This window comes from Anopheles gambiae, chromosome X (assembly GCF_943734735.2).
Source record: "Anopheles gambiae chromosome X, idAnoGambNW_F1_1, whole genome shotgun sequence".
NCBI classification, from domain to species: Eukaryota; Metazoa; Arthropoda; class Insecta; order Diptera; family Culicidae; genus Anopheles; species Anopheles gambiae.
The window spans coordinates 26,344,042-26,632,399 of NC_064600.1; the positions used below are offsets into that span (position 1 = coordinate 26,344,042).

Consider the following 288,358-nt stretch of genomic DNA (forward strand, 5'->3'; position numbering starts at 1 on the left):
GTTGATCTTTTCTTGATCCGCACATTTACTTGTGTTGTTGTAATTGGAGTACACTGCCGGTGCTTTACGGGAACGTCCGTAAACCGCGGTCGTTAGCGTCTTGTGGGTTTTACTACGTTCTCACTGCGAATGTGTGCCACACGCGTAATTGTTTACACTGCACTTTGTTACTAGTACGCTACGTAATGATTTTCGATCAGATGTTCTCAGGTCGTCCGTTTTTAAACGCCCTTTCTGAGGTTGCGTTTCACTGCACACACACACCCTTTTTGTTTTGTTTACAAACCTGTGGTACGACCGAAACGATATAGCGAACGTCGTTTTTTTTTACCACCGGTGTCTTTATTCAATCACAATATATCGGTGATCGTACGGCGCCTTACTGAATTCTGTCTCTGTACCTTGGACTTCTTAACCACTGTTTCAGGCGTTTTTTTTTTTGCACTCTTTTGGTTTGTTGCACTTTACGTTTTTGGCTACTATTATACATTCGCGATGTTTTCCGCTTTTACGAACCTTCCTCCGTTGGAGCGCCGGTTGTTTTTTTCTATCGGTCAGGAATACGTTCGTCAAGATCGGAAGCTAACCTCCGACTTGTATGTTCCTGCCGACTCTGGGTTTCAAGATCGGAAGTTATCCTCCGACTTGTACGTTGCGAGGTCTCTACTAATCCTCTCTGGAGCCACCATATATTTTCCGCACCGAGTCTGAACTCGTTGGGAAGCGCCAAGACAGGAGGATTTTACCGTCCGACTTGGCTTGGAACAGACAAACAACTTAGTCTTTGAGTTCTTGTGCTTGAAAGTCGATTTATTCATGCTTATTCCTAACTTATATACTAATTTTCTGCTGATCGATCGCGATCAGCAGTTTTTATTTGGTCGATATTGTTTACATTAGATTTGCTTACAATTGTTTTCGTTCGGTCGGTCAGTTCCCAGGCCGTGATGACCTAATTATGCGGCGCTGTCATCAACAGTTGGTCACTCGATGTTACATTGAGAGCAGTTGTAGTTGTTTCCTGACCGATAGAGCTAATATTTCGCAAGCTCATAGATTCGACAATAGCATCAGCTATAGTCGTCTTGTCAGCGGCATCACCACGCGAAGTGATTACTGCTGCTTTGGCGTGAGCAGGAAGTCGAGCTGCCCATAAGTCTAGCAGCAAGGTGTCCCCTAGAGAATCGCCGGCAACTCGCTTCATCTCGTTAAAAAGATGGCTAGGCTTTAAATCTCCAAGGGGCATTTCAGACAACACACGATGCAAACGCCGCTGCTGGCTGTCAGCGAAATGTTCCGTCAGCTTTGATTTGATATAGGGTAAGTGTACCTATTATGGCCATAGTACCAATTATGGCCATAACGACCACTATTTTTGCTCTAAAAGAGTAAATTTACATTATGCACCCACGGATGGATTTTTTGCATCAAATATGAACCTTTTAAAATATTCATGCTTCATTAGTTACGTGTCAGAAACATCCATTTATAAAATATCACTCTTCTAAAATGTTCCGCTAAGATTTTGGCCATCTCTTACCATTTTGCTAAGAGCACCACTGTAGGATATTAGTGATTTACAAGCATCTAAACATATTTTTATATGAAAAAACACCATTATGATGTAAAACGCTTGTTATTTAACAGCTTCACATCATAATTTATCAATTTTGCATCGAAAATGTGCCTTTTTGCCATATGTCCATAATTGGTACAACTTAACAACGATGTACCAATTATCGCACTAGGGCAAATGTACCAATTATGGCCATAGTACCAATTATGGCCATAAGGAATACTTCCTGTTGTATAAACCAATCTATTTCCTTTTAAAACGTTCGAAAGCATTTTAATATAAATTATAAACCGTATTCTGATCATGGTTTTCATTAGCAACGTATAGGACACTATCATTTATTAATTATTCCGGGTTTAAAATCAGTCCTCAGAAGAGCCAACACTCGTTAGCTTTTTTCGAAGACCATTGCGGTTGATTTTTAGTGACTTTTAAAACTATTAATCCAAATTTCAACTTGAATATTTAACTTTTGCCAATTATCACTACAAACTTAACGAATCGATTTTAAAATGTATAAACAATGTTCAACTCAACTGTCAAAAATGTTCGCACTGTCATGTACGCCATGTTCTGTCATTTTCAGTATAAACAATGTGTCATGCTATTTGTTGTCAATAAATGTCTCCTACATTCACTAGTGAAGATAAAGTGCGTGCTATCTTTCAAATACATTGTAAAATACGTCTTTAATTCGATAACAAATAAGCATTTCCAGAATGGGACCCGCGAGTGAGCGGAAACAATATTCGAACGAGGCAATCGCCCAATGCATTGAATTTATTGATGCAGGTTCAACTGTATACGCAGCCTCCAAACGATTTGGAATTCCAATATCTACTATCCGCTATAGGATAAGTCGTCAATGGAAAAAAAGGCAAAGCCGGGTCCAGAATCTGTGCTATCTTCTCAAGAAGAACAGAAACTTGCAGATTGGTTAAGCAATATGCAAGATCGCGGCTTTCCTGTTACGCGTAGAGCTTTGTTGTTGAAGATGAAAGAATTTTTTGAAGCAAATCCGGATCGATCAACTCCATTCCGAAACAATCAACCAGGAAAGTACCATTTAGTATGTGCTTTAAATCTTTAATAATTTTTAGTCTTTACTTATTTTAGGAAGCAAATGGCTGCGCAACTACATGAAACGTAATCCAGGATTTTCTTTTCGTACGCCAGAAATATTATCTTCGGCTAGTAGCCGAGTGAGTGAAAATGATATCCGTGGATGGTTTCAAATGATAACAAGCTGGCTAACAAAAAACGGACTGCACGAAATATTAGACGATCCTTCTAGAGTATTTAACGCTGACGAAACCTCTTTCTTTCTACACCCCAAATCAAAGGAGGTTATTGCCCGAATTGGATCTCGCAATGTGTATGAAGCAGAGCAAGCGGCTGCTAAGCAAAATATAACTGTAATGTTTCCATTTGGGGCACATGGTAGTATAGTGAATCCACACGTTATCCTCCCTGGTAAACGTCTTCGGCAGGATTTGGTGCAAAGCTTTCCGGAAGAATGGGGTATCGGTCAAAGTGAGCGTGGTTGGATGGATACTCCAAACTTTTTGGGATATGTTGAGAAAATATTTCATCCCTTTCTGGTGAGGAAAAACGCAACATTTCCAGTAATTTTGTTCGTTGATGGACATGCATCGCATATTGGATTGAATGTGGCAGATCTATGCCAATCACTTGGTATTATACTGATCTGTTTGTATCCAAATACAACGCACATCACACAGCCAGCAGATGTGGCGGTTTTCAAACCTTTAAAAACTGAATGGAGAAAGTCGGTAGAAAGCTGGAAATTCAATAATCCCGGTAGTATTCTGAACACTTTGCACTTTGCATCAGTATTAAGTATGGCTATCGAGAATGGTATCAAAAGTTCGACGATCAAAAATGGGTTTCGAGCATGTGGTCTGCATCCGTTCGATTCGAATGCAATCGACTATTCTAAGTGCATCGCAACTTCAGCAACTGGTTCCTTGATTACGAACGAAACAACCGATGTTTTTGTCACACCTGAAGCTTTTGAAGAATCAATCCAGAAGGAATCAGATACCACACAACACGGTAGTGTAGATCAAAGCGTTACCATTAGTATGGATAGAATAGTTGAAGCATACGATATAATCGGAGCTGAAACTATAGCTAAAATTGAAGGAGACGTCAACAAGCTGTCCCGTGAAGAACGTGTGATTCGTTATTTTTATCGTGAATTTGTTCGTCCGCATATTGGATTTCATGCCTTAAAATCTACAGTAGAAGTCAATGGATTGAACTGCTTAGACGGACTCGAAGGGAATTACGACAACGACGACGTCGTTAACGACGATTTTACATCGGCTTCTTCATCCAAAAAGATGGATATCGTATCTCCTTTGGATACTTATATATCAATAGATATGACAGATTACGAAAAAATTGAAGCTGGAGGCTCTAATATATTATGTCATATATTGCCTTTGACATCTTCCACTGAACCACAAACTACTTGTACGGATTCAGAACTACCCGAAATGATGGATTATGGTAAGTAATCATTAAAACATCGCTGTATTTTATGAAATTTAGTCTGGAATTATTAAATGAACGAATTATAATTCTCACTGTTTCTTTGTCTGTAGTTGATGCAAGAATCGTAAACAATCATGATCTCCCAGAAAAGGACATTGAGACTCAATGCGAAGATGGAAAAGACGCATCATTGGTTATTAGTACACGCCGACTTTCAGAGGTGTTGAATCTACCCGCTACACCTCACCGTTGTGGTAGACATAGAAATTATAAAAAATCATTTCAACCTGTCTTAACAGCTAAGGAACGAAGAGATGCACTTCTTAAAGTAAAAGAGCAAAAAGAAAAAGAACTGCAACAAAAGAAAATAAGAGCCCTACAACGCCAAGAGGCCAAAGAAAAACGGGAAAATGAAAAACGTGCTAGGATGGAAGAGCGTAAAAAAATTAAAGGAAAATCAAAGACATCTTCACCAAAGGCTAAATTAGGGGACAAAAACGCCAGAATGCGCAATTAAAATGGCTTGTAGGGCTAAACAATTTGATCCAACTCATTTATAAGCTACCAAAATCATCAATAGTTCCTTATATTAAAATGTAAAAGTTATGAATCATATTATGAACTAATTTATAAGTGAATGAAATGCAATACATGAACTGAATGAAACAAATAACTGGTGTAAAATGTATCACAATATCACAAAAAACTAGAGCAATGACACCGCGTTTAAGCGACATTATTTATACTATCAAATGAGCCTTTCTCATTATATGAAACTAATATAAATGCTAATTTTTATTACGGATTTTGGTTTACACGTAGTTTTCTTTCATATGTTATAGTTTCATAACATGAAGCGATTTTTTTAATGTAAAATATATGGTTTAATATATATGGCCATAATAGGACCCCTCTTATAGCCATATTAGGAACACTAGTGCCATAATTGGTACATTAAGAAGCAGAAGTAATTTGAATTTTTCAGCAATTAATGATTAAAATCAATCAAATTAAAAAATATGTGCAGGTTTTACACATTTCAGACATCCAAAATGCATTGAGGAACGTGAGATTGGGTAAAAGACGAATTAATACAGCCGCGAAAAGTGCGTATTAATGACAAACTATGTCCATAATTGGTACACTTACCCTATGCGTATTTTCCACTAGTTGGAGTATTCTCGACAATTGTGCGAAGTTCACCAAGTTTCTGCGGGGGAACCTGAGCCATGACGATATTGTACCGTTGAGAGTCATGTTGGGCGGAGATTCCAGATGCAGCAAACCAAAACTCGAGGGACATAAAGTATGCGTCAATGTTGGTGTCGGCCATAACTGGTGGATTAAGACGCGGGGTAGCAATTGCTGCAACAGCCGCGGATGATGATGATGATGATGCTACACTTTCACCAGTATAAACATGCTGAGCACACGGTACAGCTGCGTTCTCGTTCTTCATTGTTTGTATTCGTTCGTAATTGTGAAAAATAGTGACGGATCACGTCGGGGTCACCACTTTAGCTTAAAGTTCAATTTTTTTATTTTTACTTTTCCAAATCGGTCTGCTCTCAAAATGGGCGCCAAACGTTCGTTCACGCCAAGGAATTCTGACAGCTCTCTTGATGACAGCTCGTACTCTGCGTACGAGCCACGCGAACTGCACAGTGGGCTGCTACACAGATATTTCAAAACAAATTCTTAAAACGAATACTAAATCTCCCGCCTTGGTACAGTATTAGCATTATTCATAGAAAAGCTTAAATTGACAGAATTAACGAGTTTATAGAAAAAATCAATATTAAATATCGATCTAAATGCACAAATAGTGTTGAAACATCAACTGATCTTTGCCATAATTCTGATTGCCATAACAGAGCTGCCAACATCATCTGTTTGATAGATAAACAATGCGGTGTGACGCGCCTAAAGTGCGCATCATTTTCTTCTTCCTTTTTTCTCTCTCTTGCTTTGAACTATCATCAGCGTTAAGACGTGAATAAACTCGATCCTATTATTTAGTATTGTGAACGCGCTGTAATTATTCATTTATTGTGCAAATACCTCTGCCCAACAAATAGTGGCATACATACCCTACGAAACCTCATCTAAAACGATATTTCTATTTGTAAATACTACTTTCTCCCTAATTGTAAATCCCAATATGAATTAGTTCCCCTAGTATAGTTTTACTTATAGTAATAAGTTTGTACATAGTTTAGAAAATATAGCCAAATTAAAAGGTGTTTTTTGTAATTTTTCCTCCATCAATACGTCAAATTCATTTAACACCAGGAATAGTGTCCACAATGCCTAGTGCAATAAAAATCAACGAAATATTGCGTTATGGAAACTCCGGTGCCGATGTAAAATACTAAATGGTAATTCAGGATTAATGTACATCTAAGAAATAAATACAAATGAATGAATGAACGACCAACCACACTGAATTCTTCTTGTTATGCGTATTTTTAGCGAAACCGCGCTTCATTTTGCTTCAATTTGATAATCTGCGATGAATTTAAGTTTACTGGCCTTGTCAACGATCTGAACACGACTATTCTCTATCCGATTGAAGAAAATGAACAAAACTGATAAGTGTGGGGCAAGGTGCATGGATATTAGGAGGTAAAGTGTTTCAGAGCAAATTGAAATTTCACGACTTGACATAACAATACTGTGGGCTCCGGTATTAAAATCGGGAAGGGCTGCAGAAGGGTATAGAAAATTATATGCGATTTGACATTGTTACGTTTTCTTGTACTTTATTTCACAACCTGTTGTTACGCGTCTCTTCTACAATTCTCTTGTTTCCATGTGCCCCCGGCATCCGGCGGCTGTCACTTGTTATTCCCCGAGGTGCGTATAGAAGTGCCGGTGGACGCACTGTTAGCCAAAGGGGTTCACACCGCACAGTGGGCTGTCCTGCCAACAGACATAACAATATTCAATGATGGCGCCCGACAAACGTGCTAATAATTCACCTTCTAAATAAACACACCTTGGGTGTTCGATTAAATAACACCACTACTATGAAATAATCACCTCACTAAACAATCCCATCACGGAATGTGTTGAAACGTATGTGCGTGAATCTGTTTGTCCATATGGGTGGTTGCAACGCTTTTTCATGCGATTGCGATTTTATCGTTGCATGCGATTTTATCGGACGGTCTGTCAAATTTTTTATATTTTTTTTGACAGATAACGTGCGATTTCGTCGTCCGACGTTATCTGTCAAATCCCATACAAAAATTTGACAGACCGTCCGATAAAATCGATTTGACATTTAATCTGTTAAATTTAGAAAACCGCGTATCTCCGAATCCGCGTAAGTCGAGAACAGTGTAACTCGGGATCAGACTGTATAGCAAGGTTGATTAAAAATATCAGGTGGTGGATAAGGGCCTTTGGGGGGTCGCCATAGTTGAGGGACTTTACGTCATTTTAAAACCGTTAACCATTGGTTTCCGCAAACAAAGCTTAGCAAATAGACAAGATTTCTTTGTTATTATGTGCATTTTTGTGTGTCTATTGATTTTATCGAAAAAATGAGATATATAAACAAAAGAGTTGATGATTTGTTTATGCACAAAATTTAAAATAATGTGAGTAAGAGTTCTAATATCACGTAAATTGTCCATGCGGCTCATAGATAATGAGAAATTAATGTGAAAATTGAAAAAAATAATGATTTCTTAGTTTTTATCATCAAAAATGTCGAAAACACAATAAATTATAGAATAAATTCACAGAATAACACAAAATAACACACTTTAATTTATGCTTTAATGTTGAATAAGAACTCGCAAAGTCCAAAATATATTTATAAAGAATATTTAATCGAAATTAAATTTATATATTTAATTAATATATTTAAGAATATTTAATTTGGGTAGATAAATTATATGAACCAATTTAATCAATGTAAACAAAGTTTGAATCGTGGGGAACTTACGTCAAGTGACGAATTGTCAAAATGCACTAGAGTCCACCACCTGATATTTTTAAATCCACCTTGCTGTATAGGGTGTACTAGCTGTCAAAAAAGTGCTGACGTCCAAAAGTGCGCTATATGTTAAACTAGGAAATTATCGTGGAAACACCAGTATAGTCCTAAAATGAAACATTGGTAGACGTGTGCAGTGACGGAGTGTGTGCGCCGCACAGGTACCGAGTAGAAAGTGGAGTGTTTTTCATTAAAAAGGTAAAAGTGTGAGGGCCCAAGGCTGGAACAACAATATGGCGAAAACCGGGTGACATTGGACAGACGTCACGCCCAACTGACAAAAAACAAGCCCAGAGAACAAAGCTTCATCTAATGGGCTGAGACAAATACTCGATCACATAAACAAAGAAAATAACAATAAAGGATTTTAAATAACGTTCGAGGTTAACGAGCAGTGCTCCCAGAGAAAGAGAAACGATTTCCCTGCTCTCGTCCTCTCTTTCTTTTCATGAGGAGCTACTAATTAAAGTGTCAGACAAGAGTGAGATAACGCTCGGATAAGACCAAATAGCAGACAAATAGCAAGGGTGGTAGATTTAAGTAGTATGATGTCGACCCTCGGGAGGTCACTGCGTTCGAATGCCAGCAACGCAACAGTGCCGAAGCTTGGCAACCGTCCCGTGGCTGCAGGACAGCGGCTAAGCAGCGGAGCAACGCAGAGGCAAGCAGCTTCGCTAGTGCTTACGGTGATGAGAGAGGCCATCAGGCAGCTCACTAACTCGTTGACCGAGGCGAATGCAAAGAACGAACGCATCAATGAGGAGCTAACACAGATGCGCATCCTCATGACCAAACAGTAGGAGTATGCGGAGCGCCGGGAATTTATTGCCCGTGAAGAAATGGATTAGATGCGTGTAGCACATGCGCGCGACCGTATTGCGCTCAACAAGTTGCTTATGCAGGGGGCCGCTACTAGTAGCTATCGGCAGCATCAACATCAACAACACCAACACCTTAGCCACGTCGAAAACAGCAGCATCAGAGGAAACAGCGGCAACCGCCACAGCAGCAGCACCAGCAAATAGGCCCGTCTACCTCGGCTGTATCGCCTCAATTTCCAGAGTCGGGAGTATCGTTCGACCCGGAGGAGGACGGTGGTCAAGGCAGTTTTGCTGAGGTAGTGAGCCGCAAACACCGGGGGCGGAATACCAGCAAACCGCGTGGCCACCAGCAGCAGCAAAGCCAGTCTCATCGACAGGTGGACAGGTGGCTGGCACGCAGTAGGAGTGCCAGCAACCGGAACAACAACATCAACGCCAGCAACAGCATACGGTGCGTCGGCATAATGTTGGTAAGGTAGAAGTCATCCCAGACGAAAACCAGACCTAAAAAACTGTTTACGGTAAGGTTAAGGATGCCATTAAGCTCGACCCAGCGCATAAAGATCTGGCGCATCACGTAGTGATCGACCGCCGTACTCACGCTGCCCGTCTTCGGATACAGCTCAGTCGCACGTTAGACTCATCGCTGGAGCTACAGGAAGTGCAACAAATTATCGGAAATGCTGGCATCGCGCGAGTGATAACAGAGATTCTCATCACTCACATCGATCCTCTCGCAAACGGATAAAAATTAAAGGAGGCCATAGAAAAAAAGTTGCAAGCTAGTGCCGGCGTTACTAAGGTCAGCATGTGGCAACTGTCTGATGGCACAAAACGAGCCCGCGTTAGGCTACCGTCAAAGGCAGCCAAACACCTCGTGGGGCAAAAGTTGACGGTAAGTTGCTGTATAATCAATATCAAGGAAGCCCCGGCCATCAATCGGCTTGAGTACGAGTCTCAGGCTGACGCTGATCCACTTCCCCCACACGATCAGTATCACGTAACCACTGATTTATATCCTTTTCCTTCACGGCAATCGATGACGTCGTTTCTACCATAACGTCAGCTATTTCGCATTCGATTGCTCTCAGCTCGCGCTTGGCTTCGCGAGCTCACGTAACCAACTCGTCCAAGGTCTCGTTTCGCGTAGCTGACGCCCTCGAAGATTGCCTCGATGATGCCCGTCCAGCTTCCAATGGCCTAATTGTAGAGTTGGCCACTGGGTCTGTGCTGTTCCTGCCGTATCCACGGATGCTGCTTGGCCTGTTAACGGAGGAGGGAAGCGGCTCCAGTCCAGGCTCGGTGTACGGGACATTCTGCAAGCTTCACTTTGCACACGCGACACTGTAACGATGCCTTACCGGTGGCAATTTGATTACGCGACGTATTCACGAACTATGCGCGTTTTTTTTTAATGTTGCGAACGCCACTTGTCGACTCCTCGACAACCGTAAAAACCGTTTCAATAACGACGCGATTGTACTTGTGCTATTTTAAAATTCGTTTATTCACAAAACATCACAAGCTTTAAGCGGGGTTTTTAAAAACGCAGTATTCCTTGCACGGTATAAAACGTAGAGAGCTAACGTGACCTACGCGCGTTCCTCTTATAACGTTTTTCCCGCGATGGCCGCCGGGCCATCGCTACATCGCGATCATTGCCCTTTTTCCCTGATCTTAGAGATTGTCGACTGTCACTTTGGCGCTCAAGATCCTAACCCCAACACAACCCTGACAGCCGTTTGTTTACCTAATTGGTATGACAGCCGTTTGTTTACCTAACCGTAGCAATAGACGATGCGCAATCTCAGATTGCGCATATATTTATCTGTCAAACGGATCGGTTTGATATATTTATCTGTCAAAAAAAATTTATATATTTCGAACATATATTCTTGAAAATTTATGCGCAATCTTGGCGCAATCTGAAATTGTATGGAAATGACGTTTATAGCTCAGGGTTGGCTACGCGAAATGACTTATGTTTTGATAAAACGAATATATGCGCAATCTGAGATTGCGCATCGTTTAGGCCCGTGGCAACGCTCATCGGATGCGATTTTATCGGACGAGATTTGTATGAGATTTGACAGATAACGTCGGACGTGCGATTTCGTCGTCCGACGTTATCTGTCAAATCCCATACAAAAATTTGACAGGCCGTCCGATAAAATCGCATGCGAAAAAGCGTTGCCACCGCCCTTATTGATACGGTAATTCGTATAATCATGCGGTTCGTCGGCACGGTTACAAATGTAACACATCGAGTGTGCGAAGAGGCTGCAGTCTCGGCTGACTGCAACATTTAGTTTTGATTGTACCACCCGCATTATTAGTCTGTGGTGCTGTTCATCTACTGCTTCTTTCATTGTTTCTAAAGCAGCTAACATGGCTTCAGCTTCGTCATATCTACCACTAAATGTAGGTATGAGGCTGGTGGCCGTTTTTAGGATCTCTAAACCATCCATGTGTGGTTTGTTATTTGAGTCTACGCTCGTATTTGTTTTAATAGCTGTGTGGGCAATGTTCGCAATCGGAACGATTTGTTTTTGTCTTTTATCTATAGATAAAATTGATATTATTAACGACGTGAGCAGTGGTTTTAAACGTAAGTTTTTTGTGTGTTTTTAACGTCTTATTCAAGTCGCTAGTACTGTTGTCGGTGTTAATTGTCTCGTTGTTAACTTTTTCTATTATGTTGGTTATTAAATTTTGGATAATGTTGTTATAGAACATGATTTCTGAGTCGCTGTATTTTTCGTAGTTGGTCTCTACTTCTTTCCTGAATACGGAATATATTTCGTCTACTTGTAATCTATATGTGGCTAATGCGCACTGTCTAATATTCCTTTTGTTTTGCTGTAGGGTTGTGTAAATAAGTTCTAGTCTCCTAAGGCCGAAAATACACGGATCGGAATTTCGCGGCCGCGGAATTCCGCCTGCTGTCAAACCCATATACAAAGTATCAACAGCAACTTTCCCCAACTGTCATATCCATACATTTTTCAGCAAGCGGAATTCCGCTGCCGCGAAATTCCGGTCCGTGTATTTTCGGCCTAACAATTTCTTTTAGTTTAGTCATATGGTCGAGATTTGGATTATAATGATTTTGGGAAAAAAATTAAATTCATACATAAAACTAAGTACACTTTTTTCTAGAGAAAGCAGACTTATATTTTTATATTATTTATTTTCTTTAATTAAGAAGAAAAATTCTTTATTTTATTTTATTTATTAGTTTATTGAGTTTTTGAGTTTTTAACTGTGAAAAGTATTTAGAGTAAATATTATAAAAGTGGAAAAAGAGAGAGAGAGAAAAAAAATTTCAAGGTGGACAATTTTTATTTATAATTTTTTATAAGAGAAATTATAAAATTTTTATAAGAGAAAAAAAAATTTGTTTTTTTGTAAAAGAAGATTTTTTTATTATTATTATTTTTATTGATAGTAAAAGAGCTAAAGAATTTTTTTCTTGTTGATAATAATATGTACGAATGCAAAAAAAATATTTTTCTTGTTATTTAGTTGTTTTTATTCTTTTCTAATTTGATAATGTCATTAAGACATTTGTAGCCCTGTAAAATGTCTCTCGAATTGTAAATTTATTTTCTTTATAATTAGCGTATATGTATTCTACGTTGTTTTCCATCTCCCTGTTGCCGGCGTTTCTCAGTAGTTCCAGGATCTCGATCCGCTGATCCTCAATATCCTTCTCGTTCGGGATGTATGGTCCTACGTACTCGCCGTCCTCGTTGAAGTTTTTTAACCCGTGCCAGGTGCTCATCTCTTCGGTTAGTGGCGGCTGCGATGGCTTGCTGGTGGGCGGCTTGGTCTTCCTGGTAAGCGGCTGCGACGGCTTGCTGGTGGGCGGCGTGCGTCTTCCTTGTAGGCGGCTACGGCGGCTTGCAGGTGGGCAGCGTGCATCTTCCTGGTTTGCGGCTTACAGTTGTCGTCTGATGAATACTTCATCGGCACTTTGTCTATTATATCCAATTATCACTTCACTAATGTTTTTTTTTTCTCGTTATTTATTTAGGTAAAGACAACATCTTTACCGCTTGTTCTTTCGCCTGATTTTTCACTATTTTGTTAACATCCTCGCCCGTTATTTTTATTCCTTTTCTTCTCGCGCACATTCCGTCGCTCGCGCACGCTTCTTTATTCTTCCCCGTTTCACGTCAATACACATCCTTGTTTCACCATTTTTGTTTTTAACTAAAACAATTGGAGAAGCATATGCTGAATTACTTTGTCTGATTATTTTTCTTTTAAGAAGATCTTTAACAATTTCACTGACATGATTTCGTTCCGCAAAAGAAAGTTTCCGTGGCTTACAGAAAATAGGTGTATCGTGTGTTAAGCTTATCGTCATCTTATGATTTTCTTTGTATATTTTACCTGTCTAACGTTTGATATAGTTATCGATAATAATAGAGCTTATTTGCTTTCTCTCACGAATTCCAACTAGGGTAAATGTACCAATAGTGGTGCAATTTGTAGTGGTACCGATGTGTTTTAATGGATTTAAAGTGTCAGGAACGACAATTTCTGAATATTTTAACACATAGCAATTGGAATATGTTTTATCTTCACAATCACAACCATTTTTACCATGAAATCCATCAAATTTACGAAAAAATACAAATTATTGTGGCTGCTTCGTTGTACCTATAATGGTGGTGTTTAGGATTTAAATGCGCCAAATGTAGGCAATTTGTTGTATACGCGAAGTAAGCCGTAAAACCAAGAGCAGCGCCATCTCGAGGCAATAACACAACTATTCCACACTTCAAAGTAGCGCCATCTACATAGTCAATTATGCAAACTATGGGGTCAAAGGGTGGTGTATTGGCTAATCATAAGGAAACATTTGTATGTTCACGGAAAGAGGGGAAATTAAGCCAGCGTACAAACCCCAAAAGGTAAACATCGCTAACGCAACACAGCACTTTGTAATAACTACCCCAAGAAATACATGCAGAATTCAGTTAACAGCACAGATTGTGGAGTCAGAATTTATTGTTCTATATCTTCAAATCACCCAGCTGGCAAATCTTGTACAGAGTCCTTGGCGGGTAGCTCTTACTTGACACTTGTCAGCGCTCTCATGTGTATTTGGTATCGTGCTGATTTTTGCTCCCTTTGAAACTCGAATCGCGAGTTTAAGGTTATCTAGTGTAGGGTGCAATCCTACACAGGTGGTATGGTTCCTATAGTCGTCTTATTCCTATAGTGGTGGTAAACAAAGATGCATCAAAAACGGTGTATAATATCAATGAAACTTAGTTTAGAAGCTGTTTTCGTATAAATAGCAAGGATTACTGCCATAACATTGGATTCTTCCGTAATTTGATCGTAAAAAAATGTATAAATTTGATCGATGAAACTATTGACTAAAGTACTGCATCACACTTGTCGTCAACCTACACCCGGAAGAGTGTGCTTGATTTGATGTCAATTTTTCATTCAGCCATATAAGCGAATTTTGGCCTGTTTTTAGTAAATTAGCTACATAAAACTCATTTCTGTTGCTTATCTTAGTGAAAACAGTACGACTTGTCGAAAATATCCTCGAAAAAATCTAAAACGACCTGTTTTTATTGATTTTATAACTATAACCACTATAGGAATATGCCTGTTTTGTGTAGCTATAATGGCACTATGGTAAAAAAAAACACTTAAAAATGCATAAATATGGTCAAAAGGCATATAATTTTAGTAAAACAATAATATTTCATAACAGTTATGTTGAAAAACTAGTAATTGCGTGGTTATGTCGTTATTTAGAACGTTAACAGAAATATGAGTTTCGTTATGAAATCCTAAGAATTTTGGAAAAATGTTGACACATTTCACAAAATAATGGAATTTTTGGTCACCAAGCAACGGAATGGTTCCATTGAACTTTTAAACCCTTTGTAAAAGGCTAAACAACATTTCACACTGACGTAAATAACTTAATTACTTTTAATTTGCCGTATGGACCGTATTTTAGTGCAGTACTATTGGTACTACAACCACTATAGGTACATTTACCCTATAGACCCAATATTAAAATCATGTTCCGGCAAATTGACATCTATAGCACACATTTCAGCAAAAGTTTCACCATATTGGAATTCATTAGAAATGAAGGATTGATTACTATTATCATCTTTTTCCGATTAGAAAGAGAACTTTCTAGGATTGCGTGGTTTAGGGAATGGAATGGTATCACTTTTGGATTGTATTTGTTTTCTTCTATAGTTTTAATAAGGGGCAGTTTACGCTTCAACCTGTCATCCGAATCATTTTTCAAAACCCCCAAAAGGATAAGGCGGTCTATCATATGTGGCTGCAAGTAATTCATTGTTTTATTATTCATACTGTCTGATTTTGAAAGGATTATAAACCGATGAGAAATGATTTAATGACGAAATCCAATATTGCAGACAATGTGTCCAAGCGACGAAAGTGGTTTATTCCCTAGTCCCTTGTATCCGGAAGGAGAAGGCTTTTTCGCAGCTCCATCTGGGACGAAAGTTTCACTGATAAAACTCGTCAGGCTGCCAGAATCGAACAGTGAAGAAACATATGAATGGAACACCTTAACCCCATTTAACGATTCTAAAGTAACACTTACTTGTTGGTATGCTTTAATTTTCTCTATATCGGCATAGCTATCCCTCTCGCTTGTAGTTTTATTAGTTGCAAAAACAGGTACATTATTCTTCCCGGCTGCATTGGCGCATTCAAGGTTTTGATGATCGTCGAGGCTTCAGGCACTTGCCGGAATAATGCCCAAAACTAGAGCAGTTGTTACAACGCACACTAGCAAGTGCGTCCTTTCTGGTGATCTGCGCTGCTCTGTTCGGTTTCTCACGTTGATTTTCATTAACACGTGTGTTTTTTAAACGTTGGTAGGACGAGGTACTTGGTGTATCACGCATTTTAAGAAGAGTCTCGCATCGTTGAATGAGCGCCATCAGTTCATATATATCTTTATAGTCACGCACTACGAGATTATCGTAAATCCTATCACGTGCCAAGCCATTTTTGATGTACGTTAAAATAGCTTCATCGCTTACATTTCCCGATTTACCAATAGCATTCACTCGATAAATAAATGCGGTGTACGTCTCGTCTCTCCTTTTAGCGACACTCATAAGTTCTTTATGTATAGCCGCTTCATTTCTTCCTTTGTCCGCAACGATGCTTTTTCCTTTGTTACACTATCCGTTGGCTTAGGGTCAACGTCTCCCTGATCAATGCATTCGCTTTCGATAGTGTTAGTAATCGATAGCACATCGTTGTACAGCACACGAATTTTGCCAATTGTTGCGGGTTCCGAGGGTAAAAACCCAATACCGCGCTGTAAATAAACCAGTGACAGTTCGAACATGCGACCTGGGAACTGTGGGTCGCTCCACACTCTTTGTGTCAGTTTCAATTGGTGTTGTTTTCATTTATGGCGGTTTGTTTACATTTCGTTGCGGTTATCATCAGTTCCCGTGGTTCGATATTCGGTCGAGCTTTCTTTTCGTCAACCTCATCGTGACGATCGTGGTGCTCGGTGGACTGTTGGCAACGATCGAAAAGCATCTGCCCACTGCCATCCGGCAGACGTTTGCTGCCCTCTGGTCGGTGGCCGGATTTGCCGTCATGATGTAGCCAGCGCGGGACTACGTAATCGCCTTCCTCGATACGTTGGCAACCAACAAGCGTATGGTGCGCACCACGCCTACCGAGACGATGGCATGACGGCATGCCATGACGCTGATCACGCTGCAGTGTTTGCGCCGGTTCCACAAGACCTGGTTCGTGCAGGTGTTCTCGAGCAAGCTGAAAATCACCCACCAGTTGTACGTGGAACACTTTCACAACTATCCGAAGCAAGCTCGTCAGGAAAACACTCGTCCCGTTCGTTCTGTGAGATCGACGGTGAGGGTGCGGATAGTATCGTTCCGGTTGTTGGGCTTTTTTTAGGATCGAAAAAATGGTATGGTTGGTGTCCGGCTTTTTTTAGGTTGCTGGTTCCCGGCTGATGGGATTCAGCTGGTTTTCCTGGATCTTCTGTGAATGCCTTGTTCCACGGACCGGTCGTCGATGCACTCGAGGTGCACCGCATTGACGAGCGGCAGTAGCAGGATGCCATCGGCGCGGCCGAACTGGCAGCGAAGCCGGTTCTCGGTGAGCCATTCACGCCGAATGAGGGCGGTCAAGAGCCGGCTGCATACGTTCGATATATTCGCTACGCGCACGATCAAACTGTGTAACGATGCCGAGTGTGTCCGGCCATCGCGACTAGAAGCATAGCGGAAGTTAAGTTGCGTCGTCTATTGTGGTGCGATGCACTGTATGTTCCGGGTGTGCGATTGAGCTTCATGTTTGTTTCTTTTTTGTTCACAGACACCGTTTCATCAACAACTGGCATGACTATCGGCGCACGGTCGGTGGCTCTAGCGAAGGGGAGGGTGCGTTCCAATCGGCTGGCAGGACACAGATCGGATCGGTTAGGACAACGATCGGCATAGTACGGCTCGCGACCCGCATGTGGCTATTTGTTGACTAGGTGGAGGCTCTTTATCGTTCACACATTTTCAATAATTTTCATACATGTTCTCTTTTGGTTAATCTAGTTGCCTCTTCAAGTGCAAATCTACGAACATGTTTAGAAGATTTGGCTCTTTCGGTCGCAACGTTTGCCGAGTCGCTGGGGATATTGGATTGTAAGGAATGAATATACTGTCCGCAGGATCCAGATGATGACATCACCAAGGAGCTAATGCGCTAAAGCTTATCAGGAGGAGGCGAGAATGGTTTGATGTTTTTGGCACAGCTCCCACGTATCATCCATACCACACCAAATCATTATGGCGCAGCCGTGAATATGTACAGCGTCATCCTGCTCGGGTAGGATGGTGACGGTCTCCCGCTCGGTATATCTTGACGGCAGTATAACGCAAGGCAAGTATACATATAGTTTCTGTACGTTTAATAAGTGTAAAGAATGCTAATATCTTTGTTTCTTTTTCAAATTTTCAGAATCAAATGAACAATATACAAGGTGCACTAAACATACACTGGACTCTGTTTGGAACGGGTCTAGTAAAAGTATTTGTTAGTGGTGCGTGCATATTATTATGTGCACCTATTTTATTTTTCCTATGTTGTTACCGATCGAACCGACCGAACCCAGTAGAATAAAAAATATGATTACATTACATATTCCAAATGTGGCTACTACACCCTATTGCCAAACGAAAGAAAAACAAATAGGCTATCAATTGGTGAGTAATGCGATATATTTATACAATTTCAGTTAAAAAATGAGTAGTATATTTGATGCAATAATTATATTTGTGTTTGTATAATGAATAATTTTAACATGTAAATAACGTTATAGTGCAATAAACACTTGCGATAGTGTCACGATTGTGTGCATGATTGTGTACACAGTTCCAAATCAACTTCATTATCTGTTCCATTAGATAATTTGTTAACTGATTCAAATTTCAATTACAGTTTTCTTATGCTTGTTGCGTGGTTTTAACTATAACGGAACCATGGCCCTTAATAATACTCCTAGATGTTGTTAATATATAGTTACGTGCACCATAGTGACACGCAAGGCTCACCTCACCGCTTGAATTAACCATTGATCCGCTGAACAAGCGGAGAACATCGGACGATCGCGACCAAGAAGAAATACTGTTCTATGGATTACGCACCTGCGGCAAGTGCTAGGATCGATTGTCTATAACCAATTGTCTTGTCCGCATTTTGTTCGACCCGAGAACCGCAGCCAACACAACGAGCGTAACAAACAACGGCCTCACATACGCTCTAACACAACGTTTGGTTTTATGATTAGCAAATCTGATGTTAATTATTACTCAAAGTTCGTGCTTTCTCACGAGTATACGTAAATTATTTTTTTTTTACCCAAATGGTGTTGCTCAACAAACACATAATTATATGTTTGAATAGTCCATGCGTATATTAAGCACAATAAAATCTTATATCTAATTAAACCAAACTAATACTAATACTAATCCTTTGCTAACGTTAAACAAAAGAAAAAAAAAGGCACTGGTCACATTATAAGGCAAACAGGGAGGTACATGATGCATAAAATAAACTCATCCATTCTATTCCGTTTGGTGAGTGTTTTGCTCAGCAATCTCATTCACCAGATGTTTCATGATCTGTGCGTTGAAGGACGTGCGTGAGTTACTGAGCACTTGCCTGTCACGGGTTAGCATGATACAACATTAATGTTTCGTCTATATGCTTGGCTATCGTAGGATGTTACGCAGTGACTGTTTCTTACAGTTAGATGAAGGAAAACGAATACCTTAGAAAATGAAAAAGAATGTAAAACAAACAAAATAACGTTTAAAAAAAAACATAAGAGATACAGTAAAAAGTAAATGAGCATGTGGTTACTTACCGATAGTGTGTTGTGGCATGTGTACTGAAAAACGATTCTCTATCATTTCGCGTGTAATTCCAACATGTAGCACGAACTCATGCGGTAGGGAACATGCAAAAAAAAAAGAAACATTTAAGTTTACAAATTTTGTTACCGTCTTGTACTGGTGATGTGAAATAACTTACCGCAGGGGAAACCCCACGATAAGAGACGTTTCCTTTCTTATCGTGAACACTGTCGGATGGTTGGCGTTGTAGATTCCTTTTCCCGCTGCCACTTAAATCCGGATCGACGCGTAGGTCGGCGAGCTCGTGTGGCAAGAGGCATGCAAATAGTAAGAAAAATAAAAAAAAATATTAATAAACTGCCTACATTGTCTCTTGCAAACCGATCGCTATGATGTATCAATACTTACCGCAGGGGAAACCCCCTCGACTAGTGAGGTGTGCTACCGATTGGGGAAATCGGTCGGATGGTATGCGGTGTACTAGATCTATCCCTTATCCCGCTTGCCACTTAAAACCGGATCGACGCGTAGGTCGGCGAGCTCGTGCGGCAGGAGGCATTGTTGGAGATTGATCATTTGAATTTATTAGTTCGAATTCGAAATTCGAACTCAATTTAGAAATAGGATAGGAAATGAACTCATAGGCATAGATAAGGATAACAGAATGAACTCAAAATGAATTATGTAATGAACTCTTGACAATTGAATATACAGTAGCAAACGGACATTTGAACGAGTCGCATTTATTTCATAACCGGCACAAGTTTTTCTAATTATCGGGAAAGAAAACGAGTTGTACAACGTATACGAACATTCGTGAGGTTTTCTCACATTTTTGGTCCTTCGAACCGGATACGTGCGTGCTAAGTGTTTTCTTTCGCTCTGCATCAAGAGCAACGGCAAATTCGGAACGCTCCGCATCACGAGCACGGTGCAAGTCATCATTCGCGCCATTTCGAATTCTCGCGCTCGTTCAAGTTCATTAGCCCTGCAGCAAGGGCATCGGTCGAATTTTCGTGATCGTGAATCGTGGTTTATTTTTCCCGCGTAAATTCGAATTGCTACAGTTTCGTGAACGTTCATATCGCGTTATCGACATTATCGTGAAAATCTGACGGAAGCTAAGATGGACAAGAAGATAAAATCTGCTCAGCACAAAAAACTCGTCGCAGTGGAAAACATTAAGGCGCTGGAGCGCTTTAAGCAGAACTTCAAACCCGAAAATGTAGGTGAAATCCCGGAGGTTATGGAGGGTTTGGAGCAACACAGACAGGACTTTTTTGCCGCGGTGGCAAAATTGGAAGAGTATGACGACACTAGTGATGCGATTCAAGCCTGTATTACTGACAGGATCGATATGGAAGAGCGCTGCCGGCGGCTAAAATCGTTCCTTAGAGAAAACCAACGGAAGGAAGCCAATTCGCTCAACGACTCCTTATTGGCTAACTCAACCCTAGCGTTTGGACGGCCAAATACATCAAACATTCGTTTTCCCAAAATCGAATTACCAACGTTCGACGGTGATTCGACAAAGTGGTTGTCATTCCGCGATCGCTTTGTCGCGATGATTGACGCAAGTGTCGAGCTGCCGCCAATTGCAAAACTGCAGTACTTACTTTCGTCCCTGAAAGGTGACGCTGCGGTTCCCTTCGAACATGTTACTCTGACCACGGAAAACTATTCTGTTACCTGGGCTGCGCTGCTTAAGCGATACGACAACTCACGGATGCTCATTCGCGAGTACTGGCGACGGCTACATTTCCTACCTGCGATTGCAACAGAAAGTGTCGATGGCTTGACGTCGTTGGTAGATGAATTCGTGCGATATGTGAATGGGTTGCAGAAGCTGCATGAACCTGTCGACTCATGGGACACGCCTTTGTCCAACATGTTGCTGATGAAGCTGGACAATGAGACCATTCTGGCGTGGGAAAGGCATTCTGTGCATAAGAAAAGGGATAAGTACAGCGAGTTGATCGAATTCCTGCAAGACCGAATTCGAATCCTAAAATCGAGCCAGAGTATCTCGTGCGATCGGATTGTGGCTCCGATCAAGGTGGCCGGGGCACATCGGCCCACCGCACCACGGCGGTCGGTAACCAACGCTGCTTCTGTGCAAAGGAATACTCCCGTTTCATCGACCAGTCAACAAGTGACCTGTCCATTGCAGTGTGCAGATCATCACCTGGTTCGAAATTGCCCGGTATTTTTAGCCAAAAATACTCAGGAGCGGCGAGAAATCGCACGGTCAAAAGGTTTGTGCTGGAATTGTCTCAGTTGTTCCCATCAAGTGAGATCGTGCAAATCCGAGTATTCTTGCCGTTCGTGCAAGGAACGGCATCATACGCTGCTTCATCAACCACCACAACAACCTACAGTCGCTTTGTCAGCCCAATCAGATGATGATATGGTGTTTCTCGAGACGGCTATTGTGTTCATCGTAGACGATTATGGAGAGAAACATGAGGCACGGGCGCTTTTGGATTCGGGCTCTATGTCCAACTTCATTTCGGATACGTTAGCTCGGAAGCTCATGACACCTCGAGCGAGAGTTAATGTATCAGTGTCTGGCATCGGAACTTCAAGGCAGCAGATAAAGGGTTCGACCACGGCGATCGTTCGTTCAAGGAACCTTCAATTCACCACCCCATTGGAGTTTCTGATCCTGGATACACCCTCGGCGGACATTCCCACCTCACCAATCAACGTGTCTACGTGGAACATCCCGGATGTAACGCTAGCAGACCCCACGTATCACATCCCAGGCAAGGTCGATGTGGTCATCGGTGGCGATACGTTCTGGGAGCTGCATACCGGACGTAAGCAATCTCTCGGTTCGGGTCTGCCATGGTTGGTAGAAACGCAGTTTGGATGGGCGGTAGCAGGAAATACAACGCATTCGTCTCAACTACATCGGGTGTGTAATATGGCAACGAGCGACAGTCCGTTGGAAGCCATATTGACGCGGTTCTGGGAGAGCGAGACCATCTTCGACGAGCCCGCTCTATCTCTGGAGGAAGACATATGTGAACGTCATTTCATCTCTACTACAACCAGAGACCCATCTGGCAGGTATGTCGTACGTTTACCACAAATTCCTAATACGAATATCGTTTTAGGAGAATCGAAAGCAATCGCTGATCGTCGTCTCCTAGCGATGGAACGGCGGCTTAAGTCTAACCCTGCAATGAAGGAGGAGTATAGTAAATTCATGTCGGAGTATGAGCGCTTAGGGCACATGAAACAACTCACCGAGCCGGTGGACGATTCGTGTGAACACTACTATCTCCCTCATCACGCGGTGCTTAAGGAATCGAGCACAACCACCAAGGTCAGGGTAGTCTTTGACGCGTCGTGCAAGACATCTTCTGGCTACTCCTTGAACGACAAACTCCTGGTTGGGCCGGTGATCCAAGACGATCTGTTCACCATCATCGTTCGTTTCCGGTCTCACGCAGTCGCACTCTCAGCAGATGTTGAGAAAATGTATCGCCAAATTCTCCACGATTCTCGCGACACTGATTACCTGCGCATTCGGTATAGAAGAAACACCGCAGAGCCGATTCAGACGTTCCAACTACAAACAGTAACATATGGCACGTCTTGCGCACCCTTCCTAGCAACAAGAACGCTAAAGCAGATCGCTCTCGATCACAAGATGCAATACCCCCGAGCAGTGGATCCTGTATTGCACGATTTTTATGTGGATGACCTGCTAACGGGAACAGACGAGTTGGCAGATGCAATTGAAATGCAAAGGCAGATTTCCGAGATGCTCAAGCAGGCTGGATTCGTGTTGAAGAAGTGGGTATCGAACGTACCCGAAGCACTAATCGGCATTCCTTCAGAAGACCTTGCCATCCTTCCTACTCATGAATGGCAAGATCCCCAATTTGTATCGACGCTTGGTCTGGTTTGGGAGCCAGCAGTTGATATGCTGCGATATCGGATCGATCTACCAACTGCTGCGACGATGTTGACAAAGAGGCTAGCTTTGTCCTACGTCGCCAAAATCTTTGACCCGCTTGGCTTGCTTAGTCCAACCATTATCATCGCTAAGCTCTTTATGCAACAACTGTGGAAGTTGCAGGAAAACGGGAAGCCATGGGATTGGGATCGTGAGCTACCATCACATCTCCAAAAGGAATGGACGGCATTTCATTCCAAGCTGCATTCACTTCAGGAAGTGCGCATTCCGCGTTACACTTCAATTCGGCAGGCAACAAACGTGCAGCTACACATTTTCGCGGATGCTTCTCAGGTGGCATATGGTGCTTGCTGTTACGTCAGGGCAGAAAACGATTCGACAACATCGGTGCAGCTGTTGGCAGCTAAGTCTAAAGTAGTATCGTTGTCGAACACACATTCTATAGCAAGACTCGAGCTTTGTGCAGCGCGGTTGGCAACGCAACTGTTCCGGAAGGTCAGTCAGTCCCTCAACGGTGAATACGATGCTTTCGCTTGGACTGATTCCATGACCGTGCTACATTGGCTCAATTCAGCACCACGGAGGTGGAAGCCTTTCGTTGCCAACAGGGTGGCACAAATTCAAGGAGAAACCCGGATCAAGTGCTGGAGGCATGTTCCTGGTGTAGACAACCCAGCAGACGATGCATCGCGAGGTCTACTACCAGACAAATTGCAATCCTGTGAACGATGGTGGCATGGGCCACATTGGTTGAGCAGCAAACAGGAAGAATGGCCTATAAGAGAACCTGCAATTGAAGAAACGGCATCAATAGAAGAAGAACGTGTTACACAATCACGAATAGCTGCAATGTCGATGGAGGACGATTTCAACAATAAGCTATTTGCACGGTTTTCAACCTACCTCAAACTTCGTCGAACCATGGCGTATTGTTTACGTTTCGTGCAATGCATGAGGACACCGAAACCCGCAATTACGTCACCGACAGCCAAGGATCATGCTTCGATTCAGGACATGATTATATTGATTGCACCTCCATCTCGAGACGAACTCATCCAAGCTGAGCTGCAGTTGTGTCGGTTAGCTCAGCAAGATTCATTTGCGGACGAGTTAAAAATGGTTAAAAACGGCAAGGATGTACCACGCAATTCGAAGCTGAAATGGTTGTCTCCCTTTATTGATGAGGCGGGAATCCTGCGTGTTGGTGGCCGGCTTCACAACGCACAAATAGCAGAATACGCGAAGCATCCTATACTTCTTTCTGCAAAACACCCACTCGCTGCAATGTTAGCAGTCGCGTATCACCAGAAGTATATGCACACCGGTCCTGAACACTTATTATCCATCCTTCGTGAACGCTTCTGGATAATCGGTGGCCGTAATTTGACCAAGTTGGTTTTCCATCGGTGTCACAAGTGTTTCAAGGCCAAACCTACACTGGTACAACAATCCGTTGCAGATCTTCCGACATCAAGGGTTACACCCACGAGACCGTTTGCTGTCAGTGGTGTGGACTATTGCGGTCCGGTATTGCTGAAGTCGCCTGTTCGCAATAGAAGTCCCACCAAGGCATACATCGCCATCTTCGTGTGCTTTGCAACACGAGCGGTCCACATTGAGTTGGTGAATGATCTCACCACGGCGGCATTTTTGGCAGCACTAAGGCGCTTCGTGGCTCGCAGAGGCAAAATCGCGGAACTGCATTCGGATAATGCTACTACGTTTAAGGGGGCTGCACACGAACTTCATCGCCTCTACGAGATGTTTAAGTGCAGCAATAGCGAACGCATCGAAATCTTCAATTGGTGTGCCAATGAAGAAATTCAGTGGAAGTTTATTCCACCTCGGGCGCCACACTTCGGAGGACTGTGGGAGGCTGCTGTACGTTCCGCTAAACAGCACCTAATTCGCACGATAGGAAGTACGAGCCTCACTCAGGAGGGAATGGTTACATTGCTAGCGCAGGTCGAACAGTGCTTAAATTCAAGACCCCTGATTCCGCTTTCTAGTGAGCCTTCGGACACGCAACCACTCACTCCGGGTCATTTTTTGGTAGGGTCGAACATGCTGGCGTTGCCACAAGTTGATAGGAGTCAGGTGTCAGCCAATAGATTGAAGGAGTTTGATTTGGTGCAAAAGCATATGCAGCATATATGGTCGCGTTGGTATCCGGAATACTTGCAGCAGCTTCAGGCCCGGGCCAAACGCTTAATAGTTCCACCAGTGTCGCTAGAAGAAGGGCAATTGGTAATCATAAAGGAAGACAATATACCACCTACCTTGTGGCCAATGGGTAGAATAACACGATTGCACCCAGGAAAGGACGGCGTTGTTAGAGTCGTAACACTTCGTACAGCTGCAGGAAAGGAGATAGTACGCGCAGCAGCTAGATTGGCAATCCTTCCAAATCCAAACGTATGTGAAGACAATTAACCTCGAACACCAAAGTTAGGAGGCGATCAGCGCGAAGCACATGCGTAATGTAAACAACCACACCGCACATACACACGACACGATACACGAAGTGACAGATCGACACTTGCAACTTGTACAACACAACACCACACTTGCACAACATTTGCTATCTCTGAGGCGAAGTTAGATCGAGATACTTCTTCATTTTCTTATTTTTTTTCAATTGTATTTTCTGAATGTTTAAAGAAATACTTTCTTTGGTGGCCGGAATGTTGGAGATTGATCATTTGAATTTATTAGTTCGAATTCGAAATTCGAACTCAATTTAGAAATAGGATAGGAAATGAACTCATAGGCATAGATAAGGATAACAGAATGAACTCAAAATGAATTATGTAATGAACTCTTGACAATTGAATATACAGTAGCAAACGGACATTTGAACGAGTCGCATTTATTTCATAACCGGCACAAGTTTTTCTAATTATCGGGAAAGAAAACGAGTTGTACAACGTATACGAACATTCGTGAGGTTTTCTCACAGGCATGCAAATAGAAAGTGTTAGGAAACGAAGGAAATTGGGTTATCATCTCGTGCAAGCCGATCGCTATGATCTAGAATTACTTACCGCAGGGGAAAACCCCCGATAAAAAAATCGATGTTTTCAACTGCGCTGCCTTAAAATCTTAGAAAGGGATTTGTTTTAAAATTTAATTTCTTTTTTTTTTACAAGGAGGGGAAATGTAGAATACACCTTAGCAAGGTGCCATCAAAACCTCCTCCTTGGGTCCGTTTCGCAGCTAAGCTTCTCTGGACCAAATGAGAATCTGCTTTGAGTGTACCTGCTTAAAAAAAAGAAAACTAATTATTAAAAATGTTCGATTTGGTTCCCCAAGGCATCTATCAAGGCGACAAACACATCATCATTGCATTTCCGGAAGATATGCTCAGCAAAATATTTGTCCATGTTGCTTTTAATATTAGTGCCTTGTTTTCTCAAAAATGCCTTCAACCATCTCCAAACATTCTCAATCCGTTGTGTGTTGATATTGTTATCATCTGGATTGAGGAAATTTCTGGAGTGGTTGACACATTCGTGGGGATATCCAAGCTCCTCCAGCCCATTATAACCTTTCCAGAGATCGGTCATAATTTTCGCTCCGGGTTCAACATGCCGAACCACCAGATCGCTCAAAACGGCAAGCGAGCGTTTCGGGACACGCTCCAGGAAAATGGCCTTATTTTCCCGGCATATCCCACCCACAAGCCACTGAGGACCGGAACTACCGACCCGGCCGACGTTGTACTTTCGACGAGTGATGACAGTTTCGTCGATTTCCACCGTCATGCCAGGGCCCCCTATCTTCTCTCGTGTACGATCGAATGTTTCCCAAAGAAAACTTCGGATCGTATCGTACCACGAGAGAACCGTGTTGTGGGAGAGGCCAGTCTCCAACGCACAACGAGTTGAGTTGGCCCCATTGGCCCACTCGTAACAACAACGCACAAGGCTCCTAAGCGAAGCCTTGTGGTTGGCAAATATGGACCTGGTCCGGATGCTGCTGGTCCCGCCGCATTTGTAGTCGGGACATACATACCTGTAGCCGTCGATGCTTTTGTAGGGAGTTAGCTTCATTTCCTTTGGACATCTCGGGCACAATTGAACCGGCTGCAGAAGAGCCCGCTTTTGCATCCACTCGATCGCTTGTTCACGGTCCTGAAAAATATCAGAAAGCATATCAGTATTGTAAGCCATTTTCAATTGCCTCTTTGCGCTTTGCAAAATATGCACAAGTGGCGCCAAATATTGTGTATGTGTGCGGTATATCGATGGGGATACAAACCAGGGTTAAGATATGGGTGAACAACGGTAGCACTGCTTAAATTTGCAAATGTAGGAGCTGGTTTAAAATATAATATTTATTGCGGATACACATTGAAAGGGATTCATAATTAATGCAGAACATAAATGTATTTACTCAAATATACTTTCGTTATATTTTTATTTATGAGTTTTCAAATATTTTCATTTCACGAACACTGTCCGTCCCACAGTTACCTTTGCAATTACCGTTATTTTTAAAAATTCACATACGCACGCAGGCAATCAATGATATCGTAGTGTACGTGGTTAGCTCTCATACTGAAAAGGTAAACAAACCATTTCAGTTTGTTTACCACTAGCAAACAGGTGTTTTGTGGGATTTGTTATAATTAAGCTATTCCATTGTATTATTATACACTCTTATAATAAGCATCGATAGCTATATTTACTAATTAGCAACGGTGGTAATCTTACAAATAACTTTAATCAAAGTAATAAGTACGCAAGCCACTTCACCTGTCATAGGACCGGTCGTACTTGGTTAATTTGTTATAGTTTAGTAATTTGTATTTTTTTAAATTATTTAGTTGATAGTCCAAACCACAAATCGCTAGGTATTAGGTATTATTACCCCTAAAAGCTAAATCTTCATTTAGTTCCTGCTCGCGTAAACCTTTACAAGTCGCTTAAGCAGGAGACACAAACAGCGTTTCATCTCGATCTCGATATCGGGGTGCGATGCTGCCGGAACTTAACCCGAAAATGAGCCAACTTTCAATCACCGTAACACGGTTACCTTGAGGTATGTAGCCAGATATATGTTGTGTGTGAAAACCATTTCTAATAGCGTTAACCTCTTTCCCTGAACACGATCATCCCAGCGACGGTTGCAATCGCCTTAGCTGTATCCGACCGGCAGATCCTCCGGAGCAGATTCTCATGCTGAGGATTACAGAGGACTGTTGATTGCTGTCGTAATAGGATACGATTACTTTAGCTTATTAACAGCATGCTGGCCGTATATCCCAGCAAGAAAGGTTACCACAATATTTCTCAGTGCGACACGACGTTAGCTTGATGAAGTGTAGCATAACTTGTCTGCGTTACGATGCATACTTCGATGGTGAGCTGCAGCCAGGATCCGAAAAATTTGGCAACCTATAACAATGGCAGGACTGTGAAAAGGAAGTGCTGAATCGAAGGAAAGTGAAATGCTAGTTCTATTCTATCAATTTAAAATCCGTAATTTACAATTGTTTATACTATCACTAAAAGGAAAGGTAATTATTTTCACATTGACATTATTTATTCCATTTCTCTACTAACAATATGCTTCTCTCCCTTTTGTTTAGTCCTTTTCGGATCTTTGATACCTTCTGCACAAGAGCTATGGCTGCTCATTTTCCGCGATGTACCGTCCAATGCTCAGGCGAACTTTCCTGCGCTGCCGTTACACGTTGTCACCATACCAAACAACATGCCGACCTCTATGCACCCGACGTCACAGCAGAGCTGCTCTGTTGCTAAGGAGTTTACGAAGGACATACTTGGAGTGTAGGTGTTTAAGGAAGGTATACACTTGATTGCCCACCTGTCTGTGATTGCAACCACCATGTACCATCTGCTATGTACACGTCATAGCATATCTGCTATGCAGAACACATTATAAACCACACTACCAAATATAGACTCTTAGCAACACATTTTAATAAACTTAGCAAACTAGTTCAGGTCACACCGTTCATACAAAAACAACCAAAAACACGCAGCACAAGCAAAACAGGCGTTACTGCAATTGAGTAAGGTAGACCAAGAACGCATCACATCGTATAGCCAATAGCGCAGCGTAAGGAAAGATAGACACACTTTAAGCCAAGGCAGAAACAGCATACGCATTATAACACAACACACTCTAAGCGATATTTCTGAAGGTCTCCACACACACAAAACTCACACTTTACCACATACTTTGTACTCCAGCACCCAAAACAACTTAGTCCACAAAACCCAGAGTTTTTATTTTTGTGTTTCGGACAAGGTGCACAATAGAGGGATTAGGGACACTCGCGGATCTTTGGTATCAAACACTTATATTCTAATAAAATAAGATAAACGTGATCGGGATTGTTGTGTGTATTGGGTCGTAGCCTATGATCGAGTGCCCTTCTCGGTAGCTCGATCGCTCCCGAAACCCTTAACGGTCTTCCACGATCTCAGATGCTGTCAGTTGCAGGACACGGATCAATAGGAAAATCAATCACGTATCAATGTATTATAATTAGAACGCCACAAAATTTTGTACCAAATCAATAACTTTTCGTAGTATAAATAAACCACAACCGATCATAGCATTTTAGATTCGTTCGAACTGCCAAAATAGGTCGTTAAACTTCCTAAAACTTTGTCAACCAACTTATTTCATGACCTTAGTTTCGTCCCCCTACCCTAGGTAAGGCTTCTAAGCTCAAACGGTTCCAAATGTACCCTTCCGGGTGTTCGTGATTGCCTGGACGTTCAGATGACAAAGATCCACTACTCCGCTTCGTACCAGTTCTCTCTGGCTTTACTGATTACACATAGCATGATAGTCAGTCCTACATATGGGGGCACAGTCCATTTGGGGCTTGAACCCCATGACGGGCATGTTGTAATCATACGGCCAACAGAAATGCAAATGCAAATTACCGCACTGTAAATAGCACGATATTTACGTATATTATCACAAAGCTTATTAGCAAGAGTGTTACGTAGTATTGGGTCAAAAGTATTAGATTCGATTTAAATAGCCATGAACTATTCATATTCATATTCATATTCATATTTATTTGTCTACCTTTTGGTTACACAAATGCTTAAATAATACTTATTACCTATGTTCCTAACCTAACAAAAATTAACACAAATTATTAAAAATTTGAGAAAATTTTTTTTTTAGAAAATTAGAATCTAAAATTTAAAATTTAGCTATAAATGTAAAAACTATAAATGTAAACAATGACTTTTATTAAACAAACTCACGTATCTTTCGAAAAAAAATAAGACCGCAACATTGTACGCGAAGCAGCAGCTGCTCATTATTATCACCATCTTAATTAAGAAATAAATAGATAAAACGAACCCTTTCAAATCTGATCAGTTGTACCACTCATCAGTAAAGCACTCCTTCGTAGTGCTCATGAATTAAAAATTAAAAGTAAACGAAAGTTAGTTATAGTGCGATCCTTAAGATAAACGCAAAATGCACCACGCAATGTGTAGGAAATTGTACCTGAACGCATAAAGTACGAAGGTTTATCCAATTTATTACTATATTTCGGAGCGCAGAAAAGTTAAAATCGTGGTACGGGGTTTTCTCCATTGGGTTCGTTAAACTATCCATCTCCTAGCGCTAATCCGTCGCTGGTCACTGAGTCCACCGGAATCACTACCGTCCCATTGATTCCACACTCTGAAGCTCCGAACCGGCAATCACGTGTGCTACTCCTTTCTACGTGTGCTTGTACTACTTTTTCCAAACTGTTGATTATCTGTGGAAAAAAAGAGAACGTCGGAAAATTTTAATAGTTAGGTGCTTCTTATAGCGTCCATCGATCGACCCCACATCCGTTAAAGCGCTTATTTTGACTTACTTTGAATTGCGTGATTTCCTCTGCCAGACAGAAGATGGCCGGGTGATTGTCGGGGGCAGCTTGCCGTTAGATTTGTTCTGCAGCAAATAGTACACAAAGTTGTCGCCAATATAATCCCAAACCCGGTTCGTGCCAAGCTGAAGCACGTCCGTGGGATTTGTTATCCAACAATGGGAGGCAACGTGATTGCCCTGAAATTATCACATCCAATGTAGGTGCGAAAGGATTGCCGGAAATAAAATTGATTTTCCCCAGGTTCTTTATGGCCGATGGTGGCAGCATCTCGTCCATCGGCATCTGCTCGTGGTATCTGATTTCGATACAGCACCAGCTGCTTCTATGTAACCGGGTGATGCAATCACTCGAAATGGAAATTGAGAAATTCAGACTGAGAAGTAATATTGTGTGGTAAAGCTGCGCTCATCAGCCCTAGCCGCACACAATAATTAAAATGCATGCTTACCATCAATAATCATCAGCTGCTTCATCGGGTTTTGGAGCGAGGATTCCGAGGGGCCCAACATGACCGTTGTCTGGCGGCGAATTGGTCTGCTAGTAGTTCAATTTTCAGCAAGCTTAACGAAACCAATGTTATATTAATGGTACACGGAAGGTAATAATCTAATTCTTCCGATAACGCAAGGAAAACAAAACGGAAGAAGGTCAAACAACTGTCGACGCGTTTCAATTCCACACAGGGCACACTGTCATAGTAGATTCAAGTAATAAAATACCGAGAGATAGTAAAAAACCAAACGATTATTGTAATAAAATAAAGCACAAATCCCACAAAACACCTGTTTTCTAGTGGTAAACAAACTGAAATGGTTTGTTTACCTTTTCAGTATGAGAGCTAACCACGTACACTACGATATCATTGATTGCCTGCGTGCGTATGTGAATTTTTAAAAATAACGGTAATTGCAAAGGTAACTGTGCGACGGACAGTGTTCATGAAATGAAAATATTTGAAAACTCATAAATAAAAATATAACGAAAGTATATTTGAGTAAATACATTTATGTTCTGCATTAATTATGAATCCCTTTCAATGTGTATCCGCAATAAATATTATATTTTAAACCAGCTCCTACATTTGCAAATTTAAGCAGTGCTACCGTTGTTCACCCATATCTTAACCCTGGTTTGTATCCCCATCGATATACCGCACACATACACAATATTTGGCGCCACTTGTGCATATTTTGCAAAGCGCAAAGAGGCAATTGAAAATGGCTTACAATACTGATATGCTTTCTGATATTTTTCAGGACCGTGAACAAGCGATCGAGTGGATGCAAAAGCGGGCTCTTCTGCAGCCGGTTCAATTGTGCCCGAGATGTCCAAAGGAAATGAAGCTAACTCCCTACAAAAGCATCGACGGCTACAGGTATGTATGTCCCGACTACAAATGCGGCGGGACCAGCAGCATCCGGACCAGGTCCATATTTGCCAACCACAAGGCTTCGCTTAGGAGCCTTGTGCGTTGTTGTTACGAGTGGGCCAATGGGGCCAACTCAACTCGTTGTGCGTTGGAGACTGGCCTCTCCCACAACACGGTTCTCTCGTGGTACGATACGATCCGAAGTTTTCTTTGGGAAACATTCGATCGTACACGAGAGAAGATAGGGGGCCCTGGCATGACGGTGGAAATCGACGAAACTGTCATCACTCGTCGAAAGTACAACGTCGGCCGGGTCGGTAGTTCCGGTCCTCAGTGGCTTGTGGGTGGGATATGCCGGGAAAATAAGGCCATTTTCCTGGAGCGTGTCCCGAAACGCTCGCTTGCCGTTTTGAGCGATCTGGTGGTTCGGCATGTTGAACCCGGAACGAAAATTATGACCGATCTCTGGAAAGGTTATAATGGGCTGGAGGAGCTTGGATATCCCCACGAATGTGTCAACCACTCCAGAAATTTCCTCAATCCAGATGATAACAATATCAACACACAACGGATTGAGAATGTTTGGAGATGGTTGAAGGCATTTTTGAGAAAACAAGGCACTAATATTAAAAGCAACATGGACAAATATTTTGCTGAGCATATCTTCCGGAAATGCAATGATGATGTGTTTGTCGCCTTGATAGATGCCTTGGGGAACCAAATCGAACATTTTTAATAATTAGTTTTCTTTTTTTTAAGCAGGTACACTCAAAGCAGATTCTCATTTGGTCCAGAGAAGCTTAGCTGCGAAACGGACCCAAGGAGGAGGTTTTGATGGCACCTTGCTAAGGTGTATTCTACATTTCCCCTCCTTGTAAAAAAAAAAGAAATTAAATTTTAAAACAAATCCCTTTCTAAGATTTTAAGGCAGCGCAGTTGAAAACATCGATTTTTTTATCGGGGGTTTTCCCCTGCGGTAAGTAATTCTAGATCATAGCGATCGGCTTGCACGAGATGATAACCCAATTTCCTTCGTTTCCTAACACTTTCTATTTGCATGCCTCCTGCCGCACGAGCTCGCCGACCTACGCGTCGATCCGGTTTTAAGTGGCAAGCGGGATAAGGGATAGATCTAGTACACCGCATACCATCCGACCGATTTCCCCAATCGGTAGCACACCTCACTAGTCGAGGGGGTTTCCCCTGCGGTAAGTATTGATACATCATAGCGATCGGTTTGCAAGAGACAATGTAGGCAGTTTATTAATATTTTTTTTTATTTTTCTTACTATTTGCATGCCTCTTGCCACACGAGCTCGCCGACCTACGCGTCGATCCGGATTTAAGTGGCAGCGGGAAAAGGAATCTACAACGCCAACCATCCGACAGTGTTCACGATAAGAAAGGAAACGTCTCTTATCGTGGGGTTTCCCCTGCGGTAAGTTATTTCACATCACCAGTACAAGACGGTAACAAAATTTGTAAACTTAAATGTTTCTTTTTTTTTGCATGTTCCCTACCGCATGAGTTCGTGCTACATGTTGGAATTACACGCGAAATGATAGAGAATCGTTTTTCAGTACACATGCCACAACACACTATCGGTAAGTAACCACATGCTCATTTACTTTTTACTGTATCTCTTATGTTTTTTTTTAAACGTTATTTTGTTTGTTTTACATTCTTTTTCATTTTCTAAGGTATTCGTTTTCCTTCATCTAACTGTAAGAAACAGTCACTGCGTAACATCCTACGATAGCCAAGCATATAGACGAAACATTAATGTTGTATCATGCTAACCCGTGACAGGCAAGTGCTCAGTAACTCACGCACGTCCTTCAACGCACAGATCATGAAACATCTGGTGAATGAGATTGCTGAGCAAAACACTCACCAAACGGAATAGAATGGATGAGTTTATTTTATGCATCATGTACCTCCCTGTTTGCCTTATAATGTGACCAGTGCCTTTTTTTTTCTTTTGTTTAACGTTAGCAAAGGATTAGTATTAGTATTAGTTTGGTTTAATTAGATATAAGATTTTATTGTGCTTAATATACGCATGGACTATTCAAACATATAATTATGTGTTTGTTGAGCAACACCATTTGGGTAAAAAAAAAATAATTTACGTATACTCGTGAGAAAGCACGAACTTTGAGTAATAATTAACATCAGATTTGCTAATCATAAAACCAAACGTTGTGTTAGAGCGTATGTGAGGCCGTTGTTTGTTACGCTCGTTGTGTTGGCTGCGGTTCTCGGGTCGAACAAAATGCGGACAAGACAATTGGTTATAGACAATCGATCCTAGCACTTGCCGCAGGTGCGTAATCCATAGAACAGTATTTCTTCTTGGTCGCGATCGTCCGATGTTCTCCGCTTGTTCAGCGGATCAATGGTTAATTCAAGCGGTGAGGTGAGCCTTGCGTGTCACTATGGTGCACGTAACTATATATTAACAACATCTAGGAGTATTATTAAGGGCCATGGTTCCGTTATAGTTAAAACCACGCAACAAGCATAAGAAAACTGTAATTGAAATTTGAATCAGTTAACAAATTATCTAATGGAACAGATAATGAAGTTGATTTGGAACTGTGTACACAATCATGCACACAATCGTGACACTATCGCAAGTGTTTATTGCACTATAACGTTATTTACATGTTAAAATTATTCATTATATAAACACAAATATAATTATTGCATCAAATATACTACTCATTTTTTAACTGAAATTGTATAAATATATCGCATTACTCACCAATTGATAGCCTATTTGTTTTTCTTTCGTTTGGCAATAGGGTGTAGTAGCCACATTTGGAATATGTAATGTAATCATATTTTTTATTCTACTGGGTTCGGTCGGTTCGATCGGTAACAACATAGGAAAAATAAAATAGGTGCACATAATAATATGCACGCACCACTAACAAATACTTTTACTAGACCCGTTCCAAACAGAGTCCAGTGTATGTTTAGTGCACCTTGTATATTGTTCATTTGATTCTGAAAATTTGAAAAAGAAACAAAGATATTAGCATTCTTTACACTTATTAAACGTACAGAAACTATATGTATACTTGCCTTGCGTTATACTGCCGTCAAGATATACCGAGCGGGAGACCGTCACCATCCTACCCGAGCAGGATGACGCTGTACATATTCACGGCTGCGCCATAATGATTTGGTGTGGTATGGATGATACGTGGGAGCTGTGCCAAAAACATCAAACCATTCTCGCCTCCTCCTGATAAGCTTTAGCGCATTAGCTCCTTGGTGATGTCATCATCTGGTTCCTGCGGACAGTATATTCATTCCTTACAATCCAATATCCCCAGCGACTCGGCAAACGTTGCGACCGAAAGAGCCAAATCTTCTAAACATGTTCGTAGATTTGCACTTGAAGAGGCAACTAGATTAACCAAAAGAGAACATGTATGAAAATTATTGAAAATGTGTGAACGATAAAGAGCCTCCACCTAGTCAACAAATAGCCACATGCGGGTCGCGAGCCGTACTATGCCGATCGTTGTCCTAACCGATCCGATCTGTGTCCTGCCAGCCGATTGGAACGCACCCTCCCCTTCGCTAGAGCCACCGACCGTGCGCCGATAGTCATGCCAGTTGTTGATGAAACGGTGTCTGTGAACAAAAAAGAAACAAACATGAAGCTCAATCGCACACCCGGAACATACAGTGCATCGCACCACAATAGACGACGCAACTTAACTTCCGCTATGCTTCTAGTCGCGATGGCCGGACACACTCGGCATCGTTACACAGTTTGATCGTGCGCGTAGCGAATATATCGAACGTATGCAGCCGGCTCTTGACCGCCCTCATTCGGCGTGAATGGCTCACCGAGAACCGGCTTCGCTGCTAGCTCGGCCGCGCCGATTGCATCCTGCTACTGCCGCTCGTCAATGCGGTGCACCTCGAGTGCATCGACGACCGGTCCGTGGAACAAGGCATTCACAGAAGATCCAGGAAAACCAGCTGAATCCCATCAGCCGGGAACCAGCAACCTAAAAAAAGCCGGACACCAACCATACCATTTTTTCGATCCTAAAAAAAGCCCAACAACCGGAACGATACTATCCGCACCCTCACCGTCGATCTCACAGAACGAACGGGACGAGTGTTTTCCTGACGAGCTTGCTTCGGATAGTTGTGAAAGTGTTCCACGTACAACTGGTGGGTGATTTTCAGCTTGCTCGAGAACACCTGCACGAACCAGGTCTTGTGGAACCGGCGCAAACACTGCAGCGTGATCAGCGTCATGGCATGCCGTCATGCCATCGTCTCGGTAGGCGTGGTGCGCACCATACGCTTGTTGGTTGCCAACGTATCGAGGAAGGCGATTACGTAGTCCCGCGCTGGCTACATCATGACGGCAAATCCGGCCACCGACCAGAGGGCAGCAAACGTCTGCCGGATGGCAGTGGGCAGATGCTTTTCGATCGTTGCCAACAGTCCACCGAGCACCACGATCGTCACGATGAGGTTGACGAAAAGAAAGCTCGACCGAATATCGAACCACGGGAACTGATGATAACCGCAACGAAATGTAAACAAACCGCCATAAATGAAAACAACACCAATTGAAACTGACATAAAGAGTGTGGAGCGACCCACAGTTCCCAGGTCGCATGTTCGAACTGTCACTGGTTTATTTACAGCGCGGTATTGGGTTTTTATCGATTATTGCTCCTGAGATAAGTATAAAGCTGGCCCAACACGCTGCATTCATGTATGCGGCTACAAATGACAGCTACACATTTTCATTTGTTCTATTTGTCAAATGTAGCTACACGATGTAGCTATCGTTTGGGACCTTTTCAATCCGTGTATGTTCAGCTGTCATATTGTGGTTGTCAAACATAGTTGGTTGTGTTTATATTATGCGGAGATCACTCCGGTTGTGTTTTTGCCGTGATACACAAAGTTTCTTTTTTTTACAGTGGAAAAATGGAAATAAATCAACTTCTTCCAACTTTAGCGGCTGAAGTGGCTACTCTCATGTTGATACTCATAGAAGAGGAAGACGAAGAACTGCAGCAAGAGGAAAATGCACGGCGCTGCTGGATGACCGATCTATTTCTGGAGAGGGAAAGCGTTTGGACCCGGCTGTTTAGGGCGATAGATGGCGAAGGACCAAACAACCGGCTAGAAAGTTTTCTACGTGTGAATCGCGAAGAATTTTACTATCTTTTAAATCGGATTGGTCCAAAAATTGAGCGACAAGATACAACAATGCGACCTTCGATCTGCCCGAAGCAACGATTATGCATCGGGCTTCGCTTTTTAGCTTCGGGAGACTCATATGAATCTCTTGCTTTTTTGTTTAGGGTAAGTTTTATGCAATATTTGAACGATATAAAATGATAATAATATTACCATTTGTTTTAGTGATGTTGCGTGATGTTTGTACACACATAATAAATGAATTGAAGGAATACGTTAAGGTATTATTTCACTGATTTAATTTGGCAACAGTTCCATACTAATACTCTCTTCTCACTTATAAGATGACCACTTTATCTAAGCTGTTTGTATATATAGTAATTTTAAGTTTGGTTTCGTTTTCTGGTGCTCGTGTTATTATAGTCTATTTTTCTAAAACTAATATATTGCCTAAAAACTGCTGTTATGCTATTTAACAAATGAACTTATTGCAATAAACAACTATTCAGGTCATGTCACTAACGCAACCACAGGTTGAGAATATTTCTTTTGGTAATAATAATAATAATAATAATAATAATAATAATAATAATAATAAATCGGCCTTTTATTGCGTCAGTGCTTGCTAAATAAATTAATAACTAATTCTAAATAAGCCACACAAGAACACCCATTATTTTAATTCATTTTTATTATATCTGATCAATTTATCAAATACATCAAATAAATCTGATTGCTATGCTTGTTAAGGCCAACGAACAGGCGACTGTTCATTTTGAAACAAAGTGATATAGATATGTACATGAGGCACACCTGCCCTTGGCTGGGGAATTGCCTACGTTCTTCACGTCGGTGCACTGTAAGATTGCACGCATACATGTACGCCATCCACACAGTCACAGTTACCATCCTCGTCGAGTGACACATTAGGATTGTGATAGTGGATGTGAACATCATTAGATGCGTGCGCGGCTGATCCTAACACACTAACGGCGGGTCAGTTGCAAATCAGAGGTACTTGTGTTCGGATCATTACAACAATAAAAATTGCTATCGCTTTATCCATAACTATATATCACAGTAATTTAGCGTTTACTTTAAGTTTGCCTCTTTCTACAGCTTGTAAACTGGACGTCTACTTGGTATCAATATAATAAACCTACATAATTGCATTTTCTTATTTCAACATCCTAAATGTGCTTATATATGATTTGTCGCCTACTGAATTTATTATTTTAACTTATTTCGATCCATAATCATCACCAGTAATTCAAAACAATAGACAGTCAGTTTGTATCAGTTCAATCAGTTTTTAATTGAAAGAACAAAATAATTAAAGACACCAGCGAGAAAACTAGTTTTTCAAAAAAACAAAAAAAATGTATTCCTTACTCATGGAGTCCTAAACTAGATCTGAACTAATTGCTGACAACTTGGCTAGTCGTCGGCTGGCTGGTTCGGTCGATTATTGCTGACAACTGTGACATTGCTGACTGTTACTGCAGTGTGGCTGCGCACGTGGCGGTGGCTGAGCGTGTTGTAAGTTTGGTGTGATTGAGTTCGGGGTGACAATTTTGAATGTCATGGCCAAGTAAAATGTAGATATATGTTATAAGGCAGGCCGTAGGACATTATAAGCCGTTTTGGCAAATCATTCAACGCTAACTTTTAGTGTACTTAGGACGAGCACGCACTGCATCCGTCTAGATTGGTGAGTTAACGAAGAGAAACGAAGATAACGATACAGAGCCCTTCGTTTAAGGGCAGCTCTAAAGATAGCCGAAGGCGTACGTCAGGCCCTTGTCACTTATACGTTGAAAACTAGCTTAGCTTACATGTGTCGAAAAGAATGGGGTAAACGAGTGTTAATACTTAAATCTATATAGTCTGCGCGTGGGCTGTGTCAGATTTTTATAGAGCACTAAACTATTTGCCGCAACCATGTTGCGTTTTACACAACAGCTTGTTGTTTGCGTTGCCGTAGTTACCAACAAACCCTGTATTTTATATTTTTTAAAGAATGAATAGTGCTTTTTCTATTGTTAAGTCTATGAATAGTTTGTCCATCAATCCACACAGCCCTGACCATGTTCGATGTAAAACAAATGGCTGCAACATTAAAACCTTGTGAACACGCAAAAAGCTTAATTTTTTTTTTTGACGTAGGATTATGCTAGAAATGACTAAATTCGTAGTATAAAAATTATATTGACGGAAATAAATTTATGTAAAAACGTTTTTGAATATAAACACTATTGCACATTGAGATTGTACCCTACTTAAAATACAAAACTCAGTTAAACGTAAGGTTGACTGGACAATCTTTTTTTTACTAACTAACCATAAAAACTAACCATAAATATACGTAGGATTGACTATCCTGCTATGGGGGGGAATCAATTAGTCACTGAAAGCCAAGCCCACAACTGGGTACAGGCAAGCCTTGACCGACATCGGTTGTTGAGCCAAAGAAGAAGAAGAAGAACCATAAAAATAGGAACGAACTTTGTCTTATAGCACAGTTAATTTTCCCAATGTTCGTTCCAACGTGCTGGGGAACTTTCGTTTAAAATTTTATCAGTCTGGATTGGGTGTTTCTACTATTATTGCTAACATAACCGCATATCCCTTTATGGGCATTAATGTTTGTTGGAAACTCGTGAGTGCCCAACAGTCTGTCAGGTCACAACGCTAGAGAAGAGAGTGAGAGGGTGGATAAAAACGGTAAATTAGGAGAGAAGGAGGAGGATTGGTCGGCTCCTAGCGAGTTAGTTGAAATTCGACAATCGGTACATGTAGACTAATTTTTTTTATTTAACCTCACACCAAGTAAATAAAGTGTTTTCTCTAAAAAATCCACCGCGTTTTTCAACATTTCAAAAAATTAGCATTCGCGCGAAAAAGCAAATAAAGTTGATCGAAAACTCGTTTTGCAGAGCGGAAAGCACAGTAAGTCGCGCGCGCAAGTGATATATAGTGGAACGGAAAAATTAACCAAAATGCGTCGTACGCTTCGGGTGGAGCAAAACCTACCAGCGAGTCCGGAAACGCCGCAGGAAAGCGGTAACGTCTCTGGCGGGCCCAGGTACGATCCATCCTCCCCGGGAACATCGATCACTGTAACGACGGAAGGAAGCACCCCGAGGAGCGATGCCACCGCAACGAACGTTGCGGTACTTCGCAAAGAGGGGCAGAGTAAGGGGATAAGTTCACCGTTCCACGCATTAAACCACGGTGCGAACCAGGGCCGCGATGACATTCGGGAATCGCGAAGACGACGATTGCAGGAGATTGAGCACGAGATGCAGATGCTACGGGATGAAAGAGGACGAAAATGGCTCGGCGGCCATCGCTGAGCATCCCAACCACGGCGGCACTGGGGGGACACATTACCCGGAGTTTGCGGAGCGGGTGAAAGGTTTCGAAGAATCCTTGCGTCGTACCTACCAAGCGGAAAACGCAACATCGCAAGGCCAAGCTCCAGGGAGGAACGACCTCGGTCATCGCGCCATTGCAGTCCCGGCACAACACACACAACCGAACCCCGCGATTACATCGTCCTATGCTGCAGTACCGTCGCACACGATGCATCAGATCTACGCAACACTACCGTCACCAAGGATGCATCCTCACGCAACACAAACTCTTCCTCACGCGACACATTCTCACTCAGCGCACACTATACAGACACACCCGACGTACACTTCGCATACACATTCGGCTCACACGATACTACCACAACACGAATATGTGCAACCACATTTCAACACCAGCACACTGAGTCAGAGCCAGATAGCTGCTCGTCAACCGGTGCCCCGGGACCTTCCGGTCTTTTCCGGGGAACCAGAAGCGTGGTCGCTTTTCATAGCCACGTATAACCGCACTAACACTGCATGTGGTTACACCGATGACGAAAACATCGGCCGTCTACAATATGCGTTGAGAGGAGCGGCGTTCGAAGCGGTAGGCCACCTTTTGTCCTTCCTGGACGGGTTGAATGAGGTAATGGCGACCCTAAAGGCGCGTTTTGGCAGACCAGATCTGATTGTGGAGTCCATGACCGAGAAGATCAGAAAGATGGCACCACCGTAGATTGAAAGGTTGTCAACGGTCGTAGAGTTTGGATATGCGGTGAAGCGGTTGGTAGGAGCGATGACGGCATCCGGGTTACGAGGGTACATGTACGACGTGGCGTTACTCAAGGAGTTAGTCAGGAAACTACCCCCCGTCCTATGCATCGACTGGGCGAGAACGAGGAGTAAACTTTCGGAAGTGACGCTGTTGGAGTTTGGAAAATGGGTTGGTGACTTAGCAGAAGATCTCTGTGGTGTTGTCGACGTGATGTCCGTGATGGACAATAGCAAATCAACTCATCAACAACCAGAACCGCCAACTCATCACAGCCGCACCCAGCCTCAGCGGTTTCAACCCCATCGTGCCCCGCCAGCGCAACTCGATCGACGGCCACCGATCGGTACTGGGCGGGTTCATCTAGCCTACTGCAACGCAACGGTATTGCAGGATGAGAATCTTGGTGACCCATCTTCATCGAAAATTACACCAGAATTGTTGACTGTCTGTCCCTTGTGCGGCAGGGATTGTCCCACTCTGGTCCAGTGTGAGCAGTTCCAAAGGACAACGGTTGCCGCCAGGAGATCGTTTGTAAGTGAACGCAGGATATGCCGGAAATGCCTCGGATACCATAGAAGTGGATGCAGCGTAAGAGCACCGTGCGCGGTGAACGGATGCAACAGACAACACCATGAGCTGCTCCATGTGAATGACCAGACACCAGCCAGCCCTCACCAGCGCGATCATCTAAATGGCTCAGGTAAGGTCGTGTACACTGGTGTCGCTAATGTTCTTACCCATTCAGGACCGAAAGACTCTTCGATTTTAAAATACGTACCCGTTACGCTGCACGGGCCCAGGGGGCGAGTAGATACGTTCGCCTTTTTAGATGACGGCTCTACTTCCACGTTTATGGAGCACGGACTAGCACTGGAGCTTGGAGTTACAGGGACACCGTACCCGTTGTGTCTACAATGGACGGGAGACGTAACAAGAGCAGAACAAGATTCCGTAAGGCTATCGGTGCGCATATCGGGTAGAAACATGTCGCATGCGATATACAATCAGAAGTACACACGGTCAAAGAGCTTGCCCTTCCGGAACAATCTGTAAACGTAGCACAACTGACTGCACGCTATACTCATCTGAGAGGTCTCCAGTTCGAATCCTACGCTTACGCCGTGCCCCGCATCCTCATAGGAATAGACAACTGCAACATAACGCGAACCCTGAAGACCGTGGATGCAAGCTGCAACGAACCGGTCGCTTCGAAAACCCGCCTTGGATGGGTTGTCTATGGGCCTTGCTCGGTTGCGAGTGCAAAGCCGAGTTCTTCAAACCGGTCCTTCTCGGGCCACCCGTTTCACGCTCTCTCTTGTTTCACGCGTCAGATAAAGCAGTGCGGCCGTTGCGGCCTAGGGACGACGAAAGAGCGTTGGCGATATTGGAGCGGGAAACGAACGGACAGCGATACGAAATGGGACCTTTGTGGCGGTACGACAGCGTCAATTTGCCCTACAACCAAAAGGCGTTCAAGCGTGATGCGTTTCTAAAACAGAAGATGGCAAAATATTCGAAGATAGCAAACGATGAGAATAGAACAAATGTAGCAAAGTTCTTACCTACACTTCACCACAGAACCGAGCGGTCCGAACCGGTGCGGCCGACAGAAGTAGGGGATATAGTTGTAGTAGCGTGTAACAATTGTTGGCCTAAGTGAGGAATCGTGGTAGTAAACCCTGATAGGAATGGACAAGTTAGTCAAGCCATCGTCAAAACGGTCCATTAAACGTACGATAGGTCCACGCACGGATGTGCAATTTCCTTAGAGCAATTGGGGTTACGCATGGTTACGAAAAACCGCATGGTTACGACGCAACAGATCGAACAGTGAGCAGACAGTAAACAAACCAATGCACACACGCATACACGGAAAACACCTGACAGATAATGGGAAGTGTATCCTCGGTTGATAGTGTCGCAGGCTACGATAGCGAAAAAAGAGGTTGCACCATTGTTAAGCGGGATTGACGTTTCTGTGTAACGGGATATAAGCTTAAGCGGGGTACACGTTCAGCGTTTACGGGCTATAAGCTTAAGCGGGGTACACGTTTAGCGTCAACGGACTACTAACAAATTCAACCACCTCAACCGTGGTACACTGGGGGGACAATGTTGGAAACTCGTGAGTGCCCAACAGTCTGTCAGGTCACAACGCTAGAGAAGAGAGTGAGAGGGTGGATAAAAACGGTAAATTAGGAGAGAAGGAGGAGGATTGGTCGGCTCCTAGCGAGTTAGTTGAAATTCGACAATCGGTACATGTGGACTAATTTTTTTATTTAACCTCACACCAAGTAAATAAAGTGTTTTCTCTAAAAAATCCACCGCGTTTTTCAACAATGTTGTAGGCTAACGTGGACGAGATGGTTTGATACTGGTAACTCACGATTGACGCGTAAGCGGTCATTGGTCAATGTGTTTGTGCAATCCATCCGGGTCATCGTTTGCGCGGTCAACGGGGTTGACCGGCGAATACGCCGGCATTTGACAACTGGCAAAAGCAGAAATCACACGCGTAGGGAACGGCGGGAATGTTTTGTTTTTGTATTTTAAATGTTAGAATAACGTCTAAGTTTTATTGTATAAGTTCATGTGTCGTTTATATAAGAACGCGTGTACCTCTTTGTGTACGAAACAAATGAAAGAAAGGAACTTAACACTAATGTTTTAGGTTGTCATACAAACAGAGAGATTTAATCGTTTTAATACTGTTGTGGGCAGCCGTGCCGACCCCTGGACTTGCCGTGGCAGTTGCGGTGCCACCGGTCAACGTCCAGGAGGACGACAGTGTACACGCACACTGTCGCACACACTAAGCAGCGCAAGGCTTAGTGTGTGCCGAGCGCCATATAGTTAGAGTGTGTTTGCGAGCCGATCGAGCAGGAGCTCTCGGCAGGGGCGCTCGGTGCGGCTGGTGCGCGGCCACCGCACTTGCGGTTTTAAAGTGTTAATTGTTTGTTCATTGTGTCTTTTATTTATTATTGTTCGTTTATAAGTGTTTTAATAAAAGTAATAGTGCAGAACATAACAAATACATAGTTTATAACAGTGATAATGGCTAGTATCATTGAATCTGTTCGTAGCGGGAATGTACGGTGCTCACAAGAATTTCTAGGGAAGGCAACACATTTCTCGTGCCCGTTTTTCCAATGTCGCGGTATAGCAACATTTTAAAGCAACTATCTAGTAAGTCACGAAAATGAGTGTCGGGACGTAAGCCACCGCTACAAACGTATTCAATAATATCCGCGAATATGTATGAGTTATTGTAATGATTATAACAAAACGGGGCGGTCCTGGTACAGTCGTCAACTCGAAGGACTCAATAACATATCCGCCATGGGTTCAAACCTAGAACGGACCGTCCCCCCGAAGCTAGGATTGACCGACTACGTGGTAATGAATTAAGTCCCGAAAGCCTGTATATAGGCCGGCATGTCCGCGTAGGACGTTACGCCAAATAGAAGAAGAACAAAACGTTGTTTAATAATATTTTTTTCAAAAAACTTTTCTTTACAGTTGCCGTCTACTGCTACAGAATGGTTGAAGATTTCAAAAGGATTCGAGGAGAAATGGAATTTTCCTCATTTAATTGGTGCCATTGATGGAAAACATGTCACCTTAAAACAACCAGCCAATAGCGGGAGCCAGTTTTTCAACTATAAAAGCACTTTCAGCATTGTTTTGCTAGGCATAGTGGATGCTAATTCAAATTTTATATTTGCTGACGTCGGTTGCCAGGGTCGAATTTCTGATGGTGGAGTTTTAGCAAAAAGTGCTATATACCAGAAACTGGAGCGCCGGGAGCTAAATATACCCGCTCCTGAAATTTTACAAGTTCCTTACGAGATCGAGGTTCCCCATTTTTTTTTTTGGTGATCAAGCGTTTGCATTGAAAGAATATTGTCTCCGGCCTTTTGCTGGAATGCATACCGCAAACTCAATAGAACGCCACTTTAACTACAGACATCCGCGAGCTCGTCGAACGGTAGAAAACGGTTTTGGCATTGATGTAAAGGTCTGGCGAGTTTTAGCAAAACCAATGGAATTAGAACCACAAGTAGCTGAAAATATCGTTCTGGCAACAATTCATCTACACAACTTTAGACGTCGGCACTTGCTTTGGAATTATAATACAACTCTTCTTGCACCCACAAGAAATACGGCATCTAGATCCTCTTCCTCTCAAGAGTCTAACGTTGACCCTACTACAATGTTACCTCTTCGACACGTTCCGTTGAGGCCGTCTAGAGTGTTACCCCAACCGCGCAGAGTTGTGTAATTTTCGGAAGCATATAAACCACCACGTACTAATTAGAATTATGGTTTTAAGCGAAAGCAAATTTGTATTTGATTTTTGTGTGCATTGCGAAATCTTTATGAATGTTTCCTATTTTTCCTAACACGTTTTATATTTTCCTTTCGTGGAAATAAAAATCAATTATTTGTGATTTGTAGCATTCTTTATCAATAAAGGCACCGTTTACTTGAGACAAGCCTCGCAAGTTAAAAGCTAACTGTGGTGAACTATATACTAATATTATTTTTTAAAGAATAGTAGAATTCTTTACATGGCAATTAACTCAATGTGTGCATACAATCTGAAAAACCAAGGAAGAATAACTGAAACTAATAAAGTTCCTATCGTTATGCTAAACCGATGCAAACATGAAATGTAAGGCGTAGATACAAAATAAATGTCATTATTACTATGAATGATACGAATAAGTTCTTTTTTTATAAACAGGAATTATCTTAAGCAATACGGCCTTTTTCGACCGTTACTCCTGGGCAGTAAAAACAGAAATTTCGGATTTTCACAGTTCATAGAAAATAATTACAATGCTCAATTCAGTAATTCATAAAATTCATTAATTCCAAAAACACTTAAACTATCTTAACAATACATGTAGGATAAAAGAGAAAAGAGTGCTTTATTCAATTCAAATTAACAAAATCGTTTTAGTTCTTCACGTGTGTTTCACTTCAATCTCCGTGTGCGACTGTCCGCATCCGCTGTCCGTTCACCGTTTCCCCGGTTAATCGAGTCACGCTGCTCTCATCCGAGCTGTCATCACGAACCACAGGGTGGTTCATTCGTCACCCATCCTACACGGCCCTTCCTGATGTTACATCCGGCCCGGATGTACCCATGGTTTCACGGCTGAGCAAGCCGTAGTCGTCTGCGATGATCCTTCAGCATCGTCATCCAGTTTCCGTACACTCAAACGGTCATGCTCCAGAATCTCCTTCACGACGTACGGACCGTAAAACCGCTGCCGATACTTTCTCCCCGGTCCAAACTGCGTCACGGGAAGTGCCACCAGATCACCTTTTTCGTACTTACGCGCCGGTCGCTTCCGTAGATTGTAGCTTCGTCGATTTTCGTCCTGGATGGCTTGGATTCCATCTCTAGCCATTTTGCGTAGCTCGTCTCTGTCGTCTTGGAACGACTGTTGCAACTCTGCTTCAACCATGGCGCGCAACGTGTTACCGTCAGCATCTTTCATCTTGACTCCAACTAGCAATTCAAACGGACTGGTTCGGATTGCCCTCTGCCAGCTGCTGTTGATCGCCTTCTGCACCGCATTCACGTGTCGGTACCACTCTTCCGGTTTATCGATAGATAGCTTAGTCAAAACCGGAATAATGGTGCGATGTACTCGTTCCACTTGCCCGTTGCCTCTTGGAACACCTGTTACAATCGTGTGTAGTTCGATGTCACGCTCTTCACAATAACTCGCGAACATTGACGATGTAAAAGCTGCTCCTTTGTCACTAATTATTCGTCGGGGATCGCCAAAAACACTTGCGATGACTTGTAACTTCTTCACTACTTCGTCACCCGCCGTTGATTTGGTAGGAAATAGCCACGTAAACTTACTGAACGCGTCGATCACCGTCAGGATGTAATTGTAAGATTTCTTCGTCGACGGTATAGGGCCGAGATGATCGATATGAAACGTATCGAGAGGTACCTCGCCCTTTGGAATAGGGTTTAATAATCCCTCCGCTTTACCCCTCTTTTTGTCACCTAGAATACACTTCACACAAGAACAAATACACCTCTCTATCTTCCCGTCAACACTTGGAATGTAATAGTCACTCGCTAAACGTTCCTTGGTTTTTCTGATTCCGAAATGTCCTTGATCGTGAGCATTCTTAATAACTTCTGCTTCCATCGAAATTGGCACGCACAATCTGGATGAAAAGACATCACCCTTATATAACACACCATCTTTTGCAAAATAGTCGTCGATTTCTTCACCACTGCACAACTTTGAAAGAATCTCTGCCAATTTTGGATCACGCTGCTGCTCTTTCCTCATACGCTCACAAATCGCTGTAGACACTGACATTACACTGGCACGAGATAGAGCATCCACATGCTTCATTCTTTCGGCACTGCGATGTTCGACTTCAAATTCGAACTCTGCTAAGACCACCATCCAACGACTAACCCTTGCGTTCGGTATCTTCTTAGCCATGGATTGCTTGAAGGCAAAGCAATCGGTTACCACTTTAAACTTTTGTCCCAGTAAATAGCACCGGAATTTCTTTAAAGATTCTACCTCTGCTAATGTTTCTAGCTCAAAAGAGTGATAGTTCTGTTCAGCTTGGTTGGTTAGTCTGCTGTAGTAATAACAAGGATGAAACATCCCGTCATCTACCGCACGTTGCATGAGCACTCCAGCCAATGCCTCCTTACTTGCATCTGTATGGATTTCAGTGTCTGCACCACTTTGGTAAATACGCAATACCGGATAATTCACTAACATTGATTTTATCTCTTCGAACGCAGCAATTTCCTGTATACCAAAATCAAACTGATTTTCCTTTTTTAACATCATCGTTAAAGGACGAGCTATCTTCGCAAATCCCGGTATGAACTTACGAAAATAACTTGCAAGTCCTATGAATCGCTGCAACTGCTTTGTGGTTTTAGGTTGGGGATACCGCTTCACTTTTTCAATCTGCTGCTCTGCTGGTTCGATTCGACCGTCATACACATCATACCCCAGATATTCCACGCGCCTTTGCAAAAACACACACTTCTTCCAATTGAATCTTAAACCTGCTTTCTCGGCCATCTCAAACACACGCTTCAAAGATGCAATACCATCTTGCTCACTCTTAGCTGGGATTATAATGTCATCCACAAACGTTATGATAACTCCTTCGTTTATGAGCTCTCGTAATGCAGAATTAATAAATCTGCAAAATGCATTTCCACTGGTGCACAAACCGAATGGAGCCCGACAAAACACATATTGCCCTTCGTGAGTAACAAAAGCTGTAAACTTCCGACTATCTTCGTCTATTGTAACGTGAAAATAAGAATTTTCAAGATCCAACGTTGTGAAAACTCGAGATTCCGCCAATTGCTCTATTTGATCTTCTATGTTAGGGATTGGATATTTATCCCTAATCATCTTCTTGTTCAGCTCCCTGTAATCGATGCAAACTCTGTACGTACCATTCTTTTTAGGAACCACAACCACAGCACTTGCGTATGGACTGTACGATGATCTTACGACACCTTTGTCTAGCCATTCCTGTACCTGATCTTTAACCACACGCCTTTCTAATGGAGCAAGCCTACGAGGATTTTCACGAACTACACTTTCATCTTGTAACTTGATTACTAAGGTCTCGACCGATTGTGGGTTTTCGTTGGGATTATAACACTTTATCATGCACTCTATTTGTTCGCGATATTCTGAAGGAACCGTTAACTCTCCCACATCCGCGGCTTTTATATTGTAAATCCATCGTTCGTCGTTTTCTACCAATCCAAATTCCTCCACTTTCAAACCATCGTTCGTTATCGTATACTTCGTCGTTTGCAAAAAGTCCATACCTAACAACACTTTTGAGTTCATAGAATTCACTGACACTATAAAAACATCGACCGATCGCTTCAATTCGTCAATTTCCATACTTATCTTTGTTTTGCCGTGTGGTGTGTTGCAATTTCCACCGAAACCACGGAGTCGAAAACCTGTTTTAACTGGCACCATTTCACTAAACGGCAACTCATCGAAAAAATCTTTCCGTAATAACGACACTTCACTGCCAGGATCGACAAAAGCCACACAATCCATATTGTTCACTTTGATGCGCTTTGTGATCAGTCCATTTCGTTTTAATTCGGACACATCGTTCTGTTCCGCTGTTTTCACTGTAAGAACATTCGTGGTGTCACCATTGTTTTGCCTTGGCATGTTCGACGAATGTCGCGCTTTGTTCGGACATTCCTTCGCGCGGTGTCCGTATTCATTGCAAACAAAACACTTGGGTCCGCGTTGTTTGTTTGCGCATGTACGTGTTTCATGTCCGAGATCACCACAATTCACAATGGGCAGTTTAGAACAAATTGCGGGATAAAATTATTTTTGCAGAAATTGTTAGTTTTTATCGTTTGTAGTGAAGTATTATGATAGTAATTAACATTTTATATGTAGTTCGCATCCATACCACCAGGTGGCGCTACATAAAATAGTGTTTTAAGGGATCTTTGCTTAGTTTTATTGATTTTGTGTATTTTTTTCTTGTGTTTGTTGTTTCTAATAGTATAAACCATATTAAAATATACTCTAATGTTCCATAATATATGAATAAAACATAATAATTTTGAATAAGATAATATTTTCTGCTTTGTATTGGACAATTGTAGCTAATTCTCATCACTTTTACTCACATGTAGTACAAATAAAAAAAATGTACATACACAACCTAGGTGAATATTAGAAGCTCCTAACGTCTAGTTCACATTTCTAAAGACATGAATGAAGGCATTTAAATATTTAGATAGAGCAGGTACATTGAAATAAAGTAGTTCCCAAATTCGTAATAAAAAGCGGCACATATTGTTTGTCTTTGAAGGTTAAAATTTTAAATCTGTCATTTAAATGTTATTTAACAAAAATAGGAATTACACATTTCCCTGGGCATTGATATCACACAATATTCATCCAATACTTTTACCAGTCCTGAACTGCCTTCGGAAGGGGCTTAAAAATTAAAAATCTGATGTTCTTGGTTTTACAACTATCTAAAAAAATCAGAATTCAACGATAGCTACCAACAAAGTATTTACTTCATTTATAAAGTTAAACTCCGTCTTTGTTTTAGTGCGTGTAGCTACTAATATTGAACTGGTTAACGAATCAGAGGAATACAGCTCATTATACAAAATGTCCTTCTGGATGCATTTTCTTTCTTGCAAAATATTATTTGTAACATACTCCCCTCTATTCTTATATTTAGTTTGTCATGACTTTTGGGAGTTTCTTCTCCCAAAACGCCAATAGATGCTGGTGCATTTAAAACGTTTTTCTGTTATGCGTATGATTTTAGAATTACTTTCCTTACATCCGTCTATAATCTGGGGTAGGACCAAAAGGTATTTGGTTCTGATTTGCTTCATTATATTTAATAATAAAGTTAGGTTAGAATAGAAATTTACATATAAGATAAGCACATGAGCTGAAACTAAGATACACAGCTTCGTAATAGAAATGAAAGTTGATCAAAAGCACGTAGAATATATTTTTGTAGAATACACGAAATACGCTACACTAGGCATCTATGGAGCCACCTAGTTACGCATGTGTCTGTTTTTAGAAAAAGTTGATGTGGAAAAACTGCAATAAAATTCGCGTTCGCAAACTTTCGCAGAATATTTCTTCACAGATTGATAGTATATATATTACACTATAATGTGACATATATGAGACAACGCCACTCTACGCCACTTTCATAATGGCATCAAGTCTAAATTTAAAATGATGAAAAATTTCAGGATATTTCTTTAGTTATTATCGTATATTTTTGGATAAAATATACTTAACTCAAAAGTTTTTATGTATTTATAAAGCTGACTAAATATCCTTCGTAAAATGGCTAAATTTATCAAAATCGGTTCATATTTGAAAATGTTACAAAGATTCAAAGTTTACCAAAAAAGTGACGATTTTTCTGCGTTTTTTTTAACAAGTCTCGACTTTGAGAGGTCTTTTCTAGAGAACCAGAAAAGATAAAGAGCTCATATTTGATATTTTTCTTAGTTTAACCCTTAGTATTAAAACCTATTATTTGGAATTGCGCTATTAAAAAGTTGATTTTTTGAATTTCATCCCGGCAAATGCCCATTGTGCAATTGTAGCAACGTCGTTTTGAGTTTTCTTCTACTTTTTCCACCACGCGTCGCACTTGTTCTTTCTTCTTTTCTGTTGGCTCATCTTTCTTTTGCGCACGTTCCCAGAACAGTAGCTTTGATTTCAAATCTTTTATTGTCACAGCTTCGTATAAACTTGCTCGACTTCGAGTGTCCATTGTAACACCATCGACGATATATTCCACTAAACTGACTTCATCTAAATCGATGCCTTGCGCAATGCGTTGCATTGCATAGATAAATTCCAATACGGATTCATCTTTCTTCTTCTTACGCGTTGCCAGCTTACGGTGTACGTCATTCGCACGAACTACCGTACCGAACTCTTCTAGTAAAGCTGCACGCAACGCGGTATACGAATTGGTTTCGCGTTTGATCATCACAAAACTTTTCGCCACACCAACTAACTTTTTGCGCATCATTACCAGCATCTGATCTTGCGTCCAACGTGCCATCTTTGAAATATCTTCAAATTCGTTTAGCCACACACTAAAGTCTTGGGATAGATCATTCCCGTACGTTTCTAAACCGTCTTCAACATCACGAAACGAATACGGCGTGCGCACCAAATCCGAGTGTTCTGGCAAGACCGCTTCATCGTTTGTACTGCTACGCATTTCTGCGTCTGCAAAATTGTCCGTATTCATGGTTTCATCCATTATTTCCACGTTTCCTTCTTCGACTAGTCGCCTGGCCAACTCTTCTTTTGTACCCGAGGTAGCTAGTTTTCTAGCGGCGCACCTCCTAACTAAACCCGGACGAGTTAAATCGTTTAGAAACACGAGGATCTGCGCTTCGTTGTCCATTATGCGAATTTCACGAGAATTCAGCAGTTATCGACAGTTCCTAACGCCTTCACCAACACACGCGCGTGCCCCACACGCAGTATATACGTCTACCTCTTTCCACTAGTGACGCACACTTTCACACACACTCAACTCTTTCTCGTTGATTGCGTTCTCTAAACGCACGTTTTACACGCACTACGCGATGCTTTTCGTCTTTAATCGTCACACTAACACAAAAGTCACACTTCTGTTGTCCTTTGTGCAACTCGCGTCGTTTTTTGCGTATCGGCGTACCTCTTACACGCACTGTACTCAACTTTATCCTCTTTAACACACACAGGCGGACGACTTACACGCACTGCGCTTCTTTCCCTCTCTAACACACACGAGCGCACGTTGCACACGGGCTGCGTAATGCTTTGTACGTCTTAGCGCATACAGGCGCACATCTTACACGCACTGTACTTAACTTCATCCTCTTTAACACACACAGGCGCACGTCTTACACGCGCTGCGTAATGCTTTGTACGTCTTAACACATACAGGCGCACGTCTTACACGCACTGTATACTTTTCTGTACGTCTTCACATACAGGCGCACATCTTCTACGCACTGTACACTTCTTTGCGCGTCTTCACATACAGGCGCACGTCTTTTACGCACTGTACATTTCACGCAACTCTTTTCTAATATCCCGGTTGAGCCCCCATGTAGGATAAAAGAGAAAAGAGTGCTTTATTCAATTCAAATTAACAAAATCGTTTTAGTTCTTCACGTGTGTTTCACTTCAATCTCCGTGTGCGACTGTCCGCATCCGCTGTCCGTTCACCGTTTCCCCGGTTAATCGAGTCACGCTGCTCTCATCCGAGCTGTCATCACGAACCACAGGGTGGTTCATTCGTCACCCATCCTACATACATAATACATAACAATACATTATTCACTTATTCATAAAATTCTTAAATTCCAACAAACACTTAAACTATGTTAACACTTAAATTTTAATCCTACAGATATGCATGATCATGCATCGAGGAGGCATGTTGGTCCGCATAAAATTGATCAATTTGATCATTCATGACCGTCGTTATGGACCTGATCAGTTTAGCACAGAACTCTGGATGTTTATCTTCGAAGGTGGCAACTTGTGCCTCTACAAAGTTGCCCAGAGCCCTGGCTTTTGTGCAAGGTGCAGCAGCAGTAGCAGTATTAGCAATGCTTTGAATGGCTGTCAAGCATTCGCTAATCTGACTTGATCGAGTCGTTTCACTAAATTTTCTTTTGCGTCCTTTGGACGCTGTGCGACCCTCTAGCATGCCACTAGAGGAGCCAGTGGAGGATGTTGTGGCAGTTGTCGTGGCTGTTGTTGAGGCAGTTGAACTGCATGAAGCGGCGGTTGCAGGAGCGGTCGAGATAACAACAGGTTCCCGAGAAATTCCTTCAAGATTTTCCTGACATGAGAACAGAAACGCTATATAGGGTTATGCGTGTCAACTATTAGCTACTTCGGATGTGCGGAATGATTTTACTCACGTCTGGTTTGCTTAGCGGTCAAAATGCCCAAATAACCATTATACCGAAAACGCCACCAATTTCCTGTACTAAAAATCCAGTTGCATGAAACAAAGCCAAAGCACTGTCAGTTTGGTGGGTTAAACCATATGGCCGCAGAAGCGGCCACTTCAGTGTTGTGAAAGTAAGTTTTTATACATGAGTAATTCATTTGCTAAACATTTTCCATCCCAAAATATGTTTAATTATGCAAAGGAAGCAATGAAACGTTGTTTAAGTTTGTTTATTGTAAAACATATTTGTGTGTGTTTGTTTACATGCAAATGGACTCATCCATTTCGCTGGTCAGTGCACAGTTTTTAGATTTAAAATGTTGACGAAGTTATGCTGTGATGTAAGTGAATGAGTTAAAGCAATCGATGTGTTAAAATCCTGTTAAGCATATTTACCCTAGCCCGCTCTTGATCCACATTTTCCTCGTCAACATGTTTGGAAAAGGTGGGCCAAGCGCGTGCTAGGTCAATACATATGATCGGAACTGACAGCTCCGATTGTTCTAAAATTTGGTGGGTTAACGACTGAATCGACCACCACTAATCCACGTGGGTTTGAAGTGGCTTTACAGTGGGTTAAGACCGATTTGGTTATATGGGTGAAAAGAGAGCATTTTTATTCTATTTCCGATGCACGGTAGTGCAACTATCCGGTTCGGTATGATTACCGAATTAAGCCGATTGCTTGCATGCGGTGTAACGCAAGTGTGGTGTAACGCAGGTGTGGTGTATTAGCGCAACTATAGTGTGGTGCAGCTTGCGTGCGAGGTACGCCACATCACTTCCCCCTTTATTTAAAATTTATCTGGAAGATAAATTTTCCTACCATATCTCGTCTGATGGACGGCAGTTCGAGTCGCAAGTGGGTCGGTCGTTTTGGCGAGCAGATTGTTTTCCTCATCAACGGGGGTGGTGCTTTGGATCGGAGACTCATCATTCATCATGAATGCGGCCTTCAAACGATCGATGGAAATTTCACTTTTCCTGCCTCTGATATCTAAAACGAAAGATTTATTGTTACGTTTTAATATTTTAAATGGACCATCATAAGGAGGAGTTAAAGTGGGTTTCACGGCGTCGATGCGGACAAAAACATGGGAACAGCAATTTAGTTGTTTTTGTACATATACTTTTTCTTTCGTGTTGTGGTTCGATGTGGGGGACGGCTTCAACGATGACATTATATTTTTTAGATTTGCTATGTAGTCAGGCGTGATGTTAGGTGAATTCGATGGTTCGTCAAAAAATTCACCAGGTAATCGAAGTGTTGTACCATAGATGAGTTCTGCACTGGTTGCACCGATGTCTTCTTTTATGGTGGAGCGCATACCAAGCAACACTATTGGGAGTGCTTCCGTCCAACGAACGTTTTTGTGGCAAAGGATAGCGGTTTTTAGCTGTCGATGCATCCTTTCGATCTGGCCGTTTGATAGGGGGTGGTAAGGTGTTGTTCGAAGGTGGTCGATTCCGAGCGTTGCGGACAATGAACGAAACATTTCCGATTCAAACTGCCTTCCGAGATCGGTGGTTATTTTAGAGGGAACACCATATATCGAAATTCATCCTGTAATAAAGGAACGTGCAACAGTTTCGGCGGTGATGTTGGGGATCGGTATTACTTCAGGCCATCGCGTAAATTTGTCGATCATCGTCAAGCAGTACGCGTTTCCTTCTGATGGTGGTAGTGGTCCGATTAAATCTATGTGTACGTGTGTGAAGCGTGCGTTCGGTGTGGCTATAGCGGCTGTAGGTGTCTTGTTATGCCGTATTATTTTGTTTTTTTGGCACTCGATACACGTCTCTACGAACGCTTTGCATTCCTTTCTAACTGATGGCCATACAAAGCGTTGCGATACCAGGTGTGTTGTTCCTCTAATACCAGGATGCGATAAGCTGTGCAGTTTGGAGATGATCAGTTTTCTGTGCGCTTTGGAAACGAAAGGTCGGATGTATCGAGTGGAAATATCGCAGAAAATAGATTTGGTAGAGTTCGGTATAGCCAGTGATTTTAACATCAATGATGATGTTTTCGGTGGGTTGTTTAAAAAATGCTGTAGTTCGCTATCGGTTTGTTGTGCATCTGCTAATTGGTTATAATCGATGAGCGTGTTTATGCTATCTATACGACTTAACATATCTGCTACTAGGTTGTGTTTGCCGGCCTCGTGTATATCGGTGGTGTACTCGCTGATGAAAAGCAGTCTTCTTTGTTGCGTGGGATTGGCGCTTTCGAGTTTTTGATCGAATACAGTGGTTAACGGTTTGTGATCCGTGTACACGATAAATTCACGTGCTTCCAAAAGGTCTTTAAAATGCTTTATCGATTCGTATATAGCATAAAGTTCGCGATCATAAGTGCTGGCTTTTTTAAGTGCAGGTGACAATTTTTTAGAAAAGAAAGCGAGAGGTTCGATACCCTTGTCAGTCAACTGATTTAATGCAGCTCCTATAGCATGACTTGAAGCGTCAACATCTCTATTAAGCCGATTGCTTGCATGCGGTGTAACGCAAGTGTGGTGTAACGCAGGTGTGGTGTATTAGCGCAACTATAGTGTGGTGCAGCTTGCGTGCGAGGTACGCCACAGCTATATTAATTTATTCCTCCACAAAACGATACATAAACACTGTCTACTTACAGTATTGATTGTACGACGTGGAGCTGTCGTTTCATGTAGAAACGACATATGCTCGTAGGCGTACCAAACCTCCTTCAATAGCTCGCTGGAACCTGAATATTTATACAATAGAAACGATCTTAACAAATATGAAGTAATAAAATAGCAAAATTTACTCACCGGAACCTGTTGTCTGACAAAAAGCGATCTCCTTTTTTGTCCGCCGGTAGGAATTCATTAAATTCCTCCATTTAGCATGAACGCACTGTGGATCCTCTTTCAGCACGGATGCTATATGTTGCCAGGCTTGATGCCTTATTTCGTTATTTTTATACTGGCGATCAGTATCTAACCAGATGCACGGATAAGTTTTCACCAAATTGATCAATTCAATGACTTTTTCCTCATCTTGAATAGGCTAAAATAATAAAACAACCAATAATTTAGAGTGTCATTCTATGAGAAAAGGTGTAACTTACATTTTTATTCGATTTTTGGGCGGTTTTAGCTCCTTCCATTGTTAAGTGCTGGCGTGGTTGACTGCTATTCGAAAATGTCCGCCTGAAAACTTCCAAAAAATTTCCAAACACAATAGGGGGCGTCCATAAATTACGTAACGCTCAAAGGGGGGGAGGAGGTTCCCTGTAGCGTTACGGTTTGTTACATAGGGGAGAGGGGGGGTTCACATTCTGTTACGTAACGTAATACAATCCTATCAATCCGTATAATACGGACGTCACACGAGGCGTAAACTCTAAAAGTTTATGCTTGATTTGTATGGGAGAGCGTAAACTTCCTGTCAAAAGATTTCAGGGTTGCATGGCTGAAATCCAGTTTACGCCAGAGTTTACGCTTCGTGTGACGTCCGTATAACCCGCATACATCGGGTTACGAGCGACGACGAGCTGACAGTTCTAGAACAAAGGAAATCGGTAGCTGTCTTTTGTAGCCGCATACAAGTAGCTATCATCTAGCCGTAGCTTAACAAAGTTATTGTTGAGTAGCGCTACGATTCGGAAAGTAAATCTTTTGGCAAAACCCTTTTTTACATGCACTTTTGATAAGATCGCATAAAAAATTAGTTTTATTTGCTTCCGTATTGTTCGACTTCCTTTTTGCTACCCATATAACCAAGATACCGAAAACGCCACCAATTTCTCGTACTAAAAATCCAGTTCCATCAAACAAAGCCAAAAAACTGTCAGTTTGGTGGGTTAATCCACACGGCCACAGAAGCAGCCACTTCAATGTTGTTGAAGACAGTTTTTTATGCATGGGCAATTTATTTGCTCAACATGTTTCACCTGTTATAAAATGTAAAATGTTTGCTTAATTGTGCAAAGGAAGCAATTAAACGTGTGTGTTTAAGTTGGTTTGTTGTAAAACATTCATGTGTAATATGTGTATATGTGTGTTTGTTTACTTGCGATCGAACTCTTCCATTTCGCTGGTCAGTGCATAGTTTATAGACTAATAATATTGCTAAAGTTGAAGTGCAGTGATGTAAGTGAATGAATGTAATCAATCGAAGAGTTAAAATCCTGTTCAGCATATTGAACTTAGCCAACCCTTGACCAAACTTTTCCTCAAAGCATTTTTGGAAAAGGTGGGTTAAGGGTGGGCAAGATAAATACATCGGATCGGAACTGGCAGCTCCGATTGTTCTAAAATTTGGTGGATTAACGACTGAATCGACCACCACAAACCCACGTGGGTTTGAAGTGGTTTTACAGTGGGTTAAGGACGATTTGGTTATTTGGGTACTGACCTTTCCTCCACTCTCTCTCTTTCTATCTCTCACACTCTCTCGTTTTGTCGCTCTCATTTCTATTCTTCTCGCAAACGCACTCTTTGCGGAAGCAGTTTACCGCGTTCAAGAAAGGCCTATTTACCTTGTCTATAGACCGATATCGGATTCTGCGGTCGTACCTTACACCCCCACCCGTAATCCTGGTCTAGTATCACAGGCCAGTGTTACTTTATATCAACGACCGCTAAATTACACGTCCCTCTTTTAAATATTCCACTTGCAGTTCTTACTAATGCTTGACGGCACCTATCATCTTTAGAAAGTATAACCTCCTCTATAACTCCTCGTATCCATTGTTTTCTGTTTTTTCCTTCTGCTATGAACACTATATCTGCTTTCTTTAAAGGGTTGGACTCGGCGAACCATTTCGATCTATTATTTATGCCTGGCAAATATTCATATATCCACCTCTGCCACAACTGTTCCACGTATAATTGTGATAGCTTATACTTATCGCGAAGCGCTTCTGCATTATTAGGGCTTGCTGAGACCAAATGTGGTTCATTTGGAGATACTCCCCTTAAAAAATTGTTCGGACTTAGCGCGTCCGACGATTCATCCGCCACATACGTTAAAGGTCGCGAGTTTACCAAGTCTTCAGCTTCCGTGATCGACGTAAGAAGGACTTCATCTGTCAATCGCTTTCCTTCTTGTAGAACCTCTAAAGCAGCTTTAACAGTCCGCACCATTCTCTCCCATGAGCCGCCCATATGCGGTGTACCGGGTGGAATGAATCGCCAAGAAGTTCGCGCGTTAGTCAGCTCGTTGGCGCATTCTTCGTCGACCGCCTGCATCCGTTCCACTAGTTCCTTACTGGCTGCCTTCAAATTCGTCCCATTGTCTGAAATAAATTCTGAAGGAGGGCCTCGACGGCAGATAAATCTTCTAATAGCCATTAAACATGACGATGTACTCAAATCGTAGGCTACTTCTAAGTGCACCGCACGTACTACGAGACATGTGAAGAGGACAATCCACCTTTTTTGACGACTGCGACCTACCGTCACCTCGATTGGGCCGAAATAATCGATTCCGACACAACTGAATGGGCGTTGCGTGTTGCTGATCCTTTCAGGAGTTAATGGTGCCATTCTGTGAACTGCCGGCCGACTTCGCTTGACTTTACACCAAACGCAACCGCTTACGGTTTTTCTCACTGCTGCATTCATATTTATAATGAAGTAACGTTGCTTAAGATCGTTTTTCACTGCCTCTCGAAAAGCATGTCCATGCTTTTCATGGTACCACTGAATGATTTTTCCGGTGATGGAGTGGTGCCTGTGCAGAATGATTGGAAATCTTAAATCGAAAGGAAGTACTTCTTCATTAATGGTGCGCCCTTCCATGCGAATAATTCCATCGCCGTCGATCAATGGTGTTAGGCGATATAACATGCTCGACTTCTCAAGAGGAATCCACTCTTCTGCTGACAAATTCATGTTATGTCTCAATACCTTTAGTTCATCTCCGAAACATTCCGCCTGAGCCATTTTTAAGAGAATACACTCTGCTTTACAATGCTCTTCTTTAGTTAACGGAACGTTTACTTTTTTCCAATTTGCCGTGATTATTTTCTTCCGTTGTAGTTTGATCGCTTTAAATTTTTCTAGCTCTTTCCCATCTCGTCTACGTTTACAATTGGATATAAATCTAATCACACAAGCCATAGTGCGAATTAGTATAGTCCATTTCGATATACGTGTCACATCAATGAGGGGTTTCTGGAGATCTACCTCATGGTACAGGTGATTTGCGCGTAATCCTTCTTCAGTGTTTGCGCCAATACTTGGTTGATTTGGCCATTCTAATTCATTTTTGTATAAAAATGCAGGTCCTTTGAGCCAAACTGCTTCCGGATCGAAACACCATTTTTTACAACGTTTCGTCAGTTTATCTGCTACATTTTCATTCGAAGGAATCCAGCGCCAATCCATCACACTCGACGTTTCCAAGATTTCACCAATCCGGAAAGCAACAAATGGTTTGTATCGATGTTGGTCGGATCGTATCCACGATAATACGGTACGAGAATCGCACCAGAGAAATTGCTTCATAATTGCCAATCTATGCATTTTCTTCACTGTGTTCACTAACCTTGCGCCTAGAACTGCTGCGCATAGCTCCAACTGTGGAATCGTACGTTCTTTGATAGGTGCTACCTTTGATTTGCTCATCACCAAAGCACACTGGATGCTATCAAAGAACACGGCTCTGAAGTACGCTACACACCCATATGCAGATTGACTAGCATCCACAAACACATGCAATTGAAGCTCTTTGATCTGTTTTGTAGAAAACCCACCAAAATATGCTCGCGGGATTTTAATCGCTTCGATTTTTCTCCAACTTTTCCCAATTTTTTAGCGTCGAATAGTCGATGGGTTCATCCCAATCGCATCCAGTTCTCCATAACTCTTGAACGAGCATTTTTCCTAACACTGTGAATGGTGTCAGGTATCCCATTGGATCAAACAGCGACATCACGCAACTGACAACTATTCTCTTCGAAGGGTGATCATTTTCATAAGCTTTAGAAGGTGGTGCGAATTGAAATGTGTCATCCTTTACATTCCACATTATGCCCAGAACTCGATCAACTTTCGTAATACGCTCTGAACATTCCTCTTTAAATTGGATTGATAGCGCAGGATTTTGTTCTCCCATTTCCTCGCTAAATCCTTTTCCATTAGTGACCCAATTTCGTATATGGAAACCACCATTTGAGTGTACATATGTTACTTGCTTTGCCAATCGTACTGCTTGTTCTATTGAATCCGCACTATCATAATAGTCATCAACGTAGTGTCGGTTCTTTATTGCATCGCAAGCTTCAGGATATGTCTCACTATACTCGTTGGCATTCTTATTTTTTACAAACTGTGCCGAACATGGCGAGCATGTTGATCCGAAGGTGGCAACATCCATAACGTATGTTATTGGTTTCTCATTTTCTGGGTCAGGGAACAAGAATCTTTGAGCTTGTTTATCTTCCTTTCTAATTGCAATTTGGTGGTACATCTCTTTGATATCTCCACCAAATCCAATTGGACCTTCTCTGAAGGGACATATAACCGATGGCAGCGAGCAAAGCATATCAGGACCCTTTAGCAATTCCGTGTTCAAAGACACACCTCTAACGGTTGCAGCTGCATCCCAAACTAATCTGAGTTTTCCTGGTTTGTTTGGGTTTTTTACCACAATAAGTGGGAGATACCATACAGAAGCAGGGTCCGTTTCATCTAACTCTTTTTTAGTCACCTTATGAGCATAATTCTTTAATTCATACTCTTCTATCATCTTATGTATGGCTTCTTCCAATTCCTTGTCCTTCGCCATTTTTCGTTTCAAACCATCTAAACGCCCTTTTGCCATTTGGAAACTGTCAGGAAACTTTCGTTCATCTGATTTCCACAGGAGTCCCGTCTCAAATCTGTCACCTATACGCACCGTGGTCGCTTGCAAGATATCGTTCGCTCTGCGATCTTCTTTGGCTACTGGCAGCTTGGCTTCAAGAACGTCAGAATTCTCTAAAGAGTATTGCATTCTTAAAACGTCATACAGCTCTTCGTTGGTAACTGGAACGATAGTATGGTAATTAATGCGTTCATTTGGTATATTGCTTACCGTACTCTTCGGGCCATAAATTGACCAACCGATCTTGCTTTTCACGGCGATTGGCTCTCCTGGCTTGCCAATTTTCGACTCCATCGGGGCAAATAAATGCAGGTTGTCCAGTCCAAGCAGTATCCTCACGGGCTCATTTGCCGCCTCTTCAATTGGCACACCTTTCAGGTGTGGGTATTGCTGCTGTAGATAACGATAGGACTCTCTTTGAGAAGGAAGCACAAGCTTTTCCACGGTTCGTTCCCTTTAGTAGAAAGCTCTCTGATGATCCTCTTGTGGATAAAACGACATCGATTTTCCTTGACTTATCTTCCCGTCGTTCGACGTCTGCACTCCAGCTCACCACTAGCGGCTCATTCACGCCTTGAATGCCAAGCGCATCAGCAACTTCATCCTCAACAAATGTTCCCGAAGCCCCTTCGTCCAGAAAGGCCACCGTATCATAAGTACGATCACCCGCCGATAACGTAACTGGCATCGTTCGAAAAACCGTGGAAGGATATTTTCCACGATGTGCGTTGCACGCAGCTTCCACTAGGGTAGACGTCTGATGCAGCAAAGGATGGTGGTGATCGTTGCATCCCTCAAACCCGCATGCACGCCTAAACCGACACACAGCTCTTCCGTGATTGTTCAGACAGTTCTCGCACAACGAATTTTTCCTTACGTAGTCCAGCCGGCTTAGTACTGAAAGATTCTTAAATTCGTTACAGTCTCTCACCTTGTGCGAAATGCTGTTGCAAACGTAGCACTTTTTGACGTCCCTGTTTTCGATCGCATGATGATTTAGGTTTGCACGGGTCCCAGAACGGAAATTTCATCTGTTGGTCTTGTAGCTTCCGAAATCCTTCACTTCCGTGATATCCTCCGTAAGGACAGTCAGGTAGCTTGAAAACACTTGTAGAGATTTTCCACCCCTATGTCGTTTATATCTTACCCAATCCAACTGGTATCCTGGAGGCAGCTTCTCCTCCAGCTCTTCGACGAGCAAAGGATTGCTTAAATGCTCCGTCAGCTTCGCACCCACGATGTGTCCGACCAATTGTTTCACTGCGAGTCCGAACGTTATAAACGTCTCCAGTCGATCAGCATCCGGAGCAGGTACAGCTCGAACCTTGCGTAACAGCGCCTTCAGGATACGACGAGGTTTCCCAAATAAATTTCGCAGCTCCTTTATCATGTCCGGAACAGCATCCGCGAGCATCAACGTTCCATTTACCGCTTCCAATGCATCTCCACTTAGGCTTTGTCTCAATCGTTGTAAGTTTTCGAGGTTAGAAAAGCCCCATGCTTTTGTCGTGTCCTCAAAACAGCTGATAAACGCCGGCCAATCCTCGGGGGCACCACTAAACGGGGGTAATGGCATCGATAAACGTTTACATGCCAACTCTTGACGACGCGTAAGGGGTTTTTCTTCAACCTCCGTTTCCACATCACTTTCATCGAGCTCACGATCACCGCTAGATAAATCCTCACTCGCCGTGCTGCGCTCATCCTCATCCATCTCCTTTGTTGCACTACGACTTGTCACGCAAGGGTTATCAACGGGAGGACGTTGATTGCGTTTCAATTTGGAAACCTTCAAACGCAAATTCTCAATCTCGTTATCTTTCTCTCGCATCTCTGCGTCGTATTTGGCTACAAGCGCATTGATGCTTTTCTCCTTGCTCGATTTCGTTTTACTTCTTTTCTCACCGTTTAGCTTCAATTGCTGCGCACCACGTGTCTGCTTAGTGGTGTGCGTCTGCTGCGCCGATTCTCCTTTCTCGATCATCTCCACTCACGCTGCAACGGCCAATACGGCATCCACAACGTCGCCGGTCTCGTTCTTACTTTCGGGAATACGCTGCGTCGTCGGCTTCGATTCCCGTGACGGTCCAGCCTCTTCGTCGTGCTCCGTTTTGCGTTCCATCATCTGGCAGAACAAGCACTCGATGCAGGTAGAGATTCACGATCACTTTTAGTATTGTGGTAACAAACTAATTTTTTATTGTTGAGTAGCGCTACGATTCGGAAAGTAAATCTTTTGGCAAAACCTTTTTCACATGCACTTTTGATAAGATCGCATAAAAAATTAGTTTTATTTGCTTCCGTATTGTTCGACTTCCTTTTTGCTACTGACCTTTCCTCCACTCTCTCTCTCTCTTTCTATCTCTCACACTCTCTCGTTTTGTCGCTCTCATTTCTATTCTTCTCGCAAACGCACTCTTTGCGGAAGCAGTTTACCGCGTTCAAGAAAGGCCTATTTACCTTGTCTATAGACCGATATCGGATTCTGCGGTCGTACCTTACAGTTATGCTTAATGCTTAGCACATTTAGTTCGATGACAGGCCCCAGGGATTGCCAATGAACTTTCCAGTGTGCCGGTTTCATAATCAGCTTGCGTTCTAGATGCCGGTGGAAAGGAAAGTTGATGAAAATCAGCGCAGGGATGAACGTGGTTATGCGAAATAGGGTTCTGCGCGTTGCACAGCAAAACCTCCAGCGTCAGCTAGCTATTCCTTAGTCAGTTTTACATTGCAGCGTTTGAACTCATTGCGCTTTTTTGGTTTGATTTGTGAAAATGAAACTTCATCGCCGCAATGTTTGTTAACGGCTTTTTCAAGCCCCACAGCAACTCATGAGCATTGTCCACACGCGAGAAAGAGATAGCGCTATGGAGGGAAAAAGCACGAACGACGGCTGACAGCGATTGGCCGTCTGACGCACCAACACATCCAAACCTTCGACAGCGCGCTCAGGCGAGGCTTATGAGGCGGAGCCAGGGATGGGTAGCTCGACGAGCTGCTTGACAAATTTGCCGTTGGAGAGAAAAGGAAGGCATGAGAAAATTCTCCGAACGCCATGATTTCTTCCGTCGCTTTGCACAGCGGGACCAAGAAGGAATATAGAGGAGGTGTCTTCCTAGCCGGTCTCGTAGTACAGTCGTCAACTCGTACGACTTAACAACATACCCGTCATGGGTTCAATCCCCAAATAGACCGCAACGCCATACTTAGGACTGACTATCCTGCTATGGGGGGGAATCAATTAGTCACTGAAAGCCAAGCCCACAAGTGGTTACAGGCAGGCCTTGACCGACATCGGTTGTTGAGCCAAAGAAGAAGAAGAAGTCTTCTTAGCGTTAGGCATGTTGCCATTTTGGAAATCAGTTTGACAACTGCCGTCGATTTTTGTTTACCAACAGAATCTACACACACAGTGATGATGCTGCTCAAGCTACAGGCACAATATCAGTCGAAGTATCTTATTTGAACTATTTTGTTCAAAGAAATAATCATTAGATCATTATACTTTCCTTCATCTTTGTTATTACAGGAACCATAAGCAAACTATGCTGTCCTGTTTTGCTTGCTTTTTCTATCTGCGGGTTTAAACCTTATCACACACGGGTGGATAGTGATGATAAAGAAGGGAAATTCTCTAACTTACGGCCGGGTGAAGGTGAGCAAAATGATAGACCTAAATCTTGAAAATGTCCTGCTGCTTACGCAACAGTTCTACGACGATACATAACGACATCGAAATCATGCTGGGCACTGCAGTAACGAAGCTGGACGGTGCCATTGGGACATTGGCTATCAGATCTGGTACTATTAGGCGTACATTTCGACTGATTCGAATCCTGGCCGACTTACGATTGAGGGTGCCTACTTGTGCAACGTTTGCGTACTGCGTACGGCGGCCGATGCCAAGCAGGTCAATGAGCAACTCGCGTTAGTCAAGAAGGTGGCCATATTGTCCACGAGCTTCATGGGACTCGAGGTGGCTGCCTATTGCGTGAACTGTCTTCTGGCGATTATCACACTGAATATGAAAGAAGCGGCTTGTTACGTGAAGCACGTAGTAAAGATCGATATGTACCATGTTCTGTTGATCCCGATCGTGAACCGATGTGCGAAGAGTGATAAGTAGGTACACTGGTGGACATAAAAATAGGAAAAAAAAATTTGTGTGTTTTTTTTTGCGTTCACTAGGTGTGTCATCGCCAACAGTTGGAGGCGTACTGAATTTGCAATCGCTGTTTGTTTGCCTTTTATACTCGCATTTGTGGTGAGTTTCTACTTATCTGAGTTTTGAGTGCCAGGAGAGGAGAGCCAAACCGTGTTGCGCTTCATTCTTCCATCAGTGGTCAAGGTGAAAGGTTGCTATTTAAAAATTCCACAAAATCATCATGGGTCGCGGAAAGCACTGCACACCAGAGGAGCGAAAACACATTCAGGGGCTATATCGTGAGAACGTGCCGATCAAGACAATCTGCGAGGCGTTCGGCCGTTCGCGGACGTTTGTGGACAACGCCATTCGTAGCGAGGCTACGGGTAAATCGACAGGTCGTCCGCGAAAAACAACGGCCGACGTTGACGCGCAGATGGTTGAGATGATCAGGGCGGATCCTTTCAAAACTTGCGCTCGTATCAAGCAGGAGCTTGATTTGCAAGTTTCGGCGAAAACGGTGTCTCGCCGTTTACACGCCGCTGGGTTCTGTGCCCGGAGACCGCGGAAGGTTCGTAAGCTGCTGCCGCACCACGTAGAAGCGCGCATTCGGTTTGCCGAAGAACATTTAGCTGCATCCATCTTTTGGTGGAGCAAAATCATTTTTTCGGATGAGTCCAGAATCAATCTGGATGGTTCAGACGGCACTAAATACGTCTGGCGCCTTCCTAAACAGGCGTATCATCCAAAAAATACTATAAAAACCCTAAAGCACGGAGGCGGCCACGTAATGGTGTGGGGTTGCTTCTCCTGGCACGGCGCGGGTCCTTTGTTCCGTATCAAAGGGACACTGAACTCGGAAGGGTATAGAAAAATACTTAGTCGTAAGATGTTGCCATACGCCCGACAAAAATTCGGAGACGAAGAGCATTACATCTTTCAGCATGATAACAACTCTAAGCACACATCGCGAACAGTTAAATGTTATTTGGCAAACCAGGATGTGCAAGTTCAACCGTGGCCTGCGTTGAGTCCTGACCTAAACCCGATTGAAAATCTGTGGTCAACTCTCAAGCATCAGCTTAAGAACCAGTCTGCACGTTCAGCCGATGATCTATGGACACGCTGCGAGGCTATGTGGGAACGCATACCCAGAAGCGAATGCCGTAACCTCATCGGCGATATGGCCAAACGCTGTGAGGAAGTGATAGTGAATAACGGTCACCACATTGACCGTTAGAATGTGTTTTCGCTCTGTGGAACACCGCAACACCACCTCCCAACAACCACTTAGACAGTCCTTTTCAGGGCTACCAAATATTTCTGACAAGAACTATGTCTTTCGGTCACAGAAAAAAGATCCTATTTTTATGTCCACCAGTGTACCCACATGTGCAGAATACGATAATGATTTTATAACTGACACCCGAGGAGTGAAACACAAGAATCTATTATACAACCCCATGCATCGCGAAAATGCCTCCTGTAGGAAAGGACTCACGACCGTCAGCAACAGACGTTTTCAGAACGCAAACCATATCTGAAGTATTGTACAAGGGGTGCGAGGGTGTGTTGTTCGATTAGTCTAGAGTTAAAGCCAGGATACTATTAAAATTTCGTAGATCTTCATCCGTCATTTTAGAAACGAGAATCATACATAATTAGCTTTCAATCGATATCTGCATAGCATCAGAAACTCTGAGTAAATAATAGATGATATTTCTTTGATGAACTTATCTTAGATGTCAACCAATAATATATTTTCTCGGTTATCAATTAATTTTTTTCATTAATCAAATGCGTTCTCTTGTGATATTCTACCAGAGAGTTTGTGATATATAGAGGGTTCATTTGATGATTGATTGATATGGAATCATTCCTGAAATGAGTTGTATATTCGTAATATAATTCGTACAAAAAAAAAATTATAATATATCGATGCTCTAATAAATGGTAACTACATTACTTTAAACATGTAAAGTATAAGAATTTAACAAAAACTTTAACTTTAATTTGAAAAATGTGTAACAAATTGGTAAGTTACTGTTTTTCTTCATTTGTTTGCCGATTTTGAACGTCCTGCTATGCCTCTTTGAGATTGTTGGTTTTTTTCGTTAGCTATTTTTATGTTTTCATATTTTATTCTTATGCAAATACGTTGCTTTGCAAAGCTTCTTATTATTGGTAAGGGTATTTCAGGCATTTTTTTACGATACGATTTGTCAATTTTTAAACGATACCTTTTGTTTTGGTTAATTTGCCATCAGGATGTAGTTTCTGGATTTTTTTTCATTTTAAATCCTTGCTTTAAAAACGATTCTGATGGGAAAACAATCCACCTATAGACAAATGGCGCAAGAATGATGGCGGGAAGCTATAGCTATGATCTGTAGTAAAGTGCAAGCTTTGCTTACCCAAATCTAGTAACGGAAACTTATCTACGTGTCTAGATGCTATGTATCCCATCACATATTCAAGACCATCGCTGTCCTGTTCTGGTAATTCGATCATCGTGCTACTTAATGAACTACCATCACTTGATAGAAAATCTTCTGCATCTCCTTCCGGTTCATTGAGAGTAGGCATGATATCACCAGAGGAGTATAGTTCAGCTAACACGTAGTCGTCATTTCTCTCGTCTCGATATCCGTCATTTTCGTTTTCCTCTGCAATACGTTGCTCTATGGATACAGAGTCATCGTGTGCCAGATGAGGACGAGGTAAATGGGTTTGGTCCTTTATAATACTTGGTGTTTTTCCCAGTACGATTGTTCTTATTCGATGTAAGCAGCTCATAGGTGTAGGGTGGTCGTATACCCTCTCCAAGTTGCCTCAGTTGAGAGAAAAATTTTTCCAAAACATCTTGATTCAGCTGGAATAAAAATAAAGAATGATGAGAAGTATATATATATATATATATATATATATATATTTAGCTAGGCTGGTGTTTTCAGTGCTGCCAGGTTTGCCGGTCACGTAGTCGTCCACGTTTATGATGATCATGTTGCCTCGGTCCGTCTGAACATACGACACCACACCTGGTCGTGGGAACCTGCTTCCAGTGGAGTTCCCGTTGGAACCTGACTCCGCGCGTGGAGTAACATCGATGGCTCGCTTGCGACCGTATTCTTACTTAGCACCTGTATCATAGCGCGTAGCGCATGTGTACATAACTATATATATATATATATATATATATATATATATATATATATATATATATATATATATATATATATATATATATATATATATATATATATATATATATATATATATATATATATATATATATATATATATATACACATATTTTCAACTACCCATTCAAATAATATATACATATTTTCAACTACCCATTATCTTATGTGTTGAAAAAAATGTAATGCCGTGTTTTTGTTTTGTCAAATATTAAATTTAGTGATGTTATTTGCATTAGCAACGACTTTTGATAAATCTGCATGCCTGCCTTATCAATAATAGTCATTGTCGATATGAGATTGAACATGTCCTGTTATGCCTTTTTTTGATTTTCATTCCCTGTAAATGATTTCTTGTAATCTAATTTTGCAAAAGACGTGTACGAATTAGATATGCTGAACCATAAGTCTACTACTTCTATAAAATCTGCCAACTTCGAGGCTTCGTCATTTTCAGGATAGTATTGTCTTAATGATATAGCTGTCGTACGCGAAAGAACTTGAGCCGCTCGTCGTACATTCTGCTTTTCATGAGAGGTCATTATAAGATGGTTTCTTGTTAACTTATATAACGGCGTTAACTCTGCCTGATCTCGTTTTGCCACTAAATCAAATAGAAGGTCCGCCTTAATAACCAGCCTTCTGTACCAAAATCCATGATCTATGAACCAATTTCTTAAAAAATTTAGCAAATGGGGTACATCGGGTACAATGTATACATTTTTATCCGTTTTTGGATGTTTAAAATACGGTTCAATAGGATTAGGCACCCCCAATTCTCACCAGCAACCTAAATTAGATGACGAGTTGTCACTAAAAATAGTAACAACACTAATGTTTTGTTCGGCTAACTCTTGAATTAAAGTAACTATTATGTCTTTTGTCATTTTTTTATCAAACACCAAGAAAACGGGTTGTTTCCATTTATGGAAAAGGCCTCTTGCCATAACTACCTATGGCCCTACAACTTCATCGGCAGCCTGATCATACTCCATCATCTTGCAAATTTTCATTTCATCGAAACTTAGGACGCATTCACGATCTCTAGGCTCCCATGTATTTGATAAAGACTAGTAGGTGTCTTATCATGTCTTCCAATATACCCTGACTTAAATTAATTTTTTTAGCGTAACGCAGCAAAGTGCTGAATGAGGGAAGAGGATATTTCAAATCTTTTAACAGATACTTATAGGCTCTTGTGCTTAAATATGTTAAGGTTAATGCTGCACTGATTTCTTCTTTAGTCCAAATCACTCTCTTTTTTCTGTTTAAAATTAAATCAATTTGATTTGCTGACAATGTATTTTTGAGCAAATTTTTATTGGCCGAGATTTTGGTTGTTGATTTAAAAGATTTATTTTTTGTTTTTTATCGTGTCCTTTTTTTAGACATGAAATTTTCTTTTGCAGAAGCTTGTTTTCTGTGTTCAAACGTTCTAGATTGTTTCATAAATTTCGGTTGTGCTCAGTTCATGTTTCATTAATTTTTTGAACGTTTTGTAATTTCTTGAGCTCTAATTCTAAAGCTGCTATTTTTGCATCCTTTTCATTATTTATGTTTTCGTTTAATGTTTCGTGTGAGGCATTATTACTGGGTGGGTTTTGGTAACCATGCTCTAAAACGTTTACATTGCAGCATGTTTCGGTGTTTTCTGGTTGTTTGACTGGGTCAATATTTGTATTAACCACAGTTGGGATAGCTGTAAAAATGATGAAAAGGATAATCACAAAAACTAGCTTGCAAGAATTATGAGTGTTAACACAAAACCAATACCTTTTAAGTGTAAACGTCGAATATTATTTGGAATGCTTGAGAGCGGCGTGTTCCCTAATTGATAATCCTCTCTTCGAAAGTGTTGAGAACAAATTGCGGCACTTTTGTTCGGTGTCCAATTTTCATAACGGTCGCAAAACTGTATCCATATCCAATACACATCAGGTTCGGAAGGAAAACTATGGAAAACAATATTGAGGCCCCATTGCTTTGCAGTGTTACTGTTGTTTCCACAAAACACCGCCGCACACGACCTATACGGCATTTTAATGTCTTAATCGAAGGAGAAATGTGTGTTATTATGATTGATTCGAAACATAACATAATAAATTATCAACTTACCAGATACTTTCAGATGTAATATTCCAAAAAGTTACAATCTTACAGTTTTTTTAATGCAAATAGGTATATCAACAAGCAAATACACTAACTGGAACTAAATTTACCATACACTCTATACACTAAATGAAGCAAATGTATACACTAAATGAATGAGATCTATATTTCTTATGTCTACTCTATCTCAAAGAAATATCATTAAAATAATATAACTAAAAATGTATACAAAAAATGTGCTTAATTTTAATCTCTATGTTTAGTGTTGTCAATAGCCGCTCAAGAAGTAAACACACAAGTTGTGTTGATTTGTTAATATAAAAAAACACTGTTTTCTTAGCATATAACCAAGAATCTACCAAGAAAACATCGAAATAATTACCCGGAATGTGTTTATGAACCATTGAAGTAACACTTTGCACTCAATTTTTGATAAATGATCAAGTAAAATTTTCAAGAATTTCACCGAAGTAAATTTGCTTCAAATGTAAACATTATAGGCCCGATTATTAAACATAAATTGTAAAGACAAGTTGTCAAAATCGGAAGATTTGTATTATGACATACGTTTGTGTTGTGTGTTGGAAAAATAAAAATTAACGAAACACAAACTCACAAGCACACTGCCAAGATATGTATTATGAAACACAAACACAAATACAATACTGCACACACTTTTAGGTATAACAAAGACGCCCGCACAACCAGAATGCAGTACCAAAAAATGGTCGACAAGTTGGAAGTTGTCCCCGACATCGCTAGAGGGATGTTCAAGGGTGACCAGACCGCTTTTTGGGAAGAGATGGCCGAGCATCTTAACGCCCTTGGACCGCCAATTCGAACGGGTGCAACGTGGAAGCGGGTATGATTAAAAGAGCAACAATACTTCTATACATTTTGCTTTTAATTTTTGATGTCTGTTTTTACAGGTATGGTTCGATTATAAATGTGCGGTAAAAAAAAGCTGCTAGTCAATAAAGCGTCGTTGTTGGCTACTGGTGGCGGGCTGTTCCATCAACGGCCCTTAAACGACGAGGAGGAACGAGTTGCTGACTTAACCAACTTAAAGGCCACAATAGAAGGCAACTCTGGCCGTTCTTTCGGCGATCAGCTTTGCACGATGGACAGCAACAACAACAACAACAACCAATTGTTGGCGATTAACAATAACGAGCCAAACATCGACAACGAGCAGCCATATATTGAGATGGCAAATAACGAGCAGCAAAACCCGGTGGTAACCAAAGCTCGACAGAAACGAAGCCGGAAGCGCAGAAACACCGAGGCGGTGTTGCGCCAAAACGAAGAGCTGCTACAGCTCATGAAGCGCAACATAGAGGCGCAAAAAGAATCCACCGCTGCTCTAACGAAGGTAGCTGGCGCTATAGAGAACGCAACAGCAGCGCTGATGTGAACTTTTGTGATGAATAAAAAATAAAAAATAGAACTCAATCGCTAACTTAGTTGTGCTGCCTCTTATTCATCTGAGTTTGGCTCTTCCATTCCATACGCAATACACATGTTGTGTAAGATGCAACATACGTTCGTTATTTGAGTTACTTTTACCGGGGTGTAGTGCAACTGTCGAGCACCTAACAAACATCTAAATCTATTTTTGAGCAACCCGCTCGTACGCTCCACTATTTTCCTACCAAAAGCATGGTTTTTATTAAAGGCAGCTTCTGGTGTGTTGAGAGCAGGATTACGTTTTGGTGTTATTAACCACGATTTTGACGGGTATCCAGCATCACCTGTGAGAATTTAAATATTATTTACATAAACAAATACCCATAGGATGGTTTAATGTATTACCTAGTATCTTGAATGCAGTTTCTCCGCGTCGATGTTTTGTTTCGGAAAAGTTGTCCATTCCACTTACATTCCAAATATGTGAATCGTGATTGACTGCTCCGAATTTGGCATTCACATAACGAATTTTTATGAGATGGTCGCAAATCTACCGGTACGAAGAAAAATAATATTGAAGCACCCAACATAAGACAAAAAAAAAACTGAAAGCTTTATTTACAATCATCGCGTTTAGGCTGTAATAGCCCTTCCGGTTACAATGCTGATTGTAATCGTCCACTGGTGCAATAATTTTTATGTGTGTTCCATCAACACACATCACAACACCAGGGATGCCACTTTTTGAGAAGAAGTATCGTCGTGCATCTTGTTGCTCATTTGGTTCCATCGCTAAAGAGATCCATTTGTTCCTAAGAGTTTCTTTGATTATGTTCAAGCACTTTGCAAAGGCTACCGAGAAAGTAGGCTGGGCAATAGCTATTTTGTAATCATTGCCTGTTCCATTTTGGTAGCCTCCTTCAGCCTTGCACAAATGAGCCGCATGCTTAACTCACGCTTGGTTAAATAGCTGTAACGGGTCGAAAACACTTCGAAGCAGTGGACGCTGTTTTGCCAGATCTACCGTTGTTTCTTCTTCACTGCTGCTATCGTCACTTACGAAGTGGGAGAAAATCATTTCGATGTTTAAAACAAGGATTATTGTTAGCTTACGAAACGTATGTTTCTTAATTAAACTTGTTTACGTTTTTTTATTTTGATTTTGAACATTTTGACACATCGACAAAGGCTTTGACACAGCTTTAACGAAAGAAAAAATTTAACGAAACTTGTGTGTCACAAGAACGGTTTCAAAATGCATACCTATTTTCCGTTTGTCTTGACGAACTTGTCTTGTGTCATTTCCGTTTGTGTTTAATAATCGGGCCTTATGTCTCTCATACACTCACACAAACATACACCAACAGCGCGCGTTGGTTTTGACAACTGCCGTCGATCCGGTTTTTTTTTTCTGTAGCGCTGACGACCAAATGTTCTACATGACGACACCTCCCTTATACCCACTTTGAGCGGGACCATGCCACTATTCCGTCTCGCCAGTGCTAAAATCGACTTCTGTTTTCCCACCTCTCACGTACAATACGGCCAATTACGTTGCTGGCCTTTTGTAAATACCCTTTGCGTTCCCGCCGCGGCTCGTCTGGCTTGCACATCTTTCTTATAAACTACGGATTCCACCCACCCATTAGCCCGAAGTTACGCGGTAAGTATTCATCAACAACTATCGTTTTCATCTATCGGCCGGGAGGCTGGCCGACACGGTTAAACGGCCACTTTACCACCGGACCGAAGAACTCCATCATAAGCGCTTCGTAGTCAACCTCGGCAACCCCTTCCATCAACTCGCGGGCTGCTTCCGCACTGTTTGTTCCGTCGCCTCTGGAGAGTAACGGCACTGCTCCCGAGTGTACCGCCCTGACCGTAGCGCACATATACCATACGCCCCGCCGCTTCTCTGTGCGTCGTCCTATCGAAGCGCAAATGGGCCTGACGTGGTCGATCGCGATGTTCATGAATGCTCGATGTCTCATCAAAGTTCCGGGATCCAGTTGACTTTCCATGATCGGGGGATCGAGCTTGGCCTCCCGAATGCGGTAGATCCGACAGCTTTGGGTGGCATCCGCACACGTTTTCGGCAACCGCGGTATTCTGAAGCGCGGACGGACTTCGTTGATGACAGAAATATCGTTGCGGTGCCTGAAACGACCACAAAACTCAAGGATTAATATAAGTGTACCACGATGTTTTGAAAGCAATATGATTAGACCACTCGTTGGCGGGTTGCGTACACTGGTGTTGATCAAACGCCCGTCCACTACCAGTAGCCCTCGGCCGTCGAGGACGGTGTGAAGCGAACTGTCCTTCTCCGAATCGCTACGCCTGGAATGAACGATCTCAGTTTGACGCATTGAACTACAGCTATCACGTGAGTATGCTCCCGGTTGGATATGCTTAACCAAAGTATTTTCTGCATCCGCTAGCTCCTGTTGGGTCAACATTGCATCTTCTCTACACCGCCTCTCTTTAGACGGTCTTTCGGCTCTGATGATTTCTAGTGCAGAATGATTCTTCAACGCTGTATTTTGTAGCTCTTCACTTACTCCATCACACGAGCGCACATGAAAGTTCAAGTATGTCGCACCTGGGACGTTCTTGGCGATTGGACAGGAATCGTATATAACCCATCCTAGCCGAGTTTTGGAGGCAACGGGCTCATTATACCTTCTTTCAACGCTATTGAGTGGTCTGGTCACGTGACAATTATCAATTCCTATAAGAATTCGTGGCTGGATGGTGGCGTATGAGTCGGTCGGAAGGCCCTTTAAATGCTCGTAACTAGAAGTCAACTGGGGCACTAGCAACGACTGTTTAGGTAAGGCCAGATTATTTACCGTTCTGGTGTTATGTAACTCGTATTAACGGTTTTCGTTCTTTACAGATACAACGATTTTCAGCCTTACTGAATCATTTTCCTGTCGAGTCACTCCCCCAGTCCATTGCAGGCAAAGGGGAAGGGAGTACCAGTTACTCCAACTTCGCTTAGAAGCGCGCTGCCCATAAACGTTGCCGACGATCTGTCGTCTATAAACGCATAGGTGTCTACGGAGCCACGAGGTCCGTACACTTTAATTGGCAGGTATTTCAATAAAACTCGATCCTCGGTACCTGAATGCGTGCTGCAGAGTTCCACTGACGATCTGGGCGCCTATACCGGAACACAGAGCATGGTGCACGGCTTCGCACCTATCCATTCCGCAAAGAGCAGTTATAAGACAAGGTGTCTGGTGGGCAACTAGGCACTTCATGCAAAGCTGCCTTGTGCGAACGAACGCTATGCGTGCTGCTACCGAAAACTGTAAAAACGCACAGCAGTTAGATAAAAATTGTCACGTTCCTTTGCACAACTTGCAGTGGATGTGTACGCCCGATGAACCTTCTCCCGATGACGTTTGTGGTGACCGTATCGAATTGCCAACTTGAGCGCCTGTCGTGTGTGTGTTCCAGTTGGCGGTTTGAGGTGCACGAATCGCTGGTGGGTGAATTCGTGGAGGCTGACGAGACGGTTGATGATTTTGTGAACGAAAGTCTTGAGATGGCTGCCGCCTTCCCGTACTAATCCGCTGCTCGTTTGCGTTACGACTAGGAGGGTCTACGATAGCGTCGCTAGCGTCGCGTGCCAATTGACTAATCCAGTGCCCAAATTCTGACAAACTTACAAACCGCAGCTGCCGTTTGTACCGTGCCCAATCAAGTGCGGCTTCCGATAGTAGTTTCAAAACGAGCTCACGTAGTAGTGCAACATCGTATGCATATTCGGGTAATTTGAGAGCCTCTATTGTCGCGCACATATTTCGCACAGAAAACCCAAATTTCTCGAGGGACCTTAAACAACCTGGATTAGGAGCCGGCATTCTTCTCACTTTCTCAACCATTGCTTCGATTATCTGGTCGGGACGACCGAACTGCACCTCCAGCGTTTCCATCACTTCATTCAGCCCATCGGACAATAGCAGCAAATATCCAACACTTTCTTTAGCCTCTCCGATCAACGCTCGCTGAAGTCGTAGTAGGTTTTGTGCCTCTGAAAAACCACATAACTCCGTCAATCGCTCAAACATCCGAATGAAACTTTTCCACCGCACCACTGAATACTGGTAGTTCTTTTCCAACCGCACCTTGTCGGGCCGAAATTTGCAATTGTGTGAGGTTAGCGCTTGAATATATGGTGGTGCCAGCGTAAGTTCTAGAGCGCTAACTCGGCGGCATTTGGAAAGAAGTTCTTCTATGCGCCTCATCATGGTACTTTCTCCAGGTAATATAGTCAGGAACCTGGGGATGATCCTGATATACCATTCGTGGTGCGTTGGCGGTGCTAGCGAAACATGGGGTAGGGGGTGCCATACCCGGAGCCGAGTTTGCGCCACAGTGATCGGTAGCGGGCAGCCATTCTTCTGCTTTACTTCAATCTGCAACTTTAATCTGCAATACTTCAATCTGCAACTTCAACTGCTGCTTCTCCACTTCAATTCTCTTTCTTAAAATCTCGGCGCGCCGAGAATGATGTGCATTAGGAACGGCGGTGCGTTTTTCCGTCACATACATTTCTGCTGACTCCTCTTCAATCAAAAGAACTGACTCCTCTGGCGTCGCAATGCACTCCACGGTTGCGCAACGGTGATCGCAAATCCGCCTCGTTCCGTGGGCCATTCGGCTGTGCCGTGTTCGATTCCGTGTTCGATAACCCTTCCGCAGTCGGAAAACCTCCGCTCACCATTCCACCAACGACTTTGTTGCTTCGCGGCACGACCGCTTCAACTTGGCCACTCTCTTGCCTCACCATCGAACTGGCAACCTCTCGGTTTTCCTTCTGCTGGCTGGACGTAACACCGAACATTTTCCGTTGAACTGCACTCACAAACAAATACTCAGCGGGTTTCTTCACAACTACAGTAATTTTGGAATGTTATAACTGCTTTCGGATGTTGTTCAAATTTCTGCCAGTCGTAGACTATTTTAGGCAGCTTGAGGCGAGCGCCAAAATTACAATATATTTGCCCAGAGATTCGATCCGAAAAGGACGTTGGTGGAGGTCCTATATATAATTTCCCCTTTTACCGCCATCCTCTTTTCATCTTACCTTTTCTTACCGTTTTGGCCGTTTATCCTTCCTCTACATTACACGACTTTGATCTCTCAAACCTATCGTATCACTCTAACTATCCTATGCTGTCAGTGCCGCTCAACTCTGTTCGTAACACCGCGGGTACATCGTCGAGTGATGATAAAGTACCAGAACATAAACTGAAGTGTGCGAATTGCGAAGAAAACCATACAGCGGGCTATATCCCAAACGATTCAAAACGCTCGAAAGTAGTAAGGAAAATAGAATATGAAGTAGCCTTCTACTTCCCGTTCTACTTTGGTTGCTTAAAATCAGAAAAATGTGGAACATGTGGGTTTCAGGAAAAAGCAAAAAATGAGTTCTCGAGTGTCACCACACACACACGCGACGACTCACTCACGCTTATGTTCTGTTCTACGCCCCTCTCCTCCCTCCCTCATATCACTCGCCCAACAGATCTATTTTTAGAACATCACTCACTTCCATCGACGTCGGTCGATGTGACGATGTGTGTCATCGCGTGTGTGTTGTCGATTTGGTCAGAAAAACTTTTTCTTTCATACTAAATCTCTGATTTGGAGTGTCGGCGTTCCGATTGAACCATCGCGACTTTGATCAGTGCGCTCGGTTAAAACGACCTACAAAAGGTCGTTGTGTTGTACGTAGCGTGCGCGCCGAAATTGTAAGAGTGCGCGGAGAGTGAATGTGGTTTTTTGGGAGTGGGGGAATGAGATACAGAGACAAATTTCGCTACACATTAACACATACATTCTCACTGCACGGGTTGACCTGCTAATACTCAATTCTGAGAGAATACCACGCAAACAATGAGACCCCAAATGTTGAGTGATTCAGGCCGAGGGGTATGAGGAAGCTTGAGGAAGCAAGGAGAAACGCGCTGCGATGAGAGTTCGCATTCTGTGTTACACGCGCGCTTCACTAACACCAATACAAATACCGTGCTTTGACGAGCCGTCTGTGAATATGTGTGTGTGTCTTCTTTCAGCGAGCTCAACTTGGAGCTGCTCGTCACATCGTGTTGTCTCGCTTACACTACAGCATCGAACCATCGCTCCGTATGTCCCCCCTCCTACGCGTACAAAACCATCAGTACAGCGCGACGCGAGATGGTTGTGCGTGTTTTGTTCTAAGTCCCGCGCGCAGTGTTTGTGCGTTGATGCACATTTCGTTATAAGTCTCGTGCGCCGGTGTGTTTTGATAAAGTGTGAAGTGAACAGTGTGTACAGACGCACATGCAGTGCGTGCATCGACAGGTAAGAATTTGCTGAACAGAGGCAACGCAGATTGTCGACAAGTTTCCCACGTGAGTATGAAGGATGTGTTGTGAAAGTGTAATTTATGTTTCAATAAAGTTTTTAATGAAATAAAAAATGACCGTGTTTGTGTTTCTTGTTAGAATAAGTGCGTATTTGCGATCGTGGCAATGCATGAAAGAAAACGAGAAACGAAAGAAACAAATATCTTTGGATGTGTTGGTAGCATGATTGGAAAGAACACAACACATTGAGAACTGCAGAGCGCACCGTGCGTTACGGGTGGGGAGGGGGAGGGCTCGCGCGAGGGTGTAACTCATTCCTCTAAGAGTAACTGCTAACGGGGGACGGTACTCAAATCACTAAAAAAATACACTCATTTTGCCGGACTGGTATACTCAAGCGCTCCCCTCCCGACAATGGCACTCAAATTCACTCATTTTCTCATGCCCTCTCTGTCACATTCGTAGCTCTGGGCTTCTGGGACTTAGCGTTCCGAACGTGCGGTTTTGCAACGGTAATTTCGTACCGCTTCGATCTCATCACTTTCTCTCCCTTCAGACCCCCTTTTTGATCCCCGCATTGGGGCTTGCAATTTTTTGACATGTCAAGTGAATGTTAGATGGTGAACAAAAAATTGTGTAAACAATTGTCAAATTGTGCAGCGTCGTGTAGTGCTTTTGTGTGCAGTGCTTTTTTCGCATTTCCAGCATTATCTCTAACGTTCTGTGTTTAAATTTGAGCAATTTATATAACTTCCAGCTTTCATCATGTCTTCGAGCCAGGATACAAATATTTCGCGAAAACGCATGCGTTATTTGGAGAAATACGAGCGTCAAACGGAGGCAGAATGGACACAACCCAAACCTTATACATCGACCGAAATTATTCCATTGCCATCTACCTCAAATGGTAAGTTAATTAAACGAATATAGTATTTGTTATGTATTTTAGGTTGTGCTTAATGCTACGATACAACTTGGAGGCCACACACTGCCGTTTGAATCGGCGTTAGGAAGAGCAGTTTGTTATATCCAACTAAGGATGCCCAGACTCCCCGCTGTCAGTTTCTGCTCCGTCAATCTCTTCCGCTTTTCCTGACGGTTTTGGCGATGCGGTTGCCGAAGTCTCGCCATCTTTGCGCGTATAGTCTCACCACTGCTCGCGGTGATGATAACGGCGACGGTGGCTGTTCGCTACGCCGTACTTCCGTGTAGAGCCCTTTTCGCATCATGCCGGGCCTGCCGGATAGCGTCTGGGTCGGACCGATTTCTCCAACTTGGCTTAAGCGCGCGTTCTTGATACCAGCAGCGTTGGAGTTACGAAGTGATTCACTTGGCGGCTTCGCCACGTGCCAAACAGGTGCAGCATATGCATTGTCGAGTAAGCGATCGGCACGAGCAGACTGCCTCGTATCTAGCAAAATAAATTTGGGCTTCGTTTGCCCATTTATTTGCTATGTTAGTTGATATACCCGTTGTTTGACCACTCACTGTTTGGGGGCTGTATTTGGGATTAGATGGATAGTAAACAATCATAGTGATAAGCATTAGGACATCAGAAACGATTGCGTTTTTTGTATTGGTGAGAATTATTTATAGAAGAACATGCTGAGCATGGTTCATCTCAAATACCTTAGGATATGCTTTTTTATATTCAGTAGGAACTGTTGAAAAAGGCCGTATTGCCCGCAATACCATAATAACTTTAATTGTTCTTCGTGTTAATCATCAAGTTTGTTAAAGGTAAAAGATGGGTAAACCAGCTATAGGTTCAATAGAGTCAGCTTTTTTTGTTAAGTATGATGTTGATGTTTTCTTTTACTTCCAAAAAGGGGTAAATTATAATAGTTGTTCTTAAATATTTTCAGGACTGTCAACATCACACAAAACTAATTACGTTGTGTTTTTGTCTTGCCTTTTCAGGTGAAAACAATGTACATAGTAGCAGTACTTCTGGTGATGGTTTCAACTTGCCTAACATCTATCCAACTAACAACAATTTACTTGAAGGTGACGGTGAGTTAGATAGTACTAACCCTTTTCCATCTATTTTTTCAGACTCAGACAGTGATCACGGGGATACCGATCGCGGCAGTGATGATGAAGATATCACAGCGTGTTGGGAGGAAGCCTGGGCCTTCATGGGTAAATTATCACCCATTGAAGGCCTGAGAACATGGGATATTGTTAAAAACGTGCCGCGAACGACGCTCAATTTACTTTTGGCGGTCTTGCGGAATTTGTATCATTTCTGCTTCTTCTTTTTCAACAACCGATGTCGGTCAAGGCCTGCCTGTACCCACTTGTGGGCTTGGCTTTCAGTGACTAATTGATTCCCCCCATAGCAGGATAGTCTGTCCTACGTATGGCGCGCGGTCTATTTGGGGATTGAACCCATGACGGGCATGTTGTTAAGTATCATTTAGACGTTCCAAAAGATGCGCGGACATTCCTCAAAACTCCCATCGAGGTCGGTTTGGAAGTACAAACGATCTCGGGCGGTGAATTTTGGTACCAGGGGATTGAGACGGTCCTTCGCAACTATTTTAGGTAAGTGCTTATAGCAATAAATTATAATTTTTTATGTATTGGGTTGCATAGTGTTCCTAATTTAGTTTTTTCCTTTCTTACAGAAATACCATTCCCGAACACGACACTTTAAAAATACAAATGTCGATCGACGGGCTTCCCCTATTTAAAAGTTCCACTAAGCAATTGTGGAAAATTCTAATATGGGTGGAAAGTTTGCTTGAGGCTCCGGTAATGCTTGTCGGGCTTTTTTGCGGACAAATTAAACCTTGGCTGGTGGAAGAGTTCTTAGGCCCACTAGTGGAGTACTTTAATAGACTCCAAGAAACAGGCTTGCGGTTTGGCGACAAAGTGGTACGCTTATTACCAAGCGCATTTGTCGCCGATTCTCCAGCGCGGGCATTTGCTAAAGGTATGCAAAGCACTATTGTTATGAAAATTTAGAATGTTTTTTTATTTTATGTTTTCTTTCTTTCCAGGTACAGGTTACTTTAATGCAGCGCATGGGTGCTTAAAGTGTACTTGTGAAGGAGTACACCTCAACTCGGAGCAGAAAATGATTTTTGAATCCGAGGACGCCTAACTGCGTACGGACGTCGGCTTTAAACGACGAATAGACAAAGACCACCACAAATCATGGCGATCACCATTAGAAAAGCTTAAAAATTTTAATATGATCGACGGTGTTCCATACGAAGGTTGCCATCAGTTTGAGCCGTGAATATTTTTTTGATAAAGACACGGCTTCCTTCGGAAGTGAATCGCCCTATGCGATCCTTCCGATATCGCCATTTTTGGAAGGCCACCGAATTTCGGTCCTTCCTTCTTCATATTAGTATTGCGGTCTTGAAGGATTTTATGTCTTTTGATGCATTCAATCACTTCTTGTGCTACGTTTGCAGTGTGACGATTTTTAATTCAACGGCACACAAGCATCTTTGGCCTCTTGCGGAAAAGTTCTTATATAACTTTGTAAAGAACTTTCCGCAGTATTATGGTCGAGCCCATATGACCAGCAACGTCCACAATCTCCTGCACGTGTCAGGAGACGTTAACATGTTTGGAGCGGTTTCTGAATATTCTGCATATCGGTATGAGAATTATCTTCAAATTGTGCGCCGATATGTGAGATCGGGCACGCATGTAGTAAAACAGGTAGCCGGCCGTATACAAGAAATTGCATCAGTGCAAGTGGCTACCAATCATGTTACTCAAACATACCCCCGGTTGAAGGGCAATGGTGCCGGTATACACGTAACCGCCGATTTTGTCCTACTGCCAAACTTTAAGGATCAATGGTTTTTAACCACCGAAAATGGCATTATAAAATTATTAGAAGCGAAGAGGATTTCTTCGCTGTTGTACATCGTAATTGGAATCCAGTATGAAACCTGGACGGAACAGTTAAGTGCGTCAGTAGACGGTGACCAGTTATTGTCTACCGACCCACACATCTATAAGATAGATGAAAATGGTTCGGTGGAAATTCAGGTCGGTGGAAATACCACATTATGCGATCAAGTGCAAATTTGTTGCACTTCGCCTACCCTCTACTTCCTTTAAACATCCTGATCTGAAACTATAGGACTAGCTATCAATATGACTCGCGAGCTTAATGATATACCTTGCACCAAGGCGCTCTATTGCTCACTTATCCGGTCGTTGATGGAATATGCAAATATCGTATGGTGGCCAACTGCAGCGCGTCCGTTAGCTCGATTGGAATCAATCCAGCGCAAAATTTCACGATTTGCACTTCGCTCATGGAACCAAAGGCTCGATTACCGGACTAGGTGTTTACTACTCGGGCTACCCACCCTAAGTGAGCGAATACGAAAAGCCAGGTTGTCGTTCATCACGGGACTTCTCGACGGCCGTATTGACTCTCCGTCACTACTGGCTGCCATCAACCTGTAGGTTCCGGCCAGCCCGCTCCGGACTCGGGCAATGTTGGCCCTCGACGACCGTAGAACGCAATTTGGCTCCTCTGACCCGTTCCTACTTATGTGCCGTGCTTTCAACGCAGTCAGCGACGCTTTTGAGCCGAGGATTTTGCCAACTGAGTTAAATGATCGTGTTTCTGTGTTAAATTTGGTTCCATAGTGCACATTTTTATGTTCTATGTTATTGTAATCCATTGTAAAGAACTCATTGTAAAACATTGCTAAAATGGTTCGAGAGGGCATTATTGTCCATCGATGGACAAATGAACATAAACAAAACATAAACATCTTCCAGTGTAATCTCCTTAACTCCCCTTCTCCATACTTTTCTAAAAAATAACTTTATTAACTAACATATTTCATGCAACCCGTCACTAACTGTCCCTTTTTCTGATTAACATTTTTATTAATTTATTGTTGGTTATATTTTAAGTTTTATTCCTTTTTTAAGTTATATGATCGCATGATTTTTTATGGGGAGACAATGACCATTGTTGGTACATAGCTTTATGTTTGCCATGCGGGGCCCCATGCACTGTAATGCCCGCGTTTCCGCAAGTCTTGTACTAGTGAGGCGTTGAGATCTCTAATTAAGAGCTACTGTGTCCTCGTGATCATGGAAGCAAGATTTTTATAGTAGGATATGGGTGATGGTTGTTTTAATTCTTTAATTGTTTAATTTTTTTTGTCTATTTGGATTCTACCCATTTCGACTAACAAACTAATACACTAACATGCTCTGCAAAGGGATGGGATCCGAAGCCCCTTTGAGGAATAATAGAGGCTCTCCCATTCAACTCCTATTCCGACATGGCCTTGTCGTGCAGAGTGTTAACATGTGCCAGCCAAGCTACGATACACGGACTAGTTGGCAACTACTCGGGCGGATGGTGGCACATGGCAAATCGGAAAGGGGATTGTAAAGGAAAGTAATTGGGATGTTTCAATGCCTGGCGGGATAAAATAAATTAACACAGGGATTCATTTACATTTTACAAGATGCAAGAGACAATTTATATATAGGAAAGGGAATTATGATTAAGCAGTTTAAATATGCTCATGGGATTTATTAAAGTTCCAGGAAACTTTTTTAACATGAAGTTTAACGACAGTAGAGGAAGGATGGATCGATAACGAGTACTGTAAGTTAATGTTTATAATTAAAGTCAAAGGACTTGCGTAGAACAAATTGATGTGACGAACAAATTGAAGTTATAAATATTACTTAATTTTTAACGTTTAAGAAATCAAACGGCAAATGTTTGTGTTTAATTTAGATTATTTTTTATTCTACTTTTTTAGGTAACCAGGCATCAACTTTACCGCGAAGACTGACTTTACTCTGACGGGGAAAATTTATAGTTCCTTCTCTCATGCCCGGTGGGCACCCGGATGCTTTTACCGTGGATTAAGGATATCTACCAGGTGAGTACATCTTGTGTTTCAATTGACTGATATTTAACCCGGTTTGTCACCTTTCTCCCAGTATACTATTTGCATCAAATCGAACGGTGGTTCGTGCTGTGAATGCGGGTCACTTTGTGAATATGGTATACAACGGCATCGAGTACGGAGATATACAGCTGATATGCGAAGCGTGCCACCTGTTGCTGATCGATATCACTTTATATTGCTGCGCGTATCGGCCAACGATTACAAGGAGAACCTGAACTACGGTGGTATTGCGCTGATGTGACACGGTGGTTGCATCATTTGCAGCATGTTTCTCAGCAACAATCGGATGGTGTTTGTGCATATCTTAACATCCATCTTATCAAGCGTATTCCATTCCAATCACCTGCAGCTGTGAAACGGCTGCCATTGACTTGCTATTAGGAAGGAAAAACAAAAAATGGATCATTGCTTCATGATACAGAAGCATTTGTCTGAAAACATGTTGGTAGTGCATTGCATGATAAAAAGCTAACTCAGTATTCTGTTCATCGCTCTTATTGCAAGCTATGCATAAGTGACTGCGCTCGATTTTAAATTTGCCATGCCAAAAGAGGATAATCTCCATGTGCAGCAGGAGGATCACGACGAATAACCTTGCCTGCTTGTGCTTAATCTTTAAGGAGATGCATGAACCTAAACCGCTGAAACATACACTACTTCAGGCAAGTACACTTTAGGGACCTCTATTCCAAACACGCTCTAATGCTAGTATGTTCATTATATTTTCAGCCTACAGATAAAGATTGTCGGGCCACTTTAAGCCACACGTCCCCATTAGACCAAAGTAATCAACTGACAAATTGCGTTGTTAGATTGGAAGCAATTCAGGATACTTATGCAGAAGCTAATACGAAAGCAAGTAGTGTTCTGTTTGGTTATAGTTGTACATACTTACACTGCTAATGAGGGTAGTAAGAATGAATGTCATTATGCGTAACTTAAAGAAACTGTTTTGAACTATATGGAGATATGATGCATCCTAACTAAGCATAGTAAATAACAAATGAATTCGATTTTTTAGGGTTCGTCACTTCAAACACTTGCTATAGCCATTAATACTTAAGGAGGGTTAACATATTGTGAAATATATTCACGAAAAGGGGCTGGCTGTGATATTTGGAGGAAATTTGAATAGGAAAGTGTACACCTTTATCGCTGGTCGGTTTGCAACTGTATATTCGTTTGTCCTTTTTTGTATATAATATTTCATGCAGTTCATAATTCGTGTAGATCGAGCAGTTTCTAACGTCGAGTAGTTTATAACCTAATCTTAGTTTCCTAACGCTTTGTTTTATGTACAATTCAAATTTAAGTTCGAAAATAATTATCCAAATTCCAACATTCCCGGCCACCAAAGAAGAACTTCTTTAAATTTCATGCAAAATATAAATCCAAAAATGAGTTCAAAAAAGAATTCAAAAACAGTTCGACTCTTGAACCTGACGCTTATCTCCTATCATACTGCTCGTGTGTGTAGATGTGTGAATGTGTGTTGCGTGTATCTTGTTCTGCCATGAGTGCGAAATGTAAACAATGTCGCGTGGCTTGCAGCTGCGCGTTACTCAGTGCCAGTGGTTTCCTTCTGCTCTAAGTTGCTAATTACGTCCGGATTAGGCAAAACTGCCAGACGATTAGCTGCGCGGACGATTTGCTTCCCTGAAGCAGTGCGCAGTGTAACGACGCGAACAACATCGTCCTTTCCAGGGTGTACTGCAACGATGCGCCCCATCGGCCACGAGGTAGGATGTACATTGTCTTCCTTAATAATCACCAGTGTATTTTCTTTCAGAACCGCTGATTTCCCGTTGCAATATTTGGCTCGAGCTTGTAACTGCTGCAGGTACTCCGGATACCATCGAGCCCAAATGGTTTGCAGATGTTTTTGTACCAACTGGTATTCTCTCAAATAGTTGCTCGGGGTCTCGGTGTAATCGATGATTGGTACCGCTTGCAGATTGCCACCGACGAGGAAGTGTCCCGGTGTCAATGGTTCCAAGTCCGACGGCTCATCGGATAGAGGTGTAATTGGTCGCGAATTCAAACATTGCTCTACCTGGGCAAGTAGGGTAAGCATGCTCTCCTGTGTGATGCTTGTTGTTCCTATTGTTCTGACTATATGCTTTTTAGCTGCCTTCACCGCCGCCTCCCATAAACCTCCAAAATGTGGTGCTCTTGGTGGGATAAACTTCCACTTCATATGATTCATCGCGCACCAATCAAATATAGCAGCTCGATCGTGTTCGTCGCTCTTTAGCATCTTGTAGACGCGATTCAGCTCATGTGCCGCTCCCTTAAAGGTGGTTGCATTGTCGGAATGCAGTTCACTGATTTGACCACGACGTGCAATCAAACGACGAAGTGCATTGATGTTAAATCGCCAACCAGTTCGATATGTACCGCTCTTGTTGAAAAACATACAAATATGGCGATGTATGCTTTAATCGGACTTCTGTTGCGTATGGTTTGTTTTATATAGATTGGTCCGCAATAGTCTACTCCGCATACTGAGAATGGTCTTGTTGGTGTGACTCGTGATGTTGGCAAATCGGCGATACTTTGCTTAATAAGTGTGGGTTTGGCCTTAAAACATGCGTGGCAACTGTGGTACACAGACTTGCATAAATTGCGACCGCCAATTATCCAAAAGCTTTGGCGTAGTGTTGTTAAAAGCAGTTGTGGTGCAGCATGCAGCTTACTCAAGTGTATCGAAACAGCTAGTAGTGCGGACAGTGGATGTTTCGATGATAATATTACCGGGTGTTTTTCTGATTCCGACAGATGTGCCTTACTGAGCCGGCCACCAATGCGCAGAATACCTTGCGTATCTATGAAAGGGGAAATCCATTTCAGTTTGGAGTTCTTCGGAATCTCTTTGCCCTTCTGCAGGTGTTGTATCTCCTCGGAAAAGGTGTCTTGTTGTGAAAGATAACACAACTTGAGTTCTGCCGCCTTGAGTTCGTCTACAGTGAGCGGTGGGATATCCTTAGCATGGACCTTGTTTCCTACGCGGCGCTTTGCGTTTTGTATAAAGCGCAAACAATGTGCAACAACTCTTTGCAGTTTGTGGTAGATCGAAAATCGTGAGAACAAACTGTTTCGAAATTCGCAGATTAATGCTGTGCTTGCAACCCGTGACGATAACCTTTCTTCTTCTGCGTTCTCATCTTCGCCTGGTGATGGTGTGTTCTGTGGCCATTCTTCCGTGTTGCGTGCTAACCAATGTGGCCCGTGCCACCAGCGCTCACACACTAGCAACTTTTCCGGCGTTAAACCTCGCGAAATGTCGTCTGCTGGATTGTCCGAGCCTGGAACATGCTTCCAGCATTGTATTCCAGCCGTGTGCTGAATTTTTGCAACCCTGTTTGCAACGAAGGGCTTCCATCGATTTGGTGCTGAATTCAGCCAGTGAAGGACAGTCATGGAATCGGTCCAACAGATGGTGGTAGCAGAAATTTTCAGTGATTGCTGGACCTTCTCGTAAAGAAGTGTGGCTAGTCGTGCTGCACATAATTCCAATCGAGCTATGGAATGTGAATTGGATAACGCAACGACCTTTGACTTGGCTGTTAGCAGCTGCACGGTGACTCCTTCCATGCTTTCAGCCCGAATGTAGCAACAAGCACCATATGCTAGTTGTGATGCGTCAGCAAAGATATGAATTTGCAGACTTGTTGCCGTGCATTGCGATATGTACCGTGGGACTGTCAAATTGCGTAGTGAAGATAATGTAGAGTGAAATTTCGACCATTCATGCTGTAAGTGCGATGGTAGCTCGCTGTCCCAGTCATATGCCTTTCCATGAATCTTGAGAGCCCATAGTTGCTGCATGAACATCTTTGCGATGATGATCGTTGGGCCCAGTAGCCCGAGGGGATCAAATATCTTGGCGATATATGACAAAATTAACCTTTTCGTCATGCTGGGTGTTGTAGGTGGTATCTCAATACGAAACCGTAGTGTATCAGTTGCCGGTTCCCAAACGATGCCTAGTGTGGATACTTGTTTCGAGCTCTTCCACTCGTGCGAGAGTTGTACCGCCACATCTTCTGAAGGAACGTTCTTCAATGCTTCGGAGCGGTTCGATGCCCATTTCTTCAGCGTGAAGCCAGCTGAATTTAGCATGTCTGAGATTTGCCTTTGTATAACGATTGCTTCGGACAAATCATCGGTACCCGTTAGCAAATCATCTACGTAAAAATCGTTCATGACCGCGTTCATTGCCAAAGGATACTCTTCCTTGTGGTCAAGAGCAATCTGTTTTAGGGTCCTGGTTGCTAAAAATGGAGCAGAGGCTGTGCCGTACGTAACCGTCTGTAGCTCAAATGTCGATATAGGATCTGCAGGATGTTCTCTGTACCGGATGCGCAGATAGTTACGGTCATGAGGGCTATGTAAAATTTGCCGATACATCTTCTCTACGTCTGCAGTGAGAGCAATGGCACGAGAACGAAACCGAAGGATAATCGATAAAAGATCTTCTTGAACGACTGGTCCCACGAAGAGTTTGTCGTTCAATGAGTAACCACTCGAAGTCTTACAGGATGCATCGAACACGACACGCACCTTCGTGGTTGTGCTTGATTCCTTAATGACAGCGTGATGTGGGAGGTAGTAATGCTCTACCGAATCGTTTGCAGGACTGGTAAGCCGCTTCATATGCCCCAAATGCTCATATTCTTTCATAAATTTAACATACTCTTCTTTCATTTTAGCATTGGTGTTCAACCGCCGTTCGATACAACGCAGTCTGCGATCGGCTATTTCCTTCGACTCTCCTAAAACGATATTAGGGTTGGAGTTAAATGGCAAACTAACGACATACCTTCCACTTGAGTTGCGAACAGTTGTTGCTGCGAAATGCTTCTCGCAAGCATTCTCCTCAACCGATAGCACAGGATCCTCGGCTATGGTTTCACTCTCCCAGAACCGCTGCATGGTCTCCTCCAGTGGGGTGTCGTATGCAGATAGATGGCACAGCCGCGGACCGACTGACGAATGATGAGTGTTGCCGGTGACAACCCAACCAAAGTGGGTTTCGACCAGCCACGGTTTGCCTCTACCGATAGAGCACTTGCGACCGGTGTGGAGCTCCCAGAACGTATCGCCTCCGATGACGATGTCGATTTGCCCCGGACTGTTAAAGGTGCTGTCCGCCAATGCCACGTCCGGCATTTTCCATGAAGAGACGTCCGTTGGTGATGTAGGGATGTTTGCGGATGGCGTGTCCAGAACCAAGAAAGTCATCTCCGTTGCGAAGGGTTGTGTCTTGGACTGAACGGTAGCGACGATGGAACCCTTGATCTGCTGTACTGCATTGCCGATGCCCGATACAGCGACGTTGACCCTTTTGCGACTCGTCAGCAGTTTCCGTGCGAACTCCTCAGCGATGAAATTCGACATGGATCCCGAATCCAACAACGCCCTTGCTTCATGGGTGTTCCCGTAGTCATCCTTGATCTGGATGTTTGCCGTCGCCAGAAACACATTGTCTTCATTCGACTGAGCTGACAATGTTACCGTTGCGGGTGGAGCATAGGGTGGTGAATGATGTAGAAGTGTGTGATGACGCTCACGACACGTGCGACACGAATAATCCGACTTGCACGCTCTAACCTGATGATTGCTGCTCAAACAGTTCCAGCACAGCCGCTTCGATGCGACGACGTCCCGTCGCTGTTGGACCTCCTTGGCGATGAACACTGGACAGTTGCGCAGTGTGTGGTCTTCGGAACACTCCAATGGACACTTTGGCTGTTGGGTGTGCGCAGTCGATGCAGCAGGAGCCGAGCGAGATGTAGCTGCATTCGCGATGAATCTCCGTTGCCCTGGTTGACGAATGAGACCGGCCACCTTGATACCACTAGCTGCTTGATCCTTCACGAAGTTGTTGGTCGATTTCAAGATTTGGATACGATCTTGCACGAAGTCGATCACATCCTTATATTTGTCCGTCGTGAAGTGCACGGAATGTTTCTCCCAAGCCAACAATGTCTCTCGATCCAACTTCATCAGCAGCATGTTTGAGAGGGGTGTGTCCCACGAGTCAACCGGTTCGTTCAGCTTTTTCAACCCGTTGACGAAGCGGGTGAATTCATCCACCAGGTGCGTGAGCTTGTCAACGCACACCAATTGCACTCCCGGAAGGTAGTGCAATTTGCGATAGTATTCGCGAATCAAAAGACGAGAATTGTCGTACCGTTTAAGAAGCGCCGCCCAGGTAACCGAATAGTTGTCCGCCGTTAAAGGTGTATGCTCGAAGGGTACCGCCGCGTCCCCCTTCAACGATGACAGTAAGTATTGTAGCTTCGCGATAGATGGAAGCTCGGCTGAAGCGTCGATCATTGCGATGAAGCGATCTCGGAAAGAAAGCCATTTTGTGTGATCTCCGTCAAATGTTGGAAGTTCGATTTTGGGCAAACGTAAATTTGGCGCGTGGGGTCGACCGAATGCAAGCGTTGAGGAAGCCAAGCCCGTTGTATCGTTGAGCGAACCTTCTTCCTTTGGCTGTCTTTCCCGTAGAAATGATTTTAGCTTGCGACAGCGTTCTTCAATGTCGATCCGTTCCATTATGTTGGCTTCGACCGCTTCGTCTTTATCTTCAAGCTCTTCCAGTTTCGAAACTGCGGTGAAAAACTCTTCCTTATGTTTCGCCAGATCTTCTAACACCTCCGGAATCTGCTTGGCGTCATCACTCGAATATTTCGCCTGGAACCGTTCCAGCGATTTTATGTTCTCCAGGGCGATCCTCTTTTTCAGTTGCACTGCTTTAATTTTCTTATCCATTGCACAAAGAAAATACTGCGATATCACACGGAAATAACGAACAAAGCGATGGCGCGAAATTCAAAATGATGGCGTGTAACCGACCGTTGCCCTTGATGCGGGGCGATATGCGATGGCGGGAATTGTCACGGACTGACTTGCACACTTGACGACGAATACCGAATTCCACTCTTGATGCAGAATGAAACTTATTTCTTCTCCGTATATCACGATCCGGTTCGAAGGACCAAAAATGTGAAATATATTCACGAAAAGGGGCTGGCTGTGATATTTGGAGGAAATTTGAATAGGAAAGTGTACACCTTTATCGCTGGTCGGTTTGCAACTGTATATTCGTTTGTCCTTTTTTGTATATAATATTTCATGCAGTTCATAATTCGTGTAGATCGAGCAGTTTCTAACGTCGAGTAGTTTATAACCTAATCTTAGTTTCCTAACGCTTTGTTTTATGTACAATTCAAATTTAAGTTCGAAAATAATTATCCAAATTCCAACACATATTTTAACGAAAGTAGCTATTAATTCTAGTTTTGAAATTGATTGGATAGTAAGTAATCATTCCTACCCATATTTTATTTTAATCGTGAAACATAACGACGCAACTAAATTGATTATGTACTGGTCATGGTGGTCACAAAATTATTATAAATCAAAAATTAAAAAAAAATTGAGTTGAAAGTAACTGCAAAAGAGTAAAAATAATAGCTGTATTATATACGGTTGAAAAGCAACTTTTATTTGAATTAGTTCATATTCAGAAGTTTAGTTCATGTCTACAAAAAGTTTTTTAAACGCCTAATCTATACATGTTGGAAACTGTTGTAAGGTTTCCAACGGACTGTCAGCTGAGGCGATGTTTGTGTGTGCGCAAGCAGTTAAAAAGGCATAAAAACCGCGGAAACGATAAATTGCGATAAAACACCCAAGAGCGAAGATAACAGAGAATAAAGAAAAAACATTATTTTTTTGTTGCACCCTCAGTGCTTACCTAACAAATTCACTTTGTTCTCTTTTTTTGGTTAGAGCATTCCTCTATAGTTCCGTACTGCACCTATTGTACGGAATAATTTTAGTAAATGCTTATGTTTTCTAAACTCTATTTTTCGACCATTTTGGCCTCTTCCGCTCCAACAGCACTCCATAAGCACTCACTCTCTCCGCTTGGTGACGCACAGACGTGGTTTTTGATCGCTCCTGCTTATTCCAGTGTTTTAACGCGGCTTGATTAATCGCCCTGTGGCTGGAAAATTTTTATCGCTTGTGACTTTTGCACACATTTGCTTTGCGATATCACTCGTTGTGTGCCTGCTTTCCAGTGTAACAGTGTTATCATAATGACTATCTGTGCAATTTGCTCTACGGCAATTAATCCAAATGGTGATCCATTACACTTGTCGTGTTCGGGGGTGTGTGGCCGTTTGTTCCATGCTCACTGTGCCGGTGTCTCTAAATCCACGTTAAGTGAATTGTTGGCAGATTGTGGTCTGTGCTGGCTATGCAAACAATGTGATGCCTTGCGTAAATCGAAAAAGCCTGTATTGTTTCCGGAGATTGAGGCCGCCTTGGTCAATTCAATGGATGGCATTTTCTCGTCTCTAGGAAACGCCATTAACTCGATAAGAGCGGATCTGCTTCACCGTCTAAAGCAGGATCTATTTAGTGAGAGTGCCTCGTTTGATTCTGCATATGGTAAGAGAGACGCATGGTGCCCTCTCCGAACATCACTACCCCTCGATCTACCATCTCGTCACCTCCCTCCGGCTCCCTGGCCGGCAGTGCTTCCTGCGCCTGCAATGCAACAAGGAACGGGATCGGGGAGTACATATGATCCAGTATTTGTGGCTCCAAGGCCACAGTCATTGGCGTGGATTTTTATGTCGCGCTTCGACACATCTGTAACGGATAAGCATGTCATTACCATGGTTACAAATCGACTTGCACTTGCTCCATCGGACGTTGTGGTGCGTCGTCTCGTAAAACTTGGCGCCAACGTCGAAACGATGTCATTCGTATCGTTTAAGGTCGGTGTACCTTCCAGCAAGCGCGAAGAAGCTCTCTCTCCGGCTACTTGGCCTCCATCTCTCGTGTTCCGTGAGTTCATCGATTACCAAAATTGTCATCTCCCTGTAGTGTCAGTGAACGACACGCTTACAGATGAGTCGGCCAAAAATATCGATAGTGCAAGCAACACTAATACCGTTAAATCTATCGTCGCCCGATTGGATCCCACCGGTCACCAGCACTCAGAGATCCGCTGAGATTGAAGCTGGCCCAACAGTCAAAAGCCGAAGATTTTATATTGACCTTTCACTTTTTCTATCTGTCTCTCGCTCTAATTTGAGCGATTTTCCCCTGATGAGTGTCCCCGAGCCTCCTCGTGTGGTTGTTGTTGTTGGAAGTTGAAACCGAAACCCCTTCGTGCGCTGCCAAAATCAGCGAAGAACGAAATCGAGTGGCTCAAGCGAAAAAACGAAAAAAAATGACGAACGAGTGTGCTGTGACAATAACACACACACACGCACAAGGCGACACCCGAAATCTGGTGCGATACCGGCTTTCAGTGGAGCAAGTACACACATGCACACATTTGGCCACACCAGCGCTCTGTTCTAGTGTAGGCAGTTTTCTGCAGTCCACGGTGATACTACACACAGCCACGCACTTGGTGATACACGCTGTGTGGTGCGGTGCGGTTGACGTTCAGAATTCAGTGGTGCAAATACACACATGCAACTCTTGGCGACACACGCTCTGCTGTGCGGTGAGAGTTGTGTTCTGTGTCCAGTGGTGCAAATATACACACACACGCTCTTGGCCACACACGCAGTACGGCGCGTTTGGCTTGGCAGAAGCGCATACACACATTCACGCAGTAGGCTTTACTTTCAGTCCAGTGAGGTTGGTGCTTGTGTGGTGTTTCAGCGCTTGGTAGTCAGCGGATAAACCGACAGCGTGAAAAATGGAGATTTATCTGATTTAAGGTAAGTTAAAGTGATTAAAATTATCAACCAACATCCTCCCTTCTAATTAATATAATTTTTCTTCCATTTCATGTGTGTTTCACGACGAACGGAGACAACAAAACCTGTGGCTGTGTCGTAGTGTTGGCGTATTTGGCCCGTACAGTGTAGCTTAAGGAACTAGGCGCAACAGTGAGGAAGAGCAGAAAGTGTTGTGACGATTTTGTGATTTTATTCACTGTGCGAGTGTGAAAGGGTGTTTTAAAATAATGTGCGTTAATGTGAAATTATGTTCAGTGTTCGTAGTGCATGTGTTTTTGATTTTTGTAAAACTTGTTAGATAAATGATATTAATTTCAATAAATAAATTTGTTGTGATATAATTCTCTGCACTGTATCATTTCGGAAAGAAATCCTGGCAAAAAAGGGGGAGGGGGCTATTTTAACGAAGGGTCGTGCCGAACCCCGTTCGGGTTTTGCTTCGGCTTCGGGTTTGCTTCGGCTTCGGGACCCGACGGATCGGTTGAATAATTTCGCCAACTCAGCTTCAAAGCCAGCTTCAATCTCAGCGGATCTTTGAGTGCTGGTGACCGGTGGGCAGCGTCCACGGGCCTGCCCACGCCCGAATGCAGAGCCGATGGCATACGATTCTATCTTCACCATTAACATCCCAACAGTCAAAAGCCGAAGATTTTATATTGACTTTTCACATTTTCTATCTGTCTCTCGCTCTAATTTGAGCGATTTTCCCCTGATGAGTGTCCCCGAGCCTCCTCGTGTGGTTGTTGTTGTTGGAAGTTGAAACCGAAACCCCTTCGTGCGCTGCCAAAATCAGCGAAGAACGAAATCGAGTGGCTCAAGCGAAAAAACGAAAAAAAATGACGAACGAGTGTGCTGTGACAATAACACACACACGCACAAGGCGACACCCGAAATCTGGTGCGATACCCAACCAGCAAAACCGAAGCTATTGGAAAACTTTCCTGTGTGCCAAAGCGAGAGAGCATGTCTTCTTTCTCTAGATTTTGGACGGCACAACGCCGATCGTGTGGCCTATGAACGAAAAACGGGAGTAGGGGAAACCGATATCCTTCGAGTGACACACACGCATGCATCTGCATGCGTATTCCGCTGAACCGAAACTACACATCTCTCTCGATCTCCCATGATTTTTCTGCTATCGCGCTCATCCGGGTGTTAGGCATCCTCAGTCTGTCCAGAACTTTCACTGTGGAAGGATGTGTTGGAGTGATGTGTGATTACTTGTGCCCCGTACTTTGCTCGTTTACGTTTTGTGCCGTGTTCCTTCTTCTTCAATTATGGAATGATTTATCCTTGTAAATTTCTAAGGTAAGTTTCTTGTGTGTGCTTGAATGTGTACATTAAACTAACGCTTGTCGTCTAAAAAGTTACAGGTGCACGCGCATGTTAATCGACGGTTGCCAACATCCCGCAAAACGATCGACGGAAGGAAAACGGTGTCCGGTTTTAAAATATCAAGGTAAGCGTTTCTATAATCCTATTTGCAAAATATTGTTTAATTTGTTATAAAAAAACATGGATTAATTGTTGGTTAATTTTCATCAACAGATTTCATCACAGCTCTTTCGTAGAAGAGCGCACTTCAAGGACGCCTAGGATACGGCTAAACATGCGCAGCACCAGTCCGTGGCGTCATTTCCAGACAGGCGCCGGCTGAACACGCGCAGCACCAGTCGAGGATATCCTAGCGCAGAGGGTAGAAGGAAGAACGAGAGGAAGGGTAATAGAAAGCAACCGCAGCATTTGGAAGGGGTGAAGCATCCTGCCGTATACAGAGTGTGAGTGTGCCAAAACGCATGTGGAAAGAGTAACACCAATAAATAGCATGCGAAAGTGTGCATAAAGCAAAAAGAAAAAGCGTCACTGCTACAACCAGCAATCCGAAAATATAAGGGGAGGGATAAATACAAATGTATGCGTAAGCAGGACCAGCAATCCAAGCATTTGAATGTGTGCGTCGGTTTGTGCCGTGCTGAAAGTTTTTACTTTAGCTGCTGCTAGTGTAAAAACTTAAGGAAAGCTTAAAGTAAAAATTTTTAACACGGGGCGCCTTCGGAAATTGTTGGCTGGGTACCGGCTTTCAGTGGAGCAAGTACACACATGCACACATTTGGCCACACCACGGTGATACAACACACAGCCATGCACTTAGCGATACACGCTGTGTGGTGCGGTGCGGCGGACGTTCAGAATTCAGTGGTGCAAATACACACATGCATACACTTGGCGACACACGCTCTGCTTTGCGGTGAGATTTGTGTTCTGTGTCCAGTGGTGCAAATATACACACACACGCACTTGGCTACACACGCAGTACGGCGCGGTTGGCTTGGCAGAAGCGCATACACACATTCACGCAGTAGACTTTACTTTCAGTCCAGTGAGGTTGGTGCTCGTGTGGTGTTTCAGCGCTTGGCGGATAAACCCCGTAAAAAATGGAATTTTGTTTAATTTGAGGTAAGTAAAAGTGATTAAAATTATCAACCTACATCCCCCCTTCTTATTAATATCATTTTTCTTCCATTTAATGTGTGTTTCACGGCGAACGGAGACAACAAAAACCTGTGGCTGCGTCGTAGTGTTGGAGCAGTGGCCCGTACAGTGCAGCGAGAAAAACCAGGAGCAACAGCGATGAGGAGCAGAAAGTGCTGTGCTGAATTTGTTTTTTTTTTTCACTGTGCGAGTGTAAAAAGTGTTTTTTTTTAAATTATGTGCGTTGATTTAGAATTAAATGCAGTGATAATTGTGCAAGTGTTGTGTTTTTTTGTATTCTATGTTGGTTCGATTTTCAATAAATCGAATTACGATAGTATAATGGTGTGCACTGTATCATTTCGGAAAGAAATCCTGGCAAAAAAGGGGGAGGGGGCTATTTTAACGAAGGGTCGTGCCGAACCCCGTTCGGGTTTTGCTTCGGCTTCGGGTTTGCTTCGGCTTCGGGACCCGACGGATCACTTGAATAATTTCGCCAACTCAAGTTCTTTTTCAAGCGCGTATTCAAGCGATCTCTGAGTGCTGGTGCCCGGTGGGATGAGAGGGACAGAGCTTATACCCCGAACGTACCCGAAAGGTATGTATGCTTCACTCATCAGGATCTAAAGGCAAGGACAAGGCAAAAGAGACAAAGAAAAATTTCCTCACGGCTACACATGTCCTTTTGATGCGTTGTCTATGCGTCTCGCTCGGTATCACAGCGGCATACGGCAGGTAAGCAGTACAAATGCTGCTACCTGATACGTACACATGTTTCTCGAACACAACTATTCAGTTCGGCTCGGTAAACTTCACGAGGACGTCGGAACAAAAGGGCGCAGACTTTTTCATGATTTTGTATGACTTCGGCTGTTTTGGACCTCGCGTGTAGGCGCAGACTCTGAGTACACCACGCTTGGCCAGCATGCCTTCTCAGAGTGCTTCTCTGCCTTCGGCTCTCTCTCATCCACTGAGTGACACCTGTTCCGAGCCAACTTCCGTGCTTCCTGCTCTTCAATCAACCTCGTCGATTCCGTCATCGTCTTCATCGGTGTTCATTCCTGCGAAAACGACTGGATCCTCTCGTAAACCTTCGGATCGGTCGCCTCCAGATAACCTGCCTGCCCCTGTTAAGCGTACCCGTGGTGATCATGCCAGACAACCGTCGTTGTCAAATGAACCAAATGAATAGCTAAGTATTTACTATCAGAACACTCGTGGGTTACGACCAAAATGTACTGATTTGAGGCTAGCGGCCGATGCTGCTGATTTTAATGTGATTGTTTTCACTGAAACTTGGGCTGATGATTCTTTACCCAATAGTATGCTCTTTAGTAGTGATAAATTTATCGTTTACCGTTGTGATCGTAACATAAATAATAGTTCTCGTACTCGCGGTGGCGGTATTCTCATTGCTGTTTCGACCAGTTTAGCATCAGCGCCTATTTCTGTAAATGCCGCGCCGCTTGAGTGTGTGTGGGTTGTGATTAAAAATGAGTGCTTTAATATATATATAGGTGTTATCTATGTCCCACCCTACTTAGCAGCTGATATGCGTACGTTTGAAAAACTTTTAGAATGCGTTCACGATGTCAAAGCCCGCTTGCGTAACAAGGATCAACTTATTCTTCTTGGTGATTTTAATCAATCTTCTCTGCAGTGGATAAATTCTGTTAATTTAACGACACCTTTCCAGCACTATACACCTCATAATGCGTTGCTATGTCATGCACTTTTTGTCGATTTATTCAACGTTATGGAATTTTGTCAACTAAATAATATTCCAAACCATAATGGTCGTGTGCTTGACCTTATTCTATTGTTTTCTCTTAACTTCACGCCGTGTTCCGTTTATGAGGCAGATCTTCCTCTTGTAAAAATTAATGACCACCATCCTCCGTTTGTTTTTGAAATTGAATATCTATCCACTGCCAACTTACCTGTTTCTGTGCAAAGTGTTAATCTTAGTCCTATTTATAATTATAAGAAGGCTGACTATGCTAGGCTGCGTGTAATTTTGTCCTCTATTGATTGGTCATTTTTGTTTGAATGTACGTCCATCAATGAGGCTGTAACACAGTTCAATGCTATCCTTATCACTTCCTTAAACTCCTGTTCTCCTCTCTTCAGACCACCTCCTTCCCCTCCATGGTCCGACCGCCATCTGCGCTCTCTGCTTAGGGATCGAAATCGGGCTACACGTGCTTACAGGACTTGGCGTTCACCGTACACGCGTAGGTTATTTAAATATGCAGCATTCGCTTACAGATCATTTAACAGATATCGCCATAAATTATATGTTTTGCGTCTTCAATCTCGTTTCCGTTCAAACCATCTAGCGTTTTGGAATTACATTAACTCTATGAGAAACAATAACGGCCTCCCTACTAGTATGTCACTTGGTGATGTGCTTGCTACGTGCCCGAATGACATTCGTTCGCTTTTTGCTGATCATTTCTCGAGTGTCTATGGAAATGGTTTAAATAACTCTGCAAGCTTTGAGACCAGTCTTTCATTCACCCCTCTCAATTTCCTGAATGTTGAATTTGTTTCTGTAAGCACTGCTTCTGTTTTACGTGCGTTCAGTAACCTAAACCGGTAACGGTAAACCATCCTCAGTGCCGGGTCCCGATGGTATTCCTGCTGCTTTACTCTTTCATTGTCGTGAAGCACTAGCCCTTCCTGTTTCTTTCCTTTTTAATCTTTCTTTGTCTACGGCTAGTTTTCCGAATATTTGGAAACAAGCATGGATAAGGCCAGTTTTTAAAAAGGGTGATCGTGGTTGCATCTCTAATTATCGTGGCATATCTATTTTATCGGCGTTCAGCAAAGTCTTTGAATCTTTTATTCGTTTACCTCTAATGGAAATGGTGAAATCGTGGATCATTCCAAATCAACATGGCTTTATGGCTGGCCGCTCCACCACTACTAATCTTATGGAATTTGTTTCCTCAGTACTCTTAAATCTGGACTCTGGCATGCAGGTTGATGCTGTGTATACCGATTTCAAAGCTGCGTTTGATAAAATCCCCCATTCTCTGCTCATTGCTAAATTCAAGAAACTTGGCTTCTCTCCTTTCTTTCTTGAATGGCTACAATCATTTCTATCGAATCGTTTTTGTTGTGTTAAATTGAATGACGGTTTTTCTTATGTTCGTCGGGTGTACCCCAGGGTAGTGTCTTGAGTCCTTTACTTTTTATTTTATTTGTCAATGATGTGTGCTCTGTTCTTCCATCCGATTCCTTCCTTATGTTTGCAGATGATTTAAAAATATTTTGTCCTATCACTGACTCTAATTCATGTGTCTCTCTTCAATGTCTGTTAGACTCTTTCTCCTTTTGGTGTTCTGCTAACTTTCTCTCCCTGTGTATCGATAAATGTGCTTGTATATCTTTCTCTCGGAGCTCAAATGTGTTGTCTCATAATTATTCACTAAACTCTGTTGTATTAAATCGTGTTAATGTCATTCGTGATCTTGGGGTTCACCTTGATGCAAAGCTGTCATTCAACCATCATATTGAGCGTACCATTAACCATGCCAATAGTGTACTAGGAATGATTTGTGCTATGGCAAATGATGTGCGTGACCCTATATGCCTCAAAGCCCTTTTCTGTAGCTTAGTCCGCCCTATTTTAGAATATGCTAGCATTGTGTGGTGCCCAGTCAGCTCGGTATGGATTGAAAGGGTTGAAAGTGTTCAACGCAGATTCACCCGTATTGCCATTAGGCGTCTTTTAGGGCAATCGGGTGCTTCTCTTCCCCCTTATGAAGTCCGATGCCGTATGCTTGGATTGATGACACTGCATGATCGTCGCTCTGCTTCTCAAGCTTTGCTTATCAGTGGTTTGCTTCGGAACGAGATTGATTGTCCTTCACTTCTTAACAGAATACCGCTGTACGCGCCTGCTCGCTTTCTTCGACGCCGCGATTTCCTTCAAATCCCGTCGAGAAGAACGCTGTATGGCACCAATGATCCGTTTTTTCGATCCCTGCATCGCTTCAACAGTGCCTCTGGTATGTTTGATTTTCATATTCCCCCTCAATCCCTTCGCCCTCTCTTCCTTCAGTTCTTTGACTCCCTTTTTGTTTCCCCATCCTAATTCTTTCATTTTACGTGTGTTGGCTGTGCTACAAATTGCTTGCTGTCTAGTATATGTTTGTCTAGTTAGTTTTAAGTATTTGTTTGCTATCATTAATTTTAAGTTTTAGTCAGTAAGTTTCCCTATATTTAGCCCTCTGAGGCAGATATTTGTATCGTAATAAATAAATAAATGAAATAAATAAGAAAAACCCTGTTGAACATAAGATACAATGCATCATGCATTCTTCTTTTCCCTTGTACAGCTGTAATCTGTTTACTAAGCCATTCCTTCATTTGAACAAATTGTTCCTCCAAATTAAGGCTTTTATCGAACTCTTCCAGGGCTGATTCTGATGCAATAAATGCAAACACAAATTCAGTTTCCTGTTCAACCGGAACACTATGGTCATCATTAGAATTCGGAGAAGGTTGTGTTAAAAGCTGTTGTTGCTGCACAATTAACTCGTCCAATTTTAGATGGACGTCAGAAATCATATTGGTGTGCGTATGTAGCTGTCTGTTATTTTGCACAGCAATGCTTTCAGCAACACTTCCATTACCGGCGTTAGATTTTTCCATCAATACCTACAATGACGATGAAGGAAGTATCAATTTTGTGGTTTGTTTTGTTGACAACTATAATGATGCTCTAAAAATATACTTACAGATTAGCAGCACTAGCAAACAGTAAAAGAAAATAACTTTACTCGAATACACGAAGTCGGTATCACAAGACGCCTACAATAATGAAAATGTTAGTAAAAGGAGTGATATGTTGAAATTTATCAAAAATAATTATTGGTTTTATACTTACAGATTATTAGCAGAGCTCGACTACACCTTCCTCCAGACAGGTTTAGCGTTTAAAATCGAAAAAAAATGGGAAGCTTCGACGTACACACTACACGGGCATAACACGCGGTTTTTATACAATAAAAAGTAAACAAAACAGTGGTGTTTGATTTTTTTCATTTTGACAGCGGGTGTGGTGATGGCTTGAGCGATTTGGAACAGTCATTCTCCGGACGGGATTCGATCCGATCCGTGACGTCACTGAGTGCTGGTTCATTTTATGCTTATTCTCTGAGTTCTGGTTATACCAAGCAGCAGAAAATAAGCAGAGAATTCCCGACAGACAAAGAGAACGAAATTTTCAGGCGAGGGGTAAGTGTGTGTTTCTACACGCGGTGGGGGTCCGGCCCGAAGTCGGATCCAAAGTCCGTTGTTTTGGGCTGAGAAAAAAAAATGGCGGATGGAGCGCTACCACGGAGAGAATGCGCTCTCTTGGTTGCCTTTAAAATACACGAGACGTTCTCGCTGTAAAGAACGCTCGCTCGCGCTGTTTCATCGTATTTTCCTCATACCCCTTCCTTCCCGTTTCTTTCGGCTTGCGCTGCGCTGAACTGGTACCCCCTCCCACTTGATTCTAGCGAATTGCGCTGCGCTGGACTGACACCCCCTCCCGCTCGTTTCTTTCGTAGCGCGCTGTACGCTTTGCTTCACACGGACTTGGTGCACCCGAATCAAAACAAAAACTTAAACACATCAAACTCGGTTTATATTTTATGACTTTTATTGCAAATAAAAGCACATTTAAATAAAATACATAGCTTCACACAATCTTGCTTCAAACCACACACATTCATTATATACAAAAAATCGTCGTATTTCAAATAGACGTCTAACTGCGTGGATCCCGTTGTTGATGTTCAATACAGCAAAATTACAATGAAATAAAGCAGCGCAAATCACACATTTAAGTTAAATGGTGAAAGAAAAGCGCAGCTTCATTTCAATGTGCACAAAACTTCAACACTTAGCGAAACTTCGATCGCCCGGGACTCAGGCTAACACGCGCGCGGCCTTTCACGGCGAACGCTTGAGCTGAACTGACGATTTCGTGTGGTGGCAAGAAAGGGAGCGCACAGAGGAACACTCGCTGCACTAGTGCGAGCGAGACACCGACACCAGCAAGCCGCTGCGAGAAAACCAAACTGAGCGCGCTGGCTGAAAGTGAACGCACACATTCACACATGTGTGATTGTGTGAGTGCGAAAACTGTGTAGAAAGCAAAACACGCTCTCGCTGACGCGTAATTCCGCGTATTTCCATCCGTCTCCCCCTGCTTCTACATGCCCCTCGCCTGAAAGACGCACACTTTTACATTCTCATTGCTAGTAGGGTAACGATCGCTATCGTTAGAAGATCACTACCACACCACTTCTTTTTTGAACACAAATGTCTTATGAGAGTCCACCAGATTAATGACTTTAAACACTCACTTCATAGAAACTTCCACTATCTGCACACACAAAACAGGCCACAACCTTGGGCCTTATCACTTTATGTAGCACTTTGAGAAAAGCGAACAACGTAAAGTGCCTTAGGATTGTTCTTAAAAATGTTAAATTTTTACTTTAACGTCTCGTTGTGAAAACAACGAACGACGTAAAGGGATGTCTAAGTTTGTTTTTTCCCACACGCACTACACTACATCACAAAACCCCTGAAACACCAAACACGAACAACACTTTCCAGCACTGCACTGTTTGGGCACAGGTAATTCTGCACTGCACTGACCACGGGGGTATAAAATACGAGTCAGTCGAGGAGCGCTTGATAGAACACGTCCGCACTCTTCAGCTGCTACGAGAAGATTTAACAGGAGGTTGCAGCCAGGGACCGAGCATCGTGGAGAATTGTTGTGGATCGGGCCTTGTCATATGCTGTATCGTAAGCAGGCCAACTCGTAAAAGAGGGAAGGGGAGAGAGGGAGAGAGAAAGAGAGAGAGAAAAAAAAGAGAGAGAGCGAGAGAGAAAAAATAGAGAGCGAGAGAGAGAGAGATTGAAAAAGAGAAAAAAAAGAGAGAGACGAAGTGCGAGAGAGATAGAGAGAAAGAGAGAGAAAGAGAGAGAGAGGAAGAGAGAGATGACATATACTATGCAAATAAAATAAAAATTAAGCCTATGCAGTTATTTTTAAATTAAGACTCCTCTAATCAATTTCTAAATAGAGATTAAGATAGTTAGATTTGAATTTAAATTGAAAAATGCGTACGAGGGCAATATTTTGAAGAAAGTTTGAAAAAATTAATAAGTAAAGGACTAATGGCTTACCGATGAATGATCATTTCATTCTTTGCGTCATTTGCACTTTGTGTCATTTGCAACAACTATCATTTGCAGCGTCTTACCTGAGTTACCTGAGGACTTGTTACAGATTAATTTTGTGATAGTCCAATTGCATGTCTAATATTGAATTGAAAAAAGTTTTTTGCGTTACTCTGATTATTTTATTGCCCAAATTTTCATCAAGTTTAATTTTCCATGTGTTATGTATCTTGTATTGTTCTCATTATCATTACTACTAAATACATTAATTTTATGAGTTTAATGTGTTGGAATATTAAAAAAATTTCTAAATGTATGAATTATCTTTTTATGTTTATGCAACAGATTTTCTTCGCTCTTATTTTTGTTTTTGAAGTATTTTTTGCCCGTAATGTTTTATCCATGTTTTAAGAATCGCATTTTGGATCATGTTACCATACATTTTTTGTAAACGTTGAACAATTTGTTATTTGTCAGTATTAAAATATTGCATGATTTATTCAAGTTTACAGCACAGTCTCCATTTCTGCAATTTCAGTTTTATAAGACCAACGATATAAATCCTGTGAACTTCCCCCAATGCTTAAATTTCCGAACAAATTAGGCTGTTGGTAACCGTCATCAATCAGGTCACGTGCTCCCGTCGTTCCAGCAATACGAATTATTTTATTCGTTGAGCCTAGTTTAGGCTGTGGCGGCTTTATACCATGTATCTGCATCGTTTTTTCAAGATGTTGATTCCTCAACCGGCTCATATCAAGCTCATGTTTTACTTTCCAAAGATGTGTATCACATATCGGATCATTACATCTGTGACGACGCAGGATTTCAGTCGCTTCATACACTGCACCACGAAATGTGAGGGATTTACCCATGCTGAGCGATATGAGCGCGCAACAACCTCCTCGATCTTTTTTAGCTAATCGTTTACGGAAATATTTGAAATACAGATGCTCTAATAGCAAAAGCAGTGCAGCAAGTAAAATACCAGCCATTAGTAACAGAAATGCAGAAAGAAACTGTTCAAGTGCAAGAGGATCTGATGATTTATGTTCCTGTTTCCCTGGTCGACATGTGCCAGTCATCCAGAAACGTCGAAGACGTTCTAGATCACCATTTGCTCTGAATTCCAAAAGTCGTTTGTTAAACATTCCTACGTACTTTGAGTTTCTGCTAAAAGCTAAACCATATCCTGTCATGGCATACCATTGACCAACAGTGAGCAATCTGCAATCCTCATCTTGTTGTACTAAATAATCAAGAACTGTTCCGTCATAAATAAATGCGTCTAGCTGACCACTGAGCACAGCGGTTACTCCATCAGCCACGCTCGAACGATTATATTGCTTCATATAATAGTGCATTTCTTTGAAATATTTTGAAATTGTGGAGTCAGTATGACTCCATGGGATTGTACCAAATTTAATCGTAGGTTTATGTGAAAATGGGTGAGATAATCGCGAATCATCTAGTCCTGTGAACTCATGAAACTCTTCCCGTGTAATCATGAACGCAGCCAAATTGGCTGTATAGATAGCGAGAAATACGACTGCAAACATCGCCCAAACATTAGTCATGAAACGAGAAGTAAATCCTCGAGGTGAATCAACGTGTACAGCAGCCTGAAAGAGAACAGCCCATACCAGCCAATAAGTCCGAAACAAAGAAAACCGATATGGAGTAGTTTGACCATTTTGCAAAACAGTCTTCATATCATACCCGCTTGGCGACAGCCATTCAAAAAGAAAAATCATAAATGTCGCAGCCTGAATGGCAAATATTCCAACTAACATCCAAGAGGCTGTATCGAAAGGCTCTAAAAAGGCTGTTGGTGAAATTATACCAGTACGCTTAGCTACAACAATAGCAATACCAGTTTCCATAAAAGGTTCACTGAAGTCCACAACTGCTTCGCGTTCTGCATTTATCATTAACGAGGTTAACACCATGTCTGTTTTACGATTTACCAGTTCATGGATCAATCCATTCCACTTACCATTTTCTAATGTTCCCCATTTTCCATCCTCAACGCGCACGAGTTCGTAGGTGAACCCTAACTCTTCTGCAAATTTCTCCAGTAGATCTATACAAAATCCACTGCAGCACTGGTAAAAAGATCCATTCTTATGAGCCTGACCCATATCTATGTCAGTCATTTCATGATCTGCTGCTACTCTACAGAGAACGCCTCGGTCCATTAAGCACTTACCGCTAACTGGGTCAGCTGGAGATAAATTGATGTAGGGTGCCTCCTCCAAAAACGTAATCTTTAGATGAAATTTTTCTGGAACTCCTTGAGGCGGAGTATGTGAGTTTCCTGGCCATGCAATATCTCGAATATCAAGTTTTTGTTGTTGCCATGATTTCCAAATTCCAATTTCTTCCCAAACTAAGCCTTTACTATTTACACTTGGTCGTAAGTTCATGATCTTCAGTTCAGCGGACTTTAAATCACCGTCAGCGGTGAATTCTATATTAGGTTTATTTGATTCACTCTCAAGCGATACATTTCGCAGATATTTAAAAAATACTTCACCACTGTCCCACCGACCTCGGCCTTGATCTTCGCAAGACAGTTGATGAGTATCCAATCTTCGACCAGTATTTTTGACGTCATTTAAGTAATATTCAACACCATACGCATATACCCGAATAGCAGTCGCAATTTCATTGACTAAAGCTCCAGATGACGTGTCAAAGTGAACACCTAACATACCTATTGGGAACTGAGGATGTGTTTGAGTATTTTCTATTACACTTTGAGTAACAACCCATACGTAGTTTTCACCAGTTATTTGTAGCTCCTCTGCGGCATGTAAAATTTCAATAGCTTCACTTTTTGTACAATATAGCAGCATCACACGAGCCTCACTATTCACCAGCTCTAGGAGATCACTAGGCCGTGTAACAATTATAGAATTGAGTATTGTAAATTTGAAATGATCCTGGAAAACAGAAGTACAAAATAAAAATATTATTAGGGTAGTCAAACAAAGAAATTGTAAAAGTTATCAATTGAAAATTATACAAAGTATTATCTCTACCCAGAAAAATTTATCTACCAATAATGAATTTGTAATTGTTTTTTTTTAAATTTTAGCTTGTAACCTTAACATTAAAAACTAGAGATTTTTCGGTTATTTGTAGAAAACAAAACTTTCTTCTCATAATCTTCTTTTGTAAACAATAAATGTATACTGCAAAAATAAGTACATAACTACATACTGCATACTACATAACTTGCGATCTAAATTCTGTCCGTTATACGAACATGGCATGTATGTAGGTTTTATCAGCGACTTTTATCCATTCAGTTTTCACCAAAAAAGAGTGACATTAATTCTGCCCGCTGTTAACTAAGCGACGCGATTTTTTCTTGCTTACATGTATGTTTCCATATCACTTTTCACTGTCTGGCCGGCTGCGCAGGCGTGTCCAAGCAAACGCAACGATTAAGCCAAATTTCCCAAGAAATTGCTCTTCAGCTTCTATTGAAGCTTTTTGTCATTCGGAATCAACGGCATTCAGAATCATCGGAATTCCGAATCTGTTTTTTCGAAGCTCTGATTTTTGTCTATTTGGAGTAAGGTCCAACGCGGACATGCCGGCATATACAGGCTTATACAGACTTAATTCATTACCACGCAGCCGGATATTCAAACCTTGTTACGGTGGGACGGTCCATTCCTGGATTGAACCCATGACAGGGATGTTATTGAGTCTTTCGAGTTGACGACTGTACTATGTACTGTACTGGACGACTGTACTGGACGACTGTAGTTGACGACGCCCCATGACAAGATGTATTTGTTTTATCTTTGCTTTTTTATAGAGACTTTGAGCCGATTGGCCTTATTCGAATCTTTTACAAACTAACTTAATTCTGTACTTCAAATTTAAAATCCTTGTTTGCCATGTTTGTAACATGGTGATAGGATTCTCTGGTCTAGGTGTGATGGATGGCCTTTCATGGTCATGGTGCTGTTGTAGTCTTGATGGTTCGCAGGAAAGAGCAGCCGCTGCTAACCCAATAAAAATTCCAGCTATTGGCGATTATGGTTTTGCTAAGGCGAATGAAATCACGGCGTGGAAGAGTGTTATGGCAGCTGGCCGGATTATTACGTCCTGCGTTGGCTAGTCGGTCTACTATTTCGTTTCCCTGAATAACTGTGTGACCAGGAATCCAGCAGAATGTGACTTGGTGTGAATTCGGTATATTGCAGAGTTGTTGGATGTTCGGGTCGCTGGTGGTTCCAGATTCAAATTCTTGAAGGATACTTGAACTTTCAGTGAAAATCACGTTGGGTTTGTCTCTGCGTAGGCCTTCGTCAACAGCAATAACCAGGGCTTTTGTTTCTGCGGTAAAAATTGAAGTATGATCTGATAGCCGGCGCTATTGTCGATGCTGGAGTAGATTCCACACCCAGTGGAACCGTTTTGTACTGCTCCGTCGACGTAGATCAGATGGTAGTTATGATATTTTTGTTGGACAAGTACAGCAAAATGACGGTTGTCAACGAGACTATTGCAACTAGCCCAAAACTGTGTAATCGGCGTTCGCCCTTTGGATAAGGGCATCGGCCTTGATGTTTTTCTCCATTATTCGTCCAGCAGCTGCTACTATCTTGTCCGTCATTATAGAGTCCGAAAGGTTGGGAAGATTGAGTTCCAATTAAAACTTTAAATGTGCGAGCTTTGAAGGTTAAGTTTAGTTTAGTTTAGTTTAGTTTAGTTTATTAATCGATGGACTATGAAGCTCTCTCGAGTCAAAGTTGGTTTACAATACACATTAGATAACGAACAGAACATTTATATATTGTTATTGTTGAACGCATTCCGAACACTTAAACGCGAAGTCAGTTCCGTTATCGTCATTCCAGGCTCGTAAATATCGTCAGCTGAATTTAAAAGACGGCACATACAAAGAAGGGGGTTGCGAGAGCCAAATGTTGTTCGGGTTTCAGCGACTGCCAGCATTGGTCGGCGACGAAGTATTCTGGCAGGAACATAGAGGTGAATCCTTGAAAGTAGCTCGGGACAGTCGATGGTTCCGTTTAAGATTCCCGTGATAAATGCCAGTCTGGTGTGCTCAACACGTTCGGCGAGAGGCGGGATCCCAAGCAGCAAACACCTAGTTCTGTAGTCGAGACGACGCGACCAATCACGAAGGGCGAAGCGCGTTGCCTTCCGTTGGATGGACTTTAGCCGCGCAAGTGCCCGAGTAGATGCTGGCCACCAAACAATGCTAGCATATTTCAGCAGTGGTCTGATAAGTGCGCAGTACAATGTCTTGAAACACATACGATCACGAAGCTCGCGCGTCATGTTTATGACCAAGCCAAGTAGACGATTGCCACTAGCGACTACTTGGTCTATCTGTTCTTCGAAGGAGAGTTTAGCATCTAGGAGGACTCCTAGATTCTTTACACAGTTCACTCTTTCGAGGTTCTGACCATCAAGCGTATAATTAAACAGCGCTGGAGCTCTTGAACGGCTGAATGAGATTATGGCGCATTTATCGATGCAGACGCTTAGTGCGTTACGCTTGCACCAGGAGACAAATTCAGTCAAAGTGGCTTGAAGTTGAAGATGGTCCTCGGGCTCACGGATTTCACGATAGATTTTAGCATCATCTGCGTAGAGTAGGCAACTATTATCCGGAAGTGCCGTGCACAAGTCGTTTATGTAGAGCAGAAACAACAGATGCCCCAGGTTGCTGCCCTGGGGTACGCCGGAAGAGGCACCGATAGATCTAGATTGGTGGGAGCCCATTCTAACTGCATATAAACGACCACATAAATACGATTTCATCCACTTTACCAGGGGTGGTGATAATCCAAGTCTATCAAGTTTTGCCAGAAGAATGTTGTGGGACACACTGTCAAAAGCCGCCTTAATGTCCGTGTAAATGGCATCAACCTGCATACCATCATCAATGGACTTATAACAGCCGCTAACGAATTGCATCAGATTTGTCGTAGTTGATCTCTTAGGCATGAATCCATGTTGGTTTGTGCTGATGTATTTGCCGGCAGATGCTATTAATGGTTCATAGATGAGGAGCTCGAACACTTTAGCGCAGACAGCTAAATAGGTAATACCTCGATAGTTCACTGCTTCGTTTTTGCTGCCCTTTTTGTGGATGGGTGTTAGCCATGAGACCTTCCACAGTGATGGAAAGGTTCCTGTGCGCAGAGATTCGTTAAAAATCTTAGTTAAAACAGGAGCTACCGATACGGCACAACGCTTGAGAATTGTCGCTGGGATACCATCTGGCCCCTCGGAGTATGACGGCTTGAGACACTCGATTTTTTGGGTAACCAGGGTCTCGGTGACGATAGGTAGCGTAACATGAATTGCATCTGCCGGAGTGTTCACGAGTGCGGAAGCAACAGCCTCCGGATGTGTGATGTTAGAGATGAAGCTATCCTCGAAGCGCGTGGCGAACAGTTCACAAATATTTAATGGCGAGTGTGCACAATTATCCTTATACCGAATAGTCCCGGGGAGGCCAGTTGACTTGCGCATGTTGTCGGCAAAGCTCCAAAAGCGGCGAGGGTACTTGCATACTACGATAGCAGACTCTATTATAACGTCGATAAAGTGTATGAACACCATTGTAGTAAAGCCGACACGGTGTGGATCGACTAGCGCGCAAATAGTCATAAGCGGCTCGCTTTGCTTTTTTTAGGGCATGTAATGTGCGGTCACCCCACGGCGGTCCGCGATGGGGCTTTTTAATAGGAGCACATTCACGCAATGCGGCCCGCATAAACTCTGAGAAATCGTTCGTGGCATGGTCAATGGATGCATAGTTTGAGCATTCAAAGGATTGGTTGAAGGAGCAGATCAGTCTCTTGAGTTTAGTTCAGCACGTGCGTAATTGAGCTTTATTTCCGTAACAGTGGTAGCGTGATTCATAGACGATGCTGTGATTTCCAAATCAAATTCGAGCGGTGGGTGATAGCAGTCTATTGGCAGCAGCGGGTGCTCGCTGACGCGTATGAGCGAAGAAGTTGTTGCACTTGACCAATTTCCGTATGCAAGGTCTAAAATGCGCCCCATAGAGTTAGTGTTGTTATTAAGTTGGTAAAGCGCATTCTGGTGCAGTCCATCGACGAATTGGGCGCTACGAACTGAACTAGTATGAGGTTCAAAAAACACAAAAGGGGTTTCATGATTCGATTGCGCAGGCGACCAGGAAAGAGCGGGTTGGTTAAAGTCTCCCACGAGCAAGAATCTGTCGTTTGGACCTAGTGTGTCGCAAATGCTGTTGACGGTGTCCAGTAATGCATTTATTTTTCCTTCGTCCGTGCTGTGGTTGGGAGGAAGGTAGGCCACAGCAATGTATAATCGGTACGTCGGGAGCTGAATGCAGATGCAAGCGAATTCAAGTGTTTGCGCAAGCACTGGAAGCGCATGAGAGCGGAGAGCGGAAGCCACCGCAATTAGCACTCCACCGCCTCGAGATAGAGAGCTATTTGCGGCATTTCTATCACATCGATAGACACAGTGCGCATCGCCAAATAGGAGAGCTGTGGGAAGGCTGGGATCGAGCCAAGTCTCAGTGAGTACCTCAACATCATAGCCCTCTTCTAATACAGGTAAACGGAACTCATCAGCTTTGGATCGTAAACCTCGCACGTTCTGATAGTATACAGTTATAGACGTGGAACGGACATTGAGTGGTAAGTGTGTGTAGGTTGGTGCATGGTCATCGGTGAGAGATCGTGTTGTTGACGTGTTGTTATTTCGTGTAAACAAGTTACTAGTCGGATTCAGTGGCACAGTGCCTTTTGAGGAAACAGTTGTGTGATAGTTACTTAAGAAAAAAGTGTTGAATAGTGGTTTGGTGCATTTTAACGGTGTTTGGTGTAGCTGTAGTTGTTTTTGGTGGAGCAGGCGATATTAAGGTACAATTCATATCGGGTGATAATTGTACAGGGTGCATCGGGCTATGTCGAACAGGTATAGGTGTGTTTGTGTTGGTAAATTCAGGACGATGGTGAGACGGCCTTTGCGGGAGTGAGATAAACTCACGCACACCAAGCCCGACCGGTCAAGATCCTGCGGTAAGTGCTTTATCTCGAAGAGCCGCGATAATTCTAACCTTAAAAGTTAGAGAAATAACCGAGCTAATGGTTGTTCCCGCTTTCAGCAAACTAAAAGCGATGACGTCCGTGGTGTCCAACTGTGATTTTACCATCGACACTACCTGGTCTACGGTGACGGTATTAGCTAACTTAGACAGATGTAGCCACATATAGTTTGTTCTTGGTAGTTGTGACACAGTTGGGATCGACGTGGTGGTGGAATCGGTTCCTGTTATTATTGGTGGTAGTGAAGGGCGATTTCTTTGGTGAGTATTGTCGGTGTCTGTATTTACAGGGTATAGTGGAGCATTGACAACAACAATGGCTTCCGTGGATGCAACAACGTCACGGAACAACCTTCTACGCTTTCCAATCGGGAGGGCATCTGGGGGCGGTACGTTGAAGCGTTCGCTAGGAGCTTGGTGAGCCGCGGCAAAACTGGCAAAGGCCTCACGGATTTCGTGCATCACAGGCGAGACTAAAGCAGCTTTCATCACCTCGACAGCAGCAGTAAGAGCCGCCTGGAAGCCGACCTGCATACCCGTTGTTTTAACTGCTTTACTATGTGGGTTGCCAAGAGCATTCGAACACCCTACACAGCTCCAATGAAGAGATGTCGTCCGTTTTACCTCTTCGATCACAGTGAAAGGTAATTTAGTGCACGCTGAGTGGTATACAGCATCACAGAACGAGCACATAATAACACATTCAAGCGATTCAAGTGGCACAGAGCAGTCACAACAAACTCCCTCCATTTTAGTTGCCGTAGCAGATAGATGCCATAGGACTCAGGAACAAACGCAGGAATACAGCAAAGTCAGGAAAGGTTGTGGCGAACAATTGAAGGCAGGACTACCAGAGACAGCTTATGTCACAGCTAAACGGCAGTTTGACGAAAATTAGGCCGAAACAACCAAATAATTCACGAATTTACGCGGCGCACAGTGAGAACACACTCAGTCGTCAGCTGTCAACTGTCAACGTTGTTATACGTTATTATACGTCCTCCAAAACCCCACGTATTGAGCTGTTCAAGAATTATATGTCGCCAGGTTCTGTCAAAAGCTTTTGATAAATCTAATATTGCATAGTCAATGTGGTGGCCTTTGGGGTAGTGGGTTTCTAAAAGTTCATTAAATTCGGCAAAATATGTCTCTACTGTCCTTTCCCACCTCTAAAGGCGTGTTGATTGGTACTAAGGAGGTTCCGGTCTTCTAATTCTTGTGTCAGTCTTATATTTACCATTCTCTCCATGATTTTGCCAATGCAATTTAGGTGAGAAATGATGCGGTAGCTATCTATTGCATGTGGTGATTTATTTGGTTTTGGAATGGGAATTGTGAAACAGGTGTTCCAGTCATCCGGTATGTTCCCAGAAGACCAAATATTATTGTAAATCTGAAGGAGGACTGTTTTAGACCGATAAGGGAGATTTTGAAGCATTGGATAACCAATGTTGTCCGGGCCTGAAGACATGCCACGGCATTTATTAAGAGCCCAATCAAGCTCATTAAGAGAAAAAAGACTATTGTAATTTTGGTCGGAAGCGTCACTCAGAGATGAATTTATGGGTTAGAAAATGAGATGGAAAATTATGTGTTGCAGATGTATCATAAAAGTATCTAGCTAAATCTTAAGGTATTTTTCTTGGTGGAATAATAGTGTTTTCTGTTTTTAGAATGATTGGAGATGATTTGTGGTTTTTACCGGATAAAATTGCAACTTGCTGGAATATTACTTTGGTGGTTGTCTTAAAGGTTAATGGAAAAACTAATTTGCCCCACTAGGGTAAACGTACCTATAGTGGTGCTAGTACCAATAGTGGTGGTATTGCACTAAAATGCGTCTCATACGATAAATTAATAGTAGTTAAGTTTTATACGATAGTGTGAAATGTTCTCTAGTCTTTTACAAAGGATTTAAAAATGAAATGGGGCCATTCCGTTTCTTAGTGACCGAAAAATCCATTATTTTGTAAAAGGTATCAACATTTTTCCAAAATCCTTAGGATTTCATAACGATGCTCATATTTTTGTTAACGTTCTAAATGACCACATAACAACGCAATTATTAGTTTTTTAACATAATTGTTATCAAATGATATTGTTTTATTCAAATTCATTGGCTTTTGACCATGTTTACGTATTTTTAAGTGTTTTTTACGATAGTGCCATTATAGGTACACCAAACAGGCATGTTCCTATAGTGGTCCTAGTTCTAAAACCAATAAAAACAGGTAGTTTTAGATTTTTTCAACGACATTTTTGACTTGTCGTACTGTTTTCATTAAAATAAGCAACAAAAATGAGTTTTCTGTAAGTAATTTACCAAACAAAGGCCATAATTCGCTTATTTGGCTGAGTGAAAAATCGACTTCAAATCAAGCAAACTCTTCTGGGTATGGGTGGACGACAGGTACTTCAGTCAATACTTTCAGTACTTTAGTCAATATTTTCATCAACCAAATTCATACATTTTTTACGATCAAATTACGAAAGAAATCATTATTATTGCAGTAATCCTTGCTATTCACACGAAAACAGCTTCAAAACTAAGTTATATTGATATTATACACTGTTTTGAGGCATCCTTGTTTACCACCACTATAGGAACACAATACGACGACTATAGGAACCATACCACCATTATAGGTACAACGAAGCAATCACAAAAATGTGTATTTTTTCGTAAATTTGATGTGTTTCATGGTAAAAATGGTTGTGATTGCGAAGATAAAACATATTCCAACTGTTATGTGTTAAAATATTCAGAAATTGTCCTTCCTGACAGTTTAAATCCATTAAAATACATCTGTACCACCACAAATTGCACCACTATTGGTACATTTACCCTATAAATTTTTTCCAAATTTGACGGCTTCTCTTAATTCCCGGTGGGTTTCTTGGTATTATAGTAAAGAAAAAAGTATTGTTTGTTTTTCTTAATTGTTTGAGACTCTTCATTGCTTTACGTCGAGTCTTAATGGCAAGGGCAACTGTTTTGATCTACCAGGAAACGAGCTTTCTGCCAACTGTACCCTTTGTAAGAGGGATACTAGTTTAGGCTGCATTTGTTATTGTCTCTGCAAAGCGTGAAAGGGAGGGAGGATCATCTAAGGGTAGTGTGTATGTCATTTCTATTTTGTATTTTTCCCAGTCAGCCTCCTCATATTTCCACCTGGGACGTTTTTGAGGGCTGTGGATTAATTGATGACTCAGTAAACTAAGTTGAACGAACAGTGACTGATGATCACTGAAATGGGTATCGTTATGAATGGAAACAGAAAAACTAGAAGCTATATAACAAAAATATAGCAAAACAATCTAAAATAGTACCTCGTCCACTAGTGGGACAGGTACGTGTGGCTGTGGTGTTATGATTGACCTCGATGTTATAGGCAGAAAAAAAGTCCCCCCCCCCCTAGAATGTAAGGCATTAAAATCACCAAAAATGATTGCAGATATGCTATCTGTGGTAACAATGTTTCCATTTCCCGAGCAACAATAAAATTGGATAGAGAAGGAGAAAGGTATCGACTAGCTATCACGGATTCTATTGGTTAAGATATATTTTTTTTCACATCAGCTTCGGGCTGGTTGCAATAGCGTCATTGCTAACCGTCATTTTGCTGTACTTGTTCATCAAGCCGGTTTGAGCCGGTCTCGTAGTACAGTCGTCAACTCGTACGACTTAACAACATGCCCGTCATGGGTTCAATCCCCAAATAGACCGCGCCGCCATACGTTGGACTGACTATCCTGCTATGGGGGGGAATCAATTAGTCACTGAAAGCCAAAGCCCACAAGTGGGTACAGGCAGGCCTTGACCGACATCGGTTGTTGAGCCAAAGAAGAAGAAGAAGAAGAAGTTCATCAAAAATACCATAACCTTCATCTGATCTACACCGACCGATCAGAACAAAACGTTTCCTCTGGCTGTGGAATCTACTCCAGCATCGAAAATCCCGCCATCCGGCTACCAGACCATACTTCAATTTTTTACCGCAGAAACAAAAGCCCTGGTTATTGCTGCTGACGAAGGCCTACGCAGAAATAAACCCAACTTCATCTTCACAGACAATGCAAGTGTCCTTGAAGCACTGGAACTATCCGCGACCCGAACATCCAACAACTCTGCAATATACCGAATTCACACCAAGTCAGGCGGCGCTCTGGGACCAATCGAACGAGACAAACAAACACGACTCTGTTCGATAGGTGCTCTGTCAGCTGTTCGATGTCTTATAGACCTGTCATGATGCACTGCAATACGCCTATCTTATCATCTCGAAAATGAAGCATTTTCATAGTTTAAATGAACATCCATCTGCAGGGGGAAGATTCAACAAATAATAAACTAGTTATTAATATCAAAAATAACATAAAAATCATTCAAATTTATTATTGAAAAAAGGAAACAAACGTCCATGCCAAAACACATACAGTGAATACACATGCATTGTGTACCCGTAATAGTTTTATACGTTTCAAACCTGTATATTTGATGTTATAATTGATTGTGAAGCATTGCTAATATTATTGATAGCTATTCTAAATATTTTGTACGCAATTTTAAGAAGAAAAGAGACAAACTACGTAAACAAACTTAAAAATGTCCCGAATTGAATTCTATCTACTGTAGCTGTGAAGCGTTTGACAGCCAAGGTACTCACAGCACAGGTGGGTATCGAACATCACAGACAGAATCAACTGACATGTTCGACTCGAGGTTTGTCTTGTTTGTTTGTTTGTGTCTGACAGTGCACCTCCATATGATTATATGGGTTTGTTCGTGTCTTATGTCGTGTTCGATTGCTGCTAGAGCGCCGCCTCACTTTCTGCTGGATTCCTGGCCACACAGTTATTCAGGGAAACGAAATAGCAGACCGACTAGCCAACGCAGGACGTAATAATCCGGCCAGCTGCCATAACACTCTTCCACGCCGTGATTTCGCCTTAGCAAAACCATCATCGCCAATAGCTGAAGTGGTTATTAGGTTAGCAGCGGCCGCTCTTTCCTGACCACAACACCACCATGGAAATACCATCCATCACACCAAGACCAGAGAATCCTATCACGACTCCGGATAGGACACACCCGGCTCACCCACATATTACAAAAATCAAGCCCACCACTATGCAGTTTCTGTGGCGTCGACATCACCGTCCGTCCGTCAGCTAAACGGCAGTTTGACGAAAATTAGGCCGAAACAACCAAATAATTCACGAATTTACGCGGCGCACAGTGAGAACACACTCAGTCGTCAGCTGTCAACTGTCAACGTTGTTATACGTTATTATACGTCCTCCAAAACCCCACGTATTGAGCTGTTCAAGAATTGTATGTCGCCAGGTTCTGTCAAAAGCTTTTGATAAATCTAATATTGCATAGTCAATGTGGTGGCCTTTGGGGTAGTGGGTTTCTAAAAGTTCATTAAATTCGGCAAAATATGTCTCTACTGTCCTTTCCCACCTCTAAAGGCGTGTTGATTGGTACTAAGGAGGTTCCGGTCTTCTAATTCTTGTGTCAGTCTTATATTTACCATTCTCTCCATGATTTTGCCAATGCAATTTAGGTGAGAAATGATGCGGTAGCTATCTATTGCATGTGGTGATTTATTTGGTTTTGGAATGGGAATTGTGAAACAGGTTTTCCAGTCATCCGGTATGTTCCAAGAAGACCAAATATTATTGTAAATCTGAAGGAGGACTGTTTTAGACCGATAAGGGAGATTTTGAAGCATTGGATAACCAATGTTGTCCGGGCCTGAAGACATGCCACGGCATTTATTAAGAGCCCAATCAAGCTCATTAAGAGAAAAAAGACTATTGTAATTTTGGTCGGAAGCGTCACTCAGAGATGAATTTATGGGTTAGAAAATGAGATGGAAAATTATGTGTTGCAGATGTATCATAAAAGTATCTAGCTAAATCTTAAGGTATTTTTCTTGGTGGAATAATAGTGTTTTCTGTTTTTAGAATGATTGGAGATGATTTGTGGTTTTTACCGGATAAAATTGCAACTTGCTGGAATATTACTTTGGTGGTTGTCTTAAAGGTTAATGGAAAAACTAATTTGCCCCGCTATAGATTTTTTCCAAATTTGACGGCTTCTCTTAATTCCCGGTGGGTTTCTTGGTGTTATAGTAAAGAAAAAAGTATTGTTTGTTTTTCTTAATTGTTTGAGACTCTTCATTGCTTTACGTCGAGTCTTAATGGCAAGGGCAACTGTTTTGATCTACCAGGAAACGAGCTTTCTGCCAACTGTACCCTTTGTAAGAGGGATACTAGTTTAGGCTGCATTTGTTATTGTCTCTGCAAAGCGTGAAAGGGAGGGAGGATCATCTAAGGGTAGTGTGTATGTCATTTCTATTTTGTATTTTTCCCAGTCAGCCTCCTCATATTTCCACCTGGGACGTTTTTGAGGGCTGTGGATTAATTGATGACTCAGTAAACTAAGTTGAACGAACAGTGACTGATGATCACTGAAATGGGTATCGTTATGAATGGAAACAGAAAAACTAGAAGCTATATAACAAAAATATAGCAAAACAATCTAAAATAGTACCTCGTCCACTAGTGGGACAGGTACGTGTGGCTGTGGTGTTATGATTGACCTCGATGTTATAGGCAGAAAAAAAGTCCCCCCCCCCCCTAGAATGTAAGGCATTAAAATCACCAAAAATGATTGCAGATATGCTATCTGTGGTAACAATGTTTCCATTTCCCGAGCAACAATAAAATTGGATAGAGAAGGAGAAAGGTATCGACTAGCTATCACGGATTCTATTGGTTAAGATATATTTTTTTTCACATCAGCTTCGGGCTGGTTGCAATAGCGTCATTGCTAACCGTCATTTTGCTGTACTTGTTCATCAAGCCGGTTTGAGCCGGTCTCGTAGTACAGTCGTCAACTCGTACGACTTAACAACATGCCCGTCATGGGTTCAATCCCCAAATAGACCGCGCCGCCATACGTTGGACTGACTATCCTGCTATGGGGGGGAATCAATTAGTCACTGAAAGCCAAAGCCCACAAGTGGGTACAGGCAGGCCTTGACCGACATCGGTTGTTGAGCCAAAGAAGAAGAAGAAGAAGAAGTTCATCAAAAATACCATAACCTTCATCTGATCTACACCGACCGATCAGAACAAAACGTTTCCTCTGGCTGTGGAATCTACTCCAGCATCGAAAATCCCGCCATCCGGCTACCAGACCATACTTCAATTTTTTACCGCAGAAACAAAAGCCCTGGTTATTGCTGCTGACGAAGGCCTACGCAGAAATAAACCCAACTTCATCTTCACAGACAATGCAAGTGTCCTTGAAGCACTGGAACTATCCGCGACCCGAACATCCAACAACTCTGCAATATACCGAATTCACACCAAGTCAGGCGGCGCTCTGGGACCAATCGAACGAGACAAACAAACACGACTCTGTTCGATAGGTGCTCTGTCAGCTGTTCGATGTCTTATAGACCTGTCATGATGCACTGCAATACGCCTATCTTATCATCTCGAAAATGAAGCATTTTCATAGTTTAAATGAACATCCATCTGCAGGGGGAAGATTCAACAAATAATAAACTAGTTATTAATATCAAAAATAACATAAAAATCATTCAAATTTATTATTGAAAAAAGGAAACAAACGTCCATGCCAAAACACATACAGTGAATACACATGCATTGTGTACCCGTAATAGTTTTATACGTTTCAAACCTGTATATTTGATATTATAATTGATTGTGAAGCATTGCTAATATTATTGATAGCTATTCTAAATATTTTGTACGCAATTTTAAGAAGAAAAGAGACAAACTACGTAAACAAACTTAAAAATGTCCCGAATTGAATTCTATCTACTGTAGCTGTGAAGCGTTTGACAGCCAAGGTACTCACAGCACAGGTGGGTATCGAACATCACAGACAGAATCAACTGACATGTTCGACTCGAGGTTTGTCTTGTTTGTTTGTTTGTGTCTGACAGTGCACCTCCATATGATTATATGGGTTTGTTCGTGTCTTATGTCGTGTTCGATTGCTGCTAGAGCGCCGCCTCACTTTCTGCTGGATTCCTGGCCACACAGTTATTCAGGGAAACGAAATAGCAGACCGACTAGCCAACGCAGGACGTAATAATCCGGCCAGCTGCCATAACACTCTTCCACGCCGTGATTTCGCCTTAGCAAAACCATCATCGCCAATAGCTGAAGTGGTTATTAGGTTAGCAGCGGCCGCTCTTTCCTGACCACAACACCACCATGGAAATACCATCCATCACACCAAGACCAGAGAATCCTATCACGACTCCGGATAGGACACACCCGGCTCACCCACATATTACAAAAATCAAGCCCACCACTATGCAGTTTCTGTGGCGTCGACATCACCGTCCGTCACATCTTAACCGAATATCAAGGATATTCTGCGGCACGCATCACCCGTAAATTGGGTCACAGCATCGACACCATCCTCTCACCAGACAGCGATTGCCAGCGTAAACTTTTAAAATTCCTCCGTATCACTAATCTGTATGAACAACTCTAACCAACACCAAAATTGTAACAGAAAATAAAATCAACAGATAGCTTTAAGTAAACCGAGGCTACCCGGTATAAAATATTTTGCAAACAAAAACGATTGTCAGACTTTAAGTATATAAATGTTCAACCGATTGAAAGAGGCGAATGAGGCCAATTGGCTCAAAGTCACTATAAAAATAAAGAAAACAACAGTGTTCGTAATATACCACATAGATATAATGGTAAAAGTAAGGCTCTGCCCTCTACGTTACGCTAGCGTTACGCGTAAAGCCTGTTTATCACAAACCCAAGCAAAATTTTTGAACGCCTGTTTTAACCGCGGTGGATAAGCAAATTAATAGATTATCATGTCCTAATATTAGGGCCGATCATTAAACACAAATTGTAAAGACAAGTTGTCAAAATCGAAATATTTGTATTATGACATCCGTTTGTGTTGTGTGTTGGAAAAATAAAATTTCACGAAACACAAACTCACAAGCACGCTGCCAAGATATGTATTATGAAACACAAACGGAAATCCAAAATTGTCAAACTGCTTTCCGTCAGCTTTTTGTCACGGAAAGGCGCCAAGCTCAGATTGTTTGACCGACAAAACACAACAACAGAGTTGTTGCTGTTGCTTTCACGACAAAATATAAATATTTTATTTCGGAAATAATCAAACTTTATCATTTTAAACAAAAATATGTGTACTGCCATATCCATACAAATGGCGATAAGCGGGAGATACTGGTAACGTGCTGCTGTTTTGGGTTAAGAAGCTGCTGTTATTTCCTTCCTCTGTTGTTCTTCGATGGTAGTCGAAAGATGAAGGGCTCACGCACCCGGTTTGCGTTCAACAGCATTGGATTCCAGCACCTGTTTCAGTGAGTGACTGCTTCAACAACCAACAGCATAGGCACATGCAATTATCACATCTAATTCTGCATACACTTTTAGGAATAAAAAAGTACTCGGAGGGCTCGATCTTCGCCATAATGTCAACGAAAAATTTCCCTCGACACACGAAAATTTGTCTTAATTTTGAAATCAACAACCACGAAATGAAGCATGTATAACACAGTTTGCACAAATCATCCGCATGCTTTACTCACGCTTGGTTATAAAGCTGTAACGGGCCGAAAACTTCGAAGCAGTCGGCTTTGTTTTGCCAGATCTACCGTTGTTTCTTCTTCACTGCTGCTATCGTTACTTACGAAGTGGGAGAAAATCATTTCGATGTTTTAAACAAGGATTGTTAGCTTGATAAACGATCGTGTCTTAAATAAACTTGTCTACGTTTTTTTTATTTTGATTTTGAACATTTTGACACATCGACAAAGCCTTTGACACAGCTTTAACGAAAGAAAAAATTTAACGAAACTTGTCTGTCACAAGAACGGTTTCAAAATGCATACCTATTTTCCGTTTGTCTTGAAGCACTTGTCTTGTGTCATTTCCGTTTGTGTTTAATAATCGGGCCTATTATTTATTTTTACATGATACACCTGTTCTCACTTTCCTCTGAATCGTTATCCGGTTGCTATGGATCGCAATCCATAACAATGGATCGCAATCAACTACGTCTGAATCGTTTTCAGCTACGTTTGGATCGTTTTCAGCAACATTTGGATCGCTCTCAGCTACCTTTGGATTTTGCAGTAGCTCGCGCAAATTTCGTTGCGGCACATAGTTTATTTAGTGACCGCTCGGCGTACCTCATGACTCTCCTCATAACAGACGATTTGAAAACAATTTCATATTGTTCTATGTTTGAACCCAATTGAGAACTTGTGTTGAAAACCCATTTTTAGGCAATGAATATGTAACATTTGACAGATTTTCGGCTTCTACGCATCAATAGATTCCCAACCAGATCGTCCCTCCATGGCATAGAAGGAATATCCGGCAAAATCTCGAAAGCAGGAACATGACTGAAAGACCATGAAGGTCGTTACGCCAAAAAGAAGAAGATTGTGCAGATTTGTTTGGAAAACTTGGTCAAAGAATAAAAAAATGTATGAATGGTGATGTATGTAAGTTTCACATAAAAAATATGATTAGATTTTACAATTGAATGCATTAATTATTTAATGCTTTCCTTGGAATGCAAATGAGTCCCGAGGTCACTGAATAAACGGTTGCACTGCAACGAAATTTACCCGAGAATCCAAAGGTAGCTGAGAGCGATCCAAATGTAGCTGAAAACGATCCAAACGTAGCTGAAAACGATTCAGACGTAGTTGATTGCGATCCATTGTTATGGATTGCGATCCATAGCAACCGGATAACGATTCAGAGGAAAGTGAGAACAGGTGTAATTAGAAAAGCAACATTTTTTTGAACAAACATAAAAAAGAACAGCAAATGCTAATAAAGTTAAAACTCATTGATAATTCATGAGTATAAATAAATTATAATATTACTATTAGGCTATCATTTTTAACAGCAATTAGGGTTGTAACAACTTCAAGTTTTATAATCATAACAATCTTTTACTGAAAAAAGGGTTACTTATAAAAAAAATGATTATTTATTTATTTTCCCAGCTATTGATAAAGCAGGATAATGAAATACATACAAGTATTTTTAACTTCATTAACCTCACTTTAAAAAAGAGCCCTCGCACCTAAAGTAATTTTCATTCAAAATGGCCGGAAACATTGATAGAAGAAGTAATAATTATATTTCATGTATACAATTTATATATAGATATTTTTAATATTTTATATTTTCTAATCATAGGAAATGTTACTCCAATTGAAAGCTTTTGGGATGTTTATGAACTTCCTTCTTTAAGACTATTTTTCATAAATCATAGTGCAACAATGAAAAATATTAAACCTGTTATTTACTTGTTATTTAAAAATTAAATCTCGTAGAAATCGATTAATCTTTAAGCAATTAACTTTTTTTCATCGCAAATTAAAATATTTTGTATTCAAATAATGTACACGTCAGGTACAGGTCGGTCGCCTGGATGACAAAACTGTAGTAAAAATGCTGCTTGGGAATATTTTAAGGGATGTAACGCTTCTCCAATGTAACGTAGAGGGCTGAGCCTTACTTTTACCCCACATGTAAACCTAAGCTTCAAGGCATATCAACCGGGGCGATGCAAGCCAGGCGAGGTGCAGAGCGTAGCGAATGTCAGGATCTCTTTCTCTTTTGGTGAATAAACGCTCGACGAACAACACGATTAAAATTATGTGTACCAACGTATTCACAACACACAATAAGCTGATGGCGGAAGGCACGGGCTGAGGCGTAAGTAAGGCTCGGCAGGGTGTAGGAAGGAGAGGAAGAGGAGGAAAAAATGGGCACCTATATTTTTAATTTTTTTCTCCGCCGCCATTTCGCCACCAAACAGAGGGCGTCAAAACTGCTCTACCAAGCACAGGTTTCTCTGAAGTCCCGCGCGGGAAACCGCCCAAAATCTGAGCTAGCCTGCGCAGATTCTACCCAATTTCCTGCGCAGGAAATTGCTCGAATTTGCACAGCGGGAGAGTAGGAGAGTCCGTTTGAAGATAGGACTATGTTGGGACGCACGGTCCACACGGGGCTTGAATCCAAGACGGGTATGTTGTTCGTTTGAAGTATGCAAATCCATGAATACACATTCATGAATACACAAATGCACACACTCGACACACCTCTTCTCATTTGGGAAACAAACCACTCTTCGCCTACTACGATTGTTAATTTGACGATAAAACACTTTAATAGAGTAATTCGCGTCTTTTTAACCGTCGGTTATTTTGTCGACTTTCATTCGCGATGCCACCCAATGTTTAAACAAAGAATTGACCTGCTGACATTGTAGTTGGAAAGTTTTAAAATGGTATAGTAAATCACAGTGTTATAACTTTCTTGATCTTTTGACTACAACAAAGATTTGACAAGGTAATATCAAATTAAAATTAACCGAGAACGCAAGAAAAGGTCTTTACATTTTTTTGCAGTCTGTACTAATAGGCAAGATTCTAGAAATCTCTAATCTTTTAAGTAAAAGTTGAATAAAAATCTAATAATTTAATTTCTCAAATACACTGTCCATAAGCATGCCTGAACAATAATACCTACCATAGCACCAACTTGCTCACGGACAGCTTGAACAAAATCATCATGACCAGCAATTTGTGATGTAACAACAGAAAATTGATGCCATTTATATCGTTCTAAAATACTCAGCATAGCAGCGCTCTGTAAATAAAAAATAAAATCAATGCAGCAAATAAAAAAATCTGATATCAAATCGCGACGCAATGCAAACGTTTAGAACAGTTTTTATCCTATCCGTATGAATCCACAATGCATGGTGTTCTTCTCTGATTGCACAACTTGGATGCATTGCTTCAACTAGTTGCGCATCTAGAACGGTGTACTAAAGCAATCTTGCAATATTTTCATTATGTATGAGTATTTAAATGTCTTAACCTTCATTTCTATAACCACCTACCCGGGTATGTTTTACATATTCTTTTTATGATTACTTTTTATAGGATTTTCGAATCGATCCAAAAAAATTAGAATGCCTAGAGAAACTTGTTTTACAAAAGTGGTAAAAAATTCAGAATATTTAAATTTTTTGAAATGTGCTTTAAAAAATAAAATCAAATTTTACCCCTTACTTCTATAACCACCTACCCGGGTAGGTAACACATACAATAAAGGATTTTGGTTTCGATTAGTCGCTAACTTTGTAATGATATGTATAGCAATGCATGTAGTTATATTTATAGAATCTATTCCAAAAGTTTTCTAGCTCTTAATATTCTTCTAAAGTCACATAGATTGAAATGATTGCACCGACAGTCGGGAAGAAATGGCGGTGTATTAGTGTCAGTTGAACTAATTGATATGCATTCAATTTATGTAACTAAAAGCCATACTTCATAAATTTATAAAATAAAAAGAAATATTGTTATTATAGCTGCATAGAATAAATTGAATAAGACATTTTTTGACCAATAAAAATACAAATTCCCTTATAAAATGTATTACTTACCCGGGTAGGTGGTCATAAAGATGAGGGTGTATTTTTGGTCATAGAAACGAAAGTTAATTTGACATGTATTAGTCGGCCGCGTGATTGATTGAGCACATTTTACCAGTTGTTTATAGTTCATAGTGGGTTTCCCGAGTTCATTTACTGTTCATTCTTGTTAAAATAAACGTTATTAGAAACAACTAACGGCTGCTCGATATTGCATGTAGGAAAAATCAGGGAAAAATGAAATTGTAAAATGAAACGAATGTTAACCTTTAAGTTGGCAACCGGATACCCGGGTATTTTTTTCAACTTCGAACTGCAATAACTTTTGATTCATTGCTTTTATTGACCTGAAATTTTCCGTAGCTTCCCAACTTTTAATTTATGATTTTTTGGTGCATAAGTTGTAATTTTAAACAGCCTGTAAGTATTTTATATTAATTTTTTTTTAAATTTACCACGTAAGTTGGCAACCAGCATACCCGGGTATTCTATACATTTTGTATGGAGAATGACGTTTCTCTTCTTCCTCTTTTCGTATTGTGCTTATTTTCGAGTCAAATTCAAGCGATTCCAAATTTCAATTTGACCGTTATTTTTATAATAAAATGAATAAACTAAATGAATAAATGAAATAGAAGAGAATATATGGTCGGCATTACTTGCTTACAGCATTAAAATATAGAAAGCATTGTTTACCTATGAAAATCGTTAATTTTTTGCATCAAAACGTGTGGAATACCCGGGTATGCCGGTTGCCAACTTACGTGTGTAAATTTGGTTGCCAACTCTACGGTTAATTTGTATCGTACAGGCAGTCCTCGAGATACACGGTACCTCTTATACGCGGATTCGGAGATACGCGGTTTTCTAAATTTGACAGTTCTTTGAGCAAATTGTACTGAGTTGACACATCAATTTTAAATTGCCAAATAATTTCCGCTTCGATGAAATGTTAAAAACTATTTCAAAAGGTATAAAACTGTTATATTCAGTCAAAATCATATCATATAATTCATAAAGTGACTAAAACCACCCCGTACTTGCAAAATTACACGAAAATTATTGATATAATAGCTGGAAATCACGAGATTCGACTTACGCGGAAATTCGAGATACGCGGTATTTTGCGGCCGTTTTCGGTCCCCATTAACCGTGTATCTCGGGGACCGCCTGTATACGTTCTTGACCCAGGATACAGTGTCGGACAATAAGATAAGGCCTATCCATCGCACCGTTTTACCACGTTACTTGTGTGTGTGTGGGTGTGTGTGTGTGTGTGTGTGTGTATGTGTGTGTGTGTGTGTGTGTGTGTGTGTGTGTGTGAGAGAGAGAGAAATAGAGTGTGTTTTTTAATGTGTATTTGCGAGTAGGCGGGTTTGTGTCTGAAAAACGTAGCTTGGCATGATGTCATATTGCGTTTAAAGTATTCTAATAATGTTATTATATGAAACAGCGTGCGTTCACACTTGGATAAAAGCTAAAGTTTACATCGACTGCAGCGCTTGCTCCTCGGACGAAAACGCAGGTGTGCTGCTTGAAGAATGTGAATGCGACATCGATGCGAAATGGAAACGCGCACAATAGCAATGAACTCGGCATTTCCCTCTCAGGTGTTTCTCCAGTGCACGCCATTTAAAGGCCTGCATGCATCTCTGCGTTGAACGTTGTGTTCGCATGTTAAACTTTGTGCGTGCATTGAGCTGGCGCGCAGTTGTTCTTTTCAATGGGCGTTTTGTTTCATGAGCGCGGCAGTATTCTGTTCTCGATTTTAATGGGTAGATGCTTACTCGCTTACTCATTGAAAGTTTTTATCAATACGCTTTTTTCGCTGCTCGACAACGATGTAATTCATCGCGTATAGAAGCAGAACGCAGGCAGAGCACGGCATTAGTCGTGTCCAAGTTTTTTACCAGTGCATTCTTGACGGTCCAAGTAAGCAATTTTTGTAACAATGGATGGAAGCAAACATAGTACCGATTATCAGCGCCATATCATAAAGCGAATGGCAGCTGCAGGCATTAAGCGTAAAACGATCGAGTTCGTGATGGAACGATCGCGCACTTTTGTAGCAAACGCGCTTCGGACAACCGAAACGCGCAAGTCACCCGGACGTCCTTACAAGACCACGGCGGAGAAAGACCGTAAGATTGTTAATATACCGAAGAAACACTGCTCGCGAGGGCGGTAGTCCTGCTAATTACAACAAAAACCTAACCCAAAATACAAAAAAAAACTACTAACAAATCTATTCGAAACGACATACTTGTGACACAAACACACACACAAATACACACACAAATACACACTCAAACATACACACACACATAAAAACATACAAACATACACACACATACACACACATACACACATGCACACACACACACAAATACAAACAAATACAAACCACACATAAACATAAACACACATAAAAAAAAGGCCCTATCTTATTGTCCGATACTGTAAATTGTTAAAATTAACAAATGAACTCAATACGTTCGCGATATCTTTGTTGAGAACCTTTAAAACCTTTGGTGAATTTTTAATCACTATTATTTATTAACTATTTCTTTTGCGTTTCACACAAAGAACTCACTTTAAATGTTAAATTAATTGTCTTCAATGCATTTTTTTCACACGGAAACATTAGCAGGCATTGCGAAAGAAATGGTAAGCCGTTATTTTTTCTTCAAAATTAACCACCAATTAGTCCAAGAATTAACCAAAATTGCTTGACATTAGCATCGGGAACGAATTGAATTTATTTGTTAATTTTAACGCCTGATGCTATGCCGTCTATCAATAAACAATCGTCAACAGCTTATGCGATACAAATTAACATTGGTTTAATTATATTGCTGTTTCCCTGTGTTTGCGTATTTGAAATTTCGCGCAGTCGTTAATTATTTTGACGATCGTTTATTTTAACAGGAATACACAAAAAATGAACTTCAAACGACTTATCAAATGTGTTCATTTCATCGCGTAACGGCTATAGAGTTATTACATCAAATTTGGGTTGAAACCTGATAGCATTGTTGATAGCGCCGCGCCCGTCTAAAGGGATCTAAATATTTTTACCTGATGCTCTATACTTGGTGCAAGTTGCAATTGAAGGGCAGATTGTGAAGCTCGCCTTTCCAGTCCAGAATTATCAGCATTCCATGAAATTACCGGTATGCCAAGGTACCCCGCCAGCTGTAAGAAGTATTGTGCAGAGGCTGTGCTACGTCCGTATGACTCATAGTTCATCATATAAAGTATAGCGGTAACATTTGCATGAAGAAACTCTTTGCACAAAGTGTTGAGAATAGCTGTAATGAAACACATGTTCATCAAGAATCGGTGGGTTAGTTGCATGAAGAATAAAGATAAAAAACTAGTTATTGATTAGCTTATGTACAACGAGGATCTCGATATGGGTTACTAACATCATCAATCCAAGTTGAATGTTTGTATTTGATCGATTAGTATCGTTTCGTTGTCTAGAAAAGTAGCTATTTTGTTGTATTGCGTGCTGAGACGTGTTTAAAACGTATCGTAAGTTCAATATTATCATTCAATGGCTCGCTTAGTTCAACAAAAATGTCAATAGGGTAAATGTTCCAGTAGTGGTGCAATTTGTAGTGGTACAAATATGTTTGTTGTGGATCTAAAGTGTTAGGACCAATTGGAATGTGTTTTATCTTTGCAATCACAATCATTTTTACTATGAAACACCTCAATTTAACGGAAAAGTACATATTTTTGTGAATACTTCGTTGTACCTGTAATGGTGGAAATGCGAGAACGAGCGCGAGGGTTTGTATCTGAAGAAACATAGCTTGACATGATGACATATTGCGTCAAAAATGTTCTGATAATGTGTCATGTCATGTTAAACAGCGTGCGTCCACACAAACTAACCTATCCGAAACGACGTACTTGTGTCATAAACACACACACACACACACAAACACACACACACACACACACACACACACACACACACACACACACACACACACACACACACACACACACACACACACACACACACACACACACACACACACACACACACACACACACACACACACACACACACACACATGTCGATGTGTGTGCGGAGTTGGCGAAGAAGGACGTGTTGTCAATGATGCTGGCTAGCAAACAGTATTTGTAGAGTTTTCAAGGTAGCAATATTATCAGTGGAGTTCTAACAACATTTTTTACTGTAGTGATTGGGAGTGCAGTGTCTAGTGCGGTGTGGTCCCGGGATTGCGTATTAACGGTGTTTTGTCGGCGATACGTTCTTGATCACTGTAGCGTCGCTTCCCGAAGAGCGCCGGTCGCCCGGTGGCGCTGTGCGCGGGTGTGTGTAGTGTAGGCATCTTAGCGAAGTAACTAACACATTGCACAGGAGGCTTACAAAAAGGTTTCGGCGAGTGTACTTACGCATTTTGCCCTTTTAGTTCCTGCCTCCGCAACGACCATCGACACATTCGGTGCTGTGTGTGTTAAATGTGCCATGAACCAGTTGATAAGTGCGCGAGTGTTTCTGATTGTACGTAGTGCGCGAGTGTACTTACGCATTCTTTCTTTTGATTTCCTGTCCCGCAACAAACATTGATACATACGGCACTGTGTGTGTTATGCGTGCTTTGAACCAGTTGAAGAGCGCGCGAGTGTCTGAGTGTACGTAGTGCCTGATGAGTGCGCGAGTGCCTGAGTGCAAATAGTGCGTGAGTGCGATTGTAAAAAATTAGGGTGTACATGCACGTGTCGTGCGCGCTTTGTGTCTTACGGTGCGCATGCACTTGGCGAAATAAATGAGTTGCACATTTTCGTTGACTCGCATAGCGGAATGAGCGGAGGCGATTCCCTTCATCCGCGTCCTTTAGGGTCCGCCCTTAAGGGCATAAGTGCTTTTTTCGGTCGTAGTGGCAAGACACCAAGGTCACCCCCGGATGAAAACGCACAGAGTTCTGCATCACCTGCAGTGGTTGCCGTTGAAGAAACACCGGTTGAACACGCCTTAGTCAACATGGAGGCTGAAGAAGGAACCTTGTTGGCGTCAGAGAGCGCAGGACAGACCATGGTGCAACTCCCGCTTTTAGTTCCTCCCTCCTCCACGGAACAAGAGCTTGCTTCCAGTATCAGTAAACTGCAAGAAGCTCTGGCGGTTGCAAGAGAGTTGCATGAATTCACTAAAGATCGAAACAATGTACATGCTCCGATCAAGAAGATGTCGGTGAGCATCCTGTCGTCGCTAACCTGTATTGAACGGGAACTGCTTACCATGAAGATGAGGGTGGAAAGGATCGAAAAGGCGTCTATGAAACCCAAGGCAGGCCTTACAACTACACCGATTTCGGGGAAGAGAAACAGGAAGGTGAGAACACCAGAGGAAGCAGAGGAGGTAAAACGGGCAAAGAACGAAGCCCCAAATTGTAACCAGATAGCCCCAGAACCTATTGAAGAGCAGGAGAAATCAGAGAGTAGCGAGTTATGGAGCACGGTGGTCAGCAAAAAGGCCAAACGTAAGGCTACAATAGATTCGGCCACAGATGTTGGTCAAGGTAGACCTGGTGCACCAAATGGTCCAACTAAACTGACCTCATGGCGACCGAAAACGGAGGCGATCCTGGTCGAGACAAACGAAGTGTCTACACACAAGGACATACTTCGAAAACTGAAGACTGATCCCGAGCTACAGCCGTTTGGCAAACAAGTCGCACGAGTTAGAAGTACCAAAAATGGAGGTTTACTCTTTGAGCTAAAGAAGAACGATGGTACCTACAGTGAAGATTATTCCGAAAAAATCCAAAAGGCCATCGGAGAATCCGGAAAAGTAAAAACCCTTGGGCAAATGGAGACTATCGAAATTCGCTATATCGATGAAGAGACAGAGGCAGCTGATGTCGAACGAAAAGTGCGAAATCAATTTGCCTGCACCGAAGGCTGTAAATTGGAAGTAAGAATGAAATCTTCTTACTCGGGTATGCAGACTGCCATCGTTAAACTTCCAGCAAAGCTAGTGCCGGCGATGACAGCAGCAGGGAAAATACAAATAGGCTGGTCAGTCTGCCCAGTGCGGGTCAGCACTCCGAGCAGAAAATGCTACCGCTGCTGGCAAACGGGCCACATCTCACAGGACTGCAAGGGTCCAGACAGGAGTAAATGCTGCCTGCGCTGCGGAGATGAAGGTCACTTCGCTTCTGCGTGCCAAAAAACTCCTCGATGTGTGTTCTGTCCAGCTGGTTTCAACGCGCATCATTCGAGTGGAGCATTCTGCCCAGTGACGAAAAAAACAACATCATGGAAGTAGTCCAGATAAATCTGAACCACTGTGAAACAGCCCAGGACCTCCTGAGCCAGGTATTGATTGAAGAGGAGGCAGATATTGCTATTATATCAGAGCCTTACAGGGCTCCAATCGGATCTACGAATTGGGTGGCTGATAAAACTGGCGCAGCAGCAATTTGGGCGGTGCGAAGATATCCCATTCAGCGGGTTGTTTCAAAAACGTTCGAGGGCTTCTGCATAGCCGAAGTTAACGGAGTATTCTTTGCCAGCTGCTATGCACCTCCTAGCTGGGAACCAGAAAAATTTAGTGAAATGCTTAACAATCTATGTGCAGCACTGGAGGGATGCAGTCTTTGGTGATTGCCGGCGACTTTAATGCCTGGGCTGTCGAATGGGGGAGTAAACGGACAAATAACAGAGGAGAGGCAGTGCTCGAAACTTTTGCCCAACTTAATGTAGTTCTGGGAAACGTCGGCTCAACCGCTACCTACAGCAGAAACGAAAGGACATCTATGATAGATATTACGTTCTGTAGCCCATCTCTGGCCTGGCACCTACACTGGCGCGTCAGCGATACTTTTACAGGCAGTGATCATCGTGTGATACGGTATGCTGTCAACAAGGGGCAAATGAGTAAACTAACTTTGGCGACGACAACGGATATAAGAGGTTGGAAAACACAGAGCTTTTGCGAAGACCGGTTTGTAGAGGCCCTGAATTTCGGTGACTTTGGAGACGTTGCAAATCCTTCTCAGCTCGTGTCTGCACTGAGCCGAGCGTGTGACGTCACAATGCCTAGAAGGAAAACACCAATAAACACCAGACCACCGGAATACTGGTGGAATTCTTCGATCAAGAAGCACCGAGCTGAGTGCATTGCTGCTCGTAGGAAACTACAACGCGAGAGCAATCCTTCTAACAGAGAGCTACTGAAAATTATCTACGTCAAGCTAAGATCAGATCTTAAAAGGGAGATAAAGTTGAGCAAAAGAAAAATATTCCTTGAGCTACGCGACGAAATAGCTCGGAAGCCTTGGGGATTGGCTTTTGAAACTCTTATGGACAAAAGAAGACCCAAAGAGCCTGTGGAAAGATGCCCCGTGAAGCTTCTCCAGATAATCCAGCAGCTGTTTCCTACCCATGGCCCTCCGCTACTGAATTCGATTATCGACTCGCCAGAATCCACCCCTGTGCCTATTACGACCACAGAGATTGAAAAACTCGCAGATCGCCTCAAGTGTGGAAAAGCCCCCGGCGCAGATGGTATCCCCGCTGAAGCAGTCAAAGTGGCCATGAGGATGTTTGCTAGGGTGTTCCAAAAAGTTTTCCACAACATACTTACGACAGGACAGTTTCCATCAGTGTGGAAGAAGCAGTTGTTAGTCCTGATACCAAAACCAGGGAAGACTCCAGGGAATTTATCAGCCCTAAGACCACTGGGACTGATCGACGTACTGGCCAAAGCACTGGAAATGGTAATTCTCGATCGCTTGACACCATATACAGAAGGAGAACACGGCTTATCAGATCGTCAGTTCGGTTTCCGCAAGAAGCGCTCCACGGTTGATGCGATACAGGCGGTACTGGTGAAGGGTGATGCTGCCTTTCAACGAAAGCGATGTGGGGCTCGTTACTGCGCTATCATCACCATCGATGTGAAGAACGCCTTCAACTCTGCTAGCTGGGAGGAAATAGCAAAAGCTCTAGAGCGCATGAAGATTCCCCCGCACTTGTGCAGGCTGTTGAGGAATTATCTTGACGGTCGCGTGCTGCAGTATGATACGGCGGAAGGAGTGAAAACCAATGCCATCACCGCAGGCGTACCCCAGGGATCAGTGCTTGGTCCCACCCTGTGGAACGTCATGTATGATGGAGTACTGACCCTCGCCCTCCCTCCTGGTGTCGAAATCACTGGTTTTGCAGACGACATCGCTATCACTGTCTCAGCTGTGTCTATTGAGGAGGTAGAGATGCTCGCCACCGACGCAGTCGGTCGGATTGACCGGTGGATGCGGGACGCAAAGCTAGTGATTGCGCATGCGAAGACTGAGTTCATCGTCATCAGCAGTCACAAGGTGCACCAAAAAGCATCGATAATGGCAGGAACTGTACAAGTCGAGTCTATCAGATCGCTGAAGTATCTTGGGGTAGTCATTGATGACCGACTGAAATTTAAGAGCCAACTCGAGGAAGCCTGCAAGAAGGCCATGAAAGCAATAAATGCACTAGCGGCATTCACTCCAAACATTGGCGGACCGAGTAGCAGCATTAGGCGCCTTCATGCTAACTGCGCCATCTCGGTGTTGAGGTACGGAGCGCCGGTTTGGGCGCATATACTAAAGGAGAAGCAGCACCAGAACACCGTGAATAAGGTGCACAGGAAGTTGGCCATGCGTGTTATTAGCGCGTACCGTACCATTTCGTACGAAGCGGTATGCGTTATTGCGAGTATGATGCCTCTTTGTATCACCCTCGAGGAGGACTCGAAGAACTTCCGGAAATCGCGTGCGGGGGAATCTTTCACTGAGACTGCCAAGAAAGCCTCAAGGCAAGCATCGATGCGGCAATGGCAGAACGAGTGGAGTAACTCGTTGAACGGAAGATGGACCTACTTGCTGATCCCCGACGTTGCAGCATGGCTAGACAGGAAACATGGTGATGTGGACTACTTTGTCACCCAGGTTCTTTCCGGCCATGGCTGTTTTAGAAGCTATCTGCACAGGTTCAATCGCGCCTCTTCATCTCGGTGCCCTGCGTGCAAGGATGAAGATGAGACGGTGGACCACGTCATGTTCCACTGCCCTCGATTCGCCGAGGAACGCCTGCAGTTGAACGAGAGTTGCAGAGTAGAGGTGGGCCGTTCAAACCTGGTACAAGTCATGCTGCAGCACACCGACTCATGGGAGGCAGCGGCAACAACAATGCGTCTGATCCTGACCAAGCTGCACCAAAAATGGAAGCAAGACCAGCAGCTCGGCGATATTTAAATTCGTCGTGAGTGTATGTGTTAGTGAACGCGTGAGCGCGCGGCGGAAAAAGTGTCGTTTAATGTCTAGTGTTTCACGTCGTCGTCATGACCGTCTTGTGTTCGCGTGATAACTGTCAAATCTGTCTCGCGAACTTTGGCTCATCGTGCAGTAGCGAGGATGAAATGCAAATGCATAAGCCCTTCCCCAAGAAGCATACCGAAAGGTGAACCCATGGGGAAGGGTATATGGCCCAAGGAGGGGGTTTACTGGATAAGAATCCCATGTCAACACCCGTGCGACAACGAGAGTCTTTCGAAGATTCCCCCTCCTTGTAAAAAAAAAAAAAAAAAACACACACACACACACGCGCACACACACACACACACACACACACACACACACACACACACACACACACACACACACACACACACACACACACACACACACACACACACACACACACACACACACACACACACACGCACACGCACACGCACACGCACACGCACACGCACACACACACACACACACACGCACACACACACACGCGGAAGATCAAGGCAAGTAAAAGGAGATGCTTTTTGGCCCTATGCGATGAGGTTGAAAACAACTCGTTTGGTGCTTACCGAACGCTAATGGGTAAGATGGTCGGCCAAGACCTACCTAGGGAAAGGAACCCAACCGTGCTCAAGACTATCATTGAACAGTTGTTTCCTAACCATGAGCCACAAACTCCACGTGATATACCCCGCAATCCTGATGTTGAAGCTGTGTCAATATCCGCTGATGAACTACAGAAGGCTGCAGACCATCTCAAACTGGGGAAGGCACCTGGTCCGGACGGTATCCCCATTGAAGCGATGAAAGCAGCTATCAAAGCGTACCCAGAAGCTTTTTTATCAGTGTTCCAGAACTGCTTCGATACTGGTTTTTTTCCGAAACCCTGGAAGCGACAAAAACTCGTTCTTCTACCAAAGCCTGGGAAGCCCCCCGGCGATGCATCAGCACTAAGGCCTTTAGGATTGATAGACAATTTCGCCAAGATACTAGAAATCCTAATACTCAACCGATTAGTTGTCTATACAGAAGGCGAACACGGACTGTCGGACAGAAAGTTTGGCTTTAGAAAGGGGCGGTCTACTGGTGAAGCGATCGCAGCTGTTTTAAAGAAAGGACGAAGCGCCTTGCAAAAAAAAGGACAGGAAACAGATACTGCGCGATCGTTACGATTGACGTAAAGAATGCTTTCAACAGTGCCAACTGGGAGGCCATACATGCAGCTCTCTCCAAGATGATGGTTCCACCGTACCTCTGTAGGCTGCTGAAAAGCTATTTGGATCACCGTATGCTTTTATACGACACAGATTTGGGAATCAAAAAAATGAGCATCACCGCTGGCGTTCCTCAAGGTTCTATTTTGGGTCCAACTCTCTGGAATGTTATGTACAACGGAGTTTTGACCCTAGGGCTTCCTCCAGGAGCTGAAGTGATAGGTTTTGCAGATGATATTGCTCTTACTGTCCTTGGTGAGTCAATAGAAGAGATTGAACTCCTCACATCCGACTCCGTAAGCAGAATCGAGTCGTGGATGCAACAAATGAGGCTAGAAATCGCCCATAAAAAGACGGAATTCCTCATCATAAGTAGCCACAAGACAGTGCAGTCAGGTAGCATCCAGGTCGGTGATGAACGTATCGAGTCGATGCGTCATCTAAAATATCTTGGTGTGATCATCGATGACCGCTTAAGTTTCCGGAAGAATGTCGAGTACGCCTGTAACAACGTCTTTAAGGCAGCAAACTCGTTGATACAAATAATGCCGAACATTGGAGGGCCCAAGAGTAGCTGCAGGCGACTTCTAGCTGACGTGGCCATCTCACGGTTGCGTTATAACGCTGCGATCTGGGCACATGTTCTGGTGCTAAAGGAAAACCGACAGTTGGTGAACAGAGTGCATCGATTGCTAGCTATGAGAGTTGTTTGTGCCTACAAAACAATATCGCACGCGGCAGTTTGTGTTATCGCAAGCATGGTTCCCATCTGCCTCATATTAGCAGAGGATTCTGAGTGTTGCAGTTTCTCCGGAGTTTCAAACGCGGGATTATCCAGATCCTCAGCAAAACAGCTCTCTATGAGAAAGTGGCAGTCTGAATGGGATTGTTCAACAAAGGGGCGTACGACACATGCACTGATCCCGAACATCGCTGCATGGACGAGCAGAAAACACGGCGAAGTGAACTTCTACATAACTCAGTTCCTCTCCGGCCATGGGTGTTTCCGGAGTTACCTTCACAAGTACCGTCACGCAAGCTCGCCAGACTGCCCAGCGTGTGTGAGCATCGTGGAGTCAGCAGAACACGTGCTTTTTCATTGCCCTCGTTTTGCTGAGGAACATCATGAAATCACCGTGAAGTGCGGAACAACAATCAACGGAACAAACCTGACCAAGGTGATGTTAAAGAATGCTGAAACATGGGAAGTCATAGCAAACGGCATGCGATCAATACTGATGAAGCTGCTGGCCTTATGGAAAGCGGATCAACGACTTGGGCGTTCGTAAATAGTGTTGTGCGTATTGTGAAAGGGTTTAGTGTATCTGTGCACGAATTGAAGTGAGCCTGTAAGTCAAGTGAATGCGTACTTTCTGTGCTTTTGTGTGGTATTACGAGTGTCTCCAGGACTGTCATTCTGTCTCGCGAATGTGGTCCATGTTGCAATAGCGAGATGTAATGCTAATGCATAGCCCTTCCCCAAGAAGCATACCGAAAGGTGAACCCATGGGGAAGGGTAGATGGCCCAAGGAGGGGGTTTACTGGGTAAAAATCCTATGTCAACACCCGTGCGACAACGGGAGTCTTTCGAAGATTCCCCCTCCTTGTAAAACAAAAAAAAAAAAAACACACACACACACACACACACACACACACACACACACACACACAAAGTGTGTTCGTGCATCTGTATCAAAGCGTTCGTGCATCTGTGCACGAATTCAAGTGAGCCAGTAACTCAAATGAATGCGTACTTTCTGTGCTTTTGTGTGGTATTACGAGTGTCTACAGGACTGTCATTCTATCACAGGTGAACCCTGGGGGAAGAGTAGATGTCCCAAGGAGGGGGTTTACTGGGTAAAACTCCTATATCAACACCCGTGCGACAACGGGAGTCTTTTTGAAGATTTCCCCTCCTTGTAAAACAAAAAAAAAAAACAAAAAAACACACACACACAAGTAACGCGGTAAAACAAGTGCCTGGTGCGTTGAAAACAAATTCTCTAGCTTTTTGTCCGATACTGTACCTACAGTCATCGTATTGTGTTCCTATAGTAGTGGTTAACAAAGATGCCTCAAAACAGTTTATAATATCAAGGCAAGGATAACTGTAATAATTTCGATTCGTTACATAATTTGATCGTAAAAAATGTATGAATTTGGCTGATGAAAATATTGTATAAAGTATTGCATAACCTGTCGTCAACCGGAAGAGAAAACTTGATTTGAGGTCGATTTTTCACTCAGCCAGATAAGCGAATTTTGGCCTTTGTTTGGTAAATTACTTACAGAAAACTCATTTATGTTGCTTATTTTAATGAAAACAGTACGACATGTCAAAAATATCGTTTTTTTTATAAAACATATATATATATATATATATATATATATATATATATATATATATATATATATATATATATATATATATATATATATATATATATATAATTATGTGGCATTGGACACCAGCCCGTGGTTATTGTGTCGTTCCATACCATATTGCAGCGCGGCACATTCTATCTCTTCTAGTTCCCACGGGCGGGCATCATCGGACACCAGCCGGGCCGACAATGCAGACAGCTCGCACGGTCGCGCGCCATCGGACACCAACCGGACGCAGACGGTTCCTACAACCATACACCTTCAACCGAGGTAGAATGAATGTTAGAGTTAGTTTTAGTTTAGAACTCATCCGAGTAACACATAATTATTTGAATAAAAAGCGGTTTTGTTCGCTTAATTAATGTACACCGCATAATTTGCCGGGTAGGCAATAAAGAAAAGTGACGTCATAGTGAGAAACAGTGGAAAGTACTGAACTAATAACACAGTACAACAGTGATCCCGCAAAGTACATCGTGATCTACGAGCATCAAGCATCCACAAGCACCACGGACCACGTCGCTGAGGAGTTGAGGATCCCCCCGCTACGACGCACACGGAGCACCGTCATCGTTTTCTTGGCCTTCGCCCAAACACGACTTAAACATCAACCGTGTAAGTATTTAGTGTTGAGTTTCTGTGCGTGGAATTGTGTTCAGTAAAACTACAGAGGAGCGCTGTTTATCCGGGCTCTCGGGACTTCCCAAGTGACATTTGCTCGAAATTGTTTTCCCATATCTGCTCGATTAGTACTCGATACGTCTGAAATTGTGGATTTGTGTCTGATCAAGTGTGTTGAAAGCGCTAAAATTTGGTGAGTTCGTAAATTAGACTTGCTTCTATCGATTGACGATGCCGTCGAGCTCATTTTACACACATAGCTTCGATTTTTGATGAAAAACAAAAGCTAATTTTGTGTGACGTTATTTTATAAAAAATCAATATTATTTAAGTATAAAATGGCTACCTGACCAATTATAACGATAGAAAACATCATTTTCGAGCGAATCTAGAAGAAAACAACGAAAAAGCCACATCACAGTTGATTTTAAAGGCCTTTTTCTAAATTCCCTTAAACTGGTGCAGTTTAAGGGAAGTTTAAGGCTCCAGTTTAAGGGAATTTGCTCGAATTCCCGATTATTCGTGCTCGAAAATGTCAATTGGGTTAGCTTCGCCCGGATAAGCGAATAACACGGATAATGAGTCAAATGATATATTTTATCACCAATTCCTGGTTATTTTTTGGAAATTTTTCTTATTTTTTAATAAAAATAACCCAGTTTTTATTAACTTCATGTTTTTCGAAAGAGAATTTTTAAAATTTGCTATGAATTATAGTGTTTTTTGTTATGACAATGTGCTCTTATAACCGCTTTTTCAAATATCCTCCTCATAACCCAATGTCACTTTTGTATTGAACTGTCATTTCTCAACAGCACGGATAAACGGAAAGCCGGATAAAAGGTACCCGGATAAACGGTGCTCCACTGTACCTAAATAATAACACAAGAAATCGGGGGTGAAAGAATATAAAATTAATGTGAGTGCGCACTATCAGATAGACGCATTACATTAGTTTTATACATTTCTTTTCATTCACGTGCCTAGAGCCACTACCAGATAGAGCTTTAGGATTAGCTTTGTTTATGCCAAAATTCAAGAACAACGCTTTCAAAAAGGCCCAACAGCTGATTCAGGAAAGGATTTTTGCATCTGAAACAAGATCCGAATCAGAAGAAAATGCGGTATCTGAGGAATATTCGCACATACTAATTGCAAATTTGCAGTTATCACTTGAGCACCTAAAAATGGAACCTCAAGCCCAAACTACTCAAGAGAGTGGTAATGATCAGATGGCTCGTATGATCCAAGCCATCGAAAACATCAGTGCAAGATTAACGCAGCAGGAGTTGCAATGGCAAAGTACAAATGGAAACCAGGGAATAGCACACCAACGAAGTGATCCTATTCCTCGTGAAATGACAATATCAGGTGATCCGTTCCGTATCCCTGATCCCATAAAAATGTTGCCCACATTTAATGGCAATAAAAAGTAACTCACAAGTTGGATAGAAACAGCAAAAAAAAACTCTTCTTTTATTCGAAAACATCGTGTCACCACAAATATTTGAAATTAATGTGACAGCTGTTATAAACAAAATAGAGGGGCATGCTAAAGAAATAATTTGTACAAACGGCAACCCAAAAACGTTCAGTGAAGGGAAAGAAACTTTGATAACATCTCTAGGAGATAAACAAGATCTATCCACGTATAACTGCCAACTCTGGCATAACAAAATGGATGGTAATGCAAAAACGCATTATCAGAAAACTAAGGAACTGGTTCACAATATAAAATCATTGGCAAAACAAAATCCCAAGTACAATCTTCATTGGGATGCCATAAAAGAATTTATAGACGAATATAGTATAGCTGCATACGTCAGTGGGCTGCAGAAACTCTATTTTGGGTATGTACAAGCTGCTGAACCCAAATCAATCGAAAATGCGTATGCATTTATATGTAAATTAAATTAAATGAATAGAATAGAAATCTTAACCATATTCAATTAACTCAATCAAAACAATACTCAGGCATCTCCCATACCGCAGGGCAAGGAAATAATAAAAAAAAAACAGAAAGGAAATTTAACAATACAAAAATCACACAGCCTCAGCAACAGGATTACAAACCTCGTAAACCAGTTGACACGAATTTGCCACCCGAACTGGTGGAAATAGGTTCTACCAAAAATCGACTTACTTTAAATAAGAAACAGCTGTTAAATGCTGAAATAACTCCGATGACGAAGAATCTGAATTTGAGGATGAATTAATGACATAAATTTTTGCTTAACTCATCCAGAAAACAATAAAACGAAAGCAAATTTTTAAGCACAGAAAATAACATTACCTGATGTCAAAGAAAAATTAAACATATTAGTATATAAATTTTAAACGATTTCCTCAATCCCTTAGATCCAGAGAGTAGCGTTACAAATGAAGTGCTCAGCGAAATAATCCGCACATATCATTTGTCAATACTAGAGAGGGATGAATTATTTAAAACAATACTTACAAATAAAACAATTTTACTTAGGGCTGGAGAGAAACTTACAGCTACATCTTTAATAAAACATAAAATCTTAACAACAGACCTGTTTACACAAAATCATATAGGTACACAAGTTTTTTAAAAAGATGAGGAAGGGCAAATCAAGGACTTCTTGGAAAACGGAATCATACAACATTATATTAGCCCTTATTCATCGCCAGTTTGGGTTGTTCCAAAAAAGATAGACACATCAGGAAAATGTAAAGTGCGCGTTGTTATTGACTATCGTAAGATCAATGACAAAACCATTAACGATAAATTTCCCATCCCACAAATAGAATAAATATTAGATAATAATATTAGATAAGAAATAGAAGATAATTAGGTACAGAGAAACGGAATTTCTTGGACACATTATTACCCCTGACGGATTCAAACCTGACCCAGAAAAAATAAGAAACATTCAAGAATGGAAGCTTCCATCCAATCAAAAAGAAATAAAACAATTCTTAGCACTCGTAGGGTATTATAAACGTTTTATTAAAGATTACTCTAAATTAACAAACCCCTCACCAAATTGTTACAGAAGGATGAAATAGTAAACTTTAATGATCAAGAATATCAGGAAGCCTTTAAACATTAAAAAAATATAATAGTTTCAGATCAAATCTTATCTTATCCTGACTTTGAACTTCCTTTTATATTAACAACTGACGCCAGCAGTTATGCACTCGGTGCCGTTTTATCACAAGTAATACATAAAACAGAATAACCCATAGCTTTCGCAAGCCGTACTCTAAACAAAACCGAGTCAAATTACTCCACAACAGAAAAAGAGCCATCATAGCCGTCATTAGCCAAGTTTAAGCCGTACCTGTATGGAAACAAATTCACTTTGGTTACCGATCATAAACCCCTTATTTATATTAAAAACTCAAATAAGAACGCTAAATTGATACTTTGGCGATTAGACTTAGAAAATTACGACTACGACGTAATCTATAAGACAGGAAAGACAAATGTTGTGGCAGACGCACTTAGTAGAAAAGTCCAAGTTAACAAGAATGAACTAGAAAATGTTGTTTCTGTTGATCAAATATCTGTGGAAAATAATATCAGTTCATTTTCTTCCGAAACAGCACATTCAGCAAACACATCCGATGACTATTATTTGCATTTTACAGAAAGAGCTATTAATAGTTACAGAAATCAAGTAATTTTTAAAGTAACGGACTCCGACTCCGTTATCACGGATCAAATTTTTCCAAACTATAAGCGAACAACTATTTGTTCCACTTCGTTTGATTATAGAAAAGTTACAACATTTTTGAAAGGTCATTCGAATGGAAAGCAAAATGCTGTGTTAGCTCCCGAATGCTTATTTAATTTAATTCAAGAAGTTTACAGAGAATGCTTCTGCAACACAAACTGCCATTTCATTATTACACAAAATATGGTTGAAGACCTAACTTCCGAAACAATGCAAGACATTATCATAAGAAAAGAACATGATAGAGCCCATAGAGGCATAACCGAAGTCGATAGTCAGATTAAACGATCTTACTTTTTCCCACACATGATCAAACGAATCAAGCAAATAATTAATTCATGTACAATTGGCACTCAACACAAATACGAACGAAAACCATATAATATAAAAATTTCACCAATTCCACTAGAAAATGGTCCTTTTTACAGAGTTAATATTTTCGGTATGGATAGACACTACTACCTTTCTTTAATTTGTGCATTTTTGAAGCACCTTCAACTTATAGAAATTAAATCTAGGAACATGACAGATATACGGAATACCCTTTTACAGTATTTCAGAACATTTAGACCACCAAGAAAAATCATTTGCGATCATGAAGCAGCTTTTACTAGCATTCAGTTCCAAGACTTTTTAGCTAATTTCGGAACCGTAATAGAATTCCCTTCCTCATCAGAATCAAATGCCCAAATAGAAAAAAAAACTCAAAATACTCTCATTGAAATTTATAATACCAACAAACACAAATTCATTAATAACTCATCTCCTGAAATAGTGCAAATAGCAAATTCAATGAACAATGATACTGTTCATTCAATGACTACTTATACCCCTAATGAAATCATATTTTCATCGATATCGCCAACAAAATTTTCAAAAATGTAAAAAAGAACCTTCAAGTAGCTGCCAATATAATGAAGAAAAATAACTTCAAAAAAGAAATTGCACCTGCTGTAAATAAAAACATGATGTTTATATAAAGAAACACACTAGAAAAAAGCTAGATCCACGCTTTTCAAAATCAAAATGTTTGGTTAATAATGAAAAAACCATTCAAATTGGACCAAGAAATGTGAAACGCAATAAAAATAAAATAAAACGCATAAAAACATTATTATACATGAAACTAATATATTTTTTATCTTTACAGGATTAGACTCTCAAAATAAAAAAGAACAGACGACCGGCTGAGCTCAATTTTTTATTATTTCGTTCTGTTTTTAGCAAAAAAAAAGAAACATAAAAGGATGCGGTACGACTAATTGTCACTCATTTAATTTGTAAGCATTTAAATTGGTCAAAAAAAAGCTTGATTGAAAAAAGGGTTAGGAAATCCAAGGAATCACAGGAAATAACAAATTAAATCATAAATTTGAAAATGAATAATTATGAATTTAATTTTTTTTCTCCAGCACGACAAGACGTCGTCAGAATAGTTATGTTGATGGTCATTTTAATGATAGCTCATATTAAAGTTCTAGAATTAAAAATAACTAGTTTGATTGATCAACAAATTTTAATTCTAGAGAAACATAATTGCAAAATTCTAAACGGTAGTATCAATATAATACATGAGGTAAACATAACAGAAATTGAAAATACAATGAGTTAACTCAAGTAGCTTTTCGCCCAACCAATAGTTCTCTATCAATAATTGCGAAGCATAAGGTTAGAAACAAATATTCTAATTTTAATCTCATAAGACCAAGGAAGCGTTTGATAGAAGCGTAAAAGCTAGAGGCTCGGTTTGGAAATGGATTGGAGGAATCCCGGATGCACATGACCTGCAAATCATCAACAGTACAATGAACGATTTGATAGAGAGTAATAACCAGCAATTCCAAGTAAATGAAAATTTTGGAATGAAAATCAAAAACCTCACCAACGAAATGAAGCAGATGATTCAAAAAATAAAAGACATTCTTCTTAATGAATTAGACATGCTGACGGCAATAATCAATATAGGGTAAATGTACCTATAGTGGTGGTAGTACCAATAGTGGTGCTATTGCTCTAAAATGCGGTTCATAGGGCAAATTAAAAGTAATTAAGTTATTTAAGTTAGTGTGAAATGTTCTTTAGCCTTAGGATTTCATAACGAAACTCATTTTTCTGTTAACGTTCTAAACGACCACATAACCACGCAATTACTAGTTTTTCAACATAACTGTTGTCGCGCACACGAAAGTGTCTTTCGGAGCAGCAGCTTAAGACAGGCACAGTACACGCCGACTTAAGCACAATAATGAACGCACCAACTGGTTCTTGGCAAGTAATGGCTTCATTAATTTATTATTATTATTATTTATTAATCTTCAACGGGCCGTATGGCCTAATTAAGATGTAACAATTCAATTAAAAAAAAATACATAGCAAAAACAAGATTTGCATCGCAATTCACTGCGGCCACGGCAAAAGCCGGAGACGTTCCTTGAAGCACTGAGTTGAGATGTCGAAGTCGAAGCAATCCGAGACAGTGTTGAAGACAGCCGACATGCGGAACATAGGGTCTGACCGACCAGCGCTGGAACGGGGTTGAGCGAGCCGTAGAGTTTCTCTAGACCTAAGTGTTCGGGATGGTGCATAGATATCGACTCGATGCAACAAAGGCGATGAGTCGATAGAGCCATTTAGCAATCCAGCGATGAAAGAACACTGTGCATTGCGTCTTCTAACCGAAAGAGGTTCAAGGCCTAGAAGACGGCACCGCGCAGCATACGGAGGAAGATTATTGCGATCCTGCCAGGGAAGTAGGCGTAGGGCATATCTCGTGAGCTTACGTTGAATCGCCTCAAGTCGAGCAATTGAAGAAGCGGTAGTTGGGCTCCAGACTACGCACGAATATTCCAGAACCGAACGAACGATACAGTTGTACACAGCTTTGATGCACATGGGGTTGCGGAATTCATTAGTTGTCCGGATAACCACGCCAAGTAATTGATTTCCTCTGGCTACAACGTCATCGATATGCTGTTTAAAGTTCAAGCTAGAGTCAAGCAGAACGCCCAGGTCTTTGGCATGATTCTGTCGATTAACTGCAGTGCCGTCCATGAAGTAGGTCCCAGTCACTGGGCTCCTGCATCGACTAAAAGACACACAGTAGCATTTCTCGATGCAGATAGTCAGTCCATTACGCTTGCACCACGAACAGAAAATTTCGATGCAGTCTTGCAGGAATGTACAATCACCTGTGTTGTGAATAGGCGCAAAAATTTTTGCGTCGTCGGCAAACAGACTGATACTGTCGGGAGGTAGAGCGAGGGTAACATCGTTGATAAACAATATGAAGAGAAGCGGGCCAATGTTGCTTCCTTGTGGCACACCCGAGCTGCTGACTATTTCTTTGGACATGTGCTTTTCAATTTTCACGATGTATGTGCGATTTATTAGATACGACTTAAGCCACTGTACGAGCGGGCTGGGAACTCCTAGCTTATCGAGTTTAGCGAGAAGAATTGCGTGCGGAAGAGAGTCGAATGCTGCTTTTAGATCTGTATAAATTGCATCGACTTGAGCTCCGGCATCAATTTGACTAGTGCAATAGGTTACAAATTCAACCAGGTTCGTGGTAGTCGACTTTTTTGGCACGAATCCATGTTGATACGGACTTAGGTAGCTGCGGCATGCATGTAGCAGATTTTTGTATATCACTAGTTCGAACACCTTGGCAATGGCACACAAGGATGTAATACCCCGGTAGTTGATGGCATCTGTTCTGTCGCCCTTTTTGTAAATAGGAACCATCCAAGATTTCCTCCAAGCTTTGGGAAAGTAGCCATTGGCTAGCGATGCATTGAACAATTTTGCAAGGATAGGTGCTACTGTCGTTTGACAGCGTTTCAGCACGGTAGAAGGAATTCCGTCGGGTCCAGGAGCGAAGGAAGGCTTTAGTTGCGCTAGGGCAGATAAAACGATCTCACTGTCGATGAAAGGAGTGCTCATGTTAATTGCGCCAGCCGGAGTGTTGACGAGAGCAGCATCAATGGTATCGGTATCATTCATGGCCGGTGAAAAGCAATCTGCAAAGCGATCCGCGAAGAGATTGCACATTTCATTAGTGTTGGCACTTGTTGCTCCTTTGTACGTAATGGATTTCGGTGTATGCGTGGATTTTGTTTTGCTGTTGTAGAAGCGCCAAAACGAGTCAGGCCACCTGCAGAGGTTACGTTGAATTTTACTCAAATATCTGCCATATCGAAACCTGTTATAGCTGCAGTATAAAGAGTGCGTTTCAAAGTAGATCGAGCGAGATCTTTGGCAGCGGCGCGTTTGGTAGTGACGATAAGCAGCTCTTTTTACACGTTTGAGTCGTTTGAGTGTGCGGTCCGCCCAGGGGGGGTTAGGTTTAGGACGCTGAACTGGGACGCATACAACAAAGGCTTGCAGCATGAAGGACGAGAATGAACATACTGCTTCGTCAAGTGAAATAAAATTGGAACAATGAAAGCTATTGTTAAACATTGATATCATGTCGTTCAGTTTCACATAGTCAGCTTTAGCAAAGTTATAACGATAAAATGCGGTTGTCGTCGAGTTTTGTCGAGTCGTCGAATTGCGTCGGGTCGACGAGTTAATACGTATATTGAAGTCTAACGCCGGATGGTAGGAGTCAAGAGGTACAAGCGGAACAACACTTGGAAAGACAGGCGAACACAATTTAGCTGCAGCATTGTTAGCGTAGAGCAGGTCAAGCATGCGTCCGTGCGAATTATTGATGTGATTAAGTTGCACTAATCCGTTAAATTTAAATCCATCCACAAAGGTGTTGTTGGCCAGTGAGCGCGCAGTTGGTTCATAGTGCGTGATTGATGAGTATGCTGGCGAGGACGAAGGATCAGCTGTGGACCAGCTTATGCTAGGCTGATTGAAATCGCCAATAACAAACAGCAGATCCGAAGGCTTCAGTGTGAGAGTGAAGCTGCTGATACAATCATGTAGAGAGCGAAGAGTCGATATCTCGGAGCTAAGCTGCGGTGGAATGTATACTACCATGACGTACAGATGTGCGTTATTGCAGGCGACGCGCACACAAATATACTCGAGAGAACGATCACGGGAAGGTAATTCTATCGACTCGTATGCGTTAGAAACGGCTAGCAAAACACCACCACCGCGAGAGCTAGAGCCGCTGAGAGAGCGATCACAGCGGTAAACAGAGAAGTTGTTGTTGAAGAGAAGAGCAGATGGAATGTTGTCAACAAGCCAAGTTTCCGTGAGGGCGATGAGATCGAAGTCAGCCTCCGATACAGCTAAGTGAAATTCTTTTGTTTTAGTACGCAAACCTCTAACGTTTTGATAATAGCAGCTTAAATACTCAGCGGTAGCGTTGTCATTGTGGCGGTTGGATAAAGCGGGTATACGGTAAGTCAATTGAGCTGCGTTGTCAGAGCATGAGGCTTGGCGTGTTTGTTGCGTGCAATGAGCGGAACTTCGTCTAGTTGAGAAAAAAGCGATCGATTGTAGACTGGTGTAGGTGCGGAGATGAAGCACGGTGGTTTTGGGGCGGTCCAGAAACAAGTGTTGAGTTGGGTGCTTCCAAGGTATCATTCACCGGGGGGTGACACTGTTGTGATGATGTTGTTTCAGGACCAGGTGGAGTAGACGTGCGTGCGGCTAAACGGTGAGTCGTTGTTGGTGTGCGTGTGGTGTAGCGGTGATCAGTACTAGTAGCTGGTGTGCGTGTTGTAAAGCGGTTTCGGGTGGCTATAGGAGATGAGGTTTGGTGGTCGTGTTGACGGGATTGAAAAAACTCACGTACACCGATACCGACGGGCCAAGTGGATGGTGTGAGTGCCGCATCTCGAAGGATAGCCGGGACTCTCACTTTGAATGAAAGCCAATTCATGCTGTCCACACTAACCCCTCTTCTCAGCAGGCAATACGCTATAACGTCATCGGTGGCTAAGCGACGCTTTACAGAAGCGACCACTTGTTCCACAGTGACGGCCGTTGATAAGCGGGATAGGCGGATCCAGATCCTATCTGTGAATGGCTCACGAGGTGCAGCTTGAAGCGGTGATGATAACGGATCGGTTCCCACCAGTTCATGCGGTTGTGTAGGTGCCGGCTGGACGGCAATCGTGGTGTTGGTGTATGCGTTTGGCGATGACGCGGCACAAAGGATGTTGCCGCGACTGTTTACAATTTTGTTTACACTAGGAGATGCCGAATCCTCGATTATACGCCTCCGCTTTCTACCAGTAGCTGGTCGAGGATCAGAGTTCCGATTGTGAGGCGTGGATGCAGTTTGAAGGAGGGTAAAACCACTGCGAACTTCGGCGACAATAGGCTCAACGAGCTTGCCAATAGCTGCTACAGCTGAGTTGAGGGCGGCATGGAAACCGACCTGGGCGCCTATTTCTTTTACCGAACGGCAGCGCGGATTTTTAAGCATGTTCGTGCAGCCAATGCAGCTCCAGTGCAGGTCGACATTGGACAATACTGCGTCAATCAGCTCGGGGGGCAATTTGCAACAGCCGCGGTGGAACGTAGCGTCACAATATGCACAACTGATGATGCAGCCGGTGGCCTCTAGCGGTTCAGCACACGAGAAGCAAATAGCCGCCATCGCGAAATCACGCGTAATCACAGCACAACACTGCTAAGCCGAGCAGGAAAAAACAGCAGGAAACCACAGTTGTGATGCAACTAAACAATTCGCCAAGACGAAGCGATGATGTTAAACAGTTTAATAGTCCGTAGAAAAGGCAACAATGCGATGCGACGCAGAAAACACAAGAAAATTATTGAAAAATCACGGAGCGCGACGGAAATGCGGCCGAACAAATAAACGTCAAACGTCATTGTTCAATTGATTTTATACTCTAAAAATGCTGACCGTCGTCGATCAGCATATTCTTCTTAATCTATTCTTCTTAGCCTATTTTTCCATTTAATCGTTAAACCAGCGCGCATCGCTGGCGCGTTGCATAACATAGCTAGTCAGCATTTATTGACCTAGCAACGCTTTGTTTTTTAAGCCTAAATTGTCGTCAGCGACAACTGTTATGTAATGTTATTGTTTTACTAAAATTATTTGCCTTTTGACCATATTTATGCATTTTTAAGTGTTTTTTTTACCATAGTGCCATTATAGCTACACAAAACAGGCATGTTCCTATAGTGGTTATAGTTATAAAATCAATAAAAACAGGTCGTTTTAGATTTTTTCGAGGATATTTTTGACATGTCGTACTGTTTTCACTAAAATAAGCAATAGAAATGAGTTTTATGTAGATAATTTACCAAAAACAGGCCAAAATTCGCTTATCTGGCTGAATGAAAAATTGACTTCAAATCAAGCACACTCTTCCGGGTGCAGGTTGACGACAGGTGTGATGCAGTACTTTAGTGAATAGTTTCATCAACCAAATTTATACATTTTTTACGATCAAATTACGCAAGAAATTTAATATGGCAATAGTGTGGCAGCAATCCATGCTATTCATACGAAAACAGCTTCGATACTATATTTCATTGATATTATACACCGCTTTTTATGCATCTTTGTTTACCACCACTATAGAAACACAATACGACTATAGGAACCATACCACCATTATAGGTATAACGAAGCAGTCACAAAAATATGTATTTTTTCGTAAATTTGATGTGTTTCATGGTAAAAATGGTTGTGATTGCGAAGATAAAACATATTCCAACTGTCATGGCTTTATGTATACGTGTTTCTTTTTCTAAGTTTCGTCTTTATGTGGGGATTGTTTATGTGCCACCGTATTTGAGCAGCGACCGCAACTATTTGGAATCCCTTTCTGCTTTCATCAGTGATGCATACATGCAAATGAAACCGAATGATCATCTTATCCTTCTGGGTGACTTCAATCAACCTGCGTTAGAGTGGTCGCTTTCTACCGCAGTAAGGCCAGATTCATCTTCAGCTATAAGACATTATGTGCCACATATTTCTTCGAATACATCCAGTTCCTGCTTTTTGGATATGTTAAACCTGCATGAACTCTATCAGCTGAACGGGGTGCATAACCATTTAAATCATTATTTGGACCTGGTGCTCTCCAACTCTGCTGCAGCTGCTTGTTGTTCTGTGTATCCTGCTTCGTCACTGCTCCTGCCCCAGGATGCCCATCATCCTGCTCTAGAAATTGCGTTACCGTCTTCTTTATTTAGGGCTAGTAGGGTTATGAATGTATTACCTTCTGCTCCTAATTCATTGAGAGTTCGTTATAATTTTCGGCTCACAGACTATCGTAAACTTAATTCAATTCTATCTCGTTCCGACTGGTCTTTTTTTATCAATGTACATCGGTCGACGAGGCTGTCCAATCGTTTAATGCTTTGTTAACCTCTGCACTCCTTTCATGTACACCTATTTTTCGTTCCCCTCCTAATCCTCCCTGGTCCAATCGTACTCTTCGCAACCTGAAAAAGGATAGAATGAAATATCTTAGGAGGTATCGTCTGAACCGATCTGCTTTCAACTTTCGTTTATTTAAGTACGCTGCCTCTGCGCATCGACTATACAACAGGGCTTGTTTTGAGGCCTATTCGAGTAGACTGCAATCGCGTTTCCGTTCTGATCCAGCATCCTTCTGGCAATTTGTTAGGATTCGAAGAGGGTGCAATACGTTACCTAATGAAATGGTACTTGATTCTCGAACTGCCTCTACGCCTGTTGAGATCTGTGAGCTATTCTCTGCACATTTTTCCCAAATGTTTGAGCCACCGGTTAGTGTCCCTAACCTTATTGAGGGTGGGCTACTCTACACGCCAGAGAACTTAATTAATCTCTCCGATATTTCGGTTAGCTCTGAAACAGTTGTACAGGTGTTATTTGGGTTGAAACGTTCTTTTACTCCTGGTCCAGATGGCATTCCTGCCTCTGTTTTAATAAACTGTAAGGACGTGCTTGCTCCACACCTTGCTAAAATTTTCAACCTTTCACTTTCTCTTGGGGTTTTTCCTGCTCTTTGGAAATCCTGTTGGCTTTTTCCGGTACACAAAAAGGGATGCCGTAGCATTGTTTCTAATTATCGTGGGATAACCCAAACTTGCGCCACAGTCAAAACTTTTGAGCTATGTACTTTCTGCTACTGATGCTCCTGATATACTCTCGTCCATCTCGCTGTATGTTCCCTCTCGTTCTCTTCGTCCACGTGATCCTCTGTCAATTGAAACACGTCATACTCTTTATACTTTCAATGACCCTCTTCTGTCCTGTTTCAGGTTGTTTAACCACTTTTACTATCTCTTTGATTTCGACTCCTCTCTTAACTCTTTCCGTAACCGTATTTTTTCTTCTAATTCCCTTTAATTATTCTCCTTAGTTTTCTATTACTCTCTTTTTTTTGTTTTTGTTAAGTTTATGATAGTCTCTACGCTCTACTCTTGTTTTTTTTCTTTTCTTTTTTGCTAGGTCAAGACTAGGTTAGTTAGGCTTAGTTTTTCATGAATTATTTTGTTTATTTGTTAGTATTAAATTAGTTTTAAGTCTATTATATTTAGCCTTGATGGCGGATATTGTATGAAATAAATGAAATGAAATGAAATGAAATGAAATGTGTTAAAATATTCAGAAATTGTCTTTCCTAACACTTTAAAACCATTAAAACACATCAGTACCACTAAAAATTGCACCACTATTGGTACATTTACCCTCGATACAATTAACAAGATAGTTAAAGATATACAAGAAGCGATATCGTTATCCAAAATGTCTATTATAAGCAGCAAACTTCTATCACCACTCGAAATTGCTATTATACAACAGCTATTAGAAGACCAAGGAGTTAAAAGCGATATTCCTGACGAGATCATTTCTTATATCACATCTAAAATAGCAGTCAACAACAAAAAACTGCTCGTATCGTATTCAGTCTCCATTACTGATAAACGGAACTCATCGGCTTTAGATCGCCGACCACGCACATTTTGACAGAACACGGTTATACACGTCGCTCGATTACTCGGTGCTTGATGTAATGAAGTGTTAGTAGCCGGTATGTTAGAAATAACGGAGCTTGTCGTAGATGGTGAGTATATGATGAGTGTCTGTGTTATCGAACCCGCTTGGCAAAGAGAAACTCATTTTGATGCCTCTCGCTACCCCTAGCCCTAGTTTTAAAGGAGTCATGCAACACACTCGCACTCCACTACCCCATCCCATGGAAAAACGCTCCCACCATCCAGGTGTTGACCAAAATTTCGCTGTGTGCATTAGACACACACTCACACTCCTCCAGCCCTCCATAGCCGATCGCTCCCACCGTTGCGAAGATGGGATAATTTTTACTCTGAGCGTGAGATCCTGAAGCGCAAGAGATGACACTATGTGTAAAGACGATCATAATTCGGTATGGTCAAAATGTGTCGATTATCGTTTCATTTATCTGGTAATGATGTTTTCACTTCATCAAAATTTTAAACGTAAACAACTAGGCTGATAACAATAGTTGAAATGTAAATCAGAATAAAATCAATTCATTTGAAGTAAAATAAATTCCATCATACTTTATTTTGACCATATGATCAACACTGTAACATAGTGCCATTTATTTTGTGTTCTTCGCTCTCGCACTGTGTTGTGAACGTTCGAAACTCATTGCCAGAACAAATGAAAAGTTCATTTGGGAAGGATTGGTGCCGGAAAATGCAGCGAAAATTATTAAATGATAATAGAAAAGTGGTTAAGTCAATCGCGAAAGATGTCAACGCAGGCGTAAATGCAGTATGTTTTGTTACATGATCTACGGGTAAGTGCATGCATAAGAAGAAGAATCTTCCAAATGATGTTTGTGTTCTAACAATCGTACTGCTTTTAATGTTCGTTTATTTTTCTGTTATTTTCCATCACACCTAGCTATTTCATTACGAAAGCACCTGATAACCGATCAAAGAAGGTGAATCGGGCTTACAGAGTCGCCGTTTAATTTAAAATATCTTCGTGATCGGTAAGATTTAAATAGTACTAGTTTTGTTCACCATTCTAATGCTCGATTTATCTTTCATTCCTCAGGCAAACGCATCAAACAGCAAGTGTTTTTTTTTCAACACCACGCGCCATCGGTGGATCAAGCAGCCAACGTTTTGATCGCCAGTACGCGCCATCAAGAATTGAAATATTCACGAATAGCTCTGTGAATAAAAAACTGCACAATTACTGTCCGAATTTCCTGGAATTTTTTTATCGATCTACGCTTGCAGGAATGGTGTCCGTTGAGGAGAAGGAATGAAAGGGTAGGAGTGAGGATTAACCAAAAACGCGGCATTGAGAATGAGGGGAGGTGCGCTCAGCGCTCACGCTGGGTCACTCAGGATACTTGAAATAAAATGTTAACACTTTGACCGCCGGCCTGACGTCACAGTTTGCGAGTGAGCACGTAGCGCATGACAAGAGAGCGATGAGAGCGACAATTGTTCGTGCGACTATTATCACTCGTTTGTTTCATTTCGATAAGCGGCGTAGCACATGTCGTTCTCGTTCTCTCTTTCCTACCTCATTCGTTATCAAGAGAATTGGTGAGCGTCAAATACAGAGCTGAGCTGTGAACAAAGCCGTCGTGCGATTTCATATGACGCGGCGCTTAAAGTGTTAAAAAGCATCGATTTCAAGCATGCGTATCGCGCGACATTTTGCCAAGCGGGAACACCGTATTTTCGAGCAGGTACTCGAATCTAATTCTAGCTTTGAGGCTAGAATAATCTAGACCCTTATGTGAGTGCGGTACCCTGGTGCTGATTTTCATCAACTTTCCGTTCCGCCGGTCCCTGGGGCGTGCCATCTTCGACCGGGAGGAGAGGGTACTGGCACACAGCTGTTGGGAAATAGAACAGTGCACTTAAATTGCCGGCGGGGGAGGGGGGGGGGGGGGGTTTCGACCATGAGACCCCTACAATCATCGGTCACAGGCCCTACAATTATTGCCGGCATGAGGGTGGAGGGGGGGGAGCAAATGATTCTCCAGCCACGGGGCCCCAACGACCATCTTTCCGCAGGCCCTTGTCGCTAATGCTCTGTTCACTTGTAGACATACGCCATACTACATACTAGAGATCTTCGGCGATCGCCTAGTCCGCCTACCGGTATCCGCCGCTGGTTCATGACGATATTTTTTTTTTTTATTGTAGAGTGCATCCTTCCCCCTGCCTGCAGCATATGCATAGGGCAGGAGACAGTGTGACAGTATGCAAGTTGCCCGGTGGATAGGAGCAATCCCGCGGCACTGCCATCATTCCTCACATCTGCATGCCCGTCGTGGGTTCTAATCGCGTATGAACCGTCCGCCGTAGCAAGGGGTTAGTCACCGGCTCCGGCTACGTGATACTCAAGTCCTGAAAAGGCCAATATGATCGCGTAGGCTATTACGCCAATAATAATAATAATAAGAAGAAGAACTTATCAGAACAGTTCAGACCCGGGGAAGAGTTCGTCTTGACTTTGTTGCTGCCGGGCTACCGTTGTGACGAGACAAATGCACGGAATGCACTCGACCAAAACATGAACCTACCGATCCAAACCCATTCCACGGCATTGCCGGTCAATCGGCGTCATGATACCGATTCCAAACCAGCAAGCCGCCAGATTCTGGACGGACAGGTGCAGCACCATACGCACACCGTAATAAACAAATCCTCCTCTTTTGTATGGATTCAATTCAAAATGTTGTTTCCACTTGCATCCGCTAGCTGAATTGGAAAGAAATGTGCTACATATCACACGCACGTTTGCTTCGATCGTGTGTCTTTTTAATACCCCCAACAGCAGAGCCGATCGCAAAGATGGTGATGCCAATCCAATGGTTGTATTGTCTCGTAGGTAGCGGTTATCGAACGGGCGGCGTGCAGTGCGTTTTTTGAAAATGCATGGAATTTGTAGACGCAACGGGTGACAATACACGCATCAGAATCAAACAGTTTTGGGGTTCCCGCACGCACTCAAACACACACACAAGAACGCACGCATGCACGCACGCACGCATGCACGCGCGCACGCCAGCACGCACCCCCGAACGCGCGCATTGGCACGATCGATGACCACTACCTTATCGGAAGAATTGCTAGATTAACTTTAAGCGCATCCTCATCCATAGCAGCGGGTGGGGTGGGGGGTCGCGGCATGATAGAGTGGACGGTCACTTTCCCCACTCTGTGTGTGTATGTGTGTGTCTGTATCGCGACTCGAAAACTCGAGACAGATTTTGGCAAATTAAAAAAATATATTTTATTGCCACTATACATGCTACCTTCTAAGTGCTACATGATGCTTAGAAGGTCGTTGAAGCATCAAACATGTTCAAATTAAAAAAAATATTAGATTAGTGTTAGACGTTCTCTTACGCTTGTTTGAAATTGGCTTCTTCACCTTCGATTGGCCCGGGCATTAAATGGCCTCATCAGCAGCGGCACGAAATAAAATAAACCATCCATACACCGATAATACTTTGAATCCCAAAATGAACAAGCTTCTCCCGCATCGTCAAGGTCACACACAATAAATACATAAATGCTAACACCCACCAATTGCAATACACAACCGCAATGTACATATATATACCTACGCATACACACAATCAGCTAACGGCGAAAGGCACGGGCTAGAACTTAAGTAAGGCAAGGCAGGGAGGGGAAAGGGAGTGAGAGGAAGAGGAGGAAGGAACGGGCGCCAATATTTTTGAATTTTCGGTCGTTTTTTTTTTGCACCGCCGTCTGAAATAGTGAATCTGAAATTTCTTCAATTACTTCAGATGGCGCTCGTTCCGCACCTAAAAACTGCAATAAATACGCTGGCCATCGTAGTTTTGGCTGAAGTCTAGCGCATTTTTGTGCGTAGTTTTTGACACAAAACGACGCAAAAAACTACTCAGAAAACTGCTCGAATTTGCGCATCGGGAATTTGATTGTCTAACATGCGGATTATCGAGTTCGGTTGCTCACAACAGTTGTGGAATTTCTTGGGCTACAGATGTGCTTTAATAGATTTAAAGTGTCAGTGTCCCCTTGTGCAAAGCGACGGAAGAAATCATTCCCTTCCGCGCATTTTCTCATGCCTTCTTTTTCCCTCCTACGGCAAATTTGTCGAGCAGCGTTTCGAGCTACCCGTCCCTGGCTCCGCTTCCTACCCCTCGCATGAGCGCGCTGCTGAAGGTTTGGATGTGTTGGTGCGTCAGACGGCCAATCGCTGTCAGCCGTCGTCCGTGCTTTTTCCCTCCATAGCGCTATCTCTTTCACGCGTGTGGTCAATGCTCGCGAGCTGTCGTGGCGCTTAAAAAAAACCGGTAACAAACATTGCGGCGTTGCATTTGATTTTTCACAAATCAAACCAAAAAAGCGCAATGAGTTCAATCGCTGCAATGTAAAAATAATTAACGAATCGCTAGCTCACGCTGCAGGGTTTGCTGTGCAACGCGCAGAACCCTATTTCGAAGTAGCGCAGGCAACACAGGTGGCCATGGCCGTGCATAGGAAAGCTTAAACCAAATTGCATAAAGCATAACTTTATGTGACACTATGCTTTTCCTTTCGTATGTCGAAGATTACATAGATAGGCTTAGTCGTCTGCGCAAGGGTGTGAGTGTGCGTGCAACACTGTCGTCAAATGTGTATTCTTCCGGAATGTTATGATCCATCGGTCAAAGAAAGGAAGGTGTTCATGACGGTGTTTTTTTTACTGTGGAGCTGTATCCTTCCCCCTGCCTGCAGCGTATGCATCGGGCAGGATACAGTGTGGCGGTATGCAAGTTACCCGCTGGATAGGAGCGAGCCCGCGGCACCGCCATCATTCCGCACATCTTAACAGCATACCCGTCGTGGGTTCTAACCGCGTATGAACCGTCCGCCGTAGCAAGAGGTGACTATCTGGCTACGTGGTGCTCAAGTCCTGAAAAGGCCGGCATGATCGCGTAGGCCATTACGCCAATAATAATAATAATAAGAAGAAGAAGAACTAAGCATAGTAGTCCACACCCGGGGAAGGTTTTTGTTTTGACTTTGGTGCTGCCGGGCTACCGTTGTGACGAGACAAATGCACGGAATGCACTCGACCAAAACATGAACCTACCGATCCAAACCCATTCCACGGCATTGCCGGTCAATCGGCGTCATGATACCGATTCCAAACCAGCAAGCCGCCAGATTCTGGACGGACAGGTGCAGCACCATACGCTCACCGTAATAAACAAATCCTCCTCTTTTGTATGGATTCAATTCAAAATGTTGTTTCCACTGCGGCCGCTAGCTGAATTGGAAAGAAATGTGCAATATATCACATGCACGTTTGCTTCGATCGTTTGTCCTTTTAATACCCCCAACAGCAGAGCCGGTCGCAAAGACGGTGGTGCCAATTAAATGGTAGTATTGTCTCCTAGGTAGCGGTAATCGATCGGGTGGCGTACAGTGCGTTGTCTGAGAATGCATGGAGTGTGTAGACGCAGCCGGTGACAATACACGCATCAGAATCAAACAGTTTTGGGGTTCCCGCACGCACACACACACGCGCATGCACGCACGCATGCACGCGCGTATGCGAGAACGCACCCTCGAACGCGCGTACACGCACGATCGATTTCCGCTACCTTATCGGTAGAATTGCTGGCTTAACTTGTAGCGCATCCTCATCCAAAGCACCGGGAGGGGAGGGGGATCGCGGCATGGTCACTTTCCCCGCATTGTGTGTGTGTCGCGACCCGAAAACTCGCGACAGATTTTGGCTCATTAAAAAAAAATATTGCCACTATACATCGTGCTACACGATGCTTTGAAGGTCGTTGAAGCATCAAACATGTTCAAATAAAAATAAATTGATTATTGTTAGACGTTCTCATACGCTTGTTTGAAATAGGCTTCTTCACCCTCGATTGGCAGGGGCATCGAATGATCTCATCAGCAGCGGCACGAAATAAAATAAACCATCAATACACCGATAACACTTTAAATCCTAAAATGAACAAGCTTCTCCCGCATCGTCAAGGTCACACACAATAAATAAATGCTATACCCACCAAATACAATACACAATCGCAATGTACATATACACCAACGCATACACACAATCAGCTGACGGTGAAAGGCACGGGCTGAAGCGCAAGTTTAAGGCAAGGCAGGGAGGGGAGAGGGAGTAAGAGGAAGAGGAGGAGGAAGGAATGGGCGCCAATATTTTTGAATTTTTTGGCCGTTTTTTTTTTCTCCGCCGTCTGAAATAGTTCATCCATTTCTTCAACAGATGGCGCACGTTCCGCACCTAAAAAGTGCAAGAAATACGTTGGCTATCGTAGTTTTGGCTGAAGTCTAGCGTATTTTTTTGTGTATTTTTTGACGCAAAACGACGCAAAAAACTAGGCAGAAAACTGCTCGAATTTGCGCAGCGGGTGTAAGCACAAAGAGGCGCGTAGTAGGCGTTTGTTAGTTAGCTCTACAATAATGATTTTATTGCACGTACAAAGATTATCAAATGTTGAAGTTTCTGTCCGTAAGCAAATCTATCCCGTAAAGAAAGGTAATCAAAAAAGAGAAAAAAAAACTACAAAAAGCCCGCTGCGCAAATTCGAGCAGTTTCCAGCGCAGAAAATGTAACAAAATCTGGGGGCCAATCCTTGGCCAAGCGCAGATTTTGGCCCGATCCTCGCGCTGGACTTCAGCGATTTCTGCGCTGGGTCGAGCAAGTTTAGCGCCATCTGTTGGCGAAATGGACGAACCATTTATGGCGGCGGAGCAAAAAAAAACGGTCAAAATTTAAAAAAAAATGGCACCCATTTTTTCGTCCGCTTCTTCTCCCTCCCTCACCCTGCCTTGCCTTACTTGTACTTGCGGCGCTTCTGTCCGTGCCTTCCGCCGCCAGCTGATTGGCTGTTGCGGTGTATGCGTTGATACTCATATGTGCATTGCGGTTGTGTATTGCTATTGGTGGGTGTTAGCATTTATTAATTTGTGTGTGACCTTGTGACGATGCGGGAGAAGCTGGATTGGGATTCAAAGTATTATCGGTGTATGGATGGTTTATTTTATTTCGTGCAGCTGCTGATGAGACCATTCGATGCCCCTGCCAGTTGAGGGTGAAGAAGCCTATTTAAAACAAGCGTAAGAGAACGTCTAACACTAATCTAATATTTTTTTTAATTTGAACATGTTGGATGCTTCAACGACCTTCAAAGCATCATGTAGCACAATGTATAGTGGCAATAAAATATAATTTTTAAACATGCCTATTTATGTCTCGAGTTTTCGGGTCACGACACACACACACACACAGCGCGGGGAAAGTGACCGTTCATTCTATCATGTCCGTCCGGCGCTAGGAATGAGGATGCTACAAGAAAGCTGAATCAGCCGTTCTACCGATGAGGTAGCCGTACTCGCTCGTGCGTGTGCGTGGGTTCGTAGGTGCGTTCTCGCGTGCGCGCGTTCGAAGGTGCGTTATCGCGTGCGCACGTTCATAGGTGCGTTATCGCGTGCGCGCTTTCGTGGGTGCGTGCTCGCGAGCGCGCGTACGTGCATGTGTGTGTGCACGCGTACGTGCATATGTGTGTGTGTGTGTGTATGTGTGTGTGTGCCCCCCAAACTATTTGATTCTGATGCGTACATTTTCATCCGCTGCGGCTACAACGTCCATGCATTTTCGATCTCGCTACCTGAGAGACAACACAACCATTGACATTGGCATCTTTGCGATCGGCTCTGCTATTGGGGGTATTAAAAAAACACGTGATCTTAGCAAACGTGCGTGTGATATATTGCACATTTATTTCTAATTCAGCTAGTGCCCGCAGTGGAAACAACATTTTGAATTGAATCCATACAAAAGAGGATTCTGGATTTGTTTATTACGGTGCGCGTATGGTGCTGCACCTGTCCGTCCAGAATCTGGTGGCTTGTTGGTTTTGAGTCGGTATCATGACGCCGTGCGACCGGCCCTGCCTTGGAATGGGTTCGGATCGGTAGGTTCATGTTTTGGTCGAGTGCATTCCGTGCATTTGTTATGATTATTATTATTATTGTTATTATTATTATTATTATTATTATTATTATTATTATTGTTATTATTATTATTATTATTATTATTATTATTATTATTATTATTATGATTATTATTATTATTATTATTATTATTATTATTATTATTATTATTATTATTATTATTATTATTATTATTATTATTATTATTATTATTATTATTATTATTTTTATTATTATTATTATTATTATTATTATTATTATTATTTTTATGATTATTATTATTATTATTATTATTATTATTATTATTATTACTATTATTATTATTATTATTATTATTATTATTTTTATGATTATTATTATTATTATTATTATTATTATTATTATTATTACTATTATTATTATTATTATTATTATTATTATTATTATGATTATTATGATTATTATTATTATTATTATTATTATTATTATTATTATTATTATTATGATTATTATGATTATTATTATTATTATTATTATTATTATTATTATTATTATTATCATTATTATTATTATTATTATTATTATTATTATTATTATTATTATGATTATTATGATTATTATGATTATTATGATTATTATGATTATTATTATTATTATTATTATTATTATTATTATTATTATTATTATGATTATTATTATTATTATTATTATTATTATTATTATTATTATTATTATTATTATTATTATTATTATTATTATTATTATTATTATTATTATTATTATTATTATTATTATTATTATTATTATTATTATTATTATTATTATTATTATTATTATTATTATTATTATTATTATTATTATTATTATTATTATTATTATTATTATTATTATTATTATTATTATTATTATTATTATTATTATTATTATTATTATTATTATTATTATTATTATTATTATTATTATTATTATTATTATTATTATTATTATTATTATTATTATTATTATTATTATTATTATTATTATTATTATTATTATTATTATTATTATTATTATTATTATTATTATTATTATTATTATTATTATTATTATTATTATTATTATTATTATTATTATTATTATTATTATTATTATTATTATTATTATTATTATTATTATTATTATTATTATTATTATTATTATTATTATTATTATTATTATTATTATTATTATTATTATTATTATTATTATTATTATTATTATTATTATTATTATTATTATTATTATTATTATTATTATTATTATTATTATTATTATTATTATTATTATTATTATTATTATTATTATTATTATTATTATTATTATTATTATTATTATTATTATTATTATTATTATTATTATTATTATTATTATTATTATTATTATTTTTATTTTTATTTTTATTATTATTATTATTATTTTTATTATTATTATTATTATTATTGGCGTACTACCCATCTCGATCATGCCGGCCTTTTCAGGACTTGAGTACCACGTAGCCGGATAGTCACCTCTTGCTACGGCGGACGGTTCATACGCGGTTAGAACCCACGACGGGTATGCTGTTAAGATGTGCGGAATGATGGCGGTGCCGCGGGCTCGCTCCTATCCAGCGGGTAACTTGCATACCGCCACACTGTATCCTGCCCGATGCATACGCTGCAGGCAGGGGGAAGGATACAGCTCCACAGTAAAAAAAACACCGTCATGAACACCTTCCTTTCTTTGACCGATGGATCATAACATTCCGGAAGAATACACATTTGACGACAGTGTTGCACGCACACTCACACCCTTGCGCAGACGGCTAAGCCTATCTATGTAATCTTCGACATACGAAAGGAAAAGCATAGTGTCACATAAAGTTATGCTTTATGCAATTTGGTTTAAGCTTTCCTATGCACGGCCATGGCCACCTGTGTTGCCTGCGCTACTTCGAAATAGGGTTCTGCGCGTTGCACAGCAAACCCTGCAGCGTGAGCTAGCGATTCGTTAATTATTTTTACATTGCAGCGATTGAACTCATTGCGCTTTTTTGGTTTGATTTGTGAAAAATCAAATGCAACGCCGCAATGGTTGTTACCGGTTTTTTTTAAGCGCCACGACAGCTCGCGAGCATTGACCACACGCGTGAAAGAGATAGCGCTATGGAGGGAAAAAGCACGGACGACGGCTGACAGCGATTGGCCGTCTGACGCACCAACACATCCAAACCTTCAGCAGCGCGCTCATGCGAGGGGTAGGAAGCGGAGCCAGGGACGGGTAGCTCGAAACGCTGCTCGACAAATTTGCCGTAGGAGGGAAAAAGAAGGCATGAGAAAATGCGCGGAAGGGAATGATTTCTTCCGTCGCTTTGCACAAGGGGACACTGACACTTTAAATCTATTAAAGCACATCTGTAGCCCAAGAAATTCCACAACTGTTGTGAGCAACCGAACTCGATAATCCGCATGTTAGACAATCAAATTCCCGATGCGCAAATTCGAGCAGTTTTCTTCGTAGTTTTTTGCGTCGTTTTGTGTCAAAAACTACGCACAAAAATGCGCTAGACTTCAGCCAAAACTACGATGGCCAGCGTATTTATTGCAGTTTTTAGGTGCGGAACGAGCGCCATCTGAAGTAATTGAAGAAATTTCAGATTCACTATTTCAGACGGCGGAGCAAAAAAAAAAACGACCGAAAATTCAAAAATATTGGCGCCCGTTCCTTCCTCCTCTTCCTCTCACTCCCTTTCCCCTCCCTGCCTTGCCTTACTTAAGTTCTAGCCCGTGCCTTTCGCCGTTAGCTGATTGTGTGTATGCGTAGGTATATATGTACATTGCGGTTGTGTATTGCAATTGGTGGGTGTTAGCATTTATGTATTTATTGTGTGTGACCTTGACGATGCGGGAGAAGCTTGTTCATTTTGGGATTCAAAGTATTATCGGTGTATGGATGGTTTATTTTATTTCGTGCCGCTGCTGATGAGGCCATTTAATGCCCGGGCCAATCGAAGGTGAAGAAGCCAATTTCAAACAAGCGTAAGAGAACGTCTAACACTAATCTAATATTTTTTTAATTTGAACATGTTTGATGCTTCAACGACCTTCTAAGCATCATGTAGCACTTAGAAGGTAGCATGTATAGTGGCAATAAAATATATTTTTTTAATTTGCCAAAATCTGTCTCGAGTTTTCGAGTCGCGATACAGACACACACATACACACACAGAGTGGGGAAAGTGACCGTCCACTCTATCATGCCGCGACCCCCCACCCCACCCGCTGCTATGGATGAGGATGCGCTTAAAGTTAATCTAGCAATTCTTCCGATAAGGTAGTGGTCATCGATCGTGCCAATGCGCGCGTTCGGGGGTGCGTGCTGGCGTGCGCGCGTGCATGCGTGCGTGCGTGCATGCGTGCGTTCTTGTGTGTGTGTTTGAGTGCGTGCGGGTACCCCAAAACTGTTTGATTCTGATGCGTGTATTGTCACCCGTTGCGTCTACAAATTCCATGCATTTTCAAAAAACGCACTGCACGCCGCCCGTTCGATAACCGCTACCTACGAGACAATACAACCATTGGATTGGCATCACCATCTTTGCGATCGGCTCTGCTGTTGGGGGTATTAAAAAGACACACGATCGAAGCAAACGTGCGTGTGATATGTAGCACATTTCTTTCCAATTCAGCTAGCGGATGCAAGTGGAAACAACATTTTGAATTGAATCCATACAAAAGAGGAGGATTTGTTTATTATGGTGTGCGTATGGTGCTGCACCTGTCCGTCCAGAATCTGGCGGCTTGCTGGTTTGGAATCGGTATCATGACGCCGATTGACCGGCAATGCCGTGGAATGGGTTTGGATCGGTAGGTTCATGTTTTGGTCGAGTGCATTCCGTGCATTTGTCTCGTCACAACGGTAGCCCGGCAGCAACAAAGTCAAGACGAACTCTTCCCCGGGTCTGAACTGTTCTGATAAGTTCTTCTTCTTATTATTATTATTATTGGCGTAATAGCCTACGCGATCATATTGGCCTTTTCAGGACTTGAGTATCACGTAGCCGGAGCCGGTGACTAACCCCTTGCTACGGCGGACGGTTCATACGCGGTTAGAACCCACGACGGGTATGCAGATGTGCGGAATGATGGTGGTGCCGCGGGCCCGCTCCTATCCAGTGTGCAACTTGCATACTGCCACACTGTCTCCTGCTCGGTGCATACGCAGCAGGGGGAAGGATACACCTCCACAGTAAAAAAAAAACACCGTCATGAACCAGCGGTGGATCTAACGGTAGGCGGACTAGCCGGTCACCGAAAATCTCTAGTCTGTAGTATGCTGTATGTCTACGAGTGAACAGAGCATTAGCGACAAGGGCCTGCGGAAAGATGGTCGTTGGGGCCCCTTGGCTGGAGAACCATTTGCACCTTCCCTCCCCCCATGGCGACAACAGTGACCGATGATCGTAGGGGTCCCATGGCCACCCCCCCTCTCCATCCGCCGGCAATTTAAGTATAATGTTCAATCTCATAACAGCCAGTATGCCAATACCCTCTCCTCCTGGTCATCAGCTACCATTGACAGGGGCCTCAATTCGTCTTTCCACCTTTCATGAACACCTTCCTTTCTTTGACCGATGGATCATAACATTCCGAAAGAAAACACATTTGGCGACAGTTGTGCACACACAGGCACGCTCACACCCACGCGCAGATGGCTCAGCATATCTATGTAATATACAGCATACGAAAGCAAAAAAAGCTTAGTGTAACAAAGTTATGCTTAATGCTTAACACGTTCAGTTCGATGGCAAGCCCCAGGGACTGCCAGTGGACTTTCCAGTATGCCGGTTTTACAATCAACTTGCGTCCTAGATGCCGGCGAAAAGGAAAGTTGATTAAAATCAGCGCCGGGATGAACGTGTTAATGCGAATTAGGGTTCTGCGCGTGAGCTGGCGTTTCCTTGGTCATTTTTACATTGCAGCAATTGAACTTATTGCGCTTTTTTGGTTTGATTTGTGAAAATACAACTTCATCGCCGCAATGTTTGTTAACGGCATTTTCAAGCGCCACAACAGCTCGCGAGCATTGACCACACACGAGAAAGAGATGGCGCTATGGAGGGAAAAAGCACGGACGACGGCTGACAGCGATTGGCCGTCTGACGCACCAACACATCCAAACCTTCGACAGCGCGCTCAGGCGAGGCGTATGAGGCGGAGCCAGGGATGGGTAGCTCGACGAGCTGCTTGACAAATTTGCCGTTGGAGGGAAAAAGTTGGCATGATAAAATTCTCCGAACGGCATGATTTCTTCCGTCGCTTTGCGCAGCGGGAGTTCGCCTAACGCTCTCTGCCACTTGTTCCCTGCTCGTACCCAAGCGGCATCGCTGAGAGAGAATTAAGCTTTTCCCGTTGTTTACCCCCTGACATACCCACGAACGGTGTGTTTGTTTCTACGCGATGCGTTATTCTCTGTTGTTGTTGTTGCTTTTAACACTGTTACCACAAGAGCTTTAAGCAAGAAGCGTTTCACACCATCACAATACATTTTAATCATTATTAAGTTTATAATTATCTTTCTGATTATTTAAAAAAAACACTGATGTTTGTTTTAATTTAAACCGCTTTGAAAATAGCAATATATATGATACAATTAGAACTCGCTAATTGCATTTATATCATATGTCTACAAGAAAAAGATAGATTTTGTTCATTAGAAAGACATTTTGTAACACGGCTAATGTCTGCGTATTTTGTCATGTTTGTTATTTTATACAATGTGGATAAACTGCCTTTTTCTCATATTTATGTGAACAACTCAGATTTTTTGTATTCAAGTGAAAAAGCAGACTTGCAATTGGCGAGGTTTGAATGCGAAGCTCGCATATCTGTCAAGTCAGAAACGTAAACAAACACGGACAACCGCCCCTAAAGATTGTGTGCAGAATAATCGTAAAATTTTATGTGAAAACTCGGGAAAAGGTAAGTGTTCTGTGCATATTTCAGTAAATAAACTATCTTTTAATGTTTGAACACATTATTCCACAGGAAAAACATCATTTCATCCCGAAATTTGGCAACATTCGTCCGAGTATGATCGAGCAGCTGTGTGTGTGTGTATGCCGACGAAATACGACGCCGGTAAGATAAAATGTTTTATTATTTACCCCCCCCCCCCCCCCCCCCCCCAACAACATTTACCATTTACAGAGGGCCTCAACTCGTCGTTCCGCCTAGGGCCCCCGATACCCGTGATCCGCCACTGGTGCTACTGCTAACGAAAAAACGACCCGAGCATTAGAAGCGGCAACAATACATGTGCCTGACGCAGAGACAACAAAGCCGTCGGCATCAGTTGATACCATCCAAAGTGATGGTTGAAATCGTATATAAACGTGTAAAACCATACATTGGGGCATGTAAGTATTGAATAATAGCTAAATAAAATACATTTTATCGTTGTACTGGACAATGTGCATCGAAATTTTAAAAAAGTGTGTGTGTTTTTGTTTACATCCGAATACAGAACCCATAGCATTATACTGTGGTTCGAGCACTCGCTAAGTAACGCTTGAGCTTTGAGCTTTCATTGAGCTTACATAGAATGTTACACGCTACCTGCTCACTAAGGACTGCTATCGAGCAGTGTTATGAGCAGGTCGCGAGCAGTAACGCCTCCATACAAAAATCGCGAAACGTAACGCTCCAATGCTATTTGGGTATCTTTTTCCGAATGCTCTGGCCTGTCCCGAACCCGAACCTCTTCCTTTTCGGCCTCTCGAGCACTCACCCACACACACGTGTGGGTGTTCATCGCGTTCCGGCCACGATAGGGTTCTCCCGATCATTTCTACTCTCGCTGCACATTTCGCCCGGTTTGGTAGAAACCGTTGCAGGGCTCGCATAAGTTCTTTTCGTAAAAGTCAGGAAGGTAAATTTATGAATATTTTAACACATAGCAATTGGAATATGTTTCATCTTCGCAATGACAACCATTTTTACCATAAATACTACAAATTTACGACAAAAAATAATTTTTGTAACGACTTCGTTGTACCTACTATATAATGGTGGTGTGGTTCCTAAAGTCGTTGTATTGTGTTACTATAGTGTTGGTAAACAAAGATACCTCAAAAACTGTGTTTAATATACATGGAACTTAGTTTTGAAGCCGTTTTCTTATAAATAGTAAGAATCACTTCCATGATATTGATTTCTTACATATTTGACCGTAAAAATGTATAAATATAAGGGATAACAATTTTGACTAAAAATACTGTATTACAACTGCGGTCTACCTCTCCCAGGAAGAGTGTGTTGGATTCGATGTCGATTTTTTACTCAGTTGGATATGCGAATTTTGGCCTTTTTGGGTAAATTACTTGCTGGAAACTCATTTCTGTTGCTCATTTTTGTATAAACAATACGAAATTTTACCAATAGCCCGGAAAAAATCTAAAATTGGAAATAAATCTTTGGAATATCCCTGTTTCGCGTACCTATAATGGCTCTATGGTAAAAAAAACACATAAAAACGCGAAAATATGGTCAAAAGACAATGAATTTTAGTAAATCAATAACATTTCATGAAAGCCATGTTAAAACAATAATAATTGCGTTGTTATGTTGTCATTTAAAACGTTAACAAAAATGCAAGTTTATTTATGAAATCCTAAGGATTTTGGATTTCATCACGTAGGACTGACTATCCTGCTATGGTAACAATAAGTCACTGAAAGCCAAGCTCACTTCACTAGTGGGTACAGGCAGGCCTTGACCGACAACGGTTGTTGTGCTAATGAAGAAGAAGAAGAAGAAGAAGGATTTTGGAAAATGTTAACACATTTCACTAAATATGGAGTGTTTCTTCACCATAACGGAATGGCCCAATTTCAATACTTTCATAGCCTTTTTAAAAGACCAGAGAACATTTCACAAGCGCATTTTAGGGCCATACCACCACTATTGGTATAACCACCACTACAGGAACGTTTACTCTATAGAGTCTAGATATATTTCAGATCCGGTATGTGAATGGGATTGACTTAACGACCGGTATGGTAAGGGGTTAGGATCAATTCCAGGATTTCATGACTAATCATAACACCTAAAAAAAATAAATACGATAGAAACATATTAGCACATATCGGTTTCGAAATCCTGGAATTCATTTTTCGGAACATATCCTCAGTAGAATACATTTTTTTGTATTTCGTTTTTATTTATTCATTATACAGGGTGGCATCGTAGAAGTGATACACCTATTCGAGTGCTTCTGTATTGTGTTTTTTGTCACTGTGTGTCAAACTCATGGGCATATTTTGACTGCTTGATTTGTTTACTATTTATCGTGAAAAACGTAAACTTAGTGTTCACTTCAGTTTTCTCATATATTATAATGGATTCAAGTCGCGAACAAATAAAAATCTTGCATTTGCATGGATAGACAAACATACAGATTAGGCAGAAACTGTCTCATCTCAATTTAAGTCGACTATTCGTCTACCGGACCATCAAGCGATACGAGGAGACAGGCACGGTTGTTCCAAATAAGAAACTGGGCAAAAAACGGAGTGTCCGGACTCCAACGGTGATCAAAGCGGTAAAGGAACGTGGGGGGCAAAATCCAGCTCGCGCGGGAAGAAAAATGGCGCGTTAAATGAACGTGAGTCACTTTTCCATGCAAAGCATTCTGAAAAAGGACCTTGGTTACAGAGCGTTTAAAAAGCAAAAAAAAGCAAAACCATTCAGGCCATACTGTTCATATAAAAACAATTGTGACACACTTAACAGAACCAACCGAAACGTAAAACATAAGCAGGAACAGTTTAAGCATTATAACCCAAAGCAGGAACAGTATAAGCATTAAACCCAAAACAGGAACTTAGTGACAAGAACCATCGTTCCTGTCAACAAAAGACAAACGTAACTAGCTGAGTGAAAACAATAACTTTCCAACATACAACTCGGAACCAAATGTGAGAAACCCTTAACTTCTTTTGAGTATAAATAAAACCAACTCCGATCATGGCAAATCAGATTCGTTTGGACTGTCAGGATAGGACTATGCCCATCCAACATCTATCGACTTCTCATTTAAAGAGTTTAGTTATGTCCCCCTACCCAAGGTAAGGCCTCTAAACTCCAACGTTTCCAGTAAGGGAAACCTCCTAAAGGTTTCTATGATCGCCTGGACGATCAAGTGTCGAAAGTCCGTTTCGAATCAGTATCCTCCGAAGTTCTGCTTAATTTGGTAAACGATGACCTTCCTGAAACGATGTTTGAAGACCACCCTGGCCAACGCGAGTTAAAAGTTACTACATTGCGATCGACCCAAAATCGAACATACCGTAACAGTCATCAAACATACCACACATGATTTCGAAGATAATATAGACATGTTAAGCAAGCTGTAGTTTTTTTCAGGTACATAATATATTCTTTCAGCGAGATATAGGATTATTTGGAAGAAGAGGTAGACAAGTTCAGCGACTCGCTGAAAGAGTCTAAAATTATAAGAGTTATATGTCTACAACTTATTGAATATGTCTATACAATCCTCGAAAATCCTACATCGATGGGTAAATCAAGAAATGAATCAAAGATGGAACTAAACATAAATTTAAGATTCGATAAAAGAGCTTACCAGTTGGGCTAGGAGTCAATGACATCATGTCAAAGTGGATGTTCGATGTTTGAAATTCATGATCCTTTAGAAACGTAAGTTTTGCCCCGCGTCCTTTCTGGAGCCCTTGAACTGCTGAATTTATAGATCGAAGATATTCCCTACGTCCGAAATTTGTATGTGGTACCAATAAACCGATGTTGAGTTGATGTTCAGCGGGATTCCGAATCGGAGCACCATTCGTTGATAGTCGACTTGAAGTACTTCCTCCACCAACACTAGTTATACCACTGTTAATAACAAGTCTGCCACTAGCGCCACTTGAACTAAACCCTACGGTATTCACATTTGCACTTCCTGTTGATACACTACCATGCGTTCCATAATTTGCTGCGTTGTTATGTGAGTTTCCAATACTAATACCACTTCCACTTCTACCACTGTTTACTTTATAGCTCTTTGATACCACCAAAGCCACATTGCACGAAAGTGATAAAAATAATATGATGATACATTGTGAACACGTCTCATTCATTTTCTTAAATGGTTGTCTTTATTAAACTGTGAAGTCACTGTTTTTTTATGAAAATGAAAAAAAAATACGTTAGAAACATATTAGCACATATCGGTTTCGAAATCCTGGAATTAATTGTACAGAACATATCCTCAGTAGAATACATTTTTTTGTATTTCGTTTTTTATTTATTCATTATACAGGGTGGCATCGTAGAAGTGATACACCTATTCGAGTGCTCCTGTATTGTGTTTTTTGTCACTGTGTGTCAAACTCATGGGCATATTTTGACTGCTTAATTTGTTTACTATTTATCGTGAAAAACGTAAACTTAGTGTTCACTTCAGTTTTCTCATATATTATAATGGATTCAAGTCACAAACAAATAAAAATCTTGCATTTGCATGGATTGACAAACATACAGAATAGGCAGAAACTGTCTCATCTCAATTTTATTTATTTATTTATTTATTTATTTATTTATTTATTTATTTATTTATTTATTTTTATTTTATTAATTGCTCGGCCACGTTGGGTTACAGCAATAGTGCTTACTGACTATAGTGTACAATTATTCACGAAGGAGTTGGAAGGAGTTTTTGGTACGGAAAAGGAGCGAAGACGGGATCGGTAGACAGGATAGGATATGTTGAAATCGAACAGATCAGAAGTACTATTAAAAGACGACATAGCTCTTACAAAAGGCTCATTGCGAGCAAAACGTGTACGACATATAGGTAACTGGAGACGAAAACGATAACGTAAGGTGCGACAAGGTGCATACAAATGTAAGCGCGACAGAAGTGAAGGAGTATCAATCGTATTGAGCAATATGCCAGCGACGAAAGAAGCCTGAGCGACCGAGAGGCGGTGCTCCAACTTGGCAAGGCCTAATAGAGTGCATCAATCGTCATACGAAGGAAGCGGAATAGAGTGATGACCCAGCGACCTACGAAATACGATCCTTGTAAAACGTCTCTGGATCCTCTCAATCCTTTGGAGCAGAGATAGTTGGACAGGAGACCAGATGACACAGGCATATTCCAGTACGGAACGGACCCAACAACAATAAAGGGACTTAAGACAAAAAGGATCACGAATTTCAGTGGACATGCGACAAATATAACCAAGACTTTTGTTGGCCTTGTTGATGACATAGTCCGTGTGCTCCTTGAAAGAAAGACTCGGGTCAAAGAAGATGCCAAGATCCTTAGACAAGGACGCACGGGGAATAGGGGCATCACAGACACTATAAGCATGAGTTATACTTGTAGAAGATCGGAAGAAAGACAAGACAGAACATTTTTCAGGACACAGGACTAAACCGTTAGAAGCACACCATGTAGAGAATTTACAGAGCCAGGATTGAAGGACTAGACAATCAGCTGTAGAAGATACAGGAAGAAAATTTTTAACGTCATCCGCATTTAGCAAGAAGCCGTTAGGAGGAAGGATCGAAGTACAGTCATTGAGGAAGAGAATGAACAGTAAGGGACTAAGGACACTACCTTGAGGGACACCCGAAGAACTAAGAAAACATTCAGAGAAAGAGCCACAGATTTTAACTGCATATGAACGATTCTCAAGATAGGAGTTGAACCACGGCAATATAGAGCCACCGAAACCTAGTTTTCGAAGCTTAGCAACAAGTAATGATAGAGGTATACTGTCAAATGCCGCTTTGAAATCGGTATAGATAGTGTCTACTTGCTTACCACTAGACAGATAGTGATATAGAGAAGACAAAAAACACATTAGGTTGGTGGACACTGAGCGATTGGGCATAAAGCCGTGTTGTTCCGTAGAAATATAATTTTTTACACAAGGCATTACAGATAAATGGACAATTGACTCGAGGATTTTAGAACACGCACAAATAATAGAAATGCCTCTGTAGTTTGATGCTAGTGTGCGGTCACCTTTCTTATAAATGGGAACAAGCCAAGCTAGTTTCCATTGACTAGGAAAAATCCCTACACTAAGCGAGCGAGAAAAAAGACGAGTGAGAATAGGAGTGAGGGTATTGCCACATTTTTTCAAAACACAGGCAGGGATGCCATCGGGGCCTGGTGAAAACGAAGTTTTAAGTTTGGATAAAGCGGATTTTACTAGGCTTTCACTTACAACGACTGAATTACATGATATCACATCAGAGGGCGTGTAAGACAAGCCTACGTCCAAAGGATCCTTAAAAGTACTAGGATCGACAAATACACTAGAGAAATGTTTGGCAAACAGGTTACATACATCAGGATTGGACGTAGCAGAGGACAGATCAAGAAACAGGGTGGATGGAAGGCTAGCAGAGCCACGCCGAGAGTTCGCAAAACGAAAGAATGACCCAGGATCAATAGTGAAGCGCATTTGAAGACGCCGAACGTAGCGACGATACAGATGGCGATTAAGAAGACGATAAGCCTTAGCCGCATATTTATATAAATAAAGATTGTGTAAAGTATTATTTAAACGGTAGGCGCGTTGAGCGCGGTTTTTGTCCGATTTTAATAGACGTAAAGCTCTGTTCGACCACTTAGGATTAGGAGCGGGTTTAAGGAGAGGACAGAAGGAAGGGAAGGCGGAAGTGATTACATTAGTAAACGCTGGTACAGCTTGATTTATGTCACAGTCAGCATCAATAAAGGACCAATCGGTATCGGCTAATATACGATGAAGCTTTTGGTAGTCCAATTTCCTAAAATTGAACATACGAGCCGTAGGTATTCGTTGGGAGGATGCAGGGCGAGAGTGCGTAAGGAGCACGCTTGTCTCAAGAGCAGGATGATGATTGTCTAGCGCGACGAGTGGAACAGGTGAAGCTATGACGGGGGAGCAGCACTCCAAGAAGGCAGCATTGGCAAATAGAAGATCTAATTGTCTTCCGCGTATATTTTTTATGCCGGATAATTGCAGCAAACCGTTTACCGACATTCCATCAAGCAGAGAAACATTGTCACGAGATACACCAGTAGGAATGAACTGATTAACGCACGATGCCGACGGTTGCCAGGAGAGTGATGGTGAATTAAAATCACCAAGTAACACCATAAGATCATTTGGTTTAAGTTTGCCAGCAACGAAACTAACACTCTCATGTAAAACGTCAAGGACTACTTCGGAAGAACGCAAATCGGGTGGGATGTAAACGGCGCCGATATAGATTGCAAAGTTTTGAAGCTTAACAATTGTCCAAACAGACTCCAGCGAGTCGAACGGCAGTGATAAAGTTGACGTGTTCAGCACGGAAGAGCAGGCAATGAGTACACCACCACCACGGCAACGGTTACTGTTGAGAGAATTTCGGTCGCAGCGATAGATGACATACGCATCCTCCGAGATAAGAGAGGACGGAATTGAGCCATCGAGCCATGTTTCAGTTAACACCAACACATCTATATCAAGCTCAGATAGAGAGAGGCGTAACTCGTCTAGTTTTGTGCGCAATCCGCTTACGTTTTGATAGTAGATGTTTAGTCGATTGATCGAAGGAATGAGAGAGCGAGATGCGCCGGGAGTGCTCTCGCTGCAAGTTATTAACGGCGGAAGAGAGTCGGACGGATTGTGTGTATTAGATGCAGGGTTAGCTTCCATCAATTCGGGTAAAGTCGGTAGTTCATGAAAATCTTCAGCCGGATCAGCCGGTTTACGCTTGCTGAAAGTACTGCGTATAAGGCAAGCTCATAGGACCATGATCGGGCGAAATAGTGAAATCAGCGTTTCGCAGTTGTGTCGTGTGGTTGATAGAAGGTGGCGATGAATGATGATCCGATTCACGGGTAACAGGCGCAGAAGGTGCATGGGATGCTGCAGTAGTGGGTCGTCAAACATTGACGGAGCGGGGATTAGGGTCGATGAACTCCTTAAAAGAGATCCCGCGAGGCCAGGTTGAAGCAGCCAAAGCAATAGCCCGGTGCGAATCCGGTACACCAATTTTAAAAGATACGTAGGAGAGCGTAGAAAGATCCCGGTCGCGTCGTATAAGGCTGTATACCAAGATGTCGTCTGTCCCTATGTTGGAACAGGCCATTTCACGGATCGCTTCAATTGGAGTATCAGGAGCAATACGGGAGATAGTATTTAATTAAATTGTCCGCCTAAGGCTTAACAATATGTTGCTTAAAAACTAAGGAGAAGAAGGAATGTACGGGTTAACGAATTATGGAGTGGGAAGGGTGATAGTGTTGCGAAGGAGGGAGCGTAAACGGGAGGGTGGGATATGGTAGTCGAAGAGATCGGAGTGGTCGTTGAAGGTGGCTAATGCTCGTAGGAGTGGGTCATTTTGGCCGTAACGGGTACAGCGAAATTCTATGTAGAGGGGAGCTCTGGGGCGTAAGGGTCGAGACAGAACATAAAGGGGTATACGCGAAAGTGATAAAAATAATAATGGCGAAAGTGACAAGAGAGATGGGGAATCAAGATCAGAGGAGAGAAGATTGGCAACAAAAAGGGACTGGATGATAGAATGTCTGACTTGGATAGGTTCCAAACTCAGCAGGCGACAACGAACATGATATGGAAGAATAGACGACAGATCAGGAAGGAAGCGACGAATGGCAATACGGGTAAATTTGCGTTAGACTTTCTCTAGCCTTGCCATGGCAGTGATACCGGGTGGAGACCATACGAATGCAGCGTATTCAAGAGAGGGACGGATCCAACAGCAGTAAAAGGACTTAAGGCACATTGGATCTCTTATCTCGGGTGCTAAACGAAGGATTAATCCAAGAGCTTTGTTGGCTTTTTTTAGGACCAATTCGACATGTACATTGAACAGTAATTTTTCGTCCAACCATACACCGAGATCTTTCAATGATGAGACTCGAACAAGTTGAGAGCCACAAATGTAGTAATTCCAGAGAACTTTGTGGGATGAACGACCAAACGATATGACAGAGCATTTTTGAGGACATAAACGGAGACCATTGAGGCAACACCAATCATAAAATTTGTCCACCACATGCTGGAGGACATAACAGTCATGAGATGAGGCAACAGGTAAAAAGATTTTTACATCATCGGCGTAGAGAAGACAGCTATTTTGAAGGAGCACAGATACACAATCGTTGAAAAACAGTATAATAAGCAAAGGACTGAGCACGCTTCCTTGAGGTACGCCAGAGAAACCTGCGAATGTTTCGGAGAAACTATCGCAGACACGTACTTTGTAGGAACGGCCAGAAAGGTAAGATCTGAGCCAATCTAAAAGGTAACCTCCGAAGCCAAGTTTCTTAAGCTTAGCTAACAGGAGATTGATTGGTATGCTATCAAAAGCTGCTTTCATATCGGTTTATATGGCGTCAATTTGGCTTGCGGATGAAAGAGCCGGAGATATAACAGATAATAGACACATAAGGTTTGTAACTGTGGATCTTTTGGGCATGAAGCCATGCTGGAGAGGAGATATATAGCTGGAGTCAATAGGAGACAGGTACGAATGAACAATCGAATCCATAATTTTGGACATTGAGCATAGTACAGCAATACCGCGGTAATTAGAACATAAAGAGCGATCGTTCTTTTTGTGGATGGGAATAAGAAATGCAGATTTCCATATTGTGGGAACGGAACCCTCTTGGATTGATCTGGAGTAAATACGAGATAGAAGGGGAGCAAGAGACGTTGCACATTGTTTTAATATGGAAGATGGAATACCGTCGGGACCAAGAGAGAACGAAGGTTTCAGTTTACTCATGGCGGCAAGGACACTTTGCGTGGTAATAGGCACATTGTTGCATGAGAAAACATCGGGAGGCGTTGTTGAAAGTCCTTCGAATACAGGGAACTTATGGGTGGTAGGATCGACAAACACACTTGACAGATACTTTGCAAAAAGTTTGCATTTGTCCTGAGTGCTGCAAGCGACTTCGTCGTCAAAGAAGATGGTAGAGGGATATTCCGAGTTAGAAGTGCGGGATTTGACAAAGCGCCAAAAGGACCCTGGATCCATCGAGAATCGGTCCTGTAGGCGCACAACATAGGACGCGTAGCAAGCACTGTTATATGTACGGTAAGCTTTGTCTGCATATTTATAGATCCGTAGAAAATATGGATGACGCGAACGATTATATGCCCGGAGAGTGCGGTTTTTATCGGCTTTCAAAGCCCTAAGCAACCTATTCGACCACGGGAGACTGGGGGAGGGTTTCAGGAGTGGACAGCAGAGAGGAAAGGAGGAGGTGATTACATTGTTGAACTTATATACTACTTCGTCGATGTTGCTGCAATGTTCGATGAAAGACCAATCGGTCTGCAAGATGATATCACATAGCTTTCTTATATTCGTTCTACGGAAGTTAAATCTTCGGTATCGAGATCGCCGTAATTTAGGTTGATGTTGTTGGGTGACGGGGGTTGAAAACTTAACGGATAGTTCAAGTGCAGGATGATGTTGATCAAGCGCCACAAGGGGTAGGGGTGTTTCCAGCACTGAAGAGCACAACTCGGCAGCGATCGTATTTCCGAATATAAGATCAAGTTGACGATCACAAGAATTTTTTACTCCTGACAGTTGAAGCAAGCCGTTAAACGACATTCCATCAATGAGAGCTGCATTTCCTGTAGAGGTGCTGGTCGAGGTGAAATGAAGCGGTAACGTCGGCGACGGGAGCCAAGAGAGAGAGAGAGGGAGTGTTGAAATCTCCGAATAATAGTAACTGATCGGATGGTTTCATACTAGACATGGGCAAAATGATTCTTTGCGACGATTCGAGCGAGCTGGCTCTTTTGCTTACGGCGAATCACGAGCGAGCGGTGATTCGTCCGCTCGCGCTAGCCATACCTTTAATTGGACAGGAGATATAGGTGATATTTTTCGTGAGGTATTGCTTAATTAGTGCAGTTTGTTCTCGAATAATAGAGTATACAGTGAATGGTGAGAAAAAATCAATACACAAAAATACACATTTTTTACATCTTCGATGGGAACGAATGTTACACAAATCATTATTATAGTGAGTCTTTAAGCAATAAGGCAAAGCTGTCCTCCTGTATAAAAAAAAAACATAGCGTACGGCAATTGGAATACTTTTTTTCTATTACAAAACAATTGATATTCTTTATCGTAATCACTGGTTTTGTGCAGCGAATACAACGAAGAAATTCAAACTAGGTAATATGTATTATAACCACTATAAATCCGATTTGTGTATGTCGAAATATACCTTGCTTTTTAAAAACCAGCTGTTTATCAGCGACTCTACAACCTAGCTCGCGAGTGCACTGTCTATCAAAAATACGCAGTGAGAAGAACAGGGTAGCTCGCGAGCGCACTGCCTATCCAAAATCCGTGCAGAAAAAACAGGGTAGCTCGCGAGCGCACTGCCTATCCAAAATCCATGCAGAAAAAAACTGCCTAGCTCGTGAGCGCACTGCCTATCCAAAATCCATGCAGAAAAAAACAGGGTAGCTCGCGAGCGCGCTGCCCATCCAAAATACGTTGCGAGAAGAACAGGGTAGCTCGCGAGCGACCGGTTGGCCCAAAATCCATTCATAAAAAAACAGCCCAGCTCGCGAGCGCCAATATGCATAGTGAGAGGATCAAGCTAGCTCGCGAGCGCGCTGCCTGGACAAAATACGTAGTGAGTAGAGAAGGGGCGTTCGCGAGCTACCCTGATCTTCTCGCTACGTATTTTGGATGGGCAGGGCGCTCGCGAGCTACCCTGATCTTCTCCCTACGTATTTTGGATAGGCAGTGCGCTCGCGAGCTACCCTGTTTTTTTCTGCACGGATTTTGGATAGGCAGTGCGCTCGCGAGCTAGGCAGTTTTTTTCTGCACGGATTTTGGATAGGCAGTGCGCTCGCGAGCTACCCTGATCTTCTCGCTACGTATTTTGGACAAGCAGTGCGCTTGCAAGCAAGACTGTTTTTTTCTGTGTGTTTTGCACATACGATGCGCTTGCGCTCTACAATGTTTTATACGTGTGTTTTGAAAAGCCAGTGTGGGTCGACGACAGTAGCTTGTGGTGTTTTTTTTGTTTAATAAAAACGTTAATTTGAGTTTTAGTTTTAACCACAAGAAAAATATTTGATTTTTTTACATGCGGCTATTTACATTCCGTATAAGCCCAACAGTATTATAGATTTAGATTTTTTGTTTCTCGGAGCAACTAGTTTCAAACGAGCTTTTTTTATATTTTTCTATGCGAGCGGGCGAATCATATTTTTCTGGAATGAAGAGCGGCGAGCGCCCGCTCACTAATGGGAGCGAGCGAACCTTATGATTCCCGCTCTTCTTGCCCATGTCTAGTGTGCATGAGACACACACTCGCACTCCTCCAGCCCTCCACAGCTGAACGCACCCACCGTTGCGAAGATGGGAGAATTTTTACTCTGAGCGTGAGAGTCGCCATTTAACATTAAATATCTTCTTGATCGGTAAGTTTTAAACAGTACTAGTTTTGTTCACCATTCTAATGCTCGATTAATCTTTCATTCCTCAGGCAAACTCATCAAACACCAAGTGTTTCTTTTCCAACAGCACGCGCTATCGGTGGAGCAAGCAGCCAACGATTTGATCGCCAGTACGCGCCATCAAGAATTGATATTTTGCCAAACAGTACTGTGAATAAAAAACTGCACACTTACTGTCGGAATTTCCTGGAATTTTTTGATCGGTCTGCGCTCGCGGGAATGGTGGGTCCGTTGATGAGAAGGAAAGAAAGGATGGGAGCGAGGATTAACCAAAAACGCGGCATTGAGAATGAGGGGAGGTGCGATCAGCGATCACGCTGGGACACTCACGATGCTTGAAATAAAATGTTAACAAGCATCGATTTCAAGTATGCATGTCGCGCGACATTTTGCCAAGCGGGAACAGTAGGTGGACTAGGCGGTCGCCGATGATCTCTAGGCTGTAGTATGCCGTATGTGTACAAATGAACAGAGTATTAACGACAAGGGTACCCGGAAAGATGGTCGTTAGGGCTCCGTGGCTGGAGAACCATTTGCACCTCCCCTCCCCCCATGGCAACAACAATTTTAGGGCCTGTGACCAATTATCGTAGGGGTTCCATGGCCACCCTCCCTCCCCCCCATCCGCCGGCAATTTAAGTATAATGTTCAATCTCCCAACAGCTGTGTCTCAGTACCCCCTCCTCCCGGTCATCAATTACCATTGACAGGGGCCTCAATTCGTCTTTCCGCCTTATATGAACACCTTCCTTTCTTTGACCGATGGATCATAACATTCCGGATGAAAACACATTTGGCGACAGTTGTGCACACACACGTAGGCTCACACCGATGCGCAGACAGCTCAGCATATCTGTGTAATCTACAACATACGAAAGCAAAAGCTTAGTGTAACAAAGTTATGTTTAATGCTTAACACGTTCAGATCGATGGCAGGCCCCAGGGACTGCCAGTGAACTTTCCAGGATGCCGGTATCATAATCACCTTGCGTTCTAGATGCCGGCAGAACGGAAAGTTGATGAAAATCAGCGCCGGGATGAACGTGTTAATGCGAATAAGATTCAGCGCGTTTCACAGCAAACCGTCCAGCGTAAACTAGAGATTCCTTAGTCATTTTTATATAGCAGTTGTTGCGATGCTACCGATTCTTTCTACCCAGAGATCAATTAAAACGTTTTTTAGCCGAAATTAGAATGGTATAATTTATTACTATTTCGCAAGGTGGCGCTAAAAAGTCACGTGCGTATGCTCGGGTGCGCGAAGGAATCTGCTCGTCATCCTGCTGCGCCGGTCATTCCCCCTAAGGGCATCGGTTCGTGCCGTCGCTGGTCGGGTTTCGATAAACCGATTAATTTCGAAGCGACCGGCAGCGCCCTCTATCGCGTGACCCGTGCAAGGAGGCTTTTACATCTGAATTGACGGTTGACGGCGTCAACAGCAGTGTTTGAACTCATTGCGATTTTTTGGGTTGATTTGTGAAAATGCAACTTCATCGCCGCAATGTTTGTTAACGGCATTTTTAGGCGCCACAACCAGTGCTACAAAATGTCATGACTATCACGAGATTTTCACCAAAGAAAACAATCAACATATGCGTGGTAGCTTGATAGTCAATAAAAGTGCGTCATGACATGCTGAACACGACATGTGAATTCTTGAGTCCAACGCGATACTCTGACTGACCGCTTAGCTTACTGCCCGCATAAGCATAATCATGACTATTGCTGGCTGTGTACTGTGCTGCCAAATATCACTGTTTCAGTCACCAACGCTCATGACTGAAGCGAACCTCAAATCAGCTCACGTACACAAGTGCGATGATCAGACGCAAGATGAACATAGTCGTTGTGACGTGTGACCAGATTGGTGACATTGCAGCAACCACCTCTTGGTCGGTCACTTTGACGTGACTTTGTTTGTCTGTGATCAATTTCGAAATGTCACTGGTGCTATCACGAGCACTCGTGATTGAAATGAAATTCATTTCGGTTCACGTACACATGTGCGATGATCTGAGGTAAGATGCACATGGTCGTTGTGACGTCTGATCTGATTGGTGATATTTTGGTAACCAACTCCTGGTCTATCAGTTTGTCGTGATTTTTTGGTATCTTATTATCGCGATAGACTTAGAATATACGTGGCGCGGGCGAGTGGTGTTTTATTAACCATGTGCATATGATTACAAGCAGTAGTCGGTTCTGCTAGCTGGTTAAATGATCCCGCATCCTACATATATGGCCAGACTCATTTTGCTGATCCAAACGTTTATGTATGAACTCTCGTAAGCAGTGCACATGCAAGGATTACCGCTTCATAATGTATTTATTAATTACTCTAGAAAAACACTTAGACCCACAAACAGCCGGCACTGGAATTTGAGGCGATTTGGAAGAAGGGAAGGAAGAGTCAGTACGACTTTTAGCGGACATTAGCTAAGTTTCTTGTCCAGATGACCAATTTTACGCTGTTCGATGGTAACGGGAATCCTATGTTAATGATGATCTCCGGGGGCGGATACACGGGCTGTTGTTGGTGGCAGTGGATATACGCTAGGTGTCAGCATGCCGTGCCCGTTAGAAAATCCGTACCCGTGCGCGGTGTCAATTGCGCCAAAGGTGGATTATGAAAGGTGCAGGAATTTGGTGGCTTTGTCTAGAGTTAGTGCTTTCGGATATGAAAATAATAAAACCAGGATGTAAAACAAAAACTATCTACCTTTTCATCCATCTACAAAACATCTTTTTATATTTGCACTATGGAGAAACTAACAAATTACACGCCTCGTATGCTAAAAATATCACCGATTCGATTAAAATTATTACACTAACAGCACAGTGAATGAGGAGGTGCCGCTGAAGTGAGTTCACATCCGAGGAGCTCTGCTTGATCGTTTTCCAACCGAATTCGAACGCCGACGCAAGTACTGGAAAACTGCCTACTTTATCTTTTTGAGTCGACCGGATTCTTAGGCCGGTTCCTTGGCCAGACGCTTTACTTCGTTTTGCCAAAATTCTCGATCGTACCGACCATGACCAAAAGGCAATCTCCGTCAGTTGGTCGAGTTTGCCGTTCATGAGCATGGTGTAAACCTTGATAATGTTCTCTTTGTTCACCAGCTTGCCGGCATAGCCCGTGAACACTTCTGTGACCTGAAACGCCTGTAATTCGAAACGCTGGAAACGGCGCATCATGCGCACAGCAAATCATATTAAGCGCGCATTACAACACAGCGCTTAAAGTACGCGACTGTGCGGAAAGTTTTACGTGGACGTGGAAAAAATGGAGACCAAACCTCAAGTGTTCAAAGAGCGGACAGGGCTCAAAAACTCAAAGCGCATAGCACGTTGAGAGCACAAAAAGCGCACCGTTCTCGTAGACCAAACTGTGCGAAAAGTGCTAGCACAATGCACTATGTGCAATACTACGAACAGCTCATTCATTGTCAGGATGGGAATTATTTCCTGGAGCGTCCTGTAGTTCTACAGGATCCACTGCACGCCACGGTAAATGTTATAATGTTCAGTGTCGGTGATGTTTTGGGTTCATTATTCGCGATATCGAATCCAGTGGATTCACAGCCAAGTAGATGCTTATCTCGGCAATGGCATGCAACAGCATGGTGGCATCAAAGCGAGCAAATGTGGTAGTCAAAACTGGATCGGTCAAAGAATCAGCCGGCACGTCAAATGGCCTGCACCGTCGTAATCGTGGCAATTCACTCCTGTATACATACATTATAAGCGAGCTTATTACATTATAAACCGTTCCTAAAAATAGCAAATAATAATGTTTATCAATCAATCGAGTGAAAGAAAGAAGCAAAACTTACCATGAATTAAGTATGAGTGCTAAGTATGACACCAGCATCCAACGCTGGTGCATGGTTCCAAAATATGAAGCCGTTACCTCGATCCCATTCTACGTGTGCTTCGACTTGCTGATATGTTAAATGGTATGAAACACGAACCGTTTGCAATTTTATCTCCTAGCTTCGAATAACAAACCAAACCGTTTTCCGCTTGCTATGCCTCTTGAAATGTAAATATTAAACACACATCAACAACAATCGTTCTCCAAGCCCAAGGTGTATGGAGACCAGGCTGCTCATAGCCTGTTTTTTAATTTCTAAATTTGTACGACACATCTTAATATTAGTGACTTAATAGAATGGCATATTATGATTGAAACGAAAACGTTTTTTGCGACAATTTCGCTCTCGTTTTTGATGAATTGCATTGATAAATTTGACACCGAGTAGATCAAAGTAGCTCAGTTTACCCAGTCAACCTGCTTGTTTTTTGTTAAAAGAAGTAGCCCAATTTTGCAAAAAGAGCTACTTGCCTAGCGCACCAAATAGAATCAAATTATCCAGTTTGTTCCAGCCAGATTAATGCCAAACTAAAAGAAAAATAAAATTGAGCACAATTCAACTTGTTTTTGACTGGGTTGACTGGGTAAACTGAGCTACTTTGATCTACTCGGTGTCAAATTTATCAATGCAATTCATCAAAAACGAGAGCGAAATTGTCGCAAAAAACGTTGTCGTTTCAATCATAATATGCCATTCTATTAAGTCACTAATATTAAGATGTGTCGTACAAATTTGGAAATTAAAAAACAGGCTATGAGCAGCCTGGTCTCCATACACCTTGGGCTTGGAGAACGATTGTTGTTGATGTGTGTTTAATATTTACATTTCAAGAGGCATAGCAAGCGGAAAACGGTTTGGTTTGTTATTCGAAGCTAGGAGATAAAATTGCAAACGGTTCGTGTTTCATACCATTTAACATATCAGCAAGTCGAAGCTCACGTAGAATGGGATCGAGGTAACGGCTTCATATTTTGGAACCATGCACCAGCGTTGGATGCTGGTGTCATACTTAGCACTCATACTTAATTCATGGTAAGTTTTGCTTCTTTCTTTCACTCGATTGATTGATAAACATTATTATTTGCTATTTTTAGGAACGGTTTATAATGTAATAAGCTCGCTTATAATGTATGTATACAGGAGTGAATTGCCACGATTACGACGGTGCAGGCCATTTGACGTGCCGGCTGATTCTTTGACCGATCCAGTTTTGACTACCACATTTGCTCGCTTTGATGCCACCATGCTGTTGCATGCCATTGCCGAGATAAGCATCTACTTGGCTGTGAATCCACTGGATTCGATATCGCGAATAATGAACCCAAAACATCACCGACACTGAACATTATAACATTTACCGTGGCGTGCAGTGGATCCTGTAGAACTACAGGACGCTCCAGGAAATAATTCCCATCCTGACAATGAATGAGCTGTTCGTAGTATTGCACATAGTGCATTGTGCTAGCACTTTTCGCACAGTTTGGTCTACGAGAACGGTGCGCTTTTTGTGCTCTTAACGTGCTATGCGCTTTTGAGCCCTGTCCGCTCTTTGAACACTTGAGGTTTGGTCTCCATTTTTTCCACGTCCACGTAAAACTTTCCGCACAGTCGCGTACTTTAAGCGCTGTGTTGTAATGCGCGCTTAATATGATGTGCTGTGCGCATGATGCGCCGTTTCCAGCGTTTCGAATTACAGGCGTTTCAGGTCACAGAAGTGTTCACGGGCTATGCCGGCAAGCTGGTGAACAAAGAGAACATTATCAAGGTTTACACCATGCTCATGAACGGCAAACTCGACCAACTGACGGAGATTGCCTTTTGGTCATGGTCGGTACGATCGAGAATTTTGGCAAAACGAAGTAAAGCGTCTGGCCAAGGAACCGGCCTAAGAATCCGGTCGACTCAAAAAGATAAAGTAGGCAGTTTTCCAGTACTTGCGTCGGCGTTCGAATTCGGTTGGAAAACGATCAAGCAGAGCTCCTCGGATGTGAACTCACTTCAGCGGCACCTCCTCATTCACTGTGCTGTTAGTGTAATAATTTTAATCGAATCGGTGATATTTTTAGCATACGAGGCGTGTAATTTGTTAGTTTCTCCATAGTGCAAATATAAAAAGATGTTTTGTAGATGGATGAAAAGGTAGATAGTTTTTGTTTTACATCCTGGTTTTATTATTTTCATATCCGAAAGCACTAACTCTAGACAAAGCCACCAAATTCCTGCACCTTTCATAATCCACCTTTGGCGCAATTGACACCTCGCACGGGTACGGATTTTCTAACGGGCACGGCATGCTGACACCTAGCGTATATCCACTGCCACCAACAACAGCCCGTGTATCCGCCCCCGGAGATCATCATTAACATAGGATTCCCGTTACCATCGAACAGCGTAAAATTGGTCATCTGGACAAGAAACTTAGCTAATGTCCGCTAAAAGTCGTACTGACTCTTCCTTCCCTTCTTCCAAATCGCCTCAAATTCCAGTGCCGGCTGTTTGTGGGTCTAAGTGTTTTTCTAGAGTAATTAATAAATACATTATGAAGCGGTAATCCTTGCATGTGCACTGCTTACGAGAGTTCATACATAAACGTTTGGATCAGCAAAATGAGTCTGGCAATATATGTAGGATGCGGGATCATTTAACCAGCTAGCAGAACCGACTACTGCTTGTAATATGCACATGGTTAATAAAACACCACTCGCCCGCGCCACGTATATTCTAAGTCTATCGCGATAATAAGATACCAAAAAATCACGACAAACTGATTGACCAGGAGTTGGTTACCAAAATATCACCAATCAGATCAGACGTCACAACGACCATGTACGTCTTACCTCTGATCATCGCACATGTGTACGTGAACCGAAATGAATTTCATTTCAATCACGAGTGCTCGTGATAGCACCAGTGACATTTCGAAATTGATCACAGACAAACAAAGTCACGTCAAAGTGACCGACCAAGAGGTGGTTGCTGCAATGTCACCAATCTGGTCACACGTCACAACGACTATGTTCATCTTGCGTCTGATCATCGCACTTGTGTACGTGAGCTGATTTGAGGTTCGTTTCAGTCATGAGCGTTGGTGACTGAAACAGTGATATTTTACAGTGCTGCTCCTGGCCCAGAAAATTTCATAACAGTGATTGACTAAAAGTTTATTCCCAAATTGTCACCAATCATATCACTCGTTACAACCACTTGAGAATTTCACCTGTGATAATCGCAATTGAGTACGTGACGCTGACAAGGTTTTTGATTCACTCAGTTTTCTTTTGTGATATTGATGGTCACATTTTGCAGCACTGGCCACAACAGCTAGCTAGTATTGACCACACGCGAGAAAGAGAAAGCGCTATGGTGGGAAAAAGCACGGACGACGGCTGACAGCGATTGGCCGTCTGACGCAAGGTGTAATAAATGACAAGGTTAAGTTGTTTAGAGCAAAATGACATTTCTCGACTTGACATTTCTCTTCCTGGGGCTCCGGTATAAAAATCGGGGAGGGCTGGTGCGGGGTAATGAAATTTGTATGCAGAGAGTGACAGATGTCCCCCACAATGTCGCCCAGCAAAAGCGATAAAAATCAACCTTCTAAATACATTATCCTTGGTCTGACGCACCAACACATCCAAACCTTTGACAGCGTGCTCAGGCGAGGGGTATGAGGCGGAGCCAGGGACGGGTAGCTCGACGAGCTGCTTGACAAATTTGCCGTTGGAGGGAAAAAGATGGCATGATAAAATTCTCCGAACGGCATGATTTCTTCCGGCGCTTTGCGCAGCGGGTCCTATGCTTTAGTTCCTTCTGATTCGTATGTGTTTTCCTATTTGAATTCATATTCGAAATATTAATGTTAACCCAAAATCCAACACAGTGTAAAGCGGTTTTGATAAGAAATCCATTCGATTTCATCGATATTAATAGAAATATTTTCATCTGTGTTTAAAAAATCCAAAAAAAGCTCTTTAAAAAAATAAAATAGTGGAATATGGAGCACAAATGCCTCACATTTAAGGAAAAATGCTTGCTTTTGTAAATGTTTTATTAATATTTGAATAAACAAGTTGTACGCAGTGTGAAATAATTGGGTGGTGTGGAACAACTGACTAATTACCCTAAGTCATGTTTTTTTTAAACATCTAAACAAGATTTTGCACATAGGAGTATAGAAACTTACTTAATATTTTAAACTGGACTCCGTTTTCTCTCTCACTTAAAGAGTTCTAGCCTCACTTAAATTGTACATAAATCTCGTAGATAATGAAGAATAAATGTGAAAATAGGACAAATAAATTATTTCATTATTTTTATTCTCAAATGTTTTTATTCTCAAATCCATACATAATTAATTATACAATAAGATCACGCAATAACATGAAATAACATACTTCAATGTATGTTTTAGTGTTAAATAAGAACTCACTCAAAATATATTTTGAAAGCATATTTAGCCTAAAATATGTGCAAGATAAATTATATCAAAAAAATGAATAAATGTAGACAAAGTTTGAATCCTAGGGACCTTACGTCAAGTGACGAATTGTCAAAATGCTCTAGATTCTATCACCTGATATTTTAAATCCACCTTGGTTTTACAAAAAGGGAGAATCTTCGGAAGAGTCCCGTTGTCGCACGGGTGTTAACCGTTGTGTCAATGACCAAATTTACACCTTCATCTCTACGACCGGCATACCCGGGTATCCTATACATTATGTATGGGGGATTAAACTTTTTTGTGCTAAAACTTTAATAGCTTCTGTTTCAGTCGTAGTTTTTGAATGAAATTTGAAGAGAAAGTCCATACATTATTGTTCTTTAACATTGCGTTATTGGTGGAATTATGGAATTAATTCATCAGAATTTATTTTAAACTTTTTAACGTGTAGTTCAAACGCCGTAAATATTCTTAAATTAATTGTTTCAAACATACTTTTCCTTATAAATATATAAGCTTAATTTACATTCCGCAAAAAAAAGAGTAAGAAAATAAATTTTGATTTGATTTCAGTCCCCACAATGATCACACTTTGTTATAATTTTGGAGTGCTGTGCACAAACTGGTTTCTTACATTCATCACAAACTTTTCTAGTAGGTCGTTTTTTAACACAAAGGAAACATGTCCCGGTGTGCTTAACCCTACCACTAGCGTCCCGTTTAGTTGGAGTCATTTTTTCGTTAGTATCTGGTGATTTTATAGGACCTCCTTTCATAGCCTCTATACCACTACGTGGCCCGAAGTGACGCATAATTTGTATATTATTTGATCGAATTTCTATTTCTGGCATTGCCAATTGTTCACACAGTTGTTGAAGGAACATACGTCTCTTGTTTGTGGACGTGTTATATTGAGGATTATTTTCTTTGTACAATACGAATGCAGCAAGAGCTGCTACATCTAGCATATTGTAAAAAAAGCCAGTAGCCACCTATTAGTATTTCTTTTTGTGGTACATTCTGACAAATACTTGTCCATATTGTCGACACCGCCTTTCAATTTGTTGTAGTCGTCGATCATTTTACGCTTATTCTTAGGTCCTGTTATTTCCATGTCATAGTGAGAAGTAGACATGAGGATAACGCACTTATTTTTTTTTTTTTTGGGACGTATGAACATAAACATACATTCTCACTGAACCCAATTAAGGTTGATTCAGGTATCCTTCCTTTTGGGTTGACGAAGAATGCTGGAACAAAAGTACGTTTTTTGTTCACAGTGCCCAAGATTGATAATTTATAGTCTAGCATTAGAGAGAGTGCTAAATTGTACGATGTAAAAAAATTATCACAAACGACATTTCGTCCACTTCCTCGGAACATATCGCATAAATCCTTCACCACACGTTCTCCTTGATTTCGTTCTCTTTCACCTGATGTTTTAAACAAGAAAAAGAAAAGAAAACATCATAACTCTCTTCATTTTTTTAAGGAGTATGATAAATTATGTAACTATCTATTTACCTGTTATTGCCATGCCTGTATATATTTGGCCTTTTAGAGGGTACGATGATAAGGAGTCACAAACCCACCAAACTTTTATTCCGTATTTAGCAGGTTTAGACGGCATGTACTGCGTAAAACCTGTGCCTCCACGAAATGCAAAGAGCTGTTCATCTACGGTGACATTTGTTCCAGGCACATAACACGATTTTAAATTAGCGTTGAGCATTTGAAAAACATCAGATATAGCGGCTGCTTTATCCATCGTCTTCCGCTGCTGTCGCGTCTGACCATTATCAAAACGGGTAAACCGACTGATCGACCAGAATCGCTGAATGCTCATTGAAGCGCGAAACATTGGATGGGAAGATGTTTTCCAAAACTCTGTAACTGGCATGTAGTTTGAGAGCGACACACCAGCTAAGAGAAGCAACCCAATGTATGCATCAAATTCTGAGCTTGTCAGAGGCTTCCAATCTTTTGAATGCACCCGATCACTTTCATTCGAATTTTGGAAGCATAGAATTGCTTTCCTATTCGTTTCTCGAATAATCAAATCACACATTGCTTCTGTCAGCAGTTGTTTAAATGTATGAACTATGCTTAAACCATTTGTTTTTTTTTGTTGGACCTGTGTTTTTTTATCTGAGTATGTTGTTTGCTAAGATTTTGTGCGTGTTTCCAGGACGCTCGCTGGACCAAACAGTGCCATTTTTTGATTTGTACTCTTCCGCAGTGTACTCGTCCAGCCACTCTTCAGAATACTCGTCACCTGAATCTATATGATTGTATTCTGGGACCTGTAATTCTTCTGCGTCAGAATCGTTCAGAGCTCCACTTACTAAACAATCATTTTGGTCCTCATCAGTGGATGGAAAAAGTAAAACTTCTTCGTCGCTTCCTTCTTCAGCCATTTCCTGCAGTCTCTGTTGATTATATCTCTCTCTTTCCTCAAGGCTAAGCTCATCCAGTTGTTCAATTGAAAGCCAGTCACTACTTTCCATAATGGCAAATGAAATATAAATGTGATTCGCAGTTTACAGAAAATAAATGCTCTTTTCGGTTTATGCAGACAATGTGAATCAACAAAAAACGGAGTGTACTAGAGTTTCCGCGAAACTGAAAAGATTTGACAGACAGCTTGACAGATCGTTTATACTTATGCTTTGATTTCTCATGTACATATCTCATTTAAAATTCATAAATTTCAGTTATTCGATAATTCCAAAAATCGTTGGATATACCCATTTTTACCTTTATGTTACACATTTTACATCAAACTTCGCGATAAACTTTTCCTGGCTATTACAAATTTTCATAAATATCTTATCATAAAATAATTTCACTTTTCGTACGATATAACCATTATGTACAATAGCAAGAACTGAGATAAAATAAGAAACATGCACAAAAATAATAAATTAGTTACGTAACACCTGCACTATTACTAATTTGTTACTGATACAAAAGTGATTGATCATTAGTTGAAGGAAAAAAAATCAAAACAGTTTTTAAAATTCTATCAACAAAACAAAGACAAAGAATAATAATGTATTCACTTTCTCTTCAAATTTCATGCAAATCTTACGACTAGAACAGAAGTGATTAAAGTTTTAGCGTAAAAATGTTTCATTCCCAATACAATATGTATGGGATACCCGGGTATGCCGGTCGTAGAGGTAAGGGGTACAAAAAGTATATCGAAGAAAAAAAATAGTGCGAGTTTTTGGAAAAAAAAATTTTTGCATGAAAATAAAGAGAATAAAAAAGTCGCTGCGACTTCTCTGTAAAAAGTTATTAAAGATTAAAAATCGAAATCATACCCGGGTATCCGGTTGTAGAGTTGACGGTTAACATGGGATTCTTTCCCAATAAACCCCCTGCTTGAGCCATATACAGTATCGGACATTAAGATAGGACCCTGGTTTTTTCAACGCACCGTGCACTTGTTTTGCCACGTTACTTGTGTTTGGGTGTGTGTGTGTGTGTGTGTGTGTGTGTGTGTGTGTGTGTGTGTGTGTGTGTGTGTGTGTGTGTGTGTGTGTGTGTGTGTGTGTGTGTGTGTGTGTGTGTGTGTGTGTGTGTGTGTGTGTGTGTGTGTGTGTGTGTGTGTGTGTGTGTGTGTGTGTGTGTGTGTGTGTGTGTAGTAGAAAGAGAGTATGCTTTTTAATGTGTATTTGCAAGTGCTCGGGTTTGTGTCTGAAAAACGTAGCTTGCCATTATGTCATATTGCGTTGAAAGTATTTTGATAATGTGTGTTATCATGTGAAACATCGTGCGTTTACACTTGGATAAAAGCTAAAGTTTGCATCGACAGTAGCTCTTCTACGTCTGACGACAACGCAGGTGTGCTGATTGATGAATGTGCATGCACAGCGATGCAAAATGGACACGCACACAATAGCAATGAACTCGGCATTCCCTCACAGGTGTTTCTCCAGTGCACGCCATTTAAAGGCCTTCGTGCATCTCTGCGTTGCACGTTGTGTGCGCATGGGAAACTTTTGTGCGTGCATTGAGCTGGCGCGCAGGTGTTCTTTTCAATGTGCGTTTTGTTTCATGAGCGCGGCCGTATTCTGTTCTCGATTTTGAAGGGAAGACGCTAACTCGCGTACTCGTTGATAGTTTTATCCATGCGATGTTTTCGCTGCTCGACAACGATGTAATTCATCGCGTATAGAAGTAGAACGCAGGCAGAGCACGGGATCAGCCGTTTCCATGTTTTTAACCAGCGCGTTCTTGACGGTCCAAGCAAGCAATGTTAGTAACAATGGGTCGACGTAAACATTTTACCGATTATCAGCGCCATATGAAAAAGCGAATGGCTGCTGCTGGCATTAAGTGCAAAACGATCGAGTTCGTAATGGAACGATCGCGCACTTTTGTGGCAAGCGCGCTTCGGACAACCGAAACGTGCTTTGACAACCGAAACGCGCTTGGACAACCGAAACGCGCAAGTCAACCGGACGTCTTCAGAAGACCACGGCGAAAGACGACCGTAAAATTGTTAATATATCGAAAAAACACTGATCGCGAGGGCAGTGGTCCTGCTTATTACATCAAAAACCTTACCCAAAACACAAAAAAAAAACTACTAACAAAACTATCCGAAACGACCTACTTGTGAAACAAACACACACACCAATACACATTCAAACATACATACACACACACATGCACACACACACACACACATGTACACACACACATACACACACATGCACACACACACAAACACAAACACACAAACCACACATAAACCTGTCCCAACGGGTGCATGCTGCGTTGAAAACATTAGGGTCCTATCATTCTGTCCGATACTGTACCCTTCCTCATGGGTTCACCTTCGGTATGCTTCTTAGGGCAGGGTCTATGCATTAGCATTTTGTTCTTGCTATTGCATTATGCATCTAAGTTCGTGGGACAGATTGACAGTTATCACGCGAACACAATACATTGATGGCGACGAATCTGGGGCTTGCTCTTTGGCCAGGTTATCCACAAGTCCCAATAGCCTCAGGGCTGACGGGTGGCCTGGCGGCTTACCTGGCTTCGGTATCAAGACTATTTTTTGTCTTTTCCACATTGAAAGAAACTAGCCGGTAGTTAGGGTGTTCATTAGAAAATTTTTGAACAAGTCGGGGTATGCCAACATAGCCACCTTGATCGTCTTATTAGGGATGCCATTCATCCCAGGAGCTTTGCCACATTTTAAACGATCAGCCAGGTTAATAATCTCCTGTCTCGTTATAGGCACAGGGTCAGTCTCTGGCGTGTTAATCGTAGGACTGAGGTTCAGTGGTAAATGTGTTGGAAACAGGGTTTCAATAATGCTCTTCAGCTTTACAGAGTTCTACAGGTTCCGAAGACTTTACATCATTCATGAGTGTACTGAAAGCAAGTCACTAGGGCTTCCAAGCGATTTCGTCACAGAGCTCTCTTAAATTTGTTATGTAATTTTGTTTTGTAGCCCGTCTTAATTAGGCCATAAGGCCCGTTGAATATGAACTAATAAAATAATAATAATAGTAGCTTGAGGAAGTATTGCCTTTTACTGGCTTTTATAGCTCATTAATGCTACGACATAGCCGCGATGTATACGAGTTGTACGATCCAGAGAGAGGTAGTGTATAGGTAAATCTCCGAAAGCTAAAAGCTTCTCAAAGAAATCTTCATTGAAGGATTCAGTTTTCCTTCCTCTAGAACCAACTCGGGACCCTTGTACTGATGATGATGATAGCCTATGTCCTATGTTGATGGCATATCTGACAACATTATGGTCGCTGTTCACTCACTCGCCAGTTTAATCTCTCTAAGAGGGTGGGATTGCAGAACGTCATATCAATAATTGACGTTCTCTCGTATTTCCCAGTGCTACTCTCAGCCGGGCGAAACTTTCGAGAACAGCGTCAGTTCTGCTATTAGTACGCTTGCTCCAACACTCAACAGACCAGGCATTGATTTCACCGGCAATTGCAAGTAGTCTATGCCCATCCAGCTCTGCTACGAGGTTGTCAAGCATAACATGGAACCTCTCTAGTTCCCAACTTGGGAGAGCATAACAGCTGCAGAAAAACACTCCATTTACTTCAGCTATACAGAAACCCTCGAAGGTGTTAGTTATTACACGTTGTTTTGGGTACAGTATCGGACATAATGATAGGGCAATGGTTTTTTCAACGCACCATGCACCCGTTGGGACAGGTTTATGTGTGGTTTGTATTGGTTTGTGTTTGTGTGCGTGTGTGTGCATGTGTGTGTGTGTATGTATGTTTGAGTGTGTATTGGTGTGTGTGTTTGTTTCACAAGTATGTCATTTTGGATAGATTTGTTAGTAGTTTTTTGTGTTTTGGGTTAGGTTTTTGATGTAATAAGCAGGACCACCACCCTCGCGATCAGTGTTTCTTCGATATATTAACAATTTTACGGTCTTCTTTCGCCGTGGTCTTCTGAGGACGTCCGGTTGACTTGCGCGTTTCGGTTGTCCAAGCGCGTTTCGGTTGTCCAAGCACGTTTCGGTTGTCCGAAGCGCGTTTGTCACAAAAGTGCGCGATCGTTCCATCACGAACTCGATCGTTTTGCGATTAATGCCAGCAGCAGCCATTCGCTTTTTCATATGGCGCTGATAATCGGTACAACGTTTACCTCAACCCATTGTTACTAACATTGCTTGCTTGGACCGTCAAGAACGCGCTGGTTAAAAAGTTCTGCTTCTACACGTGATGAATTACATCGTTGTAGAGCAGCGAAAAAGCGTATGGATAAAAACTATCAATGAGTAAGGGAGTGAGCGTCTCCCCATTTAAATCGAGAACAGAATACTGCCCTACAAACAACGAGCGGGATATTTTATCATGGTGTGTGTAAAAACCTAGAGTTAAGCGGAGAATCGGTGTGAAATACACGGAGGCGAGAGCGCGTTTTGGTTTCGACACAGTTTTGGCACTAATACAGTTACACATGTGGAAATGTGTGCGTTCATTTTCGGCCAGCTCGCTCAGTTTGATCTGCTCGCAGCGCTGTGCTGATGTCGGTGTCTCGCTTGCACTGCTGCACCAAAAGTTCCTCTGTGTGCTCTCGTTCTTGCTACCACACGAAATCGTCAGTACAGCTCAAGGATCGGCAGCAAGCGGCCGCACATGCGTCAGCCTAAGTCCTGGACGATTGGTGTTATGATTTTGTAAAGTGTTCAAGTGTTCAAGTGTTGTGCAAATTCAAATGAAGCTGCGCGAATGATTCGTAATGCATGTTATGTACATCGCGCAGCTTCATTTCGTACCTTTTTTACAGTAATCAACGTGTGCAACAGGATCTACGCAGATATTCGACAACTTCAACGTTTGCTTCGATGGAGCGATCAATGTTATTTTAGTCAAATATTGTGTATCAACTTACGTAAATGTGTGAAGTCGTGTAAAGTTAAAATGTAAATGTTTCAATAAAGTGATGAAAAAAGATCTACGCGTGTTTGTGTTTTTATTTAGCTTTAGATAACAGAAAAATACGCAGCGAGTGTGAGCGATCGCTGAACGAAAGAAACGCACACAGCGCAACACGAAAGAAACAAACACAAGCACACGAAAGGATGCTCGCGCATGGGCGCGAGCATTGAGAGAGCGCACCGTGTATTTTGTATGGGAGCGGGAGAGAACCGTGGTACCCGTTCCCGCCCCCTTTTTTAAGCCTAGGAAATCTTCCATCGGCTTAACTCTAGGTTTTTACGCACACCATGATAAAAATTACCCGCTCTTTGTCCGTAGGGTGCCGCGCTCATGAAACAAAACGCCCATTGAAAAGAACAACTGCGCGCTTGCTCAATGCACGCACAAAGTTGCCTATGCACACGAGCTTCAACGCAGATATGCACGCAGCCCTATATTTATATAACTTTAATATTAAACATATTCCGATATATTTTATGATTTTATATTTTTATATAAATTTTCAAAACTGATAAAAACTGTTTTTATTTTGGAAATAGAAAACAAAATATTTTCAAAATTTTACATATATATATTTATATTTATATTTATATACATATATATATATATATATATGCTGCGTTGAAAACATTAGGGTCCTATCATTCTGTCCGATACTGTACCCTTCCTCATGGGTTCACCTTCGGTATGCTTCTTAGGGCAGGGTCTATGCATTAGCATTTTGTTCTTGCTATTGCATTATGCATCTAAGTTCGTGGGACAGATTGACAGTTATCACGCGAACACAATACATTGATGGCGACGAATCTGGGGCTTGCTCTTTGGCCAGGTTATCCACAAGTCCCAATAGCCTCAGGGCTGACGGGTGGCCTGGCGGCTTACCTGGCTTCGGTATCAAGACTATTTTTTGTCTTTTCCACATTGAAAGAAACTAGCCGGTAGTTAGGGTGTTCATTAGAAAATTTTTGAACAAGTCGGGGTATGCCAACATAGCCACCTTGATCGTCTTATTAGGGATGCCATTCATCCCAGGAGCTTTGCCACATTTTAAACGATCAGCCAGGTTAATAATCTCCTGTCTCGTTATAGGCACAGGGTCAGTCTCTGGCGTGTTAATCGTAGGACTGAGGTTCAGTGGTAAATGTGTTGGAAACAGGGTTTCAATAATGCTCTTCAGCTTTACAGAGTTCTACAGGTTCCGAAGACTTTACATCATTCATGAGTGTACTGAAAGCAAGTCACTAGGGCTTCCAAGCGATTTCGTCACAGAGCTCTCTTAAATTTGTTATGTAATTTTGTTTTGTAGCCCGTCTTAATTAGGCCATAAGGCCCGTTGAATATGAACTAATAAAATAATAATAATAGTAGCTTGAGGAAGTATTGCCTTTTACTGGCTTTTATAGCTCATTAATGCTACGACATAGCCGCGATGTATACGAGTTGTACGATCCAGAGAGAGGTAGTGTATAGGTAAATCTCCGAAAGCTAAAAGCTTCTCAAAGAAATCTTCATTGAAGGATTCAGTTTTCCTTCCTCTAGAACCAACTCGGGACCCTTGTACTGATGATGATGATAGCCTATGTCCTATGTTGATGGCATATCTGACAACATTATGGTCGCTGTTCACTCACTCGCCAGTTTAATCTCTCTAAGAGGGTGGGATTGCAGAACGTCATATCAATAATTGACGTTCTCTCGTATTTCCCAGTGCTACTCTCAGCCGGGCGAAACTTTCGAGAACAGCGTCAGTTCTGCTATTAGTACGCTTGCTCCAACACTCAACAGACCAGGCATTGATTTCACCGGCAATTGCAAGTAGTCTATGCCCATCCAGCTCTGCTACGAGGTTGTCAAGCATAACATGGAACCTCTCTAGTTCCCAACTTGGGAGAGCATAACAGCTGCAGAAAAACACTCCATTTACTTCAGCTATACAGAAACCCTCGAAGGTGTTAGTTATTACACGTTGTTTTGGGTACAGTATCGGACATAATGATAGGGCAATGGTTTTTTCAACGCACCATGCACCCGTTGGGACAGGTTTATGTGTGGTTTGTATTGGTTTGTGTTTGTGTGCGTGTGTGTGCATGTGTGTGTGTGTATGTATGTTTGAGTGTGTATTGGTGTGTGTGTTTGTTTCACAAGTATGTCATTTTGGATAGATTTGTTAGTAGTTTTTTGTGTTTTGGGTTAGGTTTTTGATGTAATAAGCAGGACCACCACCCTCGCGATCAGTGTTTCTTCGATATATTAACAATTTTACGGTCTTCTTTCGCCGTGGTCTTCTGAGGACGTCCGGTTGACTTGCGCGTTTCGGTTGTCCAAGCGCGTTTCGGTTGTCCAAGCACGTTTCGGTTGTCCGAAGCGCGTTTGTCACAAAAGTGCGCGATCGTTCCATCACGAACTCGATCGTTTTGCGATTAATGCCAGCAGCAGCCATTCGCTTTTTCATATGGCGCTGATAATCGGTACAACGTTTACCTCAACCCATTGTTACTAACATTGCTTGCTTGGACCGTCAAGAACGCGCTGGTTAAAAAGTTCTGCTTCTACACGTGATGAATTACATCGTTGTAGAGCAGCGAAAAAGCGTATGGATAAAAACTATCAATGAGTAAGGGAGTGAGCGTCTCCCCATTTAAATCGAGAACAGAATACTGCCCTACAAACAACGAGCGGGATATTTTATCATGGTGTGTGTAAAAACCTAGAGTTAAGCGGAGAATCGGTGTGAAATACACGGAGGCGAGAGCGCGTTTTGGTTTCGACACAGTTTTGGCACTAATACAGTTACACATGTGGAAATGTGTGCGTTCATTTTCGGCCAGCTCGCTCAGTTTGATCTGCTCGCAGCGCTGTGCTGATGTCGGTGTCTCGCTTGCACTGCTGCACCGAAAGTTCCTCTGTGTGCTCTCGTTCTTGCTACCACACGAAATCGTCAGTACAGCTCAAGGATCGGCAGCAAGCGGCCGCACATGCGTCAGCCTAAGTCCTGGACGATTGGTGTTATGATTTTGTAAAGTGTTCAAGTGTTCAAGTGTTGTGCAAATTCAAATGAAGCTGCGCGAATGATTCGTAATGCATGTTATGTACATCGCGCAGCTTCATTTCGTACCTTTTTTACAGTAATCAACGTGTGCAACAGGATCTACGCAGATATTCGACAACTTCAACGTTTGCTTCGATGGAGCGATCAATGTTATTTTAGTCAAATATTGTGTATCAACTTACGTAAATGTGTGAAGTCGTGTAAAGTTAAAATGTAAATGTTTCAATAAAGTGATGAAAAAAGATCTACGCGTGTTTGTGTTTTTATTTAGCTTTAGATAACAGAAAAATACGCAGCGAGTGTGAGCGATCGCTGAACGAAAGAAACGCACACAGCGCAACACGAAAGAAACAAACACAAGCACACGAAAGGATGCTCGCGCATGGGCGCGAGCATTGAGAGAGCGCACCGTGTATTTTGTATGGGAGCGGGAGAGAACCGTGGTACCCGTTCCCGCCCCCTTTTTTAAGCCTAGGAAATCTTCCATCGGCTTAACTCTAGGTTTTTACGCACACCATGATAAAAATTACCCGCTCTTTGTCCGTAGGGTGCCGCGCTCATGAAACAAAACGCCCATTGAAAAGAACAACTGCGCGCTTGCTCAATGCACGCACAAAGTTGCCTATGCACACGAGCTTCAACGCAGATATGCACGCAGCCCTATATTTATATAACTTTAATATTAAACATATTCCGATATATTTTATGATTTTATATTTTTATATAAATTTTCAAAACTGATAAAAACTGTTTTTATTTTGGAAATAGAAAACAAAATATTTTCAAAATTTTACATATATATATTTATATTTATATTTATATACATATATATATATATATATATATATATATATATATATATTAATATATATATATATATATATATATATATATATATATATATATATATATATATATATATATATATATATATATATGTACATATGTATATGTATATATATATATATATATATATTGCCCATATATTGCGATGGGAAAGAAATGCGTGAAGCATTAATTCAAACAGAGAAATTATTGCAGGAAAAGATAGATAACGAAAAACGAAACAGAGAATCACAGAAACAGCAAGAAGAAGAATTAGAAAGATTGCAGAAGACTCTTGAAGATCAAATCATAATAGAATCAAAAAAGCAGAAAACAAAACAATTGCTAAGCGATAAGACCCTGAAACCCGAAACAAGCGAGGAAAATATTTCGCTTACCGAAAATATTAACAGACTAGTAAGCGCACTAACTGCTAGTTCTTCTGCTGGCAAAAGTACGCTTATGGAACTTCCTGAATTTGATGGTAGTTATAAACTATGGCCTCGATTTAAAACGGCCTTTGATGAAACAACTAAGAAAGGAAATTTTTCAAAGCTGGAAAATCTGAATAGACTACAGCGATACTTAAAATGGAATGCATTAAAATCAGTCAGTGGTCTCATGTTAAGTCCTGATAATCTTGATAAAATTATCGACCGATTAGAAAAACTTTATGGTAACCCCGAAAGCGTCTACAAGTCTTTGCTTAACGATCTCACAGCTTGCAGGCACATTTCAATAGAAAATCCAACATCAATAATAGAGTTTTCCAACGCGTTGAATAATATGGTAGATAATATGAATTTACTGGGGAGAACACAATATTTAAATGATCAGAGGCTCCTAAGCGACCTCATAGCACGGCTATCAACAGATCTTAGAAATAAATGGATTGCAAAAACATTAAATGAAAAAGAGATTCACACATTAAGTGATCTGGCACTATGGATAAAACCAACCGAGGACCTAGCGGCAGTTTTGGTAGCAAATGAAAATGATTAGAAATTTCGAGGGCACCGTTTAAATGCCCACTTACAGCCAAAGATGTATTCTAAAGACAATCATTGTCTGGTATGTAGAAGGGCTCATGAAACAACTCAATGCCAAGAGCTCATAGATAAGCCAGTATGGCAGAGATGGAAACTGTTAACCCAAAAGGGCATTTGTACTAATTGCTGCAAATACAAAAACCATAAGGCAGTTAGCTGCCGGCTTCCTGCTCAATGCAGAGTGGAACTTTGCTCACAAAAACACCATACGTTGCTCCATAGGAAAGAGGAACAATCCCCCTCATACATTCCTCCACAAAGATTAAACTTCCACAAAGAGGACAGAAAGCTTTACTATCAAATCATACCGATCGCATTATATCACGAATGTGCGGAAATAAAAACATTTGCCTTGTTGGATCCAGCGTCAGCAACAAGTCTTATTGTTGATGACGTAAGAAAACAGCTGTAACTAACAGGGCCCAATATGCCTCTTAAATTATCGTGGACGAATGGAAACATACAAGACGAACCACATAGTCAAATTGTTTCCTTGAGGGTTCGTGGGCCAAATAATAAAATGCTCAACATCAAGAATCTACGCTCGGTGAAGGAACTCGACCTCCCCAGACAAACGGTAGATGCTAAGAAATTAAGCAAGATGTACAAACACTTCAAAAATATCGATTTAGAAAGTTACTATGATGCCATTCCCACAGTTTTATTAGGTCTCCCACATGCTTATTATACTCAAAGCATTGGATATCGCTCCGGAAAACCTAACCAGCCGGTAGCTCAAGAGACTCGTCTGGGATGGACAATATTCGGAGGAGGAAAACATTATTGGCAAAATGATATAAACAAGTGTAGTCCTCTATTTACAATCAAAGATCAAAAAGAAGAAGATGAAAAATTAATGTCATCACTTATGCAGAAATTTTTCTCAACTGAAGAATTTGGAGTTAAATCAAACGAAGCGCCAATGCCAAAATTAGAACAGCAGGCGTTGGAAATTATGAAGGATACCTTGGCATATAAGGAAAACCGATACGAGATAGGATTACTTTGGAAGGAAGACAAACCACAGTTACCAAATAGCTATCCCCAAGCCCTGACAAGATTAAAATCACAAGAAAGAAAATTCGAAAAGGATGTTGAATTAAAAGAATGGTATCACCGAACTATTGCGGAATACCTAAGCAAAGGATATGCTCGAAAGGCTACCCCTGGGGAGCTGCTCGAACATAACCGGAAGATAAACTACATTCCTCACTTTGCTATAGTAAACAAGAACAAGTTTCCACCTAAGCCTCGTCTAGTATTTGATGCAGCCGCAAAAAATGAAGGAAGGTCACTGAACTCATTTCTCCTATCCGGTCCTGATGCTACCACCTCTTTATTTGGTGTACTCATCAGATTCCGCGAACACGAAATTGCTTGCTCTGGTGATATAAAGGAAATGTTCCACCAGGTAAAGGTTAAGCAAGAAGATCAGTGTGCCCAACGTTTTTTGTACAGAGAATCTCCTAACAAAGACCCTCAGGTCTATGTTATGCAGGTAATGACATTTGGAGCGACATGCTCTCCAGCATGCGCACAATTTGTAAAAAATAAAAACGCTCTAAAATTCGAACAACAAAACCCAAAGGCGGTGAAGGCAATTACCGATAATCATTACGTAGATGATTATCTGGATAGTTTCGCCAGTATTGAAGATGCTGCCAAAACAATAAACGAGATCATGACAATTCATGATAAGGCTAATTTTTTATACGAAACTTTGTGTCAAATTCTCATGAATTGATAAGCTCTCTTCTTGAGAACAGGAGAGCGAATAAAGAGATGCATTTTATCGAAAACAAGGATGATACTTACGAGAAAATTCTTGGCATGCACTGGGACACGAGAAACGATACTTTCAGATATAAACTAAAAATTCCACCACTAGAGGATAAGATATTGATCAAAAGGAATATACTTTCAAATATAATGAGAATCTACGACCCATTGGGCCTGGTCATCAATCTCACTACGAAATCAAAGGTCCTCATGCAAGAACTATGGAAGGAGAAAGTTGACTGGGATGATGTATTGCCAATTAACCTCCAAAGAAAATGGCAGGAATGGCTCGACGCTATAAAAACTGTTGAAGATATTAAGATCGTCAGATCCTATTCAAACATTAAGGGAAACTGTCGCAGAGAGCTGCATACATTTGTAGATGCCTCAGAAAGGGCTTTCGCAGCCGTGGTATATCTAAAAACAATACAGGGAGACACAGTAAATGTCAATATTTTGGCAGCTAAGTCAAGAGTAGCTCCCACAAAACCACTTACAATACCAAAGATAGAACTTCAAGGGGCAATACTTGGTGTCAGACTTACCGATACCATTAAAAAGGAATTGAGACTGAATATAGATGAAGAATTCTATTGGACGGATTCAAAGACAGTACTAGGATGGATCAATTCAGAAGCTCGCAATTACAAACAATTTGTGGCATGTCGAATAGGGGAAATTATCCATCGAACATCAAGAATTCAGTGACACTGGGTAGCTTCAAAAGACAATCCAGCAGACGAAGCTACGAAACCTAAACAGGGGCACTCGATATGGCTAGACGGTCCAGATTTCTTGAAACAAAAAACATTAGCAGCCCCCAAATCAGAACAATTTGCTACAAAAATAGAAATCCGACAGGTACACATGATTAGAGAAAAAACGGTGCAAATTAAGGATAGGAAAACGCGTTCAATCGACTGGTGCTCTAGTTGGACACGCTACAAAAAGAGCAATCGCACTAGGCTTAAAGCTCATAGAAAAATCAGAAAAAGTAGTAAAGCAAAAGTACTCCTCAACAATAGATAAACAATCCTACCCGAATAACAACTCTCGCGCTCATACCATTAACTACACTAGCGATTTTTACGATTAAAAGATGTAATAGAAGACGTCAACGTCCTCCGCCGTTTAAGGCACCAACAGAAGCGTAACCTCTCACGAGAAGTTACGGGGGCCGGGATGTTGCGTACGACCTCATTGTGAAGTAAAAGCATATATGCGGATGTAGCGAAGTAACACACTTCAAGTTAAAACAAAGTTCAAGCAAAACACCTCAACCTCAAGCAATAGCGCGTGCTTCAGAAACGCAACAAACATAAACAGGTAGTCAACCGTTCTCACGATTCAAACGAGGAAGTAACTTACGCAATTCATAAAACATGTCACATGTCGCATTAAATATAAATAAAACTTGTTATCAAAATAGTCATAGTTACAGTTAGCTGACCTATATGCGGTCAGCAACTAAATAGCATATAAGAGATGAAAACCTAAATAAAGTAAGCGCATTCGAACACAAACCTCAGAATCGCTCGTTTCTAAATAGTCGGAGGCACTCTCCGGTCGACGAAGGAAAAATATACCCGACTCGGTGTAAAGCACCGGCGTTGGGCGCTGCGACGGAGCAACACATCCGCCAGCAGCATTATTAGTGATGCGCGTTGCGTTCCGAACCTGCCAAGTGCGATCCGTTCCAGCATGCAAGCATCCGGACCGCGATCCTTACTTTTAATCCAAGCAGGTTCAAACTGAACTTGTTGCTCCCACCATTCTTTGCCGACCTGAACCGGCTGTTATCAACGATCATATCGATCCGATCTGAACCGGCTACTCTCAGCGTTCTTTGTGATCTGTGCTGGGCCGGTTGCTCTCAGTGCTCTTTGCGATCCGGCCTAGAACGCACGACATTCTACTCTCTTTGTATTGATGAGCTGGTTTGCTGTAAACAAATCATCCAGGTTCAATTTAAACCTGTTTCTCTCAGCGTTCTTTTCGATCCGGTTTGCAACGCACGATCACCTGCTCTCTTTCATACGATGGGCCGATTTGGTACGTACAAAGGAAGCAGGTAAAGTCTGAACCTGTTTCTCACAGCGTTCTTTTCGTTCCGGTAAAGAACGGCGTTCTCTTCTCTTTTGCTTCTTTCTAGTATGGACACACACACACACACACACACATTCTGTCTATGTGAGTGATAACAGCGCAAGCCATACTCTCTCAGTCAAAGAGATAACGGTTCAACACCTGAGTCGTGAAGCCAGAGAAGGATAGATATTTGTGATTGGTGGGAAGCTAATCGCCAAAATTTAAAGAGACAATCCTGCACTAGCGGTAAGCACAATGAATGAAATGTTTCTCTTCTGCCATATTGATGTTATCAGTATAGGTGCCGGTTTTGGACTGCATTGTGGTAGTCAATGAATTGCTATGTGTTGGGTGCTAAGCTGCTTCGTTGCGCATGCATCTCCAATGAACTCGTTTGAATTATTACCTGAGATCTTCACGGTACAACTAAATATTTAGGATGCATGACACGTTTAGCCTTCCGCAATAATTTCTTTAACCCCGTTTATCGCCCCGTGAATTTGAATTTGAATTTATCCGGCGCTACAACCGCTTTGCGGTCTTGGCCTGCCTCAGGAGTGTCCGAAACCGCTCACGGTCTCGCGCCTTCGTCTGCCAGTCCGTTATCCCGGCCTTAATGGCGGACGCCTCCACGCCATCTTGCCACCTCAATTTGGGCCTACCACGCCTCCTCTGTCCTTGTGGACGGCCTAAAAAGACTTTACGGGCTGGGTCGTCCGTTTCCATGCGTATAACATGGCCAGCCCACCGGAGCCTGGCGAGCTTTATACGATGTATGACAGTGAGGTCGCCGTACATCTCGTATAGCTCGTCATTATAGCGGCTCCTCCATTGTCCTTCCACACATACGGGGCCAAGTATCCTTCTGAGCATCTTCCTCTCGAACGCGGCTAAGAGGGATTCGTCAGATTTGGACAGTGTCCATGTCTCAGAGGCGTATGTGAGTACTGGTACTATATAGGTACTATATAGTCCCAGCTTCGTCCGTCGCGACAGGTTCTTTGAGGTGAACTGCTTTTTCAGGCTGTAGAATGACCGGTTGGCAGCCAGCATCCTTGCGCGCAACTCAGCTTCCATGCTATTGTCGTTGCTGACCTTTGATCCCAGATAGGTGAATTGTGGGACGACTTCAAAAGTGCGTTCACCTATCTGCACGTCACGCCTACGTAGATTCTGATTATTTGTTGGCGGGCCCGCTGATGTTGCCACCATCAGTTTGGTCTTTGCCTCGTCTATCTGCAATCCGAGGTTCTCTGCCGCCTACTCGATCCCTTGGTAGGCTTCTGCTACATAGGAGAGCCGCAGACCAATGATGTCTATATCATCAGCGTATGCCAGGATCTGGGTTGACTTATAGAAGATGGTTCCCGTAGTCTCCACCCTCGAGTCACGGATGGCTCTCTCTAGCGCCAAGTTGAATAGGAGACAGGCAAGCCCGTCCCCCTGGCGCAGACCCTTGGTGGTAGCAAAAGGTCCTGAGAGTTTTCCATCCACCCTAACCTGGCATGTGACGTTGGTCATAGTCATTCTAACTAGCCTTATCAGTTTGGCCGGGATTCCAAAAGAGCTCATAGCGTCGTACAGTTTTACCCTGGCTATGCTATCGTATGCGGCTTTGAAGTCTATGAAGAGATGGTATGTGTCGTTTTTGTATTCAGCCATCTTCTCCAAGATCTGCCGCATGGTGAAGATCTGATCAGTGGTTGATTTTCCGTTTCGGAATCCTCTTTGATAGTTTCCTACTATCTCTTCGACGTGCGGGACAAGGCGATCCTGAAGGATCAGGGAGAATATTTTATAGGCGGTATTCAACACCGTAATACCCCTGTAGTTGTTGCAGTCCAACCTATCTCCCTTCTTGTATATGGGGTAGATGATGCCGAGATTCCAATCACAAGGCATCGATTCGCTATCCCACACCTCAGTAACAATTTGATGAATCTCGTTTTCTAGTCGTGCACCTCCATTCTTGACCAGTTCGGCTGCAATTCCGTCGGTTCCGGGTGCCTTGTTATTTTTCAGCCGACGGATAGCCTTTCGTGTTTCATCTATGCTAGGTGGCAGTAGCATGACATTATCTGCTAGTGGCGCTTCTAGCTGTTCGCTAAACTGGTCATTGAGTAATTCATCAAAGTACTGAGCCCACCGCGAGAGGACCTCTGGCTGGTTACTGACCAGATCTCCATCCTTGTTGCGACAGCAGGTTACCTTAGGTACAACGTTGTTTCGGTGACCTGCTATCGCTTGGTAAAACTTTCGTGTCGGTCCGTACGCCTCTCTGGTTTGCTCGAGTTCCCGCATGTTTTGCTCTTCCAAAGCATGCTTCTTGGAGCGGTGAACTCGTTTCTCTTCGCGTCTAAGCCGTGAATATTCCTCTGCGCATGCCCGCGTTCAATTCAATTCGCCCCGTGAAACAGCGCTATTCTTATGGACAATTAAAGTGCACTACCGGACACTTACACACCGGTAGTTCACCGTATAGTATAATGTCAACCCTACGGAAACAACTTAGCAGTCTATGTATTTTATATAAACCAATGTTATTCGATGCTGTCTGCTTCTTTTAATAAATATGAATTCAATCAGAGTAGTTTAATTTACAGGGTTTCCCACGATTTATTGGTCAGTTCCCATGATTTTTTGGTGCGTTCCCACGATTTTTTGGTTGTATCCCATAGATTTTTGGTTCGATCCTATAATTTATTGGTATTTTCCGATTGGATATCAATACAATTAGACCAAAAAATTCTGGGAAACGACCAAAAAATCGTGGGAACGCACCAAAAAAATATGGGAATCCACCAAAAATTGATGGGAACCAACCAATATATCGTGGGAAACCCTGTAATCCATACGAAATTTAAAAGCCGATTTTACTTGTAAGCTTTTTGATTTTGCATCAAAATTTCATATGAGTTGCAACAAATTTCTGATTTACTTATTTTTTTAGAAGTATAAAAAGGGAATAATGATTAATTTTATTTAAAACAAAAACAACAAAATGCCTTAACCTTTTATTGAAAAAGGAACTGTATAGCGGGGTACTTAAGTTGAGCGTTTTTATTTTAGTAGAAGAATAGTTTTACACATTCAGTAAATTATTATTTAGCTTTGTTTTAATTGAAACTATGTGATTACTGCACAAAAAAAAAATAACAGCATATTCAATAAATACTTTCAAGTTAACCATATATAAAAGTGAGCCACTGAAAAAAGCGTAACCATGGCAGGTCATCTTGAACCTGCGTTCCGCGTTCCGTTCTTTTTCTCCAGATTGGCAGGTTCGTTCCATTCCTCAATTTTCGGAACTATTCCCATCACTAGTCTACATACCAGAGAAGGAAGGCTTCATAGTTGCCTCTAGTTTGCAGCCTCCAAGGCTAGTTATCTGGTTTCTCAGATCTCTCTCTCTCTCTCTCTGCGTCAGCTGCTTCCGTTTCTTCGTCGATGAAGCGAATTTCTACTGTCTTCATTTACCCCAGAGACTTAACGTTGCCAGCTTCACCAATAGCTTGTTGTTGTTGTTGTTGTTGCTGTTGATCTGTGTGTGTATGTGTGTCTTTTACACATACAATATCAAAGCCAAATTTTCATGTAATTTCATAACCTATTACAAAAAGGTTATCATTTCGTATCTTCCCTTCGATTCTCTTCTATAATATCTCATCTAAAGTCGATGAAAATGTCTATTACATGCATAATTACACGACAACTTAGCTTTGGTTTGGTTGGGTTCCGTTGTTTGGTCGGTCCGCATTAATAGCGTATTTCGTAGACAACCTGTGTATCTACATGTTCATTTTACATATCTATACCAATGTATTCGAACATCTTTGTGTTTCTTATAATTATAATTTTGATAAGATTATAAATGTTTTATTGACAATAGATTGTTACGCTGTAGGTGCATACAATTTCAAGTGACATGTTTTTATGCAAGCATATACTAGGATATATTTCGTTTTTGTTTACATTACCTTCATTTCAAATTTGTATTGCTTCATCCAAAAAATCATCCAACAATTTCTTAGTGATTTTGTTTAATTTAAAGTATGTAATCTACGAACTTTGTGGTCACCTGATGTCTCAACACTTTCCGAGATAATTTTTATATTTTTGGTAAAACAAACTTACCTCTGCAAACTCTTAGCAAACACTTCTTGGTATATAAACATTAATTACCAATTGTTTTTATTTGAAGCTTTATAGATTTTAATCGAAATTTTACGTTCACATGTCATTCATGTTTTCTTTCGTAGCACGGAAGATAGATTTTGCGTAGTAGTTTACATGTGCGACCTATCATCAAAACGATTTCGAGCATGCGCACAAATAATTTGTAGAAGTGAATGGGAACAGCTCTTCCGAAAATGATTTTACGGCATGTAAGCGAAAGGCCACGGGAGTGACAAAATGCTGACAAATTTTTCAAAATGTGAGCTTTTGTCAGTTTTTTGAGCTTTTGTCAAAATTTTGTAACCTGGAGCAGCCAGGAAAAAAAGTTGACAAAAGTTGACAAAATTTGACGTTCGTGAAAAAGCGTAAACAAACAGCTACTTGGCACAGTTGTGACCCATTGTTATGATAATAATGCTAAAATGCATGATTCTAATTGATTTATGTACCTAGTTAGTGTTTCTTAAACAAAATATCGATGATATTCAGATGTTGGAGCTTTTTATCGCTCTTGTGTATGTTTTTGGTGCGGCCACGAGAAAAGCTCTTTTTTGCAGTTGACAAGCAATTTTGACAAAGTTGAAAAAATTTTCAACATTTTTTCAGCTCCGTGGCCACGCGCTATGTGGTGTTAAATTAGTCTACTCATTTTCTATTTAGAATAATTTTTATTGACATAATGTGAGAGATTATTTAAAGTTATTGCGAACATTTGATCTTCAGAAACAAATCGCTTACAGTTAAGCAGCAAAATTGAGCAAACTTGACTTTGCACCTAGAAATTTCGTAGTGACTGAAATTAACGTCAAAACCCAAATAGAATAATCACATGCGGCTGAGCCGTGCCCATTCCCTACACCAACACTACATTAGTGATGGGTAAATTCAACAAAAATCCGGAATCGCTTCCGAATGACTCCGCCAAAATTGGAAGCGGTTCCGGAAGGTAGGTGCAAAACTCCGACCTCGGAGCCGTCTGGAGTCGTTCGGAGCCGTTCGGAGCCGTCCGGAGCCGCTAGTCGGCAGCCGGAGCCGTCCGGAGCCGTCGGAGCCGTCCGGAGCCGTTGGAGCCGTCGGAGCCGTTGGAACCGTCGGAGCCGTCCGAAGCCGTCGGAGCCGTCGGAGCCGTCCGGAGCCGTCGGAGTAGTTGTAATAGTCGGAAGCATTCTGAAGCGCATTAATTTCCCGATATTAGTGATAATTTTATTGTAAAAAACAGTAAAAAAAGAGTCTTGGTATGAAGCTTTTTTGTGTGTGTTTTTTTTTTTTTTCAAAAATAAAGCCAAAAATAATTGTTTGCTCCGTATATATATAGAAAAAATGAATTAAATTAGGAGGTCAAGGAGCAATAGAACTATGACGGGAGGTGGGTTTGATAAAATACGAAACAACGAGGCAGACGAGTGTAATTATGGCAGTTTTGCACGGTTGTTTACATCGACTAACGTGTATGGTTTAGGCCGCACTTGTTTTTTACCGAATAACATGATGGCACATGGACAAGACAAAGAATATAACTATCAATCATCCGTCCATCTTTTATGAAAATAAAGATCAATAATAGTTTGATTCATAGTTTTTCCCTAAATATACGGAGTAAACAATTGTTTTTGACTTTATTATTTAAAAAAAATACAAAAAAAACTTCAGAGCAATAAATGAAGAAGACTACTTTTTAATCGTAAGCTGTTTTTTGAAATGAAATCATCGCTGATATCGGGAAATTAAAGCGCTTCCGAAGACTTCCGACTATTACAACGACTCCGACGGCTCGAACTGGCTCCGTCGGCTTCGACGGCACTGACGGCGCCAACGTCTCCAACCAGTTCCATTGGCTTCAACGACTACGACTGTTCCGACCGGCTCCGGACGGCTCCGTCGGCTCCGTCGGCTCCGGACGGCTCCGGACGGCTCCGTCGGCTCCAACTGCTACGACGGCTCCGACCGGCTCCAGCTGCCAACTAGCGGCTCCGACGGCTCCAACGGCTCCGACGGTTCCGGACGGCTCCGACGGTTCCGGACGGCTCCGACGGCTCCAACGATTCCGGACAGCTCCAACGGCTCCAACGGCCCCGACGGCTCCGGACGGCTCCGACGGTTCCGGACGGCTCCGACGGCTCCGACGGCTCCAGCTGCCGACTAGCGGCTCCGGACGGCTCCGGACGGCTCCGGACGGCTCCGGACGGCTCCGACGGCTCCGGGCGGAATCGACGATTTGAATTTTTCGGAATCGGAGCCGGAGTAGCAATTCTCGGAAGCGATTCCGAGCCGTGGGTGCGATTCCGGTTACCCATCACTACACTACATATAGAGACTGCAGCTGAGAGCGTTTCTACATAGGGTAACTGTACCAGTTTTCGGCAGGCTAGTGCAGCAGTTTCACAAAAATTGCTCACACATCAATATTTTTCATTATTTTTCTTGAAAGTGTTGTTATTCTGGTTGATAAACTATCATAGTATGTTACAATATTTTTTATTTGCCGGTTCAAAGCCCTTTTTCATAAATATTCGTGAAAATGCAAACATTGATTTTGCTCCTATTTTCGGCAGTTTGTTCTTATTTTCGGCAGGCTGTGTTCCTATTTTCGGCAGCGCGAATACGGGTCAGAAAATGTTTGTATCAATGTGAATATGTACAAAAAAATGTTTAAAGCAATTTAACACTCTTACTTTCCTAAGATTGGTGTTAAAAAGCACTTTAATTATTAATTTTATGTTGCTTATTTTGGCCCGTTTTGACAGCCATTTTGATGCGACGTTTAAACAGAGCAGCCATTGACAGTTTGATGGTTATAGCTTACGGTGCGAACTGGCTTACAAATATTTATTTTTCTCTTAAGTTAGTGCATTTTTTGTCGTAAAATTGGTGATATTTGGTATAAGAAAGGTCATATTATGTGTCGACATACGCATTGTAGTGTTCTGATCAATTTTAAAAGGAAATTTCAGCCAAATTCAAAGTGTGTTATTGTTCCGAGTTTCGGCAGGAGCCCACAACATTGAGCTGTCAAAAATGAAGATTAACTATGTACCTATTTTCGGCAGCATTTAAAGTGAAAAATAACCTGTTTATCGTGATTTTAAAATTCCTAACAAGTTAGAATAAATTAAATAAGCATAAAATCTTTAATATACACCTCTTTTTCATTGTTTTACTGTTCTGATTCTCTTAATCACAAAACCTGCCGTACGATTGGCTGACAGCATGGCTGCCGAAAAGAAGCACAATTTATTTGATATTTTGGAAAATACGTAATGAAATGGTGTGAAACTTCGCATGTGAATATCAAATAAGTACACTTTCACTACCAAATTGTATTTTGTGAAATTTTTTACCGCATTTGTGCAGAATTTCACATTTTTAGCTACCCTGCCGAAAATAGGTACACTGCCGAAAACTGGTACAGTTACCCTACACCGAGACTGCAGCTGAGAGATGGCTGTGAGAGAATTGACAATCGGTTTCTCATGCCGGTGTGTGTAGAAGCTCTGAAAAGCGCCGAGATGAGACTTTTAAAATGATGTTGAAAAAATCCATTATAATCGCTAAAATGAAATCAAAAAAGTTTCTTTTACTTTTAAATAATATATCTGCGATTATTAGACGGCAAAAATGCAAACTATAATTGATCGATCGCTATAAACTGCCAATTCAATTTTTTCTCAGCTCCATCGTTCTTTGCATGCTGAGGAGATTTTTCTCACCGAAAATGCTGTCTGTCGCTGTCAAAGTATGCTGTCAGTTATTTTCTCAGCTGCATTCTCGGTGTATGTAGAAACGCTCTAGGCCAAGGACCGTAAATATATCAGGTCAAGTTATAAGCCCGTTTTGACAGCTAGGTGGAAGAAGAATCGACGAAGAAAACTGACAGTTAGTTTTCCGCTTTTGGCGAACGCTTCAAGTTCTCGAAGAAAAAATTCCATTTTAAATTACGGACTGTGTTCTAATAAACTAAAATATTCACCCAAATTGATCTCCATCAAATATTGACCATGCAAAACGTAAACAATCCATCAATACATATACAAGCGGAAAACCATCTGTCAAAATCGGAGCCCAGGGGGGGGGATCGCCAAAAGCGCTATAACTACACCTCATTATACATTCCACCTTGCTCTAGGCCGAAGATACACGGACCGGAATTTCGCGGCCACAGAATTCCGCCTGCTGTCAAACCCTTGTACAAACTGTCAACTTTTCTGAACTGTCATATACATACAATTTTCAGCATGCGAAATTCCGGTCCGTGTATTTTTGGCCTTAGGCCCGTGTCTGTGTTCCATCGGATGCGATTTTATCGGAAGGCCTGTCAAAATTTCATATCAGATTTGACAGATAACGTCGGACGTGCGATTTCGTCGTACAATGGAATCAAAAAAATTTGATTTCGTCGGACGCCGCATCCGCTTTCATCTGTCAAACTAAATGTGTGGGGTTTTGTAGGAACAATCTCAACTTAATTTTTCATAATCGTTATATTATAAAAATCATCCAAATAATCGCAATATTATACGAAAAAGCGTTTGACAGCACGTGCGATAAAATCGCATGCGATGGAGCACAGAAACGGGCCTTAGTTGTCAATTGATATAGGACGAGACCAAGGTGGATTAAAAATATCAGGTGGTGGATTAGGGCCTTTGGGGGGTCGCCATAGTTGAGGGACTTTACGTCATTATAGAACCGTTGACCATTGGTTTCCGCACACAAAGCATAGAAAATATAACAGATTTCTTTGTTATTATGTGCATTTTAGTGTGTCTATTGATTTTATAGAAAAAAACGTAATATATTAACAAAAGATTTGATGATTTGTTTATGCACGAAATTTAAAATCATGCTAGCATGAGTTCTAATCTCAAGTAAATTGTCCATGCGGCTCGTAGATAATGAGGAATTAATGTAAAAATTGAAAAAAAATAATGATTTCTTAATTTTTATCATCAAAAATGTCGAAAACACAATAAATTATAGAATAAATTCACAGAATAACACAAAATAACACACTTTAATGTATGTTTCAATGTGAAATAAGAACTCACAAAGTCCAAAATATATTTTTAAAGAATATTTATTCGGAAAAATGGGGTAGATAAATTATATGAACAAATTTAATTAATGTAAACAAAGTTTGAATCCTGGGGACCTTACGTCAAGTGACGAATTGTCAAAATGCACTAGAGTCCACCACCTGATATTTTTAAATCAAGGATAATGTATTTAGAAGGTTGATTTTTATCGCTTTTGCTGGGCGACATTGTGGGGGACATCTGTCACTCTCTGCATACAAATTTCATTACCCCGCACCAGCCCTCCCCGATTTTTATACCGGAGCCACCGGAAGAGAAATGTCAAGTCGAGAAATGTCATTTTGCTCTAAACAACTTAACCTTGTCATTTATTACACCTTGTTTTAAATCCACCTTGGGACGAGACCATCTGGTCTTCATATAGCGCGTGGCCACGGAGCTGAAAAAATGTTGAAAATTTTTTCAACTTTGTCAAAATTGCTTGTCAACTGCAAAAAAGAGCTTTTCTCGTGGCCGCACCAAAAACATACACAAGAGCGATAAAAAGCTCCAACATCTGAATATCATCGATATTTTGTTTAAGAAACACTAACTAGGTACATAAATCAATTAGAATCATGCATTTTAGCATTATTATCATAACAATGGGTCACAACTGCGCCAAGTAGCTGTTTGTTTACGCTTTTTTCACGAACGTCAAATTTTGTCAACTTTTTTTCCTGGCTGCCCGGCAAACAATGCGAGGGTTGGTCAGGTACCTCTCGCTCTAATTTCTCTAGTCTAGTCTAGTTGCCTCGCTTCCTCCTATAGCGATTCTGTCGAGCTGAGCTTTCACGTCCCTCACCACCGATCTCCTTCCTACCCCTCGCCTAAGATCGTCTGACACCTTTCGTTGTGTTGGTGCTATGCGGCTGCTGTCACTGAGAAGTTCGGTTGTGTGTGTAAAAAAAACGTAAACAGTGTTGTTGGCCGATCAATTTTGGTAAGTTTTTTAATAATTAAGTTCTTAATTTTACATAAGTAAGTGCCATTTTAGCTAAAGTAAGTGGTAGAAGTCCTGCTCAATGCGTGCTGGCTCCGTCGGAAGCGGTACGTGCATGTACCGGCATAGAAAAGTGGTGTGGTGGACAACACAGCACAAGACAGCGGGTAAGTAATATCCAGCAATTATCATGATAAAGAAACATTATTTTAATAGAATATGGCCTCTTTTAACTTGCAGATATAATGCAGAAATGATATGGGCCTGCGGCAGGTGTTTGCGACTGTGCGCTGTGTATGATTGTGTATGATACGGTAAGTTGTAAGTGGGCCACGAAAGAAGAAGAAGATTGTTTGGTGAAGCTAGGGATTAGGATGCTAATCATGGTGTTTATTCCTTTTTTACAGCCAATTTTCCTCTATCCTGGATCGTGGGCTTACGAGGAACCATTTAAGAACATCCTCCGGAAGCTGTACGGTGACGAGTTTTGCTATACCAGCACAACACGCTAGAGGCCCAGCCGGCACCGGGTGCCCCGATTGCGCCATGAGACGATGTCGAGCGCGCTCATTAACAACGTTCGGGGCAGGAATTCAACCCTTCGGATCTGCATTATCCTCTGCCCCACAATAGCTGCAGCAGCAACGTGACCGAACCGACCGCACTACTGATTGCGGTCAAATTTCCTGGCAGGAGAAAAAAACCCACAAGTGAGTTCCTTCTAGATGCACTATTGCTACATCTAAATCTGTTGTTTTATCTTCCCTCTAAAACAAATGTTTTATATTCCCTCAGGTGTATCGATTGCATCGACGGTCGCTCGCTGACGGCACCAACATGCCACTGAATAACCCCGGAAAGGCGACAAACATCACGACATCACGTTAATAGTGTTATTGTGTTAATTGAACAAACTTGATGTTAACGAGTTAAGTTTAATTTTAAGTGCGCTTTAAGGCATAAATCGATATGCCTAATTTTAAGTTAAGTGTTTTGACATGCGCGTGAGTGTGAAGGGGCGGAATAAGCACTAAGCAAACTAAGCGGCCGCGTAGGGCCCCGTGGTCTTGAGGGGGCCCAAAAAAGGAACTCACCCCCCACTCGCAAGTTAAATTGCTGCTAAATCCTTCTCTAGTTTAGAATATTTCCCTGCTAGACGCTTAAACCAATCTTACATTTATGTGACTGATTAGGGCCTCCACTCGTATGTGTGGGTTTTGCACAACATTGAAGATAAATAAATTTAGTTTATATTATCATTAAACTCTACGCATTTTTAAAGGGGGAATAAAGATGATGACATATATTTAGTTTGTTAGAAGGTTTGTATGCACGTTCAGTAGTTTATTTTATCTGGATTCTTTGCGGACAGCTTTTCGATTGCGCATGTCGCTTTGCCTCGTCTTGTGTTTTACAAACCCCAACAGCAAGGATGCGACTAGTCTATCATTGGATTAACCTGGTGGATCTGGTAGCTTGTAGCGCACCATACTCGCCTGTCCGCGATGGGTAGGCCCAGTGGCGGATTTAGGGTATTGGGGGCCCTAAACGTTAAAAGGAGTGGAGGCCCCCCGGTTGGTGTCGAGCGGGGGAGGGGAGGGGGGGTGCATATTGTTGCACTAGGTTTTGAATCAAACACACTTCAATGGTTCAATGCTGGCCGAGGGGGGGGGGGTGTGCTCAGAATCCCTGTTTATGAGTCTGGGCCCCTATAGTTTATGAGTCCCTTCATCCATGGGGCCCCTAACTAGCACAGAAGCTGAGACTTGCTGAGACATTGTACTGTACACATTGTTCTATATGCTGGACTTCCTTACATGGGGCCCCTACATTGACGGGGCCCCCCGCGGCCGCTCAGCCCGCGCACCGTTAAATCCGCCACTGGGTAGGCCATGTCATACCCCTGGTACTGAACGATCCAGCCCTTAGTCGTTCGCAAGGACAGACAAAACGGTGTGTCACAGAATGTGTAACAGATGGTAGAAAATGGGTACCTGCGGGTGAGAGAGTCTGTTTCTAATGTTTTATTATCAGTTGGTGACACGTTCAAATGGATGTGCACAGATCACGGCCCGATCCTGAGGGCTCACCGTTGAAAGAGGCACTGTCAGCGTGTGATGTCCGCAGAGAGGATCTTGACACGGAACCGAGTGTGGCCGTTCTCTCTCCCTCCCCCTCCCGCGTGTGTTTTTGGATGTGGCTTTCTTTTTCTTCTTCCTTATGTATGTGGCTTTATAATCATGTGTTAAAGAAATAAACCAAAGAGCTGTTGAACGACGTTTATGTGTTGTTTTGTCGCACATTTTGTATTAATGTGGATACATATAGGATGATAATATCATGCCCGTCATTGGTTCAAGCCTAATATAGACCGTCCCCTCGTAGTAAGGACTGGCCAGCCGGGTGTGTGGTACTAAAAAGACGCTAAAGCTTGCATTGGCTGGCATGACCAGGTATACGACAAATAGAAGAAGAAGAGAAGGGAAAATGGAAAGAAGCAGTTAATAGAAGCTTCGCCAGCCTCGGGGCCCCAACTTCCATCCTTCCGGGGGCTAGTAGCTAGTACTCTGTCCATACGGCATACTATAAACTAGCGATCTACGAGGCCCCTGAATCGGCGGGGCCCCAGGCGACCGCCTAGTCCGCCTATCGTTAGATCCGCCACTGGTATGAGGAATCAATTAAAATAGTTAAATGGTATTGAAGTATGGGTCAATTTTCGGGAAAATCTGGAAAGAAAAAAAATGCGAAATTTTTTAACACATGATTACATTATCTCATACGGCCGATAAAACCAGCTTACATCGGGTCGAGATCAGTATTGGAGTATCAGACATGATAAAAAAAAATCCGGTACGGAACTATTCCTTCACCTTCGCTCGTTTGAAATTGGCTTCATAACCGTTGATCGACATGGCGATCAAATGGCCACATCAGAAACGGCACGGAATGGCAACAACCAGCATAGCACAAATATTGCTTCAACACCAGAATTGATCGGATCTCGCATCGTCAAGGTCACAGGTAAAACCAAATACACTACATATATATGTACCAATCGCCAATTCAAGATACAACTACAACCGTACCATATACCAGTACCAGCTGATGAGCTATCGCACACAAGCGAGCGGCGCGCGCAAATAAGAGGAAGGGGCGTGAAGGAAGAGAGGACAGGGGAAGGCACCGGGAGAGAGAGTGTGTGTGGTCAAAAATTTTGGCCATTTAAATTTTGTCCACCAACACCGTTGCATTTCGGAGCTTTTTTCTTGCCAGAAAGAGATAGCCATACACTTGACATACAGCTGTCTCGCTCATATGACACTTCCAAGGCTCGCAAGCTCTTTAATGCGAGGGCTCTGGAGCAGTGAACTTGTATGGCGTGCGAGCCCTCGCGCGCCCTCGCAAATCGCTGTCACTTGCACTGCGGGTTAACACAACAAAACAAAATAAAACATAACACGCATTAAACCGGCATTGTGGAAGTACGGTATTAATTATCACTTATTTTCCGTGTTAATATTAAATAAACATTCATGTGTATATTATTTTAGCCAAACTAAACAAAACATAAAAAAATAATGTAAATCAGAACGGATCAGGACCGGGAACGTCGTCAGGACTGCGATCGAAATCGATACAGCAATCGTGACCTGGACTAGCAACGATATCAGTACTGGCACCGATATCAGGACGGGTACCGTTATCTGTACTGGCACCGGTATCAGGACAGGCACCGGCATCAGGAAAGGCACCGGTATAAGGACGGGCTTAGGGAATAGGGCTGGCATCGCGATCAGGCCTGGCATCGGGAGCAGGACTGGCACCGGTATCAAGACTGGCACCGATTTCAGGACGGGCATCGGGATCAGGACGGGCACCGGTATCAGGACGGGCTTCGGAATCAGGCCTGGCATCGGGAGCAGGACTGGCACCGGTATCAGGACTGGCACAGATTTCAGGACGGGCATTGGGATCAGGACTGGTATTGGAAGCAGGACGGGCTTCGGGATCAGGCCTGGCATCGGGAGCAGGACTGACTTCGGGATCAGGACGGGAACCGCGTAAATATATGCGAGAAGTGAGTATGGGTGTACTTTATTAACAACGGCTGAGTGAGGCAGCGCTCTAGCAGCAATCGAACACGACATCGAACATGAAAATATATGGGATTTGACATGTTCGATTTGATAAACAACAAATCGAACATGTCAAATCTCATACATTTTTCATGTTCGATGTCTTGTTCGATTGCTGCTAGAGCGCCGGGTGACTATGTTGGATGAGGTTAAAACTACATCGCTGCAACTGCCGTTGCTCGTAGTAGTGGTGCTTACGTTTAAGAATTCATCCCAGGGTATCACCACACTTATCTTGCCTCTTGCCAACTTGCCTCTCGTAAACTCATTACTAAACCGGGTTTTTTTTTTTTAATTTTTCCTTTGTTCCTGCACCTGTGTCTATTGGATCGTGTTCCTCCAAAGATCCAACCATCTCATTTTCTATGCCAGTTTTCTTTAGTTCTTTTCCTTATTATGTTTTACAACTAAAACACCGTACGTCTTATTAATTTTTTTAACTACTATTCCAGGACGTGGAGCTCTGCTTGCGGATGGCTAATGCGGTAGAAAAACAGAACATCATCTACAATAAAAAATCTCCGCATTACAAAAACCGAGACCGTCAAAATGACGCATGGATGTGTGTCGCAGAAGAGGTCGGGTTGACCATGGCAGAGGCCAAAAAAATGTGGCACAACATGTTGGCCAAATATCGGTCATACCGATCCAAAGTGCGCCAGAGCATGTAGACCGGGTCAGGTAAATTGTTTTATTTTTTTATTTTTATTCAAGCTAAAAGGCTACAAATAACTTGTTGACTATTTTAGTGTTATGTTTGTAACTTGTACTACTTTATTACACATATTAAAACATGTAAAACAAATAATAAAACACAATGAACAAACGATTAACTTTAAAATATACAAGTGCGGTGGCCGCGCACCAGCCGCACCGAGCACCCCTGCCGAGAGCTCCTGCTCGATCGGCTCGCAAACACACTCTGCTTGTGGGCTCGGCACACACTAAGCCTTGCGCTGCTTAGTGTGTGCGACAGTGTGCGTGACACACTGTCGTCCCCCTGAACGTTGACCGGTGGCATCGCAACTGCCACGGCAAGTCCAGGGGTCGGCACGGCTGCCCACAACATTTAGCCTACGCCGAAGTTTATCGCCCGCGATGGCCAGCCTGGGAGGCTTTGTCGTTTATGTACGATGCGTCGGAAGACGCTGAACATGCAGACACGGTAAGAATAATTTGTTTTTATTGTTTCTGTTAATCGATCTACCGCACAATTTGTTATTAAATGTATTAGTTGCACACTTTAAGATATTAAATGTATTAGCTCTTCCTTTTTTTGAAATGTGGTTTTATTATGTTACATTATCGATAATAATGTAAAAAAACATTTAGTCATTGGCTAAATATTGTAAATTATAAATTATTTTCCTAACTAACACGTAATGCGCAAATAATGGGCAAAACCGTCACAGCCTTGAAATTCTATAGTTTCACATTTCGAAACCGAAGGAAATTAGTCGGTAGCTATACCATTTTCATGAAATAATACCAAACCGGCATAGTTTTTGCTGTGGTGCAATAATGAGCAATAATTTGGACGTGTGCAACAATTGGCGAATGACCCTGCTTATGGTTTCAAGGTGACCATACAAAATAACTTCAATGCTAACAGGGGTGCAATAAGTTCATCCATTGAATTAATAACCATGTGATACAGGATAAAATATTCACAAAATTATTTATCGTTGAAATTATCCCGAGATTTATATACTGTCAACGTGCTTCTGAACCAACGTGTACCATTTCTGTTACTTCAATAACTTTTACCCCATGTGTTATATTAAAAAAAAGTTAGCATTTTGCATGCGTTGCAAAATCAACTAAGTGTGTTACAATTCATGCGTGATTATATGCATTGTTGCTGTTCTTATAAGACATATCTTTGAAAACTCTATGTTTTTTCGTGTTATCTTGTTAGATGATATCACTTCAAAAAGTTTTCAGAAGCAGCGTTGTCACAAATGGTATATTTATAACATACTAATACCTTTTTACGTGCAACTTGCCCACTTTGGCCAAGACCATGTGTTGTGGACAGACCGCTGCCTCATCCTGAAGGCTCACTGTTGACAGCACGGCTGTCATCCTGTGACGTCCTCAGTGAGGATCGCGGCGCGAGCAGGACCGGTCGTCCTCTCCCCGCATTGCGTGTGCTGTATTTATATTATTTATTACGTGCGTGTGTTATTGTATAACATATACCAAAGATATTTGTTAAATATATATATTCTGTTTGTGCCGTACACACCACCGTCTCATGTTTGTTTTGTGCGGACACAACAGTGGCGACGAGGATGGGATCCTCCTCGCGTAGGGGGGGATCCTACAAAGGACCGACGCAGCACGGAGACCACCATCGCGGTTCCACCATCGCGCAACCGCCATCGCGCAGGATGGGCACGCTCAGGGCTTGCGCGAAGCCCCGAAGGGATCCTCACTCCGCTGCAGCATTATACCGGACAAGGCGAGGGGACATTCCGCTTTGGACCGTCGTCACACGGCATCACCGCCGCCCGCTGCAGCGTCATCGGACACACACTGGTGCAGCATCGTCATCGCGGCGCCACAGCCGCCCTTCTGCACCAGCATCATCGCGGAGCCCGATAAGGCACAGTGCTGAGGCATTTCGGCTGCCCCCTGTGGACCTTCATCGCCGGCGCTCCAGCTGCACAGGTGCGTCTCGACGGCGACACCACTGTCGCCCCTGTGCAGCACCATCACATGTGTCCCGAGTGCACAGTCGTCGTGCGCGGCATCACGGTCGCCCGCTGTGCACTCGCATCGTCATCATCATCACCATCATCCTGCGCGCCCTGCACAGCAGTTCACCGGCAGCGACATCACGGTCGCCCCTGTGCAGTGGTACCGGCTGAGCGGTCCAAGCGCGCGCGGCACCACGGCCGCCCCCTGCTCAGCCGCACATCGACGCCCCAACGGCAGCAGCATCCGGAGAGCTGCCTCATCATCATCATCGGCGTCCGGTGCAACGGCTTACGACAACAGCATCATGCTGCAGTTGCACCAACAACAACAACAACACCAACAACAACACCACAGCGGCTGCAACGGAACGAGCGAGCGCAGCACATCGGCTGCCCCCTGTTGCAGCCCGCAACGCTCATCCCGTTCGAGCGTTAGGCACGGAGGCCGTTCAGCACTCTCCCCCGTTTTACACAGCGCCACTTGAGCCATACGCTTGCCACTCCGGTTTTAAGTACATTAAAACCACTGCGTTGGCTTAAGCCGTACCGGCTTAATTAAAACGGGGAGATGTTGTGGACAGACCGCTGCCTCATCCTGAAGGCTCACTGTTGACAGCACGGCTGTCATCCTGTGACGTCCTCAGTGAGGATCGCGGCGCGAGCAGGACCGGTCGTCCTCTCCCCGCATTGCGTGTGCTGTATTTATATTATTTATTACGTGCGTGTGTTATTGTATAACATATACCAAAGATATTTGTTAAATATATATATTCTGTTTGTGCCGTACACACCACCGTCTCATGTTTGTTTTGTGCGGACACAACACCATGGTTTGCTGCAGAAAAGCCCGGCATCATATCGAGATTTGTACCAGCATTCCAACTCTACAAATTTTGTTTTTATTAAATACTTTATTTTCACCTCCGAACCCTAAGTTTACCAGAGTAAAGCCTCTCAATATTATATTATCAATATATTACATCAATATTAAAAAATTATACATGTTTCTACTTGTTAAGGAGTATAATTATTTGTCTTCATTGATCAGTAAATCAACTGTTGCCAATAAACCGTTTATAATCGATTAATGTAGTTATATTTCTTTTTATTTCATATTTCTCTTGATTTTATTAATGTTAGTCTTCATGTTTTGAGAGTCCAACAATCACAATGAGTTTAATCGTAAAAGTAGCTGTTTCAGCGTGTTGGTCAATTTGTATGGTTTATGTTAAATATATAGATATTATCACATCAATATCATAACATGTTATTAGTGATGGTTAAGGACGATGCCGTTGATAAAGCAATTCAAACAAATTCGTTGTATTTCAATGGCTTATTCTTATTTGACATGTTGTGCAACGACCTGACCATTATGGTTAATAGTTCAACCATAATGATTAAAATTATGTTTGAAGTCTAGTGCCATATGCGTTCGAATATTCAACAATCGATCAGGTGCCATTGACGAAACACCTTGCAGACCTGCTAACCCTTCATTGGCTCTCCAATCGCCCGGTATCAAGTTTCCGTTAACGACTCTGTCGAATGAAGATGGTGGCGAGTATGAGATATGCCTTGAATCAACTTTACGCAAGAAAATGTGTAAATATAATGGCGTTAACACAACGTGTTTTGCTACATCCGGTGGAGGACGTATTGGCCCACTTAGTACTTCGAATTTGTTTGTCACAATTCCCAGCGCATTTTCAACGGGCATTCGAGCTCGAGAATGTCTAAAGTTGAAAATGCGCTGATAACTTCCAGGTGAATGGATTCCACCAAATGGACGGATGCAGTAATCGGTATAGGCGAAAGCCTTGTCTCCTAGCAAGAAGTACGGTACTGGAACTCTATATGGTACTCGCAAAGGCTCTGGATCAGGTATATTCAACAACTTGTTTTCCAGTTTTTGAAACAATCGACTGTTTCGAAGTATTCCTCCATCCGAAATGCCTCCTTTTCCTCCCGCATCCGCGAACAGAAAATTGTAGTCAGCGTCCACTATTACTAGAAGCACAATACTAAAAAAGTTTTTGTAATTGTAGTAATCGGATCCACTGTGTGCAGGAGCGCGGATTTTGACATGCTTTCCGTCCATCGCACCAATGGCATGGGGAAGTTCCAACGCTGCTCAAACCTTTGTGATACCTCCAGCCATTGTTGTTTAGTGGACGGTAGCTGAAAATAAAAAGGAACATTGAATTAGCGTGCATTTAAATTAAGACGAAAGCCTTTGTAAAGTAAACATAATGAACCTTAGACTATTTATTAGTAATAATAAATGTTAAATTTTAAAAAAGACGTGAGATTATCCCATAATTTTCACTGTGTATAAAGTATTATTAGGTAGATGAAAGGATTATTAATATAAGCATACATTTTCTATAATAATGAGTCCAAGTAGAGAGAACCTGTTTATTCTAACTCCAAATTACAACTACTGGTAAACACGCTTCAAGCCCAGGTGGCCTGCGGGAGCCGCGTTGCGCTGACTTGCAACTGGAGACCGCTGTCGTCTGGTCCCACGGTCGATTGTCACTGGAGACCGCTGTCGTCTGGTCCCACGGTCGCTTGTCACCGGAGACCGCTGTCGTCTGGTGCATTAAGCGATGGACTGTGTGACTTCTCCGGGGGTTGAAGAAGGACGTCCTCGGCCTTGGCTATTCTTATGTTTTCTGCAACGATGCTTTCGTACTATCTTCTTCTGGCATAGGCACATGTAGGCTATTAGTATAATCAAGCTTGTTGTAGTTATCGAAAGACCTCCAATAATGCTTAATATCCAGTTTTTATGCTCATACTGTGACAGTTTCAAATGATCTATCATTTTTCTGTGTATCATGTTTTCTTCCTTCAGGGTCTGCAGGTTGAGTGAGAGGCTTCTGTTAACTTCCAGGTTTAGAAAAGCTCCTTGTATATCTTCTTCGGTGTATAATATTTATTTAGAAACGAATGTCCGATTGTTAAGGGTTACGCTACAATTATTAAACGTCAACAGACTGTTACCAGATATGTAGCGGTCACGCGTTCCACAATCAGAACGGAGTAAGAGCTTATATGCATTGTTGATCAACACCTTATTTTGGGCAATTAGATCGATAAGTGTGTTGTTGTCATTTGTAATGTGGCAGTGACTGACTTTCCCTTGTATAATGGAGACTGAACATTCGTCATAAATCTCTTGAAGGTACTCTTGGTACTGGACAAAATCGTTTGGTTTTGATGTGGTGTATAACTTTTCTGCTGTCTTTATGATTCTTGTAGGGATATTCACTATTCTAGTACCATTGATGATAAGCGGATGTATGGTGATTATATCGGAAACACCGGTGGTATTAGAAAATTGTGGTACTTCAATGATGTACAAAAGAATATCTTTTTTTGTTGCTATTTTCGTAGTGACGTAGGCAAGCGCTTCTTCTGGAAAGGAAGTTGATATTCCTTGTTTTTGAATTATCGATTCAATCAATAATTTTTCCCTGAATGGTAGAAACAATATCGTTTCGTACTCTTTCATTATGATATTGTTCAGTAAGGATTGTTTCGTTATTTCTTCTATGGTATCCACCAGCTTTTGAATCCGTACGTTTAGCATGTCGTTGATTTGGACTTGTAGATTGTTAGCAGAAATGAGTTCATTCATTGATGTATTGACGAGCCGAAGATCGCCTGCGTCTGGTGAACCTGCTAGCCATTTCCATGCTGCTCCCAAGGTGTCCCAACGTTTTTTCTTATTTCGCTCTAGTGGCTTGATTTCATAAAAATTGTACATTAATGTTTCGACTCAGCGAGTGGCTATCTTGGTCAATGGTAATTTTTTATCTAAGCTTTTAGCGATATTGTTGAATTTCGTTATGCTTTCTGCTATTACTGTCAGATTAATGGGATGAACTACTTTAATAACTCCAGTTACGATTTTACATTCTTTTCTTTTAATCAAAAGTAAGAATGGATTCTGGACAAATCAAAACATAAGTTTTAATCCCGTTCGAGCGTTAGGCACGGAGGCCGTTCAGCACTCTCCCCCGTTTTACACAGCGCCACTTGAGCCATACGCTTGCCACTCCGGTTTTAAGTACATTAAAACCACTGCGTTGGCTTAAGCCGTACCGGCTTAATTAAAACGGGGAGATGTTGTGGACAGACCGCTGCCTCATCCTGAAGGCTCACTGTTGACAGCACGGCTGTCATCCTGTGACGTCCTCAGTGAGGATCGCGGCGCGAGCAGGACCGGTCGTCCTCTCCCCGCATTGCGTGTGCTGTATTTATATTATTTATTACGTGCGTGTGTTATTGTATAACATATACCAAAGATATTTGTTAAATATATATATTCTGTTTGTGCCGTACACACCACCGTCTCATGTTTGTTTTGTGCGGACACAACACCATGGTTTGCTGCAGAAAAGCCCGGCATCATATCGAGATTTGTACCAGCATTCCAACTCTACAAATTTTGTTTTTATTAAATACTTTATTTTCACCTCCGAACCCTAAGTTTACCAGAGTAAAGCCTCTCAATATTATATTATCAATATATTACATCAATATTAAAAAATTATACATGTTTCTACTTGTTAAGGAGTATAATTATTTGTCTTCATTGATCAGTAAATCAACTGTTGCCAATAAACCGTTTATAATCGATTAATGTAGTTATATTTCTTTTTATTTCATATTTCTCTTGATTTTATTAATGTTAGTCTTCATGTTTTGAGAGTCCAACAATCACAATGAGTTTAATCGTAAAAGTAGCTGTTTCAGCGTGTTGGTCAATTTGTATGGTTTATGTTAAATATATAGATATTATCACATCAATATCATAACATGTTATTAGTGATGGTTAAGGACGATGCCGTTGATAAAGCAATTCAAACAAATTCGTTGTATTTCAATGGCTTATTCTTATTTGACATGTTGTGCAACGACCTGACCATTATGGTTAATAGTTCAACCATAATGATTAAAATTATGTTTGAAGTCTAGTGCCATATGCGTTCGAATATTCAACAATCGATCAGGTGCCATTGACGAAACACCTTGCAGACCTGCTAACCCTTCATTGGCTCTCCAATCGCCCGGTATCAAGTTTCCGTTAACGACTCTGTCGAATGAAGATGGTGGCGAGTATGAGATATGCCTTGAATCAATTTTACGCAAGAAAATGTGTAAATATAATGGCGTTAACACAACGTGTTTTGCTACATCCGGTGGAGGACGTATTGGCCCACTTAGTACTTCGAATTTGTTTGTCACAATTCCCAGCGCATTTTCAACGGGCATTCGAGCTCGAGAATGTCTAAAGTTGAAAATGCGCTGATAACTTCCAGGTGAATCGATTCCACCAAATGGACGGATGCAGTAATCGGTATAGGCGAAAGCCTTGTCTCCTAGCAAGAAGTACGGTACTGGAACTCTATATGGTACTCGCAAAGGCTCTGGATCAGGTATATTCAACAACTTGTTTTCCAGTTTTTGAAACAATCGACTGTTTCGAAGTATTCCTCCATCCGAAATGCCTCCTTTTCCTCCCGCATCCGCGAACAGAAAATTGTAGTCAGCGTCCACTATTACTAGAAGCACAATACTAAAAAAGTTTTTGTAATTGTAGTAATCGGATCCACTGTGTGCAGGAGCGCGGATTTTGACATGCTTTCCGTCCATCGCACCAATGGCATGGGGAAGTTCCAACGCTGCTCAAACCTTTGTGATACCTCCAGCCATTGTTGTTTAGTGGACGGTAGCTGAAAATAAAAAGGAACATTGAATTAGCGTGCATTTAAATTAAGACGAAAGCCTTTGTAAAGTAAACATAATGAACCTTAGACTATTTATTAGTAATAATAAATGTTAAATTTTAAAAAAGACGTGAGATTATCCCATAATTTTCACTGTGTATAAAGTATTATTAGGTAGATGAAAGGATTATTAATATAAGCATACATTTTCTATAATAATGAGTCCAAGTAGAGAGAACCTGTTTATTCTAACTCCAAATTACAACTACTGGTAAACACGCTTCAAGCCCAGGTGGCCTGCGGGAGCCGCGTTGCGCTGACTTGCAACTGGAGACCGCTGTCGTCTGGTCCCACGGTCGATTGTCACTGGAGACCGCTGTCGTCTGGTCCCACGGTCGCTTGTCACCGGAGACCGCTGTCGTCTGGTGCATTAAGCGATGGACTGTGTGACTTCTCCGGGGGTTGAAGAAGGACGTCCTCGGCCTTGGCTATTCTTATGTTTTCTGCAACGATGCTTTCGTACTATCTTCTTCTGGCATAGGCACATGTAGGCTATTAGTATAATCAAGCTTGTTGTAGTTATCGAAAGACCTCCAATAATGCTTAATATCCAGTTTTTATGCTCATACTGTGACAGTTTCAAATGATCTATCATTTTTCTGTGTATCATGTTTTCTTCCTTCAGGGTCTGCAGGTTGAGTGAGAGGCTTCTGTTAACTTCCAGGTTTAGAAAAGCTCCTTGTATATCTTCTTCGGTGTATAATATTTATTTAGAAACGAATGTCCGATTGTTAAGGGTTACGCTACAATTATTAAACGTCAACAGACTGTTACCAGATATGTAGCGGTCACGCGTTCCACAATCAGAACGGAGTAAGAGCTTATATGCATTGTTGATCAACACCTTATTTTGGGCAATTAGATCGATAAGTGTGTTGTTGTCATTTGTAATGTGGCAGTGACTGACTTTCCCTTGTATAATGGAGACTGAACATTCGTCATAAATCTCTTGAAGGTACTCTTGGTACTGGACAAAATCGTTTGGTTTTGATGTGGTGTATAACTTTTCTGCTGTCTTTATGATTCTTGTAGGGATATTCACTATTCTAGTACCATTGATGATAAGCGGATGTATGGTGATTATATCGGAAACACCGGTGGTATTAGAAAATTGTGGTACTTCAATGATGTACAAAAGAATATCTTTTTTTGTTGCTATTTTCGTAGTGACGTAGGCAAGCGCTTCTTCTGGAAAGGAAGTTGATATTCCTTGTTTTTGAATTATCGATTCAATCAATAATTTTTCCCTGAATGGTAGAAACAATATCGTTTCGTACTCTTTCATTATGATATTGTTCAGTAAGGATTGTTTCGTTATTTCTTCTATGGTATCCACCAGCTTTTGAATCCGTACGTTTAGCATGTCGTTGATTTGGACTTGTAGATTGTTAGCAGAAATGAGTTCATTCATTGATGTATTGACGAGCCGAAGATCGCCTGCGTCTGGTGAACCTGCTAGCCATTTCCATGCTGCTCCCAAGGTGTCCCAACGTTTTTTCTTATTTCGCTCTAGTGGCTTGATTTCATAAAAATTGTACATTAATGTTTCGACTCAGCGAGTGGCTATCTTGGTCAATGGTAATTTTTTATCTAAGCTTTTAGCGATATTGTTGAATTTCGTTATGCTTTCTGCTATTACTGTCAGATTAATGGGATGAACTACTTTAATAACTCCAGTTACGATTTTACATTCTTTTCTTTTAATCAAAAGTAAGGGATCATTTCCTAAGTTGCGTATTTCTAGCTTGCTTGTGGTTGCATTTGCCGTTAAAAACATGATTGTTGAAATCAGAACTAAAATCATCTGTAAAGATACACAGTAAAATTTATAAATTAGGTATTTTTCTTGAATCTTTTTATCTTGTTTTTGTTTCGTTTTATGTCTCTAATATTTTTGAATGTTTTATCAGTTATTTGATGTGCTGTAGTTTTATGAGCTCTCGGTTGGGTTTTGGTTCTTATATTTGGTAGTACAAACACGTCCTGATTCTCATCAATCTTAGGCGGATTTTCTTTTGTTGAATTAGATTTAATTACTCTATTATGTGACCTAACGAGGTTGTTTTTGACTTCCTCAAAAATTTTCTGCGCATTGCTTCTGATCTGTTCTGGGTTTAGTTCACTATTTTGGTTGAACATTATTTCATTAGGTGTAAATTTGTACAGAGTTGTACAGAGTTACGGCGATTTTTACTAGCTGTTTTGTTCCTGCACGTGGAAATTTGTGCTTATTGGTATTGTACAATTCTATTATTGTTGAATGGGTTCTTTCTATCTGGCCGTTGGACTCCGATGAAGATGCGTATTCTAAAGAAGTACCTAACTGGGTTAGAAAATTTTTAAATTGAAGTGAGCGGAAAGTTGTTTCATGGTCCGTTATAATTTGACATGGTGAACCGAAGGTGCTAAAATATTTTGTCATAGCCTTTTGTACATCTATTAGGTTTTTATGTTTAAGTGAATACATTTGGAGGAGTTTTGAAAAAGCGTCTATTACAGAGAGAAAGCTTTCGTGGTTTATTATGAAAATATCTATATGCACTCTATCTAGCGGCTTTTCTGTTATGGGCCTTGGGCTTATTTTAATGTTGTAAGGCTTTCGCTCGTATTTATGTGTATTAAACACTTCGCAACTATTTGTGAATTGTTTTATGCGTTGCTGCATTTTTGGGAAAAAATAAGATCTTTTTAATTTAGCTTCTACCTCAGTGATTCCTCTGTGAGCACGATTGTGTTCTGTTGATATTAATAGGTTTTGCCTGTTTGTTTCTATGACGTCTTCTACTAGAAAGAAGCACATTACAAAATGTCCTTTAACTTTTAAATTTCTTTTGAATGCTTCTTGAATAGTTTGTATCAACATTTCAGGTGCGAGTATTCCAGTTTGTTTTCCGTTATGATATTTCAGTAAGTAGCCCGTTATATCCTGTATTGTGAATTCTGGTTGAATGACTATCGTTCTTTTGATGTTTCCGAAAGGGGACTCTACACTGATCGAACTAGAATGGTCAATTTTAAAAATGATTTGGTTTTTGTAGTAGTTTACTGGTCTCAGACTTGAATGAATGTAGAAATCTGACGAATCTTCCGCTGAATGAATCGTTTGTAATGAAGATGATTGTATTATCATATTCTCTGAACCGTTTGTGTTGTTGTGTGCTAAAAAAGAAGAAGGGTTGTTGTTTTCTTCATGCGATGGGTTATGGTTTTCATCGAGAAGAGGATTATTGTTCTCTTCACTTTGGCTGTCTTCCGTATCTGTAATAGAAAAAAATCGATTAGTTTCGTTTTTGTTACATTCTATTTTTCTGCTCAAGGCATCTGCCACGACATTTGTCTTTCCTTCCTTGTACATGATGGTGTAGTCATAATTCTCTAGTTCAATTCTCCAATTAAGAATCTTTAAATTTTTGTTACGGTTTTTTATGTACTGCAATGGTTTTTTTTTTTTATTCAGGAGTATAAAAAAAAACCATTGCAGTACATAAAAAAAAGGGTAAAAAGGGTGAATTTGTTACCATACAGGTATGGTTTAAATTTATTGATACCCCATATTATGGCCAATGCTTCTTTTTCTATGGTACTATAATTGGTCCCACACTTTGTAAGTGTGCGACTTGCAAATGCGATTGGTCGTTCTAGTTTGTCTTGAATTTGTGACAGTACGGCTCCTATTGCATAGTTGCTTGCATCTGTGGTTAAAATAAATGGTGAAGCAAAATCTGGATAGGCTAGTATTTGATCCGATGATATGATTTTTTTGATTGTTGAGAACGCTTTCTTATATTCTTCGTCTGTTACGTCTAAAGTTTGATTTTTCTTGAGATATTTTGTTATTGGTTTTACAATCTTAGAATAATCTTTAATAAATTTCCTATAATATCCTGAAAGTCCAAGAAATTGCTTAATTTGTTTAGCATTTTCGGGTAATTTCCAATCTAATATTTTTTTTTTATTTTTTCTGGGTCAGGTTTTATTCCGTCTTGTGTGATAACATGTCCGAGAAATTCGGTTTCCCTTTTCATAAACTCACATTTGTCTAACTGTATTTTCAAATTAAAATCGGCAAGCCTTTTGAGAATTTTTGATAAGTTGTCCAAATGCGATTTTATGTCGCTTCCTATCACGATTATGTCATCAAGGTAAACAAAGGCGATGGTTTCAATGCAATCTCGTACAATGTTATTCTTTGCGCGTTGGAATGTAGCGGGTGCATTTTTCAATCCAAACGGCATTCTATTGAAATGGAAATGTCCTAATGCAGTGGAAAATGCGGTTTTTTCTTTATCCTTTGGGTCCATTTCTATCTGGTGGAATCCGGATTGTAAATCAATTGTAGTGAAATAATTAGCTTTTCCCAAACTGTCTAAAATTTCTTCGATCTGTGGGATCCGAAATTTTTCACTAATCGTTTTCTCATTTAATTTCCTTTAATCTATTACTATCCTAATTTTCCGTTTGCCTGACGCGTCACCTTTCTTGGGGACTACCCAAATAGGAGAAGAATATGGGCTAGCTGAATGGCTTATGATACCATTTTTGAGAAGTTCATTAATTTGTTCCTCAACATCTTTCTTAAATGAGAAAGGGAACCTATACGTTTTGGTGTAAACTGGTTGGTTATCTATCGTAGGAATTTTGTGTTGAATTTCTGGAGTGGCTGTTAATTTCTCTCCTGCTTTCAGAATAACCTTTTGATTTTCCAAAATTGTTTTGAAAAGTTTGTCCTTCTCAAATTCTGACAAGTGATTTGTTCGTATGCATTTATTCGGGTCATCCTCAGATAATCTGTTTTTTGATGCTATCGGTATCGGCGTTATGGTTTCAAAATTGTTTACTTTTATGTCCAATAAGCTAGTAAACGTTGGTTTCGTCTTTTTACTTGTAAGAATTCTTACTGTGGTTTTTCCTTTATTTGAATTATATAGTCCGGGCTCAATGATTGTTGAGTCAGTAAGTTTCATGAAACTTGGAACAAACCAATCACCATCTTTTGTCGTAGCAATTTCTGCAGAATAGGCGAACAATTTCTTTGCTGGGAAATACTTTTTAAATGACAATTTATTGCCTATAATTTCAATTTCTTCGGTATTGTAATTTATTATCGCTCTGTTCTTTGCCAATTCTTCCGATCCTATTAGGCCATCGAAAAAATTGTGAAACTTTAACACGCAATAAGTTTGTGCTGGAAGATTGCAACCGATAAGATTAGCTTTCCCCTTTTCTTTGATATTGTAAGTTCCAGCAACATTTTTAATGCTTTTGTTTTTCTTAGGGATGCAATTTTCTATAATACCTGGAGAAATTATGTTTTTATTTGCCCCGGTATCGATTAGTAGATTAATAGTCTTATTTGTTTTTGTATTCGTGCTACTTATGTAGGGCAAATAGTCTAAGTTATTCTGTGTGTCTTTTGTACCCAACACAAATTCAAATCCACGTTTCCATCTTCTTCTTCTTCTGACTCGGATGGGCTATCAGTATGATGCACTTCATTATTATGAAGCTGCTTTCGATTTAATGTTAATTTCCTTTTTGTAGATTCCACTTCCATTGGTTGTGGAAACGATTGTTTGATTTCATTTTTATCGTTAGAACGATAAGTTGCAAGAAATTTATCTTTCGGTTTTGTTTCGTAGTTTTTCGAAAACTGTTTCCCATCTCTAGTTACCTTAATGGGATGGTTCTGATAAAAATGTTCTTTAGAAAATTCTTTTCTTTCTTTTGTCCTTTGTAGTTCCGCGTTAGCGGTGGCTTCATTACATCTAAATTTGCATACAAAGGCGTATGCTGCCTCTAAATCCTCTGGACACGCGGCTTGCGCATACCCAAAGTATGGCTGTTTCAAGCCGGATAAAAAGGCGGCTAACCCATCTTCGTCAATAAATGCGTATATCGCATCCCAATTATTGCGAAACTTTTCTTTCTGCTTTGCCTGGAATTTAATATTTTGGAGTATTTCATTAATATTACTATAATATTTATGAATGGTCATGTTCTCCGTCATCTTTGTTTGCCAGAGTTGACTTTTGTAATAAGTCATTTCTTGACGATCTCCTAAGGCGTTTGTTAAAATCACTTTGATTTCGTCAAAATTTTGGGGGTTTCCTGCTAGGCATATTATATCCTTGGCTTTTCCCTCTATTTTATTAATAATTGCTGTTACAAAGATATTAAATTGCGGTTCTGGAACTAAATTTTTAAAAATGTTTAGCGTGTTTTCGGCTGTGCTCAGCCACGCTGATAATTGTTTCTTGTTTCCGTCATAAGTCGCATTCAGAAGCTCGCATTTAGAACTGCTATCTGTGTGAGTATTGAATTTGTTCCTACTTAAGAAGTGTCTAGTTTTTTTAAGAATGTCAGACTGCTTAGAGTTTTTAGACATTTAAAAAATTAAACGCATTGGCTATAAGTTTATGCGATTACTGGAACGCAAAAACCGGAGAAGAAAAAAAAATCCACTGTTTCACTTTTCTAGCTACCCACCAAATGGTGTTGATTCGTTGGAAAAAAAGAATGGTGTTGCTTCACTTCCCTATTGAAGCGTTTAGGGACGTAAATAATTTCACTTTCACTGTTATAACCCGGTTTCCAATGCGTCTATCTGGTAGTGCGCTATTGGTACGCGTTGTTTCGTAAAAAAGATGAGAAAAATTAAAATTACTTACGATTTTTCTTGCTGTCGTATTAGGACGAAGGCTACGAAAACGATCACGGTACTCCGTGTGTGCGGTAACGGGGTAATCCTCTACTCCTCAGTGACGGTTTCGTCTGTGGTGCTTGAAGATGCTCGATGTATTTTGGTACACTTTGCGGGATCACTTTCGTACTGATTTATTATTTCAGCACTTCCACTATTTTTCGTTACTTTGTCACTTTTCGTAACGCCTACCCGGCTGCGCCAATAATGAGTCCAAGTAGAGAGAACCTGTTTGTTCTAACTCCAAATTACAACTACTGGTAAACACGCTTCAAGCCCAGGTGGCCTGCGGGAGCCGCGTTGCGCTGACTTGCAACTGGAGACGGCTGTCGTCTGGTCCCACGGTCGATTGTCACTGGAGACCGCTGTCGTCTGGTCCCACGGTCGCTTGTCACCGGAGACCGCTGTCGTCTGGTGCATTAAGCGATGGACTGTGTGACTCTATATTGCAAAAAAGATTTTTTTCCATTATAATTTCTATTCATTTTGTACCCATTTTTCATTTCAGCATGACGAGGAAGATGATGATGATGATGATGATGATGATGATGATGATGATGATGATGATGATGATGATGATGATGATGATGATGATAAGTCCCACCTCTTTCCCCAACATAGGTTTGAGAAGGACGGAAGTATCTTTACGATAATATTATTCTGATAGGTATATTAAAATATTTTGTACGAGCAAGTGGTGGCATCGGAAAACTCTCAGAGGAACTGTTCGAGTCATACACACACCCAAGATGACCAACATGGTTTCATCAAGAAAAACCGGATCATACTCCATCGAATACAATGGTATTCCCTAGCATCCTTTACGTAGCCCGCCAAGAACCAGCAAATGGATCTGGCGCACCACTTATCAGAACACAACTGCGACATGCATATGGCCAGTTCCACTAGTGCCAACCGCTGGCCCCAGGGTCTCTGGCACCAATGGCAGGCTCCAGGGCCTCCATCCAGGGAAGATGAGGGCCTCGCTCTGAACTCCCTCGTCACAACGGGTTCGGCCGTTGCACGATCCCGGATCCTTGCCAATCACTCATTCATTGAGTATGATCCACCTTGCTCCCTTAGTCTCGACCCTACAAACACTTTTTCCACCCAATCCTTCAGTCCCAGCGAATCTCTTCAGTCCCAGCCAACCTCCAACCTCCATCAACCAATCCGTCATCCTACACCCTCCCGAAATTCTCCCCTTCCCTCCCCTTCTCAGGTATCCTTTCCTCATCAAGTTTCCCGTCCTTCCCAAGCCTCTCCCATCCAAAACTTGTCCCATCCTCGGCAAGGACGGCGTCGTCGACGAACCCCTAGCGACGAGGGGCTTCGTATGAGCGAGGCCCTCCCACGCGTGGCGGAAGCCACGATGGCCAATGCAAACTCCTCGGAGAATGTGTTTGGCCGCTGGGTCGCTGAATTCCTGACGAGGTTCACGCCATAGGAACAGCATGTTGTGACCTCAAGGATTCAGCGAACCATGCTAGATGTCGAGGAGTTTGTGTTGGCCAACCGGGCCAACCGTCGCGATGGGGATCAGCCCTGAGTTATGTAAATAGTTGTATATAATTAGTTAATAGTTAGTTAGATAGTAGATAGTCTTGTAAATAGTTAGCATATAGTATAGAATTAGGATAGGATAGGGTTTATTTAGAATTTTGTTTTAGTTACTACTTTGAATTTTTATTGTAGCTTTAAGATAGTGTTTATGTTTTGAACTGTTTTGAATGAAAATGAAAAATGAATTAAAAAATAATTGAATAATTAGTTTAACTTGAGTTGTATGATGACATGAATCACACATGAATCACAATAAAAGAAAACATCCCAAGCGCCACAGATTAAGCTTAAACGACTGGAAAATTGAATATCCATAGAAAAAAAATGAAAGCTCCACAGCTTCATTGGTTTGATCAATAGATGGCGTATTAAAACTGATTATTATATTGCTATCCTTTTCTTGCAATGTGTTTCGGCAAGTTTTATCTTATCATGACCTATCCCAAGTGCCACAAATCTACTAAACGACCACTAAACGGCTTCTAAACGACTCAAGTTCTCTACCTAAACGGAATATAGAAAGACTTCGTTTAGCAGACGGCAAACGACTCATGCATTCTAAAAATAGCGAAAAAGCTGGTGGCGCTCTCTGTTGGTGGGATACCCCAACCAGTTGAGCTTCATCGCTTGGAGGAGAGCTTTCTCATTTCCTTTGTACTGTTGTATGGTTTCGCATTGAAGTTATGCATCGCTAGAACTAGAACGGCGATACGATTGTTTAAATACTAAACTCCAACGGAAACCTTCAGCACTGAAGCAAGTGAGATTTGAGTAATGGTCGTTTGTGTTGATACCCACGTATCTGACCACACGACCATTCATATAGATTTTTGCTCAGAAAGTTATAAGGCAATATAGGTCATGATAAGATGAAACTTGTCGAAACACATTGCAAGAAAAGGATAGCAATATTATGATGAGTTGTAATACGCCATCTATTGATCAAACCAATGAAGCTGTGGAGCTTTCATTTTTTTTTCTATGGGTATTTAATTGTCCAGTCGTTTAAGCTTAATCTGTGGCGCTTGGGATGTAGCCTTCTAACTTTCCGAGCAAAAATCTATATGAATGGTCGTGTGGTCAGATACGTGGGTATCAACACCAACGACCATTAGTGATGGGCGTTTCGGAGCGCACCAACGGCTCCGGAGCCGGCTCCGGACTAACGGCTCCGGAGCCGGCTCCGACTTTTTCCCGGAGCCGGCTCAGTTCCGACGGCTCCGGAGCCGGCTCCGCACCGACGGCTCCGGAGCCGGCTCCACTCCGACGGCTCCGGAGCCGGCTCCGCTCCTACGGCTCCGGAGCCGGCTCCGCTCTGACGGCTCCGGAGCCGGCTCCGTACCAACGGCTCCGGAGCCGGCTCCGCACCAACGGCTCCGCACCAACGGCTCCGGAGCCGGCTCCGGACCAACGGCTCCGAAGTCGGCTCCGGACCAACGGCTCCGTAGTCGGCTCCAGACTAACGGCTCTGCACTCACGGCTCCGTAGTCGGCTACGGACCAACGGCTCCGAAGTCGGCTCCGGACCAACGGCTCCGAAGTCGGCTCCGGACCAACGACTCCGTAGTCGGCTCTAGACTAACGGCTCTGCACTCACGGCTCCGTTCCAATGGCTGCGGAGCCGGCTTCAGGCCCACCGTTCCGGGGCCGACGGCTCCGGAGCCGGCTCCGCTCCGACGGCTCCGGAGCCGGCTCCGCTCCGACGGCTCCGGAGCCGGCTCCGCTCCGACGGCTCCGGAGCCGGCTCCGCTCTGACGGCTCCGGAGCCGGCTCCGTACCAACGGCTCCGGAGCCGGCTCCGCACCAACGGCTCCGCACCAACGGCTCCGGAGCCGGCTCCGGACCAACGGCTCCGAAGTCGGCTCCGGACCAACGGCTCCGTAGTCGGCTCCAGACTAACGGCTCTGCACTCACGGCTCCGTAGTCGGCTCCGGACCAACGGCTCCGAAGTCGGCTCCGGACCAACGGCTCCGAAGTCGGCTCCGGACCAACAATTCCGTAGTCGGCTCCAGACTAACGGCTCTGCACTCACGGCTCCGTTCCAATGGCTGCGGAGCCGGCTTCAGGCCCACCGTTCCGGGGCCGGCGACGAATCAACGGCTCCAGACCAACGGCTCCGAACTAACGGTTCAATAGAGACATCATTGTATGATAGCGTAATAAAAAATACGAATATATCTTCTCGCACGTGTGGAAACCAATACAGGATGTGATTGCAGTATTGACATGCATGACGTTGTGTAGCATTCGTTGGTCTCGCCTTTCTTAATAATATTCAAAAGTCATCGATGTTTTTTTTTTGATAAATTCTTTTATACATGACTTACTCTGCTATTTACGGATTTTCTCGATTGAAACTTCATTGAAAAAGTTATTTTGGTCCTTTGTGTTAAAACCGGCTCCGGAGCCGTTGGAGCGGAGCCGGCTCCGGAGCCGTGGGTGCAGAGCCGGCTCCGGAGCCGTCGGAGCGGAGCCGGCTCCGGAGCCGTCGGAGCGGAGCCGGCTCCGGAGCCGTTGGTGCGGAGCCGGCTCCGGAGCCGTCGGTGCGGAGCCGGCTCCGGAGCCGTCGGAGCGGAGCCGGCTCCGGAGCCGGCTCCGAAATTGTCTGGAGCCGGTCGGAGCCGGCTCCGGCTTCGGAGCCGTTTTGCCCATCACTAACGACCATTACTCAAATCTCACTTGCTTCAGGGCTGGTGGTTTCCAATTGGAGTTTATTATTTAAACAAACGTATCGCCGTTCTAGTTCTAGCGATGCATAACTTCAATGCGAAACCATACAACAGTACAAAGGAAATGAGAAAGCTCTCCTCCAAGCGATGAAGCTCAACTGGTTGGGGTATCCCACCAACAGAGAGCGCCACCAGCTTTTTCGCTATTTTTAGAATGCATGAGTCGTTTGCCGTCTGCTAAACGAAGTCTTTCTATATTCCGTTTAGGTAGAGAACTTGAGTCGTTTAGAAGCCGTTTAGTGGTCGTTTAGTGGATTTGTGGCACTTGGGAACCGACATACCCGGGTATTCCACACGTTTGGACGCAAAAAATTTACGGTTTTCATAGGTAAACAATGCTTTCTATATGTTAATGCTGTAAGCAAGTAATCTCGATATATTCTCTCTTACACCATTAATTCATTAATTTTTTTTCATTTTATGATAAATTTAACGGTCAAATTGAAATTTGGAATCGCTTGAATTTGACTCGAAAATAAGCACAATACGAAAAGAGGAAGAAGAGAAACGTCATTCTCCATACAAAATGTATGGAATACCCGGGTATGCTGGTTGCCAACTTACGTGGTAAAGTTAAAAAAATCAAAATAAAATACTTACAGACTGTTTACAATTACAACTTATTCACCAAAAAATCAGAAATTAAAAGTTGGGAGGATACGGAACATTTAAGGTCAATAAAAGTAGTGAATTAAAAGTTATTTCAGTTTAAAGTTAAAAAAATACCCGGGTATCCGGTTGCCAACTAGCCGGTGGTTAAATGAGCTACTTTGAGCTATAAGGATTGAAATTTTGAGCTATTTTTCGTCGCGCTCAACGTTGTCGCTCTATGTCTATTCGAACGGTTACTTTACCTTGTTCCTAAATCCTTGTGTTGTTTGTTTTGTTTGTTCTAGTGGGTCTAATACGTACGTCACACGATGCGTAAACTTTGGCGTAAACTGGATTTCATACGGACGTCACACGATGCGTAAACTTTGGCGTAAACTGGATTGCAGCCAAGGTGGATTTAAAAATATCAGGTGGTCTAATCTTGTGCATTTTGACAATTTGTCACTTGACGTAAGGTCCCCAGGATTCAAACTTTGTTTACATTTATTAAATTTGTTCATATAATTTATCTACCCCATTTTTTCAATTAAACATTCTTTAAAAATATATTTTGGACTTTGCGAGTTCTTATTTAACATTAAATTATGGATTAAAGTGTGTTATTTTGTGTTATTCCGTGAATTTATTCTATAATTCATTATGTTTTCGACATTTTTGATGATAAAAATTAAGAAAGCATTATTTTTTTCAATTTTCACATTAATTCCTCATTATCTACGAGCCGCATGGACAATTTACGTGAGATTAGAACTCTTACTCACATGATTTTAAATTTCGTGCATAAACAAATCATCAAATCTTTTGTAAAAATATCGATTTCGATAAAATCAATAGACACACAAAAATGCACATAATAACAAAGAAATCTGTTGTACAGGCGGTCCCCGAGATACACGGTTAATGGGGACCGAAAACGGCCGCAAAATACCGCGTATCTCGAATTTCCGCGTAAGTCGAATCTCGTGATTTCCAGCTAAAATATCACAAATTTTCGTGTAATTTTGCAAGTAGGGGGCGGTTTTAGTTACTTTATGAATTATTTGATATGATTCTGACTGAATATAACTGTTTTAAACCTTTTGAAATAGTTTTGAACATTCGATCAAAACGGAAATTATTTGGCAATTTGCAATTGATGTGTCAAATCAGTACAATTTGCTCAAAGAATTGTCAAATTTAGAAAACCGCGTATCTCCGAATCCGCGTATAAGAGGTACCGTGTATCTCGGGGACCGCCTGTATTTGCTATGCTTTGTGTGCGGAAACCAATGGTTAACGGTTCTAAAATGACGTAAAGTCCCTCAACTATGGCCAGCCCCCAAAGGCCCTTATCCACCACCTGATATTTTTAATCCACCTTGACTTCAGCCATCCAACCAAGGTGGATAAAAAATATCAGGTGGTGGATAAGGGCCTTTGGGGGCTGGCCATAGTTGAGGGACTTTACGTCATTTTAAAACCGTTAACCATTGGTTTCCGCACACAAAGCTTAGCAAATAGAACAGATTTCTTTGTTATTATGTGCATTTTTGTGTGTCTATTGATTATATTGAAAAAATGAGATATATTAACAAAAGATTTGATGATTTGTTTATGCACGAAATTTAAAATCATCTGAGTATGAGTTCTAATCTCACGCAAATTGTCCATGCGGCTCGTACATAATAAGGAATCAATGTGAAAATGGAAAATAAAAAATGATTTCTTGGTTGTTACCATCAAAAATGTCGAAAACATAATGAATTATAGAATAAATTCGGGGAATAACTCAAAATAACACACTTTAATCCATGAGATAATGTTAAATAAGAACTCGCAAAGTCCAAAATATATATTTTAAGAATATTGAATCGAAAAAGTGGGGTTGATGAATTATATGAACAAATTTAATAAATGTAAACAAAGTTTGAATCCTGGGGACCTTACGTCAAGTGACGAATTGTCAAAATGCACTAGAGTCCACCACCTGATAATTTTAAATCCACCTTGATACAAATCAAGCGTAAATTTTTGAATTTACGCCTCGTGTGATGTCCGTATAACGGTGCATTTATTTATGGGTGGTCGAGTTGGAAGTCGTGTTCGATTGGTGCCAGAGCGCCGTCTAACTTTCTTTTTTTGTGTTGATTGTGTTTACGCTTTGTGTGACGTGTCCATAAATAAACATGTTAATCAAGGTGGAACGTATAATGAGGTGTAGTTATAGCGCTTTTGGCGATCCCCCCCATGGGCTCCGATTTTGACAGATGGTTTTCCGCTTGTACAGGCGGTCCCCGAGATACACGGTACCTCTTATACGCGGATTCGGAGATACGCGGTTTTCTAAATTTGACAATTCTTTGAGCAAATTCAAGGTGTGTTTATTAAGGAGGTGAATTGTTAGCGCGTTTTCCGGGCGCCATCATTGAGTATTGTTATGTCAAATCACATACAATTTTCTATACCCCCCTCCAGCCCTCCCCGATTTTAATACCGGAGCCCCCAGTATTGTTATGTCAAGTCGTGAAATGTCAATTTGCTCTTAAGCACTTCACCTCCTAATATCCATACACCTTGAGCAAATTGTACTGATTTGACACATCAATTGCAAATTGCCAAATAATTTCCATTTTGATCGAATGTTAAAAACTATTTCAAAAGGTTTAAAACAGTTATATTCAGTCAGAATCATATCAAATAATTCATAAAGTGACTAAAACCGCCCCCTACTTGCAAAATTACACGAAAATTTGTGATATTTTAGCTGGAAATCACGAGATTCGACTTACGCGGAAATTCGAGATACGCGGTATTTTGCGGCCGTTTTCGGTCCCCATTAACCGTGTATCTCGGGGACCGCCTGTATATGTATTGATGGATTGTTTACATTTTGCATGGTCAATATTTGATGGAGATCAATTTTGGTGAATATTTTAGATTATTAGAACACAGTCCGTAATTTAAAATGGAATTTTTTCTTCGAGAACTTGAAGCGTTCGCCAAAAGCGGAAAACTAACTGTCAGTTTTCTTCGTCGATTCTTCTTCCACCTAGCTGTCAAAACGGGCTTATAACTTGACCTGATATCTTTACGGCCCTTGGATACAACTGAATTTACATTCCATTTACCAAATGTGATTGCACTCCAATGGAAATGTCACAAAACGCATTTAGTTTGACGACCAAGGTGGATTAAATATATTAGGTGGTGGTTAAGGGACTTTGGTGGGGTCGTCTTACAGTCCAAATAGACATACAGCGAAAACGTCGCGCGCGACGACATCGCGCTCAACAAAAAGTAGCTCAATTTTGCAAACAGAGCTACTCGTCGCGCGCGGAAATTTTGGTTCATCCTAAATAATCGAATTATCTAGTTTTTTTACAAGCCAGATTAATGCCAAACGCCAAAAAATAGATTTGAACGCATTCTAACCTATTTTTGTGTGTTATCAAATAAAAAAACAAGTTGGTTGACTGTGTCAGATGAGCTACTTTGATCTACACCGAGTGAAATTTTGAGCTATTTTTCTTCGCGCGGGACGTTGTCGCTCTATGTCTATTTGGACGGTTACCGTTCAAATAGACACACAGCGAGAACGTCGCGCGTGACAAAAAGTAGCTCAATTTTGTAAACAGAGCTACTCGTCTGGCGCGACTTTTTGCTTCATCCGAAATAATCAAATTATCTAGTTTTTTTTACAAGCCAGGTTAATGCCAAATGCAAAAAAAATAGATTTGAACACATTTTTATCTATTTTTGAGTGTTTTCAAATATAAAACCAGTTGGTTGACTGATTCAAATGAGCTACTTAGATCTATACGTAGTGACATTTTAGGCTCCTGCCGAAACTCGGAGCAATAACACACTATGAATTCGGCTGAATATTCCTTTTAAAATTGATCAGAACACTACAATGCGTATATCGACACATAATATGACCTTTCTTGTACCAAATATCACCAATTTTACGACAAAACATGCACTAACTTAAAAGAAAAATAAATATTTGTAAGCCAGTTCGCATCGTACGCTACAACCATCAAACTGTCAATTTTCTTCAATGGCTACTCTTTTTTAACGGAGCATCAAAATGGCTCTTAAAACGAGCCAAAATAAGCAATATAAAATTAATATTTAAAATGCTTTTCTCACCAATCTTGAGAAAGTAAGAGTCTTAAATTGCTTTTAACAAGTGTTTGTACATATTTACATTGATAAAGACACTTTCTGACCCGTATTTGCGCTGCCGAAAATAGGAACACAGCCTTCCGAAAATAGGAGCAAAATCAATGTTTGCATTTTTACGAATATTTATGAAAAAAAGGCTTTGAACCGGCAAATAAAAAATAGTGTATCATGCTATGATAGTTTATCAACCAGAATAACATCACTTTCAAGAAAAATAATAAAAAATGTTTATGTGTTAGCAGTTTTTGTGAAACTGCTGCAGTAGCGTGCAGAAAACTGGTACAGTTACCCTATGTCTTTTTTAACTGTTTATTAGAACGATACCTCGGTTTGTGAGATTGAGCTACTTTGTTTCGCGCGTGAAGGTCTCGCTCCACGTCTATAAGCGAAAGGTCACGGGAGTGACAAAATGCTGACAAATTTTTCAAAATGTGAGCTTTTGTCACTTTTTTGAGCTTTTGTCAAAATTTTGTGACCTGGAGCAGCCAGGAAAAAAAGTTGACAAAAGTTGACAAAATTTGACGTTCGTGAAAAAGCGTAAACAAACAGCTATTTGGCGCAGTTGTGACCCATTGTTATGATAACAATGCTAAAATGCATGATTCTAATTGATTTATGTACCTAGTTAGTGTTTCTTAAACAAAATATCGATAATATTCAGATGTTGGAGCTTTTTGTCGCTCTTGTGTATGTTTTTGGTGCGGCCACGAGAAAAGCTCTTTTTTGCAGTTGACAAGCAATTTTGACAAAGTTGAAAAAATTTTCAACATTTTTTCAGCTCCGTGGCCACGCGCTATATTGCACAAAAATATGCGACTTCGTTTCTACACAGACCTTGACGCAAAGTGTTCATGTGGATGTGATACACGTTGGCATCAAGGTGGAATGTATAATGAGGTGTAGTTATAGCGCTTTTGGCGATCCCCCCCCCTGGGCTCCGATTTTGACAGATGGTTTTCCGCTTGTATATGTATTGATGGATTGTTTACGTTTTGCATGGTCAATATTTGATGGAGATCAATTTGGGTGAATATTTTAGTTTATTAGAACACAGTCCGTAATTTAAAATGGAATTTTTTCTTCGAGAACTTGAAGCGTTCGCCAAAAGCGGAAAACTAACTGTCAGTTTTCTTCGTCGATTCTTCTTCCACCTAGCTGTCAAAACGGGCTTATAACTTGACCTGATATCTTTACGGTCATTGATGTTAATATAGAATAGTTAGGTGGCCTTGTTCCTTGAGGTGAAAGAACTCCGCTGGAGCCAAAGCCTCTCTAAACCATACTAACAACAACATTGCTTTGTTCCATATCAGAACACCTTTTCAACACCTATGGCCTCTGTAAAAGTATGTATAAATATAGTTTCATTTATTTTTTGGTTTTATAGTTTTTTTTTCATGTCAGGCCCCTTTGTTGGAAAATGCCGAGATGTTCGATCAAGAAGATATTAATCAGGAAAATAAAGTTTCAAATCAGCTTTTGTAAGTCCATTCCCCGTTGTTTAGCATGTTTCTGATAAGAATATTGCAGATAACATGTTTCCTTTTTTCAGACATCCATACGTGACTCTGTTCCATGTTCTATTCCGAATGGCTGCTATTATTTCATATTTATTATGTGGTTGGTTTAGCGACAGTTTTATTTTTAGCTTTGTATTTGTTGTGTTGATGCTATCGGCCGATTTTTGGACAGTGAAAAACATAACTGGTCGCCTACTCGTTGGGCTGCGTTGGTGGAACTATGTAGATGACAAAGGTGTATCAAATTGGATTTTTGAGACAAAGGGTCAAAGCTCATCCAACTTTAATTATGCTGAAAAACAAATCTTCTGGATTGCGCTCATAGCCTGCCCTATTGTATGGACGGGTTTCTTCGTTATTGCATTGTTTGGTTTGAAATTCAAATGGATGGTAAGTATTTTTCTTAATTTGATATCGATTTTATTTTTTGTATACATAGGTATTCCCCGATGTACGTCACACTCGTTATACGCGATTTCGCTATACCAAGGACTGTGCAGGAACGAGGTCAAATAATGTAGAACGATTTGATAAGTATGCAAAAGTTCGTTACAGCAGTTTGACATCTGAAAGCCCTTTTCGATTTGAATTTTAATTTTAATTGTAACGATAAATCGTGCTTGAAATCGCAAGAAAATTGTTAATTAGATCATACATTTTACTGGAAAAGTATGTACAGTCTGTTCCCGAGTTACGCAGTTCTCGACTTACGCGGAATCGGAGATACAGTCTGTTCCCGAGTTACGCGGTTTGTGCGTTCCCGAGGAATCCGCGTAACTCGAATATCCGCGCAAGTAGAATTTCGAGATTTTCAAATCAGAGACTCATCAACTGTCAAATCAGTGCAATTTGCTTCAAGAATCGTCCAATGTAGATAAATTTCATTTTTGCTGTTAAATTTAAATCACTTTTAAGCCATAAATATCAGAATGATTTGCACGAATCGTATCGAATAAATGATCAAGTGTATATAAATACTAAATTGAATTAAAAAAAAAGTCGAGTAGTCAAATGTTATGCCGGTCTCGTAGTACAGTCGACAACTCGTACGACTTAACAACATGCCCGAAGAAGAAGAAGAAGTCAAATGTTATTTGACTGAAAATCTCAAAATTCGACATACGCGGATATTCGAGTTACGCGGATTCCTCGGGAACGCACAAACTGCGTATCTGGGGAACAGACTGTATGCCTCTAGTAAATTTATATTTTTAACCTTCATTTCTATAACCACCTACCCGGGTATGTTTTGCGTTTTAAATTATTAATATCTTTTGATAGATGTTCCCAGCACGTCAGGGCAATTAACCCGTAACGGTGCTCTCGTCGAAGCGACGAATATTGGAAGCAACTCTGATCCTTTCGATCCCAAAGCCAACCAAATAAATAAGGCTTATTTCATTGGCTGTGAGAAGTTCAATTTATTGCTCATTTTTAATTCGCGAGCCCTTCTCGCAACGCGTGCTATTGTAGCGATGCGTAATTTACACTTACGTGAGAAGGCCGGCCTAACATTTTTCTTTACTTCCTAAACTAACTTAGTTTCCTAATTAATTAATTAAACCTAAAATTCTACCTTACTAATCCTTAAATAATTGTATGACCCAACTTCAATTTCCTAACTTCACATAAATCGATTCATTTCTTGCTATTAATTAATCCAAATTAATCCTAACGCTCCTACGCTTATCCCTTATTAATTCCTATGCTCTCTATTGTCGCTTACTTCCGTAAGCAAGATAGGATACGCTTACGCGCGCATCTCGGGCATTGCTCTTCCGAAAAGAGCAATTCGAGAGCGGCGCGCCGTTGAACCGATCCTAGCCGTTCGCTCATTCCTAGCTTGCCCTCTCCTTCTAACATGCCATTCTGCCACGTTTAGCCTCTCTCTCTCTCATCCTAGCCTCCTGAGAGTGGCACATCGTTAGACCAGAGGAGTCAAACTAGTAGGGGGTGGCGAACCACTACCGGGCTAGTACAAATATTATATTTTCGTCAGCGACATTCTTTCCCCTGTAATTCCTCGTAGAGGGGTTACATTACTAAGCTGACGAAACTATTTTGTTATTTATTCCTCCCTACGAACTTCTAACCTAGCTACCTTCAACGCTGGACGCTTCAGTGTTGTTTTACCTACTTTTATTGTTACTGAACGAACCTGTTTATCGTGCCCTTCGTGAATTTCCGTGACTATTCCCTTAAACCATTTTCCGCGGGTCTGCTCATCAGGGAATGTTACAATATCGTTTACGCGTAGTGGCTTCACCGGACTCAACCATTTTTCTCTCTTGACTAGTCGAGGTAGAAATTCCTTTATCCACCTAGACCAATATTGTTGAGCGATATATTGCGATTTCTTCCACCCTCCATCGGTATCCGTTATGTTACCCTGAGTAGGTTGCGCTTCTCCAGAACACCCAATTAAAAAATGGCTCGGAGTGAGGGGTTCGTTATCCTCGTGATCGAGGGGGATGTGGGTTAGAGGTCTATTATTTATCATAAATTCGATCTCTATCAGAGCACTTCTTAAAATATGCTCAGGGTATGGCTCATGACTAATCGAAAGCAGACTCTTTACTTCTTGTACCATGCGTTCCCATGCTCCGCCAAAATGTGGTGACGCTGCTGGATTGAAATGAAATTCTATTCCCTCCGTAGCGCATTTTTCTTGCAAAATTCCTATTTCACGGCATGCTCCCACAAAATTCGTTCCGTTATCGCAATACAAGTAGCCCACCCAGCGGCTCTAGTAGTGAGACATGTAAATAGTGCACACCAACGTTTTTCAGTTCGCCGTCCTTTCGATACCGTTAGTGGCCCAAAATAATCTGCACCCGTGTGTGTGAAAGGTTTAATAAATGGTGCTGTTCTACAAGCTGGTAAGGCTGCCACCAAGGGCGCTTGGGGTTTAGCACGGTCGTTTCTACACCAATTTGTTATCACCTTTTTCAGCGCTGCTCTTAAATCAATAACCCAAAAACGCTGACGAATTGCTGCTATGACTGTTTCCGGTTTTTTATGCCAATATTTTTCATGGTAGTAACGAAGAATTAGTGTAGTTATGTAGTTATTTTTCGGAAGTATTATCGGTTTCTTGGTTTCTTCGCCTAAGAGTTGTACTCTTGTCAGACGACTCTTAGCCCTCATTACTTTTTCTTTGTCTAGAGTAGAACAAAGGGTTCTTCATGGGCTCTTATTGGGAATGGGATGTCCTGCAGACAGCAGCACCATCTCTTCATTGAACCCTTCCCATTGGGCCTTTTTGAGTAATATTTTTTCCGCCGAGTCCAATTCCTCCTTTGTTATAATGGGAGACCATGACTCGAGTTTTGCCTTAGCTTTTAACCAATCGAAATATTTTAGACAAACAGCAAGAGATTTTAGTAGCTTGAGCCACTTTGATAACCAATTTACGTTAATAACACTCCAATCTAATTTGTTGACCGTTTTAGCTGTGCAACTGTGTCGCATTTTCTCCTTAGTTACCACTTCTATTTTTTCTGTTGAGTGTTTATAAATGTTTTTTAGGAATGCAGGCCCTTTAAACCATATTGATGGTCCGTTAGTGACCTTAGTGGCTTCGTCTGCTGGGTTTTCCTTTGTACCTATCCAATGCCATTGATTCGAGCAGCTTCGATTTAAAATTTCCCCGATCCTTAGAGCTACGAATTGTTTATATTTTCTTGGTTCCGAGGTGATCCACGCTAGCCCTGTCTTCGAATCAGTCCAAAAAAGTGCATCATCTAATTCCATCCTCATTTCCTTTGAAACAGTTTCTGCTAGTCTGGCCCCTAGAACTGCTGCTTGCAGCTCCAGGCGTGGGATCGACAGGGGTTTTGTGGGTGCAACGCGGGATTTAGCAGCTACGAGACTAATATCAAAGCCCCTTTTTGTGCGTGGTGCGTAAATACGCCACTGCTGCAAACGCCTTTTCAGATGCGTCCACAAATACGTGAAGCTCACGCCTTAGCACCTCTGATGCCGATGAGTAGCATCTGGGAATGTTAATTGTCTCCACTTCCTTCATCCTTACCACCCATTCCTGCCATCTCCTTTGCAGCTCCGCCGGCAAGTTATCATCCCAATCCAATCCTTGCCTCCAGATGTCTTGCATTAATATTTTTGATTCCACCACGTAATTAGCAATTAATCCCAAGGGGTCGTAAATTTTCATTGTGTTTGATAGTAATATTCTTTTGTGGCATTCCCTCCTGTTTCTATTAAGCCTTTTATTATATACTTAAGTGAGTCCCTATCTCTATCCCACCACTGACCGAGGATTTTATCGTATGTGTTGTCTGATTCACATATTTTCATCAGGTTGGCGTCACTCACTCTCTCTTTAGGTAGACTTTCCAATACTTTAACTGAGTTCGATAAAAAATTTCTGATATAGAATTTCGCTTCATCGTGTATCTTTATCACTTCCTTTGTTCTCTTGATCGCCAATTCATCGGAATCGAAACTGTCTAGATAATCATCTACATAATGGTTGCGGACAATTGCAATCGCTGCTTCCGGATACCTCGTTTGAAAAAGTGCTGCATTTTCGTTCTTAACGAACTGGGCGCATGCGGGGGAGCATGTTGCCCCGAAGGTCATTACCTTCATTTCGAAAATTTGTGGTTTATCATTTGGGTTGCTACGATAAAGAAATCTTTGAGCACACCGGCCCTCCTGCCTTATGCCCACTTGGTGAAACATTTCCTTGATGTCACCTGAAATGCCCACGCGTCCCTCTCTAAAGCGGATCAGTATGCCGAAAAGAGATGCAACTGCATCAGGTCCGGACAGCAATTGTGAATTAAGTGATATGCCATTATTTTTTGCTGCAGCATCAAATACAAGTCTCGGTTTAGGTTTGGGCTTGTTGTAATTTATTATAGCAAAGTGCGGTATGTAATTTAGTTTGGGATTATGTTCATCTCTCAATAGATTGTTCCCTTCGATCGCTTGAGCGTATCCCTTTTGACAATATGCAGCTATCTCTTCGTGATACCATTTTTTTAGTATCGCGTCTCTTTCCATCTACCTTTCTAAACATTGCAGTCTTCTTAGTGCTTGAGCGAAGCTTTCCGGAAGTCTGATCTCATCTCTCTTCCATAGTAGACCTATTTCATACCCGTTCTTCGTTTTATTTAATGTTTCCTTCATTAGTATTTTTGCACTCTCTTCTTCTTTTGATTGAGGCAAGTTGGTGTCGAGCTTAACACCGCACTCTTCGGTAGAAAAATATCCTTTCATTAGATCCGCCATTGTTTTTTCTTCTTTGCCATTCTCCATGAGAGAAAACAATCTTTCCTGTTTTGATTTTGAACTACTTGCTTCTAGTAATACCCACCCCAGGTGGGTTTGCATAGCTATTGGTCCTCCCGCGCGTCCTAATTTGGTGCGTAATGCACACATGAGGTGAGCATGTGGTAACCCGATAATTATTTTGGGTAGTCCATCGCGATAGCTTGCTAAATCAATTCCCTTTAAATGCCGATATTTTCTTTTAAGCGCTGCTCCATCAACGGTTTGTTTTGGTAGCTCTATTGACTCTACTGTTCTCAGGCCATCAAGGTTAATAAATTTTCCAGACTGGTCCTTAATCAAAATGGACACAGTTTGGCTGCCTGGTTCCTCCTGAATGGATCCGTTTGTCCAAGCCAAAGAAAATGGCCGAGGTGATCCCTCCACTTGCAGTTCTTCTTTGAGATCGCGTAAAATCAAGCTTGCGGAAGACCCTGAGTCCATAAAGGCAAAGGTCTCAAGTTCATTATCCCCGTGGCGGAAGGTCACAGGTATAATTTGAAAGTATATTTCAGGTAATTCCGGTTCCTTGTGAATGTTAAAATTTTCCGTGCGTACCGGTGTAGTTGGATTCTGGATTGAAATGCGATGGAGCAAGGTGTGGTGTCTTCCCCGACAACCATATTGCCTGCATTGCGGAGGCAAATAACAACTATGTGCATCGTGGTTATTTTTGATTGCAACAGTTAACACAGATGCGCATACGTCTGACGGTTTCCCATCTTCCTTCTATTGGCATATTTTTAAATTCTTGGCAATCAGTGGCTCTGTGATCATAGCCACAAATGAGGCATCTAAATCAAGATCTAGGAGGTGGATTGTTATAAGAGTTGTTTCGTTGCTGCGGTCGAGTATCGCGATTGACAGATTGAATATTATGAGGGAGCCTTTGAGAATTGTCTTGTTTCTTAGTGGTTTCGGCTGTTAGCATTATTGCTAACTCCTCCGTAGGCTTCAACCATGTGGCAAAATCTTTCAATGTTTTTATCTTATTTTTCCCAGTTTTTCTATTATCATCTAGGTGGTGCATGTACCACCTTTCCTTTATATTAGGTGGAAGTCTTTGTGCTAAGTCTTTCAAGAGGCGTTGGTCGTTGAGGTATTCTTCTTGATCTAGCGTTACCATGTTCACCACAAGGTTGTTTAAGGCGTGCATGAAAGCTGTGATTGACTTCGGCCTTTGCATTGTAGGATTCTCTACGTTCATTAATTCCTTCAACAGCGCGTTGTAAATCAAATCGGGCGCTCCAAATTCTTGCTTTAGACGCTTTATAATTAAATCGACGTTCTGCGCGTCGAGCATTAATCCGCCTACGCACGTCGCGGCTTCCCCCTTTAATGATCTTTGTAGGCGAGTTAGATTTTCCAAATCGAAAAATGTTCCTTCCGAAGAAGTTTTATCATAAATGGATTTAAAATGCGTCCATTTTTTTAAATCCCCGTCGAAAATCGGAAGCTCCATCAAAGAGTCCTTTGTTGCGCGCTTCTTCAATGCGTCAACCATTCCCCTGATAAGCACTTCGGAAACCGAGCTAGAGTTGTAGAGTTGCCGATGCGCTTGTCAATGCAACATTTCCTTCTTACGTCTCGCGTTTTTGTGGTTTATCTCTTTTCTGCTTTTTTAATTCTGTTTGTAGCTCTAGCATTTGCGCAGCTAGTCTAGCAATATTGGGGTTCGTTTCCTCTAAGTAGCTTATCTTGGTTTCGAGTCGCTTTTGCATTTCGACCTGCATTTCTTCGCAGCATTTCCGCGCGGTCTTCCTTCATTTTGACTATCTCCTCCCTTAAATGCCCTAGCTCATTTTCTTCCCCTCCCTCAAAAAGTACAATTTTCTCCTTAGAATTGGCCATTTTACTCACGATTTCGCAGTATTACGCTTCGCTGGTGTTACTAGGCTTGTAACAATGTTGACGTTACGCTGCCGCTGCTCTGCTACCGCTGCTCTGCTACCGCTGCTCTGCTACTGCTGCTCTCCTGCTGCTGTTGCACTTCTCACTTGACCGGGAATGGCGTTCTCCGGTTGCTGCTCGGGCGGGTGGCCCTTCTTCCTTCCTCGTTGGCCGGGAATGGCTTCCTCCGGCTTTCACTTCACTGCACTTCACTTCACTGCGCTAGCCGGGAATGGCGTCCTCCGGATAGCGGCTTGGGCGGGTGGCCCTTCTTCCTCGTTGGCCGGGAATGGCTTCCTCCGGCTTTCACTTCACTGCACTTTACTTCACTGCGCTGGCCGGGAATGGCGTCCTCCGGATAGCGGCTTGGGCGGGTGGCCCTTCTTCCTTCCTCGTTGGCCGGGAATGGCTTCCTCCGGCTTGCACTTCACTGCACTTCACTCTGGTTCACTGCGCTGGCCGGGAATGGCGTCCTCCGGATAGCGGCTTGGGCGGGTGGCCCTTCTTCCTTCCTCGTTGACCGGGAATGGCGTCCTCCGGCTGGCTCGTGCCGGGAATGGCGACCTCCGGATAGCGGCTTGGGCGGGTGGCCCTTCTTCCTCGTTGGCCGGGAATGGCTTCCTCCGGCTTTCACTTCACTGCACTTTACTTCACTGCGCTGGCCGGGAATGGCGTCCTCCGGATAGCGGCTTGGGCGGGTGGCCCTTCTTCCTTCCTCGTTGGCCGGGAATGGCTTCCTCCGGCTTTCACTTCACTGCACTTCACTTCACTGCGCTGGCCGGGAATGGCGTCCTCCGGATAGCGGCTTGGGCGGGTGGCCCTTCTTCCTCGTTGGCCGGGAATGGCTTCCTCCGGCTTTCACTTCACTGCACTTTACTTCACTGCGCTGGCCGGGAATGGCGTCCTCCGGATAGCGGCTTGGGCGGGTGGCCCTTCTTCCTTCCTCGTTGGCCGGGAATGGCTTCCTCCGGCTTGCACTTCACTGCACTTCACTCTGGTTCACTGCGCTGGCCGGGAATGGCGTCCTCCGGATAGCGGCTTGGGCGGGTGGCCCTTCTTCCTTCCTCGTTGACCGGGAATGGCGTCCTCCGGCTGGCTCGTGCCGGGAATGGGGTCCTCCGGCTGGCTCGTCCTTCCTTCCTTCCGTGCCGGGAATGGCGTCCTCCGGCTGGCTCGTGCCGGGAATAGGGTCCTCCGGCTGGCTCGTCCTTCCTTCCTTCCGTGCCGGGAATGGCGTCCTCCGGCTGGCTCGGAACCTTCTCTTGCTCTGGGTCTTAAGGTAGAGTTACTTTCCTCTTTGGAGCCACCAATGTTCCCAGCACGTCAGGGCAATTAACCCGTAACGGTGCTCTCGTCGAAGCGAGGACGTTTGGAAGCAACTCTGATCCTTTCGATCCCAAAGCCAACCAAATAAATAAGGCTTATTTCATTGGCTGTGAGAAGTTCAATTTATTGCTCATTTTTAATTCGCCAGCCCTTCTCGCAACGCGTGCTATTGTAGCGATGCGTAATTTACCCTTACGTGAGAAGGCCGGCCTATCATTTTTATTTACTTCCTAAACTAACTTAGTTTCCTAATTAATTAATTAAACATAAAATTCTACCTTACTAATCCTTAAACAATTGTATGACCCAACTTCAATTTCCTAACTTCACATAAATCGATTCATTTTTTACTATTAATTAATCCAAATTAATCCTAACGCTCCTACGCTTATCCCTTATTAATTCCTATGCTCTCTATTGTCGCTTACTTCCGTAAGCAAGATAGGATACGCTTACGCGCGCATCTCGGGCATTGCTCTTCCGAAAAGAGCAATTCGAGAGCGGCGCGCCGTTGAACCGATTCTAGCCGTTCGCTCATTCCTAGCTTGCCCTCTCCTTCTAACATGCCATTCTGCCACGTTTAGCCTCTCTCTCTCATCCTAGCCTCCTGAGAGTGGCACATCGTTAGACCAGTGGAGTCAAACTAGTAGGGGGTGGCGAACCACTACCGGGCTAGTACAAATATTATATTTTCGTCAGCGACAATAGATATTCATTTATTGACTTGAAAATTTAGGAATGCCTCGAAAAGTATGTTTCCTTCCAGTAAAAAGAAATCTCAATTAAAAAAAAAATAGATAAAATGTTTTAACATTTTTTTCAATTTGTATCATTTACTTCTAGGACCACCTACTCGGGTAGGTCATACATTTTGTATGGGAGTTTGCATTTCTGGATGGTAAATTGATCATATCTGCTGTTTTAATTATTGAAATAACTTCAAATTTTCAGGAAAGCTGCATACAACTTTGTGCTTGCCAGTTTAAAAAAAATAGGAATTTTCAAAATTATTTTTCATATATTTTTTTTATTTTAACTTTTTCTACCCCTTACTTCTATGACCACCTACCCGGGTAGGTCATACATTTTTTTAAAATAACCTTTCTGGTTTTAGGTAATGAAGTTAAATTTTTTGATATAGCTACAACACACTGCTTCACTTAATAGATTTGAGGTACGACAGTTTTTGAGTATGCAAAATATATTTCAGTCCATTAGTAACAATTCACATATGAAAAGATTTATACTACATTATAAGAAATAGAAAAAAAACTATTGAAAACATATCTTATTTCTAGCAATACAGTTGATATTAGATTTTGATGTTGAAAAGAACTCATAAAAGTAAATTGACTAGTAAGTAATAATAATAATAACAACCCTAGTAGTACTACCACCGACAAACCGACGTGACACTTTCTTTACAAAACTATCCCACACGAAAGTACCCGTCCGACAAGAGTGTATTTTTTGAGTGATTTGAGTACCGCCCTCCGTTAGCAGTTACTCTTAGAGGAATGAGTTACACCCTCGCGCGAGCCCTCCTCCTCCCCACCCGTAACGCACGGTGCGCTCTGCAGTTCTCAATGTGTTGTGTTCTTTCCAATCATGCTTCCAAAACATCAAAAGATATTTGTTTCTTTCGTTTCTCGTTTTTTTTCAAGCATAGACACGATCGCAAATACGCACTTATTCTAACAACAAGCACTAACACGGTCATTTTTTATTTCATTGAACACTTTATTGAAACATAAAGTACACTTTCACAACACATTTAGAATCCTTTATACTCACGAATGGCGTCATAGTGTAAAGTATCGGGTTGAGCCAGGCTGCGGGAAACTTGTCGACAATCTGCGATGCCTCTGTTTAGTAAATTCTTACCCGTCAATCCATGCACTGCATGTGCATCTGTGCACACTGTTTATTCATTTCACACTTTACCAAAACACACCGGCGCCCGAGACTTTGAACGAAATGCGCATCGACGCACAAACACTGCGCGCGGGACTTAGAACGAAACGTGCACAAACCATCTCCGGCAAAGCGTCGCGCTGTACTGGTGGTTTTGTACGCGTAGGAGGGGGAACATACGGAGCGATGGTTCGATGCTGTAGTGTAAGCGAGACAACACGATGTGACGAGCAGCTCCAAGTTGTTGAGCTCGCTGAAAGAAGGCACACACACATTCACAGACGGCTCGTCAAAGCACGGTATTTGTATTGGTGTTAGTGAAGCGCGCGTGTAAAACAGAAGGCGAACTCTCATCGCAGCGCGTTTCTCCTTGCTTCCTCAAGCTTCCTCATACCCCTCGGCCTGAATCACTCAAAATTTGGGGTCTCATTGTTTGCGTGGTACTGTCATTTGCAATGAAGGCGATCACTTTTGTCAATATAAGCTCTGTTCGCGGCTACTTAAATGGAAACAACTTTTTCAATTACAAATGACGGTTGAAGTGCTAGGCAAGATTTTATAAAAATAATTGGACAAAATACCCAGATAAATCATTTGATGGGCTTCCAAATCAATACAAATGATGTGAGAAGTGGAGAAAATATTCTTCGTTCGAAGTTGGGGAGAAAAACAAAAAAGGGGTTTAGCAGTTTCTCTTCTGTGTCAGTGTAGTAAGCGAATTATTATAGAGATGGCGCTAGTGTTTAACGAATTTTCATTTGAAATAAAGAGACAACTTTTGAAGCTCATTTTGTTCGAAGTGTCACGTCGGTTTGTCTGTGGTACTACAGTCTGAACTCATTGGTTGAACTTCGATTCCCTGCCAACTATGGAATATGTGCTTTTTAGTTGGCACGTTTTTCCATTCAAAAAAAAAAAAAAATGTGAAATTTTTCTCGACAAGCCATGAGATTTTTGTGGAATCTTCAAAAGCCGGTTTTCCCATTCAAACGCATGGTTTTTAATTGAACCGACAGCCAACTATCGAGCGTTCAACTAAAAAGCATGCCAACTAAAAAGCGTTCAACTATTGAATTCTTATTAAACTCCCAATAGCAGAAGGTTTGGAAAAAGTGTGTTGAAGCGTCACGTTTTTTATAGTAGCAAGGACAAAGTTTTATGCAGCTTCCCTAAAAATTTGAAGTCATTTCAATAACTAAAACAGACATTATGCACAATTTACCACGTATAATTGTAATTTCTCATACAAAATATATGACCTACCCGGGTAGGTGGTCATAGAAGTAAGGGGTTAAAAAGGCTAAAATAAAAAAAAACATGAAAAATAATTTTAAAAATTCTTATTTATTTATACTGGCAAGAACAAAGTTTTATGCAGCTTCCCTGAAAATTTGAAGTTATTTCAATAACTAAAACAGAAGATATGATCAACTTACCATTTAGAAATGCAAACTCCCATACAAAATGTATGACCTATCCGGGTAGGTAGTTATATAGATGAGGGTGTTTTTTTGGTCATAGAAACGAAGGTTACTACGGACGTCACACGAGGCGTAAACTTCCTGTCCAAAGATTATAGGTGTAATGTGATCGAATGTACGCGGGGCCGTCGTGCACCGTTTTTGCGGGGAGTCAGTCTTTACTGACATGAGCTGAGGTGGAACAAACTATTCGAAGCGGACTGGTTTGATCGTCCAGGCGATCATGGAAACCCGGAAGGAGTTTCCCTTACTGGAAATGTTGGAGTTTAGAAGCCTTACCTTGGGTAGGGGGACATAACTAAACTCTTGAAATAAGTTGGTACACGAAGTTTTTAGGAAGCGTAACGTCCTATCTTGGCAGTCCGAACGAATCTGACTTGCCACGGTCGGAATTGGTTTTATTTATACTCAATGGGTTTCGAAATATTGGTTTTGGAATGTGTTTTTGTCCTAATTAAAGGTTATTGATATGAGGTGCAATTTATTCATTCTATCGGAGTGAGGTGTCTGTCAATTTATGCTTATGCTGCGCTTTCAGTGTTTTTACAAAGGTTCTGGAAAGTTTCAACTGTTCTAGCCAAATAACGAGTGCGTTCGTCGATCATTGCCTACGCTGCGCTTTTAGCAATAAGTTGCTATGCGTTCTCTGTTTGTCCACTTTGCTGCAGTAACGCTTGAATTGCTTATGTTGCGCGTTTCGGTTGTTTTCGATAAATGTCTCAATGGTTTTTTCTATGGATGGTATGGTCTAGGTATGTTGCTATGGTGTGGATTGATTTGCTGATGTAATATAATGAATGTGTTGCAATAGTGTGATTTGGCTTTCCGAAGTGTGTTACAATGTGTCTATAGCTGATAGTGTGTATTATAATAAGTTCTGTATAGCAGATATGCTACACCTCCTCCCTTTAGGAGAATAACGTAAATAATAAAATGATTGAAGTTATTCTTTTGATTTAATTAACCTGTTTTTGTGTACTGTTGACGATTTGTTGGTGGTTTTGTGTATTATGGTGCAGTTTGGTTCTTGTATATTTGTTACTGTAAATGGTCCAATATAAACGGGATCCAATTTCTTCCTATTTTCATTTGTTAAGTACACTATGTCGCCTATCTCAAGTTTTAAGGAGTTAGTATTTTTATTTAGTATATTTTGCCTATTTTCTTTAGAGCTCACAAGGTTTTTCTGTGCTATTTCGTGTGATTTCTGTAATTTAAATTTCATTTCATGATAATATTGTTCAACATTATATACTGGCTCTATTTTGTTTTGGTAAATTTCTTGAGGTAGATTTGCTTTTCTGCCAAAAATTAATTCGTAAGGCGTATAACCTGTGTCTGTGTGTTCTGTGGTGTTATAAACAAATTCGTAAAATTTAATCCAGTCATCCCAGTCATCATGGTGCTCATTTACAAAGCTTCTAAGATATTCATTTAAACACCTGTGGTTTCTTTCTAGTGCTCCTATGGTTTGAGGATGGTATGCTGTACTGAACGTTTGTTTAATTTGTAAGATTTCTGTTATTTTGTTAAGGATTTCGTTATTGTATTCTAAGCCTTGATCTGATTTAAGCTCTATAAAAGTTCCAAATGTTAATATGAAATTTTCTACTAATGCTTTTGCAATAGTGTTTGCTTCTTTATTGTGAATAGGTATTATTACAACATATTTTGTCAAGTCACATTGTATAGTTATTGCGTACCTGTAGTTGTTATTGGTCTTTGTCAATGGTCCAACTGTGTCAATAGATATAACGTTAAATGGTTTGTTAGGCGTCGTTGTAATTACTGTCTGTTCTTTAGTTTGTCTGTTTACCTTATTAACTAAGCATGCTTCACACTTATTGATAAAATTTTTGATATCATTGCGCATGTTTTTCCACGTGTAAGTATCTCTTATTTTCCTGTAAAGTCTGAATTGGCCTACGTGTCCTCCCGAAGGGGTCATGTGATAATCATGGATTATTCTTAGCCGATCATGTTCTGTTTCAACCCACCTAGGTGGTGTAAACAGTATGAATTCATACTTGTCAATCACTCTGTTGGTGATTTCTTTAAGGGTTTGATGAGAGTACTGTGTAAATATTTGGTCGTGTAGAGACCAGGCTAGCTTTTTGTTTTTGTAGTTATTGGCGATTTTGCAAATGTTGAGAAGAGCAAGCTCTAAAGCTTGACTTCCATTTTTTTCTGCTTTCGCGTTAACTTTCCCTAGGACTTTCTTGTAAGTGCTGTTGCACACTTCAAATGTTATATTGTTGTCGGAAATGCTTGTTCTAATTTTTAGAAGCTTCCTTGTTTTGGATGGTGTATCCGTTGTCCACATCGTTGGTTGATCAGACCTGGTATCGATGGGTTTATGAGGTGTTACTTTTTTAGCCTCTTTTTGTTTAACCATTGCTCTGGTATTAACCATGAGGATTGTTGATTTAAGATTTTGTATATTGTTAGTTGTTGCTAACATTATGTTTGTTGGTATTTGAGCCTTAAGTTCATCTGAGGTAATGACTACTCTAGACAACGCGTCCGCTGCTACGTTTGCTTTCCCTGCTAAGAACTGTACGTCAAAGTCAAATTCTTCTAGATCTAATCTCATACGAGTTAACTTAGATGTTGGATTTTTCATCCCAAATAGGTATGCTAATGGTCTGTGGTCTGTTTTTACAATGAATTTTCGACCATATATATATGGTTTAAAGTAATTGATTGCCCAATGGATCGCTGTCAGTTCTTTTTCTATTATTGGTTTGTTTTTCTCCCCTGGCGTGAAACTTTTGCTGGCAAATGCCACTGGTAAATCGTTTCCGTCAGTTATTTGAGACAATACAGCGCCACATGCTGTATCCGATGCATCAGTTGTTATAATGAACTGTTTTGTAAAATCGGGATATTGTAGTATTGTTGGTGAGAGTAAACTTTGTTTAAGTTTTTCAAAAGCTTCCTGACATTCTTTGGTCCAATCAAATTTTACGTCCTTTTTAATAAGGTTATTAATAGGTTTAGCTATTTTTGCAAAGTTTTGTACAAATTTTCTGTAATAATTACAAAATGCTACGAAGCGTCTGGCATCATTCGCATTTTTGGGTACAGGAAATTTTTCTATTATTTCGTATTTTGAGTCATCCGGGTATATACCTTTGTCTGTTATTTTGTGACCTAGATAGGTTACTTCTGTTTTAAAGAAGCAGCATTTTTCTGGATTTAACTTAAGATTGCATTTTCTTAATTTGTTAAAAACCTTACTTAAGTTACTTATATGGTGTTGTGCGCTGCACCCTGTAACGATTATATCGTCGATGTAAACAAATGCTAGCTCAGGTGATAATCCTGCCATAGCTATTGCCATCATACGTTGAAAACTATTTGGGCTTATATTTAAACCAAAAGGCATTCTCGTAAATTGATAATGACCTGTTGGTGTGGAAAATGCAGTGAATCTTCTTGATGCTGGTTCTAGCTCAATTTGGTGGAACCCTGACATTAAGTCAAGTGTGCTAAAATATTTTGCTCTACCTAACTGGTCCAATATTGTATCTATTCTAGGGAGAGGAAATTTATCCGGCAGGATTTTTTTATTTAGTTGTCTGAAGTCAACTACTAATCGCCACTTTTTACTTCCGTCAATCGATTTTTTCGGGACTAAGAGAATGGGCGAATTATAAGCTGAAACTGAATGTTCAATTATATCATTTTTCAGCATTTTGTCGACCTGTTGATTAATTTCATCTGCTTGGGAATGGATTTGTTTATAATTAGGTATGTATGATGGGTTGTTGTCCATTAGTTCTATTGGTTGTTTGTAGAAATTATTTGTTGTGATAGGCTCATTTTCGAGACAAAATATATCTGAAAATTCAGCAATAAGGTTTTTTAAATTTCTTTTTGCTATTTCCGGTACTTGCTCTATATGAACTTTATCTTGAATTATTCTAGTTCTTTCTGGGGTATTGTAATTATTTGCCAAGAAAATTTCATAATTTTTTAAAGGTTCTATTTGTGGTCTGATTGTGCCTGTATTAATAAAGGCTGTTGACTCAGTTGTGTTGATAAGCTTGATGTTTGGATCAGTTTTGCTAATTATTGTGTTACCGATAAACACTCCTGGTTTTATTTCTTTAGAAAAAATTACTGAATCTTCTGTTATTGGTTTTAAAGTGAGTTTGCGAATTACCTCACTTCTTGGTGGTATTTCAATAATTCCATTGATGCTGTCATCAACGGGGTGTTCAATGATATCATTTCCGTTACGGAACTGTAACATCCAAGTCGAAAAAAGGATGTCGCATTGGAATTTACTGATAAAGTCCATTCCTAATACTCCGTCTGCTTGAGTTGGTAGGTCTTTTATAATAAAAAATGTATGCTCGACATTTTTGTCACCAAAATGAATGGTTGCTTGAGTGTATCCCTTTGTTTTCATTGTATCTGTTGTGATACCTATGAGTGTGAGTTCCTTGTTTTTCTTTAACTGGATTTGTTTCTTTAAACTTGAGGCTTTAAAAAGTGATACCTCAGCTCCGGAGTCAATGACCAATGTTGTGTTTTTCCCGTTAGCTATGTTCAATTTAACCTTTATGAAGTTGTTTGTTTTTATCCCTGTCATCAAAACTACTGTGGGTATTGGTTTTGGTCGTCGTCTAAAAAACGATCCCCTTCCTCTTCTTCTTTCTTGTCGGGTGTGTTGGTTTGAATTTGTGTATGCATAACCCTGCTGTGTGCCGCTTTGAATGCATTTGCGTTTCTGTTTGTCCCGTTGGTCTGGGGGCCATATCGGGGTTTCGCTTGTGTCGAACGATTTGCGTTCGGTGTAAAGTTTGTGGTGCGACTATTCTGTTCATGTGGCGGGTTTTTTCTTTCATAACTTTTCACTGTATCCAGCATGTCGGTGATACTTGAAAACTCTTTTATGTCTAAAATTAGTTGGCTGTCTCTACTGATACCTGCTTCTTTTAGTTTTATTATGACGTTTTGCTGTGTTAGTGTCTTTGCTATGTCGGGTGTCATGTTTTCCTGAATATATGCTGTTTGCAGTTGATCAGCCAATTCGTTGAGGCTATTTGCAAAAGTGTTAAAATTTTCAAATTTACCTTTTCTTCTGTCGCATAATTGTTTGTAAATTTTGGCGACTGAGATGGTATTCGTATACCTTCCTTTGATGGTAACAATTATCTCATCGAAGGATTTAGGCAGTTCTTTAAACAATTCCCTAGGTTCTTTTCCTAGTTTTGTGAGTAGGAGGTTGATTGCTATAAGAGAATTTGATGAACTGATCATACTTTTTACTGTATTGACTGTATCGATGAATTTAGTCAATTCGGATGCTTTACCCTCAAACGTTTGCATGCCCGTGAGTACGGAGAACCCTACGCTATTAAGATCGAAAGCCATTTTAGATTTTTTATGGAGTTGTAGAAAGGCTGATATGGTCTGTGCTAAGAGTTTGAACGATAACTTATTGGTTGTCAATAATGTTAAGTTGGTATTTTTGTCCTCTAAGCTATTTGTTGAGCAATCAGATGTCTTGTTATGTGAGTCGTCGTTGGTTTTTGATGTGCTCATAGCAATGATATTATGAATTAGTGCGTTAGAAATTTTACTAAATTCTAATAGTTTGTTAAAAGTGTATTTGAATTTATTTTTTTCTATCTCTTTTTGAATCTCTTTAAATGTTTCCTCGGCTTGTATTCTGAGTTGTGTTTTCGTACAAGTCCTTTGATTGGGGTCCTGTATTTTTTTAAAGATATGTTTCAAAATTTCAATTCTATCGCTTATAGTAATCATTCCTGTTTTGAATTGTTTTCATGTAATCTTTTTATAGAACTCATTTCCTAGCTTGAAAACTTTGATTTGATTTGATTTGATTATGTTCTAAAGTTTCAATACCTTAATGGGATATGCTGCGTGCATTTTGTTGCTACTGATGATGATGCTACGCTGAATCTATACCGGTGCTGGGTGTTTAATCGGTATTTGGTGCATACTCGATATTCTACGATGACGTCGTCGATCAGTCGTCGCTCGATGTCTTGTCGGGACACTTGTCTATTCTTGCCTGCCAATCCAGATTGGGCAGTGGGCTCGTCTTGTATTTTCGTCTTCCACGTTGGGAAAGGTTGTTTCATTCAATCGCTGCTTGTGAACCGTAGTTTCGCTATGCACTTTATTGTCCCATATCAATTGCTCCACGAATCGTATAGATTACCAAAATGAGTTACATTATATAGGCAGTTGTATGTTATTGATTGCATCACGTTTTGCTAGAGTTTTCAATATTTTGAAAATGGTTTTAATTACTTTTTGCATGAGTATGATAGCAAGAAGTATCAGCACAATGTTCAGTTTTAATTCATGGGTTTCATGCTGCTCTGAATGAACATTTTGTGTTTGAATAATGGTAAGATCATTATCACCATCAACATTAGCTTTAGGGTTTGATGCGTCGTTACCCATTTTAAGGTTACTCTACTTGGTAAATCGATCGCATAAGCGTTACGTTTTTACACATTGGGGTAGGTTCTCACAACACTGTGATGTTCATCAATTTGACATTCCTTTTGCACTACATTGCACTAAATGTTGTTTTTTTTCTGCACTGCACTTGCTTCTGGCTGTTATTTCACCGTTATTATTTATAACATATGGGTCACTTGTGCCAGCAGCGTTGTTGAATGTTTCGTTAAAAAAAAAAATGCACATTTGACACTTTTTTTTCTCACGTCCCGTCGAATGCCGGTTATGGTCACAATACTTTTGGTTTGTCACACGACACTTACGTTTTACGTTACCGTTGTACTTATCACATTTTACTTGTAAATAATTTGCTTATACTTCTGCCTGTCGATTGCAGATTAAGGTAACGGTCGCCATGTAATGTGATCGAACGTACGCGGGGCCGTCGTGCACCGTTTTTGCGGGGAGTCAGTCTTTACTGACATGAGCTGAGGTGGAACAAACTATTCGAAGCGGACTGGTTTGATCGTCCAGGCGATCATGGAAACCCGGAAGGAGTTTCCCTTACTGGAAATGTTGGAGTTTAGAAGCCTTACCTTGGGTAGGGGGACATAACTAAACTCTTGAAATAAGTTAGTACACGAAGTTTTTAGGAAGCGTAACGTCCTATCTTGGCAGTCCGAACGAATCTGACTTGCCACGGTCGGAATTGGTTTTATTTATACTCAATGGGTTTCGAAATATTGGTTTTGGAATGTGTTTTTGTCCTAATTAAAGGTTATTGATATGAGGTGCTATTTATTCATTCTATCGGAGTGAGGTGTCTGTCAATTTATGCTTATGCTGCGCTTTCAGTGTTTTTACAAAGGTTCTGGAAAGTTTCAACTGTTCTAGCCAAATAACGAGTGCGTTCGTCGATCATTGCCTACGCTGCGCTTTTAGCAATAAGTTGCTATGCGTTCTCTGTTTGTCCACTTTGCTGCAGTAACGCTTGAATTGCTTATGTTGCGCGTTTCGGTTGTTTTCGATAAATGTCTCAATGGTTTTTTCTATGGATGGTATTGTCTAGGTATGTTGCTATGGTGTGGATTGATTTGCTGATGTAATATAATGAATGTGTTGCAATAGTGTGATTTGGCTTTCCGAAGTGTGTTACAATGTGTCTATAGCTGATAGTGTGTATTATAATAAGTTCTGTATAGCAGATATGCTACATAGGGTTGTATGGCTGAAATCCAGTTTACGCCAAAGTTTACGCTTCGTGTGACGTCCGTATTCGGGTTTGATGAATTTTAATAGGCTTTCTGCTGTCAAATCGCATCTAAGGTGGACAAATCGATTTTGGCTAATATTTCACCTCGTTCCTACACAGTCCATGCGCTATATACGGACGTCACACGAAGCGTAAACTCAAAAAGTTTACGCTTGATTTGTATGGGGGAGCGTAAACTTCTTATCAAATGATTATAGGATAGATTGTTGTATGGCTGAAATCCAGTTTACGTATAAGCTTACCCCTCGTGTGACGTCCGTATAATACGCTAATTTCTAGTCAATGTACTGATTTGACACATAGAATGTCAAATGCAAAATTAATTCCCTTTTGGTCGAATTTTTAAAACCATTTTAAAAGGCATAAAATTGAAAGCTGCAATCGTTATCAGAGCAATTAATTAATTTAATGGCTAAAATCCATCATTTCAAGCAAAATCTTTCGAAATTTAGGTATAATTTGACTGGAATCCTCGAAATTCGACAGACGCTAATACAGCGTCTATCACAACTATATGGACAGTCATTTTTCGCGATTTGCGGAAAATTCATTAAGATAGATAAAAACAGTGAATATATGAGTTGTCGATTTTTTAAAAAAAAATTTAAAACGTTTTTATTCGACTTCTTTTGAAAAAACAAATTTATGGTTGCACCATAACTATAAATACATTTCAAAAAATAAGTTTTTTGTGCTAACTAACGCATTTAATAATCGTTCAAAAGTATAAATAACATATTCTAGAAATGTTCTAGAGAAAAATATTTTAAAACGATTTATAAAAAGTGTTTTTAAAATTTTTTTTAAGGTGTTATAGATTGTTTTGAAAATGCAAACCAAAGTATGTAAAAAGATTTTCAAAAATTATTTTGGAATTGCCATGATAACCTTATCAATTTTGTGAACAAACTGTTCAAAACTGATCCGATCAAATAAAAGCGACACCAAAACCTGAACAACGATTTTTTGCAGCATCTGAATATTTGCTACTTTTACATACATACAGTGTCGGACAAATCAATAAGACCACTTAATAATGTTTTATTCACTTATCATATTTTATTACCTAAAGTGAATCAATATTTACCAAATTTGCATGAAAGCACTTTTCGGATATTGGCTTAAAGTCTGCTTTTAAAGTTTGTTGATAAGTTAACAAACAAAAAAGTTATGATAAGAATTGTTAAAAAAATCCCAAAAATCATGCGACAAAATAATAAGACCAGTATAGAAAATTTTATTTTTTTAACCATTTATCATTATTAAATAACAGCTCCGGCTTTTATTTTGCAAAGTGGCCAGCACGTCATTTGAAAAACTAAAGAAAATAAAAAACAGCCTTATCCTGGGCTAACTTGTCAGCATTTTATATTAGGTAGCATGCCCATTGTTCCGGATGACAGCTCACATTATTTTAGGCATGGATTCCACCAAATCTTTGCAAGTTGATGGGAGAATGCTGTACCAAGCATTCTCTATATGCTCCCACAGTTTGTCTTTAGTTCGAGAACCTGCCGGTGGAAGCTTAGCTTTAACAATCTTCCACAGGTTCTCGATCGGATTCAGGTCAGGCGATTGTGCAGACCAATTCATGACGTCAATTTTTTGATCAACAAACTATTTATAACCGCTTTTGCAGTATGTTTTGGATCGTTGTCATGCATGAATTGCCATTTCAATGGCATCTCCCACTCTGCATGAGGCAACATGACAGTTTGGATGATGTTCAAGTATCGGTGTTGGTCCATGATATCTTTTATCCAAAAGATAGGACCGACACCGTACCAAGAGAAACATGCCCAAACCATTATGTTGCCTCCGCCGTGCTTCACGGTTTTTAAAGTGTACTGTAGGCGGTAGGCGGTATTCTTTGGACGACGCACAAAGCGTTTCCTATCCGAACCTACCAAGTTCACTTTGGACTCGTCCGACCACAGTACATTTCGCCACTTGTTCAGGTTTTCACCTGCCCAGTCGTATTGCTCTCGAGCAAACTGCAACCGGGCTTGCACGTGGCACCGTCGAAGCAACGGAACTTTGCGGGGATTCCGGCCGAACTTTGCGGGGAGGTTGTTTTCAAATAGGCGACGCTGCACTGTCCGATCACTTACAGACAGTTGCAGCTCGTCCCTAATTGCCCTGGCCGACTTGAAAGGATCAGCCTTGCACAATCGCGTCATCCGAGCATCATCCCTAGCGGATGTCTTGCGTGGCCGACCCGTTGGTATTTTCGTGCCCGTGCTATGCAGCGCGTTATACACGAATGTTTTGGATCGGCCAAGTATTTCCGCGATTTTTCGCTGGGAGTACCCAGCAGCGGACAAACGTTTTATATCTAAACGCTGTTGTTGTGTGGAGTGTGCAATACGGCCCATTATTGGAATTCCTTCAATCAAGCGCTTGAAGTAGTGCACCCAAAAATACACGAGCTAATTGATCGTGTGAAGTGTTCTAGGCAACGGCTAAGAACACAGTGTAAGCGATCCAGCACTGTGACGCGCTTTTATACCCATTGACGAAGGTACTCACCACTATTTCGTCTCTCAGTGCAAAGGGAACTCAAAACCCTCAAGCGAGTGCCGTAATATTCTCGCATTAGTAAATTAGAGCATGTTAATTAAAGACACAGCGAATTGCCACTGCGCTAAGCGTTTCTACAAAAAAAATGTATACGCATTAGTTCACTAATTTAAGTTAAGTTATCCGACAGCTCAATAACATCGAAAAATGTTATTTAATAATAATAAATGATAATTATTTCAAATTTTCTGAACTGGTCCTATTATTTTGGCGCATGATTTTTACATTTCTTATCATAACTTTTTTGTTTCTTAACTTAACTTAACTCGGATAACTTAACTTAAATTAGTGAACTAATGCGTATACATTTTTTTTTTGTAGAAACGCTTAGCGCAGTGGCAATTCGCTGTGTCTTTAATTAACATGCTCTAATTTACTAATGCGAGAATATTACGGCACTCGCTTGAGGGTTTTGAGTTCCCTTTGCACTGAGAGACGAAATAGTGGTGAGTACCTTCGTCAATGGGTATAAAAGCGCGTCACAGTGCTGGATCGCTTACACTGTGTTCTTAGCCGTTGCCTAGAACACTTCACACGATCAATTAGCTCGTGTATTTTTGGGTGCACTACTTCAAGCGCTTGATTGAAGGAATTCCAATAATGGGCCGTATTGCACACTCCACACAACAACAGCGTTTAGATATAAAACGTTTGTCCGCTGCTGGGTACTCCCAGCGAAAAATCGCGGAAATACTTGGCCGATCCAAAACATTCGTGTATAACGCGCTGCATAGCACGGGCACGAAAATACCAACGGGTCGGCCACGCAAGACATCCGCTAGGGATGATGCTCGGATGACGCGATTGTGCAAGGCTGATCCTTTCAAGTCGGCCAGGGCAATTAGGGACGAGCTGCAACTGTCTGTAAGTGATCGGACAGTGCAGCGTCGCCTATTTGAAAACAACCTCCCCGCAAAGTTCGGCCGGAATCCCCGCAAAGTTCCGTTGCTTCGACGGTGCCACGTGCAAGCCCGGTTGCAGTTTGCTCGAGAGCAATACGACTGGGCAGGTGAAAACCTGAACAAGTGGCGAAATGTACTGTGGTCGGACGAGTCCAAAGTGAACTTGGTAGGTTCGGATAGGAAACGCTTTGTGCGTCGTCCAAAGAATACCGCCTACCGCCTACAGTACACTTTAAAAACCGTGAAGCACGGCGGTGGCAACATAATGGTTTGGGCATGTTTCTCTTGGTACGGTGTCGGTCCTATCTTTTGGATAAAAGATATCATGGACCAACACCGATACTTGAACATCATCCAAACTGTCATGTTGCCTCACGCAGAGTGGGAGATGCCATTGAAATGGCAATTCATGCATGACAACGATCCAAAACATACTGCAAAAGCGGTTATAAATAGTTTGTTGATCAAAAAATTGACGTCATGAATTGGTCTGCACAATCGCCTGACCTGAATCCGATCGAGAACCTGTGGAAGATTGTTAAAGCTAAGCTTCCACCGGCAGGTTCTCGAACTAAAGACAAACTGTGGGAGCATATAGAGAATGCTTGGTACAGCATTCTCCCATCAACTTGCAAAGATTTGGTGGAATCCATGCCTAAAATAATGTGAGCTGTCATCCGGAACAATGGGCATGTTACCTAATATAAAATGCTGACAAGTTAGCCCAGGATAAGGCTGTTTTTTATTTTCTTTAGTTTTTCAAATGACGTGCTGGCCACATTGCAAAATAAAAGCCGGAGCTGTTATTTAATAATGATAAATGGTTAAAAAAATAAAATTTTCTATACTGGTCTTATTATTTTGTCGCATGATTTTTGGGATTTTTTTAACAATTCTTATCATAACTTTTTTGTTTGTTAACTTATCAACAAACTTTAAAAGCAGACTTTAAGCCAATATCCGAAAAGTGCTTTCATGCAAATTTGGTAAATATTGATTCACTTTAGGTAATAAAATATGATAAGTGAATAAAACATTATTAAGTGGTCTTATTGATTTGTCCGACACTGTATGTATGTAAAAGTAGCAAATATTCAGATGCTGCAAAAAATCGTTGTTCAGGTTTTGGTGTCGCTTTTATTTGATCGGATCAGTTTTGAACAGTTTGTTCACAAAATTGATAAGGTTATCATGGCAATTCCAAAATAATTTTTGAAAATCTTTTTACATACTTTGGTTTGCATTTTCAAAACAATCTATAACACCTTAAAAAAAATTTTAAAAACACTTTTTATAAATCGTTTTAAAATATTTTTCTCTAGAACATTTCTAGAATATGTTATTTATACTTTTGAACGATTATTAAATGCGTTAGTTAGCACAAATATATATATATATATATATATATATATATATATATATATATATATAGATATATATATATATATATATATATATATATATATATATATATATAGATATATATATATATATATATATATATATATATATATATATATATATATATATATATATATATATATATATATATATATATAATTATGGTCACACTATGGGCGCACATAGATTACCATAGTTAGAAGCAAGATGACGAAGCTGTGAAGTATTTCACAGAGTTATACAAACGCGTCTCACGGACTGCTCGAACTCGTTATGCCCGGAGGAATAACGTAGCCTGTCGTGCACTCGATCTTCCTTTTTGCGTTCAACCTTCACCCAGTATGGTTCGATAATAAAGTGTGTTTAAAATAAATAAATTATAACGACTCATAATTGGCGCAGTCGGTAGTAGTCTGGTGCTAGTAAGATTAAAAAAACAGTGCAAGTGTAGAGAAGTGAAAATCTCACAATAAGTGTATCCGGAATTCGTTCCGTCCCATAGCGATCTTTAAAGCTACGGCGATTTGCGATACCGCCGTTTCTTATCACCCGGACGTTAACGACCTCACACACACAAGCGAACGGAACGGTAAGGTAAGCTTTTAACAGCACGTGTTAAGCGCTAACAAAAGTAAAGAAAGAGCGGGGCAATTAACCTGTCCGCTCCTAATGTGGAGAAGCAATTCTGAAATAACTATTTCAGATATATCAACGGAAGAATTATCGTAAAGTTCATTAACTTTCGATCCTATTTCTATCGATATCGACATCGAAAATCTTTCATTGGAAAGCAAAATGGCGAATGAAGCTGAACTCACGGAACAGATTAAAAATCTTTCTATTGTGATAAACCAAATGGTGGAAAAAATAACCCAGCACGAAGAACGCTTAAATAACACGTTTCATGTGCGCGAACAATCCCATAAAAATGTTACCATCATTGAACGGGAATAAAAAACAATTAACGTATTGGTTAAATACAGCTGAGGAAACATTAAAAATATTTGAAAGTATTGTGCCACCAAATACTTTTTGAATTTATTTCACTGCAGTACTCAATAAAATAGAAGGTCATGCAAAAGACGTATTGTGTGTTAATGGCACTCCTTCTAATTTTAGTGAGGTTAAAGCTATTTTAATATACGCCCTAGGAGACAAAAAAGAATGGTCATCTTAAAATTGTCAATTATGGCATAACGGCATGGAAGGAAGTGTTGAAGAATATTATAAAAAAACTAAACAGATAGTGTACAATATAAAATCTAGTGCTAAACAAAATGCAAAATACAGCGCTCAATGGGACGTAATTAATGATTTTATGGATATTTTATTTTATTGCTCTATTTTGGCTATGCACAAGCCGCTCGTCCAAAAAGCATCGAGGAAGCGCATGCTTTCTTGTGCACATTCACGTCTAACGAAAACAATAGAAACTTCAATACAGGAATTGGGTCATTTTGTTGACAGTTGACAAATGTAGAGTGTGTCTGTAGCTCCGTGTTGAATCGGGTTTTTAAGTGTGAATTTGACGAGAAGCATCCAATCAGTTGTTGTTATTATGACCCTAACTGAATGGGTGTGGTAATTAATATATAGTTTGATGTTATCAGGATAAGTATTTGTTTTCGTTTTAATTTGTTGTGTGTAGCTGTTGAGTCAACGAAGAAGCGTCACTTACGGATGCGTTCTGATATTTATATATTTATTTGCCTGTGTGTGTGATATTCTTGTGCTGTTAAGTATAAGGTAAGGTACGTGTCATGGAGTCCGCAAAGTGCTCCGGACACATACTTGCCGGTGACTGTCCGTTGGTGTGTATGGGTTTCGACAAAGGCTTTCACGCAGATTGTACGAAAGTTAGTAGAGTGGCTGCGCGTATGATCAATGAATCGACTAACATCGTTTTCTGTTGTGACGCGTGTGACAAAAAGAATGTAGGGAGGAATGATTTGGGTAAATGCAAAGCGACGCTAGATGCAGGCTTTAAATCCCTCATGAAAGAATTTGCTCTTAAACTTGAGATACTGAAATGCGATTTAGTTGAGACGCTAAACTCTCAGTTGCCAAGTGCGAGCGTAGTCGTAAGGTAAATATGATACAAGTAGAAAAGCAAGTGGGATTAAATAATATGGGTGAAGATTGCTCTAATACATGCACGCCAAATAAGAATTCCCAACCAACATTGCAAACAAGTTCTGGTATGCAATCTATTTCGTATGAAAACGAATGGGTTACAGTGCGGAACAAACGTAAACGCACCAATAGTCCAAACTCGGACATAATAACAACAGGTACCACGAAGAAAATAGCTGAACGAAAAAATGAATTAAATTTGCGAAAAAAATGTGCGTGATAATGTCGATTTCAAAATTAAAAAACTGTCTGACGTTCAAAGCTGTAAAACCCTTATTGTAATCCCTAAAATGGATCAGTCATGTGAAAAAAACACGTTTGGATTTAAGGGCTGAATTAAATCCAAAAGAACATAAAATTTTGAATTTCAGAAACGGTAAAACAGGGCAGATTCTAATTCAGTTTGAATCTGAAAATGAACACGAGAAAGCTAAACAGGCCATAGAGACAAAATTAGGAAGTTCGTATACAACCTCAGATCCTTTAAGACGATTCAGAGTGTCTGGTATGAGCGAAAACCTCGAAAATGAGGAAATAATTGATTTGATCAAAACCCAAAACGAAGGTATCCCTGGTAAATGTATCAAAATCTTAGGCCGATATGAAAACAAGTCTTTTAAATATCAGAAATATAATGTGCTGATAAAATTGGATTCTGCTACAGCTCTTTATTTTACAAAAAAAAGATAAGGTTTATATCGGATTCGATCGCTGTCTAGTGAAAGAGTCCTTCCATGTAATGAGATGTTACAAATGTGGACGCTTTGGACATAAGAGTGTGGATTGTAGAAATGAAGTTGCTTGCTCGCGTTGCAGTGACAATCACACAACGGAACAGTGCACAAAAGATGCTAATTTGTTTAAATGTATAATTTGTATTCTAGCAAATGAACAGGAAATTAAAATATAACATTGAACATGCGGCTAATAGTTACCAGTGCCCTTGTTATAAGAAGCTAAAACTGAGGAATCAAGAACTAGTTCAATAGCAATTAACATCCACCATGAAACACAAAAAGAGTTTTCCTTATGTATACTTAAATATTGGAGGTCTCTCTTCTAATTACAGTATGCTTAAAACTATGGTTGACGAAACACATCCATTACTAATATTTCTATCTGAGACTCACATAGTTGATCCGGAAGCTTTCGAACAATATTCCCTAAAAGGCTACCATACAGTTTCATGTTTATCACATTCTAGACACACTGGTATCAATGTATATACATAACTCAGTACAATTTAAGGCCGCGGGGCCACGGGGCTTTCTCAAGCTTAGAAAACGTTCTCAAGCACTCATATCAATTTCTTAAGCACTTAAAACTTGTTCTCAGACGCGAGCCCGTGGCCGTCGTCAGTTTTTCTCACTCTGAGAAACTGAAATTGCCACTCAAGCTTTAGTTGGAGCTTTAAATAGAAAATTTGTTTTTGATCACATGTTTTTTTATATATTTTTTCAATTATAAACATTGAATACATTTTCCAAAATGATTACCGAAAAACAAACAGCACAATAGCTCATATTTCAGTTAGCCGATCGCTGCATCGTCAACTTTCTCAAAGATTCTCAAAGATTCTCAAAACCGATTTTGTTCCGATTCGACAAACGCTGAGAACGAGGATTTCTCAAAAGCACTCATGAGAGCTTGAGAACATGAGCGCTGAGAATCCCTATGGCCCCGCGGCCGTAGAATCCTCCTCTTTTGGATAATACACACGGTATCGTTGATGTTTCCTCGTCACCGTTTATTAACTCTTCTCGATTCTCTCCAACGTTCTCTTTATATAACTTCCAACAGTGACCAATGTTCTCTCCCACAATTCCCTCTCTTTTAGTCAACGTTCTTACGGGGCGACTATGGGCTTCGAACGACGAGATCCGTTCGCCGCGGTTGTCAGAAGGCGCTCACTTGGCGCTCAGTTTTAAAATAACGTACCATTGAGAGACCGTAAGAAGCGCGCGAAAGAATGAGTTCTACCTGCCGGGGTCGAACGTTCCCGTTTGTATGGGGAGAAATCCGCGAGGTTTTGCGCTGCGGATTTGGAACGAATGTTGTTTTCAATGTAACGTTTTGCTTCAAATTTTGCTGTAAATGTTTGAAGTGAATTGAACTTAGAGGTATGTAACATTTTGAAAATGTTTTGTGATCTATTTCCAATAAAAAAAGTTTTTATCAGTTTTGAAAATTTATATAAAAAATATAAAATATATCGGAATATAAATGTACATACAAATATCTATAATAAAAAAGTTATATATATATATATATATATATATATATATATATATATATATATATATATACATTTATATATATATACATATATATATATATATATATATATATATATATATATATATATATATATATATATATATATATATATATATATATATATATATATATATATATATATATATATATATATATATATATATATATATATATATATATATATATATATATATATATATATATATATATATATATATATATATAATAACTTAAATTCTTAACTTAAATGAAATACCTTTAATTCAAATTTAAAGAAAGTGAGTGATTATCCTTATAATTCATAGCAAATCATCCAATAATGATGTAACGAATGAAATCCAATACCGACGGCCAAAATCAAAATTCAAAACTTAACCATCCTTGAATCGTAGATATAAACGTCTTTTAATGCTTGACAGTTGTATCTCATGATTCTCATTCTCTCATGAGCGTCGAACGGATTTCGTCGTTCGAAGCCGGTACTCGCCCCGTTACACTTCCCCTCATTCTATTTTTGTTCTCTCTCTTGTATACAACACTGCTTGTACGCAACTCTACAGACATAACAATACCCAATGATGGCGCCCGGCAAACGCGCTAATAATTCACCTTCTAAATAAACACACCTTTTATGAGCCATACGAGTATCGAACTACCGGTCATAAACGGGCATTTGAAACAAACAGGCATAATAAACAAAGCTGATCAGAGAACAGCAGTTTAAAAAAGGTTGTAAGATAGGAATCAGCTCTTTTCAAAACTAACTATGAAAATCTCGGCTTTTTTAGCGCGTAATACTAAAAAAATCGTTTTTGGTAAGAAACGTACTCCGCCTTTGTTTAAATTCTTAACAATAATTGTTGATGCTGTTAAGTACCACACAATAATGCAATGTTGTGAGCGATAATTATTATGTTTTTTTGCTATCTTGACGATTTTAGTATAGGACTGCCTTTTATAGTAAGAGCAATGGTATTGAATGAAGAAAAATTGCAATAGCACGAGGAATTGATTTTCATACCGGCGTTTGTATGCCCGTTGCCCACTGTGCAATGGGGGTGAAATCGACACCCCACTTGGTAGTAGTGTAATGCTTATTTGTAGCATGTTAACTTGTTTTGTCTCGTAATTTGAGTGCCTGTCTTTTATACAGATGTCCCTTAACGATGTACGACAAACGTAATAATCAAGCTGAACAAACACGCAATTAAGAATACCGTAGAAGCTTTAAAACTCAAGATGTCAACAAACCAAGGAAGTTATAATTATGGAATTTAGCTATTATTCTCTTACAGAACGTTTGCCAAACTCGGACTCAAAACATGTACAGGGTGTTCGAGATAAATTTGACAGTTTCTGAGGGAATAGGAAAGGAATTTTTATCAAATTTATGTTAAATAGTAAAAAAATATCTACAAAGTTTAGCTTACCATGTTTGCCGCATTTTTTATTCGAAGTAGTTTCTCGTAAGATGGTACATAATACATCAAAAAAGCTTTTTCGATGTCTACTAGTAAGTTTACATTGGCAAAAGTATTGCAATCAGGGGAAAATCTTAAGGTGTCGAAACTACCTCCAGTTCCCCTACTGTGCGAGCACACTCCGCATAGTGCGCGCACTTTACGCACAGTGCAAGCACAGTCCGGACGTTTCGCACACTGCGCGCAAAGCGAGCACACTTCGCACAGTGCAAGCATATTTCGCAAATTACGTGCAGTGCTTTACTTTGTACTGTGCGAGCACACTTCGTACCATGTAATAGGAAGTCAGGTGGTGTAGTGCTGAGCATATTTTGACAAACCGCCTTTTAGCATTAGCGACTTCGATCCGTTGGTGCAACGAGTTCAAGTTGGAGCGAATCAAAAGTCCATAACTCGCTTGCACACATTCATACCACTAACATGCCCATCGAGCGTGTTGACTCGCTTGGGGAGTACAAGCACGTTTCATCTCAGCCAAATTCAAGAGAAACCTCAACCCACTCAACTCGTTTACCTACGACCTTCACAGTTCATAGTTGTTTTAAAGAAACGTGCTTGATGTCAGCCGATTTTTCCTGATAATTTCTCCGGCTACGGACCGCTGTGTTGATATTGTGTTTCGGGGCCTTTAAATTTTTGTGTGGATGTGTTGTATGCTTGTGGTTGTGTAACGGGTTTTCGATGGTGGTCAAGCGCAGCGTTCTGTGCATTCGATTCTCGCATAAAATGTCTCCGCACAGTTTCGGTGTGCTCGTGCACCGGCCAAAGAATTATGTTTCTCGCTCTACCCAATGCCTTGGGCCAACGATGATTAAATTGTATTGATTTCAGCTGTGCGCGTGTGTTTCAGCGTTCTGCGCTTTCGCCATGCGTAAAAGGGTGGAAAAGAAGAGCGAGGAATGAAGTGCAGCCTCTCTCTCTCTCTCTCTCTCTCTCTCTCTCTCTCTCTCTCTCTCTCTCTCTCTCTCTTTTTCTCTCTCTCTCTCTTTCTCTCTCTCTCTCTCTCTCTCCTTCTCTCTCTCTCCTTCTCTCTCTCTCTGTCTCTCTCTCTATTTCTCTATGTCTCTCTCTATGTCTCTCTCTGTCTCTCTCTCTCCGTCTCTCTCTCTCTCTATCTCTCTCTGCCTCTCTCTCTCTCTCCCTCTCTCTCTTTCTCTCTCTCGAATGATCTGTCATTGGTTGCTTTGTGTACGTTCGACATACATTTGACAACGTTGTATTGGGATTTCACGATTTGAAAATGAAGCTTACAGTTGAAGCTTTAGTTAGTTTGTGAAACCCCGTATTTTACAACCTGGTTTGACCAAGTGTACAGTATGCTCGCACTGTGCGGAGTGTACGAAAAGGGCGCGCACTGTGCGAAGTGTGTGTAAAGTGCATAGTGCGCACACACTGTGCGAAAAGTGCGCGCACCGTGCGGATTGTGCTCGCGGAGTGCGCGCGCAGTGCAGAGAGCGCGCACAGTGCGAAATGTGTACCACACACTGAGATGTGCGTGCACGTACGCACAGCACACTTCATTTGCTACTTTACCCAACACTACTAGACATGTTTGGCAATGCTATTGAGCTGTCGATTATTTCGTTTTGAACCTGTTCCATAGTGTGTGATTTGTTATTTTAAATGTCTTAAAATTAGTAAATAATCATTTACCCCCAAGCATTTCTATACATAATTTAGTTAAAATGAACATAATTTTTCGAAAATCGTTTGTTTACCTTCTGATGAGAATGATTTAAGCAGCAGTCCAAGGGGTACGAAAGGGAGAGCTCACTTTCGTACCCCTTGGAATGCAGCTTTTTTGATCTTTTTAATGGCTCATAGAAAAATTCTAAAAAAAAATAAGAGACGTGCAACATAAAGTTCTCCAAACTACTAGAGGCATTTTGCTGTGAAAATTTTGTAAAGTGCTGAAAAAATATTTTTATAATTTTGTAATTTTTTTCAAAAAAATCCTGTCAACTTTGAAAAGCTATTACTTAAAAACGGTAGCGAGTTGAATCTATGGCAGTTATAGAAACTGCATTAATTCGTTTAATTTTCATCAGAATATATCATCGATATTGGATTGCGCATTCAAAAGTTATAAGCTTCCAAAGTCGCTGGCTACCCGGGTAGCCCGGTTACCTGGAATAGGGGTATTGGAAAATTTAATTATAAAAATCAGGTAAATTATACTCAAAAAATTCGAAAAAATCCAGTGAAAGATGGCTGTGGTCTACACACATATTCCAAATTTCAAGACAATCGGATTCCTAGAGTTAGAAAAATGAGCAATCAAAATCGATTTGGCTACCCGGGTAGCCGGTTGCCTGGAATAGGGTTAATAAAGTGCTGAACATGTCAATTAATGAACAAATGAAAACCCTGTATCGAAGAGCGAAAAAACCGCCCAACATTAAATTTCAATTTATACTTAAAGCAGAGCACAGAACCTATACCAAATGATGTTAAAATTCGATTATGATTCATTAACATTAAATGTATTTGATTGTTTCATAATGTTGAATAATTATTTTATCGAGAAGAAATTAGCACAATAGGTACAAGAAAAACTGTCATGTACCAATTGTTGTGCTTTTCTCATGCGTACAAGTTTTGCTGTCAGATAGCCAAAATCAGTTGTGTCATTTGCAGTGGCTGATCTAACGGTAGGCGGTCTAGGCGGTCGCCTGGGGCCCCATCGCTAGTTTATAGTATGCCGTATGTATTAGTAGTGGACAGAGTAGTAGCGACAAGGGCCCCCGGAAAGATGGACGTTGCGGCCCCGAGGCTGACAAATCATTTGCCCCCCTCTCTCCACCGGCAAAAAATTGAGGGCCTGTGGCTGATAATCATAGGGCCCCCCGACGGCATTTTAAGTTTTCTGTTCAATCTCCTAACAGCAAGCTCAGTGCTAGTGACAACACCCCCCCCCCCCCCCCACCGAACACCATTTACCATTAACAGGGGGCCTCAACTCGTGTTACCGCCTAGGGCCCCCGATACCCTTAATCCGCCACTGGTCATTTGGCTAGGGAAATCGTACTAAACTGACATTCTAAACCTCATCTTTTTAATATTACATTTTATTGATTTTCAATATTTAGTTATAAAATTTTTCAATTGTTCATTCCTTAAAAACATTCACCTTAGGGTTGAGAATAATTTTTTATAGATTGAACATTTCTCGCACATGTTTTGGGCTACCACAACAATTGAAACACAGCTTAGATAAAATTTGGAACACATAACACAATAATTGGTACATGGAAAAGGTTTTAAAACACGGCTGTAACTTTTGTACAAAGAGTTTAATTTATAAAATGTACAAGCAAAAATGTAGCTAAGATATGTTATTATCTATTTCACTTTTGTTTATGAATTTGTATTGTATTTGTATTTATATGCTGTATAAACTCGTCCATAATTGATACACCTGCCCTATGCGAAAAGTTTGATTATAAACACGACAACGTTCGGATTTTTTGAAGAAATTTGAATGCACTCATTTCCACCTAAGGCTGGAAATACAAGAACCGAGATCGTCGCGGTACCGTGAAATTACCGCTTTGTAGAATAAACTATTAGATTCGAACATTAATAAAAAAGATACATTCTCAACCAATTGTCCGCCAGAACTCGGATGGGCCCATATTAGACATGGGAAACAAATGTGGGAATCATTAGTTTCGCTCGCTCCCATTTGTGAGCAGACGCCCGCTGCTCCTCGTATCAGAAACATATGATTTGCCCGCTCGCATAAAACAATTTAAACGAAAAATTTAGTTGCGTTTGAAATTAGTTGCCAGAAAAAAATAAATTCTAAATCTATAACCCAGTTGGACCTATGCGGAATCTAAACAGCTGCGTGTTTTGGTTTATCCGGCGCTACAATCGCTTTGTGGCTTTGGCCTGCCTCAGGAGTGTCCGAAACCGCTCACGGTCTCGCGCCTTCGTCTGCCAGTCCGTTATCTCGGTCTAAATGGCGGACGCCTCCACGCCATCTTGCCACCTCAACTTGGGCCTACCACGCCTCCTTTGTCCTTCCGGACGGCCTAAAAAGACTTTACGGGCTGGGTCGTCCGTTTCCATGCGTACAACATGTCCAGCCCACCGGAGCCTGGCGAGCTTGATACGCTGCACGACAGTGAGGTCGCCGCACATCTCGTATAGCTCGTCATTAAAGCGGCTCCTCCATTGTCCTTCCACACATACGGGGCCAAGTATCCTTCTGAGCATCTTCCTCTCGACCGCGGCTAAGAGGGCTTCGTCAGATTTGGACAGTGTCCATGTCTCAGAGGCATATGTGAGTAGCGGTACTATATAGGTACGACACACTTCGTCCGTCGTGACAGGTTCTTTGTGGTGAACTGCTTTTTCAGGCTGTAGAATGACCGGTTGGCAGCCAGCATCCTTGCGCGCAACTCAGCTTCCATGCTATTGTCGTTACTGACCTTTGACCCAAGATAGATGAATTGTGTGAAAAGTGCGTTCACCTATCCGCACGTCACGCCTACGTAGATTCTGACTATTTATTAGTAGGCCCGCTGATGTTGCCACCATCAGTTTGGTCTTTGCCTCGTTTATCTGCAATCTGAGGTTCTCTGCCGCCTGCTCAATCCCTTGGTAGGCTTCTGCTACATAGGAGAGCCGCAGACCAATGATGTCTATATCATCAGCGTATGCCAGGATCTGGGTTGACTTATAGACGATGGTTCCCGTAGTCTCCACCCTCGAGTCACGGATGGCCCTCTCTAGCGCCAGGTTGAATAGGAGACAGGCAAGCCCGCCCCCCTGGCGCAGACCTTTGGTGGTAGCAAAAGGTCCTGAGAGTTTTCCATCCACCCTCACCTGGCATGTGACGGTGGTCATAGTTATTCTAACTAACCTTATCAGTTTGGCCGGGATTCCAAATGAGCTCATAGCGTCATACAGTTTTACCCTGGCTATGCTATGATATGCGACTTTGAAGTCAATGAAGAGATGGTATGTGTCGTGTCTGTATTCAGCCATCTTCTCCAAGATCTGCCGCATGGTGACGATCTGATCAGTGGTTGATTTTCCGTTTCGGAATCCTCTTTGATAGTTTCCTACTATCTCTTAGACGTGCGGGATAAGGCGATCCTGAAGGATCAGGGAGAATGTTTTACAGGCGGTATTCAACACCGTAATACCCCTGTAGTTGTTGCAGTCCAACCTGTCTCCCTTCGTGTATATAGGGTAGATGATGCCGAGATTCCAATCACAAGGCATCGATTCGTTATCCCACACCTCAGTAACTATTTGATGAATCTCGTTTTCTAGTCGTGCACCTGCATTCTTGACCAGTTCAGCTACAATTCCGTCAGTTCCAGGTGCCTTGATATTTTTCAGCCGACGGATAGCCTTTCGTGTTTCTTCTATGCTAGGTGGCAGTAGCATGACCCTATCTGCTAGTGGCGCTTCTAGCTGTTCGCTAAACTGGTCGTTGATCAATTCATCAAAGTACTGAGCCCACTGCGAGAGGACCTCTGGCTGGTTACTGACCAGATCTCCATCCTTGTTGCGACAGCAGGTTACCTTAGGTACAGTATCGGACAGAAAGATAGGGCATTGGTTTTTTAACGCACCGTGCACCCGTTGGGCCAAGTTTATGTGTGGTTTGTATGTGCTTGTGTTTGTGTGTGTGTGTATGTGTGTGTATGTGTGTTTGTGTGTGTGTGTGTGTATGTTTGTGTGCATGTGTGTGTGTGTGTGTGTGTGTGTGTGTGTGTGTGTGGATGTATGTTTGAATGTGTATTGATGTGTGTGTTTGTTTCACAAGTAGGTCGTTTCGGATAGTTTTGTAAGTAGTTTTTTTGTGTTTTGGGTTAGGTTTTTGGTGTGATAAGCAGGACCACCGCCCTCGCGATCAGTGTGTTTTCGATATATTAACAATGTTACGGTCTTCTTTCGCCGTGGTCTTCTGAGGACATTCGGTTGACTTGCGCGTTTCGGTTGTCCAAGCGCGTTTCGGTTGTCTAAGCACGTTTCGGTTGTCCGAAGCGCGTTTGCCACAAAAGTGCGCGATCGTTCCATTACGAACTCGATCCTTTTGCGCTTAATGCCAGCAGCAGCCGTTCGCTTTTACATATGGCGCTGATGATCGGTACAACGTTTACCTCGACCCATTGTTACTAACATTGCTTGCTTGGACCGTCAAGAACGCGCTGGTTAAAAACTTGGACACGGCTGATCCCGTGCTCTGCCTGCGTTCTACTTCTATACGCGATGAATTACATCGTTGTCGAGCAGCGAAAACATCGCATGGATAAAAACTATCAACGAGTACGCGAGTAAGCGTCTTCCCTTCAAAATCGAGAAAAGAATACTGCCGCGCTCATGAAACAAAACGCCCATTGAAAAGAATAACTGCGCGCCAGCTCAATGCACACACAAAGTTTACCATTTGCACACAACGTGCAACGCAGAGATGCACGAAGGCCTTTCAATGGCGTGCACTGGAGAAACACCTGTGAGGGAATGCCAAGTTCATTGCTATTGTGCGCGTGTCCATTTCGCACCGGTGTCGCATTCACATTCATGAAACAGCACACCTGCGTTTTCGTCCGAGGAACAAGCGCTGCTGTCGATGCAAACTTTAGTTTTTATCCAAGTGTAAACGCACAATGTTTCACATGATAACACACATAATAAGAATAATTTCAACGCAATATGACATCATGGCAAGCTATGTTTTTCAGACACAAACCCGTGCACTTGCTAATACACATTGAAAAACACACTCTCTTTCTACTACACACACTCACACACACACACCCACACACACACACACACACACACACACACACATACACACACACACATACACACACACATACACACACACACACCCACACACACACACACACACACACACACACACACACACATACACACACACACATACACACACACATACACACACACATACACACATACACACACACAAACACAAGTAACGTGGCAAAACAAGTGCACGGTGCATTGAAAAAAAAGGGTCCTATCTTAATGTCCGATACTGTACAACGTTGTTTCGGTGACCTGCTATCGCTTGGTAAAACTTTCCTGTTGGTCCGTAGGCCTCTCTGGTTTGCTCGAGTTCCCGAATGTTTTGCTCTTCCAAAGCATGTTTCTTGGAGCGGTGAACTCGTTTCTCTTCGCGTCTAAGCCGTGAATATTCCTCTGCGCATGCCCTCGTTCTATGCCGTTGCTGCATTGTTCGGTATGCAGTATTATTACGTTCGGTCACTTGTCTCGAACCAGCCAGATTTGGTGTTGCCACGACGTGGTGGGAGTATATTTCTTGCACAGGTTATTATTTTTGTTTTTAGAGCGTTCCACCTCTCGCTCGTAGTTTCATAACTGTTTTCTGGTAGTAGAGACTCGTCTAAAGCGGCTTTAAATTCCTGTTGGACAGTAAAGTTCCTTAGAGAGTCCGTGTTGAGCCGAGGCTGCATGTTTTCTCCGCCCCCATTGGCGCGGGGGCGAGTGATTCTACAACAGTGATCCGTTACGTGATACGATACGTGATAAGCCAACCAAGTAGTGATCGGAATCGATATTGGCTCCTCGATATGTTCTGACATTTAACAGATTCGACTGTTGTCGGCGGCGTACTAACACGTGGTCGATCTGGTTGAGGGTTACTCCATCCAGGTGCGCCTACTTCCAACAACCAGATTGTTCGCTGCGGTGAACTGGACCAATCTACTACCATTATCGTTACTGTGCTCATGCAGACTGTGACAGCCAGTGTATTGGCGGTACATTGGCTCCCTACCGACTTTTGCGTTGAAGTCCTCCAGGATGATTATGAGGTCATGCCTGGGGCACGCATCTATAGTTATAGCTAGGCGGCCGTAAAAAAGGTCCTTCTCCTTTTCTTCTTTCTCTTCGGTAGGGGCGTGAACGTTTATGAGGCTTATGTTACAGAATTTGTCTCGCATGCGCCTATCGCATGCTTTGATAGGGTGCATAGCCTATCGTTTATAGCAGCGGTTGGCAAAGTCCGGCCCGCGGGCCATATGCGGCCCGCCGCAACATTCAATCCGGCCCGCGAAAAGATTTGACTTATTTGGAAAAATGGGAAGAAACGATTCGTAAACAAATTACTGAAGATCGTTTAGCATACCATATTAAACCATCGTACTTTTTCAACTTTTAATTAAAGTACTATGGAATGACGGAGCGTTCAGTATGTTCGAACTCGAGGTTAATATCCCCGTAACTTTTGCATGAAAAAATATGCCATTTTCGGCTGGCTGTAGAAAAAAACTAGGAAATATAATTTCTTTACATTTACATCTGTTGAAAAGGAATTATTTAAGCATACTTGCACAAATAAGATCAAGCCTTTGCGAATTGCTTTTCGTCAGTTATAAGGAATTTTCACCATGGTGGACAAAGGCATGCAAGATTTAAGTTCTACCTTCGATTATCATCAATTCTGCCTAAGTTTGCGCTACAAAATTGTTAGAGTAGAGTTTTTGCATCACGTTGGTGCAGAAAAAAAATCAATGGGACACGGGTGACGGATGTTGGACCAGTTTGCGAATTAGGGTGTTATATCGAAATTCTGTCGAAATTCACCTGGAATGATTGCATTGAGTTTTTGTGATCTGATCTGTTTATTCATGTTTCCCAGGGTATCCCAGTCCAGCTAACGCAGTAATGTAGCCACTTATCCCTCTGTCTTCATTTCAGCTTCTTTTGGAACCTCAAAAATGAACCTAGGGTTATTTTCGATGCCTTGATTGTTGCCTAGTGCCAAGATCTTGGCGACCAAAATGTCGAAATTAGTGTATACGACGTCCACAATTTGGTTCATTTTTTTGGCCATCATGGTTAGAGTTCGACTGATAGAGGTGTCCAATTTTGTCACCTAACTAATGGGATATTGCTATTCAAAGTGGAATTAACGTTTTGTTAGTGCGGTTTAAGATGAACCCATGAAAAATCGACAATTGTTGTCCATTTTTTAATGCAACCGTTATGTAATATTAATGATATTTTAACACCACAATGAGACTATCGAAATGAAGGACGCATACGAAATTTTATAATTTATATGTTTGTATATAAAAAAAAAACAAAAGTAGGTATTATCAATTTGGAACCGTACTTGGATGACACAATTATAGAAAAACAGCAATAATACCAATCGCATTGCTTCATATCATTTATTTTGTTTCTAAAAGTTTAAAATGTAATAATTAAATCAAAATAATAGAAAAACCACGTTCTCCCGGCCCGCGGATTTAGATTATTTACTAAAGTTGCCCCTGTGTCTCAAAAGTTTGCCGACCGCTGGTTTATAGCCTTCAAATCCATGATTGCGGGTTTCAACCGAGGATCTACGGCGAAACCCGTTCCGAGCACGCGGTGGCGGTCGTGGCAGCTGTAGTAGATGTCGTAGCAATGCTTCCCACGCCTGTTGTGCACTCCGTTCCCTAGCCACCGAATCTCTTGTAGAGCTACGAGGTCCATGCTCAGTGTGGCTAGGGCGTCATCAAGTTGTTTCCAGGCTCCGGCTTTGCTAAGAGTGCGTACGTTCCATGAGCCCATTTTGATCGTTGTCTTGGGGCATTGCGTAGGGTCGGTATTGTTAGGTCCGTTTCGTAAATTCCTGCTGCTTTCTGTAGTCGTTTTGTCCATGAGACTGGGTGACTGGCCCTGCGCTCACGTGGCCTTTTTATTTAACGTCGGGTTGCCCCCCACGGGTTGACGTTCAGGCACCCAGTTTCCCGCGATACCCACCTCCCTCCTGGTTCGCCATATGCCACCATCCGCCCAAGGGGTTGGATCTAGCCCGTGTACCCATGCTAGGATATATGGAGGCACATGTTACCACGCTGCACGACGAGGACGTGTCAGAATAGGAGTTGGAAGGGAGAGCCTGTATCATGCCCTACAACAACAAATGTCAAAATTGCTCGCGCTATTTTCAAAAAAAGTTAACTAATTTCGGGGCCACGGATGGTCGCAGCTAAATAAAAAGACAAAACGTAGGAAAATGTTGATCGTTCCTATTATATGCGACTAACGAGTGAAATCGAGTCGAATTATAAAAAAATCACTCTCCAAAATGAAAATATCCAAAAGTTTGGCCATGATGATTGGTTTTCAATTACTCATAAACTTTAAAAAAAATTTTTGCAAAATATTCAAACATTACATCAGAGTATGATAAAACAAACCTTTTCAACGACACATAAATTATCAAAATATAACCATCATATACTAAAATATGATGTTTTATTTTTGGTCGAAAAATAGCTCAAATTTGAAATTCAGTAAGTTAAAGATAAAAACGTAATCATTTTTGATTTCAACTAAGTTTAAGTATCTATTTAAAAAAATGGTTATGGTTAACTTGCGATAAAGTTGGTTATTCGATTTGTATACAGGCGTTTGCCCAATGTGTATGGTGGTGTTGTGGTCTTGATGGTTCTCAGGAAAGGAACCATTCCAGCTATTGGCGATGATGATTTTGCTAAGGCAAATGAAGTCACGACGTGGAAGAGTATTATGATTACTTATGATGATTATGCTATTCGATCTGCTATTTCGTTTCCCTGCTATAACGTGGAAGAGTATTATGATTACTTATGATGATTATGCTATTCGATCTGCTATTTCGTTTCCCTGGATACCTGTGTGACCAAGAATCCAGCATAATGTGACTTGGGGTGAATTTTTTATATTGCATAGTTGTTTGATGTTCGGGTCGCTGGTGGTTCCAGATTCAAATTCTTGAAGGATACTTGAACTTTCAGTGAAAATTACGTTGGGGTTGTCTCTGTGTAGACCTTCATCAGCAGCAATAACCAGGGCTATTGCTTTTACGGTGAAGATTGAGGTATGGTCTGGTAGTCGGATAGCGCTATTGTCGATGCTGGGGTAGATTCCACTGCCAGAGGAACCATTTTGTACTGATCCGTCTGTGAATATGAGATGGTGGTTATGGTATCTTTGCTCAACGAGTTCGGCAAAATGATAGTTAGCAATGACACTATTGCAACCAGCCCGAAACTGACTTTTGATGGTCCAGTCTATTTGTGGCGGGTGGCAGTGCCAAGGGCGACTACCGATTTGAATGAGTTTGGTGACTGAGGGGAGTGTTTGTCCTGTTAGCGTGGTGAATTCGGCATTTGCCTTTTCGATAAGAGCATCGGCCTTGATTTTTTTCCATCATTCGTCCTGCAGTTGCTACTATCTTGTCGGTAATGATATATGGTCCAAGGGTTGAAGTCCGCTTCCACACAGAAATGATGCTATGGGGCTCGTGACGAAAGCCCCGGTAGCACAGCGGATGGTGGTATGGTAGAGTGGTGCAATTTGTGTTTGGAAATGTTCCCGTTTATGGGAGACTATTTCGATGCCGTAGAGTAGTTTTGGTAGAAGCCAGCTATTGATGATTTGAAGTTATGTTTGGCGGAAGGCGCGATGTTGACCGGTTCCAAGCATTCTGAAAAGATTAATACGGTTGTTCGCTTCTCTTTTGATCCGTGTAGTGTTAGCTTTAAATGTTAGATGACGATCAAAAGTCACTCCTAGGATATTGGCTGTGCGTGTATTTGGTATTACTGAGTTATTGTGTGTTATAGGTTTTAGAATGTGATATTTGCTATTGCAGATGTGAAGTATTTTGGATTAAGAGTGTGAAAAAGTGTGACCTGTCCAACGTGACCATTTCTGAACTATGTTTATTCCTTCTTGTATTTTTTGTGTAAGGGTTTTTGGGAGGGAGGGAAGGGCCCTTTGAGAGGGCTGGGTTTTTAAGCGCCTTTGAAAAGGTCGCTTTGTTTCCGTCCAGATGGGACGAGAAGCAAGAAGAATCAGACTCTTCGGATTGGTACATTGTTTCAACTTCATTGGTGGTTTAGTTTTGATTAAAAGTATTAATAAATTTGGTATGTTCAATTTCTTTGCTTTTGATAGTTTCTGTTAGTAGATCACTTTTCTTATCTAAATTAGCATTTTCTTGTTTACGTTGATCAATAATTTCATCTTTTGGATCAGGGGTAGCAACAGGTGGAGTAAGTTTTTTCAAAAGTTCTTCGTTTAGTTTGTTAAGATTGGCAATTTCTTCGTCTCTAGAATCGGGTTTAGTGGAAGGGGCAACGTTAGTTTGTGGATTAGAGGACACAACTTGAGCGAGAGTGAGCCTTTGTTGAACTGCGCTCTGTTTATGTAGTTTGGAATCTATTTCGTGCTTCAAGCAAATGACACGTTGTAATCAATTTTATGTTTAATGACTGTTTTATTTCCTGTTCCTTCAAATAAAATAGGCAGGATTTATCAAAATAATTGTGGTTGCCTTTGCAATTGAGACATTTCAGTGGAGCAGTGCATTCTCCATGGGCAAGGATACTACAATTGTGGCAAACCTGTGAGGTTTTGTATCTCAGCCTCAGCTATGGTCATAGTGAGCACAATTAATTTAATCTGGTAGACTTGGTGAAGTGCGTTCTTTGCACTGACGAAATTTGTGCCATTATCTGAATAGATATGGTTGTTTCGTCGGAAGATGAAACGGTCTAACGCTTTCAGGAACCCTATTGTACTTAGGTCACCCAAAAACTACAAATGCACTGCTTTGGTGCTCATGCATACAAAAATGCATAGGTACGCCTTTTGAGGAGCTGCTTTGCAATGAACAGGTTTCAGCATTATCGGTCCACTGTAATCCACACCTGTACAGACAAATGCTTCGTTTGCAGTGACTCGAGAAAGTGGTAGCTGCCCTATCGGTTGCTGAATTGTAACAGGATTGGCTCGGTTACAGCGATAACATGCTTGGATGGTAGATCGAACCGCTTTCCTACCATTCAATGGCCAAAACTCTTCGCGAAAGTGTTGATGTGATGCCACTATGCATCACCTTCTCATGTTGCTGTCGCAACAGCAATTCGGTAAATGGATGATACCCACGAATGACGATCGGATGCTTCACACAGAATGGCAAATCGGCATGTCCAAGTCTGCCACCAACACGTATGACACCGTCTTTGCCAATGAATGGATGGAGTAGCTTGAGTGGGGATCCACCAGCAAGCTTTTGTTTCTTACGCAGTTGTCGTAATTCATCGGGAAATAATTGTCGCTGTACCATCTTTCTTCTTCTTCTACTTCTTCTTTGGCTCAACAACTGTTGTCGGTCAA

At 41.6% G+C, this 288,358-nt stretch overlaps 6 protein-coding genes, 12 long non-coding RNA genes and 3 pseudogenes across 25 annotated transcripts in view; 11 read left to right on the forward strand and 10 right to left on the reverse strand.

Moving 5' to 3' along the window:
• The first annotated feature begins 20,470 nt into the window (after positions 1 to 20,470).
• Positions 20,471 to 26,306, forward strand: LOC133391443 (uncharacterized). Its single transcript, XM_061645898.1, has 2 exons — positions 20,471 to 25,153; positions 26,244 to 26,306. Exons 1-2 carry the CDS (start codon positions 20,471 to 20,473, stop codon positions 26,304 to 26,306), a joined length of 4,746 nt encoding a protein of 1,581 aa, XP_061501882.1.
• A 4,256-nt stretch (positions 26,307 to 30,562) lies between these two features.
• LOC133393792 (uncharacterized) lies at positions 30,563 to 32,513 on the reverse strand. Its single transcript, XR_009766398.1, has 3 exons — positions 31,606 to 32,513; positions 31,143 to 31,503; positions 30,563 to 31,040 (listed from the first exon to the last, which is right to left on the reverse strand). It is a non-coding gene; the product is annotated as an uncharacterized LOC133393792 (long non-coding RNA).
• On the forward strand, positions 32,412 to 34,846 carry LOC133393794 (uncharacterized). The gene is made up of 3 exons (XR_009766400.1): positions 32,412 to 33,734; positions 33,842 to 34,130; positions 34,227 to 34,846. It is a non-coding gene; the product is annotated as an uncharacterized LOC133393794 (long non-coding RNA).
• A 36,019-nt stretch (positions 34,847 to 70,865) lies between these two features.
• On the reverse strand, positions 70,866 to 74,158 carry LOC133391816 (putative nuclease HARBI1). Its single transcript, XM_061648205.1, has 5 exons — positions 74,037 to 74,158; positions 73,703 to 73,892; positions 73,486 to 73,630; positions 71,338 to 73,424; positions 70,866 to 71,263 (listed from the first exon to the last, which is right to left on the reverse strand). Exons 1-4 carry the CDS (start codon positions 74,156 to 74,158, stop codon positions 73,150 to 73,152), a joined length of 732 nt encoding a protein of 243 aa, XP_061504189.1. The 3' UTR covers positions 70,866 to 71,263; positions 71,338 to 73,149.
• Positions 72,314 to 73,087, forward strand: LOC133391819 (uncharacterized; annotated as a pseudogene).
• An 846-nt stretch (positions 74,159 to 75,004) lies between the features above and the next one.
• Positions 75,005 to 208,990, reverse strand: LOC1275196 (glutamate receptor ionotropic, NMDA 2B). 5 transcript variants are annotated; one of them, XM_061648104.1, is made up of 4 exons: positions 208,803 to 208,990; positions 129,516 to 129,748; positions 125,525 to 125,644; positions 105,134 to 107,762 (listed from the first exon to the last, which is right to left on the reverse strand). In XM_061648104.1, the coding sequence occupies exons 2-4, from the start codon at positions 129,687 to 129,689 to the stop codon at positions 105,324 to 105,326; spliced, it is 2,733 nt and encodes a 910-aa protein (XP_061504088.1). In that variant the 5' UTR covers positions 129,690 to 129,748; positions 208,803 to 208,990; the 3' UTR covers positions 105,134 to 105,323. The 5 variants fall into 5 exon arrangements, with proteins under 5 accessions (XP_061504116.1, XP_061504088.1, XP_061504109.1 ...); XM_061648132.1 differs by lacking the exons at positions 105,134 to 107,762; positions 208,803 to 208,990 and adding an exon at positions 75,005 to 80,940 and having other exon boundaries at positions 129,516 to 129,532; XM_061648125.1 differs by lacking the exons at positions 129,516 to 129,748; positions 208,803 to 208,990 and adding an exon at positions 171,219 to 171,357.
• Positions 81,190 to 82,438, forward strand: LOC133391036 (uncharacterized; annotated as a pseudogene).
• Positions 86,526 to 104,821, reverse strand: LOC133391791 (uncharacterized). Its single transcript, XM_061648098.1, has one exon. It carries the CDS (start codon positions 92,147 to 92,149, stop codon positions 87,713 to 87,715), a length of 4,437 nt encoding a protein of 1,478 aa, XP_061504082.1. The 5' UTR covers positions 92,150 to 104,821; the 3' UTR covers positions 86,526 to 87,712.
• Positions 180,046 to 180,299, forward strand: LOC133392742 (uncharacterized). Its single transcript, XR_009765795.1, has 2 exons — positions 180,046 to 180,081; positions 180,147 to 180,299. It is a non-coding gene; the product is annotated as an uncharacterized LOC133392742 (long non-coding RNA).
• On the forward strand, positions 182,084 to 182,828 carry LOC133392740 (uncharacterized). The gene is made up of 2 exons (XR_009765793.1): positions 182,084 to 182,390; positions 182,460 to 182,828. It is a non-coding gene; the product is annotated as an uncharacterized LOC133392740 (long non-coding RNA).
• Positions 182,834 to 184,406, reverse strand: LOC133392741 (uncharacterized). The gene is made up of 2 exons (XR_009765794.1): positions 183,951 to 184,406; positions 182,834 to 183,888 (listed from the first exon to the last, which is right to left on the reverse strand). It is a non-coding gene; the product is annotated as an uncharacterized LOC133392741 (long non-coding RNA).
• LOC133391826 (uncharacterized) lies at positions 184,646 to 186,134 on the forward strand. The gene is made up of 2 exons (XR_009765291.1): positions 184,646 to 185,024; positions 185,087 to 186,134. It is a non-coding gene; the product is annotated as an uncharacterized LOC133391826 (long non-coding RNA).
• A 5,306-nt stretch (positions 208,991 to 214,296) lies between the features above and the next one.
• LOC133391824 (uncharacterized) lies at positions 214,297 to 216,123 on the forward strand. Its single transcript, XR_009765288.1, has 4 exons — positions 214,297 to 215,026; positions 215,100 to 215,173; positions 215,267 to 215,569; positions 215,655 to 216,123. It is a non-coding gene; the product is annotated as an uncharacterized LOC133391824 (long non-coding RNA).
• A 745-nt stretch (positions 216,124 to 216,868) lies between these two features.
• LOC133391833 (uncharacterized) lies at positions 216,869 to 218,033 on the reverse strand. Its single transcript, XR_009765299.1, has 2 exons — positions 217,663 to 218,033; positions 216,869 to 217,588 (listed from the first exon to the last, which is right to left on the reverse strand). It is a non-coding gene; the product is annotated as an uncharacterized LOC133391833 (long non-coding RNA).
• A 178-nt stretch (positions 218,034 to 218,211) lies between these two features.
• Positions 218,212 to 222,486, forward strand: LOC133391822 (uncharacterized). Of its 2 annotated transcripts, XR_009765287.1 has the most exons (4): positions 218,212 to 218,344; positions 218,414 to 218,940; positions 219,451 to 220,163; positions 221,282 to 222,486. It is a non-coding gene; the product is annotated as an uncharacterized LOC133391822 (long non-coding RNA). The 2 variants fall into 2 exon arrangements; XR_009765286.1 differs by having other exon boundaries at positions 219,451 to 222,486.
• Positions 222,487 to 222,999: 513 nt separating this feature from the next.
• On the reverse strand, positions 223,000 to 224,235 carry LOC133391831 (uncharacterized). The gene is made up of 2 exons (XR_009765294.1): positions 224,081 to 224,235; positions 223,000 to 223,881 (listed from the first exon to the last, which is right to left on the reverse strand). It is a non-coding gene; the product is annotated as an uncharacterized LOC133391831 (long non-coding RNA).
• Positions 224,236 to 226,556: 2,321 nt separating this feature from the next.
• LOC133391832 (uncharacterized) lies at positions 226,557 to 227,801 on the reverse strand. The gene is made up of 2 exons (XR_009765295.1): positions 227,647 to 227,801; positions 226,557 to 227,447 (listed from the first exon to the last, which is right to left on the reverse strand). It is a non-coding gene; the product is annotated as an uncharacterized LOC133391832 (long non-coding RNA).
• Positions 227,802 to 227,859: 58 nt separating this feature from the next.
• Positions 227,860 to 229,041, reverse strand: LOC133391449 (uncharacterized). Its single transcript, XM_061645947.1, has one exon. It carries the CDS (start codon positions 229,039 to 229,041, stop codon positions 228,208 to 228,210), a length of 834 nt encoding a protein of 277 aa, XP_061501931.1. The 3' UTR covers positions 227,860 to 228,207.
• Positions 229,042 to 244,154: 15,113 nt separating this feature from the next.
• Positions 244,155 to 288,358, forward strand: part of LOC1275199 (uncharacterized Golgi apparatus membrane protein-like protein CG5021) — a 75,273-nt gene continuing 31,069 nt past the window's right edge. Inside the window, exons 1-4 of one of the 3 annotated variants that reach the window (XM_061648228.1) lie at positions 244,155 to 244,297; positions 244,427 to 244,617; positions 244,676 to 244,752; positions 244,824 to 245,181. In XM_061648228.1, the coding sequence (XP_061504212.1) occupies positions 244,603 to 244,617; positions 244,676 to 244,752; positions 244,824 to 245,181 (450 nt within the window). In that variant the 5' untranslated portion in view covers positions 244,155 to 244,297; positions 244,427 to 244,602. Of the gene's footprint in view, positions 244,298 to 244,399; positions 244,618 to 244,658; positions 244,753 to 244,823; positions 245,182 to 288,358 lie in introns of those variants that run through there. The other 2 variants (XM_061648223.1, XM_314432.4) reach the window with 2 other exon arrangements.
• On the reverse strand, positions 248,760 to 250,530 carry LOC133391797 (uncharacterized; annotated as a pseudogene).
• Positions 269,901 to 288,358, forward strand: part of LOC133391836 (uncharacterized) — a 25,012-nt gene continuing 6,554 nt past the window's right edge. Inside the window, exons 1-2 of the long non-coding RNA XR_009765300.1 lie at positions 269,901 to 271,591; positions 280,738 to 288,358. The exon at positions 280,738 to 288,358 is cut by the window's right edge and continues 6,554 nt beyond it. This is a non-coding gene — a long non-coding RNA (uncharacterized LOC133391836). The remainder of the gene's footprint in view (positions 271,592 to 280,737) is intronic.

Coding starts and splice junctions, on each gene's coding strand:
- LOC133391449 (XM_061645947.1), bottom strand. CDS start 229,041: ATGTACAATTTTTATGAAATCAAGCCACTAGAGCGAAATAAGAAAAAA.
- LOC133391791 (XM_061648098.1), bottom strand. CDS start 92,149: ATGGATAAGAAAATTAAAGCAGTGCAACTGAAAAAGAGGATCGCCCTG.
- LOC1275196 (XM_061648104.1), bottom strand. CDS start 129,689: ATGATGAACTATGAGTCATACGGACGTAGCACAGCCTCTGCACAATAC. Junction 125,645..129,515: donor CACCAAGTATAGAGCATCAG/GTAAAAATATTT, acceptor TTTTATTTACAG/AGCGCTGCTATGCTGAGTAT. Junction 107,763..125,524: donor GTGAGCAAGTTGGTGCTATG/GTAGGTATTATT, acceptor TCTGTTTTCCAG/GATCATTTCAAATTTACAAT.
- LOC133391816 (XM_061648205.1), bottom strand. CDS start 74,158: ATGATTTTCTCCCACTTCGTAAGTGACGATAGCAGCAGTGAAGAAGAA. Junction 73,893..74,036: donor TTACAGCTATTTAACCAAGC/GTGAGTTAAGCA, acceptor AGAAACTCTTAG/GAACAAATGGATCTCTTTAG. Junction 73,631..73,702: donor ACAGCCTAAACGCGATGATT/GTAAATAAAGCT, acceptor TCGTACCGGTAG/ATTTGCGACCATCTCATAAA.
- LOC133391443 (XM_061645898.1), top strand. CDS start 20,471: ATGGACAAGAAGATAAAATCTGCTCAGCACAAAAAACTCGTCGCAGTG. Junction 25,154..26,243: donor GAGGACTGTGGGAGGCTGCT/GTACGTTCCGCT, acceptor GCATGCAAATAG/AAAGTGTTAGGAAACGAAGG.